This window comes from Archocentrus centrarchus, chromosome 20 (assembly GCF_007364275.1).
Source record: "Archocentrus centrarchus isolate MPI-CPG fArcCen1 chromosome 20, fArcCen1, whole genome shotgun sequence".
Lineage (NCBI taxonomy): Eukaryota > Metazoa > Chordata > Actinopteri > Cichliformes > Cichlidae > Archocentrus > Archocentrus centrarchus.
In genome coordinates, this window is record NC_044365.1 from 25183115 (window position 1) to 25469991 (window position 286877).

Here is a 286877-nt window from a genome sequence, read left to right on the forward strand (position 1 = left end):
AGTATCCGATCACCATCAGTCACCAAATAGCGCTGGGTAAAACAGCCGATGGGGGTAACAGTGTAAGTAATCCAAATGGCACGAATAAACGCAGCGCTTATCCCCGCGTATACACAGCTTTCTCTGCTATTGTCTGTGCCTCTCTGCCGCACGGGGTCCGTACCAGCTGAAGCGCTTCCCTTGTCTGTAGCAGACTGCCGAGAAGCGCAGCCTTTTTCGTCAGTGGAAAACTCCCTCCTGGCGTCTGGTCTGACGCAGGCGGTGACACAAGGAGGCTGCCCACGCCGCTTCCTGCCTGTCCTCCTGTGTTTGGTTTGTACCCTTACTACCTGCGTGAGAAAATTCATGGTCACTAATAATAATAATAATAATAATAATAATAATAATAATAATAATAATAATAATTATAATAATAATAATAATAATAATAATAATAATAATAATAATAATAATAACAATAATAATAATTATAATAATAATAATAATAATAATAATAACAATAATAATAATAATAGTCTGGGAGTAGTAGTAATAGTAGTAGTAGATTGGCTCAGATAAATACATTAAAATAAAATTTTGAATCATTTATTTAGTTTTTTTTTTTTTTTTAAACAGATACTCACTGTTTTATACTCAAAAGCAAGTTGTAGCAATCTTCAGGGTCTTCTCTATTAGCAGCTGATGAGCAGCCACAAACTCTGCGATCACCAGACACATAAAGTCTTCTGTTATTGTGACGTGGGTGGTGCCAAAATGTTGTACGGTGTGGCTTATTTCCAGTTAAAGGAAATCACTGACTAAGCTGCATGAAATTCTGACTCAGTTTCTTTTTACATGGAACACAAAAGTGAAGTATGTTTTAGAGGAAACGTCACCTCTTATCATAACTACTGTCCTAGATTTTATTTTTTTTTCACATCATAACATTGACAGTTTAGTTTAATAGTGGGTTAACACAATTACCAAGCTCTGAGTGGCTCGGTGTTTATTTAGGGCAGTGAGATGAGTCTGAAAGCTACAGAAACAGCATGTTCATCCTGAGTAATGATTTCACAGCTATCTTTGAGGACGCTGAGCTCACATTTTCTGTATTTTTTAATTAACCTCGTGGAGGTCAGCACTGAAAGTCTGTCTTGTATATTTAAACACAATGTCCTAAAATTAATATGCTATTTATTTTGAAAAGAAAGAAGTTATACTGCTCTATGTTAAGAGTTAGGTTAAATAAGGAGACTGAAACCAGTCTGGATCAGTCAGTGAAACACGGGCCTACAGGTAGCAGCTTAGCACAAAGCCTGGAAACATTGTAAAAATCACAGTTAATCCATAAAAACAGCTCTGTGTCATTGTTGGTCAGTGTATGTGGGATTGTGCTCTGGACATTTGGAGAGTTCTCAAAGTTACTCCTCCAAAATTGAACTGAAAAACAAAACCAAACAACAATAGTAATTATATTGATAACAATAATTGTTCTTGGCCGCAAGTACACAAGTATTGTATATGCTTTTATTTAAAAATTAAATATGTACTTCTTCTGTTCTTTCTTTTTCAGGTCCAACGTTTCCTCATAATTTCTGTCTTCCTGGTGTTCCTTCCTTCCTTCTTTTTTTCAGGTCCAAAGTTTCCTCATAATTTCCTTATTGGTTGCTCTCTTTCTAGCTTTCTTTTTTCTCTTTCTTTCAATCAAATAGAACAAAAAAATATGTAATTGGCTTGGGCCTAAAGGCGGTCAAATTTCAGACACAGTCATTTGTAATAGTTTACTAAGTTGAGTTTCTAAACAGTAGAAGTGCTCTACTTAAATGCATTTAACTTAACAGATAACTTAATAAATTACTCATTCTAGTGAACTCGTCTTTTATCCCCAGGGGTCAAGATTGTATCATCAATGCTTTACATCATCTCTTTTAATTCTGGGATTACAACACAACTCGCAGTGTCGTAATCACTGATGGGATTAATTTGCAACACTTTTCTCAGGAAGCAGCAGCGTCACGCGCCCGTCCCACCTCAGCTGATGAACTCCTCTCAGGTATTTGCGCGTCTAGCTGCCCACAGCGAGCACGCTGAGACGATTTGCTTTCATTCTCAGTTGGGCCTGAATGCCGAGACAAAGTGTTCTGCCAATGTCAATACAGGTGCTCAACTCAGATATTTGGGGAGAGGTCTCCGAAAGCTGTGTACATAGACTTATGCTGACTGTGTCCTCCTTAAAGAAGACCCTTTTCTCAGCAGTTGTTGTGCCTGAGGGTCTCACTTAGAGCCCCACCCTGACAGGAAAAACAGGCACATCAAGCAGAACGCCATCAGAAACAGCCCCTCCACAGCTCTCACTGAAAACACAGAGTTTCCCTATTCAAATTAGAATAAGTGGTGCTAAAATAACAAGTACCAAATGCAAACGTGGATTTACTTGATGCCAGTCGTTTACTCTGGAGGCAATAGTTTCACCAGAGCCGTAAATTAGCACTGGAACAGGACTGAATGGCTTTGTGGTAATGAGCATGTTTGAAACCACAGATAATTGCTCATGATGCAACTTGTTTGAAAAAAAAAAAAAGCAATGTGGAGTTACAGTGCAAATGTGAAAAAAGGTCCAGATTGAAAGACAGGAGATGCATTTCCCTGCTCCATGGGAACTCAAGACACTTTCTCTTACTCTGCCCCCCCAAAAAAATGAATGGAAAAAAGAAAGAAATACCAGGCACCTATAACTTACATCCTTCTAAAATACAAGGTTAAATCACTGAGGATGTAAATAAACATTTAATAATGCTATCTGCTCAGAGAGTCTCTGTTGTTATCTCTGATCAGATTGCATGCTTTATAGTAATGATTGTTTTTGTTTTTATACATCGAAGGTGTGTAATCGAGTGAGTTGAGTGTGTGTGTAAGTGTGTGTGGCGCTCCAGCAGTGCTCCAGTAGCAAGCCTGGGAGTCTGTATGTCCAGACGTGCTCCACCCAATTAGTTTCCCTGTCGCCCTGCAGCTCTTTAAGACACAACAATGAACTGTCCACAGCCCAGAGGAAGAAGCTGATAGTCACATGAGCAGAGGCAGAAGTCACGGCCATTACCGAGGAATTCTGCTTCCTTCATCACGAAATACCTAATAATTTCCAACATTCACAATTAGCCCACTGTTTGACAAGCCTCAGAAAGCTTGGAGACATGCTCACTCAGCCACTTCTGTGGTTTGGTTCAGCCTAATTATAGTAGCAGCGCTGGCAAACATCAGATAACTGACACAGGTTCAACAATGTTGTTCCGACAGACACGCATTATGCAACAGGCAAATCTGGGTCACATAAAAAGTTTAGTTTGTAAGTGTTGGTCTTTTTTGCTCTTTGATGAAGTGTCCTTCGTGAAGTTCTCTTGAGGTAAACAGGAAATGTCTTTGGGGTAGAACCCATGCTTTTTATGTCGCTCTTTGAAGTCCCCTGTCAGGCTCATCAATTCCCTTTTCGATAAACAAGAAAAAGTTCCAAGAAACAGCTCAACTCACACATGTTTACCCTCTCTTCTAAGAAAAAGGGTTTTGTGTGTGTCTGTGTGTGTGTAGGCTGGGGGGATGGTAGTGGTGGTGCCAAAGCCACTGTGAATCAGCCCTGAATACATTAAGGCCACTCTCTTTAAAAGTGTGCCAAAGAGTTCATGGTGGAAGACGCCCCTCCAAGAACACAATAATGGGCTTCAATGCTTTCCATCTGCAGAGGGAGAAAGGACTGTGACTGCACGTGCTGTGTGGAGTGGGCTCAACAATGTATCAATTTATGACCATCAGAGGCATCATAAAACTACTTTTTAGATGCAGGTACATTTCATAGGGGTGAAATGCCAAACTCATCAATAAGTACTCATCATTCAGAGAAAAAAAAAAAACTAAATAACCACACCAGAGAACGAGAGATTAGCGGAGCTTTTCCAGAAAGCCTGGAAATAAGCAGAAATTCACAACTACGTGGAAGTTGAGAAGCATTCCCTAGAGGGGCAACAGACCAGATGAGACAGTCTGATGGTGCTGTTGTGGTGGTCAGACCGGGCAGACGGACACAAGGGGGGCTCGGGGAGGGGGAGCTGATTGATGGCTCCAGCTGTCCCAGAGGAGAGGAACACAGGCAGACAGCTGGTCACCTGTAGCCTCAGACATGAGTGTGATAGAGGCACATGGCATTGTGTTTCACTGCAGAGGGCAACCAGTGCAAGAGTTCAGGCCGCCGTTCATCACAGCTATGAAAACAAGCAGCATGGCTACAGGGGATGAGACCTGAGGAGCAAAAAGAAGTCTTGAAGAAACAGACTTCACCAACAAAAGCCTGCAAGAGGCAAACTTATTGGATTTGAAGCAGACAGTGCAATTCACCACCTAAGTGTTCAGTTAATAAGATTACTAAAAAAAAACCTGAGCAGAAAGCACACCTCATCATCTTCCAGGGACAACACAGCCCTCTAAATCATCCAATTTTGTATACTTGGACATGACTGCATTAAGGATAATTGTTGAAGTTATATGAGAGACAGAAAAAGAAGTGGCGAGATGAGCTCACTCAGGCACAGGGATTAATCCAGAAGCAAGAGGGGAGGAAGAAGAAGGAAAAAAAAAAAAAAAACACCCTCCCCCTCTCAGAGCCAGTCAGCCAATCAGCACATCGAAGAGCTGGTTTACTTGGAGACCAAAGAATCTGTGTAGTGATATGACATCATCAGCTGCCCATTAAAGGAGTGGTCACTATTTCTTTCTTCCTTTTCCCTCCACCTTTAATGAGGATGAGTGAGAAAATGCAACAAAGACATCTCTAAGTGTGCGGTTCCCCCCCTCTCCCTCATAAATTGTTTGCATAAAGGAGTTTGTGTAGTAGTATATTTCCTTTATACCTTGCAGGGCTGTCTGAACTGAATAGTAAAGCAATATTCATGAGTTTCAGTTGTTCAGCTCTGAGACAGACACAATTCATTAATTCAGCAACTTGCCTCTCCCGTCTTCCTTTGTCACCACTACACTGTGACAAGAAATGTTCGCCTTTCAATGCTTCCATTCATTCCCTAACAAACAAGCACTATGTTTGGAATTCCCTCAGTGCATACAGTATGTGCGTGTGCTCTTATGGTGTTTGTGTACTATGTGTCTTTAGCTTTAGGGCAAAAAACAAAAACCTGCCAGTTTGTGTTTTGTTTACTTGGCAACGTCACAGCGCTGTCTGACTAATGCGCCCTGGATTGTCTCTCTCTGACGTTTGGTCTATGTTTTATTCATCTGTGTGATGTGCTATATACTCCCTCCTGACATAATAATATTGATTGCCTAATAGACTATCAGAAAAATGGCTACACTGAGCTGATTAAATCAGCCACTTCAAGAAGTGAGAGCAACTTTATTATTTGTAGATACCTGATTAGGAAAAACAATAGAGAAGCACCAAATGCTGATTATCCTTAGCTATTATTGTGCTGCTTAATTTTCTTAATGATTTGACTAATTGTTTGGGCTAAAAAGTCAGCAAGCCCAGAATAATGTTGTAAAATATCCATCCATCCATCCATCCATCCATCCATCCATCCTCTGCTGCTTTTCTGCGTTATGCAACCTACAAAGAAATTGCAGCCAGATCCTCATAAGTGAGGAACAAAATTTCAAATTTTGTGTGTTTTGAAAATGTCCTGTTTAATAGGAATCCACTCAGTGTTGGAGCTCTAGTAATAAATATTTACTCGCAACACAGATAAACTTTACACAGGAAGAAGTGCCACAGCAGGGGCAATAATTATGTGGGTGTAAACTGTTTTTTTAACAGAGCTAAAAATGATAAAGCAAACAAGAAATTAAACAGGTCCATGTTAAAAAAATAAATAAAAAATCCTGGTGTCTTTATTGTACATGGCTGTGCATGTACAGATTTACAAGATGAAATGCCAAATAAAAGGTATATGATGTCAAACAAATGGTGAGCTTAGACATGCTGTCGTGGCTGGTTATATGAATGAAGGTAGAGAGCAGTGGCACACATGTTCACAGTATTAATACAGAAAGGAAAACAGGTGGTGAAAAAGTTAAGGATGACTGACATTGGTATAAGTGAAGGGGTCCAGGGTCCATTTAAATCACATCAGTCAGCAATAGTCAGAGGTCAACATTCACACACCTGTGCTAAACCACATTTCCGCAAGGGGCTCCCGCAGTTGGCCACTTCATCGCAAAGCTGCCGTGATCATTGTGGACCTCTAAGCTGCCATCATGCTCTCCTCAATTGCTGTGAAAACTACTGTGTGTGCTCAGACAGCAGTGTTGTCAGGACACATGTCTCCCAGAATTTACAGCTCTAGATGACTCCCCGCTTCGCCCAGAAATCAATACATGGCAAGTTGTACTTTATGGCTACACAACAGCTCCAGAAGATGTAGTGTGGGAGTGCACGCAGAGATATTAGTTCAACTGAGTGCCCAGACAACAAAACCGAAACCCCTCATCAGCTTATTTTCCTTTGACTGCAGCACTTCCTCATTCAAATGTTTACATGCAGCACACGTGCTTTCAAAGAAAAGACAGCACAGGAAGGACTTGGCTGCCACTGACTCCTCTGATACTGATACAGAGCTGATAACAATGAAATTGTTAGAATTAACTGTAAGTAGCCCCGTGTAGTTTCCAGCATTACTGTAAAGTCATATAAAATTGTGGAACCCCCTCTTTAGAATATTTTTTTTGCTTTGTTATCATACCTGACCAGTTACAGAGTACTTCTGCTGTTGCATGCCTTATAGAAAGAGATTGGCTTTTAATGAATAAAAAAAACTGTTTCTCAACAACAGAAGGTTACACTCAGCCAGAATGAAATGGAAGTCCCTCATCGCGTCACACTCTCACTGACACAAGGAGAAGGAAATCACACACTGCCCTGTTTCCCGTCACAAACAGAGCAATTCCTCCTTTTTTTTTTTTTTTTGGTTCTCATTGTCTGTGCAGCAGTTTCAGAACACACAGTTTATTATGAAGGTGTTGATGCTGGGAAAAAAAAAAAAAGCAAGCGGGCCTACTGAAATTTAAAGCCATTGCTGGAAATTTAAAAAAGGCAAAAAAAAAAAAAAAAAAAAAAAAGCCAATCATGCTGTCTGGAGGATTCAGAGGAAATTTGAGAGCCGCACAGCTGAGAGAGTTATTTAACTAAATCCCATCCTTACTTGTCGTCAAACAAAATCACCACATAACTCCTAACGAGTGGCAGTTTTTCACTCGAGGCGATGGAGGACAATGTGGTGCTGGTAATGGGGGAACGGCAGGGGAGGAGCAGGTGGGGGTGACTGGGGGCGTGCAAGTCGCTGAAGCTTGGAGAATCAGCATCACAGCGCGTTGTTGTTACCAGGGCTACAGTGACATGCAGGCCAACTGCAGGTGCCAGGCCGACAACAGTGAGGCCCAATTAGAGACCCTGGGAGAGGGGAGATAATGAAATCCAGCCGCACACTGACGTGGGTTAACTAAATAAGTCCAGAGTCATTTAGTGTTAACAAAAAGATGACTAGGTGGATCTCGGGGCAAGAAAATTGGTTACAGACCCCTTGATGGTCATTCAGATTTATTGACTGGCAAATTAAGGAGCCTGCTGGACTTGGTGGAGTCTTGCATATGAATTTTTGATTAAATTTAACACTTGTATGTGATTAATTTTGCTGCTCTTTCCTCCTCACACAAACAGTAATTTCTCCCAAAGCTTCTTAACTATCAGTAAATGTCTGCTTTCCTCCCTTTCCCACTCTGACACTTACACACAGACGCACACTTCCCACCCAGTGCACACATACAACCTCCGGACTAGCCAGCACTGAATGGTTTCAGAATGTGAGAAAGGGACAAGTAGCAGTGTTTACCAAGCACTACTGTCCACACATCCGTTCCCACAATGGCCCCATTGAGGGTGGACCCAGGTTAAAGCCTATTTAAAAGACTTGTTTAACACTGAGAAGAGGGGCCACATACCCGAAACCACAGGGAAGGGGCTGGGGGGGCGGGGGGAGGGATTCACAGCAGGCTCCTCACCCTCCAACCTTAGCGTCTTCTTCAAAGACAGTGCCTCACTTTATCTTTTTCTCCCCCCTCACTGCTCTTCTGCTTTTTTTTCCTTTTTGTAATGTGTGTCTTTTAAAACATGTTTTCCACATCATGCGTATATGCACGTGTGAGAACTCATGGGAACGTGCCACAGTGTGAGCTAAACAGAGGACAGGGTCCAGCGGAAAGGAGGAAGAGGTAGGAAAGGCGGGAGTAGTGGTTAAAGTGGTTAGTTTTAGGGAGGAAAAAAAATCAGGATGGATGGGCAGAAGGAAGGAAAGAGAGAGTAAAGGACAACGAGGGAAAAAAAATTTTCCCCTCCACCCTCCCTCCTTCCCGCCTTTCTCTTCTCATGTGAAGGACAAGCCTGGCGGGGCTGCGGTCTGGCCTAGCGATTGTGTACGGCGCCTTGCGGTGCCTCACACAGGAACCCCATTAATCACTGGAGCAGGTCTCTCACTCCTGGACACAAAGACCCCACACGCCGACTCCACTGCATACACTTGCACATGCAAACACGCAAACACAATGAATACTTGCATATCTGGCTTGTGCATGTGAAGAAAAAAAAAAAGTGAAAGAGAGAAAGCAAGAAGGAGAGAGAAAGAGATTCCTAAGAGTATTCACAGAAGTACATGTAATTATTTCTAAAATGTTTTGGCAGAACTCAGCAGAGAAAACTGAGAAAGGAATGCCAAATAGTTTGGAGTCACACCAAGAGAGCAGTCTTGAATTGGTTTAGCATTTAGTCATGGAGTGAAGTTGTTCCTACAACACAGCACAGTCCTGATATTTAAGACGTTGAAGCTCCCTGATCTTGTGATGCAGAGAATTCTTATTTCATATTATTCCTTAAAACATGATCAGATTTAATTAAGCAAGAAAGCTTGCAAGCATGACTCCAGAGCTATTAGATCTCACGGCAAAGACATCAAGGAAATACATATATTTTCTTTCCCCACAAGTCAAACAGGCTTTTCCAGGTCATTTGGTGAAGAAATCCCTGCAGCAATTCTATTTCCATCAGCTGCCTTGAGCTCGAGTCCATGTGTGCACAGTCCGCCTATAGTAGGAAATGAGGAGAGGACACTACTGAGGTCATCCCCTATATTAACACCACAGGCTCCTCTTACCACAAACATGCACTGCAAAAGCATATATAAATATAGCCACATTGACAAGTTGTTTACCTCCACATGCAGCTTTAAATAGAAAAAGTAAATTATAATATTTGTTGAAGTGATTGCTTTTGTTTCTAAAAATGCAAAAAAAAATAAAATTAACAAACAACAAACAAACGGCCTCTTCAACAACTTTGTGCACACGTGCCTTCATTACCCAACATGTTCATCGTCTGAACAGATGCACAAATGGTTCTTTTCACCATTAAAATGCATTGGATGCTTATTCCAAAGTGTGCATCTGCAAGCATAAAAGTTAAGAACAGGCAAAAGGAATGATTGATAGCACAATCTGCAGGTGGCAGAGAGGGAGGAGCAGTAAAAATGTGGAGTCGTGTGGCATACGAAAAGACAATCATCTGTGTGAGTATGTGTGGGACCTGTGCGCGCTCTTCTCCACCTTGCCTCGCAGACAGCCCCCTCTCGTACTTAATCCCAGCATAGCCACTATAATTTACTGCCCCATTGGTAACTAGCCATCGACAGTGAGGATATGAGGAAGAGAGAAGGAAAGGCAGGAGGCAGAGGCAGGCTGAGGGTCAATGGCTATATCGAGCACATAAACCTCCATGTAATGAGCAATATTTGTGTACCAGGAGGAAGGTCGTCAGGGTGAAATGGAGAGGGAGTTGCACATCACATGCAGAGACAAGACTCCATTTGTCAGGAGCTACAGAGCTCCTGTCTGATGTGTTTTTGTTTGTGCGAGCAAATGCATATGTATTTTTGTTGTTGTTTTAGTACGTATTGGTTACTGCAAAATGTTTTTATTGTTTTCTCTCGTGGGAAATGCTGCAGCGGATCTAAGATCTTAATGAGACTCGTCAGGATAAGCAAAGGTGAAGCGGAAAACAAAACGGCCATTTGTTTCCCTCTGAACACAGGCGTTAATGGTCAACTGTGGCAGAGTGAATCATCATCCTAATAATGTCATTACATAATCAGCGCGTATATTGTGATGAAGTAAATGAATCTTGATCTGACATCCTGCATGTGTTGAGGTTTAAAATGCAAATCGAGGTCGACACATCGGACCTAACTGTCCATTGATTTTGCAAAAACTTGCGTCTGAGCTGTAGATTGAAAACACACAACAAAGTGAATCCAATCAGCGCCGAGCAGCTGACCTCAGCGCGTGTAAACACATTTTATGTTGTTTCAGAAGGAGCCCGGGGTCTTTGTTGATGGAAAAACTGAGCCTTTCTGGGGAGATTAAGGCACCAGATCTCTTGACGTGTTTGAGATTTGATGTACATTGCGGCTACTTTAATCAGCTCAGCCCTAACATGACATCACACTGTAGCAGCATTCACTGCATATGTATCGCCTTCAGGCTACGCTCATCCCCGCTCGTGAAAGCCCAACTTAAGCTCCTTTCTAACTAATGGGGCTCGGGGGGGGGTGGGGGTGGGAACGTGTGTTTTTCGTGATGATTAAACACTGGGCAAAGAGCCCATCAGTGACCAGGCATCACACCTCAGGTACTGTTAATCATCTAAACAATACACTGCTTCCACCTCTCGCACAATGGATCCATATGCACAGGCAATCAGCTATGAATGTATCAGCCCTGGTATCAGCAGTGTGGGGCCATTTATGGTAACAACTGTGATGCCACTGATAAAAAGTGTTTTCTCAGCGAGAACAGGTGTAATGATAGACACACTGACAACTGGCTGATAGACATCAGTGTGCTAATGGTGCCCTGATACTCTAATTAACCCTCTCGGGTCATTCCAGTCACAGAAAAACAGTCATTAGATATATTTATTAATATGTCTGTGACTGATTTGGATAGGGAGTTATTTCAATTAAACTAAGGCGAAGAGGGCTTACTGCTTGCAGGTGTGATTAGAGAACAGCACATATTTTGATCACCTCAGCACTGTTAAACTCTCATGAGCAAAATGTGTGTCAGTTCAACACACAGGCTCTACTACTGACAGGATGGTAGAAGAAGTGAATTTAATAAGACTCCTTTAAGAGGACACAAGCCTTTAAATCTTTTATAATCTAATAACAAAGTTGTTTGGAAAGCCTTTGGAAACCAGTTACATATGTAGCTGTAATGCAACGTGTTGTCATAACTGCAATCATCTTAATACTGCCAGGTCATGTAAATTATGCTGGAAAAGTGCGTTGAAATGTTGTCATTGTTTCTAGAATAAAGAAACGTGTGACCCTTATCCATCCCGCAAAATTCAACAACAGTGGCTTCAGATAAGAGGAGGCATTACAGAATAACATGTTTCCTTTCTGTCTGATTAATGCATCAGTGGCAGATGCTGAGGGGATTACGTCTAGATTAGTATCCTTTCCACCAAACTCTGTTTTCCTCTGTTTGCCACATTGCCTTTCCAACAGTCCTTTTTAAGAAACAAACAGGATCAGCTTTCCCTGTTTTGTTTTTCTTTTTACACAACCATTATTGTTTTTTTCTGTTGTTGGGGGGGTTTTGCTTTTTCTTTTTTTTTTTTTTTGGTCAAACACATCTTGTCAACTAGATTACGCTTTCGTTCCACTTTCACAAATTGACTTCTGGGCCTCGCTCGCGCATACGAGCTCAGTCAGCTACTGTCAAAGAGAAAAAAAAAGAAAAGAAACTTTCCTGCATAGCGTTTTACTTCACTGCTCTGGATTCTTGTTTTCAAGCATGACTAATCATTTCACCTTTACAAACCTGACTCATCAGTTTTGATAACCATATCGCGGCAGGATACAGGAAGTGACATTTTTTTTCTGCTGAGGCCGGCAAGTGAGACAGGCAGGTCCTGGCGTCTGTTTTGCCACTCAGAGATAAAGCTATCAACGACAGGCGCTGTTCTCCATTGTTGAGAAGAACAACCAAACCCAATGAAGTGCATATTAGCGGTATAAAGAGACCAGGGTGTGTCTCTTCCCCTCCAACCTAAGTAACACCAGTTTTCTCAGTGTTCCTTTAAAATGCATTCACAAGCAGATGTCTGCTGGCAGGGCCTGCCAGATAATGACAAAGGATTAAATCGCCTGATTCCCACACCGCCAGCCCACTGTGTTTGTCTACCCTCTTTAGCCACAATTTATGGGCTCTGCAGAGCTGAGATAGATTGACTATTGGAGTATAAGCCTCAGAGGAATAAAGAGGGGAGCTAATCCATGAGGAATAATTCCAATTCAAGGCAGTGATTAGGGATTAATAAAATTGCAAATTTACTCTGATGTGATGGAATGATTTTTCTGTTGATGATCTGTCGATCTTGTGTCACGTTCAGTCATGCAGTCTACACTGTTTCATCATTCATTGTCACATTATTTGCATCTGTAATAAGAACAAAAAGAGAGAGGAAAACTGACACAATTTTCATGTGGGATAGATCTTTAGAAATGCCAAACTCCTCATTAGCTTAGCTCAGTCTAAAGCCTGGGAATAGGCAACACAATCACAGCAGTTCATGTTGAAATATGAGAAAATAGCTGGCCCAACCTGTTCTCATTCCTAAACTGCCAAATACTCCTATTACATCAAAGCCTCTGGCATCAAGGGATATGCATAAGGTGTTGTGTGCCGTCAGTACTGTGATGCATTGGGTTTATGACAATAGAGAGATTGGTTTCACTCTCTACTCCTCGAATGCAAAATGTCAATTCTCAGATTGTTCAGGGGAACTTGGCATTACAGTCACAAATCCCACAATTTTAGCTGGAACGCACCCCCCCCAAGTTAGAATTCCCACTCGAGAAGTCGGAGAAGTTACACCGACCCCAATTCTGCCATCCAAGATGGCAGCAGGTGGTGTAAAAGGCAGCAAAACTGTTAAACTTGTGATTCGCCAAATAAGCCACACACTTTTACTACTGTTTATGCGCACTGCTGTCATCTTGGATTGTGAAGTCAGGATTGGTGAAGTATTCACTTGAACACTCCGATTTGGAACTTGGAACTTTCCCACTTCAAATGAAACACAGCATTAAGCACACAAACACACACACACACACACACACACACACACACACACAAACACACACACACACACACACACAAAAAAAAAAAAAATACAAGTATTGTGCTGTACTCTAGGTATTGCTAGATGGCTAAATGGCTCTATATTACTCAGGAGCAAAACAAAGCCTGTTTTTCCAGCTACTAATATTGGAATGGGGTCAGCTCGGGCATGGTGTCACTCCCATCTCTGGTATGACTTCCCAGGTAAGAGGAATGCAGCTTAAATGTTAATCGAAACCGTAATATTTTCCTAAATCTTACTAAGCAGGAAGTAAAAGTAAAACCAGTGAAAACAAAACAGATCAGTTAGTTAAAATAAAGCAAAAACACAATAGAAAACTCAAGAGACACAAACCTCAGACACTTACATCACTGTCATCCCTCCAGCTGGCATCTAAAGCTGCTGTGGTAGGTGAGCTAAGACCACCTCAGGACGCCTTGTGCATATCTCTGTGATGTGACTGTGATGGGATTGCACTGGCTAGCCTGGTTTTGCTTAAATGCACCATAAGAGGCAAAAAGACGAAATTGAAAGCAATAAAAACCTAGTTGTAAACTTTAGTCTACTTAGCTAGCTAGGCCAGCAGTTTCCTCCTACTTTCTTCCATTTTGTTGTGTTTAGCTAAACTAAATCTCTCTTGACAATGAAGTAAATCTCACTTCTAATTGAATTCTCTTTCAGATGTGTTTTCTGTTATGCATGGAAATATTTCACCTAAAGACATTTAAAAAGAAAAAAAAAAGTAAAAGATTTCAAGTTGGAAACATGAAACTCATAGTTTGCATGACTTATGATGACGCAGAGGCAACTGGATGTTTTGCTTGTGCTTATTTGTCAGTCAAATGAGGAAGGGACTTCCCACTGTAATCATTTCCATTCTCTTAAATGAGAGCACCTCGCTGTCATATTAAAAACAAAATGACCACTCTCAGAGGGAACATTTTGTTCAGCTGAAAACGACACTTTTAGAATTGACTGAGCTTTCTTTATGCTCCACCTGATCAAATTAGAGAGCAACAATCTCTGCAAACAAAACTTAACAAACATTTGTTTAGACAGGATCAGAATGATGCTCCACAACTGCTCGGGTTAAAAATAAATGAGCTTGAATTTTTTTTTTTTTTCCAAAACAAACACAAAAGAGACCAAAATAAACAGAGCAAAACCATATCACACATGATAGCCTACAATTTCAAATCAAAGCATGGATTTTTTTTCGGTTTCATTTGTAAAATGAAGGCGCTTTTGTCTCAACACGAGGATACTTTGGACACACACTGCTTATTTCTAGTGGATGATTTGTGTACCAAACCTGGCAGACTATCATTTGTGTGTGTTTTAATGGAGAGTCCTACTGACTCCTGCAGTTTTGCGGATTGCCCAAAATAACACTGTGTGTTTGTCATTTAGGGATAATGTAGCTGGCTGGCAAAGGACAGCCAAGCAGCAAAGCAACAATTAGAGAACTGTTCTCTCCGGCTCGTGAACAGGAGGTCACTGTTTTCATTTGGTCAGGTTAGCCTGGCCGCAGTGTAATAATCAACTGGCAAACTGTCTTACTGTAAATGAACACCCACCAAAGAGTTGAAATCAGGACACATATTTATGTACATGTTACCTACTTAGAATCTGTATTTAGTGCTGGAAAATGTTGTGTGAAGAGAAAGATTCACATCTATTTCAGCTGCTTTGCTGATGTACATTTCTATTTATAACATCAATAACATCACACACACACACACACACACACACACACACACTCACACACACACAACAGGCAGCACTTTCCAACACAGCGTATGTGATGCAGAAGGTATCCTGACAATCCCTCTCTTTGTTTTCAGTAAACTGCAGCACTCACCTGTGACTGCAGCGCAATTGGCTGCTATCCAGAGGTGTGCGCACATCTGTATGTGTGTGTGTGTGTGTGTGTGTGTGTGTGTGTGTGTGTGTGTGTGTGTGTGTGTGTGTGTGTGTGTGTGTGTGTGTGTGTGTGTGTGTGTGTGTAACTAAGTGTACAAAAGACACAGAGAGTGGGCCAGTCAGGCGCCTGTGCATTGGTTTGCCTGTTTCCACACAGTCTGGGCCCCAGAGGAGGATTTGCAGGCCAGATAGGATTAGGCTCCCTCTCTTTACACAACAGTGATGGGGATAAGGAGTCCACAGAGCTCAGGAGCACTCCAAAGCCCCATTAATACACAGCAGCAGAAACTGCACAGATGAGTACCTTAAACAGCTGAGCGTACTCTCCTCATGTTTGGCTGTCAGTGCCACTGGTCAATAATGCTCAAAACCAGGAATTCCCTATGGAAAATACACAGAATGCCTCACTTATCAAGGAGAGATTTGATGGGATGGATAAGTTGCAACTGAGCTCATTTGTAGGGTAAAATCCTTCTTTAAATCTTCTACTTCAGTACTTAAGACTGATATACTTAATGGCAAAATCATAAACGTATCATTGTTGACCTCTTAATAAAAGCAGTGCCATTAATATTTGAGTCATTTGATTTGTGTGTGGCAATCTTCAGCACACACACACGCACACTATCACCTGAGGAAGGTTGAACAAGTGACGGGTCTTGCAAGGGTTCAAAGAGCTCTAATCACATTAAGGCAACCCACTTATTGCTGAGTTCAATGTAACGACAAACTGAGCTTAGATCAGGAATCCCAAGCCATTCAGGGAAGACAGCTGCAGCACTCCTTCATCAGATAGTCTTTTAGCTTCACTTTGATCCCCTAGTATCACTTCTATCAAGTCCTTCTGGTAGGAATCATACAGTATATTGCTCACATTAGTTCTACACATACTGATTCAGAAGAGATCTGTCATAAAGTCATGCACTCAGCTGAAATGTCTTCCCATTTCCTATTATCCCAGTCTTCCAAAGCTTTAACCTCATCTGTCCCATGTTATCCTAAAGTGTTTTTTGCTTATCTCCTTCATTTGCTACCTCCCGCAGAGCACATAGATCGCCCGCAATCTGCCGGCTACATCTCAGCCGGCATCTGCCAGGCGTACAGTACAGGACTGAAGGTTAAAAGAGGACAAATATTGTTACTCTGCATCAAAGAAGCCCACATTTCTTTTTTTTTTATGTGAAGTAATCAAACAGAAGATAGTAATGCAATGCAGAGGTTTGGCACTAAAGTCATGCAGCCACTACTATCACTTCATAATCTGTAGATAAGATAATGCAAAACCCCAGATAAATTTTGGCTGACTGCTTGTGATATTAAAGGGATCATTCATATTAACAAATTCACACAGTATTAACTTGATACCCCCCCCACACACACACACACAGACGCAGAGACACATGCAGACACACTCTACGCATCATTTTAGTATATTCAGCTCATTGTTTAGGTTTTATGCCCTGCATTTTAATTATTTTGGTTGAGTCTGACTGCACACATCAACATAATTTCCAGGCACAGCGGGCAGCTGTTTTCAGGGAAAAGGCTCTAAATTGTCACTGTATGCTACCTGCCCACCACTAAACGGTATACAAACACATGGGGTTTTTCCAAGCCATGGAAAGGCTTAGGTTTTTGAGGAGCACATTAAACTGAGTGAATTTAAAAAGGCATTTAGGCCACAGAACATAATAAATGTAAAAACAGCAGCGACATTTCCAACAGAAAGATATCCTAGCAACAGGAATAATCTGCCAATCAGCAGTCAGTTGAATGTTTGGACAAATGCTTGAGCGACTGGTGTATAGCTGACTCTCACATTCTGTAGGATGCCAGTTTCAACAAGCCCGTAGTGTTGCTTTTTCTGCTCTGAGACTTCCAGCCTGGCTCATAGCTGATAAATAGCCTTTACTGTCCCAACAAATGTATAAGGAGCTGCCTCCTTCTCACAGGCAGCAGAGATTAATAATAACTGTTATACTGAAGCCTGGTTTTATCTTCACACTTTATTGCTGAATCAACCCTGTCAGCAACCACATCGCAGTGGCTGTGGCTACATGCGTGTAACGTTACTTCCTACACAATCACAACAGAAACACAATCACTTACTTCCAAACAATAAAACCACATTGGCCTGAATTAAATATAGGTTAACCAAAAGACTACCTACCTAAAAGAAAAGAACAGTGACTCAGAACTTACCTACAGATGAAAAAAAAAAAAAAGGCTGTTTTCTGACTGAAGAACATCCAAACACCAGAAACAAATAGACTAAGAAAGCTTCATTATTTCAACATTTGGACTCAATTTTCAGATATTTTCTCAGAGGTTTGAGGTAGTAAGTTGAAATTTTGAGATACCTAATGCAGAATTTTGAGATAATAGCCTGAAATTTTGACTTATGGATTGCAAAAAAACATTTTTTTTTTTCCCAGTGGAAGAAAGAAGCTTCCATACTCATCATGTTCATCCTGCTTTGTAATGCACTATGTACACTGTGCACTGTGTATTAAGATCTGACAAGTTTGATCTCAACAAATAAATAAATGGTGAAATAATTGTGCAATATGTGCCTGATTTGAAACAATTTTAAATGTAATTTTATTTATGTATTTATTTATTTATTTATTGCAAATAGAAATCACAACCTGCTGGACCTCTGATAGCCCCTAAAATTTCTGTAATCCTATGAAAAACCCTGCCACTGTTTGCATACGTTCATCAGGTGACCACAACAGTGGATGTTAATGGTAGTGCTGCTCATTATCTGCTGGGTGTGCCAATAAGAAACCGTTAGTCACTCGCTAACAACTTGTTAGAACAACCTAGAGCAGGGGGCAGGCAATTAACTTTCCAAAGGGACCACATTTAGACCCTAACTGTAACATCTAGTCTTACCAGCAGCAGTTTATAAAGAAATAAAATTAAAATTGAGCAGAACTGAGCTCAGCTTATTGGTGCAGCCTGCCACAACAGTCCCAGTAATTTAATTGCCCACTCTTGGCCTAGCAGGTGATACTCAGTGTTTTACTCCTAGTTTTCTCTGCTGTCACTGAGCAGCCAAAAACCTTTATTAACATAGGCTTAAGTGTTGAAGAGATTCTTGTTACAGCTGGAACTGAATTTAAAGTTCAGTGTCCTGCATGAAATTTAGACACCCTTTCTTTCCACCACTTTCTTCAATGGTCGTACTTCTTCCTGAAACACTGAAAATAGCTATTAAAGATAAATCATCCAAGAAGGATATAAATCATAGGGATACTGTTGGGATCAAATGAAATGATTTACAATGTAGGTTTGGTGTAAATGGCTTGAATGCTCCATAACAGGTCCCTCAACTGCCTGAAATCTGCCAGAGAAAGTTTCATTTGTCTGACACTAAATCCAGAATTTCATGCCTCTAAATTACTTGGTGGTTGCAGAGTGCTGATGCACAGTATTTTCTTTCATTCAGCCAGAGCTGAAGAGATTGACACGCAGCTAGCTAGACAGCAGTCTGCTGAGATAACTGCTACTCTTCCAGTCTGTTCTGGTGTGTTAAAAATAGAAAAAAAAATATTTTAATGTGGACAGAGACAACATTATTAACCAAGGTGTTGGTACAGAGATGTGCTTAAGGCTTCATTTCAGCGCTGCCTGTGTCTTTAGCAGCATGTTAAAACCTGATTAGCAAGCCCTGCTCAGAATCCAAAAGGCAAAGAAAGGGTGCAACTCTAATGCAAACCATGAAAGAAGAGGCAGGTCGTAAAGAATCCTGTTTCTGACACCACAGACCATGTCTCCCTTTTTGCAGGGTCTCTGCCGCAAAGGGTCAGAGGGTCTCCGTTGGAGCTTTGTCTGTGTGATTACTGAGTGGGGTCAGATCACGGTCATGGACGTTAACACGCAGAAATACATGATCTCAAAAACAATGAGGTGCAAGAAATCCTAAAACTGAGAGCTCATTAAAAGTCACAGCTGTTGGGTAGATGAGGGATGGCAAATTAGCAGGATGGGCGAATGGGAGGCTACTTTCACTGCGTGTTCTCTGTGTGCAGACCTGTAGATGGAAGGGGGTGGGGGGGGTAGCTGTATTTAGCAGGAGAAGCTTCCTGTGCGTGGGCCTCATGGCGCCGTGCGGGGGAAGGGATGCACAATCCAACTTGCTGTCTCCACAAAACACCCTTTGCTACAAAACACACACACCCTCTGGCACCGATTCTGCTCTCAATTTCCTGCCTGTAATTCTGGCTGCTGGTCAGAGAAAAGCGACTTCCTAACAGTGGAAGAGCCCGGACAATGTTTCACTGCTTAGATCACGTGTAAATAATCATGCATAATGGTACAAAAGAGAAGTTATGCAAGCGCAGAGGAAGGGGATGAGAGAGAAATGTGATTAGAACAGTTAGTGACACAGACTGATGGAAAGGTGAAATGTTTAGGGATTAAAGATTTCTCTCAAAATTTAGATGAGTGCAGCTTAAAAACATTCAAATGGAAATGTCACAAAAGAAAGACTTTAAATATGTTATTTGTTGAAAATGATTGTACTTTGATTATAAAGCCAGTAAGTGATCCCTGATGTTTTCCACAGGTCCACAGATCACAATCTAGTTTTCTACAACAAAGGCAGGTGAGGTGTTACAGTTTTACTGTTAAATCCTTCGTTACTGAGCATCAGAGAATCCTGAGCTCCATTACAGCTTCTTCATCTTCTTCTTCTTCTTCTTCTTCTGGCTGCTGTCTTCAGGGGTCACCACAGTGGATCATCTGCCTCCATCTCACCCTGTCCTTTTCTGTCACACCAACCCTCTGCATGTCCTCCTTCACCACATCCATGAATGCTCTCTGTGGTCTTCCTCTTCTCTTTGTACCTGGCAGCTTTATCTTCAATACCCTTTGCCCAGTATATCCACTGTCCCTCCTCTGCACATGTCCAAACCATCTCAGTCTTGCCTCTCTAACTTTGACTCCAAACCACTCAAACTGGGCTGTCCCGCTGATGTACTTATTTCTCAAAAGCTCCAAGAACTTCATTACAGCTGTCAGACATTTTTTAAATCATACTTGGTAAAAATAAATAAATAAAGTTAGTAAAAGTCTCATCTGTTTCTTCTGCTTATCCACTTCATTTCAGGGTCATGGGGCAGACTGGAGTCTTTCCCAGTTGTCACTGGCCAAGAGACGGGGTACACTCTGACAGGTCGTCAGTCTATAGCAGAGCTAAGGCATAGAGATGCTCATATTCACACCTACAGTTAATTTAGAATAACCAGTTAACCTAATATCCATGTATATAAACATTATAAATGTATGTAATGTTTTGATATCTGTATATAGTGTTCTGATGTGTGTGTATATGTATGTGTGTATATTGACACTGATATATATATTTTATGTATATAGTGCTTATGTATATGTGTACATTTATTTTTAGTCTATTCTATTTTAGTTCATTTGTTTTTACTCATCCTTTTCATTTTTCTCTGTACTGAGCTGCTGTAATGCACAAATTTCCCCGTTGTGGGATCATTAAAGTTTTATCTTATCTTGTCTTTGGAATTTGAGAGGAAACCGGAGCGCGCAGAGGGACCCCATGCAGACACAGGAAGAACATACAAACTCCATACAGAGCGGCCTCTGTCAGGCAGTGGATTCAAACCAAGGACCTCCTTGCTGTGGGGCGATGGTGCTAACCACTACACCACTGTGCCACCCGGCTGAAAATATTTTTTTCTAAGTTTAGAAATGTTTCCAGTTTTTCTGTTTAAGTTCAGTCAGCGTTTGTTTAAACGTGTCTGTTTAAATCTGTTTACATTCAGTCAGCATGAGCATGACTATCATAATCTCTCTGTTACCTCATTAGGTTGACACTCCCGCCTGCTCCACAATGGTCTCACTCCACTGGCATCCCTATGTTTCACATGTATTCCATTTTAGTTTATCACATCACCCTGCTCACACATGCTAATTAGCACTAAACCTTAAGCTGAAGGGAATGGTGATGCTTTGCAATAATTTTGCTAACGAATCAAAACCTAAAATTCAGACAGGATGATAGCACGGCAGGAAAAGTCAGAGGATTAAGCTGTTACAGCTGTTCTTGACAAATCTGATGGCAGTTCTTCAAATAACATTTTATTCAAAACTATAAAAGCTAACTTCATTGAGGCTTTGAGGATTAGGGTCATTGTACTATTTGGATAGTTGCTTTTTTTGTATTGCTTTATTTAAAAAGCTGCCAAGTGAGACTTCTAACTTGTTTTTATTTTGTTTTTGTTTTGCAAAAAATGATTCAAAACAGGCTCAAGGTGTCAAACCTCTATTTAGCCTGAACTTTAGATCTTCCACATGATAAATGCTTTTGAAAACAGCTTTGTAATTTAAAATCCCCACATAACAAAAGGTTTATTTATATATTTCTAGTGTCTCTAACTTCATATGCCACTGCTGACCATCTCCTAAAAGAACAATTCCTAATTCACGGACAATACAGGACCCGGAGGATGTTCCTAAATTACAGGGCGCGTGGAAACCAAACCAAGCTGGAGGGCTAAGAACACAGAAACATCAGGCTGGAGCCGATTTTACTGCTGTTGCCAAGGCAGAGAAGAGCATAGAGGAAGTCCTAAATCAATCCCACGCACTCAGGGCTCACAGTAGGAAGGCGGCTGTCATCATCAGGAGGTGGATCTGTCATGATCAATTACAAAACCACAGGGAATACCCCTAATGAATTCGGATTTGAGCCTTTGTCTTTCTGTTTTAATTTTAGTCCTTTTCTGTGCTGATGAATTCTTAACAGTTAGATTATACATTCAAAGCATCACAAATCCTATTTTTTCCCCCCCCAAAATCTAAGATTTTGTGATTATGTCATCAAAAGTCTTTTGCTTGTCTGAATATAGAGATACTGCATTTATGCAAATCCCTTTACCCGAACAGATTAGACACCTAATTACTTTGTAAATGTGTTAATACAATGTGTTTTACTTCTGTAATTAAACTCTTTTTTTTGTACAGATGAATAAAGTGCATAGTGCAAAAGTTCATCAGCCATTTAAAGATTAAATTGCAATATAAATAATTGATAAAAATCATTAAACATTTGTCATATGAATGCAGGCGCTCTATTAGCCACTCTGTTTCCTTTGCCTGCCATCAGTGCTGTCTGCAGACACTTTCACTGATGTTCTCGTAAACCCAAGGCTCAGAAACATGAGGGTTTAAGCCAAAAAACTTTGGGACAAAAATTAAAAATGAGTGAAACACTTGGGTAAAGATTTCTCCAGAACTATAAATACGCAAAAAGAAAACTTAAGGCTTATTGGAGCTGTTCTCAAATCCACTGTGCATTGAGTAACTTAGCTCTTTTAACACAAACAAATCTTAAAATCCAAATGCTTTATTTATTTATATCGAAAAGTTGCATAAAAAATAAAACAGAGATTTTAAAATGATATGCTCCTCTTTTTTTTTCAGCTTGCCAACAGGTTGATAACAACCACCACAGGGTTACAGCAATGCACTAGATCAATTCTAAGTTATTAATTTCCCACAATAATAACAACAAAATGTATTCCATTCAAAAGGACAGTCCTGCTGTGCAGCACAAGGACGTTGGGGTGTATTGATTCCTGCAAAGCTTTACCAGTGTTCTCCTCAAATGTAGGTCAATAAGGCTGCAGACTCGTTCAAGTGCAGCTTCAGTCAGATATTTAGGTCACACCCCAATTACAGCACGGCAGAGAGATGAGCTTTGGAGAAGAAATATCTTTATGGAATACAGGCATTTCTTTGAATATTGTTTTGTAGTTATTTTGAGACTGAGCCCTGACAGGGGCTCACAGCAACAAGCGGCGGTAGCAGATAGATGACAGCTCGGGTGACTGGGTTTGAAAGTGGACCTGTCTAGCCTCTATGCTAATGCTCTGGCTCCTAGACGGTATTCTGCTGGTGATATTCTCTGTCAAGCATCGAGCCTTTTCTTTTAGATGACAACAACATTAATAGAAGCAGGTTGACATCATTGGGAGGGTATGTTTGGGAAGAGCAACATCAAAGCAGAGTTGTCAATTTAGACCTCAGGCTGGTTTGGTTGTACTTTTGTTATTTTCCCCATCACATTTGCTCCGCTAAAACCCGATTCGCATCCCAAAACATATCCGTGCACCCGTCCCGCATGCCAAAATTCACTGAGGTTTTGGAAGGAACGAAATAATGCAGCAGACCCTATTTTATCTCTCCAAGGGAAGTCCTGGGAGAGTAAGCAGAGTGAATGTGAAGTCAGTACCATCATACACAAGCACTGCATGTGGTCTGCATCAGATCAGCCCTGGGAGCGACTCTCAGCAAGAGGGACGGATGGATGGGAGGGCTCATTTGAAATCCTTGGAATTCACAAAAGAATTGAAGCAGATATGCTGAAGTCTGTAGTGAAAATGACAAACATACCAATGCAGGTGCTAGGAATAACACTGACTTTTCTTCTTTTCATTTCAAAGGAGAGATCAAATGATACAGACAGACAGTTGTCAGGCAGCAAAAAAGAGGCAGGAGAACAAGCATGCCTAATTTACAAGATTATGATTAGCGTGACAGATTTAGTTCATGGTGACAAGAGGGCCTTGAACTCTAATTGGGGGTTTTCAGTTCTGTATGTTATTTTAAACTAGCTTATGATGATTATGGCAAAGTGACACTAACTCAACTCCCACGTACTCTGTTGGCAGAAGTCTGGTGGATGAAGAAATAGTTACTCTTGGTTCAACATAAAACTTAACTTACATCATATGTTCTGAAAAACAGAAAAGCAATTTCATGCATCCTTGTTTTTGCGATAAAATTTATCTTCACAGTGCCGTCATCCAAAAAAAGTTTCAGAAGAGTAAGAAAGAGTAAGAGTGGGTGGGTGAACATCTAGTCTTATCCAATGAGCACAAGGCAGATATGCTGACAACGGCTCACAAAGAGCTTGTTCTTTTTGTGGGAATGAGTGTTTGTGGGTTTATTGTGGGCTTTCCAGTTGCTGCATTGCCACCTGGCAGTCAGCATCGCATAAACTGGCCCAGCTGCAGGGTCAGGCGCTTTACCAGAAATCCCCTGTGAGGAGATGTGCATAAGTAAATTAAAATGATAACGTCCTATAGCAATGAGAGACTTCAATGGGATGACTCTATTTCCATAAGCTAAAGAGTTGAACCATAAAAATTTTGGTGGGAAGTTCATACATCATTTCTTGCTTTCAAAAACAAGACTGAGGAAAGTCCCTGTGTTTTAATAACATTACAGAGCTTCCTCTCAGCTGGCTCTGTGGCCAGAGATTGGGTTTTAAAACAAATGCCGTGAATGATTGTGTATCAATAACACTATTTACTATTGCTATTAATGATATTTACACAATGGTACAGCGTGGCTTTGTTCATGTTCATGTTCATAATGACTGTTGATTGCCAAAACATTTTGTAGACATTCAAGACTTCCACACACTGAGGCAGACTGCATCTGACAGTAACGTGCCACCGTGAGGTTGATAATTGTTTCTGAGTGTGATATATAAGGTGTGATCATAAAGTTACACCAATCTGTCTATGAAAAGAAAAACTTAAGGGTTTAAATTGTGTGCAACAGTTTGTCTTTGTACTGTACTTAGAAGAGCTCTTTCTAAGATATGCTGCAGTATCAAGATAAGAGATCATAAAGTCCTGCAATACCACACATGAAATAATCAAAACCATACTTGATTTCAATTTGTCTGATCTCCCCTTCGAGGGTTTCTGAGAATGGAGTTCCCATGGAGAGAAAATAGAAGTCGCACTGGAAGCACAGCAGCACTGTCCAAGGAGATGGCCTACAATGGGAGCTCGGCCAAATTTAGATTAAGTATGGTTTTGCATTGTGTTATGGGTGGTATTGCAGAACTTTATGATATCTTATCTTGACACTGCAGCATATCTTAGAAAGAGATGTTGTAAGTACAGTACAAAGAGGAAATGTTACACACAATTTACACACGAAACATAATCTGAAGGCCACAGAGATCATTTTATTGTTGTCATGTTTGAATAAGGCACAGTCTGCATGCTGCTAATTGCACTAAAGCAAAAATAGGATGGCAGCGTCTTTGTGACTAAGAAAAATTGGTGTTCATTTGGCGATTGCATTGAATTTCCTTGGTTCCGAGACCAATTCTATGTAATTGCAGCGACCATCTGGTCTCGCAGAGGTTGAATGAGCAACAACCTCAACCTCTGGGCAAACACTTTGGATCTCAAGGTGAGCGCACAGTTCACCTGGTGGAAGGTAACCTGTCTCCAGTAAATCATGGTCTGACTCAGACTGACTGCAATTGCTCTCAGCGAGATTGGTCAAGGTTGGCAAATAACTGCAGACTAATTTATAAATGCAGACAGATTGTCAACACGTTGCAATCAATCTGAGTGAGTCTGCAACAATGACTGCAACTCATCATCATGTCTCTTTGCAGTAGGGGACTTGACTCATCTGGCTGCCAACTGGTGGCATTCTGGCTATATTCCTATATAAAAAGCAAGGTTGCTGAGTGCTTATATCACTCTAAATTAAATCACAATGTCAACACTGTTTGCGAACAAATTTCTGAATTTCTATTTCAAATCTATGAGGTCCTGGCTGGAATCTGAAAGTAAAGGGCAACAGATTTGTGATTTTTTTTCCTATTTATCACAGTTAATCGCCATATTATCACAAAAGATTGTATGTAATTGCTAACTTGACCCCTGTCAGTAGCACCAAAGTTGCTTTGAAGGCAACAATTAATGACGCAACCATTTCAAAGGCAACAAGACTACAAGTTCATTGCACATGACAACAATCATTTTGGCCTTGCGGCAGTTTCCAGCCACTGTTTTCACCAGTGTGAGTGCAACACAAGTCATATCCTGATCCAAGTAAGCCTGATCTGGACCGGAGTCCATCACATCCAAGTGCCGTATGGAGCAGGATGACTTACTCTCTATATTGCGGCTGATCAAATCCTTTGTGGACACAGATTACTGAAGAGAGTAAAATTGCCTCACACTGACTCACCAAAACATTGTTATCTGATTAAAAGAAGAAATATGGAGATATATTTGAAACCAGCATCTTTCAGTCTGAAAATTTCTTGCGAGCAGTAAAGTGAGCGAAAGCAGAAAATATTTCCTCCTTAATCTTAAGCCTGTTATTCCAAGACTCTTTCCCTTTGGCAAAGAAGACACACTAGATGTCTTTCCCAATGTTATCCCCTCAATCTTCTCCCAGTTATTACTGGCATTAGTCTGGCTATTTCAGCTGCAATATCTAAGCAACTCAACAAACTCATCAGAATACAATGTCCAGTGGAAACACATGAAGTAAAAACACCAAATCTATAACAGATTCAGCATAAGTGGGCCAGCAAAGCTCTTTAAAAAGCTCAATTACATCATGTTGATCTAACAAGTGATGAGTCCCTGGCTTTCTAGCAACCCAGACCTGAGTCTCTTACTTGACAATGTGTGTGTCACTGGCACATAATTACAAGGTTTACATCACCCGCGCACATGCACAAGCAAGAACGCCTGCTTCAGGAGGTGATTTTCACAAATGGAATGCATGACGTCGGTGTGTAAACAGAGGGCGAAAAACCATAGACAGGAAAATACGGGGCCAAGCCCTTAAAATTAGCAAGACGATAAAATGACAAGAAGGGCAGGGTTTCCCGACGAACACTCCCACGTTAATGCTTTTTCCAACCTTGCTGATGCCGTGGAAATTTCAAAGAAGTCAGAAACCGAGGAGAGGGAAAGAATTCTGTTTTGTTTTCACGCCGCCTGCTACCTGGTAACTTGGAAGACATCCAATGAAAGGAAGCCAGCAGTGCGGGAGGCAATACCTCATCAGCAACCACTGACATCCCGATCTATATCTTCTGACATCAGCAGAATGACTGTAGGCAATCAGTAATATAGATCAGAAGTCAAAGCAGCAGCACGTAAACAATGTCTGTGTGTGATAAAGAATGTATGTGCTCACTGCTGCTCACTTTACAATAATAAATATATCAAAATCACTGAAAAGAATCAGTAACAGCAAAATGGGAAGCAAATTCTCAGACATGGAGCTCAGCATCCTCAATTTTTTATGATTCTGGAGCATCATGATTTCATCATGTTTCATTCATTCTTTTACACACAAGACAATTAGACTTTAGTAAAATTCACATGAAATAGCTGCCTTTGCCATCTTAAAAGCACATATGCCAACATGATATGAGTTTCATCTTGGCAAGTGTGTGAAAACTACAAACACACACATGAGAAACTCACAGTACATTCACCAGATGTTCAGTTTTGGTCAGAAGTTTACACACACTCATCATGGTCATCAATATTGAGAATTTGGGGCTTTTAATGATTTCTTTGAACTGTTTTTGTTGTTCCCAGGGTGGAATGATTGTACAGCATACATCTTTAATTACTTTTTAAAAAATTGAATTTTCTCTAATCCACACAGGGTCGAAAGTATACAGATAGGGTCAGAAGTATACACCCCAACTACTAAATGTACCTTAACAAGTAGAACCTCAACCAGATGTTCTTGGTTATCATCAACAAGCTTCTGGCATAATTCTGGTTGGATATTTGACCACTTTTCTTGGCACAGTTGGTAGAGTTCATTTAAAATGGTTAGTTTCCTGGCACAGACCTAGCTTTTAAGCATAGCCCACACATTTTCAATATGGTTGTAGCTGAGGCTTTGTAAAGGCCATTCCTGAAGCTTAATAGGCAATTTCAAAACAACTGCAGACTCCAGGATCGTCAGTTTGAAGAACTGTATGTCAGTGCAAGTTACTTAGATGTGTCACCACTTTGCCAAGGTCTGGAAGAGGACCTAAACTGTCACCATCAGATAAGAGAAAATTAGGATGTTCAGGAACAACCCAGGAAGCACCAAGGCTCAAGCCTACCATGAATTGGAAACTGCTGGAACACCAGCATCACTGTCCACAGTGAAGCCATTTTTACATAACCATGGACTGAAAGGGTGCTGACCAAGAAAGAAGCCCCTGCTCCAAAATTGACACCTTCAAGCTTGACTGAAATTTGCAGCTGCCCACATGGACAAGCCAAATGCCTACTGGAGAAAAGTTTTATGGTTGATAAAACAGAGATCAAACTATTTGGCCACAACGACAAGAATGTATGTTTAGAAGAGTAAAGGTGAGGCTTTCGAACCTAAGAACACTGTACTAGCTGTCCAGATTCTTCAGCTTCACTTCAAATCAGCAGCTGGTTGAAATTTAGACACAGCTGAATATTCCAACAGGACAATGATCCCAAACACACTAATATTAAGCTTCTGGAATGGTCTTCCCAGAGCCCTGACCTCAACCTTATTGAAAGTTTGTGGGCTATGCTTAAAAGCTGGGTCTCTGCCAGGAAACCAACCATTTTAAATGAATTCTACCGATTCTGCCAGGAAGAGTAGTCAAATATCCAGCCAGAATTATTCCAGAAGCTTGTTGATGGCTTCCAGAAGCATCTGGTCGAGCTGCAACTTACCAAGGTACATTTAACCAAATATTAGTGGGGGTATATGCATGCTTTTGACCCTGTGTGGTTTAGAGAAAATCCATACTCAATTCAAACTTGTGCGCAATTCTTGTTTTTTAAAGTAATTAAAGATGTATGCATGTATGTAGAATCATTCCACCCTGGAAAAAGAACAGCTTAATGAAGTTATTAAAAGCCCAAACTTAACATGAAAATAACGCACAACTGTATGACAAGTAAAATTACATGCCTTTTCCTATTTCCCAAGCAAGTAGGCCACAAACAGCTACACACAGGGTACAAATTAAACATGAGCATAAAAACTGAACAATTTTATTTTATTTATTCATGCAGCACATAAGAAGTCACTGTGAGGATTGATATATAAAAAAAAAATATGTGAAACCCATGTGTTACCAAATAAAAAATACATAAGTGTTTGTCCATCAAAATGTTCGACAAAACCAGTTTTTATAAGAATATTATTTCCATCAGAGACGTAAAGAATATGTCCACACTTTGCATTGTGCTTCTTTTCCAACACATAGTGCGAATTCAGTGGCTTCTTTGTGACAATTATTATCTCTCCACCCAGTAAGCAGGAGGCTGCAGCTTTCATATTTTGAGAACTGGATTAATTGTTTACACTGCAAAACTGGCGGTAAGCAGTGCTGGGGGGGGTGGGGTGGGGGGGGGCTGTCTCTGTAAATCATAGGATACAATTTCACTGCTGCATTCAGCACGCTGTACTGTAAATGCCCTCGGATGAAGTATTCTGTAGGTCTTTGACTGCCTTAACACCAAGGGAAGATGACACTACCTGCGATTTTATATGTAAATATGGCATTGGAAGCACTCTCAACTGCAAATTGGAATGCCTTGGCTCGCTCACAGCCACATTGAGCAGAGAAAACAGACAGCCTTGCTCCATTATATCCTTTGCCAACACGTTGACGATGTGGCAATGAAATAGTGTGACATTTAACAAAAGTCATAGGGACTACCTTAACGACAGTAACCAGTGATTATTGAAGTGTTAGTGTGGCAATTTATGCAGAGGGCACATCCATCAGACTGCAGAACTACGATGTGTTAAACAATTTCTTTGTGATGAGATTACTCCTCAGTCATTAGGCACACCGGCACAGCGCACCCTCTGTTTCCTTTGATGCCTTTCTATTCGCACAGATCAAAGTGAGAACGGCCCTGAACATCCATGCATTACAGGGGGCAAACAAGCTTATCTACAGACTAAATGAATGCACCGCCAGGTTAGTTATTTTAATGAACTCTTCAGTACCATTACCTTTCACCTGCTTTCAATATCCCACTCTATCAAAACAGGTTATGATCTACTGAGCTGCTGCACTCAAGATTCGCCCCTTCAAGTCAACCGGCTTGTAATTCTGAGGTTTTGGCTGGAACATGACACAAAACCAACAAATGAAGCTAAGTGAAGCAACGGGATATGTTCATTTTTTTTCTCTTCATTATCATTATCAGGGTCTTATCTCTCTGTCAGTCATGACAGCTGACTGCACCTGCAGAGGAACAGGAAAGACACACCTTAAATGGTGAGTCAACTGCTTGCAGCCAGGTGTTCTGGGAGTCCAATGGACACAGGCAGCCAAAGGTCACTGAACTACACAGCTTAAATTATATAATCAAGTTGGTTTTATAGTGCAGCAGTGAGGTTCTTGCACTGGAGTTACAGATTCACACGAAGTCCCAGGTTACATCTGTGTTTAAGCAGATGTAAGCGCAGCTGCGTTCCTTCACACAGCGCTCACTTGGCATTGGAACGGGAGGGCTGGTAATTTTGGGTGGTCCCGTTTTCCCTTCCATCTCTGTCCTATACTCGTGCGACATTCCACACTGAGGTTATGTCCTTTCTCAGGGCTGTTTGGGAAATTTTAAGAATTTTTATTGTTGTGCTTTTCGGACAGCAGGGAGTCATAAAAAGAAATGCGTGGATCATTTAAAGGGTCGGTTCACATAAATTAAAAGGATGCATATTTTGCCACTTACCCCTGAAAAAGCAAGTTGTAGCTTATCAGATAATGTTTCACATACTGAAGTTTAGACTGTCATTCATTTGGTGCGCAATATTTCAGATTTCTCATGTTTGTTGCTGTTTGTGGCTGTTTCTTTAAAACCACAGACAACTTGGAGATGGGAAATTTTAACTTGATGTCAAGTGTGATCATCCTCTTTATAAAAGGGCGAGTCAAATCTGCATAAAGCTAGAATTTAATTCAGAGCGTTCAGTGCATGTAGATATCTGTCTGTGATCTTATTACAATGATGACCTACACTGGTCTTTTCTATTTAAAAAAAAAGTCCTTCAAATGCTGTGAATTACTCAAAAGGTAGTTTCAAAATTGAAAAATTCTTCCACAGAAGACGAACAGAAATAAATGTTGTGCCCCAGCTTGACTACAGCTTTTAAAAACGGGACCTCAAAAGACAGGAACTTCTGCACACAATAAATGTCTACTGTTGTTTATAGACACTTCCGGACTTTCTTAGTCTTTTATAGTTTTCACATTCTTACCAGAGCAGATGTGGTCGTTTGCCTGCTTGGCAAAAATGTGTTTGCTCAGCTTCTCATGTGATGCCAGTGGCTGCAAGCCCCTCGGGGAGAGTAAAAAAACACATTTTGAAAAAAAAAAATAATATAGTCGGGCCTGAAATTCCTAAAACCAGTCATGCTTCTCACATCAGAAGGGAACAATTTTTATTTTTTAAAAGAGTCCTTACACTCATTGGCACTCCGGACCATCCTCCCTTTGTCTTTCTGCCTCCACAGGATTTTGGCGCCAAGTGTACAGCGCGAGGGCAAGAGGAGCCCCACTTGGCACACGGGAAGGACAATTCCCGAGCAGCCTGTCGACTTCACTCCCTGATGCTTTTCCGCCTGCCCCACTGACTGAGTTTTTAATAAATGATGAGATGTGGTATAAATAAACCACAAGGCAGTGCAACTGCCAAAAGGCAAAGAGAGATACCAAGGTAACACACAAGAGGTGATAAATAAGTCAACAAAGACTCATTTGCACTACTTGGTTTCTATCACTGTAATTGCAGCAATACATAAAATGAGATGTGAAAGGTAGTAAGCACTGTATGTTGCTGCACATGCATAAATTCCTTTTGGAACAAAAGCAACCAAGTTGTGCATCACTTTTATAGGATTACTAAATATAACTCAGATGGGAACAGCTTTAGCTTCTTGATATTTAGCTGGTTTCACAGAATTCTGCTGAAAAGCATTTTCAACTACTCTCAGTGGCTTTATTGTTTTTTTTCTTCCTTTTATTCCATTTTAATGAGCATTCATCACAACAATAGAAAGTTAGAGTACTCCAGTATTTCAGTTTAAAAAGGAGGAAAATATTTTTATAAACACATTTAAAAAATGACTGAAAACAATATATTAAAAGATGAAAGATTTCCAATGAATATGGATAAATATGAGACTTTTCATATTCTCTGTATAATCACGGTGTCCAATAAATGAAACAGTAACAACACTGTGAAAGAAAAGAGTGGTACAACAAAAGATATCTACTGACTAGCCACAAGATTTAAACCACTGAAAGGTGAAGGTAACACTGATCACTTTATTAGGAAGCAGAGTTCTGCAGGGAAAGTATATATATACTTTCCCTGCAGAACTCTGCTTTATAGTACATATAAAGTTATAGTTGTTGGATTAACAAACAGCTGAGAATTCAGTTTTTTCAATTTTTTAACCCACAGATGTGGAGAAATTGTAACAACAGTGCTGAACTCTTTATCTTTGGACAACTACTGGGAAAACAGCAGTATTTTGCAACAGCCAACCAATATTCCAACTCTGTCACTGCCACTTTTGCTCCACTTATGCTCTGCAGATAAAGACAAACCTTGTCCTAGATTCTGCAAGAGCTCATGCTGGTACAGAGTGAACTTTAAAAGTAGGTGAATTTATTCTTGACTGTCACTTTTTCACAGGACAGTGCACTGGACAGAAGTTAATACTAGAAACCCGAGGCTGGTATTATGTGATCCGTTTTGCAGAATTTAAGTGAGACTCAGACGCCACCAGTTTCTCAAGCAAAACAAATCTCTTCCTTCACTTCCAGCAGACATGTTGCAGTGGACTTTTAGGGTTTTGCTTTTATTGTTGTGGGAAACAAATTAAAATCTCCCTGCATGCATCCAGTAAGGGTCTAGGTCTAGACTAGGCTAGGGCCCCACCATACTACCCAAGTCTACCTTGGAATACAAGTGAGAGATGTATAACTGAAGCCATATTGGCTCAGATGCTGCCCTGTTTAACAAGGTCCGTGTCAGCTGTTGATGAGATGAGAACTGGCTACTGGAACAAGGATATGGCACAAATGGACAAGAGATGAGAATGGGGAACTGTTGGAGTGCAACTACACATGTAAACCCAGTGAAAGGGACTAACATCAAAACAACTAGTAGCTCAATGTTCCAACATCTGCAAGAAACAACTGCTATCTGGGTGAGTTTGACCCCCAAACTGGGCGAGTGGCTCCAATAGATTCCAGGAATGACATCTGAGATCTCTGTCCTGAAGAGTGCAGTCCTAGGAACCGCTAAGATACTGCACAGGACCCTCAAGCTCCCAGGCCTCTGGTAGAGGACCTGAGCCTGAAGGACAAAACAAAGACCGTCGAGAGAGAGAGAGAGATTGGTCATTTTGATTTGGAAAAGACAGACAATGCCACAGACAGATGAATTGAGATGGAGCTAGGAATGGCTGAAAGGTTGTAAATTACATAGCATATCAGGATCCAGTTTTAGTCAGTGGAGCTGGAATGATGAAAAGAATGATGAAAGGCAGGGGTGAAAAGCTGAAATGTGGTGGTGGGGGGTGTGTGTGGGGGGGGCTGTTCAAAATGTCCTCCATTTCATCAAAGTGATTATTGGGGGTACTTAGCAGCTTTCATATTAAAATGATTAAAGTCTCTTTGAAAAACCAAGAGCTGGTGTGGCTGTAGTCGGTGGGAGGCCTGGAATAAAAGGCTCTTGTGGCAAGAGAAGAATGAGGCTTAAATACCTTACAGAGAGCGGACTACGTGGCAGGTCTTAGTCTCCCGGTGCTTCTTCTGCTCACTTTCAGGTAGCTACTGTTTCTGTAATGAGGACAATGAAGCATCACGCAAATGGCAAACTTGATCATGCCATTATTTCCTTCAAATTGATGTTTGTCCCAGCCTCAGACACACGCTTTAGCAGCAGATTCACGTCATTAATAACAAGTGTGCGGTGAACAGAAAGCAAGCAGGCGATGGTTGTTTGTTCTGGCCCGCTCTCCTCACATCCTCAGGGGCACACACAGCTCACCTGACTGGAACCTGCTCTGCACCTTACAGAGCTGCAACCTTACAAGCCCATGAAATGCATGGTGCATCAGTCCTTTCTGCATCACAGTCAGACCTCTGAGGACAAACTGTCCATATTTAAAACACACACACATACACACACACACACACACACACACACAGCAGTCAGCTACATTATAAATTGTTAGACTCATTTTGTAGTAATTCCAACAGCGTTGCAACTATTGATCAATTGATTAGCGTTTGAATGTGACTTTGCTCGGTTGAATGATAACGGTTGAACAGATGTCGGGAGACGCACTGGCCAAAAAAGAAAGAAAAAAAAAAACTATTTTGTCTGGATTAAAGACCTGTGCAAAATCACTGATTGAAGTAGACAGGACAGCGGTCATGTCCTCTGGAGGGGCCAGTCTAGTTTGTACTTAAAACTGAGGCTGGACAACAGAATCCCTGTTTGAAAAAAAAAAAAAATCAGCCTCTTCCCCAGAAATGCTGTTAAAATATCACACTGCCTTAAAATCAAACCATATGCAGAGATCAGTCCAGAAAACATGACAAGAGAATATTCTTTGCTAACAAGAGAAGGATTACAGAGAGACAACTAGAAACAGAGATAATAGGTTAATATTAAGATAAAGTGGTGGAAAGTGAAAGCTTTGTGTTTGGAGTGTTACGTGGGTGTACACAAAATTATATTTTAATTTAACAACCTGAAGCCAACTGCCAGCTCATACTGGTAGGTGGCCAAACATCGTATAACTTTACTGTTTAATATCAGCTTAAAATTTGATCCGTTCATTCACTTTGTTGCACTGTAAATGAACTGATATTTTTAGCCCTCGTGATTTCATGAGCTGCTAGTTTTAATCCTATTCCTAAGTTCCTTCTTATGTTTCCAATTTCTTATTCACCTTTTACAGTATTTTAAGTTGCCATGTGTTGATAGACGCTGGTATCAATGAGCTTGCCATTACATTGACCAAACAAACTTAAGGCAAAGATATTTTATGAGACTATTCAAAAATACTCTATCAGTTTATGCAAGAATCATAGGCAAAACATATATATGCAAATGTCTTCTAGTGGTAAAACCCCAGATCATTTTCCTTTACTGCGCTCTTTCCTCCATGCTTTCTATCCCCGTGTCTGCGCTCTCTAACTATCCAGTAAAGATGGGCAATTTTTAAAATATAGCATGCTCAATTTATGTAATTGTTTCATAATCTAAGTTGTGACAGGAAAAATACATCATCTGTACTCACAGACTTTAATCTAAACTTTAGAGTTTGGGATGATTTTGCCATTATTAAACAGGGCTGAGCAGAAAAGGTCACTGGAAGGAGATAAATAAAAACCTGTGACCGCTGGTTGAAGCTCACAGACCCTACTGACAAAGGATGTTTATACATTTTCCACCCAGTCAACAGATCACTGGAAGTGGAACTGTGGCTGCTCTAAGATGAGGAGCAATACACAGTGTGTTAAATAGCCCTGGGAACCAGAGGGCTGTGCGCTGTCCTCACTTCATACAGACACACACATACACCCTCCTGAGGGAGAAAGAGACAGTCAATCACTGATAGCAACTAGGGCATCTTATCCCCAGCTCACCCTCTCTGGTTGGACGTTGGCTCATCTGGCTTTGGATCACAGGACTGGAAACATGGGAGGGGTCCTGCCCCCAAATCACACTGACTGAAGGTAACACTGGGACACAGAAAGAAAATATTTCTCTATCTCTGATATGCTTTCAATTACTTAAGAGCTGTTGACTTCATTATAATTCCCTAACGTTGTCATCATCTAAAAGCTAATTATTTAATTCATCTCATCCTCAGTCTCTTCTGTATTTAATTATAATATGGAAAAAGCTGTCGACATATTTTTTTTTTTTAATGTCTACAATTTAATCCTCAATTTAACCCTGGAACCCCTTTCTTTATAATGTGACCCATGCTACGCTGCTCCCCAAATCTCATCAATAAATCAGGTTTTCACTTCAGAATTTTAAGATGGATCTGAGACAGAAATGAATTTCCAGCTAAAATAGAGCCGGGTGCGTCTCCACCAGAAATCAATTCATTTTCTTCGTTCAGTGGAAAGGCAGAAAAAGAAATAAGAAAAAGACTCTTAACATTTCATCTCTGCTGCTTTTCCACAGAGAGCCCCGGCATTGTCTAGAGACAGTGTAGAGATCTTCTACCAAGGCTTATTAATTCTCTACTCTCATCTCCCCGAGCTGGCTATCATTACAGCCCTATATATAGAGCCGCGCAGGGAATAGTGAGGGATGCACACACGCATTAACATTAATGACTTTAGGCTCTGCTCATGAGCCTTGTGTGCTCACAGACACACTCACACGTGCAACTGTGAAAAAAAAAAAAGCACTGACTGCTCACATGCTATGAAATAAACATTGTTTACAAACAAAAGACTGGTTTCCTTTTCACTACCATATCAGCTTCAAACTGATGTCACTTTTTTTTTATCTCAAACCTCAATGTGCATCAGATTAGGCTGCAGGCATGAGCACAGTTCAGTAGATTGGTCTACTGCTAACTCCTACTGAGTTTGCTAATGAACAATCATCACTGACTCCCCCAGTGGCTGTTGTAAAGGACCAGCGCAATGGCCATGTTGTGAAAGCAGGATTACATCGCGTTGGCCCTTCCTTAGTAATTCTATCCCGATCTCAGCAGGAGTCCACACAGCCCATTTCATTTTCCACATTGTGCTAATCAGGATCTAATGTCCAATATTGCAGCCGCACACTCTGGGTTTTGTGCACAGATCTGAGCAAATTTTTTTTGAGCACAATCCTGCAGGATCCATTTGAAGGAGAGAGCCAGTGCTGAGGCTAAGTCCTTCCTCCCCTGCAGCACCCCCAGCTGCTCCTCCTCGGGCCCCATCCTGGGTGGCTCAGTAGTGGGTTAGCAGATGGTGCTTTGGAGGGAGGGGGGGGGGGGGGGGGGGGGGGGGGGGGGGGGGTGCTTGCACACATACTCCTGTCCCCTTGCCTGAGCCTTGGGGGTGTCTGCAGCACGGCAGGGGCTTCCACCCAGCAGCGGCAGAATGTGACCCCACTCTCTCTCTCTCTCTCTCTTGCACTGCCCTCAGGCCTGAACATGATCATCCACGCATAAACCAAAGATTTCTCTCTACCAATGCCATTCTCCTCAGCACTCTCTCACACATATACAGACCCCCCCCCCAACACACACACACACATACACAAACACAAGGGTAGCAAGAATGGGTCAATCCCCAGTGATCCCCCCCCACAATACACACATCAATCCACATCCCACATCCATTAAGTGTCTTGTGCATGCATGTTGTTCACGTGTTACAGCAGGATGAATGATTTATTTGGGGGGGCTTTTCAATTGTCAGAGATGGATGTCATCAATAGGGCTTCTGTCCTTGTTAATGAATCAGGTGATTTGCCACTTTAAACAAATTTATCCTCTCACTGTTGCACAAGCACACCCTCAGGAAGCAGGGACCTCCTCTGTTTAAAAGATGCCCTAACAATTAAAAAAAAAAAATGAAGGCAGGAAACAGGTGAAAAAAAGGGAAACTGTTAAGAAGGCTAGACTTGAGGTACACTGCAGCGTTATATACCTTAAGCCCTGTGCCTGCGCCCCTTCAGTCTCTTTGATATCTTTATGCAAATATGAGGCAGCCGATTTGAGAGTACGAAGGATTAAAAGCTCTCTCTGAAGGCAGTGGAACACAGCAGCAGAGGACAGTGGGTCAAGGCCCTGAGCATCAGCTGCCAGTCTCCAGATAGGAATGCAAGGGGAAAACTGCGAGTAGCCTGACACCTGGATACAAACAATGTTATTTACTTGAAAATATGAATTTATCTGTCTATTACAAATTGCTCTCTATGTTGTCCTAAAGGTATCCGCTTAGCATATGCATCCCCCTCTGGAATTACAAATGTGCCTGGAAGCATTATATGTATTTGAATAAGCACACATTCAGATTATTTATCTATGGGAATACTAAAAAAATACACAATGGTAAACAATTAAACTGCCAATTAATCAAAATGAACAAAGGAGGAGGGAAATGACGTATCACTTGAGGAATAATATGATTTAGGCATGCAGGTTATGATTTAATCTCTATTATTCTACAGTGACTGCTGCATATTAGACAGAGGGATAAGAGTGCTCCGAAATAGGCTGAGCTTGTGCTTTCCTAGAGGCATGCTGCATGCCCTCGTGTCAGTCTCACTCACTGCTGGCAATGACCAAATCCATCATGACATGTGGACAACAAAGAGCTACAAGAATGCCTGCCTTAGCGTGCTCACATGCCACACGGCGTCTTAGAAGGCTGTGCACAGTGCACTATCTCCCCAGAACACAAGCCTATCCCCATGCACAGGGAGCATTACATGTCACAGAACACAGTGAAATCTTTAAGCACCATATCCAAACGAAAAAGCCCCATCAAATGGCTCTACTCGACATGAAATACCGAAGAGCGGCTGATGGTGCCAGAGCGGAACTAGTCAGCGCAGGGAATTTTCCAGATAAAGCTTTTTGGTATAAAATTGGGAGAGTCCAGTCATCAGTATGTTCCAGGCAATTCTTTAAATTAGCACGAGATTAGGGAGTGCATGGTGATTAAGCTCATTTGAAGTATTGAGGATCCGTCTGGGCATTGGCAAAAGCCACACTTTAATTAATCTGGTAATGGATGAGAAAAATAAGCACTCCAACGCACATATCAGCATTTTTGCTGAACAGGAGGAAGTGGAGGAGATGTGGGGGGGGGGGGGGGGGGGGGGGGCGGTGTAGGGGAGGGTGCCTTTTTTAAAGGCAGATACAGAGTGAAATGGAGCATGTTGCCTACAGGGAAATTAGCACTGAGCATAGCCTAAAGAATGCACCATTGTATCTATGTTTTAATAGAAAAAAGGAGATGGTATGAAGTTTTTGAGGTGGTTTTTTTTTTTTGGTAGTTTGTTTGTTTTGCATTTTATCATTCTCTTGTCCTTGTCTGGGAGTTTTCCCTGGAAACAAGGGATGTGTGAGGATTTATGATGAGGCAGAGAAGGGTAACAGCACCACGGTAACTGTGACAACTGTACCCCGTGTGCAAAAGAGTGAGTGTGTATCTATAAAAAAAAGTGGGTTTTTTTTGCTTTCTGTTCTTTCACCGTCATTTACCCTGAGTCACAGATACGCTGTGACTGACTCATGCATTACAGATGCAGATTCAGTTGCTCATTTAACCCTGCAACAACCAGTTTGAAGCTGCAACATTTTAGTGACAAATGTCTGCGCTCGCTTGTCGAGTCGTGTACTTTAAATGGCTTGACAAAATAGCTGGGTGTGCATAAGTATGTGCCGCAGCACACTGTAACAAAAGCAACATTTAGTCACGTGGTCCCTGAACCAAGCTGGTGCTTGTTAAATAATTGAACCCTGGGAAAAGAGTCCTGGAAGAGGTTAAGAGAGGCTGAGTTACACAGGAGCCCTAGCGTTCGTGCATGGTGGTCGGGAGTCTGCCAGCAGGAAGGCTCCTCAACCAGGACTGCCTCAGGAGTGGACTTCTTCGCCTAATTAGGCTTACGCCCCTTTAACATTTAATAATGGCCAGCTGGATATTTAGTTGAATACTTAATCCGAGTCGATACTGAGGGATTTCACAAAGATTATCAGGATTACAAGACAAAAGAGTGTCCCTTCCTGTTTGAAATTCCCCCACATATTTTACAGATATTTGAACAAATTTAGAGTCAAGCCCCCCCCCCCCCCCCCCCCCAAAAGCACTGTTAGTTGATGGAATGAGAAACACACACTACAGACATCTTCTTCAGTTTTCCTTTGTTATGCTATAGGATCTACAACATCAGTGAACAACAGATGCATGCACTGCCTCTTGTGGAATCTGTGCCAGTGTCTATCACTTGAATACACAGAGAGCCGTGGATAGTATAATAAGCAGCAAATGAGAAATCTTCTGAAAAGCCTGTGCTAAAAAGCCTAATCACATATGGGGAGGTCAGTGGAACCATCTGCTACCTGATTGTTATCTTGGACAGCTCTCACCATACCTGAACATCAGCATATTGAATCATTCCCCTATGCACCAATTCAAAAATAAACCCACTCTGAAAATAAGAAAATCAAGAAGCTCGTGAAGAGGAAACACCACTATAAATTTTAAAGAATACAGCCAAATATAAATCACAAAGGACTAATAAACAGAAATGCAGAACCAAAATATACTGAAATATACTAGCTGACACTGTTTGTGTACAGGAGGACTTTAAATATAGGGTGGCTCTTTTTTCTTTTTTCTTTTTTTGAGCTCAGTATAAATTAAGTCACTGTCTGTTTACCACCTCTGACATCCCCCACTGGACATACAGCTCTTGTCAGCTTTGCTCTGAACCAACTTCATGGCATGGAAAACAGATAATGCTAGCATGGCCTACTTATTTTCCACTGCCTTTCTCTCTGTGTGTAATAAGTTGTGATGGCATGTCCTCTTAAGGAAATGCAACTCTGAGTGTGAGGAGGCCATGTAGAGGAAGGGTCAAAGCGAGAGCGGAGAGGAGGACTCAGCTCTCATCAGCGAAACACTACAGATGCGGATTACTAATAGAGGCAGGTGAGCTAAATGCACATATAGTATAAAGATATTACACCTTTTATATATCTGGCAATATCATGTTATTTTGGACAATGCTACAAAAACATAAACTATTTTGAATTTTTCAGTAATGCACAAAATCCCAATATTTATCACGATAGAAAATTACATATACATTGAATAAAAATTTTTAGAATCACTACAAAACACATGGGATTTTTATTATTCAGTAAAGCAAGTGCAAGTACTCTATTAAAAATTTAAGGGTACAGCTAAGCTTTTAAAAGGGGGAAAACACTTTTTTTTTTGTCTTTTGAAAATGAAAAGTTGAATTCACAAGAAATAATACTCACCCCTGCTCAGTTGAGTAGCCTATACCCAGAGGAAATGCTGCTCCAGCCTTGCTTTGTATGGTATGACAAGTAGCGTAATGCCAAAGTTAGCAGTGTTTCACTAGATATTTCCAGTATGTGTGACCTTACTGAGACAAATTTGGCAACTTACCAGTCATTTCTACTTAGTGTTAGAGCACAGATTATCCTATAACTGTAGCAATGGTGTTGTGTTGTTTTACCGAAAGCTACTTTGTTGACCCAGCAGCCACTTTGACCACAAGTGGCATTTATAGAATAATAGTAGATGGCAAAGCATAGTGAGAAGTCACAGAGTAAATTCTGTAAACTACCTCAGAAACATTAGTTACCTCATAAAATGGCTCTGAAGGTTAGCTAACATTAGCCATCATTAGTGGTCATAGTCAAAGAAACCTGCAATGATGGAGCTGGTTCGAGTTCTTGTTCTGGGATCCAGCGTGTGTGGGAGTGTTCACCAGTTTAAAAGATGCATTTGCTACTGACTTTGTCTTAACACATATACAGCAAACTAGATTAGCTTATCACACAAAATGTCTGTCTGTTTGGTGCAACCAGGAGTTGCGTAACCAAACCTGGAGCACAGGTACATTGTAGGCCCCCCCTGAAGGTTCTTATCTATATCAGGTACTATGATGCCATCATGTTGCCTAGCAACCACTGGCTACAATGTAAATGTTTGTAGCAATTATGTACCCATAACACCTCATACAAGCATTTTAGCATTTTAACCGCAGTCATGACTATGACATATCATTTATTTCCACAAAACCTTCATTATGCATGATATTTTATGGCATCATCGTGCTGCCTAGCAACCACCTACCAACAGGCTAAAATTACCCGCCTCTAGCGTTCGTACCCGTACAACACCTTATGAAAGAATGGTAGGATTTTAATTTTACAGCAGCAACATGTAATTTATATGCACAAGACTTGAATGACATCATCATGTTTGTCTAGCAACCAACAAAAACAACAGATTAAAATCCCAGACCAAACCATACTGTAGCACGAGCATGTATTAGTAGTTTGGAAAGGGACAACTGGTGGGAAGATAATGCTCTGGCCTGTGCTGTTTTCTATAATCTTTTATACTGCATTTTAATGTAGCTGAAATCACTGAACACAGTCATTTACATATTTTCCTCTTTCTCTTTTTGGATTTCCAAACTGGCTTATAAAAACCCTACTGTATCAGCCAGCAATCATGACTAAAGTGGCATGATGGAAAAAAGAACACAAACTAGCTGGTATTACAATAAGAGGTACATGGACATTACAAATGAAATAAGAGGTACAACAATCATGTTTAAGTACAGCCAAAAATGCATCTTAAGTGCTGCAAATGTGTAGAGCGAAACAGCGAAAGAGGAAAACAGCTTTGAACTATATTAAAAATGCAGCTGCTGCTGCACAGATGTTCATGACACTGTTCCAGGGAACAATGAAACGGCAGCAGAACTGCAAGTGCGCTGGACCTCAGCCAGAAATGCTATGCATGCAGACCGTGTGGACATATGAGGTAAAGCTGCGAAAGCAAAAACACCGATTGCACTGAACTGAGCAACAGTTTGTTTTAATGCTCATAAGTTATTCATTTGTAAGAGAAATAGTGTGCAAGTCTGTCTCTTAAAAAGTGTAGTCTGGCTTTAAAGCGACAGTAAAAAGTAGCAGTTATTATTAATGCCATCTGTAAGTTCATAAGAGAAAGTAAGTCGAGTCTGAGCTGCTTTGTGGGTCACCTCAGCAAACGACCTGTGTTAAGACAATCAAATGGCTCTGGATAAGACAGCCACTCTCCACACACAGGATTAGGTCTACTGACCCACACTGACTGGGCCACTTACATAAATACAGCATAACAAGCCTGTTGTATAAAACGAGCGCACATCCTATAACCTACATTTCTGTGGATCTGAGCTGTCTCCTTCCTATCATATGACCCTGAACTTTAAGCAGGATTTTGAGTTTGTGAAGAAGATGCGTGTCTTAACTACTCTGAATGCCATCCTTCGCCTGCTGAGCCCAAGGCTTCTTAATTCAGGATGTGGATCTCAGTCAGCAGGTGAATGCTTTTAATCAACTATCCATATGTCCTCCTATCCACTGGCTGATTAAAGTTTCCTTTCTCACCTTCACTGATTGCTGTATGGTTTGCTAAATCATTCCTCCTCTGAAAAATGCTAATGATATGCTAATCCAAACTTTTGCCCAGCCAGATAAATGCTTTCAGTTTTTGACCATCATGCTAAATTCCTGACAAAGAGAGTAAAAATATGACAAGGTTATTGTGAGTAAACCCAATCTCGCTATCTATTTTTATTTTTCAGAAATCTGTTGCCCTTGTCCTCCCACATGGCCCATCTGTGCAACCCAGTTAGTCACAGGAGAGTCTTTTTCAATGGACCTCAATCTGTTTTTGGGTCAAAGGAGCAATTCTACCCTGCGATTGAGAGCAACAAGAGAATCAGTTACCAGATCTCGGTCAACATCTCGGTGACATTACACAGGCTAGTGCTAATACACCTCCCACACACGCACATATCCAGTTTAAGAAATTGACTCATATGTTGCAAACATGTTACCCTGGCTGTGAAAACAGGTGTGCTGAATTTAGGTCATGATGGTTTACCTTGTGATTGTGTGTTTTCATACAGCAGCATGCGAATAAAGTGCAGTGACGCCTTAATGCAGCCAAAGCCCCGGTGAAACCAGCCACTCCGCAGGAAGAGTTCATCCCTTTTCAGCAGCTGATGAACATCTGTTCAGCATTAGTGGTTACTGGTTTGTGGTCCTGTGGGTACATTGCAGGGCTCAGATGATGTTGAATCCTCAGGTGCAGAAGCGTCTCTTCAGAGAAAAACATCATAGATATAATAACAACTTCCCTGTTTTTTTTTTTCTTTTTCAAATGCAAAATGAAGCTATTAAAACAAGGCTGTCATTTATAGTACTGTGCAAAAGTCTAAGGAAACTACCAAAGAGGTGCATTTATTGAAACATGCAAACATAAATATATATGGAAATACAGCCTCCTTTTTTTTTTAGGATCTTTTGATTTTGGCCAAGATATTATATTTCAGTATTTATTTATAGGCCATCAAAACCATTTCTGCATATACAAATCCAGTTTTTGGTGTTTTCACTAATGTAACTAGTATGCCAAACTAATAATGTCCATTACACACAGTTCAAATGCATCTTTGTACAGATAATAGTTAAGTGCCTGAATATTCACACAACTGCATCAAGGCAGAATAGCATCGTTGTTTCTGTTGAAACTGAAAAAAATTTCTCGACTTTGTGGTGAACTTGAATGAACTTTCATTCTCAAATTGTTTCTGAAATACTGCCGTTCTGACAGATCACAGTGGCTTTGCAGAAATATGCACAACGTGTCCAAGTGTGTCAGCCAGGAGACCACAGTTCTTGTCAGGATTGGGAGATTTGTGTTTTGCTATTTCACACTCACCGAGTACTTTACGTTGCACTTTTGTTTCACCTTTACATGCTGGTCATGGTTAAGTACCAAAAACCACTTGGTTTAGGGCCTAAATCTGCTCAAGTTTAGGAAAAGTTGTGAATTAATTCCAAATTTCCCGGCAGTAACCGTGCACACCGAAACACTTATCCAGCAAGTTAAAATGTGACACAAGCGTCAAGATGTCATGAGTTGGGAGTGGGATCTGTCCCGCTCGTGCCTGTCATAAACGCATTGGAGCACCAAAGGACACCTTGTGACTATCTCTCAGGAACAGCCGCTTTCACAGAGCAGCACTATTTGATGCCTGAGCTCAAAGCCAGTGAGTAAACTTTACGGCGAGGTTTTCTTTAACAGATTATATATGATTTTTGTTTTGCCTCTAAGCAGAGATGCTTTGTTTTGTGCATGGGTGTGTGTCCAGGGGTGTAGTTATGCATTCTTGTGTGTGAGTGTGTGTGTGTGTGTGTGTGTGTGTGTGTGTGTGATTCACACATTCCACAGGTTTAAGGAGAGGTCAGGAGCATATTTCTACAATCGTGTGGTACTTATTTGTTTACATACCAGACGTGCTCCCAGGAGACAGAGTGACTGACACAGTAAGCTTGCCTAGACTGTCTGTACATCACAGCATGTCTCCGGCAGATCACAAAATGTGAACAAATTCACAAATAGCCATGAGGCTCATGTTCTGAATGCAGAAAATTGTTGTTTCTGCAAAGCGCTATCAGAGTGATATCATTATAAAATGAATGTCTGTACAAAAGAGTTATTTGTTGGTTTTGCTTTTACTTTGGTATCCTTATGGTTTGTAAATCTAATTGTAGCCAGCCTCTCATCAAATAATCAGCCTCAGAAACCAAACCCTTTCCCACATGATGGGGGTTATTGAAAGATGGAATGGCCCCTCGTGGAGACAGGAGACCTTTCCCCTGGAGCCTGACCTCTGACCTCCCTCTCTGTGATCAGCTAATTAGGAGAGAGCGAGTCAGAGGAGCCTGAAAGCACTCTGTGAGGAGCCAATGGCTGCGACCAGGACAAGCCCACTGGGGATAAAGGGAGAGAGCTGGTCTACTTGAGGAGAAGAGATCGAATTATGTCTGTGTAGAGGCCATTCCAACAACATATCTGTGGGGAAAAAAAAGAAACGCATAGGAACAGCGCTCACTACAGACACACAATCTGAAGGCGCACACGTGAGAACACCCCAGACAGGTGTCTACATGATGAGTCAATAAAACACACACAGCCAATCGAGTTTTAAACAGGGCAGTCATCGGCATTCAGACAGTCTGCACAGATTTATGAACCACAAGATTGCAATGCCTTTCACAAGCAGTTATCTTATGAATAATACACGGAGACCATATTTGATGAGCCCATCTACAGCCGGCCATAAACTTATTTTATTTGCAGCGCAGGGGCTGGTCTGTAGTGCCTGCTTTTCATAAAAATGGGATCGTCTCCGGCTTCATTGAGGTAACAGCACCATTTGGGTAATGGCTCACTAATATTTTACATCAGCTCAGGGAGACCTGATTTACTGCAGCTATGCTGGGAGAAATCTTATGCAATCAAAGCATTGTTTCACCTCCCACCGTGTTACTTGAAAGATGATTATGAAATCAGAAGCCTTACCGCTTAAACAAAGTGAGGCAACTTTTAAGCACAGTATTAAAAAGAATGCATTGCTAATTTTATTCCAGTTCTTTTCAGCTGCTTTATTTCTGTCACTGATCCCATAGGCTTGATTGAGTTCTTGTTGCACTCCAGTTTTCAGTGAAGGTGTAGCTTTAGAGTCGAAAAAGAAAGCAATGAATTGAAAGTTTAACATTTGGCATCTGTTTCCATCAGATTTCAGTCAAAAATATCAAACTTGAGTTGTTTTTTTTTAGTTTCTTTGTTTGTTTTTAAACACTGATAGCAATAAAAAAGCAACAATTAAGAGGTCAACTATGGTTACTGCATTTGCTCTGACAGTGACTCTTCATGCAGTATTAATTTTACTTCCTTGGTTTGTAACAGGACAGAATAAAACATAAATATATTTGATAAGAGAGAGGGGGAGTCTGTCTTCAGTGGAAAATCAATGTATCTTCTCTTCTGTAGCGTCATATTCAGAAACATGTTGTGCTTGATCTGCCCTTTTTTGGCTTTAAATACAGCAGCCTGAGAGAAGTGGGGGCTTGGCAGCATACACACACGCTTAGGGGCTTCTGATGATAAACTTCATGTGCATTTAAAATAGTGTCCAAAAATGCTCTGAATCACTTCTAGGTAAAACTGCCAGCAAGCTGCTGCAGATCAGGTTTGGACATTCATTAACCAGACAACCCTGATTGGAGTGTACATACTGTACTATATGTGCGTAGACGCACTTGCAGACACAAGAGAACAACAGAAAGCGTGCACGTGTGCTCTGCGCGTCACACCCAGCTGCAGCCTGATATCAGTGAAAGCTACGACAACGCTGACCTTTGAGCTCCAGATACGTAACAATCAGCCCAACCTGCTGCCTGCACAGCACATGAAACACAGACTTTACTGCTCACTGCAGCCCTCTTTGCTAAAATGCTTGCTTTCTGATTCATGACTTGCATGTGATTCTGCACAGTGTACAGAAGATAAGATGTTATGTTCTGTTTTGTTTTTGCCAAGTTGTTTCCAAGAAAACAAAATGTTCAAAGTGGTAGGAACATCTGAGTCAAGCATGAAATACCCACTAAAGAAAAAAACTGAAAGCTGAATGGTTGAACAACTGGTCTTAAACTTTCCATTCCTACTTCTCGTCTGTTCACACAGAAAAACCCACAGACAGAGCAGACCGCAACAGTATGTGCTTACATTACAGCTTACACCAATATCAATGCTACTATACTAGTCAGCCACAGCAGATAAAGTGAATCCAATTATTTTGTTGCATTAGAATCTGCCAGGTTATCATATTAGGCAACAAGTGAATACACGGTTCTTGCATGACATGTAGCTTCACTGTGACATTCAAGTGATTCATTCGAGTGATGCTACTTTGCCATGTAGTACCATCAATGTAAAGACAACTGCAGGCCATTCACATTCCTATACATTGCCTGATGGCAGTGATCTCCATCAGCAGAATAATGCAACCTGCTGCACTGCTTTGAGGAACATAAAGGTGCCTCCAAATTCCTCACCTGTCTATCCCGTCGAGCATCTGTGGTATGCGCTGGAAAAGCAAGTCGCACCTACAGAGGCTCCACCTGTTTTGTGTCGTCACTTTCACTTAGAGTTTATGCTGAGTTTAAATTCTCATGTCCTCACACTGTGCAACATGTACCGCCCTCTGCCAAATACTTGAGCACCTTGCCTTATCATTGTGTGTACTGCATGCTCTGACTGTGATGCAGTGTGTGCTTTGCATGTGACGTGAACTGTAGTGCACATATAGGCTATATGTACAGTGAAAAAATCCATTCATAAATCAGATAACAACAAGATAAGTGGCCATAATCTTGTCAAAAACATTATTGCCACAAAAAGTTTAGAAATCTTTTGCAGTCATACTTTTGCGAAATGTTTTTCAATTGAGTTTGCTGCACAGTCAATTCGCCACACGCAGAACTGATGACAAAAGCAGAGAGGTGGCCAGCACTTGCTGAGCCCACACCACTATGGAGGAGGCATGTGCTGAGGCTGACTCACGGCATAGCCAGAAATCATCCAGTCATGAATCTGTCTGTGTTTGGGCGTACAGAGGCGCATATGAGTCATGACAGAGAGAAAAAGACAGAGCAAGGGAGAGAGAGAGAGAGAGAGTCACAAAATGCTGCAGAGACAAAGAAAGAGGACAACCAGTCTTGGGTCAGTCATACACAAGCTCCACAGACTCAGTCGCTGTCACAGTCGGCTTGTCGGCAGCTCTGACGTCAGCCTGAACTTGAAATAAACCCTGAGCTGAGCGGGAGTAGAGTGACACAGTTTTACTGTCTTTGTAGTGAAGCGCACAGATCCCTGCCAACCTCATTCTCTATGCCCTCATATCCCACCCTGTATTTCTCAAAGATATCAATCTGAAACACAGATCCTGAAGATAAGATCAAGCTACGCAGAAACCTCAGGCATCAGTCTACTCTGTGAGCTTCTGAGCTACAAAAAATACAAAGTCCTAGTTGATCCGTGTCCTATATTTGGCAAGACTTGGAGGCTCCCTGGTCAATTTGTGTTAAGGCTATTCCCCAGTCTGAGCGAGTGTGCAAAAAAAAGAAAAAGAAAAAAAAAACTCAAGCAATCTCCCCCAACAATATTTGCTAGTGAGTGTTCTATCACCATGGTGACTGACACTCTCGCCAGGCGGTGTTGAGCAACTCTCTCGCTGGCAGGGTGAAGGGCAGGGGGGGTTCTGTAGGTGAAGGAAGCAGAGTTTAGCAACAATTGGTCAGGAGCAGCTGAGCCTTTTGTGTATTATTATAGGTTAAAGTCCTCCGCCTTATGGTCCCACCTGGCAGCTTTGGGAATAAGAGGAGGAGGGGTTATTCTAACTATATCCTTTGGGAGAAAAAAGCAATGCATATTTGTTTCAGTTTGCATTAATATACTCTGTTTAATACTGTTAAATACTGCTTATTTTAGTTATGTTAACTTTAGACTTGGTTTTCTTGTGACTCTGTGATGTAGTTTCCATTGTTTCAGCACTAATCTGGGGATTAATCAGCTACAGATAACATTTATAGTTGTTAAAATGCTGAAAACTTCAGGATTCCTGCAGCTGTATGGAAGGAGTAGGAAAAATGACAAAAGCTTATTTAGATACAGTATATCTAATCTACAAAACTTTAATACATTTTAAAGCAAAGAGTTTTTTAAGGAGAAAGAGGTTGGCCCTGACACAGCTGACAGTATGCAGAGCCAGACCAGTACCAGATTTTTAAGACCGATACCAATTTGATGATTTTAAAAATCTGATATTTCAGCCGATATATTTTTTTTTTAGGCACACAAAACACACAGATTTCCCCAGCATTTCTTATTTGTGGTAATTTTTTTTTTTTACTTGGATAATATGACAATGTGGGTTAAAAATACATTTGTTTAATTGTTACAACAAGGTCTGGATTATTCATTTACACTATGCCAAATGCCTTGATTATTCTCTATGAAATTTACATCACTCAGACCTGAGTGGACACTAACAGATACGGGAAGTGTAATCGTGGCTTAACTCTGCTCACATCAGCTGATTGTTACCTCGCTCACCGGTAGGTGGACGGAGGTTATGTTTTCACCCCTGTCTGTCTGTATGTCTGTTAGCAATATAGATAATAAAAAGATTTGAACCAAAATTAATGAATCTTTGTGGAAATATTCCTTAGGGGCCCAAGAACATATGATTTCATTTTCATTTTCAAGGTCAAAGATCAAAAATGATCAAAACTAGTAAAAATTCCTATCACATCACTGACGAAATTTTAAAATTCATATCTCAGTGAATTTCTTGTCCATCGTGATGAAATTTGGTACTCAGGTATAAACAGTTACTGTTGATAATTCGTTGTCTTTTTTCTATTGTAAATTAAAATACTCACAATAATGCAAAGTGAACAAAAAACCCTACGCAAAAGTCACATCCAAAAATACATCTCGGTAAACGTTGGCTTTTCTTTTTTCATTTAGTTTTTTTAGAGGATGCTATCAGGGTACATAAACAGTATGTACTATATATGCCGTTATCTGTTCATGCGGATCTCATTTTTAAGTAAAAAAAAATAAAATCATACTTTACAGTTTTTAAAGGCCAGTAAAATTAATTTATAGTCTGTGGTGTAGTAATTTATGGTGGAGTATGACAACATGGTGGTATCTATTCCAGCATAGGAAACTGAAACACATAGAACATTTGGGGTAGGGAAGGTATGCGCTCTACTGAGCGCCCTTCTAGTTGTGTTTGTGGCTTTCTAAACAACTTGGTTACCAACAGCGAAGTTGAAAAATGCCTTCTGGTGAATAAAACACTCATGATATGGTTGAGGGGTGTTTCTCCTGTCTCTTCTTTATTTTTAAATGTTCATTTATTGGCCGATAAACAAACATTATTTGCTTTTAATGCTATACTGGCAAATATCAGCTGTTAATACTGATACCGATATTTAAAAATCCAATATGTCGGCCAATTTTTTTTGTTCAAGCATACAAAATAAAAAGATTTTCCTAGCATTTCTTATGTGTAGTTACTTATGAGTGTTTACTAAGATAAAATTATATATATGTGGGTTAAAAATACACTTGCTTTATGCCACAACATGTTGTAGATTAGATGTTTGCCCTCTGCCTAATGCTTTGATTATACTTTGTCTCAGATACGGACAGCCCTGATGGCCGAGTGCTGTCATATTTCTTTGAAGTCATTTCATTTATTTGCCAATACCACTATATCAGCAAATAGCTAATATTGACTGATAAGACGGATCGGCCAATATACCAGTCGGGCTCTACTGTAAAGCTTATATTATTTTTACAAGCCTGCTGTAGTAGATAAACTAAACAGACTGTAAAATAACAATATATTTCTGGAAAATCTAGCTGCAAGTACTTGGCTGTAATTTAAAAGAAAATTTTCGTACTTTGTACTGAGGAATTGTTTTTGAATTGAAGCAGTGTTTTGGTTTGAGGAAATGTCCCCACACTGTCATGGTAACCCACAGAAAGGGCATCTGGCAGGGTGGCAGTAAGACAGCGAGGACAACACTCTGTTCTGCAGATGCAGCCCTCTGTTCCCAAGAAGTCCCTAGGTGGTGAAGACTAAGTGGTGTATCCCAAGGGCTTATCACATTTCAGAGTAAAAACAAGCCGACCGGGCTCAGGCAAACAGAGTCCCTCATTGAAGAACCTGCCATTTGAAAAGGCTCTATAGGTAGTGGCCTGTTTTTGTTTTTTTTTTCCAGGAAAAAAAATAGTTTCAGGAAACATGATTCCGGTTTTGGAAAGAAAAAAAAAACAGATGAAAACCATGAAAAAAAAATCTACCCAAAAGTCAAATGACGTGCTGCAATCTTTACAGTAAATACCCAGCAGCTGAAAGAGTGCCCACTGCAACTTGGTGTTCAAATCTATTTTGCCATGTTTTTGTGGTGGGGCATGTGAGTCATTAAGTTCCAGCCACATCAACAAGCAATAACTAATGCTGTGCTGTGGAAAATAAAAGGCCACTGTTGCTGGCATTGATATAAAAGGCAACACTTCCTATAAATAAGTTCACCCCAGGCCATTGGGATGACATAAGTACCTCAGTCTACCACAGTGGTGCAGCTTGTTTCCTTTTTTAACTTCTCTCTATTTATCCAGTACCACATATGGGGAAAAGCACGTGCCAGTTTCATCCCAGTACAAACAGCTTAGATCCCAATATCACAACTCAAGATCAGCTTGGTGGTGTCACCGTAAAATCAAAGGTTAGAAGGTAAAGGCAGTGTATGGTAGACAGTTTACAGATTGAATCATTCTTTATACCGAAGCACCTGTTTGCATGCCTTTTATCTATTCTAATCAGAGTTCTCTTGGTGTCTCCTCATTGCCATGACTAATGATTTCATTATCGCCGAAGCACCAGAGACTCTGTAATGTGTGCATGATTCTCCTTTCTAATTAGGTAGCTAATAGTGAGGGTTTCTGACAGCCTTCATTCATAAAGGCACACATTTCCTGTAAAGTATGACTCATACACTCTACCAGAGGGAGAGGGAGAGAAAACAGCACCTCAAAATCCATCTTCCATTGTGAAGGTGATCTCATTCTGAGTCATAATATTAGTGCTCTGACATGTTAGAGCTCATCCACAGGTCATAAATCCTACGCTCTCACTTGCCGCCGAGTCCGGCAAGTTTCAGGATCAACAAGTCTGAATTCTATAACTTGGGACTTTGACTTTTTAATAGCCTGATTGTGATTTTCCATAAATTGATTTCCATTGAAAACAGTAATGCTGTACTCACCAGATTATTTGCTGCTGATTAGAAACATCAGACACACATTATAATGCAAGCATTATGAGTTTCAACAAACCCTTCTGTATTCAGAAGATATAATGAAGACTGTTGAAATGATTACTCAAACTATCGGTCATAAGTATGCAACAACTGGTGCAACTAAACATCCTACCACAGTTGTGTGCACATACAGTGAATACCAATACAATCTGGGAACTATCAGTTATCATCTCATAACTTAGTCCCTGTGGAGGAAGGTTAATGGATCAGAGATTGTGGTGTAGCCAAGCCAGGACTTCCTGTTATGTTCTCTGGTTATTGCTTACAAATGTTTGTCAAATTTGTTTTTTAAAACTCAAACAAGAAAAACTGATCAAGATTGTATTTTGGTAAGTGCGCTGCTTCTTTTAATAGATAGATAGATACTTTATTGATCCCGTAAGGGAATATTGCTCTGCCCAGGGACTGTTTTTCTGCATGCAACCAAAGCCTGCTCAAATGTGACTGATCAGCATGACTTCTGGTACCAAAATAATCCAACCCTTGCCTATAGATTCTGCATAATTATATGCAGATATATGTTTATAGAGATAATTGTTTCCACTTTCACATGCCATTCTGTCTCACGCACAAGCAGAAGCTCTTACCTGTTTCTGAATAAAAGCATTGCTACAGCTGCTGCAGACCACAGTGATGTTACAATGTAAGAGTAAAGAGAAATGAAGGTAAAAGAATAAGAGAAACTGTGATTGTGTTGCATGCATTCACATCATTTATGTAATGTTTCACTCACAGCTGCCTTGTTGAGCGCTAATGATTTCATGCTCATGACAAAGCTCATGAACATAAAATAGGAAATCAATAATTGCCTTATTTATGTTGTTTATCTTGAAATGAAATCCAAGCACCTGCTTTTTTTTTTTTTTAGTATTTAGCTGAACAATTTCACCGCGCATTAATTTTTTTATAACTCATCCATTTGTGCACAATTAAGTAGCTAATTGTTCAGGATTGGATTTACTAAAATACACTCAAACATGTCAGTTCTCACATTTCCTCATAAATAAATGTGCCTTCATAAGTATCTTCCTTCTGTCTTTTTTTAACCTCTGTAAGATGTTGCACAACTTTCAACTTGTTAAATAAAATGAAATTACAACATTAATCTAGTGACCTTTTGGGTTATTAGCACATCTAAGTAAAATTTTAATGATTATTTCTCGTTAAAAAAAAATTTCCTAAAATACTGCAGACTGAACCTGCAAATTTTTTAAAACGAGCATTATAATCCGCATCATATTGTGCTGTCCATCATTTAGTTTGTGAAATGACAAAATGACAAATTGCAAAAACTGCAAAGACTTCGCTAGAAAAAAAAAACATTCTCATTTATAGTAGCCACTGAAGTCTTTATCTTTCAGTATCTGACATAGCAGGAAAAAAGCTCAAATTACTTTCAATATGAGCTGAGATTTTTCTCAGACATCAAAACAGTCAGAGGGGCAAATAATCCCACAGTTCCTCTGTCGAGTCCCCAGTTCACCAGACTTTGGCCGCCTGCCCCCATGACTTCCCTGAGTTCAGGTCGCCTAGCAACCCCCCCCCCCCCCCCATTACAATTTTCATGCATCACTATGCCTGCATTGATGTCACGGTTTCCACGGCAACCATATAACCAAGACATCATGACTCTTTGCCGCCTTTAACAATCTATAAGCCCATTTTGCCCCCCCCCCCCCCCCCCCCCCCCCCCATATCCATTTTAAAGTACGGCGGCAGAAACATGGGAAAAAACAAACAGCAGTTACATACGGGGGTCTAGCTGGCAGAGACTGGGATGAATGCTTATGATTTCTTTTAAACAGACGGCTATAGTGCAGATAGTAAATTCACTCTGAATGGCAAAGATCCAACCACAACCCACCTGTGAAAAAAGCAAATGATTAATTCTGTGACACAAATCTGCAGCAGATTGCAACTGCCAAAACTCAGGAACTGCAGTAATCTCAGGCAGGCACTGCCTCCAGCGAGTCAGCCACAAAGCCAAGGGTTTGTACCTTATTTCAGTTAGTTCAGGAGCAGTGCAGGCTTTACACCAAAGGGTCTCACTCATTTAATGTATGCTAAGAGGGCATCACACTTTAGTCGCATGTTTTCTGGCTTTTGTAATGAAGCTCTTGTAAATTACTGCAGTGTTGAATAATAAAAAGAAGAGAAAAGGGTTGTTTTTCAGTTAGAAAAAGAACCAAACATGATGGTGATAGAAGTAAGGTTATACCCAGGAGGGCCAGCTCCAGAGTGAATAGCTGACCTCATACAAGTATGAATGCGACCTGAAATCCTCTGGTAGGTCCCTCCTGGCCATTCCTTCCTCAAACGTTAAATCAAAGTCTGGCCTGGCTTTGTCCGTGCAGCCACCTCAGGTGTGGATTTGAACTACCAGAGGAGATCAGGGAAGCTGCTATCTTGCCATCAGGCTTACTTCAGACTTCAAACTAATAAATTTCATGAATTTTTGATTATTGTTCTTTTATTTGAGCTTTGTAACTTGTTTTGAAAGGCATTATTATACAAATTATCAAATCAGATCTGCACTGTCCCCCAAACACTGTCCCTAAAAAAGGTGACAACCTCCCAGCTCAAACCACCCCGAGGCTGCAGCCGCTCTGCTAAAAAGCAAATATGTGTCAATAATCACGGCTGCAATGGAAGCGTGTTTACCCTGTGAGATAGATGTGACAACGATCGGCAAAAAATGCTGAGTGTTCGAAATCTAAAGCAGCGCCAGCAGTGCTGGGATCAAAAAGTCTGCACACATTGTCTTGTGAGCCAAAGACTGTTGATGCTTTAATTCAGAATTTCTCATTAAATATTCATAGTTTCATGCCAGTCCAACGATTTATGTCTGACAACCAGAAATTAGATTATCAGTGTGATATGTCTGGAATCTGTCAAAGACAGATCAGTGGTGTATATTTGGTGTACAACATCTAAATAGGAAGGATGCCTTGAATAAACCCTTTGTTGAAGCACTTCCCTAATGAGCTAACCACTATCTTCTGCTGATAATAATCTGTATAAGTCAGAGACTTTTGCTGGTTTCCCTAGAGGGAGTGAAATACTGATGGTGAGGACTGTTATGCGATAATCTGTCTCGATCTCTTCCCTCGACAAAGATAATCTGTCTAGTTCACTGTGTACTGTGCCTGTTTGCCCGGGAGCCTCAGTCTTCAGTTCATGGTGGCACACTAAAGCAAAGCTGCAGGAAAGTAGATAAAGGACAGGGAGGCATCACTGCGTCTGCCTGTGCCAAGGGCGATCTGCCGACTGGGAAGCACGCCCAGAATATGTGTACAGATAGATAACAATCTGAGGGATCTTTCCCCACAAAGTAAGCAGGATATGAATGTGACAATGTGGTGTCTCTACAGGTGACAGGAGGCAATGCAGCCGCTGTTCTCGGAGCCGAGGATTAATTTGGTCTGGATGTGCTATTAATGCTGCATGTGAAGGTTCAAGCTAGACCGGGCTGCCAAGTCATGGCGTGGCAGGTTGCCAGAGTCCTTCTCAGAGTAGCTTGTGGATTCTGTGGCTGTGAAATACACTGCCAATTAATAATAATTAAAAAAAAAGAATTAATACATTTAAAAACTTTTTAAAAATCATTGACATTGCTGCTGTAGCAGCAATTTCACTCAAGTCCAAAAAAACAAGTTAATGTTAGTTAGTTAATGTAGAAGGAATGTGTGTATAACTTCAAACGGAGCAACATATGAAGATGGGGTATGGTCCGAGAACCCTGGTATCACAGAAGAATTCAAAAACTCTTATAGGATGCTTTATAGGATACTGTCTTCTTTAGCTTGCAATTTCCTATTCTATGCCACAACTTTCATCACTTTAGGCTGCATAAGATAAAAAGTAAAGTGAACCATCAGATAAATCAGTTCATAAAAAGTAAAATGATAGATTAATCAATAATTAAGTGTTTTACTACTCTTCAGAAGCTTTCAAAATCCCTTTTTTACTATGAGTGCTACATAGAGCTTTATGTTACGTCCTGCTCATGGCTGGCTTCCAGTGTTTATCTGAGCCTGTGCTGCTTACACCAGTGAGGCAGCATGGGAGTCTGGCACCGGCACAATGCTGTGAGCTCAAACTGTGACCGTGACGTCATGTGGGTGGCCATTCCTATGCAGTCAGCACTTTTTGCCCCTCCTCCTCTTCCACCTCTCCTTTGCCCTACAGCTGCACGTCACACAGTGACCTCTGGCCATCCTCTTTGAGGCCCAGGGGGAAGAGACACCACACAGGTTGGTGGAGACTGATGCAAATTAAAAAGTGGGGGTGGACACAGGAGCCAAATCTTTTTGGCTGGAAGGTCAGACTGGCTGATCAGAGAGCAGCGAGAGTATGGGATGAACGACTGGTGCTTGTCTGGATGTCTGCGCTGTAGTCTCGCAGTGCCATCCCAGATAGAGTGACAGACAAAGGAGTGGGAAAGGGTGAAAGCAGTGGAAGTAACGCAGAGCGCCTCTCTCACATGCTCCCCCATGTGAGAGTGCACCAACCAAGAACGGGAGCTGCTTTATGTAAGTGTCTCCCAGCATCCTGTGGGACTGCTGGACAGCCTCACATGTTTGTGTTGTGGTAATCCCACATGGATAGGCGGGGAGGGCTCAGCTGGACTGTGCCACAGAGCGCCCTGTCACAAACCACCTATCGTTTATCTCTCTCCTTGTATGAGCGTTTGGTGGTTTGCTTGTCTGCCCAATCAGTCTGTCTGCCGGTTGACTATCATCTTCTGCATGTCCCCTTTGCTTTTTTTTTTTGGCATTATTATTTGTGCAGCTACTTTGTGGTTCACTCCTGGCTGTGAGGGCTTGCAGCTGGGAGAAGGAGGAATAAGCTGAGGAAAAAAGGGGAGGGCGGGTAGTGGTGAGAAGAGGAGGAGGAAAGATCAGAGGTGCTGACTTGTCTTCCATTCAGACATAGCAGTGATCAGTAGTGTTAAACAACTTAACAATTATGTGTTAATACCAGAAATATCTCCTAAAAAAAAAAAAGATACTAAAAGTAATATTTAGCACCCAGCACCAAGCATATATACACACAGACACACTGCACACATCCAGCCTTACAGTCAACTCCCCTCCCCTCACCGGCCCCCCTTTGCTCAGGGCAGCTGGCAAAACACAAAGGAGAGAAGTGTGCAACTGGTGCGATAAAGCTGGGAACATCTTGCTATTCAAGCGTCAGCATAATAAACTGGAGGCACAATTAAGGAAAAAAAAAAATATCCCTAAATGACAAGAAGTGCTCAGTGTTGCAGCAGCGTTCATCGCCTCAGTCCAGCTGCGACTTGTCTTTAGGACAGAAGAAAAAAGGACAACAGAGCCGTTCTGTTCCCCCCATCTTGGGAATGCAAATGATCAGGCAGTGACATACTGAGTGACTACAAAGCATGTGTGTTTTAACCTCAGATGTGCTACTATGATACTAATAGGGAGGTCTAACATATCAGTGTGTGCACACATTACTCCCTTTGTCTAAAATTCCCAAAAGCTCACATTCCTCAGCAGCTACTGCACACAGTGGGATATTCATATAAAGGCAATTGTTAAAAGGTGTTTTAAAACTTTATGGCTTAACACACACACACAAAAAAAAAAGAACAAAGGTCCTCGTTAAAACCTGAATTAAACAAGTTTGCTGAAATCTTCAAAAATGCAAAACGCCTGTAGAATTAAGAGCCCTAAAAAGCATAAAGTTCGGTGTTTTTTTTTTCCCCAAAGCTTTTTTTTTTTTTTTTTTTAAGGACTCGGAGAGATTCCTCGCTCTTGAACCTCCTCTCTGTTCTCACAATCCCCCCGAGGAGGCTGGTGCAAAGTCTGCCGCTGTCTGGCTGTTCCCATGGCAACCACCAGGTGAGCAGACAGGCTTGGAAAGCACGGCAAGGAACATGTGACTCCCTCCACATGCTCAGGCAGCACACACTCTCAGATAACAGGAGGCTGACTCCCTCCCTCCCTTTTTTTTTTTTTTCCAAACTTGCAAGTACACAGTGTAGTCACAAAAAGGCAATGTTTGGTGAGTCTTGAAAGCCGACAAGCAGACGACCAGTCTGCCAGTCCATCTGTTTGTCACCCTGTCTATCTCCCTGCATGACACATGCACACATACACACACACACGAAACATAAATAAACACACTGTATTGTGGAGTTCAGAAGAAGAAGAGGTTGCCCTTGAGGGGGGGGGGGGCAACTGATGATGTGTCATAACTTCTGAACATCAAGTTCAGTTCTCCTACAGCAGCAAAGGGCGAGAGAGATGATAAAGCAGCAGGGGGAGGTGAACATGAAAAAGCCACACAGATGACTGGAGAGGAGAAGGAGGATTAACTCTGAGAAAACAAAGCTGCGCGTGTACGGTGTCCCGATGTATATTCATGTACAGTAGTACGATTTAAAACAAGACTAGTCTCAGGGATGGCAGTAGGTGTGTGAGACTCTGAGGTGATTTGAGGTAAATCTTTCTGCTGATGTATAAAGGCACAGTGCTTGCTATTTTCACTGTCAGAGCATCTGTCATCATCAGCATGAAATGCTAATATTTGCTAATTAGACATAAAGTACAGTAAGGCTGATGAAAAAATACAATTTTGCAAGATGTTTTTTTTTTTTTTTCCAACTGCCATGCCAAAAGATGAAGCTGATGTGGAAGCCACTTGAGGCTGGCTCAGAAGTAAACATGGGAGTCTATGGAAAGTATCTTAAGTGCCCCATATTAATGTGAACAAGCGTGGATAAATTAATTTGCAACTTTATAACAATATAGGGAGAATTTTAACTAACTCATTAAGGCTTAACGTTAGCTATTAAAGAAGGCAAGGCTGCTTTGAGTGACGGCTGGCTGCTGTTTAAGCTTATTCAGCATCCAGTTGTGCAAAAGATCCTAATTGAGTTTGGAGAAGATTTTTCAGTGGCAGGCGGCTTTGTGGTGCGGTTGTAAGCACAGTCACCTTTCAGCAAGAAGGTCCTGGGTTTGAACCCCCTGGCTGTCTGGAGCTTCTCTGTGTGGAGTTTCTCTGCGTACTCCAGATCCACATAGTTTCATGCTCTCAAAACAATAAATGTCTGTGCATTATTCAAATGAAATTAACCTGCTTGTTTTTAGATAGTTTGGTGCAGAATGACTTGAATGACCGCATAATGCTTTGCCCCATAGAGGCTGGAAAAATCTGAGGAAAAGACAGACTTTAAAGCACTTGCAGAAAGACAGAAATTACCTGTCATTAGACAGAGTGTAATTGAGAGTCAGTGTCTCACTATCACATATATGCATCATAAAGATTCCCATGTTTCTTAATGACTAACATTTTTAGAGTACCTCAGCTACAAGAAAAAAAAAAAAGATGTTCTGTTAGTTCATCTCTATTGTCTCCTGTCATTGGGAGATAGAGGAGAAAATCTCTTCAGTGTCTGCTTGGGTATTGAGCACAAACTATCCCAAGGCAGCTGCAGGAAGCCATAATACAATAAATTTCAGGTGCTGTCTAGCAGCCACACGATTAGTATGGTGATATTTTGAAATGAAAAGATTCCCAATTAGTCAAATCAAATTGTTTTATTGGGACACAGCAACAAGCTCATCATAAGAACCTCTTATTAAAATGTCACTGGTGATGAAAGAGGCTAAATCAGCCCTGCATGGGTCTCCACTGCAGATCTGAAAAGAGAAGGAGAAATGTTACCTCTCCTCGGTCCACTGTATTAGCTCTTTATTTCTCCGATTTGCATAATCAGGGAGGTGACAGAGGCCAAAAATGCACCCAAGTTGCTTTTCATTATTCATCCATCTCGCCTCGCCATTTGTGTCCCAATTCTCAGCATGACACAGGATGCCTGAAGCAAATCAGTCCACCAAGAGGACCTGCCTCAGATTACACTCTCATGCTGCTGGTGTGTGATTCATCTTTAATAATACGTAAGATCTAAATGTGAGCCAAATAACATAACCGTTCCAGGTACACAATTCTTATTAACATGTGGATGCTGTACATTGTACAAATCTTCACAGAGGTTGCATGAATGTCTGCACAGGTTCAGGGCAATGGCACAGATGCAAAATGCACGCACACCTATGTATGTGCATGCATTTCACTTTCATTTGTACACTCCACAACAGTATTCCCCACCCACAACTGCCACCAGCGTTCTATAAAAAACTCTTTCCCCACCATGGCCAAGTTGTGCTCCCGGCCCCTGGGCTTTTCAGCTCCTTTCTGCTGAGGCGATTTCTGTGGAACACGACTCCAGAATAGGCTGGATCGTGTTGCTGTGGATTTTGCCTGTCCGCCTGCAGGGTCTATAAATAGTGCCTGTCAGATATTTTCACTTCTGTGCTGAGCACACTCAGTGGCAGAGCAGTGTATTAATATCCACGGTGACCAGAGTCGTGCCTCAGGAGAGAGAGAGTATGGTGCGGAGGTGTGTGTAGAGAGAGAGAGAGAGAAAGGAGGTGGAGGAGCGTACAGTCAGAGCCCAGCAGGACTACACACAACCAACAGTCTGTCATCTTTCCTCCAACTTCCCTCTGCAGACTGAAGTAACAACAATGACGTCTTTATGTCTCACTCTCTGGCATCTTTGAACACACAGCTGATTTCAGCTGAAGGAGGACGTGACCTGAGTCGCATTACCTTTTCAGCATGATTATTTTATGCTTTAACTCTTAACAATGTCACTAATATGCAGTCTGATGCAAATACACACACACACACACACACATCCAAAGGCCTATCATTTGATCATAACTGTAATCAACTGGTCATGAATTGAGGCTGGATTTTTGCAGTGCTTTAATAACACCCCAGCATGCTAATATCCCAAGAGCATATTGATAATCAGCCTCGAAGGCTGACTATTAATGTGGAATTAAAGATCTTGCGATAAACCCTCAGATTGTGTGAATTAAAATTTAAAAACAGATCAGGAGAAAAAGGTGAATATAAAGATGAGGTATGTATTAAAAAAGCTGCACTGAGTATAAACGCAAAACTCTAATATAAAATGGTTGCATTAATATGTATAGAGGACTTTTATCACTGTACACACAGATGTGCAAATACAGTTCATTTTCTGTCTCAATGTCTGTTCGAGCTGCAGTAATTAATCATATCTGCACTGGTCATGTGCTCCCTAGCCTAACTCTCTCGCACACAAACACATGCACAGATCTAGTGATTGCCTTGTGTAACAGGGGAGGATTCTGCATGTGCAGTTGCAAAGCGTCACATGTGAGGCCAGACAACCTGAGGTCAGATGCAATATTAGTCACAACAGAAGGAACGACTTAGTTGCCAATCCGTGGACACATTTTGGATTACTAATGCACTATTTTAATTTGCTCAGTTTACATTTTATTTCTCCTATTGTTCCTTTGTGCAAGAAATAATCACCAAAGCTTAGTCATACATTATTGATCTTTTAGTCATTAAAACGTGCACATAAAAGGAGAGTATATGCTGCAATAGGTTGGAGACATTCAACATGATTGCATCATGCCTACAGTATCTTGTCTACAGCATCTTGCCCTTCATGAGCAAGGACTGTGCAGGGAGCCTGTGGGACAGTGCCTCCAGTGGAGGGGGTTGGTATAACCAAAACAGAGCCTGATGTAAGTAATAAAAAATAAATTCAACCTTAAGAAAATAGCACAAACAGCACTCCGTATAATAGATTGTAGACCAAATAAAAGAAATTTTTGAACAGTTTTTATAACTGCAACTGTTAACTGTTTCCTAAAGATGCTGATTCAACTCTGTGGGTACGTGTGAGGATGTAGGTTGTGGTGGTGACTGATTAAATTGTGCACCTCAGCATGGGGGTCCTGTTGTTTCATTCATTTGACCATGTGGTATGATATTAAAAGCTGCTAAGACTTGTATAATGACTTTATGTTCATATTTGTGTTGGAGGACATTCCAGCAATAGCACACAGAAAAAAATACAACAACGTGTACAGACTGTGAGACAGAAGGATTATGTGTGTGCAGCTGAACAATGCTTCAAAAAAATCTCTGAAGCAAAGGCCAAGATATTCTGACTCACAGTCTGTATTATGTCACCATTCTCTAAATCCATGGAACTTATGGTTTCTGATTATCACAATTTTCCCAAATATAAATCTAAGATTAATCCTGATGACATAAACAGGGGGGGATATTATTTTTCAAATGCTAAAAAAAAATAAGACATTTTACAAGACAAAATGGATGTAGATAATGAAAATCAGTGAGTTTTTCCCTTGGATTTCCCCTTCTGAAAATATGAAAATTAGAATTACATGCATGTATAATCTAGAGTATAAAAGAACTGTGAAAATTAAACATACCAGGTGCCATCACAAAATCTCAACACATATGCAGATAATATGGGTTCTCTCCAGCTATGAAAGCTCAATATTGCAGCTTCTGCCAGATAGCTGCCTATTTGATGGCGTTGCAGTACAAAGTGTCACAGCCAGAGATAAGAGATTACAGTAGGCCCCTGTTTGCATTTGTTCGGTCTACGCAGGACATTCCAGGAGCTGCGCTGTGTGACGTCTCCCATGCGGGATCATATTTCAAAAGGCAGGGCTCCTCTGGGCCCACAGTCAAACCACAGAACTTTTTCCTGGTGCAGCTGATTGCTTGACTAACAATAACTAACTTCAGGACCGGCTTATTAAATAAAAGCAAGCATACACACTGGAGCAACAAGTTTCCAAGAAACTAGAAGGAAACTGAACAGATACATCTTCTTTTTCCTTCCTAGTATTGAAAGTCTGTGCTGTAGTATTATGTGCTTATGCTTCATCTTTTTTCTCCAGCTTCCTTATATACTCTATTGTCCTAATATACTTCATTTCCGTTATGCCCACGTCTCCTGTCCTCCTCCTCCTCTTTCTCATCCTCTTTCACAGGGCCCAGCCTCAACTGGCGCCACTGGAGGGTCATCTGGGGTTCCACTGAAGAGGGGAATGCGCAGAAACAACAATTGTACATTTTTACAGAATGAAACCATGAATGAACCACACACAAAGCCCGAAATACTCTGGCCAGCAAAAGCCCAGCAGCACTGACCAATAAAATCTCATTAAACACTTTTAGGATTCATTGTTCCTCATATGCTACCAATTATCCAAATACATACAAAGGCTGTTTTAACTCCCTGTGATAATTATCTCCCGGCAACCCTTAATTCCACTGGTGACAGAGCTCGCTAGTGGTTTGGCTGGCATCGTATCCTTAGAGAGTTGCAAAGAGTGCCCTCATGCAGTGCTGCCTTGTGCTGACAGAGGAGGAGCAAAGGTGAAGCAATAAGTACAAACTGTGCACGCAGACACGAAACCTGATCTTTCAGCTCCCTACATGAACTGAATCCACAGAGAGGGAGAGAGATCGTGTGCTTTTGTGTGATATCAACAGCAGCGAACATTAAGTCCTGCAGGACTCCACGCTCTCAGCTGAAGTGTACACTGCATGCGTACATGTTTGCATGCATGCTGTCCATGTTTGTGCGTGTCTGCGTGTGTACAGTACATCTGCACTGCTGTAGGTGTACAGTAGTGGAAAGTGTGCAGTTTTGTTTTTTTTTCCTGCCTCATCAGATCTGAGCAGCAAATGCCATCAAGAAGGATATTTAAATATATGTAAATCACTAAAATCCATCAAGTTTATCACATGCACTCATACGACATCATTTGTGATTAAAAATCAGTGCTTTTTCTAGTGAACTGGCAAGGAATGAGAAATACTTTCACTTTCATTAACTGATAACTGCTGCCACTTTCTCTGACTGTTGAACAAGAGCTATGTTTGTGGCCACGTACAGTTCAGTGCAGTGCCTCTGTGGGCTGCCCCTGACCCACCATTGTTATGTGAAACCCTGGGCACCATGCTCCAGTGCTCAGCTATGTCGTCACCCCCTCTAGGCATGTAGCAAGCACAGCCCTTTGAGTAGCCAGCGAGCGCCTGCCCTCCTAAGCTCTGCAAAGCAGCTTAGAGCTCCAGCCTCCTCCACAGTGGTCACACGTGTGAAACGTACACTCTTGCTGACACACATGCACGCAGGCTCGCCCCTACCCGTGCATGGCCACAGTAACATAGGCGGGGCTTGTTCAGGGACAAAAAAAGGTTATAGTCACTCCCACTCAGCTGTACTGACACACGTTTTCTCTCTAGCACAACACACACCTGCAGGAAAACATGCAGGACAGGGGCAGAGAATGGTCTCACAGTGTTCTGCTTCTTAGCACTGCTCATGTTCTCCTTTTGGAAAGGGTGAGGAGGGAGGACTGTTTCAGCAAATCATAGCCATGTGTTGGTAGAAGCTGACAGCCTGTTCCTGAACTTTTTTCTTTTTCGGGTCTTTTCAGCACTGGAAAGACTTTCCTAATGACACATAGATTCCCGCTTAGGTCCTGAGGCACTGAGCACAAATCATCTGTGAAATACTCTGGTAACACTCAAGTTTTATTTTTGTTCTGTTTCCGTCACCGTTCTCCAAAACACAATGCTGCCTGAATGAACTGCTACACCTAGTTAGAATCCATTATGTGCAAGAAAAACACAAGTCGAGTTTCTCTGGCAACAGAATAAAATCATGTTTATCTTGTACCGTTTCTCTGGAGAAGTAGAAATATTATGAGCGACTGTGTCGACTCCTACTATTAGCTTCTCGCAAATATGGCGAACAAAAGCTTTTAAGCTCGTTATGCTTTTTTTCTTAATACTTTTTCATTTTGCCTAATAGGAGGCATATAAATAACTAGACTCAATCTGTAAAAATGTAATGTAAACTCAGCAGCCGCACATTTCAGTATTGATGCTTCTACTTGCATAAAATAAGATTTCTTTTAAGCCTCGGCTCCTTTCCAGCTCTCCCTTTGATTTGTGACTCAGCCGAAGAATAAATATATACACCTTTATCTTCCTTCTTTCATTCTTTCTCCTCTTGTTCCTCTCTCTTCCTCCCCCTCACTTTCTTTACTAAGAGAAGAATGAAAAACTGTTCAGTGGCAGACAAATTCACAAAGATGCTCAAATCTGGACTCAAAACATCACCAAAGCAGTGTTTGGTAAGGCATAAAACATAAAGGGAATTTCTGTTCTTATCGCTGACATAGATATTAATATTATAAAGTTCTTTTCATCATGGTTTGTATTCTAATAACTCCTGCAAACATCAAAACTATTATTACAAATTTCGTTATCAGTCAAATCAGTTCCACTGTCGTGTTTTCCGCATGCTGCTCACCTGATGCTGCAACGTTCCACTCATTCTTCAGCATAACTGTCAGTGGCAACAACTGTGCCAACTGCAGTAAATTAAGTTTCAATGTCACTCAAGTCAAAAACCAAAGATGAAACTTAAGTGTCAGGTACTGATGCTGCTAACAAATATCTGATCAGTCAGTTCTGATTTGAGCTTGTGTGACTTTCTACCTGTGTTTTCACACACCTAAGAACAAGGCCCAGAGTGCACATTTAGCCATGTACGTGAAGTCACACACTCTATGAGGACTCATCTCATTCAATAGGTGAGAAGTGCCAGTCATTAGGAAAATATGTCTTTGCATTTCTTCTTTTTAGTCAAATCATTGCACAGTGCATCCTCCGTGTTTTGTACACATTTGGCAGTACAATCAGGAAGCCATCATCTGCTCGCTCTGTGTGTACTTCTGTTTTGGATGCATACACTGAACATTTGCTCTTACGTCAAACACGTCGCGAAGAACAGATGAACGCACAAGAATGCATATTGAGATGGAGCAGATGTGTTCAAAGATGCTGAGAAATCTGCGCTCTGTAGCTCATTAGAAATGTTAGTTTTGATTTCTGTTTCAAATGTTTGAATGTGTCCTGTCAGGGCACCCACTGACACACTGAGCAAAATAAGTTATGACATGAGGAAGGAAGGAAGGAAGGAAGGAAGGAAGGAAGGAAGGAAGAAAGAGTTTTTATCCACAAGCCATCCATCTGCTCAACTCTGAGCCATAAACTGGACCATTATGCACAATGTAAATTATTATATTATTTTATACACCCACTATACACTGTACACATTATGTAGTGTTTATAGTGTATAGTGTGAATTCTTCTTATTTATATATATTTTTGCTATTATCAACTGCAGGTACAAAATACATTCCACTGTGCATTGTACTGTGTATAACTGTGCATCTTATCAAAGAAAGAAAGAAAGAAAGAAAGAAAGAAGTGACTTCTCTTTTTTAACCCTTTATAGGGAACTCATTAAAATACTTTGAAATTAAAAATGTCAACTTTAGAGTGTTTTTGGAGGTCATAACCTCACTGAGGTGCGTGGTGGGCTTCATATATAAAGTGTTTGGAAATTACCAAAAAATAGTCACTTGCCCTATAAAGGGTTAAGGGATATTATACATCTGAATGTGTCTCATTGTCTAAATTTAATCCAGACAGTTTTGGTCGTATGTTGTACAGAAGAAATGAGCTCTTATATGCTGTCGCCGTCACCTTCATACCTCAAAGCATGAAAGCCAGCACAAAAGAGTTAAATGTGCAAGAACCAGAAAACATTAAAAAAAAAGTTTGACCATCAAAGAAAAACTAGTAAAGTTACAGTACCTCTCTTTGTAGTTGTATGTTTCAGTCTCTTCAAGGGTGGTCTGATTCTAAAAGGAAGACTGAGATCCAAACTACAGATGGGACATTTTTTAACTAATTGGGCTTCCTACTGGTATCAAAGTGATCTGGCCAAGAAATGACTGCTAAATAAATAAGATATTCCTACACATGCCAAAAAATGATCTGAAAGAATGTGTGGTTAAACTAATAAGCCAAGGTGCAACACACTGCTTAGCCGAAGTCTGTGGTAACAATAATTACTCCTAAATAATTTAATGATGAATAATTAATCTTTTAAGAAAGGGTGTTTTCTTCACATATGCTGTGAATACTCTGTTTTTCTTTAAAGGCTCTGAATGAACAGCAGCTAGATTACCTCAATTACATGTTGGGCAGGATCACTAGTAGCAGCAGCATGACTCACACAAACACGCACATACACACACGCCAGTATTGAGTCACACAGACACACACTGTGTCACAGTGCATGCATATTATCCATTTCAGGCAAACTCATGACAGCTGGCCGTGTGAGGTGTGTGTGATGTGCGTGCGTGTGTGTCACTCACATCCATCAGCCTCTGCGCAACACCACAGAGCCTCAGTCTGGCTTCTCTGTGATGCAGACAGGGCCCATCAGAAATTCAAAACTGCGGCAGGTTTAAGTGAGGTAACGCCTGACGAGTATTTGTCTGATACATGAAGAGTTGCCCTGCATCTAAATGAATTTCACTGTCTGGGAAAAAATAATAATAAAAAAATACGCTTACGCATGCATCAGTGGACATCATTTATTGAGCAGCACTGACCTTATCCTCCACAGCTATCTGGTCTCTGCTCTCACTGCTGTATATTGTGAGTTATTTTGGTGCACTGCAATAACCTAGTTTGGCCTTGAATAGCCTCACTGTAATGTTCCCACATAACCCAAATGTGTTTGAGAAAAAGGCACAGCTGCGCGTCTCAGTGGTCTTTATCGCCCTCTGCTGGGCTACGGTTCATACCGGGGATGAAGCGAGGCCGATTTCTCCTCCTAGTTGTTTCTACTCACTGAAAAAGGACACGCGGAAGGCACATTCAAGTCCGGAAAGAGTGATCAACGTGTCTGTTGGTGCATCGTGTTTTCCTTCTTTGCGGCCCTGGATCAGTCACGGAGTGTAATCTGCACAGGTATTAAAGGCCCCCACGAACCAACCAATCAACCGACCACAGATCCTCCCAATAAACAGTTACCTGGTGTAAGCAAGTGTGTTTGAAAGGCAGACAAGGCCAGTAAACTTCCCCTAATAACACCGCACAGTTCACAGTCAAAGGCGGCGCATTGCATATTCCCTTTCATCTCCCTGGTGCCTCAGAGACAGGAGCGGGTTTAGAAGGGGGGGCTGTAGTCAGAGGAGGGGCGGGGGCGGGGGGGACAGCCAGGCTGAATCTCACAGTCTTTGCCCCAGGGGTGTGCGCTGCTGCTGTTGCTCTGTCTTTGTTTGAAGACTGATTAGCAGAAAGCAAGACTAAAGAGAGGGAATATGAATTGTGCGCGCTGACAAAAGCTCTCATTGTCTCTAACATCTACTTGGTGAAATAGAGGTAGATTAAAATTAAAAAACAAACAAACAGACACTGAAAAGCTCTGCTCAGATTGGCTTAAAACCTGAATACCACAACAAAAAATTTGATTTTACACAATGACAAGATTTTACTTCAATAACATAAATAAAAACTAAATGAAGCGTCTGCAGTCCAATTACTTCAAGAATCAAACCAAGTGGTAAATCGTAACCATATAGGTAGGCAGTATAACTTTTCTGTATTGCGTTTCATGGACTAGAATCACAAAGTAAAAGAAAAGTAGCACAAATACAAAAAAAAAAAAATCAAAGAATAATTTAGTGACATGTAAATGTTCAGGTTGCTTCACTGCCCCCAAGTGGCCAAAAAAAAAAATCAATAACTTACATGCAGCTTTAAGCACATTACCTAACCTGTATGGATTTACTGTAGTAAAGATATCTCACCATAAGATGGCACAGTTATCAAAATTGCGCATTATTTAAGATGGGGGGTGGGCGGGGGTGAGGGTGGGGGGGCTGCAGCCTCTGCATACACACTGTGGCTACGGCTGCACAAAAAGCCAGCCCTGGTTTGTAGGCTTTATTCACAGGTTGGCAGTGTGCATATGCAGTTCACAATTTTTTTTTTTTTTTGCAGCATATGTCAGTGAATTCTGGTTGGGGGCCGGTGTTAGTATCAATGTTGTCAGCAAGATCGCGAAGAACTAAATCTTCTTCCTTCTCTCATTTGACACTTTGGGGTCGGGAGCTCTTGGAATTCTTGGGTGGAGACACACTTCCTCAACACTTCCCTGGCTCTCTAAAAACCAAAAAAAAAAACTCAGCGACTTGGGCTCTAATTTAAGAATTAAGAGCCTTTAAAGAAGTAGTTAAAAATAGTGGCAGGCATTTACAGCCTATTGTGAATGGGGCCTTAAAAAAAAAGAGCTGATCAGTTGTTTTTTGGGGGGGGTTTGCATTAAAGTGTAATGGTGTATATCATAAGGAATACTACTGTATACTTGAATATGTGGAATATATGGCTGTGTATTTTATTTTGTTTTTAGTATTAATCCAGTTATATCTCACTTATTTTCCTTCATTCAGAAACTAAACTAAACTACAACAGTGCAAACTTTGGACAGTCGCAGTATTTTTATATAGCGTTGTAAATGTGTAAATCTGTAACCAGGTCGCTCTGTCAGCTCATGCAGCTCTGGTTGTTAAAACTTAAGACAAAAATGCTCCCAAAACAACTGAGAGGCATATAATCAGAATTCCTTTGATTTAATATTATCTTCTGCATGTTTTTCTTTTGCCCACACTGCCTCTGTAATGGCTCAGGTGCCTTTAGGATCAATAAAATACATCAAATTTTAATGTAACCGAGTGTACTGATCAAAGATCAAGCAATCTGAACTTAGACATGAAGCGCAGGAATCAGAACACAATCCAACAGCTGTTTTATATATAGTAGAGCAAAATGAAGGTTGTGGGATAAATGTCTTCCTAATTTACAACACAAGGGGATTTACAGTATATCCTGTTTGCTACTCATCAAACTTTTTTACACAGCCAGAGGTAATGAGGAAGAAAAAGGACTTTGCTCGCAGAGTCTTTATATCGTGTGCAGGTCTTGTGATGCTGCGGAAGTGCTTCTGATTGTCCGAGAGAGGAGACACTGACCAACATCTGTAAGGTAACTATTCTACTCAAAATGTACTTTACTTATGCCATCATCTCGTTTTCATCAAACTCAAGTTCCTGTCTTTACATCGAGCGGCTGCTGCATTGTTGTTCAATTGCAAGGCACCCTCCAATCATTCTCTCTCATTCCCTGAGAGCTATGCATTATTGATATTAAGACATTTCATATCTGTGAGTCAGCAGGGAAATGAAGATAAATGCTCATTATGGGACTTGAAATGTAAACAGAAGCCTGTTGATCAAATGTTATCGATTACATATCATGTATTCTAGGTGATATATCCAAACTGTGTGCAGCTGTGACATGATCATGGAGTGGAAGAGCAATATTAGGCGCACCCAATCACTGAGGAGCTTCCACTCATCATGTGACAAGCCAATCTGGACTGATGTGGGGCTGCGGGACAAGACGACGTCAGTGTCCCAGTTAGTGGCCAGGTAAAAAGAAAACATCATCACTCTCACTGTATCTTTGCCAACAAAAGTCCACCCCCCTCTAATCTACATGTGACATCAAATCATGAATATGGTGTTTGTGTGTGTAACAGATATCAAACTACAGTAAAAGTGAACAAATCCATTCAAGGATCCTCAGTAGATCATGATGAAGGAAAGCCAAACCACGTGCTAAAGGAGGTAACTTCTGATTTTTGAGCTGTTTTTTCAAATCATAAAAAGCATCTTCAGTACTGGAAAAAAAAAAAAATCACTGTAGCTGCATTTACACACATTTGGCTCTCGTGTTCATCATTTTCAGATAACACCATCCCGAACAGGAAGTAAAGAGACTCACCTGGAGTCTCTGATGAAGAGAAATGCTGAGCGGGAACGGTCTCGAGCCAAAAGCAATTTGACCCGCAGCACATCAATGGGTAGCCTTAAAAGCAGCACGGGGTCCATAGAGGCCTTGAGACTTCTGTTTGAGTCAACAGCTTCTGCTCAAAACAAGGGAAGGAGCAGCCTCAGCGCTGCAGACTTCACATCAGATTACATGGCAGACGTGTCAAAGATGAACGGAGAGGTTGAGGATGTAAAAAGTGCAACTGAAACGCGCGCTGACAATGCAGCAAAAGCTGGTGTGAAAGATGGTCATTTGACTCGAAAGGTAAAAACAACTACATTATTACTTTAAAAATCACCAATAGTCACATAAAACATATTTACTGATATAAGCAAACATCAGGGGTGCTTAATATTTGCATACAACTGCACTGATACATAAAAGCATTATACACAATAAGTTTACTTAGTGGCAGTGATGTTTTATTGTTTATCTCTATAGGAAATAGTTCAGACCCAGACAGAGAAGAGAAGAACAGTAGGGGGTATTGATTTTGAAAAAATTGCAGCATCTCAAGCTGGTGAGTATCTTCTTTCAAGCTCAACAAAGCTTTCAAAGCTTCCTCTGTGCCAGACTGAATACCATATTTCTCTGCCTACTACCAAGTAAAGCCCAGAAATGCATAAACTGAGTGTTTTTTAAAAAGTCATTCCTAATAATAGATGCACTTTTCTAAGGTTGAAGGAGAATCTCTTTATTGAGTAGTTATCAACAGAACTTAGATTTAAACTTTTTACATTAGGAATAGCTGATTGGCAACATAATGGCAACATAAACAAGTAATGCAAATCCTAGTTATAAATTGTAATAATGAAAACATCTGCAGAGAACTTTAAAGTATAAACTTCCAGGTTAAAGACCAGCTGATAAGATCAAGAAATACTGCACCATAGTGCAGAGGCCTGATTATGGTAATGAGCAAACTGTGAATCATAATGGCCATAATTTGGCTGTAAAAAGCATTTAGTCCTTTTTTTTTTATGTCTAAATCTTCATCCAACTAAAAAAAGATGTTAGACCTTCCCTGGATAGAGGTCTTCAGTGACTTGGACCAAAGAGCTTTGGATGACTCAACTTGGCGTAGTATTAGTAGGCCACTCCAGAACAGGACAGAAATAGCTGGTGTGCTACAAGACCAGAATAAGTCCAGGAGGGTGAAAGGGTCAGCTGTTTCCTGAACAGGGAGAAAGAGCGAGTGGCAAAGGCTCCATGACAGGACACAATCCGACAGAGAGCTAAAGTTTTGAAGAAAGACAGGGAGAAAGAAGAAGACAGGGAGGAAGGAACTGGGAATATTTCATCTTCTGTGAGTAGAGATTTGTATTTTCAGTGAAAGGGGTGGCACATGGTATTAGAGAAGCCTCCTCTTTTAAACCTATGAAACTTAATACAGTATGTATGGTATACAGTGAAAACTAATGATGGCTACGATTCACAGTTTTCATAGTTGTATGAGTTATGAAATATTAGTTTGTGAAATACTTTTGAAATAGTGCCTGTTTACTGAAATGCTGCAACAAGCTTCATGTCTTTTCTTCTTTGGTGACAGAGCCTGTTCTGCCGTGTTTTCCTGTTTGTGTATGCATGGTGTGCTAAAGTATCTGTAATTTTATAAACAGCTTTGAGACACATCTGTTTACCTCTGCACTTCTATGCTTAGTCAACCGTAGTTGCAGTGACTTGCCTGTTTTAACATGTGTGCGAGTGGAGTCGGGTCTCTCTCCTGCTCCACAACAAGTGGTACATTTATAACTCAGCCATGTGACAGCTGTTAAATATAAGCTCAGAAAGTGCTTTACTGGTGACCCCAAATTTGGACCAGTGTTATTAGCAAACAGCGTGAGCTGTATGTTGTTAAATGAGCCGTGAATTATTTCCAAACTGTCCGCATCTCAGTGATGTTGACGACAGTCTTCATTTTGAAAATGTCACGAGACGGTCCTGATCAGGCCCGTTTGACTTCTAAGCTGTGCGATCAGAGCCATAACAAAATTCAGCATTAAAGCCCCCGTGTCTGATGTCTCTGCAGATGAAAAGAGGAGGTCAGCTGCAGACTTCAGAGATAGGTCTTTCATCCAAACCAAGGAGAAACTGTCTGTCTCGGTCAAAGCAATTTCAGCTCTCTATCTGTCCAAAGTGGCACCTGAGGAATCAGCAAGCAGTCTTTTAAAACTGGTAAATGTCGGCTTACTTGTTAAATGTTCTCTTCTTTTTAGTTCAGCGTTAACTATGGTTAATTAAACTCGTTTCCAGTATTCTCGAAGCATTATCTCAGAAATGTTATACAATCAATCAATGATGCTTGGCAATGAAAGTGAAGAGTTAAGAGTTAATTCCACCAGCCTTTATAGTGTAGATTTGCAGCTACATACTTTAGTTTAATTATCTACGATTAACATACAGCATATGTCATTATAAGGATATCATAAATTCATTATTGAAAAGGAAATTTCTGGCAGCCAGACAACAATGTTGATGTGATACTTTCCAACTTGAAATCACTTGTTTTTTTTTATATTTCTTTGCAGGAACAAGATCAGTCGCATGAATCTGGGAAAAGAGTGAACCTAACCAAGGTAAAGTGCAGTGTCACCAGATATTTTGCATGGTGTTGTTGTTGGTGCAGCTTGCTCTGTTTTGTATTGTGCACATTATCATGTTCCCCCTGGCTCAAAAACCCAAAACATATTGCTTTTCCTGAGATCTGTGAGATTCCCTTCCTCAAAGTTTTATTTTATTAATTTTGTGGTTGCTTTTGTGGTTGCAATTGCTGGCTGCTTTGGAGTTCAGCTAACCAGCTAACACCTGGCATGTGGAAAACAATTCACCTGGCATGACTTGGATGGTAATATGTGGCTCTCATTCCTGTGAGTACGTTTGACTGCTCTGGAGCATGAACTTCGCTGAATGGATGAAATAGTAAGAACATTCCTTTGCTCTTCTAAGATGGCAGAAGACTCAACTGTCAAACAAAGGAAAGATGACCGACCTCCAACTCCTTCTCCAAGACATCAACCAGAACTAGAAGAGAGCTGTAGGACACATTCTCTCCAACTGATCCCCACCCAACGTTCCAAAGAAATGTTATACCAGCAGCGGCAGAAATGTGAACTGAGACGTCTCCTGAAGCACACCCGCCCAGAGCTGAAGATGCTGGATGATGCTGTGGATGAGGAGCTTGCGGAAGTTTTGAGCTCAGAGGCAATGACAGCTGATGAAACTGGATACGAGGGAGAGGTCCTTTCAAAACGCTTGATATTTGAGAACTGTGGCTTGAGTAGCAAAGTATCTCACTACAGTCCCAAGATGCACACGGCAGAGAGAAGTGACAAACAATGTGATTTTAGCAAAACACTGTCTGTTTTGGAGGGAAAAAAGGAAAAGCCTCATGCAGAAAGTGTTAAAGAGGTTTTAGAAGTTGAAAAATCTCTTAGTTTTAGTCCAGATTCTGATAGAGAGTGTGAGGAACAGATGGCGAAAATAGATGTTCAGGCTACCAGAAGGATATTTGAGAGTCAGTCTGTGAACACATCTAGGCCAAATCTGGATGATAAGTTCCAGGGGAAAGTTTCTATTTATAGGGGTGAGACAAAGGAAGCCCAAAAACAAAAAAAGCAATTTGAAATGGGTTGCAGTGAGAATCTACAAAGCAAAAACAAAAGCACTGATTTGGAAACAGAGCCCCATGAACAAGTATTATGTACCTGTGTCGATCAAAGAACTGACTTCTCATGTAGCGATGAGGTTTCCACCGAGGAAGCACTCTTTGAGAAGAAGTCTACAAGCTTACCCGATTCAGAAAAAAACGATGACGTCATTAAAACGAGGGCAGCTCTCTTCCAAAACAACCCCTTTATCGCAACAAACATGGAGAGAGAGCACTCCTTTGTGCATATACCAAAAAGTCAAATTACAGCAAGAGAGTGTGGGGCTGGTGAAGAAAACATGACCACCAATGTAAAGAACAGAACCCATCTTTTTGAATCAATGCCATTTGACAAAATCAGACGTCAGAACGAGGATGAAATTGAGACAATGGTGGAGAACATCAAGGAAACTTTGAATTTCCTATACCAGGTTAAAGCCATACAATCAACTGGCTCAATCATTGAGGTGAATGAGACGATGATTGCTAAAAAAGCTAGTTTTACACTATCAAAAAGTGGGCCTGAGATAAAACACAATGAGGTGGCTGAAGGGGGTGCGCAAAACTTCATACTCCAGCTGCTACCACGGGTAAACCTAAAGCCTCAGGTCACTTACCTAAAGGAGAACAGTAAAGGGGCTATCGAGACCACGCTGGTGACTGCGCCTGTTCAACAACATCAGTTCGATACAAACAAGGACAAGGAGTTCAAAACTGCCAGTGTGGTTCAGCTTGTTGAGGATATTCTCAATCAAGATAATTCTCTGAGAAAAGGAGTGGTCATTCAAGAAGATGACAACAACTGCGCTAAAGTCATTGTTTACTCCCTCTACAAATACCATAATGAGAAAGATGTAAAGAGCTTCATCTCTCCGAATGGTGCTGAATATGATCAGTCAGAGGTGGAAAGGGGTCACATGAGTAAAACCGGCAATAAAGAAATAACAGTTGCGACTAAGTCAATCAAAGGTGGTCTACTTGAACTTTCTCAAGAGGAAACTTGCCCAGGATCAATAATGCCTGAAGGGAAAGTAAAGGGGAGCGTAAAACTATTCAAAAGCTGCATCGAAAAGGGAGATTTTGAGTATTTAAAAAGCCTTCAAGCTGATGAAGCGGTTCAAGAACTCTCTGAAAACCAAACGATGGCTGGGCAGGACACTGAACGTCTTCATGAAAAGGGAGGAGAGCAACTGCAGCAAAATGAAACTACTTGTGAGTGGGTACCTGTTGATGTAAAAAGACTTAAAAGCATGTTCTCTGGATACCCAAGTCAACTTCAACCAAAGAAAAAGATCCATGAAAATGTATCTACAAGTCAAAATCTGTCTGCAGAACATAACTCTGGGGTATTATCTCATGTGCAAGTAAAGGATACAAATAATGAATACACTGATCAAGCACAAGAGCAGATATGTTATTCCAAAGTCGTGCCCCAGGAGTCTGATCGACATTTTGAGATACAAGATGATGAGCTTGGTGTCCACCAAGCTCAATTAGTCCAGGTGGTAGATGACAATGAACAGATTTCTAACCTCCAAACTGCAAACCATAGTCTGCAACAGGCCACAACTGAGGAAGCCATTGCCTCAGTTATAGCAGATACTGTGAAACACTCAAGAGAAGAAGCAGAAATATCTCAAGAAAACTTAACCTCAGGACATAAAACAGGCTGCCAGCACAAAAACACAGAAGACGCTACTTCTGGCGAAACACAAACTACTGAAACATGCAGCAAAAAAGGTCAGGAAGGTACAGAGGTGGTGCTGAAACAACCCACTGAAACTGCTATGGTAGCTACACAAAGTTTGGAAACAACACCAACACAACAAGAGGATGAGGAAGTTGTTTTTCACGGTAAAATTAAAGCGTCTTTGGAATCCTTGGAAAGAGCTAACATTAATATCACAAGGGGAGGTTTTAGAGCAGCTATGATATACAGAAACTCTTCTAAACCTCAACAAGAAAAGTCACATGTGGACGTGGAGTCTATTCAAACACCCAGTATTATTCAGGAGCTTTGCACTGTGAATGAAACTGAAGCAACTCAAGTACCACTGAACCAAGAGGTGATTGGAGCAAATGCAGAGTCTCCCCACCAAAATGAAACCCCAAGTAATCCAGCAACAAGTTTTGTTTCAGAGAAAAGCAAAAGGCCTAGTGGTCCAAAACCAGCCATCCCACCCAAACCGGAACGTTTGAAGGTGAAACGAAGTGATAATCAATCAAACAGCACAAAGAATCTGGAGGGAACCCAAAATAATACTGGGCAACCTAAAGAAATGGTTCCTCCAGTTGCACAACCAAAAACATTGATTGAGCAAGACCTGTCTAAATCTAAAAGTGGCACATGCGTAAGATCTGATTCAGTTCAAGGTCATCAAAGAAATCAGCCTTTGGGTGAGGCTGTATGGATGTCTCAAGAAACTACAGTCAGACATCAAATCCAAGGTGATAAGAAAGAAAGCGATAACATAGATAAGAATATAATGATTGTACAACAAGAGATGAATGCCAAGGCAGAGGAGAAAAGCACCCAGGATTCAACAGTCAAAAGCAGTGAAACAGATGAAAGTCACGTAGATTTTCATGACGCATTTGAGAAATTTGGAGGTAAAAAGACTGCCCCTGTAAAGCCCAAAAGAGTAAAGATTGCCCAGCTAGACATCAAAAACCTTAAACCCATGGCTGGAGATAAAGTCATGCCTGATTTTGCACGTGTGGATCCAGATCTGCTACAAATTACAAGCAATCAATCATGTGGCACCTGTGGAGAAACCGCTGACAGCAAAGACAAGCATGAGAAAGAAATCAAGAAGCAAGAAAGCAAAGTCGAGATGAGGGAAAAGAAAGGGCGAACGGAGACTGAGGACGAACGCCGACAGCGACTGTCAGTTCACATGGATGAGATCATGAGAGGGAACTTAACAGCAGCAATGGAAATATTTGACAATTTGAGAAAACAGCAGGAACTGCAGAGCATTCTGAGTCGAGTCGAAGAAATTGAAAAAGACACAAGTGAGGTTGATGTAAGGTCTCTGAGGAGAGTATTTGAGAACGTCCCCGACTGGATTGTCAGCTCCGACAAAAAGAAACAAAACAAGGTCAGAGCTGACAACAGAGATGAAAGGTTGTCTGTATCAAGAGAAAGCACTGAAAGCAAGTCATCGGTGGCACATGTTTTTGGAGATCTTGAGCGAGCTAGTGTGGAAATCATGAATCTGAAAGAGCAGACTTTAGCCAGACTTCTCGATGTTGAGGAAGCCATAAAGAAGGCACTTTTTTCTGTCTCTGCACTGAAATCTGACTCTGATATTGCTGGCTTATCATGTCTGTTCAAAGAGTCCATAGGGGCTGTGCAAGGATCACCATCCTCCAGCAGCATTAATAAAATTAGCAGATCAAAATCACAGCAGGTACAGAAAAGTGCTACCATACAGGGAAACACAGCTATTTCAGCTGGGCAAGATGCAAGCATTGATGGAGCCACTGCAAAACCTCAATCTAGCCCTCCATCTTCACCTGCATTTATCTCTATCCAATCACTAGCCAGAAAGACAGATAAAACCGACCTGGCACCAACAGAAATCTTGATCTGTCCAACGTGCCAGCAGTGCCAAAAGCTGGAGGAGACATTTCGGACAACAAAGACTCTGATATGCAACAGCCCTGCTCAAAACAGAAGGGACCCGAGAAAAGGAGGTCAGAAAGAATCCACCTCCAGCCCACTCAGTACTCGGCAGGTCAGCGTGCTCGAGGTGCAGACTGGCTGTGAAGAGAACAGTGTTACAGGAAAAAACAATCATGAGAAGATTGATAACTCTGGAAAGAAGTTGTATTCTTCCGAGACCTCCACTGTGGTCAATACTCAGCCAGATACCATGACATCATCTGCAAGGCCTGTGGTAATCAGCCCAGCTACACATCAGGTCACCACAAACCCAGATGTTAAGCTGCCAATCAATCAGACTGATAATTTAGTGCCCAAGTAGGTGCAGGTGTTTTTCCTGTTCTTCATGCAAAAGCTGCCATGTACATGACTGTGTATGAAAAGAGATTAATTACATGGGTTTTCATGAGATCCTTTGTTTCAGATTTCCTTCTTTATATTTTGGTATCTATTTTGAGCTTAAAAACTGTTAAATTTGCATTTCATAGTAAGTATATATGTTTGATTTTCATTTAATTCACTATGGTTCATTATGAATGCTTTTTGTAAAAAAAAAAAAAAAAGAATCAACTAAGTTCAGTCTTGTTTTTTTCTTCAGTTTCAACCAGCTTGTCGAGAGATGTGCTCAGCATGTCTGAAGCCTGTCTATCAGATGGAAAAAATAACTGCAGACAAATATGTTTTTCACAAAACTTGCTTCTGCTGCAAACATTGCAAGAAAAAATTGAGGTGGGAAGTTAGACTTTTACGGAAAAATCAGTGCATAAATCAGTGATTCCTAATTTCTGATTGATTACTGTCTTTGTCTTTCTTTTGTTTCTTACTTTGTATTGGAATAAATATAAAATGCCACAAACTGTAAGACCTTCACTAAGGCAGTTGTAGAAAAAAATTACTTTCAGCACATAACATGTTAGATATTTATCTAACATATTCCTAAAGTTATATTTAAAAAAAAACCCCAGTATTTACTAAAAGAAAAAAAAATTAAAAAGAAGCTATTCAGCTATTTTGTGATCCACAAATATGTGACGCAGGCAGCATGTAAAAAGTTGGCCAAAGATTCAGGCTGAGAATTGCAGCTGCACATAAAACCAGCCAAACAATGATGCAAGCAAGAAAACACACAGACTTCCCAACATTTCCAGTGTTTCTTGTCTTATCTTCACTGTCTGCAAAAATCTCTCAAAACTATGTCTGGAAAATATAGTTTATTAAACACCTTCTGATGCATGAACTGCAAATAAACAACACACTATTTTCCCCAAATCCTCATCCAACAAAGCTCTTGGGTATGAAGGGAAAAACCCACACAGGCCACAGGTATGACCTGGACAGTCAGAAGACAAATTTGTGTCCTTAGCAACTTTTCTGCCTTTAGTCTGTGCTGATAACACTGTATGGACTGTAATCAAGCGACAGTTTCTTGTAAGCCTAGTGGAGTTTTTATGAGAAGTTTAACATGCTACAAGTGACTGTTTGTCTATTTGCACCATTAATAAACCACTAATAATTACCTCCTACAATCCATTAAAAAAATTTGGCATAGATCCACCAAGATCTTCATGGTCAACTTAATGATTTCTTGGTCAAAAACTGACAAAAAAGCCTCAAAACTTACAAACTATGATTCTTACAAGTGTGGTTTGTATTATCAACATGTACCATATAAAGATTTAAAATGTCACATTTGACCTCTGACCTCTCCTTCAAGGTCAATAGACTGATCTGAAGGTCAAAGTGATAATAATGCTATGTAGAGCTATTTAAAACTGTGTTTGTGTTGACAACATATGGGCATATAGGGAATGATATATGGGGATTCTAAATATCACATTACTTTAGACCTCTGACCTCTTCTTCAAGGTCAAATAAGGTCAAACTTTCATAAAAGATCTAAATCATTTATATGACTACTGTTAATTCAAAAATATCCAAACTACAAAAACAATCTTTCATTTGAACTGACTGACAAACCTTGTGTTTATTTGTAGCATGCACAGTTACGCACCTTTGAATGGTGAGTTCTACTGCATATTTCACTACCAGCAACTGTTCAGACGAAAGGGGAACTACGACGAGGGATTCGGACATGCCCAACACAAGGACCGATGGCTTCTGAAGAATACAGCTGATCTGGTGCATGATGAATCTGAGGCATAAATAGTCAGTATGAGTCAGTAAGTCATGTCTGTCGGTACTTAGAAATGTAAGTGTCAACAGACATGTAAAAAATGCATTTCATTTATGAATGTTTGGATACATTCATTGATTGCTGTAAAATTGGGTTCTCTTTCTATCCTCAGCTGATGACATGGTGGCAGTGACGGCACAGAAAATCCTCTTGAATCTGTGTTTGAGGCACCATGCAATGGCCCACCCTGTCCAAGCTTTGCAGTGTGCTCATGTGCTTCTTGTTAATGAATAATAGTCTGCTGACACATAACTTACAACTTAATCGCAACAATAGGCAACTAATTTTAAAAACTGGGCAGTGTATGTTGATAATGACACATCATAATCATCTCCTTGACACTGAGCTATTTTCTTTTAGAAAATACAGTTCACTTTCTTTTATTTACAGTTTTTAAAATGAATTATTGTAAATACTTTTGTGCAATGCACTGAGGGACACAGACTGAAATTGAATTAGGAGGTTGTGTTTCAGCTGGGATAAAACAAAATGATCAGAAATTAGCCTGCATAAACGCAATAACACCTCTGATATTTGTTGTTGTTTTGTTTTTGTTGTTTTTTTTTACCAATAGCATTAACAATCAAATGTAAAGGCAAAGGCATTAGGATTATTATTTCCATACAGATCATAATAAATAGGCCACTTTCCTCCACTTTCCTTTATTGCTTGTTTGCTCACATTGCAGATGCTCTGCAACTCTAATAGTGTCTCACCTTTCTGAGTGCTCATAAAATTACATTAAAATATGCCATTTTTGATCAGTTCTGTGGATGTGACATAACAGTACATTTGAATAAGAATAACAGTGTAATATAAATGAATGTAGAAAGAGCAAAAGAAAAAAAAACAAATAAAATTTGCAAATTTTTTTGGCTTTGGGGTTTGTCTAAACTTTCTCGTACTGACTGGTTGCAGAGCCTCCTCATCAAAGTGCTGTACGCTCAGCTCTAAATGCCAAAAATATATCTTATTTATAATTCATCTTTAAACCAGTACAACCAAATACTAAAAACACTCCTCTCACTTCATGAACACTTTATCTTGGTGGGTAACAATATCAGTCATAATCTAATAATTGTAGGACATTTAGCAAATCAACAGACAGTAACTTGTTATAATTTATTCATGTAATACATTTAATACAACACTTTGCATACAAAGGGTTTCATTTGAATGCAAGAGACAAAAACATGGAAAAACTTCTGTACATGCAACAAACGTGAAGTCATACTATCTTTGGAAAACCTGGTCAACTTTTACTCCAACTCCTGTGTCTGTAAATCGTGTATGCGCATCTCAGCATGTGTGTTGTAGGACTTCTTAGAAAATATTTGACTTCATAAACACAACTAAATATGTGCATATATCAATTTCTTGTAAATTTACAGTTGTAAGATGTACTAAGAACAAACCTTTAGAGATTGTTACCCTGAAATTCAACATTTCAGGCAGTAGCAAAAAGAAACATCCAGCAGCAAAAGGCACAATAGCGTATACTAGCATCGGGATGATGTGATGGTAGACTTCAAGGAGCCTGACCAGAGGCGTGAGTATACATGTCACATGAGCACACGTGGAGTTCAGACCTACATTATTCTGCCTGCATGAACACACAGACTGAACTGATTTTTTGCGGTGCTTTACATTTTACTGATTACTTTATGTTATCTGGAGCATGCGCCCAACCTGACAGAGATGAAGGAAGCTCAAGCCTGTAAACACCTGGCCATTAACATCAAAAGCTACAAACTGCTGGTGATGCATAATGACAAAAGTAAGCATTTTTGAAACAATCCAGACTCCCCAATCTCTGTCAGGACCCATCTGAAATCACTCATAATGATAATAGTCATGTGTTATTCTGTATGAGGCAGTGTCGACAGAGTTCAAGAGAGACCTTGACACAGTCATGAGAAACCATCTGTGTTCCCACCACATTTGACCACAGACACAGGCACCTGCTGGGCTTTGAGGATTTGGGGGAATCTCCAAACAGTGAAACAGTAACACAGCATAGGAGCAATCACATATGGTGCACATAAGGAACAGAGGTCAGAGGGTGCATTGACACAGACAAGAAGGTTCTCAGTTCAGATTCTGCCTGGGGCTTTTCTGTGTGGAGTTTAGATATTTGAACCACTCATACCCAGATACTCCAGCCTCCTCCCACAGTCCAAAGTTCTTATGAGATCTCCAAGATATGGTGGCCAATATGGGTTTTGCGTATGAGTAGAAGAATGTTAGCTTGCATGGGGATTTTACAAGGAACTAATGAAGAGAAGCTAATATTGAAGACTGTCTGGAGGGAATCTGCTGGAGGCCGTTCAGTATATCATGATGATAAGAATCTGCAATAACAGTAATAAACAGATCATATCCTGGACAAAAATGACACTGACTTCTACTCACAATATTACTCAAGGCCAAAGCAAAGTCATTTAGTGTCAGTGCAGTTTGAAAAAGTGAATTGTTTCTTCTGGTATAATAGAAAATATAGCTGGATGTCATCTGCATAGAAACTGAATTTTAGCCAGTGTTTCCGAACAATGTTGCCTAAGAAAAAGATGAATGAGATGAAAAGTATCAGTTTTAGCAGAGAACACTGTGGAATTTTTGTATTTTTGAACTTTTGTGCATGTTGATATGCTGATGACTCCTTGTTTGCACTGACAAATCTATTGGATAAATATGACTTAAACCAGCTTTGTGAAACTCAATTAATCCCAGTGATACGTTCAGGTCTCTGTGCAGCTGAAATAAAGAACTAGAGCTGAAATTCTGCACTTCAGTTGCATATTGATTGTTTGATTTAAAATCCACTGTAGAGGTATACAGAGGCAAAACTACAAAACGTGCATCTTTGTCCAACAAATTGTGGACCCACTTGTATAACAATGTCTTTCCTATCTGCTGTACATGAATTTACTTTAAAATGTCCCATAATGATGCTGTTTGTTGTACTTGTTGATTTTGTGTTTAGTATTGTGGATCTGACAAAACTGCAAAGTTCACGATAAAAGATTAATGTTGTATTATATATATATATATATATATATATATATATATATATATATATATATATATATATATATATATATATATATATATATATATAATATGAGCATACAAACAGCAGAAATAAACCAATTAAAACCACACTTTCACCTCTCCTTTGGTTTCAGGATTTGTCCAAATGTTTTTATATTGACTGCTGACCCAGCCTATAGAGCTTCCTAATCAAAGTGATGTGTGCCCAGCTCTAAGCAGCATTACTATATCTCATTTCTAATTAATCTTTAAACCAATACAACCAAAGACTGTAAACTAGTCTGCTCAATTCTTTCTCACTTTATCTTTTAATATAAGATAAGAGCAGTCATGCGTAAGCTTCATCAGTTGTGGAAGAGATTTTATCAACAGACGGTGACTTATAAATTATTTACAGTCATGTGAAGAAGAGGAAGAGGAAGAAGAAGGGCTCTAAGCAAAGCTGTGAAAACTAAGTACATCCTTACTACTTTCATAGGAATTAAGAGGGTAAGTAACAGCCAAGTGCTGCTCATCAAATGCACTTGATTAATTTATCTTCAATAGGCATGTTCAATGCTAAAGTTCATGACAGTACAATTAGAATAAGACAGAGCAAGTATGGCTTGTTCAGGAGAATTACCAGGAGAAAGCTTCTTCTTCTATCTTCTGCAAAGAACATGGCTGCACAGCTTACGTTTGCAAAGTTGCATGTGAACAAACCACAAACCTTCTGGGACAATATCCTTTAGAAAGGACCTGGGCAAGTTTTCAATGTCAAACCTACTGATGTAACTCCTGTAAACACCTGGCTAATAATAACATCAAAAGATATAAACATGGTGCTGCTGCATAATGACAAAACTCCACAAACTCTGTCAGGGTGCATTTGAAATCACTCATAGTGGCATGTGGCTCTGCTTGCTAAGGTTCTTGAGGACAGTTTATCTGATTACTTAATAATTAACCAAGAACAATGGTGTGAATCATGTTTTTGCCTTCATCTTTTACCAGGGAACAGCTGTCAAAGTTAACATTAAGATATGAGTTAGCTAAGACAATAAAATGAGCACCGACACAGATAATGGAAATTGTTCCCCTCTAAGTGTCACTGAGCCATTTTAAAGAAGACCAGTTGGGGGGAGCAAAGTGAATAGTTATTTGCTCTTGATATTGAGTTGTATATTAATGAGGTTTTTGTAGGAGATTATGAGGATGCTGCACTGACACAAGTGAATAGTCTACGCAGCCAGCCACGCTTCTTCTTTTTCTTTTTGGGTATTTCCTCTGGACCCTGTAGTTTAACACCGGCCTCTTTCTCTTGATGGCTTTCCAGAGTGTCCCGCAGTGTCTTACTTTGGGTCTCTGGACCATCTAGGATGGTAACATCGGGCTCTTTCTCTTCTTGGTTTTGATTATTTTCTTCAAGAACGGCCTCACAGCGAGCTCGTTCTTCTTCCTCTTTATGTTTTGGAGCCTCCTCTTCATGCTGCCTCTGAGCCTTGAGGAGCTGCTCCTGGAGCTGATTGATTTGCTCCTGCTGTCTCTTGCACAGGGACTCTAAGGCAGCTGCTCTGGCTGCTTTGAGCTCTACAGAGTCTGTTTGTGGGGCCTCCATTGTTTGTGGTGAAGCCTCCACACACAGCTCTGCAGCATGGTGGCTGCTCAATTCCTCTAGTGCATCACAGGTCTCATCTGGTGCACCAGTTATGGGAGTCTTACCAGGGCCTTCAGCAGGAGCTTCACTCAGCTGAGCTCTGAAGTTCTCCTCCGTGTAAGACTCGGGTCTGTTCCTGCGAGCCTCTTCCAGCTGTGCTTGGAGAACTTGAATTGTGTTCTCAGCATTTTCTCTGCAGCATTTCAACTGCAGCTTAACCCAGTCCAACTGGGCCTTGTAATTTGCAGCTTTGTGGTTTGCAGCTACCATTTTGTGGTGACTAGTTTGCTGCATGAGCAGAGACTGCTGCAGTTGGGCTTTCAGGCTAGCGATCTCCTCTTTGTCATTACAGGGAGGTCTGCCATCATTGGTTCTGAAGTTGGCATTGGCCTGATAATGCCAAGTGCCTTTGCTGGGTCCAGGGTTTTTCTGTCTGGGGTTTGGGTTCCGCTGTGCATTTCTTGCGTTGTGTCCAACAGCGCCCGATGGAGTCCCTACACCTGGTCCAGGGTTCCTTTCTCCAGGGTTTGAGTTGGCATTCTGAAGTTTCTTGAACATGCTTCTTGTCATGGGTCTGCCGATGTCCATTGACATGATTTCTTCTGGAGAAAGGTTCCTTCTTTGCATGGTGGAGTTGGTGCTTTCTTGCATTTTCTGCGTGTCTCTTGCGTTTGCTTTGACAGCCGGCTCGTTGTGTGTTCCTCCTTTTGTAGGTTCACAGTTCTGAAGCACACTGAGCAAACAGAATGCACCTGTTTATAGACTGAGCATCATGACATCACAGAGTCGTTAATGTGTTCCGTGTCTTTAACATTTGATGTGCCTCCATTCCATTTGCAAATGGAATGGAGGCACATCAAACACAACTGAGTGCAAACGGAATGTGAGAGACTTAGCAGGGAATATGTTTTCTTTCAAAATAAAACTTCCAACAAACCTGCTTAAATAATAATCTTTTATTTTGTAGGAGATGCTAAATTACCAATAGGAAGGCCATCTCTACCAGAGAACTTCAGGAAAGATTACACAAGCAGCTCATAAACTTCAAGAAATGCTTCAGCTTCAACATCTTTTCTTTTTACATCTATAAAAATAAGTTCTGTTTGCCCAACCTTATTTGTCTATCATGATGCAACAATGGGAGTTTAGAAAACTTTCAAGTTTAAGAGAATATAAGTTTATTTTACACAGTATCCATTTGGGATCTTTGGTATATTGTGTAGAATCAAACTGTAAGTCTGTACAGGACAGGTTTCAAGGGGCATTCACTCAGAGGACATGCCATCTGCAACTTCAAAGGATGGCGAGCAAAATTGGAAATTACAAATGTATTTGTCATTAGTCACAAAGCCACATAACCCGACAGGGACAAAAAGGTTTTTCAAAATGAAGATTGTGTGTTCTAGTATTCAGAGCCACCATTTTATGCCAATCTGACAGGCGATTCATCCTAAAATCTAAGGTTTATTTTTTTTTGTGTGTGTGTGTGTGTGTGTGTGTGTGTGTGTGTGTGTGTGTGTGTGTGTGTGTGTGTGTGTACATTACATTACACCACCACCAGCCTGGGCCTTTGATTTTTTTAAATTTTGGTGCACCCATGCAAATTGTAGCCTCTGTTTCCTGTCCTCTTTGGTGTGGTCTTCTGCTGCTGTAGCCCATCTGGCTCAAAATGTTGTGCATTCATCAATGCTCTTCTGCATACCTTGGTTGTAACAAGTGGTCATTTGAGTTACTGTTGCCTTCCTATCAGCTCAAAGCTTGCCCTCATCAACAGGGCATTTTTGCCCAGACAACTGCTGCTCACTGGATATTTTCTCTTTTTTTGGACCATTTTCTGCAAACCTTAGAGATAATTGTGTGGGAAAATCCCAGTAGAGCACCACTTCCTGAAATACTCAGACCAGCCATGCATATGCACACAGTTGCCTTAATGCTATTTTCTTTTTACAGTTTATTAAAAACAAACAAACAAACAAGCAAACAAAACAACTGTCATTTGTCCAAATGACAGTTTCTTCTCTGTCACTGGAGCATTCTAATGCATGAAAGGACTGACCTTCATCAAGGAGTACCAACACCATGCTGTCAGAGTACTTACAAAAGTGACAGCATGGTGCTATCAATTCACTTAAGTTCAACAATTCATTTTAATTCTGCTCAGATTCATTTATATAGCACCAAATCACAGCAACAGCTGCCTCAAGGCACTTTATACTGTAAGGTAAAGACTATGCAATATTAAAAATAAAACACCAACAATTAGACAATCCTCTATTAGTAAAAGTGGGGAGGAAAAACTTGCTTTTAACAGGAAGACACCTGAGGTAGAACCAGGCTCAGCCATCTGCCACAACTGGTTTGGGGATAAAGGGGAAAAAGAAGAAACTAACATATTGATGCAACAGGTTTCTGTGAGGCAAAATAAATCAATATTTTGATACATTTTTAAATCGTAAATTAACAGAGACTTAGAAGACACTGACCAAATGCTTAATAGTCCACATTTAGTTGCTTTTCCTCTTTGGCACAGTTAAAGCAGTTTATATATATATATATATATATATATATATATATATATATATATATATATATATATATATTTTTTTTTTTTTTTTTTTTTTTTTTTTTTTTGGTATTTTTTTTGTAATAAAAAAGCTGATATTGCATTAATTTTTTACATGGTCTGGGAGAATTAAATTCAATATTATTTATATAGTTACAAATCACAACAGCTGCCTCAAGGCACTTTATATTGTAAGGTAAAGACTACACAGGAAGACGCAGTATCAAAGGGGTTGTGGTGGAAAAAAAAATCTACAGTTTATACAAATACAATTTATATATACATAAATATATATATTTTAATATAGTGCATATACATCCATGTTTTCAAATAGTATATACATTTTGTAAGAACAAGATCAACTAAAACAGTTTGTAACTACCAAAATTAAAATGTTAAAAAGTTTTTTTATTTTAGCTAACTGCATACAAACCAATTAGTTGCCAGCACATTAACTTAGAAAACTAGTGTAAAAAAAAAAAAAAAGTGTGAAATCTTTTTCACCATATAAATCAGAGTTTTGTGCTCTTTTCTGCTTTGTCCTCTTTAGTCGAAGAGCCATTCTCAGCAGCCCCATCATCAAGCTTTCTGAAATATAAAAACACATAGTATTTATGAAAAATTCTTTAGACCTTTTTTTTTTTGGAGTGAGTGGAGTTTGGTAACTTACGTAAGCTCAGCACTGTCCTGAAGTTCAACGTTACGGGTTTCAGGCAGTAGCAAACAGAGGCCTCCAGCAACGATGGGGATGACTCCATAGATCAGCATGGGAATGGTGTAATGGTAGGCACTCAGGAGCCTGATCAGAGGAGCAAGGATGCCCGCCACACGAGCTAACATGGAGTTCAGACCTATGCCATTCTGCCTACAAGTACAGACAATGAACCCATCAACAAACTCACTGGATCGAAAAAAAAAAATGGCATGTTATGATTATAAGGCCTTACCTTATATTGGTGGGATATAATTCTGCCGTATAAACATAGACTATGGAAAAACTGGCAGTGGCAGAAAATTTTCCCAATACAGCTATGACTGTTATTACAATGGGAAGGTCTGATGGACAAACAAGAAACACATTTCCAGATCAAACACAGCAAAAGTCATATTTTAAGGGAAATGGCACATACACTGTAGAGTACAGTTCTTGCTACACTTAACATTTAACAGATTTACCTCTTCAAGTCACATTACAAATGAAAAAACCCATTTAAGTACCTCTTGGTATAACAAGGATCCCAAGACAAGCTAAACCTCCGAAACATAACATGCCGGCTTGACCGATCCTTCTCCCGATGAGCTGGAGGACGGGCAAACTGCCCAGGCGTGCAGGAAGCTCTACCAAACCAAAGATGAACTGCGTCAGGTAAATATCCAGACCAAAACTGCCAACATTCAGGCTCAGTCCATAGTACATCAGACTAGTTCCAAACCTGTTAAGCATGAGAGCCATTTTCAATGAATCCACAAAGGAAAGGGCATAGGTGTGGGAGCTTGTAGTGGCTGAAAATCATACTCACCAGATGTAGCTCATGATGAGAGCACGTTTTCTCAAATATGATATCCTGAAGATGTCCAACATGTTTCCTCTTTTGATTGAAGTCTCATCCTCCAGCTAAACAATTACATTTTTTAAGCAAGTGTGATTCAGGATTGTTTTGTCTTTGATTTTGGTTGAAGCCAGAGTGTGTTTGATCACCTTCTCTAACAGTCCTTCAGGGACCTCTCTCTTGTTCACTCTGGCTGCCCTCCGGATCTCCTTTATAGCATCTTTCTTCCGGCCCTGGGTAATGAGCCAGCGAGCTGATTCTGGAAGAATCCTAGATAAAAGAATCATAAACTGTAATGTACATTTTTAAGGTTGTTTTATTAGATGTTGGTAATAAGTATCTAATGTGACTGAAGTGGCCACTGACCAGTAGAAAATACCCAGAACAAGGATAAGTGGGCAGAAGAGCACCAGCTGCAGGCTCCTCCAGTTGCGGATCAGATAGGCAGCACCAGACATCAGCATCAGTCCGAGAGGAAAAGTAGAATGGCAGATGATGGTGCATAAAGCAAACTTGGAAGAATCACTCCATTCTCCTCCTTCAACAATAGAAGAGCAGGAAAGGAATAATTTTTGGCTTCCTGTATTGTTTAGCAGGCATGTGTCCAGTGGACAAAATTCTGCTCAGCTCATTTATTTTTCTGAAAAATTTTGGTCATTGGACATTTTTATTTGAAATCTTCTGAAACTGAAACTCTTTGGTTTCTACAAAATAAGGGCGATGGAGTTTCAATTTCTGACTTTTTTTTGATGAATTTTCATAATTTGCCAGAAATATTGTACATTGATATTTACCTGTAATCAATGTTTCAATTTTTTTTTTTTTTTACAAATTTTTCTTTATTATTTTTGTGGTTGCAGGGGTACACCTGCTGTGGCATTAAATTCAGCTGTGACTGAACATTGTACCTACCTATTACAAATGCATTAGCAACAATGCCCGAGACTGAGATGCCACCTAAAAACCTGAGAACTATATAAACATAGATGTTGGGTGAGAAAGCAGCACCCACACCAAACAGCATCAGGAAGAGGAGTGAAAGCAGGACCACAAAGCGTCGACCAAACCTACAGAGAAAAGAAAGAAGAACTATTTCACTGACCCTTGGTTTTAATGTGCAAACATGATACACATGATCTTTTCCCTTAGAATTTAGACCAATTTAACAAATGCACTGTAAAATTTGCATGCAACCTCTTTCAAATGCAGAAACTCATATTTCTCTTACAATATCAGAATCACTGTTCAGTGCTGATTTGCATTTAATCCATTTCTAATGCTCAGTTACATTATATAACGGTCTATACCTGTCAGCCATGGAGCCCAGGACTAGTGCTCCAACCAGAAGACCGGCCATGTAGATGGACTGTGAGGCTTCAATCATGCTGCTCCTGCCACACACCAGGTCAAACTGACAGCAGGGAAAAAGAAGAGCTTACAGTATTCTCAGACATACTTCTTCTGTGAAGAATCAAGCCAAAAGGAGTCAGTTATATCAGACAAGAAAAAGTTAGCACGCTTTGGCTGAGAGTTACTCTTCTAACAGTCAAATCAATAACATATTATTTTTTAGGACCTTTTACCTCTGTCACAATGCTGGAGGCACCATTGGGTGCCTCAAAATCTGATCCATTAATGCATCCTGTTGTCGTGTTGATCCCATATTTTTCAATCATTTCCAAATCCCAATCCACAGGTGTGAACATCACACAGCTCTCAAACTCTCCGTTCTCATTCACCGGGATGGTGAGATTTTTTTGCCTGGCATCTGTCAGGTTGGGCCTACGCTCTGCAATCCAGTCAGTGTTGCAGTGGTGCGGGAAGCTCATGCCTGTAAACACTTGGCCGATAACGTCGAAAGCTAGAAATATGCTTGGGATGCATAATGCAGCCACCAAACGTTTCTGAAATAAACCAAAGGTGTCAATCTCCTTCAGAATCTGCCCAAAGTTGCTCATATTTGCATCTAAAAGTCCTCAGAGCCTCAAGTGAAAATGAGAAAGATTTGGTTTGAAGCAGAGTTCAGCCACAAGCAATCAACATGACTCGGTTAATGTTTAAGCTGGTAATCACTGTGCTTTTATGACCTCCCAACTTGATAATAGCCTGCCGAGGTACTGTATACTGCCAAATGTGATCCATTAGTATGCCTCGGGTTTTGATTATGTTTCAATATTAAAACAGGACATTGGTTAGTTTTAAATCTAAAGTTAAATAACAACACTTTATCATTACAGTTTTTTCCTTTCCATCTCATTTCTCACTGAATGACAGTATGAGCCTCTTACAGCGCTTCATTAAACTTCTGTGATGATTAGACAGAGAAACAGATTATGTTATGAAAGCAATAATAAAATATATAGCTCTTTATTCTGAAGGTCAGGACAGCTGAGGGGATGTGATACGGGTCTTTACCTGTCAGTACAGTAGCTGTCATGGAGTCAGACAGTGATGCCTCAATTACACCATCCAAATGAAAGCAGGGACAATAACACTAGAACTGAAAGAATAAATACAGCAGACTAAACACTAAACTGGTGGCAGGGTTTTGTAAAGGTCGCAGGGCTATTAATGATACACATACAGTAATTACTGCCTTTTCAGGAAGTTTTCCTGATGTATGATGTATCATAATGTGATACGATTGGTATCGTGATGTATTGCTAAATGAATTTCTCTCCGATTCCAACTCTCAGCTTAAGTCTTGCTTTTGGAATATTTAGATGGGAGAATGTATGGATATGCTAACCTCAAATCCATACGTAACTTTAAAGTTAAGTCACAAAAGCTGCAGGAACATCTACAGAACTATTTCATAATGCCACCCTTTAATCTTTAAGAATTTGATCAGTAACAATTGGGAAAGGCCTCATAACTGCAATACTCATGCCAGTGTAGCTGTACCATATTTGATGTGATCAAAGCAGCCCAGCATGGATACACTGACTCACTCACTGAAATTCTTTGTTATAAGGGAACACATTTTCATCAGTTACCTCAGCTTGGGTTTACAGAACACATCAATAATGGAGTTCTGTGTTAAATGTAACAAGTTTAAAAAGGCATGTTTATTCCATTTCTAGAGGAAATGCTGCATTTTTGCCCCCAAAAGAAGCCAGATAGGAAAAATGTAGGATTCGATAGCTTCCTGAATTCCTGGAAAAATAAGTCATCCCAGACTGTCAATGTGGTGATTTAGAGACAAAGTCCACCTGGATATTTGCCCAGTCTGAGCCTCGCTTACACAGCATTTCCCTTATAAAGCTCATAGGCAACCTTTACATTTGGATAGTTACAGACACTGACAAGATGGTCAACTTAGAAAAATCCTTTTTCTAATTGAAAAATGACTTTGAAGCCATCTCACTCTCGTTGCTTTAAACACATCTGATAGTAACCCGATGAAGTAGCCCTTTAATGCTTAGAGAAGAGAAAGTGGACATAGTAAAACAGGTTGTAAATGCATTAAGATAGTGAGGACAATAATCCCAGAGGAACTGAGAGCAAAGAAGCAAACCCAGTCTGAAACTGAATCAAAAAAATTATATATTATACAGGTGCTGGTCATAAAATTAGAATATCATGAAAAGTTGATTTATTTCAGTAATTCCATTCAAAAAGTGAAACTTGTATATTATATTCATTTATTACACACAGACTGATATTTCAAATGTTTGTTTCTTTTAATTTTGATAACTGACAACTAATGAAAACCCCAAATTCAGTATCTCAGAAAATTAGAATATTGTGAAAAGGTTCAACATTGAAGACACCTGGTGCCACACTCTAATCAGCTAATTACCTCACAACACCTGCAAAGGCCTTTAAATGGTCTCTCAGTCTACTTCTGTAGGCTACACAATCATGGGGAAGACTGCTGACGTGACAGTTGTCCAAAAGACGACCTTTGACACCTTGCACAAGGAGGGCGACACAAAAAGTCATTGCTAAAGAGGCTGGCTGTTCACAGAGCTCTGTGTCCAAGCACATTAATAGAGAGGCGAAGGGAAGGAAAAGATGTGGTAGAAAAAAAGTGTACAAGCAATAGAGATAACTGCACCCTGGAGAGGATTGTGAAACAAAAGCCATTCAAAAATGTGGGGGAGATTCACACAGAGTGAACTGCAGCTGGAGTCAGAGCTTCAAGAACCACCACGAACAGACGTATGCAGACATGGGTTTCAGCTGTCGCAGTCCTTATGTCAAGCCACTCTTAAACAAGAGACGGCGTCAGAAGCGTCTCTCCTGGACTAAAGACAAAAAGGACTGGACTGCTGCTGAGTGCTCCAAAGTTATGTTTTCTGATCAAAGTAAATTTTGCATTTCCTTTGGAAATCAAGGTCCCAGAGTCTGGAGGAAGAGAGGAGAGGCACAGAATCCACGTTGCTTGAGGTCCAGTGTAAAGTTTCCACAGTCAGTGATGGTTTGGGGTGCCATGTCATCTGCTGGTGTTGGTCCACTGTGTTTTCTGAGGTCCAAGGTCAACGCAGCCGTCTACCAGGAAGTTTTAGAGCACTTCATGCTTCCTGCTGCTGACCAACTTTATGGAGATGCAGATTTCATTTTCCAACAGGACTTGGCACCTGCACACAGTGCCAAAGCTACCAGTACCTGGTTTAAGGACCATGGTATCCCTGTTCTTAATTGGAAAATCTATGAGGTATTGTGAAAGGAAGATGTGATACGCCAGATCCAACAATTCAGAAGAGCTGAAGGCCACTATCAGAGCAACCTGGGCTCTCATAACACCTGAGCAGTGCCACAGACTGATCGACTCCATGCCACACCGCATTGCTGCAGTAATCCAGGCAAAAGGAGCCTCAACTAAGTACTGAGTGCTGTACATGCTCATACTTTTCAGTTGGCCAACATTTCTAAAAATCCTTTTTTCGTATTGGTCTTAAGTAATATTCTAATTTTCTGAGATACTAAATTTGGGGTTTTCATTAGTTGTCAGTTATAATCATCAAAATTAAAAGAAATAAGCATTTGAAATAGATCAGTCTGTATGTAATGGATGAATGTAATATGCAACTTTCACTTTTTGAATGGAATTACTGAAATAAATCAACTTTTTCATGATATTCTAATTTTATGACCAGCACCTGTGTATATATAAAATGTGGAACAATAACAATGTGCAGAGAAAACAAAACAAAAACATAAGAGAAAATGCACAGATCTGGAATCAGTCCTGATGCCTTAGTTTATTATGTCGTTGGCCCACACCTTATTTAAAAATCACAGGTGGTGTTGCACCTTAAAAGAAACAACAAAGTTCTAAGAGGAAGCTGATATGCTCATTCTTTATTGATTAAAAATAATCAAGAAACATGCTTTGAACTCCAAAACAATCAAAATCAGAGGAAACAAAAGAATGAAAAAAAGAAAAACAACAAACAGGTGGAAACTTCAAATATTTTACAGCCTTGATTAGTTATTGCCTGGACAAAAGTGTTTTTACCGGTCATCCGTTCTGTTGCTACAGTTTAGTTAGACTGCGTGTAAGTGGGACTGTCTGAGAAAGGATGAGAACAAAGCCATTAGATTTTCAACTCTGCTGAAAGCAGGGCTCAATCTGTGTAACACACACACACACACACACACACACACACACACACACACACACACACACACACACACACACACACACACACACACAGAGTTCTCTCAGGGCTCATACACACTAATCCTGTCCTTGTGTGCAGTCAGCTGCAGACTACACCAGGAGAATGGCACTAAATACTGCAGTTTGAAAACGTATGTGCAACAATGGGTGGGCTGACTGTCGCTTCCCTTTGAGGAGAAGCCTGGGTCGACACACCTGCACGTCTTTATTTAAGGTGTCTTCACGAGTAACAGGAAGCACATTTCAAAGACAGCGAAAGTCTGACTCAGAACCAAAAAGAGTGGGAAAACTTCTCACACACACACACAAAAATAATACACTTGGTCATTTTCAATTTAAGGCTAGCGTAAAATTGAACATGTTTATAGTCAAAATACAAATATTTCCTTTTAAGATTTTATCTGCAAGCGGAAAAAAAAAAAAATGCATTCAGGTTCGTTCACTATGGCATCTGGTTATGAAGTTACCACATCATCAAATTAAACAGTAAAACCTTGCTGGCATTTCAGATCTACACATAAGAGCAGAGTTGTAAATGAACCTTCTGCAGCCGCCGGTGCCAGTAACTGCGATATGCACATTCATCATCACACCATGTCATCAATGGACATAAATGCACAAAAATATCCAGAGTGTGGTTGAACAGGTACAATCTGAAAACAGCCTTTTTTTTCCCTCTACATCTGAATTCAAAGTACAGTTCTGATCATTCAACGTGTTTACAATCACAGCTGAGTTCTTCAAAACTGAAGGAAAATGTTCATTTAAGCCATTCAAAAAAAAAAAACAAAAAAAAAAACAAAAATGTTGGCAAAGCAGCTGTAAAACTTCAGATGACTAGCTCCTGTAAACACACTTGGTACTTTCTAAGCGTTAGAGACACTTTTGCTGCTACTCAGCTCGAAATTTGGGGAAATTTAAAGGTAGGCAGGCATGAAACGTTGCAGCGGGACAGTGCCACAGTAAAATATGTTCAACATTTTCAAAAGGCAAAAAAGTTAAAAGCTGAAAACTGTTGATGAGTAAATGATCCCGCAGGACAGAGAAACCAACAGCATGTCCCGCAAAAAAAAACAAAAAACAAATTTAAAGCCTAACACACAGTGTCGTCGTCTTCCTTCACGCAGCCAAATGATCCCCAATCGTGTCTTAAGAGAAAGAAGGCCGAGAGTGAAACACCCAGAATATAAAAAAAAAATCAAAGCCAAATATTATTTACATACTAGAGGTTAAATCAAGTAGTTAGAATCCATCAACATAAACAAATATGTATTTAATTGTTCTTTTTAACAAGAATTTGTGAAAACCAATTCCATAGAGACACCAACACCAACAGACGGACACATCTGCTCAAACACGTGGTTTCAGCTGCTGCGAAACTTTTTACTTTACACTTATTTCAACAAACAATCACAACAAGGAGGCAGCAAATCTGGAGTTTTGAGAAGCACTGTTTATAAAAAAAAAAAAAAAAAAAGTGTTCATCTCCTAAATTTTATTGTATGAAATATTTCAATTTTATTTATTGGGCAATTTATTGTCATCAAATCCCATAACATAACCCAAGAATGAATTGATTTAAAAAAAAAAAAAAAAAAAAGAGCATTGTCTGCACATCCAAAGCCTCAGGTATACTTTGCTTCTGGTATTTAATCACAGCACACATGCAACACAGAGAATTTATGTATCAATAAAGAGCTGAATAGTCCCATGGGTATTATTTACTTTTTGTTTGAGTAAAATTTGATCTAAAAAAAAAAAAAAAAGAAAAAAAGGCTGTTGCTCAGCTGCTTTAGGAAAGAACTTATTTGTTGATAGGAAAATATAAAGAATATGACCAACCTTTTAATGTAAAGATACTGTGATATTGTGTTCACTTGTTTCTGAAGGAAGAAATTTGGCCTCACATTTGTTTTGCAACGTCACAACAGCACTCAGTAAAATATCTGAACACACGAGAATGTCAAACATTTTAATTCTATTTGGTGTGGAAAGCTGCAGTAAAAAGTTTGGCATTTGCACCTGAAAGCACATTTGTGCATTTCAGACAACGTAAATGCTCCATACGCTAACCGGGGATGCCACCCCCCCCCCAAAAAAAAACGTGCATTCAGTAGTTCTGATGACTATAAGGCATTGTTACACTTATGAGAGTTGTTAGTTCAGATTGTGCAAATGCATCACATTAGAGAGGAAAAGAAAAGAAAAAAGCAGAATGAGGGAGACCAGAATGGTAAAGAAAACAGTTTCTTGTTGATAATTGCATCCTTCTACATATACACTGTAAACTTTTTTCGAGTGACTCTCATACTGTACGTTCTGATACTTCAGCTGACCACCTAAATTCAACAAGGCAGCATTTCAAAATCCTACAGGTGACAAAAATGGTACTGTTCTCTTTGGCAGTAGTGGTTTCTTTACAGCCATGGAAAGAAAAAAAAAAAAATGCATTTAAACTATTTTTTTTTTTTTTTCTATTTCACATTTTTTAGGCAAGTCACGGTTCCAGATAGATCATCAGTCTAACTAATGCTGAGCTGAGCAAAGCCCATCAACTTGACATCATCTGGTATTTCAGATCCCTCGGTTCCAGAAGCCTGAAAAAGGAAAGTGGGACGGCTTAAAAATGATGAACAAAAACATTTTTACAACAGCAAAGCAATAAAGTCAGGTAATAAATAAATAAATAATAATAATAATAATAATAATAAACTGTAGTCCAACTGACAGTACCAGGTAAAAGTGAGTGTGTGACCTCTGAGGCAGGGACTCTGACAAACTGGGACTGTTGTGGAGGGCCGCACCGATAAGCGTGCAAAGAGATAAAATTAATATTGAGCAGAATTAAGTTCAGATTATTGGTTCGGCCCTCCACAACAGTCCCAGTTTTTCATGTGGACCTTTGGGAAAATTAAATGCCCAACCCTGCACTAAGGGATTTGGGTCTCCTCACAGGATTGGCTTGATGATCTTTGGCTTGTTAAGTTGATCTGCAAACCACTACACTATGGAGCCACTAATCATTTCCTATATATATGTCTGAAGTTTATTCAGACTAAAGATACAACTAACTGCATCTCTAGCCAGAAAGGAGAGAGTGAAAAATTTTATACTCACCAGTTTGAAAGTGACATTTTTATGGGTTTGAGGTTCATCGACTATTTTCTGCAAATTTGCGGCGACTGAAAAGAAAGAAGACATTTTTAAGAGGTCCAAACATAGGTTTGGAAATTGACAAAGACATTTCAGAGCATTCTCATGTTAAAATATCCACTCATCAACAACAGTTTTGATTTCTATAGCTATTTTTCAAACTTCTCTATCTCTCTTTTAAATAACTCTCCAGTTCAAAACCTTATATGACTGAAAGTTATGAATTTCAGGGGTTTGGCAAATTTGACCCACAAATGGACGTCATTAGCCGACTACAGCTGCCGAGTATGCTCTACCTCAGCTCATTTGAGGCACTGAATTAAATTTGTTATGTTGCCTTTTAGAGCATTTTAACACAAATACCTTTATAATAAGGCTTGCTATGTGGGTTACAGGAAATTTACACTTCTGTGTTAAATCTACACCGCAGGTATGTTGTAAACTCAAATGCTTCTGAAACCCTATGCACCTGCCTAGGAATGTAGCAGGTATAAATGCCATAAGCTCTACATCAATTCACCACAGAAGTATTAATTAAGCATTAGTGGTACCAACAGCATGTCCAAAAAGTCTGCGCTATTTCCCATTAGTATAGTGGACACACATAATGCTTCCCCATTGAGTTCCATTTTTTGGGGGGAAAATCATCAGAAGCAAAGCATATTAATTGTTGTCTATAATCATATAACCAGAATAAGATTTTACAATTAAAGCTGAAAGCATTGATGTGAGCTGTTAATCAGCCTGCACCCAGGGTGCGCCGTTAAACGAAAACTCACAATTTTTGCACTGAATCATCATCAAGGCCTGATGGTTATTCAGACCACGTTTGAGGTGGCTGGGGTAAAAGTGAGAGGAGCAGTACATCAAAGTATAAAACATGATATTTCTGACCAATTATGAAGTTGATCCACCAAAAATCTACAAGTACTTAGAAAAAATACGAGGGCTGGAAATCGCAATAATTGCCTAATTAGTCCAAAATGGCAGACTTCCTGTTGGGTGTAGGGCATCGCTCAGAGAGGATTTTTTTTAATCCATCTTGACATGCTACATATGTGTACCAAATTTCATACATGTATGTGAAATGCAGCAGTGGGGGTCGAATTTAAGGTGGCGCTATAGAGCCATTTTGGAAAAGCCACACATGACACCATTAGAATTTCACCATGTCATGTTTCTGAGCATGTTTAGGCCCTCAAAAAGGTTTTCAGGTTTTCTTAAATCACCTGCATAAGCTGCTACGCAGTAAGTCTCGTGGAGCGCGTGCTTCGTGCAGTAAATGTGCTGGAATACAGGCGTGTTTGGCTCAAAAATCTCCCCCTTAAAAAGGTAATTTTCAACTTTCAGAACATGCTGAGTGAGGGAAATAAAAACTATTTTGTTAGCATGGCAGGGGTACGTTTGAAATCACTGACCTATTACTAAGTCCCTCCCGTCCACCAGGCCTGCTGACACCAGTTCCTGAGACACACCATCTGCTGTGTCTGAAAAGTCCGAACACGAGACAACAACTGTGACAGGTGGGCCAACACAACAGAGTTTAATAAAAAGCAAAAACGTAACAGAACACAACAGCGGCTTAGTGATTTCCACTCGCGCTCCTACTGCTAAAAACACTAAACAAAAGAGCAGTTTCAGCACCTTCTGTTCTCAGCACTTTACATTATAAATAAGCTTGTTTGTACTTTGTTGCACCCATGTGCTTTTCGGGCTGCACTGAGAGAAAGCCAATTTACCACAAGTGTTTAACAAAATACATAAACGGTCAGTTTCTTTTACTGATTATGCAAAATGTGACAACAACTCTTTGGGACATCCACTTACCTCTCCCTGGCATGAATTCAAAGCGGATGTCGTTTAACTCCTTCTTTGAATTTCTGAAGGGAAGATTGAAGGAAAGAACGCAAATGAGAGGTGCACGTACAAATAGAAGGTGGCCTGATTTACTGATTTATTTATTTTAATAAGGAAACATACCTTAACCTTAATACCAAACTAATTGGAGCTGTAGACTCCCCTGAGGGAGCTGGAATCTGTAGAAACAGATAAAAAGTAGTAACTTTAATAAAATTGCTGTTTCAAACAATATTTTCAAACCTACAAGAAAGATGGGCAAACTGTATCTTTAGAAGATGATAGGTATACATGTAGCCTTTAAATAAAAGCATATAATGGGAAAGTATTAGAGAGACTGGCCTGAGGGGGAACAGCAGCAGCAGCAGCAGGTACTCCTGGTGTGGGAGATGCAGCCTGGGCAGTAGATTGAGCAGTGACTGGTGTGGGCTGCAGTGGAGCTTGACCTGCAGCCTGAGGTAGTTCAGCTAGACCAGCGGGCATAGGCTGGAGATGACTACTGAAAGGCTCAGGAGTCTGGAAAACCTGAAAAGAAAATTGGTTGACTGATTCACTTTTTGACCCATATTTTAAGACGTTCACTGACTTTGGCAAAGTTCGACTATTCTCCTAAGAACACCATGAGGTTTATTTGTAGTGATTTGTGAATGTGACTTCACCCATAGTACAAAAACCTATCTGATTCAAATTTGACTGCTACCAAGGTGAAAACACCGAAGGGGACAGGCTCCAAATTTAAGTCAAAGTTTTTGGATGCAGCTCCAGAACTTTGAATCCCATCTTGAACATACCTAAAAACTCATTCTTGTCTATTCTATATTGTCAAATTTTAGGAACCACCGAGGTAATCAAGAAAAATGATTACCCTTTTACGTTCTCCACCAAAAAAAAAAATCCAAAGTCCAAGGAACGACATCACTGCTAATGCAGAAAATCAGCCTTTAAACTCACCTCTGAATTCTGTGATCCTTCCTTCACTCTTGGTGACTGTTAAAAATAGAAAAAAAAGGTAACAGTCAGAGGTGAACGTCAATAAGATGGAGTTATTTATTTAAAAAAAAAACCCACACTGATGCAATAAATAAATAAATAAAAATCACACTGAAAGCAAAAGAAGTAAACTGATTAAAGCAGCGCACTCGTTTACTTTCCTCCTTTATTTGTCCACACAGTTAATTATAATATCAGCTAGATTGGGAACAGGGGTAACCAGTACTAACAATACGCGCTAGGGTCCAAAATTTAAGTCAGGAAAGGTTTTCTGGATGAAGTTGGAGAACTTTTAATCCCATCTTGAACGTACCTCTCTACCTCTCAACCTGAGCTGTCCCTCTGATGCTCACATTTCTAATCTATTCTGCTCACTCCCAATGAAAACCTTAATATCTTCAGCTCTGCCACCTCCACCGTCTCAGTTTAATTTCCCAGAATGATTACAATATCGCTATAAATACTGCACGATGAAATTCAAACAAACATGACCGAGGTATAAACGAGTGATAACACATTTGACCGTTACAGTTGTTTTAGTTTTTGAAAAGCAGAGAAGCGGTATGAGTCAATTCAAAATCAGGCAAGTTACTCTAACACACAGTCAAACTGCATACCTGCGAAAAATAAAGGAAAAAGTTTACGTTTAATCCAACTCCAAAAAAACATGGAGACATGAAGACAAACTGACTTTACTGAGAGGACATAATAAAGCATCTGGTCTGATGTCAGAAATCACATCAGCTCAGGAATCTGGTTTCTGATTCACAGAAAGCAACTGCACATTCAGTCTGTATGACTCTGTACAGCACAGGCAGACATTAAGTTACACTTTTGGGCAGAGGAGTTTTTCAGGCTGGTATTAAAATATGAAGTGTTTGAATAACTGACCAACAATTGATGTTTTAGAGCCTTAGAGCCGGTGAAAGTTCAGTTTGCCATCAAGTAGCCAATTATAAAGCAGCGAGAAAAGTGCAGATACTACAAAATTTTATTTCCCTGATGGTAATTAGTGTGTTTAATGATCACTTACAAGGCTGATAAGCAACCTGCCTTGTTTTAATTAAGTGTGATTTGGTCAGTAGAAATTAAAAAAAAAAAAAAAAGTTATTTTAAAAAGAGATTAAAAATACAGATGGCTTCCAGGAAAGGTGACTCACTCCTTTGATTAAATAACGATCTCTCAAAGCAGAGTGTTGAAGATAATGTGGATCCAATTAAAATGTAACACTTCTGTGAGAACTACACAGTTGCCTTCTTCCCATGTGAAACACTCTTAGAAAGGACACCTACAGTCCTGACTAATGGATTCTGATGAGAATGACTTGTGGGTCAAATTCCACTCGCATGCGGTCTATAGCATGTCCAGATTTCTGCTCAGAAACAAAGCAGGAAAGTTTTCCTTCACACAGACCCACTCCATAATGCAGTCTGCTGATTTCTAGTGTGAAGTTACATAAAGTTAAAACTAAGCCTTATATAAAAGGATAAGAGCTCATTTGTGTGCAGATTTTTTTTCAGTTAAAAATTTAAATGAACCTTTGATGCACATTAAGCCCTCATTAAAATGAGACACAGCTCTAAAGATAAAATTTAATATCTAACTGTTTCCAGTCTCCAAAGGCTTTTTCTCATGAGGCGCAGCCCTCACGCTGACACCGTCACATGCTCCCCAGCTGACACGCGAGAGCCCTTCCTTGTTAGGGGAATGCCATCTGTATTATGGTGGCAAGTGAACAACCCTGGATGCAGGCAGCTCGAGAGGGTAGGAGAAGCGCACTTGTCGCCTGGGGGCACTAACAGGCTTCACCTGCTGCTCCTTGGCCATCGGACAGAGCATACACACAAAGGTGAGACACATGGGCAAACATGCTACTGCACAGAATGACAATTCAAACAGAGCACAGTCACAAAAGGACACAACTATAAAGTGTTAATGTGTGATGTGAAGGGGGGAAGGGGGGGGTTCAGTCTACCCTTATGGCTGCAGCAGCTGCTTTGCCTTCTTCGCTTTCTTCATCAAGCTCATCATCACTCCATTCCCATTCGCCGTCCTCTGTTTTATGCAGCCGGCCACTGGAGCCTGGCACTCGACGTACCTGACGCGCACAGATGAACACACCTGAGCTCATCTTCATAGCAGTAAAGCACGATAAAGCTACAGGTTTAAACCTTTGCTGCCTTACCTTTTTTGACCTCTCTGTTATTGTTGGCGCCCTCTGAAGCAACTTCTCGTGTAAATACTCATGGTTCTGTCATGGGAGGAAAAATAAACAACGCTGTTACTCCACAGTCATCAACATCTGTTTATTTCATCACCTGATTAAGTCCAGTAATTTCATAAGTTTGGTGAGGACAAACAAAAGCTTATTATGGGTTAATTTAGGACTGAATTCAAAAGGAGGTCCAACCCAGTACTAGCAAGGACTACCAAGGTCCATGAGACCACTGAGGTCATCAAAATAAGGGCTACTAGCTGTAGTTTGGTGAGTCCAAGACAAGCCGTGAGCCACCTTCTTATGTAAGTTTATTAAAACAGTCTCCCTCTGAGAGTCAGGTCAGCCAGTGTTTTTAGGTATAACATGTTCTTTAAGTATTATTGTTTGCAAGAGAATTACAAAAAAAGATTTCATAAGCAGAACAGCAGATAAATTCATATATGCCTGTTTGAAACTAGTTGCTGCAGGATCAACAGTGCATTATAAAAGACTGAAAGCATGCCCTCTGCTGGACATACACGGCATTGCTGTAATTGCTGCAGGCAGGGATTGTGGCCAGCAAACCAACCAGGTTGTATTTGGGGTGTGCGACTTGCTGAGCCAGCATTCTAGATGTTCCAGCTGCTTGGGTACTGAGCAGCGGGACGGTGGTGTTAGACTGCTTATCCCTGCCTTTGTTAGAAAGATCTGTGTGGCCAGTAATGAGAGGAATGCTGCAATGACCTCAGCTTGGGTCAGTCACACTGACAAGTTGAAAAGTGCCCTAAAAAAAAATCACAAACCTTTACTGGTTTATTTTCATCTTGAGACACATCATACCCCAAATTCCTACAGTGAAGCCTTCTTCTTTCAATTGAAAACTTCACGAGCTACAAACAATCCATCCAGTCATAAATAGCAAAGGCTGAGCTGAAGCCATTCACACACACAACCACTAGAGTGGGCACAGATCTTTACTCATCAACTAGCTTAAGAGCTGCCTGAAGAAGAGATGCTGCTGACTCACTGTGCAAAAGATTCAGAGGCAGCTCAAACACCTACCTTTGCCTTCTGAAAGAATTTATGCTTCAACAGCTCTGAGGATGTTGGCCTGAAAAAGAAGCAGCGACACTCAATTAGTTCTGTTAATCTGACCGATTCAGCTTTTAGGTTGCCAATAATAAACTAGTTATAATAAACTGACTGTATTTTGTACTTTATGCAGAGGCAATATAATAAGCACCTTTTCTCAGGGTCCTTCTGTAGACACAGTGAGATCATCTTCCTGAAGGACTTGCCGTATTTCTTTACCATCTCCTTGTCTGTGACGCCGGTCTCCAGACTCGGAGGGTCATTCTGCAGCGTCAGCATTAAGACCTGAAGATACGAGAAACTTTTACTCAAATGTCACATTTGTTCACTTTCACTAATCAATTACTGTGAAACCTTAATACACTGTACCTTCATCGGTGGGTATTTGTGATAAGGTGCAGCTCCTGTGGCGAGCTCAATGGCCGTGATCCCAAAACTCCAAATATCCGCTTTGAAATCATAACCCCTCACCTGTTTGAGATAGATATAGTGATCAGCAATACTCCTCACTGTTAGTTCTAGATAGGTCTGCAGAACAGAACCTACAGCAGCTTCTCTCTATCGATTCTGTGGAGAACATTTCCTTTCCAGCAGTAGGAGATAACATTTTGTACACAAGATGCAAATCTTTTCTGACTTTTTGCATGTACTGTTGTGGTTGTTAAGGCTGTGGCTGATACCCCTGTTTAATCCCATGTCATTATTATTGCTGCTAAAAACACTGCAGTAAGAAAACTAGTAACGGTCTTATTTGCTTAACCTATTCCCAAAGCAGAACCTGTTCGGCCCGTCAGAGTAATTTAATTCCTCCTGCCTTACTGGTGGTGGTGGAGCAGAATGGCACATTTCTAAAACACAGTCTACAAACGAATTAAAAAAAAAAAAAAAATGTCTGCTTTGCGACCGGCTGGCAAAAAGTTGGTTGAAGTATTGGGTATCACCCGCCTACTTCTTTCTAGACCAGGACTGACCTGCTCCATAACCTCTGGGGCCATCCAGCATGGTGTTCCCACAAAAGTCTTGCGCACTTTATTTCGAGTGATGTCACCTCCTGTGGCTAGAAAGGCACTGACGCCGAAGTCTGAATGAAGAGAAAACGGAGACACAAACAGACAAATAGCCCAAAGCAACGAGTCAATAATGGTATTGTCGAGAGAGTTCATTTCCCTCCACAGACTACAGCTCTTGCGCATAAACACACTGAGACGCAGCAATAAATGAGGTTGCAGCACATTAACTCCGATCACTAATGACAGCAGAAGAAAGGCGGTGTTGCCTTTGGGGTAAATACCTGCAATCTGCACTGAACCATCATCCCCGAGGAGAATATTTCCAGCCTTAAGATCTCTGTGGAAGACAAGACAAGAATTTGTATATGAAACGAATGTCTCCCACACAGCTGTCAACTTAAAACAGAAGAGACAGAATAATTTAAGTAGTGAGGCATACTTTTAGTTCTAACCCCACTTAGAGACTTTTACAATTTGTCATCAGTCATCATCAAAACAACTAGCTCTTATAATTTTTGCACCATTTTTTGAGACTTCATTACAGACACACAGTCTGTGGTTAATTTGTTCATCCCTGCTCAGCCTCCCCTGGTGGCGATAAGAGGATTCAGCAGGGACAGCTGCCTGCCTGCCTGTCTGCCACACAGAACGAATACTGCCATCTCACCAGCCAGACACAGGGTTGTCATAGCAACAGAGATAATGACGAAGGGTCAAGTGAAAGGCGAGGGTGTTAAAAAAATAAATAAATAAAATAAGGATAGCAGCAGTGTCACTGAGGACCACAGCTCTTCTGTCCAGCCTCTCAGGAAATGAATGCAAATTTTAAATAGTGTAACGTTAACAGGATATGGAACACCAACTCCAGAATCAGCCACTGCACCACCTTGAGCTATACACAAAAGATTTGCTTCCTACAAATTACCCCAAGACTACACTTTAAATTGCATCGACAGGCAGACAAATGATTCAAAAGAGACAGAATCTGAGTCACAGTGCAGTTTATGTTTCTACCAGATGGGGGCACTGGAGTAAAAAGCCTGGAAATGTAGCTGAAAGATAAATGCTGTAAGGATCCATCCTGCAAAATAAAATGTATCTGAATGAATGTTAAAAAGAAGGGGGGGGGGCTTCAGAACACTGTTTTGGAGATGAGAATGGCATAGCTTCCAAGAAACAAAGGCTTGCTTCACCACTTTATTAGGAATATAATTCAATCCAGATAGACTATAAAAGAACAAGCCAAATACCAGATATGTGGTGCTGGTAGGGGTAGGGTGGGGGTGGGGGTGGGAATGGGGCAAATGCTGCAGAAAATATTGTGGTGGTTGGAAAGATTCTTCTGATTCTGAGATAAGAAGAGTGCTGAAGCATGCATCCACCTTCAGACTTTCCGTGACTCACAAAAACTGCTACATGGAATCTTAGTTCCAGTTTTAGCAGAAAATAATCAAGGAACTAAAGAAGGCAGTTTGGCTTCAGGCCTTTTCTCCTGCAGCTACAAGCCCAATGCACAGTTTTCCCAAGTAAGCTACTCAAGACACATGATGTGCTGAAGGGAGCCAAGAGTTTGTAGACCACACTTCTGATTTTTGTTCAAGTGCTGATGAATACTTGAGTGTAGAGGCCACTTTCAGTAAGAGTGCTTCACTAAAACACCACACAGCCAAAGGATCTTGTAGTGACAGGGAGTGTGCAAATGCTGAGCCCCAGAGGAAGGAAAGTGACGAATGTGACGATATCAGGACACTGGGAAAGTTAAAGATGGGGATCCCCCACTAATAACTATCAGGAAGCAGGCTAAACACACTGGCTGTCTTAATGTCTTGTCTAAACAGCAGCTAAGACAGAAAGAGCTGATTGTGCTCAATGTGTGGCAAATCTTGAACGTGCATTTATAACTAGAATACTTGAATTATGTAACTGCCACTCTAGGGACGCAGAGGAAGGGAAAGGGTGGATGAACAGTGAACATGACAGTCTTTGCTACTGGCTTTGAAAAAGAAAAAAAAAACTGGTAGAAATGTCTGTCATACAAGCGTCTGTGCTCGTGGTTCTCCAGCTTGTCCCGCTGTCACTTTGCTGCCCTGACATAACAGCTCGGTGACATCAGGTCACAGTATCTCGCAGTTCCCTGCTCTTGCTACTTATTCTTAAAGAACAGCTTTTACATTAGCAAATAGGACAGGAAAATTTTACATCTGGTAGTTCTGGATGTTGCTTTTTTAAAGGGACTGGAGGGGTGGTGCCGACTGGACCAACTGAGGCTGTAAGGAAGGTTTGGAGGTATCCCAAGATACCTCTCCTCATTTGCAACATCACTGTCCTTCTCTGAAGGTCCAGTCATGTCTGCTCTTGCTCGTTATTCAGGATTTATTATTGTTTAACAACATATAATATTTGTATTGCATTCAGTATGGATCAACTTATCTTAATACATTCTTTCCAATATTAAAGTAAATGCCTAACAAGCCTAAGAGTCTACAGCCATACTAGTGGCTTAGGGACAAGGGTCCTTTGAGGAAAATACTAACATTGCCAAGCTAATATGTTCACAATGACAGTTCTAATATGTTGTTGCTAGCAGGTATAATGTTGACTGTTACCTTGGTGTGCTACATTTGCTAATTTGCTAACACAAAGTACAGCTAAGGCAGAGAGAAATGACCTGATAACTGCACAATATAAGCAAGAAATTGGATCTCCAAAAGTCAGCAGGGTTCATCATATAGGAGCCATGAATGTCTGAGTTTTCTCTCAGATCTATGAAGACGAGGGCCTGGAGTTTAGAACCGGGCCTCCAAACGGTCCAGTCTGAACTGCAACCCTCTTGCAACTAGGAAGAGTTGAAAGGAGATTGCAAGGAGGTGCAATCAAGCTAGCCATTCTGTCCCAATGAGCGCAAACTGTCTGCACTGTATCTCTTTGCAAAAGGGGACTCAACTGGCTGTCAGCTGGTTAGATTTTGGTTATATTCCAATATAAACGCAAGGTTGACCATGCCCATGTCATTTTGCAGTTAAATTGCCAACAGTGTCACCATCTGTGGATGAATTTCTTAATTTCTTTTTTAAATCTGTGAGGTTCTGGCTGAATGTAGGGAGCTGATGTGAATTTCTATGCATGTAGACAACAAATTTACAATTTTCACAATTCACCAGTTAATCACAAACAAATTGCATATAATGTCCAACTGAACCGTTCTTCGTTCACAACAATGGAGAAAACCTTTTTTTAAATACCCAATCGTGAACCATAAAATATGCATTCTCTGTATTTTGCCAATCAATAATATTTCTACAGACGTGTAAAAAAGGGCCCCAGTCCTGTCTGCCACTGCCATGGTTTGACTAGTGGCACATGGAGAGCAGAGTTTGACACAAACACGTTACATTGTGTGACCATATACAACTGCAAACTAATAACAGATCTAGTCAGCCTTCTTGCTATTTTATTGCCATCTTGAGGCACCAAAGTGGCTTTGAAGACACAACCTGACTGCTAAGTGACCACAGACGTGGTCCCCGTCTTTGAAGCAACCATTTCAAAGGCAACAAGATCGCAAGTTCATTGCACACAGTCGCAATAATTTTTGTTATTGTAACATTATACAATTGTTGAAGTATTTCAAACAGAAAAAATGAAAATACAGTAGATGTAAGGATATCAATGGACAAGTACTAAATCTGTGTTTTTCAGTTCAGGATACATCAATACTAATCAATGCTGCTTCTTTTCTAAAGGAAGAGCTTAAAGCTAGAGCCAAGTTACCGCCGTTATGTCCTCAGAGTGACTTCAGCATCTCCATCTCCATATATGACATCATCGTCATCACTGCAGTCGTGACATGCTGCTGTTCAGCTCTTTGAAATTGTAAAAAAAAAAACAAATAATGCCTCAAAAGGAATACATTTTCACAAGGATTTTCGCTTAAACATGCTCCACTGTGAAAAGCCACACCACGTGAAGCTCTGCATCATTCACAAACCGTGATAATGATGATCTGATTGAACCTACTGCGTTCATTCAGGAACTGTGTAGGCTGTGGTTCACTGCAGCAGATTGTGATGCTCTGAGAAAAGGGCTGCAGAGTATGGCCAATCATTAAGATTCACAGGAAAGGAGGAGGAGGAGAGAGGTGGTGGTGACACAATGCACCATGCAAGTAAAAAAATTATATATATATATATATAAAGAGAGAGAGAGACACATATATCCTAAAGCAGACAGGGGTGTGGGGGTCTGGGTTGTAAATTTAAAAAAAAAAAAAAAAAAAAACAGAGAAAAACTTTATCCAGCTACATGTTAGGCAGAAGGTTAAAAAATGACAACTGACATTTTTCTCTATACAGTGAAACCAAATTCTTAAACATTTCCAGAAACTAGAAGGTGTTATATAATCAAAATATACTGAATGTTGAGCAGAGCAAGATACCTGTGGTGTTTTCATATTTATGACCTAGTGAAATTATAGCCAGCCAGTAGCCAAGTGGCAACAGCCATGGTATGAAACAGTCAAAAAGATTTATCATTCTCATCTGGCAGACACCTTGCAGCTCCTATGACATTACATCCTGGTGCCAGGGACACAGTGCCCCTAACAGGGTTGTAAAAAAAAGGTTTATTAGATGACCCGTGGGTCTTCTGTAGGGATTTTTCTTCCTCCCCTCTGTTCAGAATACCATCTTGCCAATGAAATGATTTTTCTTCCTCATCTGCTTTGATTGCCTTTTCCTGAATTTCACACCATTTCTTATTCTTTCAGCTTTCCCCAAATACAAATCAAGAGCCACTATGATCCCAGAGACAGTCACTACTCGATCATAACCAAACCATATACCAAGTAATTTGCTGGACAAAGCCCTCCCATGTACCTCATTAGTGAAGTTTAAGGGATGAGTAAGGCAAAGAACTCACTGCAACCATAAGATCGCTGCTGCTAAAGAGGATTTAGGTACTGAATTTCTACAATTCAACTTGTAAAACATCAAACATAAGTTGTATTCTTCTCTTAAGTGTATGGTCTCTGAAAGCTGTTAAAATTAGAGGACAAGTGTCACCTTTGAATCAGAGACTTCAAGCTGCTGTGAATGAGGAGGTGGAGCAATTCACAGTCTTGTGATAAATGTCTCTGCTTCAGCCTACAGTGTCGTAAGACACTAATTGCTTTCCTGCCGTCCTGGCCTGGATCAGGATGAAACGTATCATGTGACACTTTTCCCCCGTCTCATAAAGCCTCCCCCCCTTGACTCTTTCCTCACCCCTGCCCCGAGGCTCCAACTCATATGATCCAGCTTACACGGAGTGAAAACAGGGCCATACACCAATATTTACATCTGCAAACACTCGCCAACTGACAGTAAATGCTAAATGGACTAGTTCTTATATAGCGCTTTTCTACTCTGAGCACTCAAAGCGCTTTACACAACATGTTTACATTTACCCCATACACACCGGCACTTCCATGATTAACTAAGCTAAGTGCTTTTATTATCTAACATTCACACACATTCACACTCCAACGCTTGCGTCGGAGAGCAATCAAACCACCAACCTTCCGTTCAGTAGGTGACTTGCTCTACCTCCTGACCTGCTCTACCTCCTGAGCTACAGCCACCCCTTTACCCCTTTACTCTCATCATGTCAACAATTTTCAGCACTGGAGGATTGCTTTACATTTCCCTCCTCACAAATCACACCTTGCAGTCCAGGGCTGAAATAATGCAGAGATTTAATGATCTATTCATGATTCTCTAGTGTCTCCTTAAATAGCCCCCAGTGAAAAATACAGGTTTTATTCAGGAAAAACATCTCCCTTTCTCTGGCACTGACCGATAACCCTGTCACAGTATGCTGAAAGTGGATACTTACATCCGGCAGTAGAGGCACGCTGCAGTGGAGTTTTCTTTTAATTAACGCAGTAATTTAAACAGTGTTTATAATAAATCCTTTCACCTCCATCTGTAGTTTCTATATGACACAGTATTTTTCTAATTTGCAGCTTAATGAACTGATGATATCACTGTCTGTTAGTTCACCTACACAGCTGTTAACAATACATTCCTCATCCAAGCTCATGGTCAAACAAGCCTCTCTCCATTTCTCATTGGCATGCTACTCTGATTACTGCTGAGCACTTATCCAAGGCAAAAAGCTATGCATTATTTACACACATAGCCTGTCCAAGGCTATGCGTATGCTAGTGGGAGAACAGAAGAGAAGTGTGAATAAGTGAGCAATGAATATTACATACATAGGAAGTATTGTGATGGCTTAGACTTCATTACAGCAGCCTGAGTGCAGGGACTTAGCTAGGTCTTGAACTGGCTTAAAGGGGAGCTTTTAGTATTTCCTGTGGCATGCAAATCTTCCATTGACACAGTTCCTTCGCATATTCATAAAGAAAGTCTTTATCATCAGCAGCCTGTGAAAAGCGTGAGTCTGTATTCAGGTGCTTTTCAGCACTTATTAAAACACAGTAATTAGGCCTTCACAGTTTTTAAACTAATAGGATAGCTCTAAAGTGAATAGACTGATTTTCATTTCATTCCTACCCATTCTTTAATGGTAAGCCACAAAGCAATAATTGCTGCTCCAACACCCACCACACACACACACACACACCTCCACTGGCGAAGTATAGTATATTGCCACATCACGGTACACATGACAGCAACAGCCCTGACCTTTAGAAATAACTGTGTCCATTTCCAGTTTGCAGTCAAATGACTGATTCAATGATTAATACCAACCACTACCATATGCTTGATTTTCACTTAAAAAAAAAAAAGAAAAAAAAGATAATATAATCTACAAAAGCTGCCAGAGTTTTGATAAAAAAAAAAAATCACTGGAAAAAAGCAACTTTTTAATATCCAACAGGAAAAGGGGGGCACGTAGTGACAGAATTAGCAGCTGAGATGCTTTAAAATAGCCTGTTATGACCATATATTTTATTCTTGGGCTCTATCAGACTCGATTTGCATTATTCACAGTTCACAACGATTCTTCATCTTATACTGCAACCTTGCTGTAACCCCTCAGTTCATCCTGTGTGAAACAAGCCATTTCAGCTCTGCTTCCCATCCTTTAAAGCCAACTTTCTTCTGATTGGCTGCCCCTCAAAAACAGAAGGTTTAAACAGCAGGTGGCTGCAACCTCTAACAATTTACCTATCCATTCATATAGATATAAATATAATTCTTATGTATTTATATCTATATTACCGGCCTTCCATCGGGGTAAGCTAGGCAGGCAGTGCTTGCCCAGTGAAATCTTTAAAAGACATTTATTAAAACATGCCAAAGCAAACGCGACCCCTCTCCTTGCAGCTCAAAGCAGGATTGTGTCATATCGATTCACTTGTTTGCATCCATTCTTTCAATTATTGCCATCTTTATGTGGCTATTGTTTCCTGAAGCAGGCTTAACTCTGCTTGACTACGAACCACTGGAATCTGTAGCGTGTGTCATTCTCATGGGTGTGTCTGTGTCTCATTAACAAAGGCTGGAGCTGGGTGAGCTGGGCAAACTGTGAGGCTTTTCTGGTGGTTTATGCATGCACATTGTGGATAAACCGCCGGTCTTTGACAGGAGACTGGTGGAAGGACTAGCATGCTAGCATTAAATGATTGTAAATGATCTTAGCAGATAAGGCTCCTCTTTAGATTTGAGGGCACTGATTTAGCTCAGTGAGTGAGCAGGTGCCCGTATGCCCTTCAGCTGAAATGCAGTGGCCTGGATTCGAGTCCAGCCCGCAGCCCTTTGTTGTGCGTCCTCCCCTGCACTGTCCAATAAAGTCAAACACAGGCTGTCGAGGGTAGCAAAACAGACATAATATTAACATGACACTTATTAGAGCAACAGAGAAAAGAAAGTTTCTGGTCAATAAACCCTGAAGGTGAAGTCTGGTAAAACCTGTGTACTCAGTAGTGATGGAAAACCCTGTGTCTGGTTTATTATGGTACCAGTGAAGGGCAAGGGGCCCGGGTACCTGTGGATCTGTCCATTCTTGTGTAGGTACTCCAGGCCCTCAAGAACATCTTTCAACACAGTGGCTATGCTGGCCTCGTCCAGTACGCCTGTCTTGTGCTCTCCTCGTGAGATGATATGCTTGATCACATCCAGCACTGAGCCTGAAAAACAAAAACAAAAATGGCTGAAATAATGATAAAAATAAATAGCATAATACAGATCGACTTTCACTGTAATGCTTAATTTTACTTTGTTGAAAACACTGCTCGCCGTAATGTTGGGGCTGGTTAGAAAAATTGTAACTGATGATCAGAAGTCATCTCAGGCCAGCGTATCATTTGTTAAGCCTACTCCAAACCAAAACCTTTTTACAAAAACACATACTTCCTGGTGGGTTGGCAGACATTCAGTCAAAATAGCTCAAGTATAATCTTATATTGTTTGCACAAATTAGATTTTGGGTACACAAGGATCTTTCTCCCAGCTCCAGTAAAACTGATTTTATTGAAGGAAAAAAAACAAATCATTTAGCTTTGTTAAGACAGAGTACTTTAAACATAAACAGCTCTATGACCTTTTAATTTGGAAATGGCAAAACAGACCCAAGATGAAGAGAGTATTTTATAAGAAAACAGCATCGACGCTTGAATTTCTGATGAAAGCTTTAAGTATCCATTAAATGCCATTACGGGGCATTTTTTGGTCTTCATATTATACACTAACTCCAGCACAGCTCACTGATTTGACTCTTGATTACATCATCATTACTGTCGGTCTCTCTGCAGTTCTGTTCAAATTCATAATCTTTGCTGAAAGGGCACAAATTAAGTACAACCTGATGTGAATGGCTTTGGAAATGGGCCAAAATCTGCACTTTGGGGGGGGGGGGGGGGGGGGGGGGGGGGGGGGGGGGGGTGGGGTGTAGGCAATCATTTGAGATTACAAGTCAAATGGTCATCTTTGTCTTCAGTGAATGGAGAACCAGTGTAGCTGTGTAAAGTGACCTGGCCTGATTAGAGCCAAAAAGACAGGTCACCGTGTCTCCCACTGCTTAGCTCCTGTTACATAAAGGAGTGCTCTGACTCATGTCCGTGTACAAGGTCTTTTGTGGAGCTTTCTACAAAATTAAAAAAAACAAAACAAAACAAAACAAAACAAAAGAACACCTCTCTGAAAAGGGGTTTAGTTATTTGCATTCTGTGTGACAGAAAATTGGGCAACACTGGTGAATGGTGACAAAGCAGAGAAGCAAAAAGAAAGCCACTTGCCTGACAAGCTTTATTGTGCTGCAGCGAGACACAAACGTCACACTGCCACACTGTGCATCTGTCCCTGTGTCTCTCAAACAAAAGCTGGAAAAGGTCTTTCAAGGTCCAGAAACAACTCATGACACAATTCCAGGATTAAATTGATTGTGTTTTAGCAACAGTGCCAGACTAGAAGTGCAAAGATATTTATTTGCTAAATCATTTCAGGATGTCTTCGCCTGCGGCACTTAGTCGGGCACTCACTGCATTACCCCAGAGGAGCCAAGGATGATGGGCCACCTGAGACTAGACAGTGTTATTGCAGCGTCGTAGACACAGTGTGAGAGAGAGGCGGAGGAACGAGCGAGCGGGGGGTGGGGTGGGCGATGAGTTCAACGGGTTTATTGTGCGGTGACGCTGCATAGCAGAAAATGTGATTCAGCACTAAGGGAACGAGACAAGGAAAATTCAACGAAAAAACCCCCCAAAACAAACGAGGAATGGCAGGAAATGCATCCTAGATGTGTGTTTGAGTGTGTGTGAAATAGCAGGTGTATATGTGAGCATGTGAGGGAGTGAACTGGGAGAGTAAAAGAAGGGTGCAGCTTCGCATCTCTGATGTGACGGCTCTTTGAAGCTCATTGAGAAAAGGAAGCCTTTTTGATTTTTTTTTTTTTTCCTCCTTCGTCCCTCCTTCACATATAGTTTCCTTCCTCTTGTGGAGCTTCTGCACTCAGTCTGTTTTTCATCCCCATATGTGAAACGGCTATGGATGGAGGAGAGGAAAAGGAAAGATGTGACAGCTGGCAATGAAGGAAGTTTTGAGTAAAGGAGGGTACATGAACAGCGCCAAGTCCAAATGAGCTAACAAAATGAATAATAAAATGATCAAGTAGTTAATGTGCCAGAGTTTACAGCCTATCAAGTGAATATGAAAACTTATGACTCCACTTGTTCTTTAAAGTATTAAATAAATAGTATCACTTTTTAAGAAAACATACAACGAGCTGGATTAGATGATTATTACTGAAGTCTTTACACTCAGTATGGCATTACTATCATGGCCCAAACATGACAGAACCAACCTAACCAGGACCTCTAAAGCCCACTAACTTAACTTTTGTTTTTTTAAATATAAAGTATAAAATTTTTCCTAATGTAACCAAAGATATACTTGGTATCAGATGGTTTATTATAGAAGGGGGAAAAAAAGGACATACGTTCAACACAATACCTGGCAGGTGATTGGATGAACAATTTGTCTATCACAGTATACTTAAAATAGATCAGTTAATGAATTTAAAACTAACTTAATCAGATCAGCTACAATCAGCATGCCTTTATGCACGGTCAGTGTAGCTGTCCATGCCGATCGGACCTCTTTAGTCAATTTTTTCCAAAAGTTGCACCTAAAAAAGGTACGTGCAGAAAAGCATGCTCACAGAACTACTTGGCAGGTGATTGGACAAACTAGCTATCTATCATCTTACTTATGGCATGCTCATAGGTGCATGTTTCAGGTGTTGGCCAGTAGTTCCTCATGCAACACTGCTTGGTGAGTAACTGGCTGTTTGGCTACATGTGCATAACTTGAAATCTGGCAAGACTGATTCTCTTGTGATTGTGATCTCATGAATTGTGCAAGAATCCGACTGCCTGGCAAGGCAGCTGACAAGTCTCTTTTAAGCTAGCGTGGCCCTAGGAATAGGTCCCACAAGTGCAAACACACATACACACACACACACAGCATGATACAGGCTTTGGAGGATTACTAAATGCCAGCCTTGTCAGCCTCTTTCAAATTCATCTGATTGAACTCTTCATGCTTCATTAGGCTGTTTTAGCAAACTGACAATGACTGACAGAGTAACAGTCCAAAGGTTCATTTGGCATGGGAAACACAAATGACACCTTACATGTTTGAATGGTGCATGTTAAAAATCCAGAGGAAGAGTTTATACAAATCACAGGAATAAATGAAATCTTCACAGCAGAGCGCATTTTAAAAATCATATACACTGCCAAATAATGATTTCAGTTAAATGCTGGATTAGTCGATCTCTCCCGTTCTACATAATAGAGGTAAATAAAAATCTATTAATAAAAAAAAGACAGGAGGCAGGACTTTAACATCTCTCTTCTTTATCTATGAACATCACCTTTGCAGTCTATTCTCAGGATCAGAGCAGTAGCTTTGAGATCTAGGGAGAGGATGAGAGAGTAAAGGGGGGGAGGGGAGGAGGGGGATGGGGATGGGGAAGTGAGAGCTGTTGCCAACTGTGCTAAAGGCCAATGGGGAAGGCCAAGCAAAGTTGAAGGAGGAAAGTGACGGCAGTGTATGGGAGGTGCTGCCACAAGGCAAGGGTGGCGTAAAAACATGGTTACTGGTTCAGACTGAAAGAAGCCTCTGTCAGAAACTTTTAATGAGATGCATAATTTTGGGGAGGAAAGTAATTTTGCACCGTCTTCACTCTGTGAACCTGGAGTCGCCTTGAAAGCTCCCCATCAGCACTTTAGCAGCAGCCGAAGGACCACGTTACGATCAGAGAAACCCACTGGCTCCAAACGCAATAGAGCTTTTTCATGTGCTAAATTCAATCATATCTGGCGTCTACTCTGGGTGGCACTGCATTGAGCTCAGTGGCGATGAAGGTAGAGCTGGCCGGGAAAAGCTGCCGATTAATCTGGAAACACATTTCTCTTCTTGCATTGGCGTGACTCATTCCATCCCTGTGGGTTTTGGAGGCTGTCTCTCCGATGTGAATTCAGTCAGTGACAGGTTGTGCTTCACTCTAATGAAACAGTTGTTCACATGTCACATTCAGAACAGGAATTTCCTGATAAACTCTACACGCCTGCAGCGCACCTACTTTGAAACTCAACAAGTTTGGCCTTGAATGGGACTGTCAGACAGGAGGTCTGTCATGAGTTAGTACTAGAGCTCTATTAGATTTGTGTAGAAATAAAACATGAAATCTACAACACTGTGGGATACATATTATCTAAGAAGCATCATCACGAACTTACTACTTACAGAGATCCAAAGGTGACTAAAAGCATACCACTCTTATTCTAGTAGCATATGCTAGTCCTTAGGCATGTGGAAAACCCCTGAATGCCATTTTAAGGCATGTGGTATGCAACTAGTTAGAGTAGCTTCTACATGTTTTACGAATTGGCAATAATTTAGAAGCTGCTTTCAGTGATCCAGTTTTGCTTCTCTGCTCACTGGCCTTCATTTTCCCTAAATCGTTCTCTGTGATCTTAAGGTGATAAAACGTACTGAGAATAGCCAAAATTTGTCCTCTTCAGCTGGTCTCATAGTTTGAAGGATTGTTTCCCCGCACTGATTTTCCTAGGGCGTGCAGTTGCATTTGTATTGTATTTTATAGTAATTTTTATCAATCTGAGAGACTCACAAAACAGTCAAAGAACAGTCCCCTTTATCTTATTCTGAAAGTTGTCGCTGCTAACCAGTTAGCCCTTTCAGTCTTATGTCATCGGCTTACTGGCCGAGTTACTGTTGCAGAGGTCCTTAATATCATTCCGCTGCAAGTCCAATGTCTAAAAGTGCAGCTGGTGATGGTTGTCTCTCTTTGGTACGGAGAAGAGCCCATTCAATATAAGATTTTTAAGACCACTACTGATCAATATTTTGTAATTAAAAAAAAAAAAAAACTAAATCTGATATTCTGATAAACTGGCTAATTTTTCCCCCCAAAACACACAAACCAAACAGATTTCCCTAACGTGTGTTATGCGCTTATTTACTGTACTCAGATCAGCTGGTTGTTGTGTTTGTGGCGTTCCAAACACACATTGCCAACAGAGTGCCAACAGGGAGGACCAACTATGCGACGCCAACATTCATTCTTTCTCCCATCTTTACATTCTGAATTCATTTATCTGCCGTTATAAATGCCAATACTGATAGATCGGCCTGCTGTTAAATTGGTCGGGCTCTAGTATGGAGAGCCAGCGTGAGATGAAGGGCAACTCTAATCAGAAACAGCAGCAGGTGAAGAACTGGTTCATGGGCTGTGTTCCCTGACGCTACAGAGAAAAAAGGCTATAATCACCAGCTGCAGTCCAAGAAGGGGACCTTGGAGTCTATCAGCAGGATGATAAACTCACTTGAGAGGCTGATTATATTAATCTGTGTTATTTCTCAGTCTCAGACCATTGTAATTCTAACTGCAGGATAATTAAAGTAACCAAAAGTTATTCCCTGGCTACAAGCACCCTCAGTTAGGGCTTATTGCTGTGTTAGTCAACAAGAACAGTATCAAAATAGTCAGAAATCATCTTAATCTCAATATCATAGTTTCTGCAAACATCTGCAAATCATGCAAGTCTCAATACTGCAGTAGTAGGACTCCAACAAGTGTGAATGAGTTCTGCAGTATTTAGTCCAACAATATTCTCTCTTAGCAATGACACCCAAAGAACTGTCCTTGACTTTATAACCAAAAACTGTTAAAACATTTTTTTTGAAAAAGTGAAAAGTAGAAAAAAAAAAAAAAGCTGTTGCACTGTCATGAATCTTCCAAGCCAGGGTGGAGATGAGATGGAGGGTGGAAGATTTTTTACGCTCCATCAAGCCAGAGCAGCCAGAGACAGAAGCTGGCCTTCCTCTGGGCTGGTATGCTCTGCCCTGTGGAGTGATGGTCTGTAAACTCGACCTCATTTCAGGTCTGTCTCCATGACAGACGTCGCCACGGCCATCATTTAATTACTCTGCACAATAAAGCTCAGCATCAAGGGTTTCTGTTAAACTGGGATAAGGGGAACGAGAGAGCCTGTCTTAAGCGGTGTCTGCTCCTGCTGTGAGGCTGACCGTTTGCTGAAGCGTCACTTGGCGGGCACAGTGCCCTGGGCACAGCTGCAAGACGGCTGCCAGGGGACTCCTGACTCGAGTATCTGAGGGAGCCAAGCGCACCACCTGGGCACTATCCGTTACAGGGGGACGCTGTTTACACAGGAGGACTGGGAGTACCAAGGGAGTGTAAATGTTTAGTGTGTGGATGTGTTTGTGTACATTTGTGCTTGAGTGTATGAGATGGAAAGCAGATTGGAGAAGATGATTGGTTTTTTTGCATAGTTAGTCTCATTAAATTTCTGAGTTAAAGAAGCCCACTGCTTCTTAGCTGACAAAAGTTTGGCACAGGAAACCATCTGCATGCTGTTTGTGTCTATGAAAGGTCTATGGTAAAATCTCTTCTACCTCACAGGCTGATGGAAAAGTGCAAATACATGTTGCTGATAGACTTGAACAATACAATCAGTTCCAGATGCAACTGGTGTATTCTGAGGTTTTCTCCTCCATGGTGGCCTCCTCTTCATGCTCCTCTCACTAGTTAATTGCAGCACTGCCACATGGATGCCATGACGCCAGCCTGTGGGTTGTTATTACCTCTGCCCTGTCATTAGCTCCGGCACTGTACTGAGTTAAAGCCCGGAAAGAACTGCAGCTCACAGGGGACACAATGAGGATCAGTGTTGTCACATTCCCTACAATCACGGTTAACATCATCGGCAGCAAGAAGCCTGGCTCGTCCTAACTCTCCCACCAAAGAATTCCGGACCCCTATAACATGACTTAAGGGAGCAGGACAAACAAATGGGATTCTCTGCATCTTCCTCTCAGACAGTAATTTTTTTTTAGCAGAAGATTAGATGTAATTGTCTATCTAGGATCCAAATATTCAAATTGATAGGTTTTGACAGATTATAAGAGGAAAAATAAGCATCACTTACCGCCACTGAGCAGTTTCATAACCAGCCACAGCTCATCCTTTACCACAAAGGAGGTGTAGTAAGACACAATGTTGGGGTGGTGGCACTGGCTCATGGCCTGAATCTCTTTCTGTTAAAGGAAGAAGCATAAAATCTATAAATCTGCTAACACACAGTCGTGTCACTTCATAAAAACAGTTTTAAATTTTATATCAGGCCCAAAGCTTTTACATTGAAGATTTGAAGAGCAAGAAACTCATTTTGAGAGCCTTTAACAGAGTTGCTGGCTGTAAGATGAGCCATGAAGGACTCGACAAATCTTCCTTATGATTTCATCTAAAAACAAACAGAGCCTAATGGCTAAATATAATCATTTCACTTCATCCTAAAGGGATGAGAACAGCTTGGAGGCAATAAACTAAACACAGTCACAATAAATGCATACGCCTTTTATGCTGCTACTATTCTTTTAATTTAGCGTTATCCTTAAAATGTGACGTCAGTAGCCACAGGCACAGTCAATGTAATGCACATCTATGCAAAGCAAAAGCAAAAAAAAAAAAAAAAAAAACAGTCTGTACTCAGCCATTTATATAGCTGCAAAGCTCTGTGTGTGTGTGTGTGTGTGTGTGTGTGTGTGTGTGTGTAAAGCAGAGAGCTGAGGTAATGCTGGCACAGAGGTCTAATCCATCACTTCAGCACCAGTCCCAAATTCATTTGAGGGCAGACAAGCTTCCTAAGAGAAAGAAAATCTGGCCAACTTTGGAGGCGGAACCACCGATTCAAACTCAGCAAGTGAACGAACCTGTAGCTGCAGTGCCACGATAACATTTTTTCATATTAACCACTTATTGAGCAGAAGACCAAACAGAAAGCATCAGAGTGTCAGGATACACTTGTAAAATCCTAGTATACAGTATAACAATGTAATTCTTTTTTTTTTTACTTTAAAAAGTAAAGACAAGAGAAACACCCTTCAACCATGCAACCATGTTGTGAGTGTTCACGATGCATTGTGTTGTCTAACAGAGGGCACTCTGCAACTTCCCACACGTTTGGAACGCCACAGACATGGCCAAGTTGGAAACCTGGACCCTCCGTGGTCGATTACCAAGCATACATGAAGTATCTTCATCTACTAGAAGATGTGAAGGCAGCACTACGCACAATCCTTACCCATGACCATCACTGAAACAACCACCTGATCTACACTACAGCAACAGTGATCCTTGAGATGCTTGGCTATAAGATGAACAACAGACACAAGGAGCAGTACCCTCCATGGAAGAGAATATAGAGGCCAAGATCAAGGCCAAAGGAGGAGACAGAAGCCACTGACATCAAGACAAGAAAGCTCCTTACCATGCATGGAGGGTTTCACCCCAAATCCAGCACCCTGAGGCTTACTAAAAATCCAATCTATAGCAACTTTGCTCTAACAGGTAATAGGTGTGTGAAAGAAAACAAAAAACATTAGAATTGATCAAACTGAAATTCTAATTGAGAGCTAATATTCTCATCCTAACTGATCATTTTTTTTAAATGACTGGAAAACATTTTGGACTTCTGGACTGCTGGTTGGACGAAACAAGTGATCTTAAGACGCCTTTCCTGAATATTTTACCTCAATGAAAACATACTAGCAGATTAATCGGAAATTAAGTTACTCGTACGATGCAGTCAACCTTTTAAAATTATTTGGGATTTTCGCTGCAGTTTGGGATTCACAATTTATGGCATTTCTTAAGTATTCCAAAAAAAAGGTGTTTTTTTAAATGAATCTATTGATTTTTTTTTTTTTTTTTTTTTTTTTTTTTAACATGATGGATGCTTCCCAAGCTGGTTAAAGGAGAAACCTTAACACTCAAGCTAAGGCATCAATCAATAAATGCTTGCAGGCCAAAGAGTAAGCAATCAAATTCAGCTACTCAATCAGCATAAATGCTTAGCTTACACAATGTGCATTAACAGCAGCAAGCCGTTCCTGCAGAGTCATCACTATTGAGCCCAAGGCCTTCAGTTAGTGCCTATAAAATGCTGAGGCTGGTGAGTGACATGATGAGGTCATTTGATTAAAATTAAAAAAGAAAAAAAAAAAGGGTTAAGAACATGAACGGTGTCATAATAAGGGTGGTTACAGACATGCCTGAAAGTCACTATCCCATGAAGCAGCTGAAACTTGCAGTCTGTTGGGAACAGTGAGCAATACGAGTTGTCTTCGCCATCAATATAACACAACCAGTTGGCTGCTCACTGGTTTCAGTGGAGACAGCCCCACCCTCCCTGTTCTTTGCTCTGTGGGCCAGGCAGGGTAACCCCAGCAGAGAACAACAATGGGATAACAGGGAGGATATGGTACTCTGGCAGTTGGCAGCTCTCATCTTTTCCAGCGGACAATGTGAGAAAGGGAGAGTCTTTGTTGTTAGGATTAGGTGGCTGTAACCAATTCTGCAGCGACAATCCTGGAAATGTTCTCATGACTCAAAACAATTCATAGTACTTTTACCTGTGTAACCTTCAATACTGCAACCTTTAATACTTGATTGATTTTTTTCCTCTGAAAATATTTCAAGTATCTTCCAAGTACTTCTCCTGCATAATTACAATGTCAATGACTCAGCCATGTAGAATAAATGGGTGAAGTACTTCTCCAGGCCGCCTAATATAAGGCACTGAATTGACCAATCCAGTCACTGTGCTAGCCATTTACTATGTGTATTAATGCCAAACACTTGTTCTTAGAGACCAAACTGTTAAACTACTTTCAACCAGTCTTTCCTCTGGCCTTTGTCTGACTGTGGTTGTTGCGATGACTTCATGCCAACACACAGAGCCTTTTCATTCAATGCATCTATCCTGCAAAGCACAGCTGATGCAGCTCTGCACATAAAGCCATCTGCACAACTAATAGATTCACCAGGACATGAGTACATTTTGGATTTAATATCTAACCCCCTGGAGTCACCAGAAGAAACACCTTTGGTAACCTGAATAGGACACAGTGTCAAATGAATTGCACTAATGACCATCTGTACTGTATTCATAAGCTGCATGCCATTAGCTCGCCTGAAAGCCTAAATGCACGAAGGTATTTGCTATTAAATGTATTTATGGGTCAAACATACAAGAAAATCTGAAGGTTTTACAAATCTAATGAATGATTCATCTCCTCGGAGTCTCCTCAAAGTAGTTTAATACTACTGACAGAATCCAGGTGCCACTGCAAAAACTGCCCCCCCCCCCCCCCCCCCCCCCCCCCCCCCCCCCCCCCCCCCCCCCTTCTTTTGAGGTATTGTTTTTGGTATGTTTGTTTGTTAACAATATTACAGCAAAACTACTTATCCAATTCATATCAAATTTGCACAAAAGATGGCCAGTGATCCCTAGATTACCTGACATTTTCGCCATGATTGGGTCAAGATCAGAGGTCAAAGGTCAATTAACTCAAGAATGATCTTACCTAGCACGTTCAAATTCGTACCATGGATGCATCTACTGAACACCTCAAATGACTTAGTTTTTCCAATAATAATGCCAATCACATAAAGTGACAGTATTCTCAGTGGTTTGTATTTATTATGATTTTAGCATTTCTTATTCCTGGTTCTTACTTAGCCATTTACAAGTCACTGAGGGTCATATGCACCCCATTAAGATCTGTAATGTGTTCTAAAAATTGTGTTTCCAGCAGATTTCTACCACATAAAGACTCCACTGCCAGGAGGCTGAGGGGTAGCACTGGCAGCCGACAGTATTTTCAGTCACTGAAAGCATCTTTTCACACTTAAATTTGGTTTATGTGTGAAACTGATCCGATCCAGATTCTGGACTTGCAGGCTACTTGAGTTTAACATGGAAAACTCCATTTACAGTCATAAAATGAAAGTTATTTTAGTTCAACTTTTTAAACTTTGGAAAATTATGGGGATGGACCATAGGACCTTTGTGTTATCTCAGTGATTCAGTGTTTGGAGAGTGGCATGTTTGTAAGACATTTTGTAAATTGGGGCCAGTTGCAGAATCTCACAGTCCATCTGCTTCGAGGTTGATGAGCTGCGTGGTCCGAGAAGTTCTTCAGTATACCGCGGTTGTAACGAGTGTTTATTTGAGTTACTGCTGCCTTCCTATCAGCTCAAAAGGGATTTGGCCATTCTCCTCTGACCTACCGGTCTGGCATAAACAACCATGCCATGTTCAAAGTCACCCTGAGGAACATTCTAATGGTCGGGATGAACTTCAGCAGGTCACCTTGACCATGTCTGCATGCAGGTGTGCCAATAAAGTGGCCAATGAGTAAACAAAAGTCTTTATGCTTAGGTAAATGAAACCCCACTTGGTTGAAAATAGTTTAATTTCTGTCCTGGTTTTCCTTTGATGGAAGGACAAAAACCCTCGCATACAATTTTTTTGCTATGCAGGACAAACGTGCTTCTACTCCATTCCCTTCCTCTACTCACCTAATAAACTGCTCCTCTCTATTATTGAAAGCATGCTGTTTATATAGTCTGACAGCAATAATAGCAATGCTTGCCAACTCAACATCATTTTTTAAACCACGAGTGGGTAAAATGGGGAAGCAAAGATGCTCTTTAAAATGTCCTTGTGACACAAGTGATGCAACATGAAAGGAAGTGACACTGACCTCGTCTCTCCATCTTGTGATAGGTCTGAAAATTTGCAATAACTGCAGGCTGAACGCTGCACACCAAATGGGTTCAGCCTACAAATAAGTAAAGATTTTCCAGGAAACAGACTACCACGTCACGCCATTTGGATTTTCTCTATATTAGGAATGATCTATTCAGTATCTGCAGTATCCATGTCCTTGAAACTGAGCGAAAAATAAATGAGCTATTGTCACAAACTGGTGCCACAGAAACACACTGATGGCAGACACACAGAGACACCACTATAGAAGCAATGTTTACGTCATTATCAGCGACTCAGAACCTCATGCTGTGACTCGATTTCACTGCAGCATGCATGCACGCACACCAAACTACTGCAAATGTACTATGGCAAAATGTACTAAAAGTTGATTTTTAAGCCATCTAGTACTCAAAAATAGCTCAACTCAGACTGCTTGTTGTCAGAAATACAAATTTTTACCTCTACACTTTAGTATTGATCACAAGTCATAGTGAGCAAGGAATTTTAACATCTTTTAAAGCTGAAAATTCTTCCACACACACAGCATAAAAACAGCCAGTACCCGCGCAGGAAGACTTTCATCTTTTAAAACAGTAACAACTGTGTAATCACAAGAGGATATTTCAACTGCACTGCACTCAGGTTGTAAATAAGCTTCCTAATAAACTCAAATCGCTCAGAAGAATCTGTCCATTAAACTACAGGGCTTGAAATATCCATCATGTAAAACTAACTGGTGACACAGTATTGCTTCTCTGGCATTGAAGAATTTCAAACACTCCTAATTTAAAGCTGCTTTTTAATTAAAAAAAAAAAAAAAAAAAAAAAAGTCAATCGTTTAACCGGGCACCCAGCTGGATGTGGAACTGGGGGAGAAACTGTATCCAGGAAATCCGATCTTGCTGTATTCCATGTGACTGCCTGCTCCGAGAATCCGGGAGCAACACTCCCCTGATTCATCCTCCAGGATTTCGAGGGGTGGGAATAGGATCCTTTTCAGGTCAGTGCTGCAAGTGAGTGGTGAGTGAACTTCTAACAATGTCTCACCGTACATACATATAGGCTTACACAACATTTATTTCCCACAGGTTACTTTCACAGATTCTTGGATGTGTACTAGAGAGGACTATAATGCTTCTGGCCTGTACATCAGCTCATTTATGAGACAAAGACCTGAGATCTGAAGTGTGTGTGTCTGAAGAAAGAAAAAAAAAAAAAGAGAGAGAGAGAGAACTGACAGTTAATACACAATTTTGCCCTAGATTGCATCCAAGCCAAGTATCATGCTATTAAAAAAGGGGCCTGCTTTGAAATAAGAGAACTGTCAAGCCAACCTTCTTCCTATTATAAAGAATCTCACAAAGGAAAAAAAATGACAAATACATATGCTATGTGAGAAACAGAACAGGAGCCACAAGCAAACACCTGATTTTTTTTTTTCCACTGTGCAGAGGAACATCATTAATCCCTCTACCTTTTCAGTTACAATGTAAACCACAAATCATAAAGCAAATGATGTGCTGAGCTGCAGCAAAAGATTTTATTCAAGGCTCCAATACAGCCCTCAGGAAGATGTCCCGTGGTGGTCTAATAGTTTCCTGGCAGTAAGTGGCGTCCTCCTTCAGAGAACAATCAGAATAGTGTTTGAAGTGACAGGGATGATTGGAGGAAGGTTTGGAGAAAACGAGTAATGAAAAGCAGAGGTGGAACTAACTCCATCCACATGTACAGATCACAGAGACAAAGCCTTAAATGAAATTTTGTGCGGTAAGGGAGTAGTTGCCTTTGATCACACATGAAAGGTAACAAGGTTACAAAAATGTTCAGTCTAATATGCATTTCATTAGCAGTGTCGTGTGTCTTACCAGGAGTTCGTCCATGCTAGTCTGGCACTTCTCCAGGTTGATGCGTTTAATGGCCACCTTCTCCTTGCGTGGTATACAGTAGGCTGCTTGAACCACCGCTGTTGCCCCACTCCCTAAAACAGACAAGAAAACGACTTATCACCTTGATCTCTCACTCTTTAAGAGTTGGGTCATAGCCTATCTGCCTGGCAGTGGTTTTTTCTAGCTACTCCTGAGGGATGGCGGTATTTTCCTCCAGTTAGATGTGCCCTCAAAACCTGCAAAACAAGGCATCAAGGTGGAATCCTAATCAAATGTCTGATGAACATCAGCAGTCTCCTTTTTTATTTTGAGCTCCTTCCACATGTCTGAAATCCTTACCCTGACTCTAGATGTGATTCAAGCCACTCAGTGGAGGAAACCTTCCTATGATAACTTTAACTTGGGATTTCTTTCCTTTCGTCACTGCCCGGGGCTCGCAAGCCGTAGGTAAGAGTTTGAACACTGATCACCAAAACTAAAAAAAGGACAACTCAACTTTGGGACATATAGTCCACTGATAAAAGACTATGCTCCATTCAGATATATGAACCTTCCCCCAACCAGTCTCCGTGACTGTGCAAAAGTCCTGTGCCACTCATTTCTTTATATGTTGTTAGAAAAATGGGCAATTTACTGAAATGTGCCACCATAAATAGAAATACAGTACATAAGGCAAAAAAATAGAGTACCATTCTAACAAGCTTGAAAGTCAATATTTGATATGACCGCCTTTATTCTTCAGCACAGCCTGAACTCTCTCTTAGGCAGCTTGCTGGTACTTTCTTCAGGAATAGTTCTCCAGGCTTCATGAAGGACATTCAAAGCTCTTCTTTGGATCTTGCTGCCTTTTGTTCTGTTCTCTTTCAAGATGATCCCACACTGCTTCAATAATGTTGAGGTCTGGGCTCTAGGAAGGCCAGTCCGTGACTGCCAGTGTACCACTGTGTACTTGTCTATCCAGATATGCTTTTACTGCATTGGCAGCATGTTTGGGATCATTACCATGCTAAAAAAAAATTAAAAAACTGAAGCTGTTGCCAATCAGATGCTTTCCAGATGGTATGACATGGTGGATCAAAATCTGACTGTACGTTTCTGTGTTCATGATTCCACTAATTTTGACAAGATTTCCAACACCACTGGCTGAAATGCAGCCCCAAACCATGACAGCGCCTCCACCGTGTTTTAGAGATGGCTGTAGATACTCACTGTTGTACCTCTTTTCTGAGCTCATTCGTACATATTGACGATGAACTAATAATTTTTTAATAGATTCAGCTAAAGAAATGGATACAACTGTGTTTTCTTGACAGCAAACAAGTGCTTAAAGATAAACTGGTTCATCCTTTGAGTTAGATGCCTTTTTTAATGCATTAATGAGTGTTAAGTGGTTTAACAAAAACATTCCTCTGAAAATGAGGAGCCGGACTGAAAATGAGTGAAAAAGCAGCCAATGTCCAAAGAAAAACTCTGAAAAACCTTCAGAAACCTTAAAGAATTATTCCTCAAGACCACTTTAATCCTGTAAAGCGTGAACCATTAAATAATTGCCAGAAAATTCAAAATTTTTTAAAGATGGAGTTAGGTCATTCTTAGTTTAAACATGTAGTTGGGTTTTTTTCCATTGGGGGTTGAGGGTCACCTTACTGATGATTTAGAAGTCTCAAAAACTCATGTAGCAAATATGAATGATAAAACTGGCATTAAAGGGTTAAAAACTACAAGAAAGCCTGACTTCTTATAAGCAAAATATAAAGAAATGAGGGGTAGCTCAAGACTTTTGCACAGTACTGTACATTCAAACTTCACAGCTATTGCAGGATAATAAACATCACTTTTATCCATCATCTCAAATTCCTTCCAAGTTCAACCAGGTTAAACAGAGTTATACTCAGACATGTCATCCAAATTCTCTTTGGTACAGCTTAACTGTTTTTTTTATCAATTATGAATCAGCTCTACAGATCCTCTCTCATAAAGCGGGCTTGACTGGAGCCAGTGACTCTGTTTGACCATGCATATCCTCAGGAGCTTCATCCCAGATAAGTCCTCTTTTACTTTTTTAACACTGCTTTAATACTGGAGTGAAAAACCAGGGAACAAGAAACTAGCCTGCTATAAATATTGTCCGTGTAATGGCACAGATTAAACCTCTTAAACTCACTGCCAAGCAACTTTAAATCAGCATAATGCATCATGCTTTAAGACTTTGCAGAACGGTATAGAGTTGCACCGAAGCAACAGGGTAAAATCTTAGTAATGTTAGCTACTATTACAATAAAGCAAAAGGTAGATTGCAATCTGATTAAAGTTTATGGCAAATTCAACACAAGTGGGCTGATCATCATTTTGAATAACATGAAAGTTCAGGTTTAAAAGCTTCTAAATGCTCCCCAGCGGAGGTACTCCTGGTGTGCCTGTATCATGCACAGTAATTTCACTGCCCCCTCACTGCTCTTATTTAGCACCAAGCATGCACTCACAAGGCTGTTTCCACAAGTTCTCTGGCGTATAAGTGACGCTGGGCAATGCAAGGAGCACATTCTCCTCTTGCAACAGGCTTTGGTAAGTGAAGGCGTGAGTGGTGCGTTGGCCAACCCCCAAGTATGCTTTTCCTAACCTCTAGTGTCCTCATATTAAGCTATGCCCAAATATTAACAAAGTCCTCATTGTTTGGAGTTTTCATCAAGTCTGTGGTGCACGGAGGTTTAAAAATGGGGCATATTCAAAGAAAAAAAGTTCCCCAGTTTTAATTAAAAAGTAATGCCGTCCCTAAAGACCATGATCTTGTTTAATCCAAGTGTTTTTGTTCAAGATAAATGCATATCTTCTCAATCTGTAAAGGATAAAATTGCAAAATCTGTTCAATACTAAGATTAAAGATAAACTCTTGCTCTTTAATAAAGGATTAGCTGAAGCTGAAAAAAATACACAAAGAATTACATACAGTATTTATGTAAATATTTATACCAATTACCATGTGCATTGTTGTAATTTATAGCTGTACTAGTTTCTCTCCTTTGCTCTGCTCTCTACCATGTGAATGTATGTAACTCCAATAAAATCTGTCTAAAACCAGAGATGGACAGATGTCACCCAGAAACATTAGAAGGTCACAGTATCTGTATTTTAAAAACTGTGACAAGGGTGCCAGATGCACAGGAGAAATATTACTAATTAAAAGTGCTCGTGCCCCCTTCGCTGCAACTCTTCATCCCTCTACACCAGTTAACCTAGTGGAAACACTGATTTTTAATATACAATATGTGAAATCTGACTTCCTAGAGGGTGGGTGCAATCTATTGACTGCGACCTCTGATAATGTGTGGCTGTCCTTGCTCAACTCCACATCAACCAAGTAATCTTGGATCACCCCACCGTTGCTAAACGCTAAAGGGGGCTGAACAGTGCTGTAAATGTATCCTCCGGCCCCTCCGCCCCCTGTGCCAATACCAAACAAACCTCTGGAGGCTGGCCAGTGATGGGGAGCTCAGCCCCTGGCAGAACCACAGAGAGACGGTTTGCCTGTACACAGCAGAGTGTAAATTCCTCCACACAAACAAACAGCCAGTCGTCAGGGGTGGCTGGACAGGCTGGAGAGGGTGGAAAAGGGGAAGGCTGTTAGGTAAACAGTGGGCGCGGTGAAAGGGTACCAAGAGTCACCAGGACATGTAGTTCAATTTGCCAGCTGGTATTTGCTACTCCCACAGAACTTTACAGAGTAGACGTGTCTGCTACGTATTCATTTACATTATTTTTTTTCCAATACCACACCTTTTAGGTTCTAAGCAAAGCCATAAATTGAGTAAATGTACTATGATGCACACAGAGGGAATGCAGAATATCTCATCATATAAAAACCAGCCAGCCAATAATGGTTTGAGAAAGAATTCTGATCTGATTATGACTCACTGAGTCAATTTAAAAAAAAAAAAAAGACCGATCTTACAAAATAAACCTCAGTCACATCTCCGTCATTCTCACAGGGAACACATCAACAACTTTTCTGTCTGAATGAGGGAAAGCACACAAAAGAGCCATACTCACAAAGGCAAGCGCTGCAGTAGTGCTAGGGGTTTGAAGCATCTAATCTACTAAGCAGTCTGGCACAGATACAAAGGCTGCATATAAAGCAGTAGTTACCCCCCCCCCCCCCCCCCCTTTTTTTTGTGTATTAATTAATAAATGAGTCAATTTCATTTACTGTCAAACCACACAAATGAAAACAAATACTTCAAAGTTCTTGCCCAGATATTTTTCTATTTCCAGCAGTACAACAACAGCATTTTGCTTGTTTGGGAAGTAGACGGCAAAATTGAATTCATATATTAAGTTACTTCATTAGGTAAAATTAAATGAAGGTGATCCAGCTGGCAGCTGAAAATGTGACATGTTGACATGGCTGTAACGGCGGCTTGTTGCTTTCCATACGTTTTCATGTGCGAGTTGATTTTTACATTTCATTTTTCAGTGCGATTAACATTTCGAGATGGCTGTTACGACAAACAGCTCAGAGAAAAAAATATTAATAGAAATAAAGGTTTTGCTATCCTTTTGTCTGAATAGCCAAAAAATACCCCCAAAACAGCTAAAGGAACATAACTGTGTGAAAGCAGGTACAGTGGGGATACTTCCTCTTGGTTTCCAGTAATTAAGATCTATAATTACCCAAGCAGTTAGTTAAGAGCAGGCATCCCTAAAGATTTTGCAAATACCAAGGGGTCCATTTACTGTCTGAAGCTCTGATTCTTAATTACCATCAGATGGAAGTTTTGATGACCATTCATCACATTTAGTTTTAAAAGACTGTATGTGCAATAATCTGTTTTCCTCCAGAGAGCAAGTACAGATCCATACAGTGTAAAAACAATTTCTGTAGGAGAAACACTGACAAAACGATGCTGATCTTTGGAGGAGGGAAAAAATCCAGAAACTGTTTTCTGTATCCATGTTTCCTCAAAACAGGTTGAGCCTTTCACGGGTGCATTACACTGCCACCTGGTTATTTGTGACTGATACTTGGAAGTCTACAGATTTCTTTCTGTAACAGAATTTACCATTTGAGCCTGACTACTGTAGTGAGGGCTTAACATGAGCTAATACACAGTTGGGTCTATAAATTGTTGGACAAAGACACAATTTTGTTAGTTTTGCCTCTGTGCACCATCACAGTGTTTAGGAATTACACTCATTTTAATATACAATCCATTTTCAGTGGCTCAAGCAGTTTCATGGCCAGGTGAGGTCTCTTCCCTTATTTCATGACAAATAAAGCAGACATAATATCTGAAGACGATACAAAAAGTGTTGAATTTGCATTTGTATCTTTTATTTTAAATATGACGCCCAAAGGGAAGAGTGAAGGAGGCCATCATTAGACTGAAAACCAAAAATAGGGCAAAAACTTTAGGAGTGGCCAAATCAGCAATCTGGTATGTTCCTAAAAAGAATAACTGCACCGACAAGCTCAGCAAGACCAAAAAGCCTGAAAGACTACGTAAGACAACTAAAGTGCACGACGACAGAATCATTTCCATGGTTAAGAAACTTCACAACTTCTAACCAAGTCAAGAACACTCTCAACGAGGTAGGCACAACAGTGTCAAGGTCTACAATCAAGATACGCAATGTAAATACAGAGGGTTTTTACAACAAGGTGCAAACCACAGGTTACACTCAAGGGTAGATTAGAAAGACCCACAAACAAGCAGCAACAAGGTGGCTGCAGTTAAGCCCTGGCAGAGCATCTCAAGGGTCAAAACACAGCATTTGATGCCCTCCATGGGTCCTAGACTTCAGGCGGTCACTGACTGCAAAGGTTTTTCATGCAAGTCCTTATATTAGTTTGTCCAATTAATTGAGCCTCTGAAAACAGGGGACTGTGTATAAAAATGAGTGCAATTCCTAAAGCGTTAAAGCAAAATTTCTGTAAAACTCCTTGAATTAAAGCTGAAAGTCTGCACTTCAATCACATCTTGAACGTTTGATTTAAAATCCGCTGATGTCCAGAGGCAACGCTACAGAAATTGCATCTTTGTCCAACTAATTATGGACCTAACTACATGCTCTTTTGGAAGTTGACCTAGAGTTTGAAAGTATGTTTAAAAAAAACACAGAAAAAGACAAAGGAATAGTGCAACAGAATAATGGGTTTAGGACACAGGCAATGCTAATGCATCACAAATAATTACGACGCATTTACTCATTGGTTATTATTAATATCTGGCTCTCTTCCACAGTGTGTCCTTTGTCCTGTCTCCCTCCCCTCACCCCCAACCGGTCACAGCAGGTGGCTGCCCCTCCCTGATCCTGGTTCTGCTGGAGGTTTCTTCCTGTTAAAAGGGAGTTTTTCCTTCCCATTATCATCAAGTGCTTGTTTAAAGGGGGTCATTTTGATTGTTGAGGTTTTCTCTGTATTATTGTAGGGTCTTTAACTTACAATATAAAGCGCCTTGAGGCGACTGTTGTGATTTGATGCTATATAAATAAAACTAAACTGAATTGAATAAAAAAGCATCTACAGTAAGACCATAAAAATACCAGAAGACTATTTAAGAAGTTTTCCTAGTCCATGATGTTTTTGTGGTTTCTCATTCTCACCTGTACCTATTCACTGTTTTTATACAAGTTTGTATTAATTATATATAGTAAAAAAAAAAAAAAACTATATGGCCAATATTTGCTTAATAACAAGGGGAAAGAAGGGTCAAACTCAGTGAGGGACAGCATTCACTCTTTAGTTAATATTTTATATTTAAGTACAAAATGGCACATTGTGAACCTACAAATAACACCTTATGACGTCTCCAAGTAAGGCCTGACTCAATGTCTCCCCTCTTGAGCTTGACCTGCAGTGTGGCAGCAGCTTTCTCACCGTGTCTTTCCTGCCCTCAGCAGACCATTTTAGAGCCTGACGTCAGCTGTCTGTTATTACATTTCTTCTACATACCTGGCTGACATTCCATAAGTTACTCAAAAGCTACTACGAGAAATGTCACACATGAATAGAAACCACACCAGTTGAGCACTTACTGCCTTTTAGTGCATATTTCTCAATCATACAGTATGGAGTACTTTAAAAACTAAGGCCTAAAACCTTAAATTGGCATTAAATTGCGGAAATATTAGCCTGAGGTTGCATCCTGTCGCGCTAACTATTGAACATTTTCTTTTTCTTTTTTTTTTTAAGCCATCTGAGGGACAGAGCAAGCATCAGGGAGGAAACATGGTTGCCGGTGGATACAAACAGTGGAAGCAGAAAGTTTCCAGTCTAGATTTGCCAACACGAATGATCCAAATTATGATCCAGGATCGGAGAGAGCATTGTATTATTTTCCTATGGACTCTGTCCAGTATGATCCAATGCTTAATGGGGAAGGGGGAGTGAACCATGTAATAAGTCCTATTTCCCTGGGGAAGTTACCAAAACAATAGCTCCGATGGGCTCACTGTGTATACAGAGCCATCCTCAACACAGGAGCCGCCCAGCCAAAGCAGAGAGCTGTGCAGCATCTCCCTGAAATGAAGCAATTTATACAGTATCTATGCAACACTTTAAGCTAGAGAGAGGACTACGTGGGTTCACAGGGGAGCCTGGCTTACTCTATAGTAGTAATATAGCTCCACTAACAAATACCTGTTGAAGTATTAGATTTGTCTGTCTCTTGAAAAGTCCATCAACATGAAAGGAGTCAGCATATATTTTAATTCATTCAGTTTTTCCTGACATTTTATGAAAGAAATAATAAAGAAAATGCTTGCCAAGGAATACTCTTGTTTAAAGTGTGTTCACGAGGAGCCTTGGAGATGCAGTCTCACACAGAGGATTAAGTCAAGAATCGATGGCATATGAGGTCAATCAGCTTGTTCACATTTAAGGAACGCGACCTGAAAATAATTTTAGGGGACAAAACTAGGCTGGCAACTGCACAACCACTTTCTGGGGCCAAGTTAATAATCGTGAAGCCCTGCCCTGCGGTTCAAGCATGAAACAGCCTCAGTGGTTTCAAACTTTTGTGCTCAAACACCTCAAAGGAAAATACCAGAGAGCTGCTTGCTGTACAAGAGGGGCTTTATCTCTGTGGGCATACTAAATTGCGGGGCGTTATCTTGCGTTGTGACCCGGTACAAATTTTCCAAGAAACTGAGGGGAAAAGCAGAAATGGGTCAAAGTTAATTTCAGCCCTTTTAAAAATACACAAAAGGATGGTTTAGGGTTTTTAAAATCGACCCTCTGTAAACATAGATTCCCTGTAGAGGAAGCGTGCACTGCCTGGGCAAAGTGAACCAGAGGCACAAACTAACCGGTCTGAGAGAACAAAACTTTGCTTATATTCTACACTCTTCTCCTCACCTTCTCCCTTTGAGTCTTTTTTTTTTTTTTAATAAACAAAAACAGCCAAAGGTAGGACAGATTAGTTATTTGTGGGGCTAGGCCTTTAATAACTACACAAAAGCTCCTCATTAAGTCATCCTCTTAACACTGCAGAGAAAAAGTGAAATATGCCTCCAGAAATGCTTTTTTTTTTAAATACCAGAAAGATATCAGAGGAGCAACAGTAAATATTATAACAGATTGTTGATGATGTTGGCCAGGAAATTAATCTGAAGCCCTCCAGTAGTGATTGGTGTTCTTTAAGAGCTCTTGCAGTAAATTGACCCAACTTCGAGGACAACAGCCTGTGAATTCTGCACTGTCATTGTGATTTTTGGGGGGAACTTTTAGCTGAAGTGTTTAGTGTATTTGTAAAACGAGAGATGGCCGTAAATAATAACGCTGTGGGTCTAAGTTTCAGCCTAGCTAGGGTGCCTCTAATGAGCTGACGGCCTTTTTCTCCAACAAATAACTTTGTAAATGTGTTATCTGCGATGTCACTTCCGTTTAATCCTGCAGGTTAAATGTGACACAGTTAACAGTCTTGCAGTCCACAGATACGACGCCCTCTAGCTAGAGCGCCTTCATGAAAGTATCAAGCTAGCTGTTCACATGGATGAAGGCTGCTCAATGAAAGCAGTTATTTTCCAGCACGTAGCCGGAGCTGGACTAGACCACGACGTTATTAACGCTCGATTACGACTTCGGCACAGTCCCAGCGGACGGGGCCATCGCTCACAGGGAAGGCATTCCTCTGACTCCCAAGTCGCAACACCGCCCGGCTAGAATTGGCCAAGTTACCGAAGGCGAAGAACTCAACGCAGCTCAGGAGGAGGATGCCTCCTTTTCTGTTCGGTTAACGTTTGAATGATTCGCCGTCTTAGCCCCCGCTTTTAGTGAGTGCACGAGAAATTCAAACTGTCGGTTTACACGTAGCTAACAAGCGAAGGATCACATACCAATCACCTCGTGTAGCTCATAATCATCTTTGTTGATGGACCAGGGTTGGGAGCTCAGGTCCTCCGACATGGCTGAGGGATCTGCTGGAGCAGGACTCTCTGTATGTAGAAAGGTGGTGAATCCAAAAAGCGAGCGTAAAAATTAGTCAAAGTAATCCAAACAGGACCAACAAGAGCGACACTTCCCCTTCTTTGCGAATCCTGCAGCACTCCTGTCATTCCCAAAGTTTGACACTAGCCTAGCAGCCCCGCCTACCGCATTCCTACTGAGAAAATGTGGACCTTCCTGGCGGACATATTGAGTGTGGCACACAATGTCGACGCTGAGCGCCGCGGTTAGGAAAACTGCCAAATCAAGCCGAGGGTTTCCGCCACACTTTTAATGGCGGCTTCTTCACGACTGTAGCCCACAGTGGACCCTTGTAGGTTTTAGTTCAAATCGTTACCGCAACATAAACTACTACTTTTCCGCTAGGATTAACACACCATGCTTCTACCGATTCATCATTTATTACAGTTTAAATGGCGTACAATGTAAAAGCCTCAAACTACCAAGACAGGAAACGCCAACACCTGAAAGGATAAAATCGGGGATAAATTTTCTCAACGACACGTCTGCGAAAGGAGGCGTGTTGCTCCAGGAAGAGCCTATCCTGATTGGACAGAACCACGTATCTTGCCCTCTGATTGGATGTTCTTGCTATCACTGTACAGCGTACTCAGCCATAATTCTTCCTTACCGCATTAAATTTAGAGACCTCTGGTGGTTTATGTTATAACACACGGGATATGCACAGTAGCAGCAAATGCAGGGAAACTACAGGCACATTTAATTTTAGTCTCATAAACTTTTTATAAATAAAAAGAAAAAAGCCTTTGAATAATGAACCGCATTTACTTTATTCATTTATTTAAAAAATACATTATTTTAAAAGACCATTTCAAGAATACAAAATTTAAAGTACAGATCCCACAGTAACAATTGGTGCAGAGAAAAGCAGGTGTCAGCTGTCAGTGGAACTGAACATGTGAAAGTATCTCAGCCACACGAGCTCTTCCTCTTAAAGCTTCATTTTCATGAAGAAGTTTGCTCATAAGAGGAAGCGGCAAAAGAACTTAGAACACACTGTCTTGACCCTCCTCCTAATGAAACACATAAATACAAAATAGCGGCACTCAAAACCTTTGTCACGGTGGAAATCTTACAACATAATAATGACTTTGTGCACTGAGAACTTTGCTGATGTTGGATACTACTGTGCAGCTTCACTTTCATAATGATAGTGTACAGGAATCTATGTGACGTTCAAAGGAAGTGCAATTTGAAGCCATAAAATATATACATACAGTAGAATCACGGGATTGCTCAAATGCCAGTTACACATCAATCGCAAGCAATACCACATGACTGAATATTTGGCCACTGTCCAACATAATCTATTCAATGGAATAATAAAAGGCACTTTGAAATATGATTAACCGTCTGCTCCACAGTTACGGCAGTGAGAGAGCTTTGGCCAGCCGCGTCCAGAACCAGGCCTGCGTGCAAGGCCGGGTATAGTCACAAATGGTGAGGAAGCGTAAAATGCTGGGGAAGGGTTTTGTCATTCGCTTGTAGATGACCGGAATCAGGCGTTTACTTCGAGCTCCTGAAATGGCAAAAAGAGTACAAATGGTTGAGTTACATGCAGACGCCAGAAAAAAGGAGCACAGGATTTTTTAATATAAAAAAAATATATATATATGTCCACTTTACCAGGGCAAAGGCTGAGAGCAAACTTGGTCTGAAAGTCGCAGTCGTCGCTGTCGAGGTACTCATCAGAAATCACCACCACCATCCGTTTACACCTGCACACACGGTGACATATTATAGCCATTCGCAAAAAAATGTGAAAGAAACTCCAGAGACGTGAAGAAAAGTGGCTAGCTGAGAGCTGGATTTCTCCTCTGAGGTGTCTTTCGATACCTGAATTTAAAATGAGTTACGTTTGGCTTTCTAAACCATGTCTAAACTTTCCATTTCTACATTCCACACACACACAGGCCATTAACCAACAGGCAGACACGTCTAGACCACATCCTGCATTTGAACCCACACTTGATGCCTGTGGCTCTTGGAATCTGCGTCGTATCACAATATCAAATATAAAGCTGCATTGCCAAAAATGCCAGTAAATCATAGCATTGTGCAAACAGGACTTTGCTTGGACTACCCCCCGTTTTTTTTTTAAATTTCCTTTTTCAAAATGACCCAGTTGGAGTTTCAGACTTACACCTGCCCCCATGACATTGTTTGCTTAATCAATTTCTCAAGTTAAAATTAGAATGAAAAGACAGAAAAGACCAAAAAAAAAAAAAAAAGGTTAGTAAATGTGTCAGTGTCCCACCTCTTCTCAATGAGTTCACTGGTGATGGTCCACACGCAGGAGCCCGGGAGGACATCTCTGTCGAATACACACAGTTTCAGCTTGTAATCCGTCTGCTCCAGCTCCCGGATCATTTCGTGGACAAACGCAAAGTCGCTCTGGCAGTAGCAGATGAAGGCGTCGAACATCTCAGGAACACCTGGATTCAAAACATTTGGATTCACTTCAAACACAGAGGGCCATTATACTGAAAAAGCTTGCATCATTGACACAAAATAACACTTTTCAGTCATGTTTCGCAACAAAGTACACAAGCATATTAAGGAAGCCGCAAGGCTGTGGAGGAAAGTGAAGCGGCGCAGCGGTGTGCGATTAGAGCTTCAGATAAACGGTCAGATAAGTAGCAGGGGGGGTTTTTTTTTTTCCCTGTGTACTACAGAAAAACGTCGAACAAACAAACCGCCTTTTATGTGTGCATTACAAACTCAGACCTTTAGAATATATAACAGATTCATTTTACATGCGTTTCTGTTGTTTAAGAGGAACAAAAATACTATAATAAATTAACATTAACAAGCAGTGTGAATTTAGAAGGAAGTCTAAATTTATAAAGTAGAGGCAATCCCTATGCAAATGAAGTGACTGCTGATATAGCACTGGAATCAGTTAATACTAATATATGTAGAGCTGGAGAACTCAGCCATATCAGCCAAGGGTAGTACAATAAAAAGTATAAGATTTCCCTAAAAAAATGTACTAAACTATGATTATAAAGTTGCATTAAAAAAAAAAAAAGGAAATACTTGAACTATTTATTACTCCACTATTGCTTCCTGCATCTAACCTGAATGACGCATATATTTGATTTTTGAGGTAATCGTCTAAAAAGGAGGATTTTCAGCACCACTGGCAATAATAATGTACACATGGCTCAAGATATAAGCAGCGAGCCATGTACCACATGCATTTTTTAAGAAATTTTTTCTCTTTTTTTTGCTAAATATTTAGAGTATATGACATATGAGAGGTTAAAAAAAGAAAAAAAAAACATCCATCCATCCATCCATCCATTTGCTTCCGCTTATCCTGTTCAGGGTCGCGGGGGGGCTGGAGCCTATCCCAGCTGTCATAGGGCGAGAGGCAGGGTACACCCTGAACAGGTCGCCAGCCTGTCACAGGGCCAGCACAGAGAGACGAACAACCTATCACACACACATTCACACCTATGGGCAATTTAGAATAGCCAGTTAACCTAACCCCAGTAAGTGCATGTCTTTGGAATGTGGGAGGAAACCGGAGTACCCGGAGGAAACCCACGCAAGCACGGGGAGAACATGCAAACTCCACACAGAGAGAGGGAGAGGCCTGGGCCAAGGTGGAATCGAACCCAGGCCTTCCAGATGGTATTCTATCTGTGAGGCAGCAGTGCTAACCACTGCGCCACCGTGCTGCCCAAGAAAAAAAAAAAAAAAAAAAAAAAAAAAAAAAAAAAAAATAAAAAGAAAAAACAAGTTTATTCAAATCCTGACCTTCTGGGTCATCATCTACAGTGATCCCAGACCTCTCTGGGGTGCGAGGGACACAGCTGTCAACTTCAGGAACCTGGAGTGGGGGTTCAGCTTTCTTCTTCAGATTGTCACAGTACTTCCTGACATCTTCATCTGGGAGGAAAATAGCAAACACATACAGTATGAACACATATATGTAATAAGTGCAGGCAGTTTTAGAATGTGGATAACAAGCTCTGTGAATGCAGTGGCCTAAAATGCGATGAAACTAGAAATGTGTGTTAAAGGAGTTATCACACTGACACACACACATTTGAGTAAAGATACACTCTTAGTTGAGTTGTGAAGTCCATTTTAGCAATACTGGAATTCATTGTTTATCATTTCCCGAAGCAGGCGTCGAGGACAAGATGAAATACAAAAACAAGCACGCCTTATGAATAAGCATCCTAATCACACAGAGGAAATTCTTTAAAGACAAATAACCAACTGGAACGGCGGAAACACACTTATTAAATGACGCAGATCTTCCACGATGTCTTTTCTGTCCAGCTCCGAGAGGACTGACAACAACTTCCCCACTGACGCCTCGGTGGACCGAGCCTGCCAGTCCTCCAGAACCGTGCCGGTTGGATTTTTCGACACTTCGTAGTTCTTTATCTCCAGGTAAGTGAAGCCCATGGCCTCTGCAAGCGCCATCCAGTCTGCGGCCACCGTGTGTTTGGGGTTCAGATAAAGTCCCAACTTTTTCCTCACAGTCATGTTCAGCGCAACCAGAGGAATCTTCTCCAAGTCCACTTCTGAGTCGGCGCAAGCCATGTTCGGATGTTTCCGGAAATCTTCGCACAAATTATTAAAGTTTTAGTTAACAGTAAGAAAAAGCAAACATTGTAAGCACAGACGTGATTTGCGATACTCAGTTGCCACGGAAGTCCACGGCACAACCTACCTGACGGAGGAAGTGAGGTGTTTGCGGCGGAGTGCGTCACACACGGGGGTGGAGAAGAGCGCCTGTGTTTACCAAATGGAGCCAAAAAACCAAAGTGCGCTTCTGTTTTTATTATTTTAAATACTGACATTACTATTATTCCTGCGACCAGAAAGGAGGGGAACTGTTTCTACTTGTGAATGAAAAGTCTCACAGCGGCGAGCAGCACAGGAAAAGAGAGATGGGCGTTTTCCGTTCCCCTTTTCTTGTCTGCATTCACAACTGCTCAGAAAGACTTGACTTCCTTGCTCTGATAAACTAGAATAAATCAAATGACAGTGAGATCAAGAAGTCATTTACTGAAGTGGAGAGCAACTTTATTGGAGTTTTTTTTTTTGTAACCATCACACATCGTGGAAAGCAAAAACTGTACAGAAGACCTGCATGAACACAAAGCAACAGTAAGAGTAATCTGTTGATCTGTAAGAAAGAAAGAAAACTTCAACTTAGATCATTATAGTTGATCGTGTAGCAAAACAAAACCACATTGTGGTTTTCACTGTCGACGCATAACCGGAAATGAAGCGAAGGCCCTCGATGTGGCAATTTTCTAGAGAACTGATGGACTATCAGTGAAGTTAAAGCAAATCCTCATTGTTCAACTTCCCCGAATAAACACATCCACACGGATTTTCACAGGAAAAGTTCCAAGTTTAAATCAGAGGCGCATCCATGTGTTCAGTGTTTTGCAGAGCAGCCTCACAGGTTCTTGCTTCTGGAGAAATAGAAGTCGATGCCTCTGTCCCGATGCTGTTTGGGAGTGTGAGACGGGCCTTTCTTTCCTCTTGGTGAAGGTCCTGTGGCACCCTGAAGAAAACAAAAAAAGAAAACTGTATGGAAGAAAATAGTGAGGTAACAATTATGTTAAAATTCCATTACTCATACACAATTAAACCTATTGAAAACAAAATAAGTAAATGTGAAAATACAACTGCAAGTACTTTATTATTTAACAAAAGGGGTTCTTGACTATTGTATATATGCTTAAATGGCCACCTCTAAGGGTCAAGATAAATGTGAGGAATTGAAACAGGGTTGAAAAAAAGAAAAAAGAATATTCGGTGACACAACTTTACATTAACATTTTGTGGATTTTCTAAACGAACACAATGGATAAGGTGACCTTTTCTGGTTATAATAAATGAAAACATGTGAGAAGCTTGAAGGGGAAGTGTCTCGCTTGTGGTGGAACTGGTAACAATGTGACAAGGGGCCCCAAACAGACCAGGGCAGCAGGAAGTTTGTTATTTAATAAGGTAGGGTATGGTGTGAAGTAACAAGTAATTATATCTGCCAGAAAAATATAGTGGGGTAAAAATGCAATATAGCCCTTAGAGCTGTAGTAGAAGTTTTAAATGAAGAAAAAAAAATGAAATACTTAAAAAAAGCACAAGCCCTCTTAATTATTCTACTTAAACAATACTAGAGTAAATTTATGTACATCCAATCACTTTCATTTGCAGCAGTAATGGATTAAAAAAAAAAAAAAACCTAATATAGCAGCACCGCATGATCACACTAACCACTTCCCCTTTCCCAAACACACACCACTTTCTTGCTAATGTGTCTGCTCCATTCAGGTGCCATGACGATGGGAGTCGGGTAGGTCCCCCCAAGGGTCACGTGAGCGTGTGACAGCGCCGCGGCGCTGAGCGCCCAGGGTGTGTGCACGTCACCTCCTCTGATGCTCTGCAACTCTGGAACCCACCGCCGCACGTAGTCACCCTGAAATGTGCGCAAATCGATGAGTCAAAACTAATTTGCTCACATTTTGTCCTATTTTTAAAATCACAATCATGACACAGCAAAGCCTGCAAAAACATGTGACTCAGCTATTTTGTCGTGCAGCACAAAACGGTTAAGCTTTAGACAAAATGTCAAAAGGAAATGAAACAGTTCATACTTCATCTCAAACATACATTACTGTCGTAGTCAAGGCCTTGTTTGATCATGTTGAACTTCCTGTTTTCTCTGGGGTCATTTCCTATGCCAGCGCTGTACAGCCAGTTGCCGTAATTGCTGCAGACATCGTGGTCAATCTTTGGAGGAAAAGTTTTAAAAGATGAGTTTAGCATCAACATCTGAACATTTGCTGCTTTTTTAACACTCTTCAACAACTAAGCTTTGAAATAATTTATAAAAATAATAAACACCTATAATAGTCTTTTATAATCCAGCCTACACTGCTTACCAGAAGGGATTCAAACCACTCAGCTCCCATCCTCCAGTCAAGGCCTAGATCCTTTGTGAGGAAGCTAGCAACATTTTGTCTCCCCCTGTTGGACATAAAGCCTGTCGTTGCCAACTCCCTCATGTTGGCATCAACAAAAGGCACTCCGGTGCGTCCCTCTGTAAGTTCAAGTGACACACAAATTCCCCTTTAAATGCATATAATATACATACCATTTCAGTGCAAAGAATATTTTATGCAGGATGAGTAAAGAGCCCAAACCTTTCCATGCATCAAATAGGTTCATCTCCTTTTTCCACGGCACAGATTTGTCTTGAAGCCCTGAGTTGAAATCCCAATGATATGAAATATACTTTTACTACAGACAACTACAACAAGAATAATAAAAAAATAACACAAACACATCAGCTAATTGTACCTTTGACTTGAAAAATTCGATTTCCGTACTTCACACCCACAAACCTGAAGTAGTCCCTCCACAAAAGTTCAAAAATGACCCTGTAGGAAGCAGTGAAACTCATCAGAAAGTGAAGACAAGTTTTTTCCAGTGAATATATACATTTTGATATATAAAAGCAAGAGTACCAGGTAAAAAAATAGCAGTCCGTGTACTCACCAGTATGTGCTCTGATTAGCTGTCCGCTCCTTCTCGTACTGCTTGATCTGATGATAAATATATCTAGGTGAAATGGAACCCATCGCCAGCCTGCAGAATGCCAACGCCACACAATTAGATGCAATCACAGGAATTACTTGCATGAAATATTAAACTCCATTTAGCAAGCGAGCACCGAGGTAATGACGCATTTGTACTCACCAAGGTGAAAACTTAGTGGAATAATCCACACCGATCAAACCGTTGCGAGTCTCTTTGTAAGCTGCAACTGCATCCTTTAAAGCCGACATCACGCAGGATATTTTATAGATAATCTATGGGATTTTTTTCACTGTTTTGTATACAGTAACTAATGCAACATGCATGTTGTACTCACAGTGTCCCAGAAATAGTGTTTAAGTCTGGTCAGGGCGTGACTCTCCCCACCGCTACAGGGGAAAGCTGAGCGAGGATCAGTCACAGGCTCTGGAAGGGTAAAAGCATTTCAGCACTGGACTGATAAATGATAAATGTAGTGAAATGTGTCTTGGTGGATTGTTCACCTGTCTGTTGCAGGTCTTCTGCTATAGGAATGGGTCCCTCCTCAAGGCCCGGGGGAAGGGGGTTCAGCTTCTCTGGGGTTGGGAACACAGGCCTCACCCTGCCCTCGCTCTCCACTGCCTTTCTGAACTGAGTGTAGACATCAGGCAGCCTAGAAACAGGAGGAAATATTACAAGGCACTTCTTAACCTGCAGTATATCTTTCACGAAAAGGCTTGCTTCCTCTCTGTATCTGCTTTCACACCTGGACATGTGGGGGAATGGTAGATCATCTCTGTGGTAAAGCGTAGAGCCCCAGCAGGTATGAACTCTGACCTTCATCTGCGCACAGACTTCCTTTACCTTTTTCTCCACATTCAGCTCTTCTGAAGTAACCTGCAGAAAGAACATATGGAGGTAAGAACCATGCCCCAATCACCAGACAGTGTTGATGCTATTATCTGTAATACGAGAAAGCACCTCTTCATGGAAAGCCACACTGCTGACAGAGCCCAGTTGCTTGATGAGATCTGCAACTACGTCCTCTGGCTTACCCAGTCTCACCACGAGATTGCTGTCAAACACACACACACACACAAAATAAACACACAGAAACACATGCATAAGCCTCATTCCATGCCAGGCAAGCTGCATCCTGGGTAGAGGGCTAGCTGACAGGAAAAAAGTAATGGGAACAGTGTGTGCAGAATCCATGTTAATATAAACATAAACCCCTGTAAGGCCAGGTGCGTCCTGATCCTGTTACGTGTATCGGTTCAGTCCTAGAAAGCCAAGGACAGTGTCTTCACTGAGTTAACAATAACATAATACAAAAGTAAACCTATCACTTATACAAATCTTTCAAATAGACTGTGGTTCAGAGCAATGCTCTCACAAATCTGGACAGTGGAGTTAGGTAAAGAATAAAGAACAGTGAATGACAGTTTTATTACCTGCCTTTGTTGATCAATGTGTTTCTGAGGTCTCTGATACTCTCCAGTAAGAAGCGCAGACGGAAAGGCCCAGTCTTTGGTAGGTTGTAGTTGTAAGTGCCCACATAGTGTCTGGGGTCGAAGCAGTACAGTGGGACGATGTATTCAGCATTTCTTTGAGCCCAGTGGAAAAGCTGCATATCAAGCATACAATAAATGCACTGATGCAAAAACATGAAGCAGCACATCTGAGTTTATGATAGAAACATTCTTTTTTTTTTTCTTTTCTTTTTTTTACTACACATATGCCTACTTTGATGTTTAAATGTTTAAAGCGCCTTAAATTTTCTAAATTCCTTTTTCTTTTTTTTTAAATTATTATTTACAAAATTATAACCAGATATCACACGTTTATGGAAGCTTGTTTCTACCACTGAAATAAATAAATAAAGCCAGCCAGAGCTAAGCCGAAATTGCGAGTTATTATCTCAAATCTTCAAGTTACGTATCTCAAAATTTCAACTTACAAAGTATGTTTACATTTCAAGTTACTTCCGAGTAAGTCGAAGTTTTGAGATGAGTAACTCGAAATTTCAAATTATAAAGTTTTTTCCAGTGGAAGACACAAGCTTCCATACAAATTAGATACAAAACACAGAATTGGGCTTAAAAGCAGACTAGAAATAATACTTTTAACATATAATTTCTTCTATTTTGTGGCAAATTAAAAATGTGCAAGCGCTAAACTTTGAGGGAAATGCTTTTATTCTGGAGGGCGTGTACCGGAAGTAATACAGCAGTCGCGTAGCTGCAGGCAAAATTAGAGTTATTTTAATGTGGACGTTAAAATGTTTAACATGTTTACGTAATGTCGGTAACAAAGCAGATGCTTAACACGCAAAGTAATTACGTTTTCTAACACTAAAGTTAATCAACGTCGTATTTCTACAAACACACTCCTACCTCATTGTCGTGGACACGCAAGTCGTTCCTTAGCAAACATATTACTGTACGGGAGGTAGACATATTTGTGTTGTTTACTCCACAGCAGAATTAGTCGTGTCTGAAACAAACAAACACACACAAAGGCTTCTGTATCAGAGAGTTGTATCCTCCCGGGTCGGTGTCTGTTGTCGGTTCGGCGGCTCCTCTCCTGCAGTCACGTTTTCAGACATGACGTTACAAAACGGCAGGTTTTGTAACGTGGTTTTCTAACAGCTGCTCTTAGTCGGTTTTCGTCAAAATTGTCTAAATATTTACACTGTGTTATTTTCGAGGCAGGCCTTTTACTTTTTCTTTAAATTTCGCATGTTCCTTGGATCATTGTTTGGCATGTGTACATTTTTTTTCTTATAACATCTTATGCAAATGTGGTCATCATCACACTCATTGGTCCCCACGAGTTTGCTGCAAGACAGAAAAGTTTTGTTGTTGTTGTTTTTTAATTTCTTTTATGCATTTTCAATTATAAAAATGAGACCATTAACAAATTCCAGCCTATATCTATTTTTCCCCTTTAAAACAGAATTACCACCTAAAGGGGGATGTGTCCAGCCTACTGATAGGTTGTAACTATTATTCAGTTAGAAAATAATGCATGACTGACATATAAAACGACAAATAGTATAAAGGTAATACACAGAGAAAAGTTAGAGTCATTTGACTCAGCTGTTCTCAAAGGAAAATCTGCAAGATTTGCAGGGTGCACAAAGTAATTTACTGTACATTATAAAAGTGTGCTGTAATATTTAAAAGTGCACATCAGCAGGTGGTGATCATTTATGGCAAAACAATTACTGTGCACTTTACTGTCATCCACCTTATCTCTGGGCCATAAAAAATTCTGTTAGGATTCTGATACATTATGTCTCATGTGCCTCAAGTATTTAAGTTGAAAATTTTAATTATACACATACACATTTATATATATATATATATATATATATATATATATATATATATATATATATATATATATATATATATATATATACACACACACACACACACACACACACATAAACTATACACTCACAGGCCACCTGTTCTGCTGCTTATTAATATAAAATATCTAATCATCCACATGGCTGCAACTCAGTGTATTTAGGGATGGTCAAGACAACCTGCTGAAGTTTAAACTGAGGATCAGAATGAGGATGTTAAGTGACCTTGAACAGGGCATGGTTGATAGTGCCGGACGGGCTGGTCTGAGTATGTTACAAACTTCTGATCTACTGGGATTTTCCCACACAACCACCTCTAGGGTTTACAGAGAATGATCCAATAAAGAGAAAATATCCAGTGAGTAACAGTTCTCTGGGTGAAAATGCTTTATGTCAGAGGGAAATGGCCTGTATGCTTTATGCTGATAGGAAGATGACAGTAAGTGAAATAACCACTTGTTACAACCAAGGTATGCAGAAGAGCATCTCTGAATGCGCTACACCAGGGATCCTCACATCCAGGCCTCGAGAGCCGGTGTCCTGCAGGTTTTAGATGTGTCCTTGATCCAACACACCTGAACCAAATGGCTGAATTACCTCCTCAGTATGCAGTCAAGTTCTCCAGAGTCCTGCTAATGACTTCTATGTTTGACTCAGGTGTGTTGAAACAGAGACATCTAAAACCTGCAGGACACCGGCTCTCGAGGCCTGCATGAGAGGATCCTTGCACTACACAATGAAGCAGCAGAAGACCACACCAGGTGTGGCAGCTCACCAATACTGGGCAAAAGAAGATTGGAAAAATGTTGCCTGATCAGATAAGTTTTGATTTCTGCTGCGACATTCAGATGGTAGGGTCAGAATTTGGCGTAAACAACATGAACACATGGGTCCATCCTTCTTTGTATCAACAATTCAGGCTGCTGCTGGTGGTGTAATGTGGAAGATCATTTCTTGGCACACTTTGGGTCCCTTAGTATCAGCTGACAATCATTTAATTACCACAGTTTGCCTGAGTATTGTTGCTGACCATGTCCGTCCCTTTATGACCACAGTGTACCCATCTTCTGATGGCTGCTTCCAGCAAGATAACACACCATGTCAGAAAGTTCAAATCATCTCACACTGGTTTCATGAACATGACAATGAGTTCATTGAACTCAAATAGCCTCCACAGTCTCAGATCTCAGTCCAATAGAGCGCCTTTGGGATGCGGCGGAACGGGAGATTCACATCATGGATGTGCAGCAACTGTGTGATGCTTTCATTTCAATGTGGAAACTTGTCATTACTTATGTAATACTATGTAAGAAAAATGAAATTGGTCCAAATTGAAATTTTGTCAGTGGGTATGAAAGTTCAGAGTTCTGCTTCTGACATTTTGGGAAAAAATGGGGCAAAAATGTCCAACGTTTCATTCAATTTGCAAAATTATTAAAAAAAAAAAAAAAAAAAAATCACACTGAAACCGTCTTAGAACCTTTATTAAGTTAAATGTACAAAAATTCAATGACTTGATACATTTCATGTTTCAAGGCTTTTTCATTAAGACAAAAAAATCTCTGTCCCATTCGAAAGCCTAACAGTCTTTTCATTCTGCCCACCAGCTCTCAAAGGGACAATCATTCATACTCCTGTCTAAATCACAGTACAATCTACTGTATAACATAGCTATTTCAAATAGATTTGTTTATAATGTAAAAAGAAATTTCATACAAAAGTGCAGAACAATATGTATGTACAATATTCATCATCTGTTTCTATTTTTTTTTTTCCATATAAAAGAATTTCAGCAAATCCTGTGTGTGCTTTCTACCAAACAGCTTCTCGCCTTACAAGGAAGCTCTCTGCTTTGGCAGTGAACATTTGTGTTTACAAGCAGATTCAGATAAGGCACTAACAAGGGTCAAAAAAGATTGGATCATTCTTTAAGTGCCTATGTATTACAGCAAGCCACTTCACCTCCAACATCGATCCCACCCCCAAGTTAAAGTTTCATCGCATCTCCGCTTTAAAGAACACCAACATCCTCCTCCATCCTTGCAACTTGAAATTTTTTGGCAATTTGCAAAAAATAAGCTCCCTCTCATGTGACGTTACACAGAGCACAGTGCGCTGACAAGTTATAAAGTGACCCATTCAGGTGGCGTGGAAAGCTAAATAAAGGCATGGGGTGAAGTTACAACGAAAGCAGAAATGAGACGCTTCCTTTCAGTCTAATTTCACGATCACGCGTATAACAGCACAATGTGATGTCGATGCATCCGATTTGGTCTGTGCAGTGTACTGTGCACGAAGCTGCCATAACACAGGAAAGGCCATAGGGCTCTGAGGTGACAAAAAGTCTGACATGACTAATACTGTACTTTTTTTTTTTTTTTTTTGGTAATTATCAAAAGTTTTCAGTCTCTGCAACGTTTCTTTGGCCACTTCTGAATGGAACAAGGCTCACTGCATGGGAGGATGGAATGACAACAGTAGTGTTGGTATTGCTTAAGAGACATTGCACACTAATGCAAAAAAAAAAAGTTTTGGTTCCTCTTTTTCTCTTTTCACTGGAACAAAATTCTCACTGTGAAATCATTTAAAAAAAAAAAAGAAAAGAAAAAAAGCATCAAATAGAAAAATATCTCCTGGGCTGATTATCCTGCATGTTGGAAATGTTTCAATGCATGATATCAAAAAGTGCAACACTGAATCCTTCTAAACGGGGTCTGAGTGCTATGAAAGCGGGGTACTGATAACCCTCTGAGACTTTATAAAAGACATTCTTACTTACTTACTTGTAAGGCGTTGGTAAAAATACATTTACATTTTTTTTAATAGAATGACAGACATCTGCTAGGATGACTTTATATGCATCATATAAAAATATTTTACCATCTTAAATTCTACCGACAGCTTTCTTGGGCTGATGAGAAACTTACAGTACGGTCATATGTGATCAATGTAATCACAAATACGTCTCCTTGATCCCAAGACACTGTTCTGCAGCAGTAAATAGGTGTAAAGTGAGACCCAGAAAGCTTGACCAAGCACTTTGTTCTAACTCGGGTCACTTCCTGCGCTTGTTAAAGGACAGCAGTCTGGAGCTCGAGACTGCCAAGAGCCTTCTTGTTAGTCCCCTCCTGAGGAAACACTTTATGCAAAGCCTCAGAGGACTCCTGAGGTCTTACAGCAGTCGCCCTTCCCTCTCAGGAAATAGTCCAGGTTGAGCTAGTTGGTGAGCGATGCAGACACTAGTGGTAGACAGGGCAGGAAGTTGGGAGTGATACTGAGCCCTGGAGCTTGGTGACGAGGAGAAAGCCCTGGGAATGGGGCGGGCTGGAGAGAAGGGGATGCACCGGGGCCATGGTGGCCTCCCAGGCAGGGAAGGGGAAAGGGGTCCATAGGCCTCAGAAGCTGCCCTGAACAAAGGGGTGGCTGAGCAGAATGTCTGCAGTGGGCCGCCACTTCTCCTCCACAAACACCTGCCGCAGGAAGTCCCTGCAAGTGTCGGACACACCCTCTGGAAGCGTGGGCTTTGTGGGCTGGGTGGCAATCTTAAAAATGGCTGCCATGGCTTCGTACTCGGCCCACGGAGGTTTCTGGGTCAACATCTCGACAACGGTGCAGGCAACACTCCTGAAGGAAAACGGCACAGCAGGAAAACTGATTTGTATGCGGTTCAGCCTGTGTCTATTGTCTACCTTGCACCTCCAACTGTTGTGTCAAATACCAGAGTTGACCTTTGACACATGCCTAAATCAAAACAAACTTATTTCAGTATTGTACTCTCTCTCTAAAGCTTGCAACTAGAATCTCACAAATCTAAATGGAAGTCAGTACTGTTTGGTAATACAATGATCAGTTAGTATATCTGGCATCTTATCAAGGCTGTAAGAGCACTCTATTACAAAACTAAACTGGCACATACCATCCTTACTTAAAGTTCATACTGATGGGAGTTTCTATAACAGTCTATCCATAAAAGGCATCTATTTGTTTATTTATTCCATTTATTACTGATCTGCATTTCTAATTCCAACATCCCAGTGTGTTAAATGTCACCAGTGTACATTCCACAGCAATTTACTAATAGCAATATAATTTATTGCTTTATAACCCATCTGCTGAGGTCACTTTATTGCCTTTGCTTTTACAGCAACGGTAACAATCTGATTGTTTTCTTCCTCAATCATCACAGCTCTATCTTATTATTTCCTTACCATACATCAGCTTTCCTCCCATATCCCTCCCCATTGATGACTTCAGGGCTCATCCAGTAGGGGGTGCCAGTGACAGATTTGATTCCCGTACCAGACATGCAGATGGTCTGGATACGTTTGCTGGCTCCAAAGTCTCCAAGCTTCACGTTCCCTGAGGAGTCTCTCAGGATGTTAGCACCTGGTGGAACGAAACAAAATGAGCTTGAAAGTATTCAAGAATCTCCTGAGAGCCATAAAATATAAGGGACGCTGACAATTTGGAGTTTCAGTTAATGATTTGGTTAAAAAAGTGACCGTGCCAGAAATTCAGCTGAAGGAAGAAGAGGAAAGGTCTCGACTGTGTGGGTTATTGAATACCGGCAGACTTATTTTTAAAAGCATATCTTTCCAAAATCTTTATACAAATACTGTGCTTAGTCAGCTCCACAAACAGGGAAGCTTAACTTTCTTTTCACATTTCTCACACGGAGGAAAAAAAAAACCTCATTGGGTTCAGAAAATTAAATACTAAATAAACTGTCTGCTCCACAAGAGACAGATCGGACCTCAACACCCTTTCTCCTCCTATCTTAGTAATTTTCCAAACGTAGCTCCGTCTATCCCGTTTCCTTCAGCCACACCACTTGTTTGATCAGTGACTAATGTGCACCACTCACCCTCCACACCCACCAAGAGACTGGCAGGCTGCAAAGAAGAAAATTTAGAGGCTCAAACTGTAACCTTTACTTTTTACTGCTCACATCACCAAGCTGCTTCCACTGCCTGCACGTTTCCTGTGTGTAGGACGATGGGTTCTCTAATAATTCAACCCTTTGAAAATAAATTCACAGAAACTTCCAGCTGGTCCAGACTGAATGTGAATGTGGCGTCGAGCTCGAGTTAGAAAAAAAAAACTGCATGTGCTGACAGCTCTTTTACTGCAAAAAGAAATGTTCAGTGGTGAGATGAGCACAACATATATTACACGTGAAGAGCCTTTCTGAGTGGAAAATCCCACCCACATGTGCTCTTCATAGAGCCTGCCCAGTCCTGCGAGACCTACTATCTTTTTTCCCCACCAGACAGTATATTCCCCTCTTTCTTGGCCACGGCTTAACGAAGCAGTAACTCCCAAAGCTGTGGGCAGCCAAACCAAAACCTTTCCGTCCGGTGTTGAACATTTTTAGAACGGCCAATTTCACTTTCAGCATGAAGCCTAATATATCTCAAAGGGAAGTTCAAAATAGCACATTTTTCCAGGCTCGTTCTGTAGACGATGAATAACCAAATGAGGAAATGTCAAACTGAATAAAAATGAATGAATCTGTAGTTTTTCCTCAGCAACAGTCACTGCAATAGGACCTCGTAAAGAAAGTTTTTCAAATGTGAGTGTTTATCAGTTACAAATGCCCATCGCTTACCTTTGATGTCCCGGTGTACAATCATGTTGCTGTGCAGGTAGGAGACTCCTTGAAGGATCTGCCGGGTATATCTCCTTGTCACCTTCTCTGTCAGGGCCCCATAGGCTTTTAGCTGGTCTTTTATCGAGCCCTAGAGAGAGAAACAAAAAGCGTGTGTGAGAGAATGAATGGGCGTGACAGACAAACGTGTAAAATTAGAGAAAATCTTTGGTTTGGTGCAATATAGTTATTTTTCTGGAAAACGTGGGTGTTCCAGCTAATTTGTTTTTTTTGGGAAAGCATCCTCTAAGCCAACTTTTAAGTACAAAAACTGAGTATAAGCATGTAACACGCTGAAAGAAGTCATTAATGAGCAGCATTTCCATCCGTTTCCTGGTTTCGGCTCCTCTCGGGGACACTGCAAGAGCTAAGACCTGATCCTGTAACACCTGAGATGCACTTTTAGAGTGAAAACAAAACCTCTGCCTCTTCACTTCCAGCTGTCAACAAAGACACCGCAGGAGCTCTCTGAGGGACACTTGGCCCTCCCTCCTCGGGACCACTAAAGTGTTATCGGTCAGCCGCAGCAGTGCAACCGTGCCACGCAGCCACACAAAAGCTTGGCACTGTCACCTCCTGTCTTACCTCTGCCAGCACCAGCGAAACATAAACATTTCCAATTTCCAGACAATGTGTGACTAAGACACTCAACGTCTCTGGGAAATAAAAAAAATAGCTCAGGAAATATTAAAAACATGCTCAGGGACAGGGTCCACAGGCGACAGTTGCTCATTAAAGTGCTCATTTAGTAAGAAAATGATCTCATAAAATGAGCTGTTCTGCTGACATCAACCACACAGACGACATGTTTGTTGACAGCTGGTGACATTTCTAAATAGATTCTACCAGATGTGGCTGGTAAGGGTTTGATTTTAATGTTTGTATTAAAATGTCTCTGTAACTATCTTTACAGCCAGAACAAGTTCAGCGACACATTCTCAGACATTAATTGTTTTTAAGAGTCAATCAAATTTTAAAGACTGCTGTCTCAATGTCGCACTGGAGTGTGATTAAATTGACTTAAATTGACTTAAAACGTCCCGCAGAATACGCACCCCGGGCATGAACTCAACAAAAATGGTGAGTTTTCTCTGCTCGAGGTCCCGAAGACAGCCGTAGTACTGAACAATCCTCTCGTGACGCAGATTCTTCAGCAGCTGAATCTCACACTCCAGAGCATTCACTTCCTACAGAAAAAAATAAAAAATAAAGGTGAAATTATGGCCTTCAAATGATAAAAATCACCGCATCGTACGCCTTAAAATACATGCAAATCTAAACAGGTGTGAGGGTTTTTTCTCACCTTGCTGGTTTCTTGACAGTCGGGATCAAAGGGCACCTGCTTGGCGGCCAGCTCGCGGCCCGTGTCAGCATCGTAGCAGAGGTAGACCTCCCCGAATGCCCCTCGGCCCAGGAGCTTTCCTTGTCGCCAGTTGACTGGCGCCCGAGGTGCTGCAGAAATAAAACACCAGACTATGAAACCCCCCCCCAGTAATTTATTTTGTTGCTAAGCCTCCCGAGACAGGCAGCTTCTCTCTGATATACTGATCTGAGAGCACGCTAAAAAACTAAAACATGCTTCAAAATCCATCACTCGCACATTAACTTCACCGAGACTAGACATCGAGCCCACCGCAATTTCTTAAATCACTCCCACTGCAGACCCTGCTCAGACTGGGGAAACCCCAGATATCACAGTCAAGCAGTGGAACCGCAACCCGCCAACACACACTGTGAAAACCTAGAAGGCTCATCAGAACGGCTCTCATCCTCTCAGGCTCAGACTCCAGGACTTTGTTTTGGAACGAGCAGGCTTCTTTGTGGCTGCGTTAGACTGTTTGGTCGTGCGTGGGTGAGAAGGACACCAGAGACAGACGCATCGACCACAGACTGCTGAGCAGAGCTTTGGTATTGTGATGAAAACAGTTTCTGGGCAGGATGTATAGACTAAATGAGGACAGATGTGATTAGTGAGCCTGTGACACGGCTTAATTTGGATGATGAGGGGGAATTCTGCATGCTGTGACATTCAGTACAACTGTACATTACTTCTGCTCCTACTGATGTCCTACAACTAAGAATTAAAACACATTTGACAGAATATGTTTGCTTTGTTTCAATTTATTATGGTGCAATACATCTGTTCAAGGAAAATTAAATCCTCAAATACACTGCTCTCTATCATCAGTTTGTAAATCGCTTGCTCACTGCAAAGATTTTACTTTGAATCACTGAAATCAGTCATTCCTCTGTTTAAATTAGGAACTATCTGATCACAGGGGAAGTGAATAAGTTCACAAACCAAATAATTATTTAGAAGATAACATTCTGAAAAAATTTTCAGTTATTTTCAAGCTAAAATACTTGCGGTTTCGGCTTCTCAGCTGTAAGGATTTTCTGTTTTTTTTCCATTTTACATAATCAAGGATGCAAGTTTGAAGATGTCACCTTGTGCTTTCGGTATCCCCCCCCCCCCAAGTAGTTGCTTACATTTCAAAGATTAAATTCTCAATCATTTAATCAAGATGATAATCACCATCTTGTCCATGTGGCTCCCGACAAGAGGAGGAAAATCTGACTTTTCTGTATTTATCTAAGGCTCATCAGTGTTAATTAGTCACATGAGCCACATCCACAAATACAGCCGTATTCTCCAAAACGTTTATTTCACAGTGTTGAGTGCATGTTCCCCCTGTTTCAAAATATTTAAAGTGAATCACTTACATTTGGCTGTACCACGCTGGCAGCTCTTCTCAGCAGTACGGCCCAGCGAGCGCAGGTCACTGTACTGCAGCGTGCTGTCTCCGTTATAACTTCGAGTGCGGCTGGAGGGAACCAGCTGGAAAAGGTTCTCCTGCGGCATGAAGCTCCGCGGCAGCGTCCTGCGTCCTGCAAACACAGAAATAAATAAATAAAAAAAAAACAAAAAATCAGCCCCTTTAAAACACTTTACTCTTACAGGTCTTTTGACTGCATTGTGAATCTGCTTTCACACAGTTAACTTTACAGGTGCATTGCATATAGTGAGCTCTTGGCCAAGACTTGAGGCCAGCCAGAGCAGAGTGCCTTTCGCCACTCCGTCCCACTTCCCTTCAGACAGGAAGCAGGCCGCTGTGTTTTTATACAAGTTTGGGTTCACCGCAGGGAAATGTAAATCACTGCTAGCCAAGGTTAACCTCTGAGTAAGCAATCACTAGCAGCTGCCTGAAACTGCGAGCCAGCAGTTCGTGTAATAAATCTCCACGAGGTGCAAAAAAAAAAAAAAAACACTCTAAAGCGGTGAATAATATTCCAAAATATTTTGGAATTTTGCACGTGAAGTTAGAAGACCCTGACCACACTGCAGGGTAAATAGTGGTGTCACATCTGTTAGTTCCCTTGTTAATTCTGTGTAATTGTGCCATTGTTATTGTTTCAGCAAAGCTCGTTTCTTACTATCTCCGTAATCCTTGCTGCGATTTGGCAACTGGAACTGGCGTGGGAAAGTCCCTCCTTTCCCATGGCGACCTGAAAAAGAGCAATGAGAGGCAGAGAGGTGTCAGTAAGGAGATAATCCAAGCCTCAACGATTAGTCTCACATTACACCCAACTGTCAGAGACAACACTTCTGAATTTAGTTGTGTTTAAACACTAAGTAATGCTAATAATGCAAGTTTAATGGCTTGGAAGCGGCGAGGCGCGCAGACGCGACACAGCTCCTGCTCATCCCTGCGCGTCCAATCGAGCTGAAAAGCAGCAGAATGGGACGCGGCCCGTCGCGCACTGAACGGAGCCGCTGTTGTCGCCTCGCTGCAGCCAACGCAGAAACTGAGGACAGCTTGTGCGTGCTAACTTAGCATTAGCTCTGAACAGCGGAGCAGTAACTAAAGGCAGGTGGGGAGCGCTGCTGACGCACGCGAGCGCTGACACGCGGCTCTCTCGCGGCAAACGCACAATAAACGGAGAGGAGCGGAGCCACTTGGAATTGAAAGCAGCTGTTCTGTCAGATGACTGCCTCCCCTCATGCTGTTTTTGTGGCTGTATCCCATGGATACTGGAGTTATTTTTTGTGTTTGGCAGAGTGGGATGGAGAGGAAAAATCTACTCACAGGGAATGGTAAACAAATACTGTAGCCCTCAGCAGAAGGGCCACACAGCTTTACATCTGGGAGGGTAGCGTGTGTGTGTGTGTGTGTGTGTGCAAGCACGTGTTTGCATACCCAAGTGAGTCTTCAAGTTCTTGCTGCAGCTACAGTATGACGTTCACTCACCAGTATAGACAATGTGCAGAACTTCCTTTTCAATTTACAGCATGGGGGAGGTGAAAGAGGAAAAGAAATGACCAGATTGAGAGAGAGAGAGCCGATGCAGCTCCTCTGTTCATGAGGGTTAGTGCGGCTTTATCTCTCATCCTGCTTTAATTGATCTGCCTTCTGAAGAAAAGAGGACAGACCGGGACCCCCAGGGACAAAGAAGAGATGAGCAGGGGGCCATCAAGAAGAGAGGGGAAGTGATCATGCTGTGGGAGGGCAGCAACATCTATTAAAAGTGGAGTTTGGGATGAGAGATAAAATGGGATGAGGTAAAAAGAAAAAAGGCAATGAATAGAGGGGTCCACACAGAAGAGTGTGCACAAGATAGCAAAGGAAGAGTTACAATACTATTGCACTCACTTCCCCACCTCATGAGACTTGAGGAATACAACCAAGATTCACCATAACCCCTTCTTCATTTTAAGTATATACCCACAGATAAAACCCTCGAATAATATAATCTCCCCTTTCATTAGCATTCTCTACAAGGGGGAAACATTTTAGATAAGCGAGAGCTACACTGAAGCAGAGGTTCTCCTGCAAAGCAGGCTGTGCAGCTATAATTACCACAGGAAAACCTAAGAACAGACAAAGCTTTCGAATAATGAGCACACTTTTGCACCCCTCTTTGTTCTGCAGTTTTTGAGCTGAGAATAAGACATTTTTAGAACTGGAGAGACTGCTGCAGATTTGTCCTCTCTTACCTTTGTATTCATAGTTGAGGTTCAGGTAATTGTTATCACGGTTGTTCTGTGAATAAGGAGGGCTGAAATGACAGAAAGCAGGGAGGGAAAGTTGAAAAAAATGTTTTTTGCTCTTTATTCGGTAATTTCCCCTTATCTTCAAACAAAGTCTGCCTACAGCTGCTGGCCTGAAACTTCAGAATGGGCTTCGACTGCAAAGCAGCACGAAATGCCTCAGAATGGCTTTTGCATTCAAACTACTTTTCTGTCACTCACAGTCGATATTAAAACAGCAAAGTGCAAAATTAGAAAAGTTAAGTTGGTAGGTAGGAACATTTCTGCACTGACAATGCGGAACTGCTTGTTACTGAACTAGCAGCCAGACTAATGATATATCATTTAATGTCTGTATGTGCATCCAACCTCCCACCCTCCCCGACCATTTCCAATAAGTCCCGTCCCGACAAACCGACAGAGAGTGACGTCTCTGTTGACCGCGGGGCCACGAGACCCTGGATAAGGGGCACGCATGCCCGTTTGCAGGGAAAAGTTCCATGCACTCGTTTCCTGCCATTGTTCTGCAGCCTGGAGCCCAGATAAGCCTCGTGCAGGTAGAACTGTTTCCGTTCTGCTCTCTCTCTCTCTCTGGGCTCACTCGCTTTTATTTTTCCTTTGATTCAAATTCATGATTTTCTTTCCTTTGATTCAAATTCATGATTTTCTCTCTTCAGCCTTTCCCACTTTACTCTCACTCTTTCACCACTTCTTGCTTTCTGGCTCAGTTTTTCCAGCATGTCGCCTGCTCACTCTTTCACATCTCCCACTCAGTCTCTGTTTCTGTCTGTCTCTCTCGTGATAACGGAGGAATCCAGGCGTCCAGATAAGAGTCCTGTCACTATGGCAACAGCAAAGTGACCCGATTCCTTTTTCAACACAGACAGCAGAGGAAGGGTCAGGGAGCTACGCTGGTCTTTAGCACATTTACAAACTTCACTGAAAGCCTCTGGCTACTTCTCTGTGAGTGCGTGTGTTGCAACACGTACCCTCACATCCAAGTGTGTACACAAGTACTCTGTGATGCAAAGCATGCCTCACATCTCCGTGAACTAGAACGTGTACATCAGCTTACTAATAACTGAAGGAATCGCCGTATGTCCGTTTATATGTGGCTGACAAGCTCATATGATCAACCTAACAGCAAACACACGCATGTTTTCTTGGAGATCCCTGGACAGTCTGTGTTCTACTACAAGCTCATTCCAACAATCATCAGCATATGAGGCATTTACGGAATATCAATAAATTGCAGTGTTGACTGGTAGCCCGCTTTTAAAGCATTTAGGGGAAACACCAGCAAATTGCACCTACTGTTAGCCTGAATGTAAAATGTTTAAGTAACATCGGGAAATAGTAGAATCTACCGACAGTCTGCAGATGAGACACTTGGGGAACATTATTTAGCCGTGACGGAAAGCAATAATCTACAAATGAGGTGTTTATCATAAGGATATGCTAATTGTAGCTATATAAAATAACCTGTATCACACTCTTGCCAATGTATATGACGATAGCAACACATTTTCTTAAATGTGTTGCTATCGTCATGCGCATTGGTCACAAACCACAAAGAGAACTAGCAGAAAAAAATTGCAGCGAACTTCTAGCACATTGGTGAAAAAGTGGAATACGATTGGCCACAAAGTCAAGCCTGCCACCCCACATCAGCTTATAGTTCCTGCTTCCCCTGCATCCCACCTCCACCCCAACTCTGCCTTTTTATGCTGTTCATCTCATTGTTTTGTTCTGTACCAGGGGTCTTACTGCAGCCTTGTGCTCTCCATGTATGGCAGAGCCATACTGCCAAATAAACTGCTGAAGTGATCCTGACAGCTCTCACATCAAATTATTCACAGATGTAGCATCACTACATTGTGCAAGTCTGATGTTTTGATACCTCTCTGCTGTCCCACTATCCATTTTGTCGCTGAGATGGTTATGTCAAAGCAGGCTTGCATTTGGGCATGTTCTTGAGTAGTCACTGTATGAAGCCACAAAGACGGGGGTTATAAATCACTCACTACATGATAACTCACCTGTCCAGCGCTTGATCTATTGATTGGCAGCTGCTCGACAGTGAGTTGTCTGCACTCCCAAAGGGATCCAGCATCTGACAGATATAATTCAAAAATAAAATTTTAACCATTAGAGAAAAAATGATTCATAACCATCTCAAAGACATATCTTTATGCTTTCAGTACTGCTGGTATTTGTTTAGACTCTTTCTCTTTGATTGAGCTTTCTGAGTTAATTTCAGTTGAAGGTTGCAAATGATCTTGTTATGACCTCTGATAGTGAACTCATCTCTTACCTCAGTGCAGCTTTTGATACTGTTGACCATAATATTTTACTACAGAGATTAGAGCATACTATAGGTATTAAAGGTACTGCGTTGCACTGGTTTGAATCATATTTACCTAATAGACTTCAATTTGTTCATGTACATGGGGAGTTTTCTTCATGTACTAAGGTTAATTATGGAGTTCCACAGGGCTCTGTGCTAGGACCAATTTTATTTACAATTTTATGCTTCCCTTAGGCAGTATTATTAGAAAGCATTACATACATTTTCATTGTTGTGCAAATGACACCCAGTGTTATCTATCCATGAAGCCAGATGACACATCAATTAGTTAAACTGGAGGAATTTCTTAAAGACACAAAGGCCTGGATGACCTCTAATTTCCTGCTTCTAAATTCAGATAAAAATGAAGTTCTTGTGCTCGGCCCCACAAACCTTAGAAACATGGTGTCAAACCAGATACTTCCTCTGGATGGCATTACCTTAGCCTCCAGTACCACTGTTACCAGGATATGTCCTTCAATGCACATATTAGCAAATATGCAGGACTGCTTTTTTTGCATTTGTGCAATATTTCTAAAATTAGAAACGTCCTGTTTAGAGTGATGCCGAAAAGCTAATTCATGCATTTATTACTTCTAGGCTGGATTATTGTAATTCATTATTATCAAGCTGTCCTAAAAGCTCCCTGAAAAGCCTTCAGCTGATACAAAATACTGCAGCTAGAGTACTGACAGGGACTAGAAAGAGAGAGCAGATTTCTCCCATACTGGCTTCTCTGCTCTCTCAGACTGCTGGCTTACTTGTGGTTCCTAGGATAGGGGCCTTCAGCTTTCAGGCCCCTCTTCTGTGGAACAAGCTCCCAGCTTGGATTCGGGAGACAGACACCCTCTCTATTTTTAAGATTAGGCTTAAAATTTTCCTTTTTGATCAAGCTTATAGTTAGGACTGGATCAGGTGACTTTGAACCATCCCTTAGTAATGCTGATATAAACCTAGGCTGCTGGTGGGTTCCCATAATGCACTGTTTCTTTTCATTCACCTCTTTTTACTCTGTTTGTACACCACTCCACATTTAAATCATTAGTCATCATTAATCTCTGGCTCTCCTCCACAGCATGTCCTTTGTCCTGTCTCTCTCTCCTCTCAGCCCCAACCGGTCGAGGCAGATGACTGCCCCTCCCTGAGCCTGGTTCTACTGGCAGTTTCTTCCTGTTAAAAGGGAGTTTTTCCTTCCCACTGTCACCAAGTGCTTGCTCATAGGGGGTCATTTGACTGTTGGGTTTTCTCTGTAATTATTTTATGGTCTTAACTTACAATATAAAGCACCTTGAGGCAACTGTTTGTTGTGATTTGGTGCTATATATACAAAATTGAACTGAATTGAATAATACAAGGAGAACAAGGGAGCATGCAGTCATACAGGGGAGAGTATACCAAACAGCGCAGATGGAGTTGTGTTTATTACATGTGAAGGGGTTTGAATAATGTGCGTGTTTTACAGCATCTTTAAAAACTGCACACAGATGTTAAATGCACCAATATAGTCTTGTAAAATTAAACTGGCGCTAGTATTACTGCTGCTACTAACAATGCAAGGCAATCTAGTACACTAGCAGAGTAAAATGACAAAATTACCCTTAACACCACAGCTTTTTCACACTGTTAAAATCTTGACAACAAAAACACAGTTCTGCTCAGTAGTTCAGCCTTCTATTCAAGGACTCCAAATACTTCAGAACTACGGTGCATCAAGAAGCTGAATGCATAACACAATTAAATAATGTTAGGTGATTACTGGGGAAAAAAAATCTATAAAAACTGCTAACAATGGCCCTAAAATTGTGTTAACTGTACTACATTTGGTGCATTAAATGTTAGCCTTTTTAGTGTCAAAAACAGTTTAAAAATGATCAGCAACCACGAGAAGCATAACAATTTTGGGATTATCTCAGTCAACAATGATGGCCAAGGAATAAAGTCACTGTAAAACAGAGTGGAATTCCCTCAGTGAAGTCTATTTGAAGTCAATTCTCTGTTGTGTCAAAACTTTTTTTTGTCAAGTAACAGTGGGGCCTTTATGCTCATATAAAGCACTTATTCTGCTGATGGACTCTTACATTTTGGTCAGGGTTTTCTGGGATGAACTCTCCCTCACTGTGGATGCTGGTGTAGGAGCCCTGGCGGGCAATCTGCTGCTGCTCCTCAGGGACGCTGCCCGGAGGCGGGGACGTGCGACCTGTGTGGAGGGAACCTGAAAGTGATGAAAAGAAGCACCAGAAGAAGCCAATAAAAGAGGGGGAATGAAACAATTCAGTTCAGCAGATGAGAAATGCAAAAGGTGGAGGAGGAGGTAAATGAGGACACGAGGAGAAATTGAGTAGTAAAAGGTGAGAAGGAATGGAGGGAAGCACAAGAAGATGAAGAGATGAAAACGAGGGGCAGAGGGGAGAAAACGGCGTCACGGTGTTATTCATGGGTACAAGTTCAACAGTGCCAGGACTACAAGAAATGATTTACCAAACTACACTGCTGCCACCTCTAACCTCAATTACTGTGACAAATACTCTCCTGGCTGAGCTGCAGCGGAGACTGAGCGCTCGTCCTTGTCACAGTAAAAAGATCTACTGGAATGATCAGAGACTGGGCTGACGGGAATACTGAAACAGTGCAGAGAGGCTAAAAGGTACTAGGATGAATAGAAACGTTCAAAATATGGTCAAAGTCTGTTGTTTGACTGAAGGCTAAAATTACAGCTACTTTGTCTCGACTGTTCAGCTTTTCTGCCTCTTGCCCCTCTCTCTATCATTCCCCACTCATACACCATCGAGGTACCCGGGCTCACATCACATCTTCACTCAGCCGTACACTGTAACCGCTCTCCTGTCACCTCTCATCTGCCACTACTCCCTCCAATTCAATCTCAGGCTCTTCGCCTCTTCTCACACTTGTGCTTGCCTGGCTGGTAGGGGAGGAAAGCTGATCGAGGGCTGCTGATTCTGGGGACAATTTATACGACTCAAGTTGGCGACAGCCCTCGTAGTCGCATGATGAAGATAGCACGACAGCGATCATAAAGGGTTACGCAAAAAATGCAAATGTGAATGCAGGAGTGAGCACTGGTTTGAGTCTGCGTGTACCTGAGGTAGAGATATGACTGAAATGCTGACCTTTCTGGAAAGACCTGATATTAAAGGCAGTAAAATAAACCTTCACGCTGAGTTACCAAACAAGCAAGGTGGGGGTTGTGGTGGTGGTGGTGATGTCAGGGGACCACAAAGTGTGACATGACAAGAAGATTTATCTGTCTGAAAGGACTAGTTTGACATTTTGGGGAATTTTATTTTTTTGTTTGTGCAGTTTTAGTTGAGAAACCAGAAACTGCTCTCATACATGCCCTTTAAATATGATGCTACTATATGTTTAACAACATAACAAAGAGCTACCAGTAAAGAAATTTCTCCTTGCTTTAAGCTGACTAATCTGTGGCTGCTCTCACCTCCATTTCACATTTTCTGTTCTCACAAAGTACGCTCCCCAGCTTTTCCATTAACACGCCCATAACTATGATGGCAGTCTACTTTATCATCCTTGAGGCCTTAGCAGGTGACTTTGCATCAGGAGAATGCTTTTCTGCCTCCTTTCACATGTCAAGCCACATTTTTACATGGACGCTCACCTGTAGAGTGTTTGCGCACCCTCTCTGAGCCCTTTAGCAAGGAGCCCTTCAAATCTCCCAGTGACCTCGATGACTTCATCTCGCTCTGTTTGTCCCTGCTGTTCACCTGTAGATACTGGAAGTACAGGAAGTAGGAGAGAGTGAAGAAAGAGGATCAATTCAGCAGAGGAAGGGAGGACAGCATTACTTCATTGTTCAATTACATCACCGTGTGAGTGGAAGGTTCGTTTCCTCAATTTCCAAACAAAAAAAAAAAAGGATGACTTCATCCAGCCCGGTTCCCACTAACTGTCTGCAAGTGAGCATCATGCTGTAAAAACTCACATGGTTGTTTTTAGGAGTCTTTAGCAGTATCCTGAGCAGCCCATTGGTCCCGGAACTGCAGCCCAGCGTCAGCACCGCCTGATCCAGGTCCTCCTGCGTCTTCAGTGGCAGCAGCAGCTGAAAGGACAAGAAAACATACAGCGAATGAGCTTCCATTCTCTATTGTTCCATACTGAGAGCACGTTAATGCAGCAGCACATGTATATATCAGGGGTTTTGGAAAAATGTAAAAAAAAAAAGCCTAAATAAACAAAGATTTTCTTGGATCTTGAGATACTGACAACTTGAGAAAACAAATTTTATGCCACTTAGAGGACACACACACATATTGCAGTGAATTTTGATTATCACGAGCAACAACAACAGCAGCTAAAGATGCAACACACCAACTACATGAGTCATTCTCTTACCTCTTTCTCCATAAAGAACATGTCCATCTGCTGGCCAAAGGCCTCAGTCACTTTCTGCAGCAGCTCTTTGATCTTCAGCGGCCTCTGAAACAGGATGATTCTGGAAAAAGCAGAAGGCCGACGGGGTCAGAGGTGGGAGAAAGACGTTTATGTTGTGTCTAGCAGCTTTCACTGGCAAGGCGAGCAATGAACTGACAGCCGACTGGCTACTGGTTATTTCTGTTTTCTAACATTAGTTTGCATTTGATAAATCTGTAATTCAAGGCAGTGGGAAACAGAAGATAAATGGACAGGGTCAGCTGGGTCAAGGAGAGGAGTGAGCTGAGCCACCAAGATGCTGAGAGGTCATTAATCAATGCAATGAAAACAGAAAGAGCAAAACCCTCAGATGGAAGTGCAGAGCATGCCTGTGCTTATCTACTGTGTGCCTACGTGTATGTCCATCCGAGACAGCTTATCAGCAAAGTCTTGTGGTGAGTGTATATATGGGACGCATGTGTGTTTGTAAAACTTTACATGCATGAGTGTGCTTCCCAATCAGTGTGTGCATCGGCCACTGTTTCAACACCACTGGGCCTCTCTGCTAAGCCAGCACAAAGGCAGATGGGAAACTTCCTGAGAGGAAAGGGGAAAAAAAAAAAAAAAAAAATCTGGAGCAGAAGCAAAAGCAGCAGGATGTGTGTCTTTCCCTCGTCTCTTAAAGAGTGACATAGTGAAAGATACAGAGACGTGGAGATATTTACAGGCTGCGAGAGAGAAAATAAAGGACAGCCTGAGAAAATGAAGCAAAGAAAGAAAAAGATTCTCTCTGGTATTTCTACTCCCGTCCTTGCTCTCCGTCTTCCCCTCACTCTCTGGTTTTGAACAATCTGCAGCCCACTATCTCTTTATAGTATCCTGATAAAAGGGACCTGTTTTTATCCCATCTCTTCCTGATCAGAGGCCAAAGCTTTGCCTATCTTAATGACTGCTCATTGGTTCTCTCATTTGAGGGAAGGGTTCTGGGAAAAGGGAGGGCCTGCACATCACAGGCGAGCAGCGGCACAGCTAAACGCTCTCCGTCTCTGTTTAGATTTGGCGATGATGTGTGTGATAAAGAGCTGGAGGGATGTGGGGAGGGGGGGGGGGGGGGTATATAAGGATGCTGCTCCAAAAGATATGGCTTTCCTTCCTCTGCGCAAGCATGTGGACACACACTCAGTTGCAGAGGTTTGCAGAGTTAAAAGAATGCTTTCACATGTCCCAGTGCACTCTCCCCCTTTCTCTTTCTCTTTTCTCTCGTGGAAAAAAAAAATCACAATCATATACGCACAGGAAAAAAAAAAAAAAGCTTTGGCTCTGTTCCCTCTCTCTCTCTCTGGCAGGAGATCCCGAGGTAGGGAAAGAGAGACACTTTACAGCTCCTATTTCCTGCCCCAAACGCTCAGTGCTTGCCAATGAAAAGAGAGAGACCGTCCGATCTGATTCCACTGTGGACAGACAACACGATTATCCTGACTCAGAGACTCCTGATACCTCGAGTTAGGTGGACGTTGCTCACATATAATATGTTATTCAACGTGCAACTTGGGATTATAATCGTACAGTTAGATTGTCTTGATAGTCGGCACTCAAACATGAAAAGAAGTTTTGATTATTTTCTTTCTTCTTCTAATCCATCTACACAAGCAGGCTCGTGAGGTCTGCAGTGGAATAGAGAGAGCTCTCTGGTGCTGAAAGAGATCTTAAAGAGAGATTGAAGAAATGGAGTTCAGGGTTTGAGGGTTTTATTTTATTTTATTTCACTTCAATACAGGCACTGCTATCTTACTGAGCTGTGGGTATTTGTTTAAAGGCCCATCTAGAAGCAGAAACTGCGAAAAATATCCATGAAAGCTATTGCATGCTTGAAATATTATCACCTTTATCTGTTTGATACGACCCCCTCCCCCCCATCTATCAGTCATAATGACCCTTTTCCCTGTCTGTAGTCACATGCTACTGCACAGAAATATGGATTAAAGCTGATTTAAATAAATATTTAAGTCATGTGGCTTTAATGTGATTTTGATCCATTCCCATTTTGGAAAGCTACCTTTCTTCACGTTGTGCTAAGAGCACAACAAGAGACGAGGGTGCGAACTGACAAAGTGGATGAAAAATGCATTAAAACAAGATTTGCCTTTCAAATCTATGAACGGCATCTTTTACAGCGAGCCGTTGGCTGTCTTTTCTGAGAGAGCAGCGTGGAGTGAGGGGAGCTCGTGAGAAAGAAGACCGCGAGACGAGGGGGAGGCGCAGAAACATAGAGAGACAGGAACATGAAAAACTTGTCTCTTCCTCAGCAGTAGCCAATTAGGGCTGTGAAAAAAGTGGAGAGGCCCAGTGTGAAGCAGTATTCTGCTGGCGGAGCATGCCGCTTTCCTTCTCTTTCGCACTCCTGTGAGCCTGTGGCTTTCTAATCACAGTATCACTGAACCAATGCCCGTTCCCCTCGTCTATATTCTGCTGAATCAAGGCAATTATTCCGGTAGGTTCTGCTTAGTTTCCCTCCAGTGTTTCCAGTAACAGAACATGTCATGTTTGTCACTCCAGTTCAGACTCTGTTGGGTTCTTGAACCAGGTTTTGATAGTGATAAAGTCTGACAGTGGAACCTTCTGCAAGACTCACATAGCATCTGTGCATGGAATGACAGAGCCGGGATACCAAATTAAATTAACACCAAATTAAGTGTAGGAAATTCTGGTATTTACACTGGGTGCCTCACTGGGTGCTCCCATTGAGTAAATAAACTATGAGGCAAAAAAAAATGCTCCCTAGACTGTCTCCAAACAGACTTTGAGTAACCACGTGCTTCCTCTTGAGTAACTAAAAACCTGGTGGTGGGAGCGATTGAAAAATGTGGAGGGAAAGCAGAAGAAAACACACAAGATGAAGCATTAATTTGGGCTGTGCCTGGAAGTCTACGCATTGTACTGAAACATTTGGCGCTCCCTGCGTCTTTTTGATCTCCCCCCCTCTCTCTGGCCTTCTGTCTTTTTTTCTCCCCTCTCAAACAGCCCGTCCGAGTCTGAAACATAAGGCCTCGGCTAAATGTCAAAGTAGAAATTTTTCCCTCTCTTTATGCTCCTCTGGCATGTAACTGTGATTTCCTCTAGACACAAAATCCCAGGCATGGCAAAGCATAACAAAAAAGATCCGAAGCATGGAGTTAAGGCTTGGACAGAAGAGCAGAAAAAACAATACAGAGGTTCTAACATACCGTTTTTCTCTCTCATGCTCCAGCTTGACTCTTAAATCCTGTTGAGAGGAAAAATAACAACAGAGGGGAGTTATGGAAGTGGAAAGTTAAAATGATTCATAGTTGTCTGTGGGATTTGGCCTGCCTAATAAATGAAAACAATAAGCTGGACGAGGAATTTAGGTGACAGAAAGCATTATAATGATGCATGTTTTTTAATCGATGTCGCTGGATTTGCTGCAGATTTTGTTCGACAACACAAAGACAGCATTATCCATCAACATTCAGGATGGCATGACAAATCTTTGTTTTCTATTCATAGTCATCACCAACGGCAGCAGGAATCTGGAGGAGCCTGCAAGTCTGCATGAGGTCACAGCGATAGTGAGCACAGTGAACTAAAGCTGTCATCGTATCGTTCCGGGAGATTGGATAAAAAAATTTTAAAAAGCAGGGGTTTACCCCAACTCACAGAAAAAAGCAGCACTGTGACGGGCGGAAACTCTCTCTGCTTCTCGTGGTTTGTTTATGTCTCATCATAAACATTGCTGCTTTAAGAGGATTTGCCAATTATCATTCCACAGACACGCACAAATACATGAGGAAGCGACTTCTGAGAGAGGCACAAGGTGACCGAGGGGAACTAAATCCTAAAAAACACTAAAGTTCAGTCATGAACGGGAATGATAAGCTAGCCAAAACTGTCAGTTTAGTTTCTAAAATGCTTTAACTGTGGCTATTTAATGAGCATTGTACATAATAAGACTGGAAGCCTGGTGTTATTTTTGCATGAACTTGGTTTAACTATGCAAAAAAAAAAAAAAAAAAAAAAAACCCACCAAGCATCAAGACAGGATTTTGTTTGACTGACAGTGTCTGCGAGATGCTTGAAACACAACGAGCTGCATCTCACTTCTTTATATTCTGTTGTGAAAATGGGAAATAGATGCAATGATTTCCACTACCCCATTACTGATAGTGTTCCACTGTGTGTTTGTCTATTCAGGTGAACTTTTTTACTGAACTGCCAGTGTGTTTGGGATCACTGGCATGCTGAAAAATGAAGCTGATGCCAGGGGCATTTCCAGGGTTTTTTTTTTTTTTTTTTTAATGGGACGGCACAGTAGGAGACCAAGAACAAAGTAGGGGAGATCTGAATATGTAATCTGAAATAAAAATCACACATGATTGACACAGAAAATGCTGGACATGATTTTAAACCTGCAATCATGCGTCCCGTTACAGATTTATTATGTGAAACGTGATGCTGCAAAAGAGTTTAGAAATAATTTTGTGTTGGATTAAAATTTGAATCATATACAGTACTATATATGCATTGTTCCAGTAGTTGATGATTTTAATATACTGTTGCATAGCTTAATCTATAATAATACAATTAATGGGGGGCCAATCAGCTGCAGATGATACCGCACAGTGGATCAAGATCTAGAAGACGCTTTCAGCTGCTCCCTTGTTCACAAGGGGTCGCCACAGCTGGTATCTCTGCATGTTTGATTTGACAGAGTTTTCATGTCTGATGTCCTTCCTGAAGCAACCACAAAGGGATGTGGCAGAACTTTTTCTGCATTCATAACGTCATCAATTGACACACTGCACAGCATGCTGAGATATGCCAAATTATCAGCTAACAGGTCTTTGGGAATCATCATGTTTGTGCAATAATACTATTTTATGTCTTTGGCATTTTTCATGAATTTGACTAAAGAAGTGGGAACAAAGCATGTGCGTTTGTGACAGGCTACTAGTGACACCGTGCTAAAAGATACAATTTAAAATTGGTTCTTTGCTGAGATGGCTTGTGTAGACAACATCCCTTGAGTTAGATGCCTTTTTTTTAAGCTTGAATGATTCAGAGGTCAATGTTAAGTGCCTTAATAAACAAAACACATGAAAAAATGGAAATGGCTGGGGCGGGAATATCCAAAGAAAAACTCTGAAAGACCTTCACAAAGCCTCAAGAACTATTGCTCAAGACTTTTTAAAAAAAAATTACAAGAAAGTCTGACTTGTTGGACGCAAAATATAAAGAAATGAGGACTTTTGTACAGCACTGTGGTCTGAGAATACCCTGCTTTCTGTTTTATCCTCTCCAAAACTAGAGCACAACCTTCATCTGACTTTGGCAGCCTCCAAACTCTCGGGCCAGCAAAAAAATAAAAAAGGAAGCGGTGCTGTGGTACTGAGTATGAAACCCAGAGTGACAGTTAAGGTTAAAGAAGCGTAACCGAGTGGGATGCGTGGCAGCTTCAAACTGAAGTGATACCATAGCATTATACATTCTCTCAGCTCGAAAGGTGGCTGCAAAAGATTGTAGTTTGTTCCAGCAAGCACTGCAGTTGTTCGTGTATTTGGACAAATCAGTGATACATTAGTTGAAATATGGCTAAACAGACTGATTCCGTGCTACACAGGCAACAGAGCAATTGAATTAAAGGCAAAAGCTTAATATTTAACCATATTTTACAGCTAATTTTTAAAGCCTCTTACAGATGCATATTGGGACTTAAATCATTTTAGATGTATAAAAGGAGAAACATCTGGATGCGATGTGTACCTGTTTGTAGAGTAAGGTTCTGCTCTTGGGTTTGTGGCTGTTGTGCTGGGTGTAGCAACGGCCCAAGGCTGCTAGGTCCTTCATGATGGAGTTAAGCGCCTCTTCGTCATCTAAAGAAAGAAGAAATGTGTCAGGTACACTCAGTGCTTTGGAAGAAAAAAAAAAGCAAGCTTTGAGGTTAAATGTAGGAAGTGAAACAGGAATGCCTTATCTGTTTGATATGACCTCACTTTATTGGTGACTTATTGGCCACACACGAGTGGTCACTGACATTTAGAGTGACCTGCGTGTGCGGTGAAAGCCACAGCTTAGTTTTGAGTTTGTGCCAGCTCTGAAGAAGCGATGAGGCAACACCTGATCTGCCTCTTCCTGTTTTGATGCATACTGTGAATTTCCATTAATGGAAAGAATCCAGCAGTTTAGAACATACCTAGTATTATGTCTAAAAAAGGGAAGACAACTTGAAAGAAGTCCTCTGTAAGAGACATGTGTGACCCACGTCTTTTACTTTGACAATATTTAGGCTGTGGGTAAACATAACAATGCAAATCACCCTGAAACTCTGTACTCAGCATACAAAAACTACATGAGGGACACAGATGTTTTAAAAATGCAAGACGTGTGGGCTTCATGCACGCCTGTCACAAAGGCCAGTGTTGTCACCTAGAGCTTGTTTATTAAGAGCTCCAATCCTTCACCTTATATCAGTGGCCATATTTCAGGAACATAATGCAGATAAAGCCTGTTCCTTTCTTTTGTCAAATACTGGGACTAAGAGTCAAAGTGACTGTGTGAGTCAAAAAATGTTTCAATATGAAACATACTGAAACGTTTTAGGGAAAAAGTGCCAAATCCATTATGTCATTAATACCTTAAAGGTCATTTTAAAATCAACAATTCTCACTGTTCACTTCAACTTTCCACAACATGCATGCTCACAGACACATTTCAGTGTATAACAAAAAAAGGGCATTCGATCATCTGTTACCATATCGAAAGTCTTTAATGGAATCTGAGTTTGGTGATTCCGATATGAAGGAGAGGCCGCTGACCTCAGCTTCTGCCTGTCTCTCAGATAATTCCAGAGTGTATTCATAATAAGATGTAAACAAGTAACACACAAGCTGTTCACTGGGAAACCAGCACAGGTGTGTGCAACGCAACACAAACAGCACCTGCAGGAAAGACAGCATTCTTTAAAATAAAATGTGTGTGTGTGTGTGTGTGTGTGTGTGTGTGTGTGTGTGTGTGTGTGTGTGTGTGTGTGTGTGTGTGTGTGTAAAAGACCACAGAGTCATAGTAACACAGGCAGCAGATGGAGTCTGGGATGCCATTTGATCTTTCTCCTACTGTACAGCTCTTGTGACCAGCTGTTCTCAGACAGTAGGCCAGCCTATCAGGTTCACCCAGGGGTCAGAATGCACTCATGCATAAACATCAGTTTACACATCATTGTCAGTCTACCTCTGTTTTTCCCCTCATACAGATCCTTATCCCCCCCCTCACCACATTATGTGGGACTTTTTTTTTTTTTAGTGTGAGGTCAGAGATCACAGTGGAATTAAAACCAAACTCCCTATTTTCTTCTACTTATATCAAATCAAGGTTGTGAGGAGACTACTCCACCAGTAAACAGCCTTTCACCCAGCTGTCATTGGGCGAAACGCACGGCTTCCAAAGTATGGGGAGAATATGCAAATTCCACACAGAAAGGCTCCAGCTGGCTGGTGGATTCAAACCCAGGACCTTCTTGCTGTAAGGCAGCACTGCTAACCACTGCTGCCTGAAATATTTTGTCAATTATAAAGCCCTACGGACCAAGTGTACTCACTAATGCTGGTTTTATGATACTGCGGTTGCATCATTTGCAGAGGTAGTAGCGTAGAGGGGTTTTCAGCCTATGCAAACATACCCCCCAAAACCCTAACAGCATCTAGCTTGACTGATGACTGGTTGACAAGAACAGGAACAGGAAAGGAAGCGACAATGAAGTTGAACAGGAACAGGAGAAACATACACACACACAAAAAAAAAACACTTTAAAAAGCCATTTAAAATGAAACACGGTACCTTTTGCTAACAGTAGTGGTATACTATTAAAATGCAGCACAAGCAGACAGGACATTTCATCACAAACTGGGCTCACTGATGCTAAAACTAACGGTCAAACCAGATCACATGTATCAACCAAATATCTGACACACTGGTCGAACCCTGGTTTAAGAAAGTGCTATTTTCTCCTTAAAAAGTATTCTTCTTTTCCTGCTTGTTAAACCGCTAATCTTTACCTCTGGTCCATCATTCGCTGCTTAATTACACGAGGTTTTGGCTGACAGTTCCAAATTAGACGCATGAGTCAAGTGCGAATGACACAGTTCTCGTCTTTGCTGTAAGATCCTAGTCCCTCCACTTACAAGGAAATTAAATAATGAAGACTGATAAGAAAAATTCCACCAGCAAACAACAATTACCAAGTAAGAAGTACGTTTGCATAGCGCATACTGGACACTGGATTATTTATTGCACGAAAGCATGAAAATGACTGCAAAGTCAGTATATCCAATATGACATTCCTATCATGTTAACAGTGTACATTCCTTTATGTTACAATAACTTTATGAGCACACGTGTGGGTGTAAAAAAAGGAACGGTAACTGTGAGGCAGCTGAGTCACTTCTGGTGGCTTTCTCCCTTAAGGGCATTCTGGTGATAAGACAGATGAAATCACACCTATTTATGTAAATAACCTACAGACATCCACAGGCAAAACTACACAGTGCTTCTGGCCACCATCACATGCACACAGTCACACGTAGCAAGCTCACTGCTGGGACTACTGAGAGGATGAGTGGAGGCCCGGCTGCTTATGATGTACGCTGTCAGCAGCGGTCGCTGACTAACCGTTCGACTGGGTATGTCCTCTCTGAGCAGGAAGGAACTGAATCACTGTCTGTGTTCTGAACATGGAGATGTGCTAACCGTGTTGTTCCACATCAGGAAATTACTGGATTTTTCACTGAACCACAAGGGAAAAGACTGATAACATGACAGGGGGGGAAAAAAAATGACAAAAATATGATTTTTTTTTTTTTCTTCTTCTGTAGTGACAGGATTTTCCACGAGGGCGAGGCTGCAGCTGGTGACCGTTTCCATTATCAGGTCATTTGCTGAATAAACTAACTGCTTATTGCACAAAATGCTCCAAACCAAAGCTATTCTATTAAGCAGAGAAAATGAATAAAAAATACTAATCAGTTAAACATCCAAAAACTAATCTCATAATCTAACTCTCTGGTGATATATGCTGTTTGAGCTCCAGACTACTCCGTGCACTTGCAGTCAAGGATACAAAACAAACAAAGGCCAGCATGTGTATATCTGTGTGTATGCATGTGTGTGTGTTGGTGCTGCTGAGTCCTGCTCTGCAACCTATGGATAACAGTGGAGAAGCGAGTGTGGGAGGGTTCGTTTGGAAAAGGAGGCAGTGAGAGCGTGTGAGAAATGCGTGGTGGTGCACAGAGCTGGCTCCGATGGTTGCCTATAAATGAAGTTATTACATCACTCTGGACTGGTCCACGGCCACTGCCAGGCTGAGGCCAGCCAAGGCTAACCACCAGCACAGTGGAAAGCAACCGACTCATATACCAACCACACATCACTGCCAGAAGCAGCCTCGGTGAGTGCTTCAGGAACCCCATGGCAACATGTGACCCAGAATAGTTTAATTTTTTTTGGTTGTTGTGTGGGAGAAGGGGGGTGGGTGGGTGGGTGGGGGTGATAGACTGGGCTACCTTCAGTTTATTTCCTGAGCTTCTCTCATCGTGTCTTGTGCAAAATGTGACACGCATAAGAAAAGGGGGGAATTCCAGGAAGCTAGGCAGAGCGAGAAACATTACACAATGTCGACTGATTGCTGCCCATTGCATCATCACTCTGCATCTTTCTTTCTTTTTTTTTTCCCCTTTTCCCCTTCACGGGCTAAAGCTGGAAACTATCAAAGTGACAGTGGATGAAATGAAGCAGAAACTTCACTTCAGGACAGTTGACATAAAAAAAAAAGGAGACATCTTCTTGCAACAACCTTTCAAGCTGAGGATTTTACTGAAAGGCACAGAGACACCTCCCAAAGTTGCCTAGAAAATAGAACTACCTACAAGAGGATACGACTTTTGCAAGCCGATAGTATGCAAGGACCAGCGAGGCAGAGTCTCTGTGTGTGTGAGAGGCAGGCTGCCTGAATGAAGACATTGAGGGGATTTCCTGGTGCCGAGAGACACATCATGGCAAAGGCATCCGGCAGGATTAGCGGCTGGAGCCAAATGTGTCCTCACTCTGCAGCAGCGCTACAGTCCGAGTTCTGACGCACGACATGCACACAATCACACAGACACACACACCAGCCATAATAAGCAAGGCGCGCTCTCAACTCTCACCTCGCTGTTTATCGAAACCTTGGCACAGATAATTGGACACCTAATGGATGTAATGTTTAAACCTCAGAAGTTAATCTTTCACTGAGAATAATGACCCTGATGTAATGCAGGTGGGTGTGCATTTATGTTTGTACAAGGCCTGGGCTGAAAGGCTTTTCACTGGGGAATGTTTGCAAATATGCCCATTCAATATCTGCAGGCTGCGGCATTCTTCTCTCAGCCTGCGTCAGCCTAGCTGCGATGCCACTACTGTAGCAGATCTGGAAAGATCTGTTAAGCAATTATTTGAGGAGTGCTATTAATAGCACTCTAATGTCTGTTATTAAATATGTAGCAATTTTGCAAAATTTAGAGTTTTAGAGGTTTGACATTTGACCAACCTATTGCTGTAGCTTTGAAGTTTTTTAAAAAAGCTATTTACATGCTAGCAACTCTGTTGTTGTTGTTGTTGTTGTTGTTTTTGTTTTGTTTTTTTTAATATCACAAGTTCTTTCCCTGAATAAAAGTTTCTGGAAAGAGGAAAACCATAAAAGATAAGAGAAGCTAGGAAATTTGTGACATCTGTAACACCCAAGACAGACGCTGTACCACACAAATCCTCCCCTATCTCCAAAAAATTCAATCATCTTTATAATACCTGGACCAGGAAATACATCCAGCCCATCGCATTGTTGCACACACTTCTAGCCGAATGCCAAGAACAACCGATTGCAGCCCTTGGCAAACACGTCAAGTGGAAAAACTTACACAACACACTGTCATGACTATGATGTTGATTTCTTATCCAGCAATTATATGCATTTACTGAATAGGCCTATTATGTCTTATGCCTATTATTTAGCTTAATCAATGCTGGGTGTTTACCTTGTAAGTTTCTGTGCTGTCCGGATCCATTTTGGAGACCGTCATCTGTGGAAAAAAAGCATCATGATTTTGGATCATAGTGGAAATAGGTCTAATCTGCTGTTTTAGTGGTAATGCATAAAGAAACAACAATGTACAGTGCTGTGAAAAAGTATTTCCCCCTTCCTGATTTCTTTCTTTTTTGTTTTTTGCATATTTGTCACATTTACATATTTCATATTTCAAACAAATTTTAATAATAGACAAAGATGATGGGAGTAACCTATCACTGGAAAGGGTTCCAAAGCCATTTCTAAAGCTCTGGGACTCCAGCGATCCCCGGTGAGGCCCATTATCCACAAATGGAGTAAACTTGGAACAGTGGCGAACCTTCGCAGGAGTGGCCGGCCTACCAAAATCACTCAAAGAGCACATCGATGACTCATCCAGGAGCTCACAAAGGAACCCAGAACAACATCTAAAAAAACTGCAGGCCTCACTTGTCTCAGTTGAGCTCAGCGTTCACGATTCAACAACAAGAAAGAGACTGGGCAAAAATGGCATCCATGGCAGAGTTCCAAAGTATAAACCACTGCTGACCAAAAACAACACAAAGGCTCGTCTCACATTTGCCAAAAAACATCTTATAAGTAACTGGACATTAGTAACTTGAGCTTATGTTATACAGTATATTTTTAACTAACTAGGGAGCTCATTCTTTCTCTTGACAATAATTCCTTTAAACATATAATGAATTTTGGGGTCAACTTGAAAGAGCAATTACTTTTCCACACAGGGCCTTGCAGGTTTGGACAGCTTTTTTTTTCCCCCCTTAATAAAATAAATCATTTAAAAGCTCCATTTTGTATTTAATCAGGTTATCTTTGTCTAATATTACGATTTGTTTGATAATCTGAAACATAAAAGTGTGACATAATGCACAAAACTAAGAAATCAGGAAGGGGGCAAATACTTTTTCACAGCACTGCACTTGAAGCTAACATTTTTTTGCATAATGTAGAAGCGGGTGTGTGCGTTCACAGGTACTCTTACATAGATTATTTATATTGACACCAGGTATGTGTAGATATAAATAAATGCGGCACACAGGAGATATGTGCTATCCTAGAACCTTCCAAGGTGCCAAAATCAAGACACCAAAAATAAAGAAAAATAGAACTTTGTCAAAAAAAAAAGCAAAATAAATACAAAATGAGCCATCTGAAAATAACAGCCTTTTTTCCCCCCTTTTACATTTTTATTTTCTTTCACGTGTTGTTTTTCTCTGCACTGTTCCTGCCAGAGGAAGTGTGAGAAGTGTGCATATTCCCAGTAAGCAAGCAAGCATGTTTCTGTACGTACACAGTGTAGCCTAAAGCAACTCGCTTTCAAACGCTACTCACCCATGTTTACTGTCATCATCAGGAAGTGGCCCTGTTGAACTCGAGCACAGAGCTCAACTTCTCTCTGCTGGCGAAGACTTCACCCTGAGAGGGGGAAGAAGAAAAAAAAAAAATGAAAAACAGAAAAAACAAGGTTTCAGCATCCAAGAACTGTGCCATTTTCCTCCAGCGAGGCACGCATAATATTTCTGAGAGTGCACAAAAACAATGACAAAACAGGACGCAGGTGGTAGTATCAACACAAAGCTTTATTTTTCCACAACGGTGTCACCGCTTGTGTTTTATATTTATTATTATTATTATTTTTAACTGGTCTCTTGAGATTGACATATCCTCTACTCTGAAAATGCTGGCAAAAAAAAGAGAAAAATAACACGAGAGCCACTAGTCTAAGTCCTGTGAATACCCCGCTGTGTCTTTATTGCCGCTGTGAAAACCGCAAGGGCGCATCAGTGAAGGAATCCCTCAGTGTTTGGTGATGAAGGTGCCACATGCCCTTGAGATCCCGCGCTGAAGCGGTGAGGCAGGCGTGGGCGCTCGACTAGACACCTGCCTCAAGTAAAGACCTTGAGCATTTCCAAAATGAAGCCTGAGGCTTCTTTGTGCATTAGGCTGGTGGGCACAAAGCAGATTGTTGCACTCATCATAGTAAGTGAAAATTGTAGGGGGGAAAAACAAAATGCATGCATTTTGCAGAACAACTGCAAATACTTCCATCTCGCATTGTTTACGCACACTAAATCCTCACTTCATGCTTACGGCCGCTGAAGCGTTCCCCCTGAACATGCTGTTATATCCTGAAACAGGCCAACTTGAAAATATTTCTCACGCAAACCCTGCAGGAAGCATTTGCTTGTTCTTTGACTGCAGGCTGCACACACAAAAAAAAAAAGAGGAACAGGAACTAGCGACTCAGCTGCACTAAACGGTGTTGTGATATTTAAATATTTGCTGTGGTTGTGACTTCACCATATTCCCCATTACAGCAGCAATCACAGAGCCAAACGAGGCGTTACGCATGCTTCAGAAAGCCACTAAAGGTTAAGATCTATTTAAAAAAAAAAAAAAAAAAGGAGCCTGTATTTTAATAAACAGCAGCTGTGGCGTTCAACTTTTCATAATAGAAAGTACCATTTCTTCTTGCAATAGAAGGTTAAAAGGTTGCTGGGGCTGAGTGATCGGAGGAAGAGCTGCTAATGGCTGCTAGTTGCTACACACAGACAACACAAAAATCACAGCTACTGTTGTCAGTGGCTACAGTCTAACACTCACAGCATCTCAGCACCGATGACACAATCAGCATTTGATGTCAGCATCGCAGTTTGACTAAAATGCCTCAGTCATCCTGCCCCAATAATGCTTAGGACACTTTGTTTGTTTGCAGTGAACTCAACACTCACGTCATTAATTGCACAGTCAGCATAGTGGCAAGAAGAGATAATACAGGAAACAAAGAGCAAACATGAGTTATAGAAGGAAAGAAATCATAAGGAAAACACATTTCAGCAACAACTCTTAGAAAATAGCAAAAAAGTCTCCAGAGAGAAAAAATGCAAACACTCCCCAGATATTTTGAGAGCTTTTTTAAATTTTTTTTTTTTTAAAGCATCATTTACTTTTTCTCTGGCTATCTGCTGTGTCCATGTCACACTTGTGTTCTTGTGTTTTCGCCTACACCAAAGTCTGTTACCCCAAACATTCAGCCCAGATAAATGCTCCAGCATGCCTGCAGAGACACAAACACTTTCTCTTTGTGTCAGCCAGAAAACTTTTCATAAAAGCAATAAAGGCGGCCACTAGAGCAATTTACAGCCTGAGGGGTAGAGTCACAGGGTGCCAGCAGAATTTGAACAAGGGAACACACGGCATACTGCTGTCAGTGCACTCAGATCACACAAGCTAGAAGGATGGAGAGTTAAACTTAAAGGCATGTAAGAGCAGGGTGCTCTAAATGTGTCATGATATGAGCTAGATATTCATCAGATAATATGATTGCAAAGAACTAATATATTCAGTCTGTTTGGTACATCTGGTATAAAGAAGAGGAATGTTATTAGGAAAGGGAATATGAGCAAAGCTCTGCTTGTATGGTGCCGTTGACCACACTTGAAAGAGATGATGAGCCACGAGACAGGTGGTCTCCTAACACCACGTCGCCCAGTCTGTTGATGCTACACACACACACACACACACACACACACACACACACACACACACACACACACACACACACACACACACACACACACACACAGAAGAACAGAACAGCCTCTGTCTTATGCCAGCAAGTCACCAGATGGGCCATCTGCTTCCCTCCTCTGCCCAGCATGATGCCAGGCTAGTGGTACCCACTGATCGCAAGCCCAGTTCTCCACACACTTCTTGGCAGGCGGGCAATGTGACAGCCCCGCTTGTTGAAGATCAAATGCTAATCGCCACTCGCTCTTGTTGCTCAGCAGCCACGTGTCTTACGAGAAGGGGCTGTCAGCCTGTGTACTAGACGGTTTGTGAGGAAAAGCATGCATCGAGCCTGCAAATGCTCCAGAGGTGTCTGAAACACTGTGACGCACGCCACTGTCAAGCTATCGGGGTGGGGGAATCTCCAGTCAGGCTAATGTTTCACTGGCAGAGACCTCTCCTTTGTCACAACATGAGGACTGCTGCTGAAATGACCAGTGAAAGTCAGTTATGAAGAGAGGACAAGATGGAGTTTCAGACAGCGCTTTATAGAAAAACATCCCAGCCAGACAAAGCAGAGCCAAACTCCTCAAACCACACGCTGCAATTATTATTTTGTTGGAAGTTTCAGCAGGGGATTACAGCCAAGACTATGCAGGTCAGCGTGTACATGACTGCGAGCATGTACCTAACCTTCTACAGGTCTGTGACGTCACTCTTCAACTAAGCAAACACTGCGATGATGGGCTAAGTCTCTGAGGGAAACACCCTCCTAATTTAGACTAGAAAAGTGGGAGGTCTGCTCTCCAGCTGCCTGATAGCCAAAGCAGTATGACCTCATATCTCACATCACTCCTGTGGAGTCCCAGAGAAAACACCATTTCAGAGGTCAACCTCCTTAAGCATATGAATAGGAAATGATCGGTGATGAGATGTAGGGATGTTAAGGCAGTATACCTGTGGAAAATATGCAGGTGTCCTGTAATACAGGAAGACAGTCTCTCATTTCATCATACGGTTAGCTTAGCTCAGCTTGAAGAATGGGAATGGGAGAAAGAGACGGGACGGCTCTATCCAAAGATAACACACACTGTTGAATCCAAACACATCTGCAGTTTCCGATGCATTTCTCCTTCAGTTCCGAGGAAGCTTGATATGAAAACATGAAACCGTTTATGTTGTGCAAATCATCACAGTGACATCAACTTACGGAGCCACGATGTTCACTGATGAATTACACACTCAAGTTTCAGGAGTCTGCTAAATGATTTCAAAATCATGTGGGAGTTGTTGGGAGACAGTGGATCTGCAACAGTGCACAAAACAAATCCAAAATCCTGTTACAGTGTAGCAACAGTAATACCTGTTATAACAAGAGCAAAGGTCATACTGTAGGTTGTTGTATCCAAAATAAGATTAAACACACATCGTTGCTGATAATGAAACCACATAATGTATCACAGGCCTGACATCATAATACCCGGTGGACTGTCTGAATCGCAATTCTTGCAGGAAGTGAAGGGTGATTAAGTGAGACGTGGCTGTTTAGGTGACTTATGCTTTTTAAAAAGGTCAGCAGCAGGGGTGTCCTGTTTGCTAAACGCTTGCCAAGAGTGTGTTATGGCCACCCTGTGTGAGTCAGAGGGTTACGCTTGCTGATTCTGGGAAGTAAGACAATACCCTATGTCCTCTTGCTCAGTAAGCCCACTGAGGTTTTTCTATGCAGGGAGTTGAGGACTTCTGGGTGGTGGTAGACACGTGTGGGTGGGAGAATGTCATTCTGTGTGGGGCCTGATCGCTCTTTATCATAACCTTGGTTCCCCTTTCTTTGTCTCAGGAGAGTTATTGCTGAGAAGAAGTCTAAGCTCTTCAATGGGACAGCAGGCTTAATGATGGCGTCCTACAGCACATCAAGAGGACTCTTCCCATCATACAGCAGTAAATCAATGTTTTATTTCAAATAAAGGAAATTCCCCTTTGGCTGTGAAGCCATTATTTATACATCTGTACCTTTTGTTTCAACTGTAAATGCATGTTCAGTTAGGGACACTGCACTAGAAGGCCAGTGACTAAACTGATCTCTTTGTATTAATGAGAGTTATGGAAGGTTCAGTTTAAGGATTATTTTCATTACTGATTAAGAGGGTGCATACTTGGGATTCCAGTCCTAAGTATGCACCTCAGCATGTTTCAAAATGCAGGATTATTTGCAGTATGAAACCCCAATTAATTGAGTGTGCGGTCTCAGAGTCAGATCCACCCCTTCTTGTCACGTCTATTTGTTGCAACCAAGACAGTGACGGCGGAAATGCTCACATCGAGGATTCAAGGCGGGACTTTCGAATCAAACGGGCGACGTCACGGTACCTACGTCCGCCTTTTATACTGTCTATGGCTGGAACTGGGAAACACTTTTCATTTTATGAAATTTGGTAGAGAAATAATAATGACTGTAAAGACTGACTTACATTTCATCTAACTCCTCGAGCAAAGTTTTAACTCATCTGATAACATCTCCTCATTGAGTAAAATTTTTAAAAAACTGATGACGACATTTGTAATTACCAGACTGTGCACGCAGTAGCTTCAGTGATCCTTGTCGATTCATGCAGCACCACCCTTTAAAAGTTTCAATTTAACCTGCACAGCAAAACAGCTATAACCACATCCTAGATAGGAATGAACGATTGTGAAATCCTAGTCAGACACCAAAGCTTAAAATAGAAATCTGGCCAACAGCCAATCCTGATACTAACATCTTTGTTTATTCTATTTCCATTATTAAGCAATCCCTCACTTTGTCCCAGCAGAACCAAGAACTCTTCATTATATTAACTAACACAGCTGTTTTAAAGTCTTTCAGCTCTTCATCCCACTGTCTTGAAACATTCAACTATGGCACACAACAAATAAATGATGAGCAGGGTTAAAATGATCTGCTAACCAACAAGTTAGCATACCATTTTCAGCATGCAGTGTCAGCACTACATTAATTTCCCGAAGCCAGATTTGTTAACACTGTCAGTTTTTACAGTACTTGTATTAAAAGACCAGCAAACCTCACCATTTATAACTCTAGAACTAGTAAAGCACCTTTGCTGGGTCAGACAACGGCTCATAAGTTTAAGGTCTGATTTCATCACTTCTGTTTGAGGCAATCCGAGAAGACAGTACAATTGTTAGGAGAAAGAAGTTTAACCCAAAGGAGTGTATGAAGTGGAGCTCAGGGTATTATCTTCACTCAGTCCAGTGGACTCAATCAGACTCCGGTGTAAAATGATCTTCCTCATTGATAGTGATGGCTCTGTTAGCTAGGAGATAAGTAGCTCTATCCACCATTATCGTCAACCACACAACAGTGGCTAAAAATAGCCAATAAAAAAAAAAAAAAAAAAAAAAAAAGGAAAGAGTGGTTCTCCTGCTGTCCACAATACATCCACTCCCTGGATCACCAGAACCATATTCCCCACCCGAGAGAAATCCGTGTGATCTGTAAAGTAAGCTGTCTTTTCCATTACGAGGTGACGTGCTATTACAAGCACATTCATTCATTGTGTTTCCCCACCCAAACGCAGCCATGCAGAGACAGCTCATAGATTTATACCCATTTCACGAGACAGAATGTCAAACAGCTGTGATTCAGGAAGAGTAAAGAAAGTGTTTCGGCTGTGCCAGCAAGCTGTTTATCCATGAAGAGCGTCTCTGTTCCCGGCCTTTGACACTCACAGCGGCTAAATGAGTGTGACAATGAAAAATCCAAAAGCAATTTTGTAATTAAATTTCAAGAGTCTCCCAAGTCATTTTTATTTAAAATATCTGCAGCAAGCCACAAACATTTCTGCATGCGTGTATAAACCGGTATATGTGGTAAACAATGACGCCTGCCTTGTGTAGCATTTTACATAACTGTGTACAGACAGTCCTTGATGTGTATGACCTAGTATGGCTTTCTGCTCTCTATCCGTCTGTCCTTGCAGCCTTGGGCTCTGCTGCTGCTGATGGCATTGTCCTTACGGTCAGACAAGCCATGCAGACAAAGCTCAATCAGGACAACTTCCTCTTGGATTCTGGAGCAGCGGGGGCCGGACCTTACTGCACTTTCACAGATAAAGAAAGCTGACCCAGACTTACTCCTTCCACTTTGTCCACATTTCTGCTCGTTGCAGACTTCATTTGAATTTGATTGACATTGTATTTTCTGCCTGCAAACACATAGTGACATATCATGTCATAACGTGTTGCAACTGTGTGCGCATTAAATGAAAATGAAAGGCTGAAGGTTGTACATATTCATGCAAACCAGCAATCCATTAACACATATGGGTAATACTGCTTGTGTGCCAAAAGAAGCACTGCATACCTGTATTTCTCCAGTGTCGATCTGTCTTCTTTACACATGGCATGTTAACATGAGCTGTTCAAACACTGTTAACTTGAGGTTGATTTACGGATTTTTCATGGATGTTTGGGTTTGGCTGGGCAAAGACAGAAAATAGTTCCGAAACCACTCAAGAATTTAACCGTCCTGCTGAAAGATGAATCTTTGCACTGTGGCTCTCTATTTTTCTGCTGCGGAAATATGTCATTGTGACTATCATGCCTTACTGTAGGGTTGGTGCAATTCATGTGGCAAATATTGAATTTTTGCAAATTCAGTGCTTAGGAATCAGGCCGAAGCTCGTTTTTAGTCCCAACAGACTACACAGTCTTTGTTTCGCTCAGCCTCAGAGTGACTCAACAACACACTGACAGGCTTTTATGAGTCTTTTACTTTTAAGTGGTGTCTTTTGTGCCAATTTACTAGACAGACCTGGCAGGACACAGTGATACAGAGATGGCTTCCTTACTTCCTGGTTCTCCCATCCTCTGGCCACCTTAGGCTTAGTCACAGTGATTACTGGATTCCCAGTATCAATAAGACCAAGGCCCTACCAACATAGGTCCAGAGTTCATTGAAACCTCTTCAGGAACATCAAGGTGTTGGTACTAAACATTTTTATTATGAGCCTGTGATGAAAACTACAGTGCTCCTGAAAAACTCACGCTTTTTCCCCGCTCTGTGCCTCAAAGCCAGGATTTCGACTTTCAAGTGAATTTGACAGATGTGCACTTAGCTCAGATTTTCTGGATATTCCAATAAAGAATGAAGGAAATCACAGTGGCCAAACTATAGTCTAAGTGCAATCCTACATTTTCAAACTGCAATCCCCCAGCTTATAAAGCAGCCTTTCTATAAAAACTACAAAAACTGACCATTATGAGCATATGATACTACTACTACTACTATAATATCACACAAACTGATTTTTTTTTCTGTTTTCCTTCACACAGTATTCATGGCTTAAACTACAACCTTCTTCAAATGGTGAATTATATGTATATTATAAAGTTGCAACAAGCCTACCAACCAACCAATCCAGATTTTTGAGAAACACATCTGAAACTGATATTTATAGATATATACAAAACTGTATGAACTACCCCTCATTTCTTTATATTTTGTTTCCAAGCAGCCAGACTTTCTTGTAATTTTTAAAGTGGTCTTGAGCAATACTTCTCCAAGCTTTCTGAAGGCCTCTCAGAGTTTTTCTTTGGACACTGACTGCTTTCCTCACTCATAAAATATCAAAGATAACACAGTTTGGCAGGCATAGAGTAGTATTTTGGCACCAACAAGGTGATTCCCAAAGAGCTATTAGCTGAAAACCTGGCATAACTCAGCATGGTGTGCAATGAAAGATTCTGAGCAAACTGGGCAAGTGGAGGACAAAAGAAAAAGTGTCAGGCCTAAAAGGAAACTACTTACAGCCGATGAACAGTATCTGAGAGTCATGTCCTTAAGAGACAGGAAAAAATATATAAACAAAAAAATTGAGCGAAGACCTGACACGGGACCTGAGAAATGCATTTGGCCCTCCTGTTGATCATCTACTGTTCACTGAAGCCTCATCACAAATGGAAGGAATGGAAGGGTGGCTGTCAAGAAGCCATTCTTAAGGAAGGGGAATTAATCTGAATCCATGAATCCAAATTTGTAAGTTCTGCTTCAAATTGTTGTCCATATGTATTGAGGAGGTCAGCAGAGAGGTACAGCACTGAGTGTCTACAGCCATCTGGAGACACTGGCCTTATATACTATACTTCCCCCATACGGTTACACAATTACTGCACCTATTTTCCACTTTCCTTGTAAAATATTGAGAAACGAGGGGTGGCTCAAGATTTTTGCACAGTCTTGTATATACAGTGTATATAATGATGGGGTTATTGTTTAACTTTCCAGCATCGTACTTCACAAACTAGTTTGCAACTCACCATAAAAGCACAGCTTGACTTTGTCTGCTCCACTGTCATGCTACTCTGCAACATGTGCTGCAGAAAGCACTGAGAGTATTGCTGACACTGGAATCTGAGCGGCTCTGCTGGCTAAACCATGTGACTACTGCATTTCTAAGTTACCGCAAGCATTGCTTTCTGCATTATGCTCTGTTAAAGGAAATGTTGTCTTATTTGAAACATCTAAGCAATACCAGTAAATCGCAGACAGGCCATTTTGGGGCAGCAATTTATATCAGTAGGTGACACTGGAACCACTTTGCCTTTATAACACACACAAACACACATGCTCACTTAGTGACAACAGCAGCCATGCTATCGCAGCTAGTAATCAACCAATGTCCAAATTCAAGAGAAACTAATCCTCCCATCTCTCTGTGGTTCACAGTAACCTTTGAAGAGCAGCTTTTCCTCAGTGGGCATCTGGAAAGTGGTGAGGCTCCTGTGAATTGAGCATATGATAGCATGGCTTTACAGTCATCATGGAGCGGCCAGTGTGAGAGAGACGAGGCCGTGATGCTGAACTAATGACTTGCAAAGCCCCCTGTGTGATACTGAGAGGTGACAACAGGATGTTAAAAGGAGTGCACATAACTGTCACATAGATAAGCTGCAGAGAAATAATAATAATAACAATAATAATACACTTTCCAAGAGCAAACTCTGTAGCACATGAAATACTTCCATGCAGCTTTCAAAGTTTTTTCAGATTGACAACAGACTACAAGCAATATCAGCATTTCACCTGTGCCCCCATCAAAATACAATTAATAACCCACCACATGCATGTCTGGCTGCATCCACTGTGGAATTCTGTCCTCTTATCAGCACAGTGGTTTGTTTTTGCTAGAGGCACGCCAACTATATCTGTGGGTGGTTTCCACTTGACAGTTTGACTCTCACTTTAAGGCTATTCCTGAGCTCCAGGGCATGCCAGAGCGATGATGAACTCATCCATCAGCGTGCTGCTCGTGCTGCTTCTTGTGACTGCATTTCCTATTGATTTGATTTGATGAAGACGGTGGCCTCATTAAGATCTAATTTAGCGCATCATCTCAGAGATCTGCCATCTCCGGATGAAGCTCACCTGCATCCTCGTTACTTCTCACTACCTCAGGAAGGCCGCAAAATCCCTTGAAAATGCAAGGGTAGAAACAGGCAGGGATCCCAAGGACAGATGGGCAGGTGGGAAGAAAAAAAAAAAGTCACATTTGAAGGGCTTTCGGGACAAGAACACTGAGGTTTCCTCTTTTCAAGAAGAACACCAGCTAAAGCGGCCACAGTGAATCAGAGTGGTCTGGAAAACTGACAGCAGAGAGAGAGAGAGAGAGAGAGAAAAGGACTCAGGCTATGAATGAGCCTACAAGCACATATAATGACAACGACTTTCCAGCAATCCGTCACATCTAAAGACATGCAATTTATGTCCTTACACGTTGCTCAATCCATGTGGAAGAGTACTGTACACTGGAAACAACCACTTATAAAATGCAAAACTTTTTTTTTTCGCTCTCTCTCTTTTACAATAGAAATGGTTTGTTATGTCTGTGAAGCTTTATTACGGGCTCTTTCTTGTCCAAATTCAAATTCAGCACCATAAGAGTTGCACTGAAATCATCAGGAAGCTGTCCAAGAAACAGTTTCCACTTGTGAGAAGGGCCTATCTGTAAACGTACTGCACATGCTTTGTGTTACAAGCACTCATTTAAAACTTATCATAACATTATTAATAACAGATGCAAGTCTGCTGCGCTGTCCTGGAATTTCGTTTGCTATAAACGTGAAATAATAGTAACGAGCAGTGGTCACAATAACTGGAGCCAAAGAGAGAGAGAGAGAGAGACAGACAGACTGGCTCTTACCTTGTTATCTGTGTGTGCCCATGATTCAGTTGCGGCTGCAGGATTTTTGAAGATGAACTGATTGCGGGTTGTAAGTTATCACAGACAAGCGACAAGAAGAGCGGAAAAATCCCAAAAGATGCAGAGAAAATCTTCCAAAAACAGTGGGCTGATATCCGGAAACTGCGCTCAGGACTAAGCGCAGAAATAATAACATGAACACGCTGCACTCTGGCACGGAGATCTTCTTCTTCTTCTTTTTTTTTTTTTTTTTTCAAAGGTGAATAAATCCAGAGTGACGTTGACAGAGGCGAATAACCTGCAGCGGCCGACGTGTTTCAGAGGAAAGTTGTTTTGCTTTTTGTTTTTTTTTATTTTTTTTTCTTCGCCCTGCTCTTTGCTTGTCTCAACACACACTACAGAGAGGGGAGAGCTGAGTTTCTCCCTGGAGCTGCGCCTCTGATGTCAGCAACAACGTGAGCTCCAGGAAGTGGTGACGCTGTCCGGTGGTGCGTTTCCACGGCAGCGGCTTCAAACCTCAGAGAGTACCGCCACACCGTGGACATCAGGGATAAGCACACATTCATGTGTCTCTGCCCTGTGCTCTTAAACGCTATGATGCAAAGTTAAAAGGTGGATGGAACTAAAAATCATCAAGTTTGTCCAGCAGTGTCCTCTATCCTTGACCGAAATTGAGTGTTTTCTTCCTTTATTTTCATAAAGCCATCAGATCTGTATATTTCACCAGCATTGCACCTGGCAGTTTTGAAAAGTTAGCTGAGGACTTTGTTGCGTGGCAGGAATTTGCAATAACCAGCCATCTATGGGGCCCACAGCTGATCATGAATTTGACATTTAGCATAATCAGACACCTGTGGAAAAACCCTCATGCACCTTATTACTCATCCCACCGAACAGCAAAAAGAGAGAAGAGCCAAACCGACATGTTTTTTTTTTTTTAATGCAAATATTTTTGTATTTTTTCCCCTGTGCAGAATGTGGCTTTGACTAGTTGGTGTGTTTTTAACCAAATACTATAAGCAATCTGCTGAAAAAAAGAAATTAAATAAGACATATTAATAATATTGTATAATTCAGCTAATGTACATATACAGTATGCAGCTAAAGAGCCAACCATCATGATATAGCTGTTGATGGGTTGAGGACAGTCACATTAAAAGTTACGAGGGTCAAAAAATCCTTTTAGAGCGCGAGTCTGATTTCATATCATCCTGCCTTGTCAGGACTCCACGTCTGGTGTGCAGACAGGCCAGCAGTGTTGGTCCTGCTGGTTCTTTCTGTATCTATACTAAGCTGATAGAAGTTTTGCTTGAAAACAGTCATTTTTTTATTTTGCATACACCCAGACTTGGAAAAAGTAAAGGCCAGGGTGGCAGAAATTATTTATCCAGGTAAAAGTCCCATTGAGATACATTAAAAAAAAAACTCCTTTTCAAGACCGACCCTGCCAAAGTTTTTTTTTTTTTTTTTTTGAAGGGGGTCAAGTGATCAGTACTCTATACAGTGTTATGCCTGCCTCATTAGTGCAGCCAGCCGGTGTTTCTAACTGCTCTCACTTGATCTCAGTGGGTTGACAGTTCCTGTTAACTGTCAACATAACTCCATTTTAAAACGTAGATAAAAAGCCAGAACACTTGACTAAATTACTGAAGCCTCACAAAATGACCACAGAATTCCTCTCTTCAGTCTGCAGCAGCCATTACCATGCAGAGGCACATGAACTCGGTTCAAATCTGTCAGTAAGATGTTCGCCACACTACACGTAATACCATTTTACTGTTGGCGTGGAGCGTAATTTGCATCTTTTCCCTGCATGTCAGCTGATGAGAGCACAGACACCAGTCCCCATATTTGTCACACACAGACAGTAAGTGCATAGCAGCACACTGCTAACTGGACTATAAGCATTGCATCTCAGTAAATGACAAAAATGTCCTACTTAACCACACATCACTATCCTGTTTTGTCTCTCAGTTGATAGCTGAGCATTTGAATTGTGTAGCCCAGAAAAAAAAAAATGTACCAAAATGATTTATAATGGGCGTAAAAATGAAACCTCGGGGAGTCCTGTCTTCACTTTTCTGTGCACTGCAGACAACTGGAATAAGAAATGCTTAACTGACCTCGGCCCCAGCATCAGACTAGTTCCAAACTGCACTGTTTTATTGTGATTACACATGCCCTTGCTCTGTGTAAGACTGCTTCAGTGCAATGAATATCAATTGTACATTTGCATCTCTCTATGGATTTGAGTGCTTGTAGATGCTAAACTGTGCTGCAGATGAACACGACATGCAGCTGTTCTGAACACTAACAGCCTGTGTGTGTGTGTGTGTGTGTGTGTGTGTGTGTGTGTGTGTGTGTGTGTGTGTGTGTGTGTGTGTGTGTGTGTGTGTGTGTGTGTGTGTGTGTGTGTGTGTGCGTTTGTTTATAATACCTTGTGGGGACAATTTTCCTGACATATACTACGTGGTGGGGACCAATTGCTCCTTGTGGGGACTGGAACCTTGTCCCAACAAGGGGAAACCCTGTTTTTGGGTCAGGGGTCAGAGTTAGGGCTAAGGTATGAATTGAGTTTAGGTTAGGGTTAGGGTTAGGTATGTGATGGTTAGGGTTAGGAAAAGGGTAAAGGGTAAAGGGTAAAGGTAAGGTTTAGGCTGTAGAAATGAATGGAAGTCAATGGAAATTCCCCACAAAGATAGCAAAACACACGTGTGTGTGTGTGTGTGTGTGTGTGTGTGTGTGTGTGTGTGTGTGTGTGTGTGTGTGTGTGTGTGTGTGTGTGTGTGTGAGTGGGGGTATGTGTTTTGTTTTCTTCTTTTTTTCTTTAGTGATTTTGAGAAATTTGGGTTCTCCAGAAAATAAACACATTATATGCTATGCCACATACTTCCATGTATGTGGCATAGCATATAATGCTGAGTGAAATTTAAACACATCTTTGAGCACATTAATGCTTACATGTGCATTATGTGGACTGAGGTGATCTCTGACTACTGTATTTCTTCAGAAGCTGTGCTAAAACAGAAACAACCTTAAATCACCACTTTACACAGATCAGTCCTGTTGTAGCTCCAGCCTTGTAATGTGTGCCTGTGGACTGCAGGTCTGCAGATGAGCCTTTTTTTGTCTGGGGAGTACTGAGTATCAAATCTGCCTTGCCCTTCCCTGGGTGCTGGAAAAAGCTGTTAAGATACAGTATGTGTGGAGAAGGACATGTTTGCATATTGATGCCTAACCTTCTAGCTATCATTGTTTTCAGTCTTTACATTTTGCTGAGGAGACTGCTAGAAAAATCCATTCATTCCTCACTTGCAAACCATGGCTGATATTGATTTGTTGGAAATCAGTGAGGCCTCTCTCAGATGAGCACCTCAGGGATGCCTCAAAATACTGGGAAAATCTCTCTTTTTTTAAAAAAAAAAATGGATGTTCAAATAACTTTACTAGTATCTTTAACAGTTTCCTGCTCTGACAATTGCCTCTCGGGCATTTTGCGTGGTTTTTATGTGCAATGGGACTGAAATGGAGGGTTGGCTGCTGCCTCAAATTTTCCAGACTGCAGAAGACATCTGAAAATAAAGGCTTCTTGCTGTGATGACAAAGAGGGATTTTAAATCTGATTCAGTATAACAAAGTAAGGTTTTCTGCAGACAAACTGCACAAAATGGTGCCTTTTCAGATGTGCAAGTTGCCAGTTCCATGGGCACTGATGCACCCCCTTTACCATCAAAGATGCAGGCTGATAACAAGCTGGATGGTCTGGAAGTGTTCCTGAGCCCATGCAGTGATTTCCATGTTAACACAGTGCCACTTGATGGGCCCAAAGATCACAGGCATCTGGTATTGATTTTTGGTCTTATCCCTTTCACATCGAGATTTCTCCAGATTCTCTGAATCCTTTGAAGATATAATATGCTATAGATGATGAAATATTCAAAGTCTTCACAATTTTATGCTGAGGAATATTATTCCGTTTAAACATTTGGTATCTTTTCTGTGCTCTACTGTGAATAAAATGTGGGTTCATGAGATTTGCAGACCCCTGAATTCTGTTTTTATTTACATTTGTTTTCCCAACTCTTTTCGATATTTAAACACAGGGAGTCTGAGTGACTGCTATTTAGTTCAGAATGCCTCCTGGAACTCTTAACATACTGTTTCTTTAGGTGCATATGTTTTCATAATTAAATGTCTTCACAAAAACAGCCATGACTCAGTGGTTGCTGAAAGCACTTTTGCACTGGTGTATGTAATAAAAGAAGATCGGAGAAAGTGCCTTTAATATTTATTTTTATTCTTAAATAAAGAACAATAAATAAATACACAGATGTAACGTATTTAGATGGACCTGTACATCTCATCAAAGGATCCTGTTCCCCGGAGCTGCAGCGTGAGGGAAGGCTTTACTAGAGGACACTGGATAACCAGCACGGCCCTGAACTCCCTGTCCTCACTGAAACACACATATGTACACATCTGAAACATAACCTTGTTTTGAATGTGTTAAATACTTTACAGTGCCAGCATTTTTTTTTTTTTTTTCATGTTTACAATTTTAACAATGAAAACTCTTTGAGTGGTTTGCTGCCTTACCTGGGAGTGAAGCTGATCTGAAGACACTGGCTGCAGCTGGTGCCATGGTGCTCCTTGGGCCCGAGCAGTCCACAGTCAGGCGTTACTCTGAACGCATGGGAGTCCCCTTCACCTGACTCTGCATATGGTGAATCACACACATAGGGCTGACATGCTATGCAAAGCAATTTGGGCTTCAGTTTTTCAGTGTGACATCACAGATATAAATTTCTAGGCAATATAAAGAGTACTGATAGTTGTGTGATTACTTGTAATTGATTTCCAGTACACGCGGGCCCCGTGGCTGTACAGATTTACTTCTCTGGTTTGTGTTTGCCTCACATAGCAAAACCCAAACTCCATGCTGTCAGCAGATAAACACAGTGCTGGAAGATCCAGATGGGCACAGAGCGGCACTGTCTGCACAGAGCAAACCGACTGTGTGAGGTCATACAGCAGCTCCTAACCGAATCATTATACACGCATTGAACAAATGTCCCTAACCTGCAGAGTGTTGTTGCTGTAGTGAATCAGGAGGTTTTGCTTGAACCTCAGCTTCCTCTGCCCATTTGCACCGTGGATCACCATCACCCCAGAAGGGATTTCCTCATCTGTCTGGTCCACGTGGTCCAGAAGGGGCAGGGAACAGTGGAAGGCCACTTTCACCTAGTATTTAGATAAAAGAAGACAACACTTATAGATAATACTTCAGATCAAAATCTAATGACGCTACTACATCCAGGACTCATCTCACCTGCATGCTGTGTTGAGGCTTAAGCACTAAAGGCTGACTGTCACCGGTGGGAGGATTGCTGGAGCCGCTGGTCCGGGCCCGAGGTTTTGGCTTGACCACCGAAAATGGAGGCTGAGCCCCCAGGGTGAAGTGTAGCGGCATCTCTGAAGTGTTTTTCAGCTGGAAGCTTTGTGTGATGTCAAATTCATGCACTACTATCTGCAGGAAAACAAAAACAAAAACAGAAAATGACCGCTCAGAAATACCTTGGGATCAATATATCACTTTGTGCACTTCAGCAAGGTCAGAGCACCTTTGATTAGTGAGGTGCATTTCTCAGACCAACCTCCTTGTCTGAGTGCGCGTCCAGTAAATCACCGGCCGAAGCACGAAACTCCAGCGCCCCGTCGTCCTCCTCCATCTGCACTAACAGCCTGCAGTGACGGGAAGTCAAGAGGAAGATATGCAACTTAATCAGACCACCTCTGAGCTCTTTTCACCCAACCTCAGCTTATTTTAATTTAGGAAACATAAATCGAGTTGGATGCATTAGGTGTCTGGGTGGGCATAAATAGCAGGAATATAACTGCTTACGCTGCAGTCTTAACAGCTGCTAGTAGATCCACCCTGACAGGCTCTAAATCCAAACCCTGAACCCTCCCAACTTTACCAGGAACACAAGCAGCCAACTGAAATACACACAACAATAAAGTATGGGGATTTAGTTGCAGTTATCTAATGTTTGCATTTTCCAGGATTTAATATCGAACCGTACTGTTTCACATATTGAGCATCTTACCTCAGAGTCTAGGCTCATGAAACCCAGAGCCAAGCCGACACATCTGGTCTCACGAGCAGACCCAGAAAGAGTCAAAGGAGTGAAAGACACGTGGATGGCTCCGCTGCTCTTTGCTGGAATCACCTTGAGATTTACAAAGAAATGCATCATTATTCAGATGAAGTAACAGACAAGAAGCACGTGGCAGAAATCTTCTGACCATACTATTTGTTGCGGTGTGATGCAGAAGGGGTAATCTGAGAGGTTGCCCACGTGAGGCCTGATGTGGACAGATATGAGTTTTTTCTTTGCAGGGGAGGGATAAAAACAAGTCTTCTCTTCCTCCTCACGCTCATCTTCAGACAGGAGTTCCTCCTCTTCCACATCCTGAATCAACAGAAGAAAGCTGGGTCGAGCCAGTGAAAGAAGAAAACGTGCATTTGTGTGGATTTCCCACAGGCTGTGCGATAAAATCTTTATGCATCTGCACTGTGGTGTTAAATATACTCACAGTCAAGCTTTGGAGAGAAGCGCTTGTTCCCTCAGAGACTGTGGTGTGTGTTTTTTCCCATGCTGTTTGAAAGATTCCATCGGAAAGCCTGAATGCCCCGCTCAGCACCTCATTGCCATCAGCATCTTTAAGCGGGAAGGCGTCTCCAAACAGCACCACGACATCCAGCAGTTTACGGTCATTCCGATCTATGTTGTAAGTCTCCCAGTCCAAACGAATATCTGTCACCGAAGTGATATTTAAATGAGATCATTTACTGTAGAACTTATTACTTCAAGCTGTATTTATATAGATCCTGTCCTACAGGCAACTGCAATTCAAAGCGCCTTCCAGTTGATTGATGAGCTGATAATAGGATTTCACAGTAGCAGAGACAGCAGACTTTCAACAGCACTGAAAGTCACTCGAAAACACCAAAATAGCAGCTACCACTTAAAATGAAGCTCTGTTTTCTCAGTTCCATCTCAAATCAGTCTATTAAGCTATTATAAATCCTCTTTGATTTTTTTTCAGTAATAAGGAGGAAGGCATTTACTCCAACAGAGAGGAAATGAGAGGGTCATTAGGTCTTTTTCCAGCAGTGTTCACTGAGCACACTTACCAAACATGGTGGGATTGTTTATGCGAAGAGAACGAGAGACCGTGTCACCGCCTGATACATGAGTGCCAAACCTAACGATGAGAAGAGGAATTCCTGATTAAAAGACAGATTATGGTCATTAAAAATAAACAAATATGGGTACAAGTAACTGGAGAAATGAACTGTGGAACAAACTGTATGATTGGCCCTTGGTTCTGGTCCTGTGATCGTGGGCCTATCATCTGGAAGTAGAGGGGGCAGCCTTTCACCGTCATATGTATGGGAATAAGCACAGGCTCAAGGTCCCCCACCTGGATCAAAAATAAATACATTTATTAAAATAAAGAGAGAGACAATTCAGAGTAATCAGAGACTGTATATAAAAGATGGCTGTGACAAGCGAGGGGCAGACAACTGAGCTCTCACTGAGCTAGGGCTGCAACGATTCATCGATTAACTCGATTAAATCGATTCTAAAAATTTATCGACACAAATTTACTGTGTCGATGCTTCGTTTAAACTCTGCAGCGCTCAGCTGTCTCGGTGTAAGCGGCGCTCCTCACTAGCATTAGCAGCATTAGTGCTGACGTTTTTTTGTGGGTTTATTGGGGGCTGGCAAACCAACATAGAACTGCATTACCGCCACCTACTGGACTGGAGTGTGAATCACTCACGTATACACAAGCACACATTCTAAAAAGCTCTCCGTCGCTGCGATGGATTTCATTTAACACAGAGTGGATCATCACTAGAGTTGCCACCTGTCTCGTAAAATACAGAACCCCGTATGTTACGGGACTCCGTGGAATATGGCTCCGTAACATGCCGTGTTCCGTACTTTACGGGACGGGTGGCAACTGTCGCTGACATGCATTTCCACGCCTCCACTGCTCTCTGTGTGTCTGTGTGTGTTGTGCTCGCTGAGAATTTCAGCTGCTATTTTTGTCTTTACTTCAGCTGTAGCTACCAGAACTGGTTTGCTAGCGAGCGCGGGCCATTAGCACTAGCGATGGTTCGGTACCGGAAGGCCCGCCCCCCAGGACCGAGGGGCTCCTTCAAAATATTTTTTATACTTTAATCCCTTATTAGTGACTAAATATAGACCTGCAGTAGAAACGTATTTTCGAGAATGCTTGTGAATACAAAGCATTACACCATTACTCACACATGCGCCATGGCTCCCGCAGCCACTAGTTTTTCAAAACACTCATAGCAGGCAGCGGTTTTAACTGCACAAGCGCAAAGAGGCGAAGCTGTGATGGTGAGCTCAAGTAGTGAAAAAGGAAACGTTTTTCCAGCGTCCAAAACAGCAGCTTTTTCTTTTAGTAACCACCATTAAATCTGTGAAACAGCTGGAGGTCCTTCATCAAGCACCTGATCAGCAAGTGTTAAGGTGAAGAAAAGAGAACTTTGTAGCTGCTCCATTCACCGCTGTTTGTTCACATGGCGAGAAACTGCATTACGGAAGTTAAAATATGCAGATAAACTGTTAATAAAAAAAAGTATTTCTTATCCGATTACTCGATTAATCGCTGGAATAATCGATAGAATACTCGATTACTAAAATAATCGTTTTATGCAGCCCTACACTAAGCTTTCCTAAACACGAGGTGTTGCCCCCTGCTGGCCATTAGAAAACATGCAGGTTTAAAGCAATTCTACAATTGCATTACTTTTCAGACTTAGTAGCTACAACCATGTCTTATATACAGCCTGTTACATTAGATCACATGTATTTGCTTAAGCCACATACTTTACATATGAGGTGGTCTCTGTACTCTCCCCACATGTCAGTGTAGGCAGTCACATCCAGAGTCTGACTTTCAAACGGTCCCAGCATCCCTGCGTTGGGCGTGACAGAAAAAGCTGCACCTTTTCCATGAGCCAGCAGGCTGCTCACAAACTCTGACAATGAACAACCAAACACAGACTCATAACCCGTCGCGTTACAGCTCCTTGTTGCGTTATTTCGAAAGCTTGATTTAAAGATAAAGCATACCCTCGTGTGCCTTTTCCTCTGCTTTCTTAGCTTGAACAGAGTGGAGCGGATTCGCAGCATATGCAAATCTGCGATTAAGATGCAGCCAGTGTCAGATTTTCTGTCAAAGTAAAGGAATTCTTTGATCAATTATTCAGCTCAATGAGCGAGCTCCCTCTACCTTTTCTCTGGCTGGTTATCTGGCTTTGAGGCATGGCAGGTGAAGTATTCTGCCTCTGCGGTAAAAGGAGCAGGGATAGAAGTTTGATTGGTTATCAGTAACTGCTTGATAACAGCTCTCTTCAATACAACACCATCTCCAAAGTCAAGTACTGGTGTTGAGGGGCTTTGACCATTTGAACTAGAAAGGGAAAAACAGTTATTTCAGTCTATGAAATCGAGTTATTTGATGCAGTGGGTTTTTAGATACAAGGCTTTAAGGGAAGTTTACTACCAGACAACGGGCAGTGAGTAAGATACACTGAGATTTTGGGGTTTGCCCACAATTCCAACAACTAGAGGGGAGTTCATTCCCTGGACTTCACAGACAGCAGCTACCTTGGTCAGCTCCAGCTAGAAGAAAAAAAGGTAACACAAACAGGAGGATAACGCATCAAATATCAAGCGACAGAATACGAATATATGAATCAAAGGTACAAATTTTTGCTGTCACCAACTTTATTTTATTTTTTATCAAACTTTTCAGGTGTGTTAAATAACACTGTAGACTATAACTTACATCTGTGTGAGCAGTAAAAGTCACTGTGATTTCCATGCTGACATTAGGTCCCAGAGTACCAGAGGAGGGGTCAAAAGAGGCTGAACACACTGAAGCTTGTTTACCCTGGAGCTGGGCCTGTTTAAAGCAGCAGTAACTATTAAAAGACAAGCTCATTTTAGCCAGCGTAACCATTGGGAAAGATCCATTTCCCATTGGTAATAGGTACTGAAACAACCTTATACGGTATATTACAGTATACAGATTTTAAATGGCAGGATTTTGTGCAACCTAATCCAGTAAATGTTGAACTGTTAGAAACAGGGTTGCATACCATCCAGCTGAAGTGTGATGGCAGGAGGGTCTGGTTGAAAAGAGTTACGGTGCCTGTGGCAGGAGCTCCAACATAAAGTTCAGGGAAGGACAGCATGCAGTTCAGAAGACAGACCTGGGAAGACTGTACATCTGCTCGCACTGACAGGTGACTGTAAGGAACACACAGGCAGTGCTACCTGTCACTTACTCACATCATTCTTATTCGGATTAATATCGTTTTCATGGATGGTGCCCCTGGGCTAAAAGGAAGAACCATAAAGTTTTATGCGACTGTACTTCCTTACCATCCTGTCCCATTCTCCACAGTCAGTTCCAGCTCTGTTTCAAACTGCTGGCAGGAATGTGGCTTAAAGAGCACATCCACATTGCAAGAGGCCAAGGGAGGCAACAGACCCCTGCATGGCTCTACTGAGATCTAAGCACCAACACAGATTACTTATATGGAGTCATATTATGAAAAAAATATATACAAATCAACACAGCCAGCCTATCTTTTTTTATCACAGGTGTGTCCTCTGTACCTGTGAGTCTTGATGTTTGTCCTCCAGGATCCAAGAGGCATCCAGCTGGGTGATATTGGTAAGGAGCAGGGTGGTCTGAGTCTGCTCTCCGGGCCTTATGAGTCCAAAGTCAATGCTGGGCACACTGAGAGTCACCGCGGGGCCCTATTTAACACCAACGAGTGATTACAATGTCATGGCAGCAGACTGTTAATGTGGTATGGTAATTCATACTTGTGTGTGGTTCAGTCTTACTTTGAAGGATACTTCAACGGCCAAAGTGACGGGCTCGTGGCTGTGCTGTATGTAGCAAACCAAACGGGTCACAACCTTCTCTGCTTTCCCTCCCGTCACAAAAAGATTGAAGTCAAAACATTCGTTCTCCTCTGGACACAGCCCCGTAAGTATCCATAAAAAAACAAATGAATAAAAAATAATTAAAAATGCTATGTTTAAAGCTATGAGTACTGACCAGTGAAGCCTAAATAAATTCTAGTTTTATTCTGTATTAAAATGCACATCTACTGTGTCATGCACCTATTCTGCCAGCAGATGGCTCCACTTCCATTATATGACAGCTGCTGTTCATCCTCTCCCATTGAAAACAGATAAAGGTTTTGCTGTGGTTCCACATCTCATGCACGTATGACAAAGAAGGAAAAAAAAATTAATAATAGGGACACTGGCACAGAATGATGTGATTTAACTCCGCTGTAAAAAACTAACCTTGAACTGCCTGCAAGTGGGTGTGCAAATAAAAATCTCTCCAGGGATTACAACAGCGTATGGCTCCAGCAGGATCTGATATGGCTCTGTTGAGCCCTTGACCTCTATTTCCATGATGATGACGCTTGTTACCTTGGAGCCAGGCTGCACAGGCTGAAGGATGCTAAATTTCCCCAAATTATAAATTTGATAAAAAAACAAAACAAAAAAATATGTAGGCACTGTTACATAAGCACCATGTGTGATGCTGGAATGCTCGAGACATTATGATTTTATTTTATTTACCTACCTGCTGTCAGTGGGCTCTGGTGGCAGCTGGGGGACGTCTCTCAGGACTAAGTGACAGACACTGTGGTAATCCTTTAACTTAAGAAAACACAAACATTCCTCATATGAAGTGTATTTTTAACTAAAACATAAGAAGTGCAACATTCTTCAGGCACAGTTACATAATGAATGCCTGATTTTTTATTTTTCTATTATTTCTCCTGAGTCCTATTTACCTCTTTAGGGCAAAAGATGAGCAGATACTCTTGGTCCTGGCAGGGAGCCAGAATCCCTGTTGAGGGACTGATATGGAAAACATCATCCGTGGCCAAGTGGAACTGAATGCGTGAGGCTTCAGGGGTTTCCCCTGGAAGTAGAGGGTGCAGGTTGGGCTTCATGATCTGCCAGTGAAAAGGCAGCTCCAAGTGACTTTATTCCAAGATGAAGAAAAGAGAAAGAAACACACACATGAAGGGAAATTCTTCTTCTACTCATGCTACTGTAAAAAAAGAGCAATGGACGGTCAGAAACAGAGCACAGAATCTCACAGTTAATTAGCATTTAATTATTTCTTCCAGAAAATTCAGCAGCGTGAATTCTGCCAGTACTGGAGCTTTTTGTTACCGTGGCCAAAAAGATTGGAAATGAAGAGGCTTGTACTTTTTGTGTAGAGGCACTGTAATTAATAAAATTCACGAAGCTGTGACTCTTACACATTGTTTCTGATGACAATCTTCTTCTGCTGCACAGAGTGAGGGTTGCACGGGCTGAAACGGACAAAGTGCTCTGCAGTGAGATCGTGCATCTCCCCAACCACAGGAGGCTCCTCCTCCCCAGATACAGACACCAGCTCCAGCGCGATCAGCTGGCCCTCACCTGAGGAACAAACACACATTGCACGAGTGGAAATTTCAAAACTACATACTTTATTATGGAGCACAGCTCTTAGCAATGCCATCGCGGGTATGTACCTTCAATGGAAATGTCTTTCACCTGGCAGTTGTCACAGACAACAGTGAAAACCTGGCAGATCTTCTCTGCAGTGGTTGGAAAGAAAACCACCTGTAAACACACATTAAAAACATTTTTCTACATGCTGAGTTTCCACATATACAGTCAGCTGATTACAAGTAAAAGTTGGGGAAACTTGGGAAGTATCCTGAAAAGGCTTCCAGTCATTTAAAGAAGAGGGATTTAAAGGAAGAAAGAAGGAAGAAGACTCACTTCAACAACAGTGGCCTCTCCTGGCTGCAGCACAAAAAGGGAGGGACTGACTGCAAAGGGTGGCTGCTCAGAAAAGTATGTTCTGGCCAAAGACTATATAATGAAAAATGGAGCTATTTAGTATGAGGCATCTGCTAGTTGCAGAACAAAGTGACTAAAAGAGTTACTATATTTATATGAGTCAGTCTGTTACCCTAAGATTTGAGGCTGGCCACTGATGCTTGGGAATAATGCAAAAGGTCCCAGAGCTGAGACCCACATTCTGGCACAGAAACTCAACAAACTTAACTCCTCCGATGAGACAATAACCACAGTCCAGGACTCTTGGTACTGAAGAATAAGAGGGAAGATCATAAAGTAACTAATGTACATAGCAACAAGATTAGTGAGGAAGATTGTAGTGAAAACGTACGGGTGAGTATGGGAGGAGGTCTCCATGCCTCGACTGGCACCACGAATGGGTCCTCAGCCTGGGCCTCCACCACTATAAAGTCCTTGTAGTCTGCCAGGGAGTCTGGAGCAAAACGTAGCATGTACTTACAGCTCATTCCTGGGGCAACAATGCCGCCTTCACCAGGGAATCTACCTGCCAAAACATATCATGATAAGAACCCCTTTTAAATTTTAACCGTGCAACTCTACATTCAGTTTGGTCCAACTGATCTTCAGATAACTTAGTGGTAGTTAGGGAAACATGCAGAGGAGCTGTTGCACCCACAGGAATGCTAAAACTGCATTCCAAAATGAATGACTTTTTTTAATAAAAGCTCTGTAGCATTCCTCTTCGATGTAGTCACTGATGGTTGAGACTCTTGGTTATTTCCTCACCACATCACACACGAGAATGTTGCCCTAGCCAATCAGAACCAAAAGCAGCTCACCCAGGCCAAGAGAGAAGTAAGGAGTGGTGGGAGGGATAACTCGGATTTGGCGGCTTGAAGAAGTCAAGTTTTTAAGCTCCAGTGCAGTCTGAGACAGAAAAGGGCAGGGCTCGTTACAGTGCACCAATTCACAGGAAAAAAGAAGGGTTCAGATTTTTTTCTTCTGTGCTGTGCTTAATTATAAAAGATCTAAAACACACCTCATAGACGTGTCCCACGCTGTAGTTGGTGAAAACCACCAGTGAAGGCATTGCTAGGAAGACTGGAGCAGGCTCATCAGCTTGGCTTTTAAAGTAAGAACAGAGAACTGCACCTGAGCGTTGTGTGCATTCACAGTAAAAACAAACTCACTGGAACTGGTAAATAGAAAAGTAATAGAGTGTTGAGGTGCATTTGATGTACAACAGCCTGGCTCCTACACATGAGACTACATGGTGTTCAGAGTATCAACTTACACATCTCTGCTTTGGCACGAAGGCTGTACAGTTGTTTTCCATTGAGGTAAATGATACTTGTGTTTGCCACTGATATTGAAGGGGGATTGACTTACATAAGCTTAACGTATTAACCATGCAAAATTTTCATATCAGCAACCTACCTTAATCATTACATGTTTCCCTATCATAAAATGATAAGGATGTTCAGTGAAATCCTCAAAAAGCCTTTTATTCTCTTTAATTACCTTTTCTCTTCAGTGCATTTCCTCTCCGGCTCTGCCTTCACTTTAGTTCTGGGCCTGATCAGAGACATGCCGCCCTGCTGCGCATTTGGGGGAAGGAAACGTGGATTGCGGAGGAAGCTGTGGCGATCTTTCAGCTTCTGAAGTTTTTCCAAAGCCTCCGCTCGATCCTTTGCACTTGGCTCGTCCTTCCATTTCGGTCTAGGCTTGGTCTGCTTTGGCTTGGAAGATTATTGTTTAGGATTTATATTTTACATTTATAGTACACATGCAATACATTCTCTGTCCTTCAGGCTTACCAGTTAGTATTGTTTAACAACCTTTTTTAAATTATATTCAAGATTAGTTTTATTGCATTTGGAAAAGAAATACAATACAAAATCATAAATTATAGTGAAAAAGACCTACTCTAATGCTGTCCAGTAAAAAAAGGATCATAACAAAAACTTGCAGCATGAATACATTATGATCTAGTACATAAAGATCTCATCAAACTCCTCACCTCCCTGTGGGTTTTCTTCTTCCTCGGGGTGTCTGAGCAGGACTCGAAGGTCACGCTGGGGTCTACCTCAGTGACTTTTAAGTCAGTCGCAGTACAGCCATCATCCTGAGGCTTTACGGACACATGCATGGAGTAGGCAATGGTGGGTCTGGCAGGATTCCATTTTTCTGACAAGGAAAAAGAAGCGTGCAGCACTGAATCACTGATCACTAATTTATAATAATAATTAGTTAAGTGTTAAAGAGGGCACCTGCTGCTGGTGCTCGAACGTGTGGTTTTTGTGTCGCTAAGTAGTCTTTTGGGGAAATCAGATTGTTCATTTCAAGAAGATTTTCATCCACACACCAGGAAAAGGCTGATTTGACTGAAAATAGACAGAAAAAATAATATCAAGGCATTTTCAAAACAAGTATAGGTAGATGGTTACATTAAGCAAGCATGCTGTGCACTTCAGGCTTCCAGCTCGCCTGTAAGCAGTCTCTGGTGATCACAAACATCGCCTGTTGTTTCCCTCATTCTCTCATAAGCCTGGGTTTCTGTGGCTGCGGCTGATGCTCTGGCCTGAATGATGTGACTCTCCAGCATGTCTGCCTCCTTAACACACTGTTCAAATTCACAATGAGCCTGTGTGGCGGTGGAAAAAAATGAATAAAGTTATATAAGAGCACTATTCTTCAGTTGACTTCGTACAGTGCTTTTTTTTTTTTTTTTAAATGCTGTAGGTGAGTGTGTTTGGTTACCTGCTGGAGCTCTTTCACATATCTGTCATGATAGCTGCCTCGTCCACTTTTCGTCTTAACCAGGTTGGAGACAGCGTCTTTTCCAATGATGTCGTTTGTGTAAAGATGCTTGAAGATGCTTGCTAACACGTGAGAAATGTCCTGGAATACAACGAAAGAGGAGGCAACTTCTAATTTTATTTATTTTTTTATATTTCCTAGAAATTTAAAGATGTCGGGGCTGTATTTGATCTTACCTGGGACTTTCCGGACGCGGGTCGGTGAGCGTTCACAGACGGGTCAGCTCGCAGCTTTTCTCTCGTCTCCGGCTCCTCTTCCATGGCTGATACACCTGGCTAAATGTTTAATACGAAATGTTAGTAAGAAAGATAAATATTCGTAGGATATATGGAGTCAGTCATAAACTGGGGCGATAACTTCAGAAACGTGGAGTCTTCACAAGTTGAGAGCCTTGTTTGTTTATGTGGGGTTGCTATAGCAACCCGTCACCGGAAATAACGTTGTAGCATGTTTATATATTTTATTTATGTATAATTTTTATGAGTAGTAGTAGTAGCAGTACAGTTTTGGTTTAATTGGCTCTTTTTTTTTCTTCTTCTTCTTCTTCTTCTGCTTCCTTTAAGGGTCGCCACAGCGGATCATCTCACCCTATCTCTAACATCCTCCTCTGTCATAGCAACCCTCTGCCTGTGCTCCTTCACTAAATTTATGAATCTTCTCTGTCGTCTTCCTCTTTTCCTCCTACCTGGCTGCTCTATATTCAACATCCTTTGTCCAGTGTATCCATTCTCCCTCCTCTGTACAGGTCCAAACCACCTCAGCCTTGTCTCTCTAGCTTTGTCTCCAAACTTCTCAACCTGAGCTGTCTCTCTGATGCCCTCATTTCCAGTCCTGTCTATTCCTGCCATTCCCAGGGAAAATCTCAACACCTCCAGTTCTTTCTCCCGTGTTTTTGCCAGTTTGACCATCTCCAAACCACACATCACAGCAGGTCTCACTACCATCTTTTAACCATTATTTCTCTCTTGCTGACGCTCGCCTCCACCCTGCCAGCACGCTCTCTATCTGTTACCTTGGATGGTTGACCCTGGGTGTAGAAGGAATGAATCTCATAATCTTTAACATCAAAGAGTCTAACCAGCAGTTTCCAGATGACAGGCCTGCTTATATACATGATAAACTTGAATTGATTTAATGAAATGCTTCTGATTAATTAGGATCCCGTCTCATTTTCAGGTAGGCTCTGATATAGCGAACAATGAGTCGAACCACCTCATGAAACCAGATATATCCAAAACATAAAAACCACACACTGTATTGTGCCTGCTGTATACATGTTGCTTGTTTTCCAAGAAACTACCTAGACAGAAAAGCTGGCTGTCACTGAACAATGCGGGAATGCAAAAACAGGTTTCAGCTGTTTGGGTTACACAAAGTGCTTTGCAAAGCTTTAAAGCGTGGGCACGTGTCTGTAGTCTTGCACAACGAGTAGTTACTGCATAAAACTGTGTTATTCAAACACATTTGAAAGTCAATAGTTTGTGTCGAAGAGGCCAAAATTCCAAAGACACCCGAAACAAAATCCTTCACTGTGCTGATCAAGTGGGACTGTCAAAGAGCCACTTGTTGGGCTTGCTTTGTACTTCCTCGTGGTTTGCTAGACATATTTTTTCCCCCACAAGACTCGCCTGCCCTGAACACAAGAACCCATAGCACAGAGCAAACAGGAAGATGCTCACAATAAAGAGGCGCAAACAGGAATCTGGCATCTCTATATTGAATTCTAACAATGAATAGCATTTACCTAGTTCTATTTCAAAGCATCTACCCATATTAAGTGACACACACAAACAAAGCTCATCAGGGGCATGTTTGCCTCTACAAGAGACTGATTGCATGCATATGAGAATAGAAGTCTGGTTCTGCTTGTTTTTTTGTTTTGTGTGTGTGTGTGTGTGTGTGTGTGTGTGTGTGTGTGTGTGTGTGTGTGTGTGTGTGTGTTTCCCCTATTGTATCAGCTAAGCTTGTTTCTTTAGTGCAGAACCAAGCATTGTGTGTCTCAAGGCCTGGACTTTAGTGATGATGACACAGAGATGGTGTGATGTAGAATAATGATAACATTAATCTTGTAGTGTAACTGCAAGGTGTTAAATGGTAGGTCTGTACCAGACTGAGGCAACACCCTGAATAAATCAGATCACACTTTATGTGCCTGAATGCCACACATAGCACACAATGACATTAGTTTAATGTTGCTTCATGCAAAACCATCTATCAAGGTTTAACTTGGACTTTAGGAAAGTACTTATCTTTAAGCTAAATTGGAATTTCGTTCCACAGCTGTAATTTCCACCGTCGGGAAAGATGTCTTAGGAGCAGCATACTTGTCAGACCGGTGTTGCAGTGGGTGTGGAGTGGGTTAGGAGTCGCTGCGCCCTGCGCGCTGTGTGATTCGGCTTGGACAGGAACGCAGGCTGGATTTATTCTTCCACAGGGCAAAGAGAAAAGTTGTATGACTGGGATTTCACCTGTTTCATAAAACTTGGGAAGCACCGCACATGGTGATTTATATCAAATGATATAAGAATGGAGCTCAGCGCACTTGGAAAACATGGTGAGTTGGTATGAGCGCACAGATTTACTTTACTTGTACTGATCAGCGCACACGTTCATTTCTTTATTTTTGTGTATTTTTTAAAAATTTATTTACGTATTTTCCTTCAGTGACCTGGAGCGGGGTCTAATAGGGACTTCTCAACCATGTTTCTGCAGTAACTGTGAATGAAAGCTGGGTCTTGTTTACTCAATAACCTACACAAAATCTCATATATACATATATAATGCCTAGAAATAGGAGAACTTTGTGGTTTTCTGGTGTCAGAGAAATACCAATTTGTCACGTTCAGTATTTTGTTTTCTTTTAACGCAAATTTGTTACGCAAATATTGAGGTCGTGGTTTTCTATCGTGACATGCATCTGTTACCAAGACAGTACTACATTTCATCAAACAGAACGAATAGCACTGAAGGTGTTACATTTCATCACATTTTTCAGTCTCCACACCCAAAGGGTGTTTATCAATGAGCCGCGCAGATTTCTTAGATGAGATGCAGTCGTTATAAACCCTTGCAGAAATATATATATATATATATATATATATATATATATATATATATACAATTTAAATTGGCCCCATTTTTTAACTATAGGCCAATCCGTAATTTTAATCACGTTGTCCCTCGGAGTGGCGCTGTTTTGCAGCTCATTACTCCAGTAGGCAATAAGTAAAATATTCATCTAATTTACAGATATGCAATCTTGGTTTTAATTGGGTTTGGAAACAGCTACAGTAACTGATGAAGGCCTGAAAACAGGTGTGTGCCACCTGTTACATAGAAATGTATTTAAAGCCATACTGTAGTCTTTTGTGCCATTTTATCATTTGTTTTACGATTTGAAAATGATCCTTTAAGCGCACAAGACCTTTCAATATTGCAGAAAAGACTGACAGTATTTATTAGAGACAGCGCCTATAATGGATCGTCCAATTAAGTCAGCCAGAGGTGTACCCAGACATTAGAATTAAAAAGTTTGCCACCAGTAATCTTACAGGAGATGTGACAGGAGATCTCAAACCCCTCACCACTGTAAAGTCTGAAAGTCTTGAGCACAAACAACAACAGCACCCTTGCGGGGAATAGTGGTTCTAACAGAGGAATATGTTTGGGATCCGCCCCATGAGGAGAGAACTACGTGTTACTTCTCATCCACAGCGAGCACCGACCCGACTGGGTTGTCTCTGTAGCCTTGTGGGGTAAACAAAAAAGTTTATCCGACATGTCCTGTTTCCATAAACACCCGAAAAGAACCAAATCCGAGGAACTGGCATTTCAAGAACAGCAGAAAAAAGTTGCGCAGGAGAATGGAAAACGCGTAGGTAAGTCCTCTAAAGGTGCGAGCGTGCTTGAGGCGTTTTCGATTGCTTTGCCAACATGGGAATGTTTGGATAACCTGGATTTTGGAAAATCTGTCTCGTGAAGAAAAAAAGAAATCACTAATCACGTGCAACCTCGGAGGATAAATCTTTTGCTGCGTGTCGGGCGGTTGTGGTAAGCATATGGTTTGTGTTTTGACATTGAGCATTCAAGGCGCAAGAGCGAAGTCTTTTGTGGAGCAGGGACACCGCCAAAGCAGTTACAGCAGAAGAACCACTGATGGTGCTGAAAAAGACTTGACGCAACCTATATTAGAGCTGTGGATAAATAAGAGTACAAACACAGGATGGTGCTTTACCTTCAAAAAGGTTGAATGAGCTGAGGAAAAACTGAGAGGCGTTTTATTCTTGGTTTTGTGGTTCTCTGTTTTCCCCTTGTAGACAGCACAGTTTCCTGAGTATAGTCATCTGCAGAGGGAGGGCAGTATTTTCATTTACATTTTGATTCAGCTTAGTGTAATTTATAACACAATCATAATCTGAAAACACTGGATTCATATCAAGCACTTAAAAACCACACTCTATGAGTTTTATAAGGAAATTAAATTGTTTTAAATGGTTATACCTCTTCCTTTATGGGTCTTAGGTCACATGCATATGAATGGTGTTCTAGTGTATTAGTGTGTGTGTGTGTGTGTGGTTAAACAACAAAAACAACTCTGTTTCCATCTAGCTGCTATTTTACACAGTGATCTAATGTTAAAAAAATATCACACTTTTTAAACCTCAAACTGGTCTTATTAGTTAAAGTCAGTGGGCGGTTTTGTGCCCAAATACTGTACACAGCACAAACTCTTTCCATGCTTAAAATTCTGTCAACCCATACACTCAAGGCTGAAAGGAATTCCTTTCTTTCCCTTTAACACAGTTCTTGGAATTTTCTTGCCCTAACTTGCCTCATAGGGTGTATATATTACTTTTAAGAGCTCTTCTTCCCATCTGAAACTGATTACTTTGCTTAAAAAGAAGCAAACAATGCCTGCTTTCGTAACATGAAGTTGTTGGGTGACTGAAAGCGGGTGTGTGAAAGCTCTTCACAGTAAAATCGATTACAAGGAAAGGGAGTTGGCAAAAACACAGAAGGTGCACGGAGAAAAGCCCCCAACAGAAAGCCTGACTGGGCAGAGGTGGTGCTGCATTGCCGAGCCCTCCTCCCTGGCTGCAGAGAGGGCAGAAACTCATAAAGAGCCTCTGTGGGTTTGTGGTGCGATCTGAAGGAAAAAAATGTCTGTTATGTTGTGATCCTGCCCACAACCCTAAACCACTCCCCTTTGTTGTATTTAATGTGTTATCCTCAAATGCCCTTTGTTTACTAGGAGTGTATTACATATTCTCATTCTGTGTTATAGAGAATTTTAAGCTTCTGTACATAAAGCTGTGTCAAGTACACCCGTACACTCCAGCGCTAACTGAAAAATAAGCTTTGACTCATTCAGTTGGATTGCACACCCTTTCCAGAGTGCCACCCTCATCAAACTGGTGCACCTGAATGACTGGTTGTTGTCTCAGCTTGTCTGAAATGTTGTGAAGCACTGCACTGTACTACAGGTACTTCCAGGTAGTTGTTTTATTTATTTATTTATTCAATTTTTTGGGTCTTGATGAGGTCAAAGACGAGTGATATCGCTAATACAGGCACTTGACTCTGCTGTGAGCACATCAGCCACATCCACCTGCTGTTCTGTGAGGGGCAGCCAATCAGAAGAAAGCTGGCATAAAGTTGGCTCTGCCTTAAAGGGAGAAGAACTAAAACAGCTTGTTTCAGAGTGTGGGGTAGGGGTTGCGACAAGGTCCAGAATCAGATGAGTAAGGATTATTTTGGAGCTGTGAATCATGTCGAGTTGCTCAATTAGAGGTCAAGAACAAAAACACAGCTAGCAGCGTGCATTATGGGTCCTCTTGACACTTTAGAGCATGTGCTTATTGATATACCAAAAACCTGTAAACCAAGTTAGAAGTTTTTTTTGGTAATTTGTTGTATTTTGTAAGTAGTTATGGATCAAAGGCCATTAAAGTGTTAGTTTTAAGGTTTGAGAAACTATGCCTAGCATGTTTATTTACTTCAGATACTAATCCACAATTTTCTGTAATATCTAACAAAGTGGTTTATTGAACTTTATTTTTATTTTTTTTAAAAAGTAGTTTGACGGTCCCTTTTGTCCTCACTTTCTGCAGGTTTGGAGGGAGATTTAGATCTCCAGTTCCTGTTGGTGGGAGGGCCACTGGTCAAGATTTGTTCAAACTCTTGGAAAAAGAATCGATACTACAAACTGCAGGAAGACTGCCAGACCTTTTGGCATGAATCCAAGAAAAAATTCAAGAAAACCCAGACCTGTGAGTGTAACCGTTAGCTGGATTGTTTGTGTTTGAACATTAACATGTATGTGAGAGAAAATTAAAGGATTTGTAAAAAATTAACAAAAAGGGACGTACAGTTTCCATCCATCATCCACTTTCTTCCCATTGTCCAATTTGGTTGCTGGAGCCTATCCCAGCTGTTGCACGGTGAGAGGAGGAATACACCCTGGACAGGCCTCCAATCTGTTGCGAGGCTATGTAAAAGTTCTGTGTTGCATTTCAATTACTTTACTCTGATAAGAACATCTGTTTTTTTGACCTGCACAGCAGTCTTCTATTATTCTGTCAACTAAGGGCTCTCCTTTCAGATCTTAACAATAGCGTCTTCCCTTACAGCACACACAGAAGCACAGCCTCATATTCCACTAGCAGTACAACTGTGTTGAAACAGCCCAGCGCTCATAGGTACGGTGGTGTGGCCAAAGTCAGACTGGGAAATATTAGTGTGAATCCTTACTGTGTGTTTGTGTGTTAGCGAGATTCTTTTCCTTAGATTTTCAATTCAGTGATCCACTGAATGTACACTATGTGTGCATCCTCTGGGGCTCAGGTTTCCCTACCAGCTACTGCTGTTAGGTGAGATGACCTCTTCCCCAAGCCTTGAACAAGCATTGAGAATAATGAGTCTAATATTCTCTTTACAGACAGGGTGTTTTTTTTTAGCATTACCACACTTTCTTAGTGGGCATTTCCTCATTTACAGAAATAAGCATCTTTTTTTAAATGTATTGCGTTCAAGTGGGCTTTAGCAAACCGCATTCACCAGTCAGCTCTAAAAAGGCTTTGTTTAAAATAGGAGCATGTGGGAGGACAGTATGCAGTGTTTTTAACTGTATTTTGTATGCTGCTGTGCTTTAATGAAGTAAAATTTATCAGCTTGAAAAGCTGTATGACTTATGTCATACTATTCTTTTTTTTTTTTTAATAGCCGTAATTCTAGTAGGGGCGCCTTCATTTTAACACCATCCACCCTCCGTTCTAGAAGAGGGATCCCCCAATGTTTTTCTGAAACTCTGTCTGGATGTCCGAGGTCCTCACTCTATCTCTAAGGTGGAGTCCCCACACCCTATGAAGGACACTCATTTCGTTCATTTGTATTATGACCTTATTCTTTTGGTCACTGCCCTGATCTAATGACGTGGAATTATATCGACTGGTTTATTGAAAGCGCCTCCTTCCAGCTCGGTTGTCTTTACCCTGACACGATGCCTGCAAAACTGTTGATGCTGCAAAAAGCCGCTGGATCACTGGGTAACCACCACTGGGTAACCACCACTGGGTAACCACCACTGGTGCGGTGGTTAGGACTGCTGCCTCAGTTACCATCTGGGAGGCCTGGGTTTGATTCCACCTTGGCCCAGGCCTCTCTCTCTCTCTGTGGAGTTTGCATGTTCTCCCCGTGTCGGCGTGGGTTTTCTCCGGGTACTCTGGTTTCCTCCCACAGTTCAAAGACATGCAGTTACTGGGGTTAGGTTAATTGGCCACTCTAAATTGCCCATAGGTGTGAATGAGAGTGTGGATGGTTGTCTGTGTCTCTGTGTTGGCCCTGTGACAGGCTGGCGACCTGTACAGGGTGTACCCTGCCTCTCGCCCTATGTCAGCTGGGATAGGCTCAAGCCCCCCCCCCCCCCCCCCCCCCCCCCCCCCCCCCCCCGCGACCCTGGACAGGATAAGCGGAAGTGACTGGATGGATGGATGGATGCCAATAGTTTTCCCAGAGCAGAAATGGAGTTCAAAATATCAGGAAATTGTAAAATATGTGAAGTTGCATAAGCAAACAGTGCATCTGCCTAATCTGGCTAACTTTTAGTTGTTACGTTGACATTTAAAGATGCTTTTTTTTGTTCCCTCACTTACATGACAAACCCTCCAACTCTTTCTTCCCTTTGAAGAAAAGAGTTTTAGAAACAGCAGAACTTTGTCAGGCCTTCATAATAATCTCGTTGTGTAAAATTGTATGTGGTATTCAAACAATGCCTGCGTGACATGGCTTGGACACTGTGGACAGTCTCTCCAGATGGGATGCCCTGAAATTGGTCCAAATTCACAACCTCTACATCAGGCTGCTTTGTGGGACACAGTGTGCATGCACAGATTAAACAAACACTCCCTCTTCTGCTGAGCACTTCTATGGTATTTTAGTCATCCAGCAATCAGCTGAGGCAGGGCTCGGAAAACTTGGGCGTGTTTCACTCCATTGCCCCCCCCGAGGGTGGTGTTTTTCTTTTTAGCTAGTCTGACCTTTATATTTCTTCCGCTCCAAAGAGGAACCATTCACTGGGTTTAGTAGTGCGGCGACTGTGGCCCCAGCCATAACAGCCTCATGACTAAGTCGATAGTCTTTGCTGTGTGATTACATCATGCGCAGTAGTGGATGCTCTTCCGTATATTAAGCTGCTCAACAATAGAGCTGGGCGCCGATGCAACAGCCGCATCAGTCTGCAGAGACTTTTTGTAGATGCTGTCTGTGTGTCTGTGTGGTTGATGAAAGTAGACATTTTTAGTCCCAGAAACTTTGATTATGTGAGTACGTGCGCTGCCCGTGCCTTAGAGAAGACGATCAGGAGGGGTCAGATTGCATCAAATTGTTTTAAAGTGCAGTAATTAAATATCTTGAGTGTGTTTTTGTTTTGTGACAGAATCCAGGTTTTACAACAGATAACAAAATGTTGGAGAAACCGTTTGTTAGGCCTCAAAGGGCTCCTAAACCTTAAGAATGTTTGGACAAAATGGCTCAATCCAGTTTATGTGAACAAGATTCTGTAATGTGTTTGACAGCAGGACAGTCGTGAAGAACGGAGTTTGTTATATAAAGTCTTAACTGGATCTTGGCAATGGTAAACAGTTTTTATGAAATTTTTATCCCAACAAGTGTTTAAAAGATGATGTGAAATGAAATTATCACCCAACTCAGCTCGGTTTACCATATTTTTTATACTTTCATCTCACTGCTCTGCTTTTATGCCTCATAGTGCTATGTCTATATCTCTGTATTCAGCAGGATTCATCTGTTTCCACTGACAAAGCACTGATAAGTCGACTGTACACAAACTGCCCAATACCAAACAAAGATAATGAGCGGTGCAGTGTTTATCTGCTAAAAACAACTTTCTCACGAATTTGTGAAGGCTGGTCAAAAATACAACTAAAACGTAAATTTTGATATTCTGTAAATAAGCAGGGTTTGCTAAAAAGCAATGTTTGCTAGCATTTTAACCGTTGCTGCTTAGGTCCATGCTTGGTTCACTGCAATAGAGTATCCACATGTCAGACCTTGCTACATAAATCCTATTGGAATCAAACTAGAAACTTACCCTTTCTACATCTTCCAGTTGCCTGGAAGATGAATGTTTTTGCTGTAAATTTGTGAGCAAAGGCCACAGACGTGACCTGTTGAGACAAAACCCTTCCTGTTGATAAGATGGACAAACAGCTTCTGTTGTAACCACTGGGACAAGAAGTCTGCCGCCACAACATGTGGAATTGTCTCAAGTCTCAGGAAAAGACTGTGTGTCAAGGGATTATGGCTAAATGCTAATGTCCTGATAGTTAACCGATAACCTGGTATATCTCAGCCTGGTCTTCAGTGTGTGCTGAAAAGAGGTGAGGAAACAGTGGGGACTTTGTTGTGGTTTGGAGCTGCATTTAGCCAGTGGTGTTGGGGATCTTGTCAAAATTGATGGAATTATGAATGCAAAAAAGTACCATCAGATTTTGATCCACCATGCAACACCATTTGGAAAGCATCTGATTGGCAACAGCTTCATTTTTGCACAGTGTTACATAGTCATCCTTAAAAAGACTTTTTTGCTAGCTCACCTGTTATTACCACACCAACCCTAAGTATGACTCAAGGGCCACAATGTCTAACACCCCTTCTCTTCAAACAGTCTCCATTTTGGACATTGAATCAGTTCGCAAGGGCCGTCAGTCTGAGGGGCTTAAAAAATACACCGATGACAGCGTCGAGGACCGGTGTTTCTCCATCTTCTTCAAGGGGCGCAAGAAAAATCTCGACCTGATGGCAAAATCTGAGGAAGAACTAAATAAGTGGGTGACCGGCCTGGAGAAGATCATCAACAACATGCACAACCTCAGTGACCAGAAGAAGCGAGAACAGTATCCTTAGCAAAAGTCAAGCGAGCAAAGCGAGAAATGTGTATGCATTTTGTGTGTGAGTGCATTTGTTTGTGATACATCAGCTCCTTACATCTGAATGCCAGCTGGATAATCAGCTGCCTACGTAAGGCTGACAAGAACGGTGACAACAAGATGACCCTCAAGGAGCTGAAGCACTTCATGCGGCAGATCAATGTTGATGTTAGTGACACTTACGCAGCGGAGATTTTTAAGGTGAGACCTTGTCAGAAAATTTTTTTAAAAAGTGTATCTCTCAAGTTCAGAGTTAATCAGCCATAAAATGTCATTTCTGTTTAATTAACTGCCTCATTACGTTGCACAGAAATGTGACATATCCCATTCAGGCACCCTGGAAGGCTCGGAGATCACTGAATTCTATCATTTGCTGACATACCGCGAGGAGATTGATGTCATCTATGCGAAATATGCTCAAACAGAGGGTCAGATGAGCGCCAGAGACCTGCTGAACTTCCTGCTGAATGAGCAGCGGGAGCAGGTGACCGAAGAGGACGCCCACAGGCTTATTGAGAAATATGAAGTGGATCAAACAGGTAGTTATTTTGGACACCAGCGCATAATAAACTTATGACTAATGACCATATTATCAGAGCTTTATTTCAACTGCTTTATGCATCACTTTCCATTTAACATGTTCATCCATGTGTGTCACAGCCAAGCAGAAGAAGCACATGACAAAAGATGGCTTCCTGATGTACCTGCAGCAGGAGGATGGATGCATCCTCAATCCAACCCACAAATTTGAGTATCAGGACATGGACCAGCCCCTCAGCCATTACTACATCTCCTCCTCACACAACACATACCTGATGGAAGACCAGCTCAAAGGGCCCAGCAGCACAGAAGCTTACATAAAGTAAATTTTATTATATTACTTTTATACAGATAGCCTTAACTGAAGATTAGAAGCAGTTGAATTGTAACAACTGGAAATTTTAGCAAATGAGACCTGATTCTGCAGGCTTCTTCTTTCAGTTAGACTGAATAAAGATGTATCAGGCCTGTTTTAGACCACATCAGTAGTTCCTGGGCTTTTATGAAGGGCTATTTTGGGATGACACCACAGTCCAGGAATCGCTCCAGTTGACACACAGGCAAAGTTCATGTGATGTCTGTGGTATGTAGTTGGTCACAAATGTTTTCTTTGCTTGCAGAGCGCTGATGAAGAGTTGCCGCTGTGTGGAGCTGGACTGTTGGGATGGGGTTAACGGAGAGCCTGTTATTTATCATGGCCACACACTCACTTCCAAAGTGCTCTTCAAAGACGTTATCAAAGTCATCAAGGAATACGCCTTCAAAGTATGTGACATAGTCTACTACTTGGGATGTTTTACCTTGCTCTTGTTGGAGATTGCGTTGAATCCCCAGCCCTTTGCTCTCCCTCGCACAATAGGAACAAGAAATTGACTGAAGTTCACCTTCACATTGTTTCCTTTGTTTTCCAGACTTCAGAATACCCAGTCATTCTGTCCCTGGAGAACCATTGCTCAGTGGACCAGCAGAAGCTCATGGCCCATTATTTGATCTCCATCCTGGGTGATGCTTTGGTCAAAAAGCCTCTGGGCGACACCATGCCAACCAACTTCCCATCACCTAAGGTGAAATCCCAATATCTAAATTCACTGACACATGATACATCGTTCGTGGAGACCTGCCCTCATAAACAAAGCATCAAAGGAAGACAGCACCTTAACAGTTCCCCTTTTAAATTAATAAACCACTTTTCTGTGTACCTTAACATGACCCACATTTTGTTTAGGGAATCCAATCAAATGAGGATACTCCATCCTATTACACCACATCCTCATAATCAAAATACCTTTGCTTTTTTGGTATCACTTAATGATTATGTAATCATTTGCTGTAACAGCTGAGTGAGCGTGTTCGAGACAACACTGTGTTTGAAAACAAAGATTGCTTGCAAGTGGAATTTAATCTCCGTGTGAGCTCTGGATGACAGGTTAGAATCACCAGTGAACCTAAACTCCAGATAAATTTAGGTTATCCAAAGTTTTATTATTATTGCAATATACCTTGTTATTATTATTATTATTATTGGAATTTGTAACAGGGATATTCCAAGTAATATATAAATCTCTTGATTCTAAAAATGTCTTGTATTTGTTTTCTATTTTCTAACTCTCTTTTAATCTATGACTTTTCTAAAATTCTGCCAAATGATTGGAAAATTACCTTCACTCCTGGGACAAACATAAAGAGAAGGGAAATATGAATATTTGAAATATAGCACTCACAAGGTGGCTCCCTGTAGCATTGTCAGCGTCAAAAGAAATTTATCTCTCCCATTCTGTCATTGGTTGTTTGGAGGGTGTGATTAACAGTCAGTTTCTTTTGCTATGAATTAAAATATGTGCCTTCCTGCATGAAGCAATGCAGTTTTGTTTTCCACATTACTGCACAGTGTGTATTTTAAGTTTTAGAAATTGCATAAGATAACATTTTGTGTCTCTTTGCAGGCACTGAAGGGAAAGATCCTCATCAAGGGAAAACGACTGAACAAACTGGATGCAGTCTTCACCAGTAACAAAGTTGTAGAGGACGAGACCGTGTCTGAGGAGGACGAGGCTGCAGAGTGCAAGGAGAATTCCGAAAAACCGAAACCAAAGGTGCGCCAAAGGCTTCTTACTCATTTTAAAAAAAATTTAAACAACTATTTTTAGTTTCAGCTTTCATGCTCATCCGTGTCTTTCCTTGTTTCAGAAAACAAAGATCAAACTTGCCAGAGAGCTGTCAGACATGGTCATCTACTGTAAGAGTGTCCATTTTAATGGCTTTGAACATGCCAGAGACAACCAGGCCTTCTATGAAATGTCATCCTTCAAGGAGAGTAAAGCATTCCACCTCGCTGAGACCTCAGGTAAACGTGCACTGCATTTACCTGCATTTACTATCACTCCACTATTGCTTTAAAAAAAAAAAATTAAAAATTCATGTGTTCTTGTAGCTACTGCCTTCATTCATCACAACATGGATAAACTCAGTAGGATCTACCCTGCCGGCTCCAGAACAGATTCCTCCAACTATAACCCAGTTCCCATGTGGAATGTTGGGTGTCAGATAGGTATGCTCCAATGCACAACATACAGCATAACAAAAGTCTATACCCCCCACCACCACCACCTCCCAAAAATGATTTTTTTTCTCTTTGATTTGTTTATAGTGGCGTTGAACTTCCAGACTCCCTCCAAGGAAATGCACTTAAACCAGGGACGGTTTCGGCCAAATGGCTTCTGTGGCTACATCCTCAAACCTGAGTTTCAGAGAAGCCTGTCCTCTCAGTTTGACCCTAACACACTTACCAAAGGGCCGTGGCTGAAGAAGAAGATCTTTCATATCATGGTGGGAGTTAAAGCTAAAAAGATGCATTTCTTAGAGGTCAAATATATCCTGTGAAATTTCCTTTTAAATTTGAAGGAATTTCAAGACGGCAGTGTACAACAAGTAAAATAATAATAATAATAATACATTTTATTTGTAAGCAACTTTCAAACACACAAGGCCACTTTACAGAATTAATAAAACAAACAAAAAAACAAAACACTAATCACACAAAAGAAATAGAATTCAAATGACCTGGGAACTAAAGTGAGTGGGCTTTATTAAACAGGTTAGTTTTGAGGTGTGCTTTGAAGACAGGGAGAGAATCGATATTACGGATGTCAGTCGGGGAGCAGAGCGAGAAAAAGCTCTGTTCCCCATAGTGCTGAAGCGGGCAGGGTGTGCAGTAAGACAGATGGAAGAAGACGAACAAAGGAAGCAGGAGGAGGAGGCCTTGAGAAGAAGATCAGATAGATAGGGAAGGGCCAGGTTGTGGATGGCTTTGAATGTATTTAGAAGAATTCTGAATTGAACTGGGAGCCTGTGCAGTTGCTGTAGGACTGGGGTGATGTACTGAAATGAAGGGGCTTTAGTGATAATGCGAGCAGCTGAATTTTGAACCATTTGAAGCTTATGGAGGGATTTGAGAGGGAGGCCAAATAGAAGAGAATTACAATAATCAGTACGGGAGGTAACAAGACTATGGACAAGGATGGAGTATTTGGGCAGAAGGAGGGGTCGAGACGATTAATGTTTTGGAGATGAAAGTATGCAGTCCAAGTAATATTACTGATATGGGAGTGGAAAGATAGAGTGCTGTCGAGGATGACACCCAGACTCTTAACCTGAGGGGAGGGGGAGACCGAGGAGCTGTCAGTTGTGTGTGAGAAACTGTTGTCTTTCAATAGAATGGACTTTGTTCTGACAAGAAGTAACTCAGTTTTATCACTGTTTAATTTAAGAAAGTTTGTGGTGAACCAAGATTTGATTTCAGACAAGCAGGTGGTGAGGGAGGAGGGTGGGAGTGACAATTTAGGTTTAGTGGATAAATAGAGCTGGGTGTCATCTGCGAAGCAGTGAAAATTAATACCAAATTTACGAAAGATATTGCCAAAATGGAAGATCATCCATTTTCTTCCGGATAAGCGGAAGAAAATGGATGGATGGATGGATTGCCAAGGGGAAGAGGATAAGTAATAAAGAGGAGGAGCCCCAGGACAGAACCCTGAGGCACACCTGTGGTAACGGGAGGGGTGCGATTTAAAAGACTTAAGTCGGATGAACTGAGTGTGGCCTGTGAGATAAGATTGAAGCCAGTCAAGGGGGGTGTGGGTGATGCCAATGGAAGATAAATCTTGTTGTGGGAGATGGTGTCAAAGACAGGTGGGATAGGCTCGAGCCTATCCCACCTGTCACAGGGCTAATGCAGAGACTTTCATACTCACATTCACACCTATGGGCAATTTAGAATCACCAATTAACTTAACCCCAGAAACTGCCTGTCAGTAAATGTCCTTGGATTGTGGGAGAAAACTGGAGCACCCGGAGAAAACCCACGCAAACACGGGGGGAACATGCAAACTCCACACAGAAAGGCCCGGGCCAAGGTGGGCCAGGAGGACCTTCTTGCTCTGAGGCAACAGTGCTAACCACCACATCATTCTCTTAAATTGTAAAAAAAAAAAAAAAAAAAAGAGTGAATTTTAATTTTTTTTCCCTACTGTGTCAGGGCTTGTCAATTTTACAAGTCTCCAGGGACTTGTACAATTTTGTATGATTAATCATAATCCACACAAAAAAACAGTAGCATTTAATGCAGGGATCCTCAAATCCAGGCCTCAAGGGCCGGTGTCCTGCAGGTTTTAGATGTGTCCCTGATCCAACACACCCTTAATCAAATGGCTGAATTACCGCCTCGGTATTCAGTCAAGTTCTCCAGAGTCCTGCTAATGACTTCTATATTTGTCTCAGGTGTGTTGAAGCAGAGACACATCTAAAAGTTACAGAACACCGGCCCTTGAGGCCTGGATTTGAGGATCCCTGATTTGATGGATGCTTGTGCACATACAAAGAGATCAAGTCATCAAGTCATCATCGTGCCAGCAGTGAAAACACCGATGGGTGCCGTGGAATACACATATCATGTCTAGGATGTCTGATGAGATCTGAATTTAGTCTGTATTTGGATTGTTACGTGACCCGGTGTGTGCATTTTTATCTCATAATACAACAGGTGATCTCGGCTCAGCAGTTACCTAAAGTCAACAGGGACAAACACAAAAACAAATCCATTGTGGATCCTCTAGTGAGGGTGGAGATCCACGGTGTCCAAGCAGATAATGGCAGCAAAGAGACAAACTACATTGATAACAATGGTGAGCGTTAGATGTGAAAGTATACACTATATGCACTTACTCGTCAAACAGTTTAGAAGAGAATAAAAGAAAAAAACTGTAATAAATCCCTGCAGGATTCAACCCCACGTGGAATGAAGGATTCCAGTTTCCCATCAGTGTGCCTGAGCTCGCCTTGGTGCGATTTGTGGTGGAGGACCATGACACAGCATCCCAGAATGATTTCATTGGGCAGTACTGTCTGCCACTCACCAGTGCACAGAACGGTAAGAGAGCGCAAAGTTTTGATGAACTGAACGCGAGAAATTAACAGTTCCTCAGTGTTAGAAACAATCTGCAATTCTATGAGGCTGCTTGAAATGGTTGCCTCCATAATAAAAAAATCAGTGTTAAACTATTTAACATATACTAACATAATAGAGGCTGAATAGAGGCTATAAAAACATTCATTGCTTATTGACAGCTTTGGCTTTCTTTAATGTGCGTCATTATCCCCTTATTGTCTTCTGTAATTCCACCTTAAACATCCTTGTTTTTTTTTTTTAAATCCCGTATTTAATTTCTCTGTATGAACTGTAACAGCTCAGAGTTTACCATGACTAACAACTTTGCGCTTTATCCGTTTCCTTTGTTCTGTCACATTTTATGAAGTGGTGCTCTCCTTTGCTGACAAAGCTCAAGCTTACTTCCTGTTTTCCAGGATATCGCCATGTCCCACTGCTCACCAAGAGAGGCGACGTCATCAGCTCGGCCAGTCTGTTCGTGCATCTCATGCCCATTGATGCCCAGTAGGCAAACGTGTGGAAAAAATGAACAAAAAGAAGAGAAAAAACAAACAAACTTCTTGACAGGAACAGTGTCTTATGCAAACACTAATGGGATTTGTCCATTTAAAAAAAAGAAGCTAAATAATGTCAGTCTTTTTTTTTTTTTTAACAGCAAATATAATTTGCTTTCACATGCCACGACTGCTGACTCACAAGTGTCTGACACTTACAGGTCACTGTATGATTTTATTTTTTATTTTTTTAAAAAAGTCTGGTGGCGGGCTTTTAAAATGACAATGAATGAATGAATAAAACGAATGAGAGAAAAGTTAGCAAACTATATTCAGCATTCTCTGTAGAATTTATGTGTTTTGTGTCAATTCCAGCTTAAGATTACTGACTATCTAATTTTTACAACTGTACTACAATTTTTCTAGATTCTCAGAGGTTTTATGGGACACTCATGAGACTGGACCACAGTGATTTATACTTTGTCCATGTTGATGCCATAAGAACATTGATCACAGATGTCTGTAACAGTCTGCTATCACAAACATTTTTTTTTCATTGAGAGAAACAGCTACATGTAAATCTATGTGCTTCTGTCCTTTCATTATGTGCCTTAAATATGAGTCTCCAAGTGTTGTACATAAGATTTTATCCTTAAAGTAGAAACATAATATGAGGAGTCAAATTTACTTCCTATGTCTCTGTGTTTGAAACAAGTTCTAATATTTTGTATCCTCATTTATTTGTATCATCCATTGTTCTACAACATTTTTACAGTCACACTAGCTCATGAATTAAACCACTCCCCGAGTCCCCGACTTGTGGTTTTCTGTGTTTATTCATTGCACTGATTTACAAAAGGCACTGCTAAGAAACCTGTAGCACAGTACGATCAACACAAAATGAAAAAAAAAAATACAGATAAATATAAAGCAGAGCAATTAAAAAAAAATCTTACAAATATTAGTCATGTCCTTTAAATTATTTTTTTAAAGTTATATTCATGTTCATAATTATAAATACCATTCTTTAAATTTGAATAACTTGGGATGTTAGTTGATTTTTTTTTTTTTTTTTAAACAAAATATTACCTTGTAGGACAAAAGCTAAAATACGTCCTTATTTTTTGGTTTACAAGTAGATTTTGCAGTAGACAGTCTGGAGAGTCCCTCTCAGAAGAGTCCTGCTTTCTTCTTCAAGTCATTCTGACGCCACTTTGGCAGACGATGGAAGTCTGTGCGACTTGTACCAAGCAGGTTCTCAAAGTCCTTATCAGACAGATAATCCTGCCAATCAGAGCGCAGAGGTTGGGAAACAGTTTGACTGACCTCTACTGTACACAGAGCACTGTTACACCAGCATGCTTTATAAAACGCAATAGGCCTCTAGGCACAGACAATGGAAAAGGCTCCCACCCTTTCATGGAAAGCACCTCATTGTCTCGTTGCAGCTATTTTGTGTCCCTTTGTGGTTGTTCATATTTTCCCCAGAAGCATTTAATGTGGCTCTGCCGTCACTTTTAATCTCTCTGTACTCATTTTGCATTCATTTGTGGCTGTTTAGTGACCTTTTCAGTTGTCAGTTTGCCTAAACCTAGAAGATTAAAATAGCTTTATTTATGTTACTGCACATTAATGCAGCTTCAGTTCGATTAAAGACTCCCCTCTGATGAAAATAATGCTTTTAACCTTGTTAACTAGTCAAAGACAAAGACAGCCACAAAAACCAAAGGAACCAGAATCCTTTTTACTGCAGGTAAAATGGGGCAAATCGAAGCATTGTTTTTATGGCATAAAGTGATTATTTTCATTAAAAACTTCTAAATATGTAATTGTCATGAACAAACATGAATTTTAAGGGGATTAATCAATGCCCTAAAAAAGAACTTTAGTTAACACATACTGATTTTTACCATTTACACTCAAACGTCTATACACACCTCTTTTTGGGTGGGGTCCACTCCTTCTGGTAGCTCACTGGGAGACTTGTTGACGAGGAGTTCAGGGTCAAGGTACCCCCCAGCATTAACAGGTCCAGAAGAGGAACCAGAGGAGGAGGACATAGCAGACTGGGGTCTTGTGGGGCTGGAGGGTCTGGGGAACAAATTAGTTTCATCTTGGAAGACAGCCTTGTTGGGTGGCGGAGAAGTTACAGGGCCCCCTGGTGCCCTGTAACCACCCCCACCTCCCCCGACGGGAATTTTGTTCAACTTAGTGTTCTGCAGGTCCTGCAGGCATGACAGAGGAGTTTTACTGAACGAGTTTTGATGCAATTTTGCAGGAAACTGATAAACAAACATCTGAGATGCAGAGATTCACGGATTAGTGACATAATTGTGTATGACACTAAAGACGCTAGTAGGTGTTGCATCAATTATATTTGTACATTTGGTCAGCCAGCATAAGGATCAGTGTCAGCTACTTACTAGAGTGATCTGTGAGATAGATGCTGCATCACTCAGCTTTTTTTTCATCTCCTCATAGGAGTTGCCTCCCTGTTGAGAAGATCAAGTGAAGCAAGATTAGTAATTAGTAAAAGTTAGTAATCATGCAGGGCCTTCGTCATCTTCTAGCAATCCATACACACACACTCACATGTGTGTGTATGTTGTCCCCAGTTTCTGAGATGATTAATTCAAACAATGGAATTCAAAGGATTCATGCGATATTTGTGGCTCTTTTAGATTATCAGTAGTCTATAATGTAATGGGAATTTGTAATACCTTGATCACACTGGATTAGTCTGTTATTAATACTTCTCTCTAAGGGATCCCAGGGAGATCAAAGAGAAACTATTAAACTCACGCTCCACTTGTGAGGATCCCATGCGTTGAACCAGCCAGTGAAGGTGGGTGGCTCATATCCCTGTTTGACAAAGACGATGGGTGAGTCAGGGTCACGTCCAGCTGGGTGTGTTCTCAGGTAATCCCGGGCGCTGTTTAATGCCTCTTTGGTCTCATACTCGTAGGACTCGTTACCAATCCACAAGAAAAGCTGAGAAGATTCAGAGACAGACGAATCAGTCTGCTGTGCAAACACTGGGTAGGATATAACCAGACTGCAGAGGCCCTCAGCTCTTTATGCTGAGTTAACTGTATTCTCATGAACAGAAACACGCGCAATGAGCTTCACGTTCTTCCTTTGTCCTCTCACCTCCTCCCAGGTGTCCAGCAGCATAACATCCTCTTCATCCAGGTCAGACTGGGCGAAGTCATCCACCTCAGTCATCTTAAAGCGACCCGTCTGATTGGAGCATTCGAACAGCCGGGGACTGTGAAGCGGCTCCTCCCTCTCGAATCTGAAAATGACACAGACCTTTCTGTCATAACAGCAGCATAATCTTTTCTCTCTCTCGCTCTCTGTCTCTGTGACGGGACTGCGCATATCCCACTGACCTTGATATAAAAATAATCCATGCAGATTTAATGTAAGCTTATAAATGGTTCAAAATATGATTAAAGGGCCTTTTGGATGAATCCTGAAGTCCTCGTTAATGTGTTATTATACTGGATATTTCTTTTTTGCTTTCTGGGCCTGGATTGAGTGCTTATCATTGTAAATACTTGACTATTGGACTCTGATGTTCAGCAAAAAAAGCCAAAAATATCACATTTTTGTCACAATACCCAAAAGTGATGTTGCTGCCATCTATAATAATTACCTCCTGTCACTGGCATAGGGGGCCTTTCCACCCAATGCTATCCAGAATTCAGCTGGTTCTTGACCCTCCATCACCACCTGCTTCTCATTCCTGGACAGCACATCAGAGATTGCTCTCCCCATTATCCTCTCATCCCCATTGCAACCCTTATCAGGAAAAAAAATTACTTAAAAATTGCAAGCTAGATTAATATTTTTGTTCTTTAAAAGTCTGTTACACAGCTCTATGACGCATACCTTTCCATACCACAGGTAGCATATGTGGTCAGTCTTCAGCAGGAATACGTCATTGGTGTTGAGAGAAGCGGCCCTGGCCACCACCTCTGTGGCCTTCGTGTTCAGCTCATTTGTCCCTTTCACCTGGAAGAGCCTGGCACCAATGGCAGGGTTAACCACACCAGGTCGACCTGTGCCTCCCTTTGTACACACACACACACACATTCAGTTTCCAGTTAGTTTCAACTTTGATTTCATGCTTTGAGTTGTATTTTTGTTTGTTTGTTTTTGCTAGTATTGTTTCCATGAAAAATAACTTTCCACTTGAGAAATACAGACATTTTCTGCAGTTACTTCCTTCCGTGTGTCATAATTACACTACATGCCGATAGAAACATTTATTTACTTTGTGCTTGTGCGTATTTCTAATCTTCCAGAGAATAAATTTCAGCATGAAAATCATGACATCATACCTCAAAAATGATGAATTTGCCTTTGAAAATAGCCAGGAAATGGCGTGGCTCTTTGCCCATGACCACTCTAACCTGGACCGGGGCACCATTGTACTTGTTATCAATATTGACAGCCTGGAAGGCACATGCTGTGATCTCATCGTTTGTGGCGTGGCGTCCCTGATGTGAGACAGACAAAAAAAAAAAAAAAAAAAATTGCATTAACACAGAGAAGCAGGAAGAGAAGGAGGAGGGAGCGCGGACTGGTCTGACACTGACCTGCCACATGTAGAGTATGTACTGATGCTGGCCTGCTTTTATATATGAATACAGCACCAAATAGCAGTCTCCTCCATAAAACTGTCCATATGATTTGGGGTCTATTTCAGCCAGTTCCAAATTCTCAATGCGCCACACCTGACAGATGTAATCCAAAGGAAACATATCAAATAATATGCAGCAGCATAAATAAAGTCATAAATGCATATGGATTGTGTTTGTCTGTATTTATAGTTTTCTGTTTTTTCCCCACCTTAACTTCTCCTGATGCATCATCCACCATGCGGTGCTGTGCTGCCAGCTCAGGGCGCGCATGGAGCTCCATCACATCGAACTTTCCTTTGTCAACCTTAGCTGTAGGGAGACCCAAAGTGTTCAGTGTTAATTATGAATGGCAAGATATCAATAAATATCATTAAAAAGTATATCAAGACAACCCTGAAATTGATTTTGAAGAAGGCTACCTATCTTTCCGACGGTGTGGGTGGTACCCAGGCCCTGAGTTTGCTCTCTATCTGTCCAGGATTTGAACAAGTGCTTGAACATTGCTGACTCTCCTCCCTCAGCCATCACCTCCACAGTGGTGCTGGATGGGTACTTCTTTGCTTTAATGTAGCTCTGGTGGAAAAGATTAATGACAAAGCTTGTAGTGGAAAACATCTCCAAAATACCAAACAACAACAAAAAAATCTGATAATGCCCTCAAACCTGATGATCCTCGGAAAAGAAAAAGGGAATGAATTAATATTCATTCACATTCATTTGAGGAAAAGGGACTTAAATATACATATTTGATTTATAATACACTGACATAAAGAATAGGAGGCAGTGAGAGATCCTCGCAGTCATCATTCAGTATACTCACCAACGCCCTGTTCAGAGCTCCTTGCCGCTCTTCCTTGGAGGCCTTCTTTCCTTTCCAGACCATCACGCTAGACCCTTGGTTGTCCAGAATGTAACAGTCCTGAAACCCAGAAAAAAACACACACACACACACACAAAACATTGAAACTAAAGCACTTTTCTTTTTTAATATTAACCTCTGAGGAACGTTCTTGAAGAATAAATACCACTTACTGAGGATTTCAGCAGATCCTGTGTTAGAGGCTGTGTGGCCACTTCTTGAATTACTAGATTCCCAGTATTGTCATAAACGCTGTGGAGGAAAATTAGATAAAATGCATGTGATATTAAAAAATAGCAAAAGTAAAATAAAATACATTTCTACAGTGTTGTGGGAGCAATGCAGTGTATAATGTACAGTACAATGTACTTACTGGTAGAGTCTGACACTGTTTCTCTGCGCACTATCGGTTACATCATCAGGAGTGGCCTCCTTCAGCTGTGCCGGTTTTGGGCCGAGCGCAGCCGTCATGACTTTCATGAGCTCCGGAGAGCTCTTCTCATCTCCTCCCTCCACAACACCAATCTGAGCACGACCTCCTCTCTCCCTGTCCCGGATGTCCTGAGCCAACAACACCGCCTGGAAAGACAAGGGAAGAAGATGTGCAACGTCATGTAAAGAAAATATGTCCCGAAAATTAGCACTGATTTAAAGCAGTGATTTAAAGGTTCCCCTATTATGCAAAGATTTACACTACTACCAAAACTCAGAAATAATATGTATATAAAAAGAAGGGGAATTATAAATAGCTGCTGGCTTTCCTTTTCTGTTGTTACCATTCCTTTCTAACTTTTCCCCCTTTTCCTGCATGTTTCTTTCCAATTTCACAGATAATTGAAAGCTTGCTGCTTAGAGCTAACGGCAGCGTCATTATCAAAGATCCACAACAGTCAAGTTTCAAGACTAAAAAAAAATATTCTTAGAATTCACTTGACAGGTAATCTCAGCTGCTCCCTTGTTTCCCAAGGTGTTGCCACAGTGACTGGATCTACATGTTTGATCTGGCACAGATTTCATGTACTTCCTTATTTATCCAGGCTTGTTGACCAGCACTAGGAGTCCACTGGTTTGTGACTCCCTGAGTTCATAAAATTTACTTGACACAAAAAAATGAATAAAATTACATCAAGTCATTCTTCCTTTTTCAAAACCAGTCTTTGTTCATGCTGCTTACCTGAAAGCGCATCAATAATATTGGCACCGTTCTGTACTAAAAATATATTTTATCAGCTTTCTATGTAAAAGTTTGAAAATAGGTCTTCTTTTGAGTTCACGGCCTCGCTGTTCCCCTTTCCTGTGATATGAATACTTCTCGTGTCACTGCTTATTGTAACCAATCAGCGTGGAGGATTACCTTAAGCTTCTCTCTCCTGTTGCTCTGGGGGCCGTTCCACTGCACTATAGCTTTTCCGATATCCAAAAGGAAAATATCCCCTCTGTTAAAGCTGCTCCATGACACATCCACCTGCATGGAAACACACACAAACAGTGGAGAGTTGAATAACTCATTCTGCTCCATTTGAATAGACAGTATACGCTGCATGAGACAATACAGTGTATTAATTAAATATCACACACTCATGGCACTCCGCGGGCAATTAACACCTACTCTGACAGCTACAACAAGAAGACATAATCTGTTTAAGGAGGGGTGCCAACACCTCTTTGTAGCATGACTGTGTGAAGCCTCTGATAACAGCAGAGGGAGGCAGTGGGTAAACCCTAAGACCATCTTAAAGCCAGTCATATTACTTTATTTTCTATTCTGTATACCTCTGTTGCTGTGACAGCCTTGCTCCCTTTGATGTGCAGCAGTCGCAGGACGTTGTAGACGTTTGTGTCAACATGCTGGAAACCTGAGGCCACTCCACCCTTCTTGTAGCTGTGGAGAGAGCAGCATAGGCCACTTTATCAAAGTTCAAGTGTAATAAAAACATAAACCCCAGAGACTTAAAGCAGAACGGACATTAACGAAATAAATAAAATTTTGTAACCAGTTTGAAATTTTCCTGGAGGTTGCATAACTTTAAAACAAACACACAATTAAAGGTTGGCGGTTAATAAATTGGGCAAAAGAAAATTGCATTTTTTTAATGCTGAGCCTCAGGAAACAACTGTGTTTTGTGTCATAATCATTTCATAGAGACGGATTAGTGTTGCAAGCCATGACTCAAGAAGATTACGACATGAGTGTGTGTTTGTGTGTGTGTGTGAGAGAGAGAGACTCATTCCCCTGAGTATATCACCATCCCCCTGCAGTTCAAACACCAGCTGCCTTCCCTGGGAACTCACATCAGGCCATTTTTGAAGTAGCTCCTGAACCGCGGTGACTCGTAGCCCTGCACCTCCCTGTACTGGACTGGACTCCCACCCAGGTACTCATCCAGCTGGGTGACGTACAAGGCAGCAGCACCTTGTTCATCCTGACTGGAGGTTTTTCCAACCCAGTAGTGGATGTCAGCGGACTGGTGGGAGCCTTTTTTCTCATTTATCTGGTGATAACCGTGAAAAGCATGAGATATATGAGATACATATCTCATTGTAGCCTCTTATGAAATAACCCAGTTTTTTTTTTACTCACATATAGAACAATGTAACAGTCTCCCTCAAAGAAGTTGCCAAAGCCTTGCGGCTGAACAGGAACCATTTCCATTTTCTAAATAAAGAAAACAGCAACAACTTAAACCTTAAACCAATGTAAGATTTCATCATGCCACAGCTCTACTTAAAGCTCAACATTGAGACCAATAACATCAGTGTGCACACAATAATATGGGGTGCACGTTACGTGCTTTAGAGATGACTCACATTGATGGTCCATATTTGCAAGCCCGGCTTTTGGCGAACACTTTTAAATGCATCACGACTGACTTCATTCATCATTTTGTTGAACTGTAAACAAACACAAAGCAAAAGCGTTTGCAGGGGATTACACTGCCTGATGCCAAACACAAACTCATCTGTGCATGTGTCTGATATGTACAAGAAGATACGCAGTTCTACTTATTATCCAGTGTCATAAAAAGATTAAAAATCTGATGGTCTTCTGATGTCTTAATATAAATTGTTATAGACTAAACTGTAAAACAAAAAAAAATATTTTTACTGTGGTGTAAGTTTGAATGTAGGATTTCCAGGGTTTACATGTTGCACCATCACATTGTTGATACCCAAAATAACAGATCTTCATGCCGCAATAGTACAGCATGAATAACAAGCTGTATTTTCCTGGTTATACGTCAGATACAACCAGATAGCTTTGTATAAAATATCTGTATACAAAAGATGGACATAACCTCTTGGTCCATGATGTGGAAGTGCCTTAAACCTTCTTTCTTTTTAACGGCTAGAAGAGGGAAGCCCTTCTAATTGCGAAAAGAAGTCTCGCTGTAATGAAGTCTATAAGAAACTTTTTACTTTATTTTATTACTGTAGTAAACACTCCTCTTCTAATGACTTTGTGATCTTCATTGTTTGTTTAAACACAATACAGCACAATGTCCGTTTTGTAAATTATGGTTGTATTTAAAGCAAACGTTCAGTGTTGGATTTTCAGAGTTTCCTGTAAGTGCATTTTGTTTCAAACTTGTTTTAGATTAGCCAAGGCTAGCAACTCACTAAACAGTACAGTGACTAATGCATCTACTCTGCTAATCAAGATAAGTTGATACCACTACCATAAACTCATCAGCTATTACTTCTCTTACAGATATGATCATGGCTTTAAAAAAAAAAAAAATGGTAAAAGCCAAAATGCCACAGTTGAGGCTACAAATTAATGGATCACATTATGGTGGCTACTTCAATCTTGTATGTACAGTCTATGGACTATTTGCTGTGTTTTGCCAAATGACTGAAGCACAGGATCACTGTTCCATAATAATAATAATCTCTTTTGTTAATTCATTATTTGGTCTCAACCAACTCCACCAAGGAGCTGAAAAGTACTCCACTATGTCCACCAACTGGTTCACTTTAGAAACCTCTTCCTCAGTCTTACTCATCATCGCTGGAAACAGATGTCTCTAAAATGACAAGTGAACCCTTTCAAAAGATGAAATCTCTGACAGCAAAGCACCTCTAATCCTGCTAATGAGTATCAGCTTGGCGTTACAGGAAAATACAAGCCCTGCAGTCAGTGGCGCGTTAACCGCCTCTTGACTGAGATATCAGAAACAACAGCACTGAAGTGCAAACACTGCCACCAGCTGAGCCAACTGTGGGCTCAGTGGTGACAGGCTGGATGGAAACAGGCATATATTATGAATGCACACAGGACACTGATGCCATGATATGATATTGTCAAACAGCTGGAGTAACTGTGGTTGTAATTATTCTTGGGAAAAATAATATCAAGCAGTATCACGCACACTGGCTCTAATCTTTGTTCTGGATTAAGTAATAAAATAACTGGGCGCTGATTGATGGTGATGGTGGTGTGAGGGAGAACGAAGTGAGAAAGCTGAGATCAGCTGTACTCTAAATCCTTATTGTTAACCACACCCTTAATAGTATAATTAAGAGGCTCTGGTATTCAGGTATTCAGATAAAGCGGTGACACACACTGGACAAACACAAGAAGCAGGTGAAATTCGAAAATGAAAAGAAGAGGCCTGGGGATGAAGTTGCACAATCCTTCAGCACATGGTTTTTGGTGTGTGAGACTGAAGAGGACTGAAGAGATAATAGACTAATTCCAAAAACCTTATTTATAACACACTTAATGAGGTTTTATAGGAGCAGCTTTAAAATGATAAGTTTAAAATGATGAGATAACGTAACTCAGGTAACCAGTGGAGCGAGTCATTGTGGCCAAAAGTACAACCGGGTGAAAAGTGGATGGCGTGATAGTAACACAATTATAAAGACATAAAAATACAACTGTAATCATCCGATTGAAATATAAGCTACACAGCAAAAATGTATCTAGATAAAGCTGGTCACAGTGAGCCATATCAAACACAATGGCCCACTGATCAGAAATAGGGTGTGTTTTATTGCTTTTGAACTCAACGTCGTCTTCATTCAAAAGTAACATCATCTCACACGGTCTGCACAACGTGTGCTTAACTTGTGTTGTTCCCTGTTGGCTTACTATCTGCAAAGAGACTGAGGGTAGTCTATCAAAATGTAAGAAACATTTAAATGTCATGATATATTTTTTTAATTACCTCTTTTTTGTGTGTGTATGTGTGTGTGTGTGTTGCTAAAATGCATTCCTCATAGTTTCTTTCCCTTTCTCTTGTGAAGTAGGAAAGGAGAAGGCACACCCTGCCTTCTGTATGTCCATTACACATTAGTTTTTTTTTGGACAGGAATACCAGAATTCCTTGTTAAACAGAGCCCAACATTAACATGCAAACATACAACTGCAGTATGTATATACACAGATATTATTCATTTAAATACAAAGCAGAAATTATTATTGAATTGTTGAAGAGATAAGAAACACCTGCACGGAGAAGTGAACAATGTTCTCTCGCCACAGCGATATTTGATTATTTGAAATTAATCAACTCCACTCTTAACTGTGATGACGCCTCGCTGCCAGTGATCAATGACTTCAGCTGTAGTGGCAAAACCCCCCCAAAAAATCCCTCTTGTAAATTATAAAAAAAAATAAAAAATCAACTGTGCAATCTGATCCCCAGTAAAAACAATAATTGAAAATGTGAACAAATAAAGCATGAAAAGATCAACTGGTGAGTGGCATTGCTTCTATTACTGAGACAGGAAAGACGGGTTCCCTATCAATTAACTCCCATTGTCCTTTGACTGAGCGTTCACAATGACTTTTGTTAATACTGCACAGTAAATGCATCCCAGCATATATTTGTTCAAGTTGTCTAAAATCATGTTGGTTTAAAGAAAAAACACATGGAAATAATGGAAAGAAGCCACAAACATGATAATAAAGGTGTTATTCAGTTAAAAGAAATAATGCAGATAATCCTAAAGAAGCAGCAGTAGTGGTAGTATGGTTCTTACCTTGTCCTGTGACTGCCGTGGTGAAGTCCTGCCTGCTTCCTACAAGTTGTGGAGACAGTGAATTATGTACAAAGTCTGTCTTTATAAGATACCTGCCTTTTCCTCTCATGCGCAAGCTGCAGTGTGTGAGGCAGAGAGGGCTGGATGTATTTGTCACCACACCCAGGTATGAACACACCTGCCATCGTCTTGCTCGATATTTACAGTGCCACAGTGTTAGATACGCCCCTTCTCCCAGCTCCCATGCTTGATGTGGAGATTCTGGTTTAATTTTAGGCTGAAAAGGGGGGAATGAGACTTGCACAACGCACCACAGGGTCAAGATATTTGAGAAAACCACTGACAGCTCCTCATTTGAGATAGACTCCAGCTCCTCTCAGTGTCCAGATTGTGCTTTATATAGCTAAACAGAGTTGTGTTTATGTCTGACGGAGCCCTCGGCAGCACAGCGGGCATTACAGGAACCACTTGACACCAATTATTCATTTTACAACCGTTACAACTAGCAGATGGGGGAATTGGACTAACGGAGCTCTGAGTGCTATTGGAAAGGAATCAGAGGCTTTCTGTGGCTAAATCTCTCATTCTGTGCCTACTCACACAGACACTTGAGGAAGAACGCTTGACATTATCGAAGGTTTACAGCACTGGGTGTTCAGAGAAGGTGTTGGCAGCTTGTGTTTACATTTGTTTTCTAAATGTGGAGATATAGTAACAAGTTGCATCCAATGTGATTTGCACAGAAAGAGAAGTAATAGAAAAAGAATACTTTGCAGAATGTGCATGTAACTCCTTAGTCATACGTTGAACTGAATAAAAAGATACAGGAGAAATAATGGTGTGTTGGTTTCTTGGCTGGATAAGAACACCCTTGAGCTGCAAGAAAATGTCAGCTCCTACACATCAGAACTCAAAAGAGCCTGTGAGAGCTGACTGCTGTTAAACATTTCAGAATCAAAGCTCTTTTATTTCCCTACCAAGACCACCAAGCCCTGCATCTGCTGGTACCGCCAACATTTTCAAAGTATTTGAACAATCTTTTAAGTCCTTTTATTGTGCATTGCAGTCAGTGCATGAATCATGGATCAGGCTTTCTTGCTGTTTTATGTTCAGGGATATGTCAATTACTCTTGTCTGATATAATTCACACAATCCCTGCCGGGGAATCTGAAGACTACAGTGTTACATAACCAACTCTTGTCTCCATCAGCTTCAAGTTGTAGGCTAAAGTTGATCTTACCTTTGACCATGTCCTTTCACTTCTTAGTTCATTCTTGGATTCCATTCTGACAAGAAGATGATTTAAACAATGTGCTGAACTTCAGTCCCGGCATATCTGAGGGGAAAGGGTTGGGTGGCGGGTGGGGGCTGGAGCTGGGGGGGTTACAAGAACTCTCCAGGCTTGTACAAAGGGTTCAGTAATACCTAATCCATTGCTGCAGTAAAAGTGGCTGATACGTAAGCGGAAGCTACAAGTTCACATCAAGATATCACATGAAGCTAAGCTGCCCCTGGTTGCACATTAACCAGTTCATGTTCATAAATTAATGCACTCAACCCAAGCCACAGCAGAGCTCAATTATTACCTTCTTAGAATTATCTTGGATATAAAGTTTATACTAAAACACAATAGTGTCAGCTCATATTGAATAAATTTGTAACATCTTGTCTTTCAGTTTTTGATCCATCTGTTGATGCGGAACATCCTGTTTCATCGCGAGCTCCAGCACACATTCTTCTGGTGAGATTTCCTCAACTGCTACTTTCACAATCCAGAAAACTTGAACTTCAAATCAGAGATATTTTAAGGTAAAATCTTCATTCCACTGCTTCAAAATTTCTACTGAAACACTAAAACCTGTCACCTTTGCCAGGGTAGCAATTTAAGGCCACTTTAAACACAGCACTCAAACCATACCTTATTTAGATTTTGAGTATTGACTCCACATTAACATTCATTTGAAGTCATGTTTCTGGCCAATGAGAAATGTCCTTTCACCGTGGTTTTAGTCTCCAGTGTCCAGGTTTGGTGAACCTGTGCAAACTGTAGCTTCCTGTTCTTACCCGGTGTGGTCTTCTGCCGCTGTGGCCCATGATCGTCAAGATTCAGAGATGCTCTTCTGCACACCTTGGTTGTAATGAGTGGCTGTGAGTTACTGTTGCCTTCCTATCTGCTCAAAGCAGTCCATCAATTCTCCACTGTCCTCCACACGACAATCAAGGCCACTTAAAGCACCTTTCTTCCCCCACTCTGACACTCAGTTTGAACTTCAGTAGTTGTTCTGATCATGTCGACATGCCTAAAAGCACTGACCTGCTGCCGTGTGATAGGTTGATTAGCTATTTGCATTAATGAGCAGCTGAACAGGTGTAATTACATGTGTGTTTTCTGAGATGTTCTATTTTTTTCTTTTCAGTTTTTTGCATATAGATTGTGATGCAGTCATGTCTGTGCAGCCCTCACATTGGCTGAATTCCTGTAATCCTTCTCTTTGCGCAGCCGGTGAGCTATGCAAACAGTCATCACTAAATGCTACATGCTGGTCCTTTAATTTGTTGCAAAATTATTAATACAGTTATTGGCATTATTAATGAATTACTGATTATTCCAGCTGTGAGTTTTGCGCAAATCATTACACCATGATACACACTGACAGTGTGCAAACTTGCAGCTTTAATAACGTTGTACAGTACGATTTCAACAGCATCCTTTACAATGCACGCACGAACCTTTTCCCCAATAAATAGAATTTTATATATCTAAGCTAATCTTTCTATTTTTTCTTCAAACATTTATTGTTGGACAGTGATGTCATCACAGATATTACTTTTATTTTTCAGTTATCAAGCAGGTTTTCTGTGTCATCAATTTACAGTCACTGCCAAGGATCAAATGATGTCATTTAGTCACAAATCACATTGAATTGTAAAAATCTTTGGTAAATTTAACAATTCAATGCTACATAACTGAAACTCAAAAGTCATCCAGGTCTAACAAGCTACTTTCTTTTTTAAATTATTTCTAAGTTCATTTCAGTTCTCTCAGATTAAATGACAGTTATCAAAAATTCATTTTCAATTTCAGTTTAAAGATTCGGTGAACACGCTTTCGGAGATTGGACTAAATATGCAGCATAGAAATGCGCACCCCCCATAACCCGACACAAGAAAATCAGCACAGTAATGAAGGCACTTCATTCTGTAAGAGAAGATAAATCACAGTTGTTCGAACAAAAAAGTCAAACGAGGAACGGCAGCCTGCATAGTGCTGCTCGACACAAGAACTCAAAAGGTCACCCATTCTTAGAAAAACTAAACAAATCACCCCCCACCCAAAAAAAAAAAAAAAAATTATAATAATAATAAAATCAAAAAACTTTGTTCTGTGTATTTGATTGTTTTTTGGTAACTAAAATACTCGGAATAATAAAACCTCCTCTCTCTGATAGAAAATTTACTTTATGTTTGTCTTGCTCTTAAAAACATTTAATATTTACAAACAGTAATAGAATCTTTTTTTTTTCCCAGTAAGAGTCCTGTACAAGAGTCCAAGAATCCATACTGTTGTTTTATTACGACTAGATCATTTGCCTGAAATCCTCCAACTGGGAACTTCCCAGAGCGCTTCAGAGGACTGGAGTCGGGCTGCGGGGCCGTGGCAGAGAGAGGGAGGCTTCTGTTCAGCAGGGCTTAGGCAGGAAGGATCAGCTGGAGTGGCCGTCTGCTACCTGTTCCTCAGGCTCTGTAACAGACTGTAAACGTCCTCCTCTTTACTGAGACCCTCAAACAAGGGAACGAGGTCCAGAAGCTCTGTGTCTGTCATGTCATCAAACCAAGACTGCACTGGGACCTGTGGCAGAAAAAAAAAAGAAACAAAAAACCAACACCAATCCCCCAAACACATTAGAAACAGAAAGGGAAAAAAACCAAGACCAATTTTATTTAAAGAGAGAAGGGAAAAAAAAACAAAACTTGGCTGACAATATATACAATAGATGCTCGACTGTTGCGTTATAGGTGGAGTGCCAGTTTTGGGTAAATAATTAATGAGGGAAATAAATCAAAGGCAGGCAGGCAGCAGCTCAAATTAGAAACTTCTCCACAGAGTAGAGAACTCTCATAAAATTGGGAATGCTACCTCTGGCTCGAGAACAACACTAAACATTAAAAACTGTGACAGTCTCTTACAGATGTAATCATTTACATGATTAATCACTTCATAAGTAACTTATCTCCATCCCAACAGTGTATTTTGACCCCGTTTTTCGATTAGGCAACAAGTGCCGTTGTAGCCACCGATTAGGTTTACCTTTTAACTTTGTGACATTTTCATGTTTTGGGATGATGTGAAAAAGCTACACTACTGTGCAAAAGTATAGAGCCACCCCAAATTTCTTTATATGTTGCTGGGAAAATGGGAAATAGGTGCAGCGATTTATTCAAATATATGCAAACATGCATGTAAATGCATTATAAAAAGGTGTGACGGCTTCGGCTGTGTGGATCTCCCTTCATTAGAATGTCCTGAACGAGCCAGGCATAACAAAGGCAAAAGCAAAGTCTGTACAATTATAATGAGCTTGAAAGTCAATATTTGGTATGACCATCTTTATTCTTCAACACAGTAGTAGGAAAGCTTTCTTGTCATTTCTTTTAGTCTTTGGAAATACTTCTCCAGGCCAATCCATGACTGATTCCATGTGTTTTCCTATCCAGGTGTGCTTCTACAGCATTGGCACTGTGTCTGGGATGGTGGATCGAAATCTGATGGTACTCTTCTGCATTTATATTTCCATCAGTTTTCCATCAATTTTGACAAGATCTCCACTGGCCGAAATCCAGCCCCGCACCATGACAGAGCCTCCACCATCTTTTACAGATTGCTGTAGACACTCACTGTTGTACCTCTCTCCTGACCTCCTCGGTAAATACTGGTGATAATTTGAACCAAAAATATGAAATTTGGATTCCTCACGCAATAAGATCTGTTTTCAGTCCAGTTCTTGTGTAGTTCGGCATATCTCAGCCTTTTCTCCCCGTTTCCCTTCCATAAGAAAGGCTTCTTGACAGCCCCCCTTTTTTATGCCTGTCAAACTGTGTTATGTTTGGAATTTTTTTTGTGGATTCAACTAAAGAAATGGGAACAAATTATGCATTTTGTAACAGGCTGCTACTAACAAAGTGCCTAAAAAAAAATTGAAATCCATTCTCTGCTAACTTGTTATGTTTGGACACAACACTGGTTCATCCCTTGAGTTAGGTGCCTTTTTTATGCTTTAATTTAATGATTAGTGTTAAGTTGCTTAACAAAGAAACAACTAACAAACAAAAACAAATGCACTTCTCTGAAAATGGTCAGGTGCAAGGACCAGACTGGTTGAAAAAGCAGCCAATGTCCAAAGAAAAACTCTGAAAGACCCTCAGAAGGCCTGGAGAACTATTCAAGACCACTTTAAAAAATTACAAGGAAGTCTGAAATATACAGAAAGTAGGCGTGGCTCAAGACTTTTCCACAGTACTGTATTTCCTGCTACCAAGATTTAATGATTTTAAAAACACCCAAAACAAATACAGCTAAAGACTCACAGAGTATATATGAACAGAATTCATCTGTGGGTTTTATGTCAAAAATCTCTAAAAAAAAAAAAAAATAACTTACTGCATTCTCAGGGTGGAAGATGTAAGAGGCAGGTGAGTTGTCTATGATGATGACTTTACTGAGCTCTCGGCCCAGCCGGCTGAGGTCTTTGACGTAGTTTCCTCTGTGGAAAACACAGGATTCCCTGAAGAGACGGGCGCGAAACACCCCCCATTGGTCCAGCAGGTCCGCCACGGGGTCAGCATACTGAATAAGCCAACGCACATCAGGTTGTGCAGCACACAGCAAATGTACAGAAACATTACTGGAACTGTCAACGTGGCTGAAAACCAACCTTGGCTAAGCTTGCTGTAAAGAGGACGCATTCAAACATTTCCCCCATCTTCTGGAGGAACTCGTCCACGTGAGGCCGCTTTAGCACATACACCTGAAACCCAGACACGTAACAAACACATCTTCAAAAATCTGTGCTCAGAGTTGTGACCACAAAACACTTTTGCATGCGGTACCAAATTATCAAATGTTTTATAATTATTTAGTTCTCAGTTTTATCCACGTGTAGGTTTGTGTTTAAGTAAAGTTGTTACATAAAAATGATACAAACAGCATAAACTTCTGAACAATACTCAGATCTACACAACATGAGACAATGCCTCGTGCTCTTATTTGTCATTGCTCCTCGTCTTTGTCTTCCTTAGAAGGTCTCTGCAGGTTAGTTGCTGCCTCCAAGTGCAAGTAATCAAGCATAGGCCAAAGCAGATGCAGAAAGCCTATCCTGGATTACTTGAACCAGGTTACAGCCACAAAAACAACTTCTTCTGCTTCAAACTGGACACACACAATTAAACCTTCCAAATGATGCCATCTTTTATGCACACACGCCCATTTCTAATCAGTGCAGAAAGTGAGCCGTGCACTCCACAGCATCTTCAACATCTGTGATATTTGCGCTGACACACTCATGTCACGGTCCAGTTATCTTTACAGCGAGCAAGGACTCAAGAGTCACAAAGGATAAATCAAAGGCCACTAAATTGTTTGAGCTGAAGTAGCTGTGAGATAAAAGGGAATAATAAATACAGAAGAAAGTAAAGTAAAGCCAAGGTCTCCACGGGAACCCTTATAAATTAACACATATTGTTTTATTCAAGCCCACTTCTGGAAGCCCTCCATATCGGTGCTGTATTACCTGATGAACAGTGCCATCAATCTCCACTGGAACGATGAAGTCCGCATTGCTAATGGGCTGCGGAAAGACAAGAAACAAGGAAAAGAGTCAAAACTTCACTCTGACAAGGAAAAAGCCCAGCCACATGCCTACATGCGGTTTAAAACGAGAGACAGGTTAAACACTCCTGCAAGGTGCCCCAGGCAAATGATGAAGGCTTTCAGCATAATGTGGCTCCCTCTGCTCCAGTGCTCCGTATCTCAGTGTTAAATAACAACCAGACGTGAGACTCTGGGGAGAAACCTGGGAGCCGAACAAGATGACAGACTTGAACGCGGACAGGAGGAGCGCTGCCTTTTTTACTCTGCGTGACTTGTGTCATTTTTTTTTTTTTTAAAGCAGGAAAAGGGGCGAGGAGAGGTGCAGGAGGCAGAGGAAGATAGATGCCAGAGGGGATGTGGGTGGAAGACGAGCAGAGGGTGTAAAGACGGAGGATGAAAGGATTAGGTAGGAGGCACAGTGGTGTCATTTCAGAGAGGGAGAGAAAGAAAAACAGGTGACAGGGAAAATCTGCCTGTTTTCAGAGACACACACACACACATAAAAGCTTCTTTTTTTAATATAGGAGCTTATAGTTTGCTGTTCAGAAGGAAAACACAGAGGATCATTTAAACATAACTGATTTAAATTCAGCTGTTCAAACTGAAAGAATGCTAATGTTTGGAAAACACAGCTTTGCTTCCAAATTTGATTTTTTTTTTTTTTCTGATTTTATTACATAATTCTGCCTTACAGAGTCAGATACCAGTGGCTACACAAACACGGGTTTAAAGTTCAAAGGTTATATAATCAAAATGTTAATTACCCTCTTCCTTCCCCACTACAAAAAAAAAAATAAAAAATTATGCAGATAAAATCAGATCCTGCCCTCTCTGTTTGAAGAGTCTAAGGAGCATCGGAGCTAAGCTAATTAGCTGGCTTGTTTATTTGGTGTTGCTTTTTCCTTAGATTAGCCTTTAATTAAGCCACGTTTAGTGACAGCTTTAATGACGTAAACTCAAACCTCACCCGCTATGCCAGAGCATGAGAAGTCATTTCCCCATTCCCAGTCATTCTTAACTAGCTGATCTAGTTACTGTGATTTTTGCACTTTACCTTTATAGACTTGCTAATTATAACATGCTATTTGTATAAACTGGTCGTGTATTTTGCATAATAACTCTACCATATGAAAACTTGTCAACCATGTCTTGTCCTGCATGCATATTTTCACTGCAACTTGTCTTCAGACATGAAACTCCAGTTAGAAAGTACAGTTCAGTGCCGTCCAGCAGAGGGGGTGTTTGCTGTAGGAATGCTAAGTGCAGCACTTTGACCTTCCAAATGTCCATACTTGAGTGCTTTCTTCTTTCTTTATGTGAAAAACCTCACAATCCCTCCCTGGACAAACAGTGTTTTTTTTTTTTTTATATGCATCGGTTTTGCATTATGATATTTAGCTTTGTTTAATGCTTATACCAGAGGACAAAAATGACTGAAGCTCTTCTAAAACTGACAAAAAAAAAAAAAATCCCAGTGACAAGCTGGAAAGAGGACAAGCATGCCAGCATACAGTCACAAAGAGATGAGTGAGACACAGATGGAGCCAGAGATGCAGAAACAGACTTCGCTCTGCTCCTGCGCCACTTGCTCTTCTGCTGAATCACTCCATCATCTGAAGACTGAACATACAACAGCTGCTAATTGCCCTGCTCTTTGACAGGCTCGGATCAGAGACAGCAAGAGATACGGAAATGAAAATGATGGGGGGGCGGGCATGTTTCAGAGCAAGAAAGGTAAACGTTGAGCAGGCAGTGCGTTTAATTATGGATTTCTGAAGAACCAATGGTCATTTCACTGGCTCTTGACCAGTACTCTCCATAAATTTAAGCACTTTTACTTCATGAGAAACAGCATCCAAACACCTCCATGTTCCACTACACCATGCTTGTCCAGATATAATGACCTGTTTTTTGTTTCTGAGTCACTTAATGACTGTTTAATCAGTTCAGAAATTGTTTCAGTGTTACACGGAGGCCTAACTTCGTCCATGTTTTGTGCACTTTTCTTTCAGTTATGGGACCCACTTTAACCTGAGAATGCCAGCTCTCAGTCCATAAATCATTAGTTTTCTGTTTGGTGTGGAAGACGTAGATGAACGGCACTGTCCTGCACAGAGTGCTGACTTCAATGCCATCCAACATCTTTAAGATGGACTGCAACACTGAGTGCAGGTCTTATCGCCCACATCGGTGCTTGAGCTCACTAATAGTGCTGCAGCTGAATGGGACTTCATTCCTGCAGCCAGGTCCCAGAAATATCGTGGAAATCGATCCCGAGAGAAGGAAAAGCTGTTGTGACATTTTAATTCTCAGATGTTCAGCAAGTTTTTTTTTTTTTTGTTTTTTGGAGAAATGATTTACAAATACATGCTGTTCAAATTATTACAGTGTACAGCATACAGTACAGTCTATCATTTCAGCTACTTGTGCACATCTAAAAAAAAACACTGCAGCTAATCTCAGAGAAGGCTCAGGATTTATCTCCCCATCCATAATATGCAGGATAAAAGCAAGAGTATGTGATGTGTTATGTAACATTTCTTTTTTAGTCTATATCCATCTGTGCATCGTCTGTGTCCCCCCGTCAGTTGTAAGTATTTTGCACTAATTGTGTAATTTAATTGTGTAACAGCATGTACTGTTTTATTAAAAAATGTCTAATATTTGGAATCAAAATCACCTTGAAACAGTAAAGTTACAGGAAATCCTGAAAGTTTCTGAAAGGAACTGAAAATGCTGCATGTGTGACTTTCTGTCTCCCTCTCTTCCTCTCTCAACTGATTTCCATTTAATGCATTTGCCTGAATCCATTTCATACTGCACACTGATCTCTGAACTAAACGAATTTTGATGGACTGGGTATCTGCTGTGTGAGTTTGATCAAAAGCAAAAGAAAAAAAATTTAAAAATTAAAAAAAAAAGCTCTGGTGAATTTCTGACTCGTTTTGGCAGAAGAGAAAATTAAAACCCTGCAGTGTATTAGGACAGATCCAGGAATTCTGCGCAGTATATCCCACAGCCATCGAAACCAGCGGTACACTGCACTGGACACACCCTTGAGTGCGTGCAAGTGGGTGTGTGGGTGTGTGTGGCCCTGAACTGCTGGCATGTGATTGTAATGGGTGTGTCCAGTACAGTGTGTGTGTGTGTGTGTGTGTGTGTGTGTGTGCGTCTTTCTTCCTTTTATTCTCCAAAGCAACTGAGGATTGAACTTGGAGTCAATGTACTCAAAGTTTTTTTTCTTCTTCTCTACAGTTATTTTAATTAGAAGGAGTTCCACTTAAGTGGAACACAAAAGATTCTTCAGCTTTACCTTGAGCTATTTTGTTGCGTACCTCTCTGGCTTTCAGCTGCACTCATGCTGAGCACAAAAGCACCCAAGCGCAGATAGTACACACAGGCATAATAAGATCAGTTGAGGCTGGGGCAGAGCTGTGCTCAAGTGGGTCACTAGGTGTGCCAGGTGTGTCAGTAGAGGGAGCTTTTGATGGAGAGAGACAAGAGTCATTTACACACACAGTGTAGTAGGCGCTAGTATGTTGGGCTTTCCCTATTAGTGCCTTCACCAGGCTGCAAAAACAATTTAACATGCTTGTGAGTGGAAGATACCCGTACATACTGTACTGTAGAGAGAGGATTTTTAAGCATATTTTCAGCCTTCAAGTAGTAATGCTCACTATCAAAAGCAAAAGCAGAACAAAATACACTATATTGCCAAAAGTATTCACTCACCCATCCAAATCACTGAATTCAGGTGGTTCCGATCACTTCCATGCACCTAGGCATGCAGACTGCTTCTACAAACATTTGTGAAAGAATGGGTTGCTCTCAGGAGCTCAGCGAATTCCAGCGTGGTACTGTGATAGGATGCCACCGGTACAATAAGCCCAGTCATGAAATTTCCTCGCTACTAAATATTCCACAGTCAACTGTTAGTGGTATAACAAAGTGGAAGTGCATCTCAGCCACGAAGTGGAAGGCCATGACAGAGCAGGGTCAGCGGCTGCTGAGGCACATAGTGTACTGACTGAGTTCATCAACTTTCTGCAGAGTCAGTTGCTACAGACCTCCAAACTTCATGTGGCCTTCAGATTAGCTCAAGAACATTGCATAGCGAGCTTCATTGAATGGGTTTCCATGGCTGAGAAGCTGCATCCAAGCCTTACATCACCAAGCAAAGTTCACACAGCTGCCCATAAACACACTCCTAAACCTTGCAGAAAGCCTTCCCAGAAGAGCTGAAGCTCTTATAGCTGCAACAGTGTGCCGATATCGTATTAAATACTATGGATTAAGAATGGGATGTCACTCAAGTGCTGGAGTGGTAAGTATAAGAGCCCAAGTAATATAGAACTTTGAAGACCCAGACTGGTATTTGGTGATTTAAAGTTGAAGGGGTGTTTCTCCCGTCTTTTGTTTACTTATTTAATTTTATATTACTGGCTGTTATAAATGCTAATACCAATATATCATCAAATATCTAATATTGGGCAGTAAATCTGGCCCTAGTAAGCACCATCAAGAAGATTCTGTGTTTTGAACTTGATGGGGCCTTTCAGTGTGGAGTTCGCAGGTTTTCCCTAAAACAGTCTGAAGACACGTTACATTAATTGATGAGTGTAAACTGCCTATTGATGTGGATTCTGAAGAGAAAATAGGTCTTCCAGGTCTTCTTAGTCTGATAGCTGTTACTGCTCTTTCGTTCTCTCGTGTTGTAACTGGCATTAAGAAGCCTTTATACTCTGAAGGACAGATATTCTTGTGTTTATGTGTAGCTCAGTAATGCTAACAGGTTTGTTCTCATACCATATTCAGAGCAAAGAGTGTCATTTTCAGGATGAGAAAAAGAAAACACAACATCTGTGTATTTAAAAGTGCACGATATGTTTGAGGTCATGTAGCAAGGTGCTGTACCTTGAAGGAGCTGTGTACAAGGGTTTCGTCCAGGTCGATCACCACACAGTTCTTGCCATAGTCTGCTATACTGACCTCTGGTAGGAGAAACTTGGCTGGAGGCTGCAGAGACAACACACACATGCACACTTAATGCATTAGTGGGAACAGGCTGCTGCACATACTCTCACACACACCCACACTGAGGGTGTGATGGTGGCTCAGTCAGAGTGTTGGATACGATCACTTCGGGTGACACTCGGGAAGCAGTTCACGGGATTAATGACCTGCAGGCGGGTGTCCCTAAGCTTCTGAGGCTCGACCGTACTGAGAGATTTATCAATACTTTGATAATGTGAAACACTTCTCCGACTGACTGTGGTTGCTGCAGTATTAAAAATCTGCTGAAATCACAAAGGCATATGCATTTCACTTAAAACTTTTAAACAATAAGTCTTGAAATTGCTTGAAATGTTGATGCTTGGTGAGGAAAAAGGATTTCTTGTGTAGCCATAAGCTGTAGGATTTGGCCAAATTATATGAGCTCATTTAACTATCCTACATAAGTAAAAAAAATAAATAAAAAGGCACCAATTATGGCTGATCGACCCTGATGTCTACATCACCTTTGCTTTTTTTCAGACTATCCCCAGAAAGGACTAAGAGCAACAAGGAGTGATTCTCTCCAGAAATGTTACTTGATACTTGATATTAAATGCTTCTCTAGATGATAATATTCAAAGTGACATGTCTGCTTTTCTTGCTGGACTGTGCTTGGAGCTGATATTTTCTGTTACCTCACAATGACAAAGTTCTGTGACTATGCTGCCTTCATGATCAGGGGGGACAAGGAAAAACACTAGTGTCCTCTGCTAAGTGAGCCTGAGGTTACAGACAAGCATGGGGCAGATGGTCTGGCCATAGGGGGCACACACTCAAACCTCACACATACACGCTCAAGCATCCAGGCATTCGTGCACTGGCAAATACACATTAATCCATACACACAAATTCTCTACAGAGGTTGGGATCAAAGACTCTGTCAATCTTAAACACACACACATCTGAGAGTGAGCTGCTACTCAGTACGCACAACATCTTTTGCATGTATCTGTGTTTTTGTGCGTTTTGTCCACGCTGACTGTATTTATTATGTCATATGGCAGAACTGCATGCTGATGTATCACAGGAAGCGTTCCCTTTGAGCAAGGACACTGAATGGGATCCTGTCAGGGCGTGATGAATGTGATTTACACATGCAGGTTGGACAAAGAAAGAAAGGCTTACTGGGGCTTTGACATTCTCACCGAGCAGTTAAAATAACCGCTCTCCTAAAGGCACAGCCGGGGAGCGCTCTCACAAAGTTGTTAAATAGCGCACTGTGCTAACTGATTGAAAATAGTTGATCAGCAGGAAGCAGCAGATCAAATAAACAGACAAATTTTCTCCTCTTTGGAGTATGAGAGGAAATGAAAATTTCAATATGTCCCCACCAAACATGAACAGTAGGTTACATACTCCCTTACAACAGATGTGCTAGTTTTATTATTATTAGAGTATCAGAATATATATAGAGAGGAGAATCTTACATTAATGTAAGGAAGTACATGTAAGCAAATGTCTATACTACTGCTAATGAATACACACAGAGGAATCACACTAAAATCATAAACTAAAGACCGCAAAAGCTTTTTTTCTCTCTACTTATCTGCAAGCAAATCAAGATCATAAACACTTTAAGCAGTCTTCAGGAATAGTTCTCCAGGCTTCTTGAAGGACATTCAAAGCTCTTCTTTGGATGTTTCTGCCTTTTGTTCCGTTCTCTGTCAAGACGATCCCACGCTGCTTCAATGATGTTGAGGACCCGGCTCTGGGGAGGCCAATCCATTACTGATAGTGTTCCATTTTGCCTTTTTCTATCCAGGTATGCTTTTACTGCATTGGCAATGTCATGCTGAAAAATGAAACTGCTGCAAATCAGTTGTTTTCCAGATGGTTTTGCATGGTGGACCAAAATCTGACTGTACTTTTCTGTGCTCATAATCTGCTCAGTTTTGACAAGATCTCCAATGCTACTGGCAAAAATGCAGCCTCAAACCACGACAGTCTCCACCACGTTTTACAGATGGCTGTAGACACTCACTGTTGTACCTCTCTCTGGACCTACATGCTGAAGACGTGTGAACCAAAATGTTCAAATTTGGATTCATCACTGAGTGTAATTTTGGCATACTTCAGCCTTTTCTACTAGTTTACTTCCTTAAGAAAGGCTTCTTCACAGCCACCCTTCCACTGAAACTGTTTCTGATAAAAAATAGAAAGGTCAGCAGAGGGAATCTCTCAGTTCCTGTGTCCAGTCTTTGCTGGATTTTTTTACTATTTCTTAAGGACATGACTTTCAGATTCTATTCATCTGCTGTAGATGGTTATTTTGGCCTGCCACTTCTTCTTTTGTGCTTCACTTGTCCAGTTTTCTTAAATTTCATTAGGGACACAGTGCACACCATGCAGAGATATGCCAATTTTTTTGGCTAATAGCTCCTTTTTTAATGACTGTCAAACTGTGTTAGCTTTGGCATTTTTCATAGATTCAACTTAAGAAATGGGAACAAATTATGGTTTTTTTTTTTACAAGTTGCTGGAACCAAAGTGCGATGACCAAACCTTCAGAAAGCCTGGAGAACTATTGCTCTAGACCACTTTAAAAATGTAAAAGTCTGGCTCCTCCAAAGCAAAATATAAAGAAATGAGGTGTGGCCTCAGACTTTTGCACTGTACAACAATAGATGCAGTTATGACCTGTCCAGCTGAGCTGCAGTTATTTTAAGTCCCCTCTTTGGATTGACCCGGCAAGACAAAGAGCAGACCTCGTCGCCGCATGCATTTCCTGTTATTGTAGGGAGGTGTCTGCTGGGTGGTGTAGTTTAAAGCTTGGCTGCGATGTGGGATGCTGTGAGTGTGAATATCCTAAATTACAGTGAACCACAGGCACCACATAGATTCCAGAATAGCTAAATGAATTGCCGTTTCAGCACAAACAAAGCAGGGATCAGATGAATCCCCTTTTCTGGTGAGCATCTGACAAAGCACAAGTTGCTGAAACCAAGCCACCTTCTAATGAACTAACAGTAGTTTACTGACCATTGATTGCATAATCACAATGTAATCTTGCTTTATAAAGACAAACACCTAATTCAATCAAGTCTATCCACTTGTTTACCCAAACTGGAGCTGCAATCTGATCTAATAAGAAAATCAGTCTCATGTTCTTCTCTGCCAGGATTTGGAGAAACAGGGTAGGAATGGCCAAGACAACAAAGCCACACATAAATCATGTGATAGTAAATGGAACCGAATTGCTTCTTTCTATCAGTTTTGTGAGTGGAGACAAAGCAGCACAAAGGAAAGCCTTGAAAGCCACATGATCATACGAAAGGGACAGCGCAAAATTTCATCTGACAGCAAAGAAAAATCACCTCCGTGTCAACAGATGCATGCAGCAAGAATGATGAGGCACAGCGAGCAGAAAGGGGGAGGTTACTAAGCTGGAGCGAGACGATGGAAAACAAAAGATAATAATACATACACTGGGTATGGGGATGACCTGGACCTGGTCACACTGGAGAAAACAAACAGAGAGAGAGAAAAAGAGAAAAAGATTGAGGGAGACAGGGTGGAAAAACAGGGGGGGGGGGCAAAAGAAAAACCGTGAAAAACTGTTGCGAGGAAGAAATCGACAACATCAATATTCCACTCAACAAATGGACAGGGAGAAAACGAGCGAGAGAAACAGAGGAAAGGGACATATAGTACACACGGTGAGAGGAAAGTGAGAACAACTCGGTCAAAAACAAACAGAGCTGCCATAGTAACAAATACGGCTGGCCAGAAATCCAGCAACAGTACACTGTTGGGAGGGACTGTGGGCAGAGACCCAGCTCAAAAATCAGCCGCGTACTATAACAAGGCTTTTTATGGCAAGGTTCGCTAGGTTCACTCTAAATTAACGGGAACTCATTTGTTAAGAGGAGGTCTAGAGCGGGTCATTACTGACCACATGTATAGTGTCTGTAAAGGGCCACACATTCCTCCCCTGAATGACAGACATTTACAGGTAAACAGGAGTGGAAATGTGATATGAGTCTGCTCCATTTTTAGCCCCGTGTACCTGCCTTGGCAGCAGAACACTGTGTTTGTAGAGCAGCTTCAGGGTTTGGCGCCTTTTCCGCAGCCAGAACGTTCTCTTCACACATCCTCACTACACTGGTCAGAGTGTGCATGAAGAGAGGGAGAGGCGTGGGTGCCAGGCAATCCATCACCCCTCCACACACAAGGCCCACTTTATGGGGATTAGAGAAAGCAGAGTTTTGAGTGCATGTGTGTGTGTGTGTCCGGACACGCGTTGTCGTGGTTATATGGTAAGGCTTGTGCACGTTTGTGCGAGAATGCGCCAGAAAGCGCGAGCGAGTGCACGTCTTTTGAGCTTCTCGGCGTGTTATTTTGTGTGCAGTTGTGTGCGTAGGCAGATATCAAAGAATGCAAGATGGGAAGTGAGCCCGTATTTTTCATGCAGTGGATGGTAAACAACCTCTGGGTTCAATGGGTTTGAAGCAGCTGGAAAAATTTGTGGAGGGAGCTCAGCGAGGCTGAGGGCGCCTCAGCTCTCTGCAGGAAAAGGCAAACCCTAACAAGGTCTCTGTAACAAAACCAAACAAATGTTACTTGTTACTGGAAGTCAGGTCAAACTAGGATTTCAGTCATAAAATATTAACTAATTCTTGTGTTTGGACATGCAGATGTAAGCGGTATGGAATTTGGACTCCGGCCAACTATGACAAGAGAGAAAAATGAGCTTTACCTTGGGAGGACTGCCGTTCTCTTCTGGGGGTGGGGGCAGAGAAAGTGTCTTGTTGTTGGCAGGTGGTGGCTCCACGTGGTAGTCATTGTAGTTGCGGAAGCAGCAAAAGAAGGGGCTGAAAATGCTCCTGCTCCGGTGCTTCTTTAGGCTGCTGTTGGACTGGGAGACTGAAAGAAATAAAAGCCAAAAGTGTAAAGAAGGAGCAGGGTTAAATGATTCTTTTAAAAATGTTTACTGAAGTTGCAATACTGTACTAAAAGAATACTTTTTTTTAAGTTGTAAAAGGCCTGCATTGACATTGTTACTAATATGACTCTGGGGACTGGTGACCCATCCAAGGTGTACCTCATCTCTCGCTCATTATCAGGTGGGCTAGAATCCAGGCTTACCTGCAAGTCTAGTAATATATGTAAGCAGTTAAGAAACTTGGCAGGTGAATGGATGGCGTTTAACTATAGAAAGGAAGTGAGAAGAGTAGGAACCTATAGCTGGCAGACGGTTTGATTAGCTTTGACTGAAATCAGTGGGAAACAGCTAAAGTTGCTCTCTGTAGTATTACAGTAGCAGTATGACACACTATCCGCAAAAAAGCAGCCATTTCAGCATAAAAGTAAAGGATGTATATTGAACTTTATTAAGCTACAGTGTCTTCATTAGTTAGCTTTAGCCACTCATTTCTGCAGCAAAGACAGCAGCTTTAAAATCTCAGAGATAAAACTGTTGTGGCTGTCACAAGTTTGTTAACCAGCGACACGGTCAAAGTGAAGCACGTACAGTTTAAAATTATTATTATTTATTACTATTTTAATAAAACAGTTTCTTAAACAATTAAAAAAAAACACTGAGTGTCATTTTGATGTAAAGTCACTTGCTGAGATAGTTGTATTAGTTTTGCTTAAACGCATTTTGATGAATATTGCATACACCAAAGAAAAAACACAAGAGGTGCTCTGAGTTGGAGACAGACTTTGTTTCACATGCAGCACCACATTATGGTGACAAAAGGACCTGAGATGTACACTGTACCACATAGTGAGGCATCAGTCCATGCGATACGGAGCACAGGGACAAAAATAGCCATTCTGAGAGAGCCCTCTGGGGAAGGTAGTCCAGTTAATTAACATCAAGAGAAGAAGAGAGGCCAAGATATAGATTAATGTAAGATAGATAGATAGATAGATAGATAGATAGATGGATAGATGGATAGATGGATAGATGGATAGATGGATAGATAGATAGATGGATAGATAGATAGATGGATAGATGGATGTGATATCATTTCTGTTATTGGACAAGAATGAAGCCAGATTCACGTGCTTGGCAAGAAGGGTTGATCAGGGGCTCCAGGGAGAAAACAACATACACATCTATGTCCCTAGTTACATCACTTCTCCTTCACGGTCTCTGAAGCCCATGGCCTACTTTCACACTGACAGAAAAGAAACAAGCAGGCTTGAATAGTCTTTAAGGCCTCTGTAAATGTTCTATTACGCAGTTGGATTTTTACATTTTCTGTTAGTGAGGATAAGAGGATAAAAATAGAAATCGGAGCAGTGCTACTACAAAGGCTAAAATCTGACAGTGCAATTATCACAAGGTGTTCCTGCAGATGTTCTGCCAGCTTAATTGCTTTAAAGGTGATTTCTAGGACTTGGAAATCCCAAATCTGTTCAAGTGTTTGAAATGTCCAAAGGCTGACTTTAGCTGAAATCATTGTTTCAAGCCATCCAACAGTGTCCCTGTTCGCTGCTGTCTTGTTAACGTGTTCATACAGCCGTGTGACACAGGCAGCACAGTTAGCCATGCATGCTTGGGTTGTTTGCAGCCTGCTGTTGTTCAGAGAGCCTTCAGATTGATGCCTGGAACTATCCTCGGGTTGCTCAGACTGGATCTGACAGGCTGTGGGCAGTTTGTCTTCTTTGTTTTCTTCATCTTTGTAGTCCAAAGCTCGGTGTGGCTCTTCCTCTTCTCTGATAGATGTTCCAGAGAAGCAGCACTTCAGTAAACAAACACAACTATATGGTTTTGGTTGGAAAAGAAAGGCAACCTGCTGCGCTACTAAAACCTGTGTGGATATTGAAGGAGATGATATGCCCATTTGGACATGATTCCCTTTCTGCAGCTACAAAAAAAAAACCAGCTTCAAGTCTAGTAGCTTTATTTCTCTATACAGACATAAATGTAAATATACTCTGGTACAGGGACAGTACGTTAATGTTTGAAGCACAACAGGAATTCATTTGATTACAGAAAAGACCGACTGCACTCGCTGAAAGCATTAACGTCATTAGATAAAGGTCACCAATCACATACACACACATAAACAGTCCACATAAACACATATACGTAGCTTGGTGGAATTAAACACATAATGTAAGCACCATATGCTGAGGCACAACATTAAGAGATCAGTGTAACCACATGCATGAAAAGAAACCAAAGCCTTAAATGTTAACTGCAAATATAGTTTAATTTCCCAGCATCTGAACTCCAACCCAGGTAGTGAAAAACTTGCTGGTGTTTAACTAGTTAGGAATTTGTTTAAAAAAAAAATTCATTTTAACTTGTTAACATCTATAAAGATGACAGATGATGATCTCATCAGGGGAGAATCCATTGCAATGGGAATTCTTCTTGTTTGTAAAGAAACTAAATGCTAACCGCGTCCCGTTGCGCTCTAAATTGAATGTAGCACCACTCGTGTCTCAAGTTCCACCAAACTCTTTGTTGATTCTCTGCTATTGATTTAGCAAACACATATTTTATCATTCCTGCCCATGCTGACTGACAGAATTGGTTTGTTTTTACTTCAATTTATCTATCACTGTGACGAGTTGCAAATTGGGTCCCGAACGCATCCAAGCAACGCTGGATGTGCTAAACCTGCAAGCTAAAAACGGCTAAATCCCTTTTGGGCTTAGCAGTCTATGGCTGTCCAAGGATTCATTTGCTGAGATTTTCATCACACGCGGGGGAAATCACTCGGCCGGATTGACTTTTTGACTTGGATTCCTGATGCAGAGCCACTAACACCTATAACTGCTTCATCAGAAAGTGAGATTTCATCAGAAACTGCTACCTTTTACTTTGTTAATGACTTTACCAATGACAAACAGTGTCACAGACACATTCACAGACAGCGTAATGCCTGAAGTAACAAGGTTACTGTTTCTGGAAAATGTCATTTCTCAAGCGCCACAATATAAATTCCATTTGCTTTCATTATTTTGTGGTGGAGGGAGAAATCTCTGGGACGGATATCTTTAAACATTTGACAAACCTATCCCCATGGTTGCACAAAACCCAATTAAAGACATAAAAACTTCAACTCTGTGATCATATCCTTTCATATGTCCAATTTGAGACCTTGAATCACCTCCCCCACTTTATTAAGTTGGCCCCAAACACCTCGATGTCATTCACTGCGCCTCCATTTTCCCACCCTGTTCTGGCGCCCCAGTCGCCCTCCTGAAAAAGCAGGTGGGAGTGCAAGTGGGAAAGAAAGGCGAGGGGGAGAAGGGCGTAGAATGGGTGGAGAGAGTTACTGCGGTGAAACAGCCTATACTTGGGTCTGATTCTTACTCCACCCCCTCCTGCACCACCACCCTACACAAACAGAGCTTTCCTTTCTGCCTTGGACACAAACAACATAGCTGAGAGTTGACTGCTGCTGGAGCCTGAGCAAACACATACACACACACACTACAAACACACAATACAAACACATATGTGCATACATGCAGCATATGTCTAAGCAAAGAGCCAAGTACACAATGATTAACAAACAGCATACTTCACACACTGAGGCACACAGAAACTTTTCTTTCAGTGTCATTGCTCAGGAATGTGGAGTCAGCCCACCTTGCATCGTAATGCCACTTTCGTCAGCCCTGAGAATAACAGCAAAAGGCTAAAGGGCAGCACTTGCCATTAAAAACAGAGGCATATAGACTCACACAAAGGCCCAAGATTTAAAAGAATTAGTTACCAGTATGTGGCTCGGTTAGTAACAGATACATAACCTAGGTAAAAAGTAGAATGAAAGCATCCTTATCCAACATAAAACTCAGAGGACAGAGAGCAATATCAGGTCATATCTGTAGCCTCTTCAGAGCAGGTGCACATTATTTGCCCTGCTGAATACGCTTCAACTGATTCAGCATCTCTGCTTGATCTGAGAGCTGTGTAAACAGCCCTTTAAGTCAGTGCTTATGTTAAAGCTCCAGCTGAATGTTAGGTAACAGTAACAGAAAGCTTGCTACTCAAACAGAGACGGCCGGGCTCGAGCTCTCTGTCACATGTTCAGGCACAACCACTAACACGGCCGGAAGAGGGGGGAAATGCAGGAAATTCTCAGCATTCCTGACAGGAAGAGATAATCACTCTGTGCCCCACAGTGTGGAATAATTCCAGGCTCCAAGAGGGAATGTGATCCGTGGCTTACCACAAAAGCTTTGAGATGGCCTGTTTTGCTGTACCTTTAAAGGCACATTAGAAGGCCAGATTTAAAAAATGGCAGTTGCTTACAGTACATAAGGTCTTATAGGATTATATTAGGTTCATCACTCTTAGTTATGAGCACTATACTCCAATGTTAAATGCTATAACAGGAAAGCACTGGTACAACAAAGTTCAATGTAGTCTTTTTGCAGTCTTTTTAGTATCTTCTTCTTCTCAAACAACTTTGTTCAACAAGATGGCAAAAAAAAGATGACAGAAAAGTCCAGAAGTCCTAGTCCCTGGAGATCCCCCAGCCAATCCCAAGCCAACAGGTAGACATGATCTTTCTAGTGGGTCATGAGTCAACCCCAAGACTTTGTCTCAGTTGGTCATGCCAGGTACACATCCAGCAGGAGGTGCCCCCGGGACATCTTTATCAGGGGCCTGAACCACCTGAACTCACTCTTCTCGTTAACAAAGAGCCAAGTTCCTTTCAGACTGCTGAACTGCAAAGTGTAGAATGAAGCCTGCCACCCTGATAATGTCATATCATTACATTTATCCCCATAGGTGCTTCTTTTTTGCAGATCATGTACTTTTGTCACCAGCAGACAATGGAACAGTGTGCAATTAAGTGTGAATGCTGAGATGGTTTGTGGATCAGCACCTCCAAGTCTGAGTCCATGGTTGTGTCACGGAAAGGGATGGAATCCCCCCCCCCTCCAGGTACGGGTAGCATGTCTACCCCAGGTGGAGGCAAAAGGGGGGAGAACGGATGGTAAAATTGGCTGCAAGCAATGAAAAGCAGCTATACTGAACAGTATCTTTGAAATGGAAGCTGAGCTCTAAGTCAAAGCTTTACTAATGAATTGGTCATTTTAATTTCTATGTATAATACATACTTAATTAAACATAATTACTTATATTCAGCAGCGAAGCAGTTGTGAGTTATTTGTTATATTACTTGCTGTTTGAATTTTATTGCTCAGCCTGTTTCTCTCAAACAGCTTAAAAGCTTCCACACTCTCAGGTCATTAGGTTATCCCATTTGACTGAGTAAATGGAGCATTCTAGTCCTTAAATCCTAGTGTTATGCTCAGCTGAAGGCTTACCAGTCAAATTTAGGCAAACTACTGACTGCTAATAAAACAAATCATGTGACTTAGACAACTTGAGTGACTAGAAGTAGTGCTTTACCTCTTTTGGCAGAGGCTAACCTCCTCTCCACAGCTCCCAACTTTCTGCCAGTCAGTAGAGCACTCTTGCTAGTGAGAAAGATAATCACATATCATTACACTGATATTAGCAGTGCCTTCGTGACAGACTTTGACTGCACTCCAGTAACACTTAGTTGACCAGCCAGGCAGGTAAAGTGTACAGTACCTGGGGGTATGATGGTAATTGTGAGAACAGTCCATGTGGATGTTGCGCTTTAATAATTCAGATGGAAAACAGGTCGGATTTAAACAGCACACCCAGCTAGTTAGCATGCACACTCGGCAGGTTGAAGGATTTCAGTGTTGTGTCTTTTTTGTATAACAAAAAAAAAAAAAAATTCAGATGGTGGAAATGTGACACAAGGTGACAAAATAATAAATATATAAATTAATCACATACTAAATTCCTGCTATTCCTTCAGGGTATGGGCATAATTTCACAGATTATTTGCCGCCTCCCTTCACTGAGATTTTGAGAGTTATGTAACACCGTGGAAGATAAAATCCTTATTCACCTGGACCCAAAGTGAAGAACAGGACTCTCACACAAACACATACACAGATAGGTAACCCACTATTCGCCTGCAGCCTGGGATCTAATGTCTTCAGCAGACAGCTTTCAGATTCATGTGAAGAAGCTGTTTCTGTCCCAAGCTACAACTAATGGAACAGCAGGGGGAGGGGGTGAGGGTGGGGGGGGGGATTCCTTGTTGTGCGCTGTGTCAGCACAGTAACAGTGTGGAAGGAGTCCCTGCACTGATATACTGTATCTACAACTAGGATTGGTGCTCAGGATGGAAGTAGTCTTATTCGTATTCTTACATTTATGCAGAGGTTACAGGTAGTTAAGCTGCTTAATTTTAGGTCTTGTTTTAGTTGTGGATTCATTGTTTGAATGTCCAAAATTAGGTACAAAAATGACCTTCAGAGTGAACTGTAAAAAAAAAGGTGTTTCTACATTGATATTTCCTCTGGTCAAATTTTTTATGCGCAGCACTAAACACAAAGTACAGGTTCAGCTGTACTTTGTGTTTAGTGGTACTCAGCAAGTGTTAGCATGTTTAACTATAATGGGGATTATAGTAAGCATTTTATTGAACCTGCTTACTTCAGCATGTACAGTACTGTGAGAAAGTATTTGCCCCCTTCCTGGTTTCTTATTGTTTTGCATATTTGTCGCACTTGCTTCCGCTCTAGATATATCTGGCCAATAAACGGACTGAACGTTCTCACGTGGTTTGTAGTGACAAATTTTGGTTTGCATGTAGTTCACTTTGGAAACTCATCAACGGATTCAGACCAGAATAGGCAAAGTATAAGTGTGAAAACGGTCTTAAGCCTTGAGTGTGCGAGGGTCCACTCAGGAGCAAGTAACAGAAACCTCGTCATCAGACGATGAGCTTGAGGGTCTGTACAGACATCTGTGCACCTGCACCAACTGTGCACGCCTCGACTTCAAAGAAGTGCGGCATGAACGACAAGTTGGCTGTCGGGTCCCCAGCTGTCTGTGTCCATGTTTGCAACAGAGTATAATCAAAACTTTAGTCTTTCAAGTTTCAAACAACTTGCTGAAAAGGTGGCCAGAGAGAGGTCTTTAATTTTCTTGTGTCTAACACACACTCTAAAGGGCGTATACAAGATGGAAGAGAATAGCAATGTAGTGACGATGGAATGTCATTAAAATTCAGCAACTTGTAGCCATGACAAGTCAAATAACCCAAGCGACGCAAAGTTAAGAATGCGAGTAATTTAATCTCAGCCACTAGTTGCAAAGACAGAAATATGACAGCAGGTTGTCAACGAAACTGGACCAGCTGTAGAGGAGACAGAGTGAGTCGTTTCATATACATATATTTCAAATACAGTACAATGTGCCATTTTAAAATATTTTTTCCATATTCATTTTTCTTCCTGGAATTTTTCTGTATTTTTAAACCACACGTTGAATTTTACCATTTACCATTGATGGAAATGCCTAGAAACATCCATAAATTCACATCCAAATCCAAATCACTAACAGTTAGTCTTTTTTTTAAATTTTTTATTTTTTTGGTTATCAATTAATTAATTAGTTAAAAAAAGTGGTAAAGCATACTCAAAAAAACCTGAAAACACAGAATTATAAACAACTTCTGCTGTTGCTCATTAAAAACAGACACAGAGAAAAATCCCACCAAGAAAGGAGAAGACAATTACAACAAATTGGCTTCCATAACAATATTAACACCGAAGAGCATCTGCTTCACAGTGCACTTGAACATGTGCTTGCTGACATGCACACACACAGGCACACACAGCTGATCCAAACAGCTGAGTGGAGTTAGATAGCATGGGATGAGCTGAGACTGACAGTTGTGTCTGTCAGTCTGTGTGCGTTGACTATGCCCAGGTCCTGGGTGGGTTATGTGTGAGGCCATCAGGGCAATAATAGCACAGTATGATAAAATAAACTCCCATTAAGCCTCCTTACTTCCCCACACAGACAGCTGAGGCTGGGGTGAAAATTACAGGCTGTGGAGGTACACTCAGTTCCAGCAAATGCCTTTAGTCACTCTCACTGACCCTCAGCTGCCCCTCTGGCTTCATTTCCCCTACTTAGTAGGGAGGATTTATATATACATATGCATCCTACATAATCTTATGTAACTAAGATTACTCAGTACCTCAGTTATATTTTTATAAGCCAAGACATGGTTTGCAGGGATCTAATCGCATAAGTCATTTGGTTGGCACACATTGCATGCAAGGTACTAATTTTCGCTGCTGCTGTGTGAACTCTGACACAGAGCCGTGGGTGGGTCTGCCCCTGCTTTCCTGTCTTAGTTGCACAGTGGCATAGGCGCTGTGGTGGTGGTGCCAGCCTGCTTACAGCCCCTGGGGGATGAGGGCTGCTGCTGCTTCTCGAGCGCTCCGTGAAATGAAGGAGATGACAAGAGCGGGGGAATTAACCCACTGAGAGCTCAGGAAGGAATAATGAGGGAGATCTGACTATTCTGGCGGAGTTACGCAACCGGCAGCAACACAGCCCACGTTGTTTGGGGCCGCGGTAGTTCATTATTAATATATCCTTTTATATTCTCATCTACAACTGTGCGCTGAAAGCCAGAGGCTCAGTGACTGATGGGAAATCCTCCTTGCCTGCCTACTGGTTACAAACAAACAGTAAAGGAATTAATGTGAGACGTAATTAAAGGCACGTGTTTGGGCTCCACTTTAATACAGACAGGCTCAAATACTTGGTGACCCTAGAGTAAGGGGATCTTTTAGAGAATTAGGGCTCTTACGATAAACAAATTAAAAAGTGGTTAAAATCAAAGCTGACTATTAGTCTTTAATTAGCCAAGCCCTAAAACACTAGATCTCCCAGAATGTAATCAACAGCCTCTTTCAGCATGGTGTAAATAATTGTATCTTTCAAACTCCACATCTTCCTAAAGAAATCTCTGATGTCAGACTTTAGGGGATCCTACGCAGAAAACAAAGACATTATACAGCAGTGCTTCTTATGATGAGTAATAAGTTTTTCAGTATTCGGTGTTGTTCTCAAGTACAAAGTCATTGATGAAACAAGTCGGCACTCAAACAATTGCTTTTTTTTTTTTTTTTTTTAAATTAATGCTCATTAAAATGCTGCTTATTATGAATGGAAAGGAAAGAAGTAGGTCATATTTGTGTGCATGTGTTGGTGTGAGCATGCATTAGTCCTGCTTGTGTTTCCCTCTTACAGTATCCCATGCCTCTGCTGTCTGAGGGGCATTCATCTCTACATTTTCACACACAGTATGCCCTACTTAAAGTCCCCTGAGATTTACAGTTAAACAGTATTCACCTTTTACCTCTGGAGGATAAAAAAAAAAAAAGCCTCCCTGTATCTTATACAGCCTCGGTGCATGTGTATTTGCTTATTCTCTGATCATCTGCTTAAAAATGTATAAACCTTTTATGCTCTTCTGTCAAATATCTCACAAACTGGGGCGCAGCATAATTCAGGGAGGGTGACAGAAAATCGTTGCGGACAAAACATGATCTCCTGTTCAGATAGCCAATTACTGATGATGAATGCCAGCCAGAAGAGGGCAAAATATGCAGAGACGCCGTCCCCTTGTCAGAGTCGGGCTGCAACCCAGATGCTTTCTCTTGCTCGCGCTCCTTGACACAAACACCTCCAACTGTCTCGCTTTCTTTCTTGACCCTGAACTTCTCCGAGTGTATTGATCTTTTTTTGACAGCGTCCGTTTGGATGAATGGATGCTCAATTAATCCTGGCTTGGGGCCCGTCCGAGTCCAAACACAACAGCTCCTTCGTTTTAGGAACATCCCTATGAGCAGAAAGTGTGCGAGATTCTGCGCCGCCAGGCAAACAGTTCTTTTGCTCCAAAGGGACTGTGGCTTTTGGAGCATTAAACTTGCTCTTCACAGCCACTCTATGCCCATGTGTCAAGATCTACAGGAAAGGCGGGGTGATGTAACCCCCAACAATACTATGCATTCAAACCAAAGTATGACAGGCATGTACCAGAAGAACCACAGTGTCAGTCATTTATCTTCTGCAGTTAATTAGAAGACGTTTCAGTCTGAAGTTTGATGGGCCGAATGTCCCTGACAGCTGCAGTCAATTAAGCCAATAGTTGAAAACAGACCCAACATTATGCTGTTATCCACTGAGATTAACTCTAGTTTGGTATGCTTGATGTTTTTCTTGAACTAAAATGGATACTTTTTCACGAAAATCAATATAACCTAGATCAGGATGAATGTCTGCTGGGTAGCATATCACTTTATAAAGAATTTCATTAAAATCCTACTGTAACAGTCTTTTTAGAGGCCATGCCGGACATTTTGAAACAGCGTTTGTTCCAAAACAAGCAACCCCAGCATATGAGCTACACTTGAGGCCGCATTCGAACATAAAACTTCCCCACAGTGCTGTCAAACACCATCCAAAGCACACAGACATAAAAAGAGGCCCAGAAAAAACCCAAAGGCTGGTCTGTGCTGAAGAACCAGCTAACGGGACAACAAACTGCATGCTGAGTTTTTCACGTACACATTCTAACACATATTCCCCTCAAAACCGACCGAGTGGAAAGAGAAACATGAATAATTTTGATATATACTTAAATTCAAAGTCTTTTCTGCTTGTATAACACCTCAGTGAGCTTTACCCAAAAGAAGCAAACTCCAAAAAAAAAAATTGCATATTCATTCACGACAGACAAGTTTTAAAACTAAATTAAGTACTGCACTTACACGATCGTCAGTTTCATTCAAACGCACCAGCCAATCATAATATTGAAATGCGGGAGTGAAACTCTTGGTAAATAGAAACAGGAACCTCAACTCATGTGACTTCCAGGTCCTCTAGTACTTGATTAAGTAACATGATACGAAACACGCATACAAAAATGTACTTAAATAAGAATAGCCATAGAAATTAAATCAGTAAATCAGAGTGAAAGGTTTTAGAAAGTTCAGGTAAGTGCATTTTTTTTGTGCACTAACAGAGTTTTTATGGATCCTATAGGGTTTCACTGATATACAGTATATCAGCAGCACAAGATTTATAAACAACAAGGAAGATCTTAAAACTCTATTTTAAACTAGAAGCTAGTCTGGGACATCATAGCAGGAATACGTGAACTCTTCCAGTTCCAGCTGCTTTGGCGTGAAGGTTTAAATCTTCACAGTCATCAAGCGTGGAAGTGAAGAAAGAGTCCACCCACACTATTTTCCTCTGTGGCCTCTCTTAGGATGGATTGCAGCGCGATTGCATCTTTCACTGTGTCTCCTAATCCACAGATCCACTGGCTACCTAATAATTAGGGGCCACTTTGCTGATTTCTCACTCAAATCTTTATTGTGAGCGGATCTGAAAACCTAAATTAAATCTTCCTAATGCATTTTTCATATTTGGAGCTGGTAAAAAACTCCCCCAGCCATTACAGCACTTTATTATTAATACTGGCTTTTTCATATGTTGTCAGGACCACTGAGGAAATGCAGTGAAAATACTTACTGGGTTGCTTCTCAGCTTGCTTTGACATATACAAGTAGTCATTCTGAAAAAGCTGAAGCTACTTTCGGTGGCTTTCTTTTTCACAAGTGGTCACCAGAGCAGGCAGATTTGATTTAGCAGACTTTTTTTCACACGGGGTGCCCTTCCTGATGGGGAACTCCACGGAATTTGTATTTCCTAAGGGGATCAAACCAGGATTGATCCCTGGAGCCACTACAAGTAGTTAGATAGTGATTTTTGAAGATGCTAAAACTATCTTACCAGTACCAACAGAATTGCATGATTCTTGATATCATGCAACCAATAGGTAAAATTCTGGTTTTGTGACCATTCCAAGTAAAACAAGAGACAAACAAGAGACTGACACATCGGTAAACAGCTATCGGAGCCATATCGGAGCCATCGGAGCCTTGCCAAGCAAGCTCCACACTACACAGAAAGGCCACAACAATTCATTTGCTGCTTATTTTAAAAACATATTACACTGCTTCTTGTTGCCGGACTGAATTTATCTAAATTATTACAAACACACACACAGACACGCAGACACAGAAACACACACACACACACACACACACACACACACACACACACACACACACACACACACACACACACACACCCTCTTTAGGCATGCTCATTTTAACGCAGAGACATGGGCTGATCCCACACAAACTGTTAATAAGCTTTTCAGGCAAGGAGCTTAGGGCTAGGCTAAAACATTCAATTCTTCCCAATAAGCTGTCCAGTATGCTATTGGTATTAATAAAGATGTGTTGGAAAACATCTAACCCTCCAACACTTCCCTGGAGGTGCAGATAATCAGCTTTTCTGAGCAGCACTGGCTGAAATAGATTCATAAATCTGTAATAAGGACCTGCACTTTACAGCACTGACTTCAGCTCTTCTCTCTATCTTCCTCTCCATCAAAATGCCGCTCTGAATATCGACTTCACTGTACGCACTCAGAAGTTCAATGTGATTCTCAAGAGAGGTGGAAGGCTATGCTCTGGGTAAAAGACTGTCCGCCCAACACTTGAGCCTGGTCTGGATAGAAAATTGCTGTAAACAGCAGAGCAGCAGGTTATACAAGGGACCCTAAGCCAGCCAGAACTCACAGTAGCTCCCCTTGCTAGCTGAATGCTGCACACACCCCTGCAGGTGTGGTCCACACATCATAAACACTTTAGTAATGTACAGTGGCGTGTTCCAGGAATAACCTCAAAACCAAGAGTGCATGAAACCACAGGCGTTTCTCCAGATTCATACATAATTGCAGATTCAGTATTTTTTGTCTTTTCTTTCTGGCAATGAAATTAATCTCTAACCAAGAAGACTTAGGGGAAATCATACTTGGAGATGCCATTGGTTTGCATAAATCCCAATGACAGCTCCCCTATTTATCTATATGCATCTTTTCATATTATAAATCTCATCTCCACTTGCATTTAGTAGGGCAGAATGAGTACCTTAACTACTGAGTTTATTGTTTAATTTGAGGATTATTTTTTAAATTGGGCACTGCATAGTGCAGTCTAATCTTTAAGGTGGAGTCTGACAGGTTGGCTGATACTACTGGGTAATATTTGCCTATCAGAGACATAACAATATCGCCATATACTCCCAGCAAACATTTTGACGTTGAATAACCGCTGGCTGACGGCCTTTTCCTCCACATCTAGCCATGGTTGAAAAACAGTTCCAAAATGAACGTTTGAACCAACGTTACTACAATGTCAGTTTGAGGTACATCATCAACATCACCTAGAAGTTCTTGTTGTCTATCAATAAGCACAAATTTTGACCAGGGAGATGATGTTGGGATTTCAAGCACGTTTGCTGGGCTTTGTTGTCTGAAATAAACAGATTAAAAAAAAGAACATGATGCAGAAAAAGATTCTTGGGGTAATTTAGAAATGGTGAACAGTTTTGTTCAGCACAGCTGTTTCGATATCATTGCTGGGAAGTTAACACAATGACCCCAATTTCTTTTAAATTATAACAACATTTTCATTAATTCTAAAGGTTTTTTTTTTTTCTCCTGAATAAAGCACAGCTGGCATTGGTCTCCAGCAGTATTGCTCGGGCTCTAATCTTGCTGCAGCCTTGTGCTGCTGCCGGACCAAAGAGAGGGCAGAATGAGATTACGTCTGTTCAGGAGAATGGAAATAGTTCACCCTCAGAAAGGGAAAATCACACTTGTGATAGAAGTGTTATTTGTATTTGCTGTTTTCCCAAGAAAGTGATTTTTCTTTTTTTTTTTTTTAAAGTGACTCCAGGCTGAATTCAACAAATGCATTCAGTAGTGTGTAAAAGAAGCAGCTTCATCCTGATGGGACAGTAGATCAGACACAAATTAAAGTCAATTTGGTAAGATTTTCAAGCAAGGCAGACTCTCACTATGTCATTACTCTGAGCACGAGATTGTAATTTGGACTAAGTATCTGTCATCACTCACTCTGCAGGAGTGCAGAGCTAAACTCAGATTTGGCCTAATCTGATTAAGGTAAACGGCTCGTCCATTGATACCTGCCTTACTGTCAAGTTATCAGAGCAAAGCCTGAGTGATTTTGCTAAGCGAGACCGAGGCTGGCAAGCCTGTGGCTCCCCTCCCCGGCTGCAAGTCCAGTCGTTGCATTTCATTGCATCAGAAAAATAAATAAATAAAAATGATAATGGCTGCCAAATGAAAAGTATAATTTGAGTTTGGAAAGATGACTTGTGCACTGGTTCCTATGAAATGTCTAGACTTGAAACAGTACATTTGCTGCTTTGTCAGATTAAAAACAAAAAAACTACAGTGTGATGCAACACAGCCTGGATGTGTTTGGAGCGATCTGTAGCTCTGTTTATTTTCCAAAAGTATGATCCGGGTGACTTCATCCACCATCCACATTATGATTCAGACCTCATTTAAGATACTCTATAATGCATAAAGCCATAATCTGCACCTGTTTTTTAAAAAATGGCTCTAATGAGTTACTACGTCTTTACTTGGAATGAAACTGATAGGACTCTCAAAATAGCCTGCCTGTGCTCTGAAATATTCAGTGTGTGTGTGTGTGTGTAATGATTTGTGGCTTTGGTGCAGCCCAAGCAGGCCACAGAGTAACTTTCCTGGACAACAAGTGCTGTTTGCTGTCTGCTTTGACAGAGATGGGAGTGAAGGGCAGGGACGCTGTTCAGGAAGCTCCCTGCTGATACTTTTTATGTATGACAGCAGCCATTTGAGGAGCCACGGTGCACATTTGTGTGTGTAAGTGTGGGTGTCTAAATGTGTGTGTGAGTGTGTGTGCGCGTTAGGCCCTCTCTGATCAGCGACTGACACTGGATTTTATCCCGCCAGATTAACTGTTGGATTCCACATGCCATCTGGGATTTACAAGACGAGCAGGACAAGAAAGTGTGGGAAATAAGCACAAATGATTAAAAAGTGCTGTAAGGGAAAGAAGCAATAGTTTACTTTTTTTCTCTAACAAATTTCCCGGTTGATCTTGGTTCTCTCTGCTGGGTGATTAATGTTTGCTTTTAGTGATAGTTTTGATGGATTTGTTTATGGTGGGTTATAATTATCAAGGTGGCAGCTCAAGAGTATAGTAAGCTGCTGAGGGGGGTAAATAATGGTAAATTATATGGTGGCGCATAAATCACAATTGATCGAGTCGACGTGAACATCACGGGTAGTTTTAGAGTGCTTTCAAGTGTGAAGGTTATGTCAAAGCTTTTGATCGCCAATTATATTTGCTTTTTAAAATTTCATATCGAAGCAAAGTCCAGGTTGTCTTCATTTTATGAGTGCAGGCTGGGAAGCCAGTGACACAGAGTGGCTCATGTATGTCAGTGTTGCTCAGTGGTAGGTGATGCAGGAAGGTGACCTTTTCTCCAACAGAGCACTGGGTGTAGCAGGAAGCTGTGGTCCCTCTGGCCTCCAGGCACCCTGTGGCTTACTTGGATGGGTGCTGGTGGCTGAGGGGAAAATGTCAGAGCCCTGAGCTCCGTGGACACTCATGTATCTCCCCAGTGTGTGCACAGAGATTCCAAGTGCTCATTACACAACATGATGTGAACACAAATCAAAATGTAAATACGCATTAGTTTAAAAAAAAACAACAACAACGGCAACAACTGAAATGTCAGCGGTCTGTACAGACTGGTGAAAATCCCTTTCAAAGTTAGTGAAAACTCCTGACCGATGAGGGGGATTTGACATTCATGGTGAAGGGGAGAATCTTGTGTAAAAAAAGAAAACATCAGAAAGAAAATGTGTTTTCGCTCAGCCTCTGTAATCTGCAGAGCAGCTGTTGAGCTGTTGTTTTCAGGCACTTTTTTACACAGCAGTAAGGGGACATTCCCAGCAGTGTGAATAGCCAACACACTGTGAGTTACATGATAATTGTTTTATGAACATGGAGAATGTACAGGAGAGATTAAAATGGGAACTTTTTATTGCCTGCTTCAGTGATATTTTGTTTCTCAAATGGATACGATGTGCAAAAGTATAATTTAATCTATTATTACTGACTTTGATGTTGATAAATTTATAAAGACACCATCTTCTGACCTTGCACAGGCAGTCATATATTTAAATTAATGTGCATGTGCATGCTGTTTGCAAATACCTCAGCCAAACTGCCCTCCGATCGCTTGTTATTGGTAGTGCACCATTTTTCATGCATTTTACAGTGTCAGTGACAGATACAGGGGTGTTGAGAGTGCATGGGGGAGAAGGAGTGGAGTACCCGCCCCCAGTAGTAAACCCTGATCATTCAGAGCTAAAGAAATAGCACGTTTTAAGTAATAAAATATTGGATTTTTAATAATTGAATATTTTCGGCTCTAAAAAATAAAGCTATCGGCGATATAAAGTTACAGTGGACTCCCAGCATCAGCCTATATATATATTTGCAGGCTGGCTGAGGGCTCCGGCTCTCAATGTTTCCCTGCTTCAGCTGAACAATGGAGGTTTTCCGTCGATACTCTGTCTTGCTGTTGCAGTCCGGAGCTCAGTATCCTCTCTGCATCGAGGGCTGCAGAACTGGCAGATGGGCACTGAGCAGCGGGCGCACCAGAATCGATGAAATCGAAAATTCACGCATGTCAAAAAAAAAAAAAAATGTAACAAGAGTCATGTGTGACATTTCTGTGCGCCTTACCTTTATCTTGACTTGAAGAAATGCTCTCCTCCTCTTTCGGATTTGCAACCTGTGTTATTATGGACGTGTTGTCCATGGAAACGAGATGTTACGCACCTTCGGCTACACCGTTTTATTCCTCGGCAAACATTACCAAGCGCACCACAGTCCCCTGGCTGTGCGCAGGCTACAGAGCGTCCGCTGTTTGCAACGTTAAAAATCCCATTTTATTCGAAGCATGCAGTTCCCATCCCCCGGTGCTTACGAGCAAAGCGAAATATCAGTGAGAAGAAGCGGCCGCGGTGGGTCCAAAATCTGAGGTGACAGTCCGCTGTGCAGGAGACAAACAAAGCGTCAGTCCTGCATCGAAGCCGTTCGTGCCCGCTGTGGCTGTTGCAGGCAGCATAGCCCCCGCCTTCTGCTGCCGCCACTGTACGCTCCAGCTTCTATCCACACACAACAATATCAACTGCGTGATACGGTTACAGTGTTTATCCAGAGATGGCGACCGTCCTCCTACCACAGGGCCGTGCAGGCTGACTACAACAACACGCCTTCAGCATTTCTATTATCCTTCTCAGTCCATGCTGAAAACCCCTCTCAGTCCGCCCACTACTCACCGATTGTTGCTGTCTTTTCATATCTCTGCAGCTCCGGAAAAAAAATAAACAACGAACCACTTCACAGCATGCAGGCTCGGGAAGTAAACGTTTTACGACTTACTTTGTTTTCTTTGACGTTACGTTTGATTTTTATTCTGGATATCCAACGATTAGCCTCAATAAAATGACACTGTAAATAAAAAAGAAAGAAAGAAAGAAAGAAATTCTTGTTTGTTTGTTTTTAACGTTTGATACTAATTTAACTGAAAAAAATGTGTCAGGGGTAAACATGATAATTAAAAAAAAAAAAAACCCTATAAAATCTTACAGTGTAAAATGTGACTGTGTATAATTAACCTCAAGTTAAGTTAACCTTCTCATTCCCAGAAAAACATTTCCAAAGAGCAAAGACAGCTCAGTCAAACTAATTTTTCACAGCTTGGCAAATGAAATCCTGCGTTACAGCTTTTAAAAAAGATAAAAAGTTCATTTGATGTATTTAAAATATCAAATAAACCCTTTCTATAAATGGAGTCTTTTTGCAAACTTTCAGCTACAGCATTAGATATGTTTAGATCCTTTCAATAATGTGCTGCATCCCCGTATGACGAACCCAAAACACATACAGCCTGGGTCATCTGGAATCCTGCAACAGATGGTGTGGCCCCTGCAGAGCCGTGATCTCCACATCATGCAGTCAGTCTGGGATTACATGAAGAGACAGAAGAAACCCAGACAGCTTAATTCCACAGAAGAAATATGGCATCTGTTTGAAACAAAACTGGCAGACATTTTAGAAATTAATGCAAGAATTGATGCTTTAAAAAACCAAACAAACAAAAATGCACCTGATTTTTAAGCAAAAGCAACTCCAAGTTTCCCATAATAGCATGACCCTGATGGCTGAATGCTCATTTTTTTCTTTCTTTCTTTCTTTTTAACCAGCATACCAACCTATAAACTGCAGGAAAAATTCTTGTTTATATCATGTAGCCCCTTCCAAGTCCATATACACCTGTGCGCCACACATTCTCCACATGCACTGCTACACAAACATTATTCACGCTGTGTCAGCCTCAGTGGACCATAGAATGGCAACAGGGGAGATAAAGTGGTTTTCTGGTCTGTTGCCAACAATGACGTCTCTTAGTGTTCGTCCCTCTTCACCTTAGCTGTCTGTTTAATGGAGCTGAGGCCCACATGGCCCTAAATAACCTCACCTGAGATGCGTGCATGATGGCGTATGGACAAGCGGAGACCTGATGCTTCTAATAATTAGTATGTAATCTCCCCGCTGACATGCAGGTCAGTGCCTTGGTCCTGATGTTTACAATAATGCATGTGTACAGCTGACACCGCAACCAGTTTGCACAATTGTCTCTCCCCACCTGGCAGCCTGTCTCAGGTTTCTGGAGTACTTTGCTTTGATAACTCATCAAAGGAAAAGCACGTTTTTTACAGAGTCTGTCAAAGAGTCTGTTGGAAACTATCAATCAGGGGGATTTAGCATTGTTAGCAGTAATAATAATAATCAGATTGTATGGATTAAAAAGTTCTTCATGGTGACACCTTCTAATATGAACAATGAAGAAAACCAAACCAATGGGTTTATTAAAAATTGTAGTATAATAAATGCTTTGAGGTTCAATCTGCATCCTTTCTATTTGGTACGTATACAGATACCTAAGTGTTGATAATCATATTCATAATGATCAGTTCTGCTAAGTTTTCTACTGCGCAGTCATACCTGATAATAAGCTGTCCCAGAACATATGTGGTAATTTAGAGGGTCTTCCTAATGATTGAAAAGCATCTATACTACAGTACTGGCTCAAGCCATCACTAATTTATTTATATGGGATATACGTGCAGCGATTTATATATACAAACATAAATGGAAAAACAGTATATAAGACAAAAAGAGAGTCTTTACAATCTGTGCAAGTTTGAAAGTCAATATTTGGTGTGACCAAATATGCGGCCCCAAACCATGACAGAGCCTCCACAGATGGCTGTAGGCACTTACTGTACCTCCTGACCTCCTCCGTGCATGTTGACAATGAACCAAAAATTTCAAATTTGGATTCATGACTCAATTGGCTACTCTAAATTGCCCATAGGTGTGAATGTGAGTGTGAAAGGTTGTTTGTCTCTCTGTGTTGGCCTTGCGACAGGCTGGCGACCTGTTCAGGGTGTACCCTGCCTCTCGCCCTATGACAGCTGGGATAGGCTCCAGCCCCCCGCGACCCTGACCAGGATGAGCGGAAGCGAATGGATGGATGGATTCATGACTCCATCAGACGTGTTGCCACTGATTTTCAGTCCAGTTCTTGTTTAATTTGACATACATCAGTCTTTTCTCCCTGTTTGCCTTCCTTAAGAATGGCTTCTAGACACAGCCACCCTTCCATTAAGACCATTTCTGATAAGGCTTTGGTGGCAGTAGTTGGATCTATTGAAGGGCCAGATGCATCTCTCAGGTCCTATGTCAGGTCTTTGCTAGATTTTTTTCCCCTATCTTTTCTTTTGTCCTCCACTTGTCCAGTTTCCTCAATTTTTTTGAGGACACACTGCACATCATGCAGAGATATGCCAAGTTTTTAGCTCATAGCTCTTTGTTAGTGTTTTTCATAGATTAAACTAAAGAAATGGGAGCAAATGATGCGTTTTTGCGACAGGCCGCTAGCAACAAAGCGCCTAAAGATACAGTTTAAAATTGATTCTTTGCTAAGTTGTCTGCTAAGTTGTCTGACTTTTCAATGCTTGAATGATTCATAAATCAGTGTTAAGTGGCTTAACAAACAAAAAACATTCCTCTGAAAATGGTCAGGTACAAGGACTGAACTTAAAATGATTGAAAAAGCAGCCAATACATACTATACCATACTATACTATATTATACTATACTATACTATACTATACTATACATCACAACAATCAGTGAAAAATATACAGTGTTTCTGATTATCTGGTAAAACACAGAGTTGATGGAGAACAAAACAGAGTGAAAAGAAAACAGTAAGCTGGCCAAAAACACAATTCCCAGTTAAGCTTCACTTACGGTAACTTATGCTTGAAAAGTTATAACATTTCAATGGCAATTTATGCAATGAAGCCATGAGGCAAAAACCGCATTGCTGTAGGGTTTCCTTTAATAACCCAAAATTTGTTATAATTAGTGACCTTCAACATGCCACCGTATCAGTTCCTAAATATGAAAACCAAAGGACTAAAACATCTGCAGGAAAAGAAATGAATAATTGAGTAAAATAAACTAAATAATAATGTGTAGTTCCAAATTACATCAGTTTACAGGTCTAACACTGCTTAGTATCTCATATCACACTAAACACTATAAATAAACTCATAACAATTAGCTGTTACAGTAGCTGAACACATAACTGGGATTAATTTACAAAACAAACCCTACACTCAGCATATAAATATTACATGTTACTACCTCCTGGTTGACCTTCTGTATGTTCTATTAAAAAAATCAGTTTACTGTGACCCTGAAGCAGCAGCCAAAGACAGTCAGTCCAGAATAAATAACTATATGGTTGTTTGATGGTTTTTAGACTATGTAAAGAACTTAAAAGCTTATTTGTGGCCACAGATTAGGCTCTTTGACAAATAACAGCTGCAAGATACGAGTACTTGGAGAGTGGAGATTGTCTGTGAGACAAAGATACACATGTGGCTGATCAATACTACGTTGAAATATGAGACCAAGCACTGGTGGAGTCACTTTTTGATCATGGACATCAAACGCTGTTGGCCTCTGACATTTCTCTGTGTGAGGGAAGAAAATGGCACTATCATCCAGCACCACATTTCAGTTGATGAATAATTAAAATAAATATCTCCTTGATATTAACTTTGATAGGACACAGATGATCTTTTTCACTGCCTTCAAATGCGCTGTCAGACTGCGGGGTCCTTGAATGTTTTATGAATGTGGGTGTAGTTCAGTAAGGAGCTGGTATCACAGCCTCTCTGAGTCTCTCTGTTTCTGCAGGTTGTTGAGCCTTTGAAGTTATGCACATATAAACAATGGCACAGCGAGGCATGTACAGGGATATTAAATAGTCTGAAATCCTGCAATGTAAGGAAGCAAATTTGTATTAAAGCTACAGCTGGACCAAAACAATTTTGTTTAAACTGGGACTCTCACCAAAATGCACCAAAGCTCATTTAAAATGGACTGAGGCAAAGTGGAAAACTCTTTTGTGGTCAGATGAAAGAAAAATGAGAAATTCTTTTTGAAAAACATTGACGCCACGTCCTCCAGACTAAAGAGGAAAGGGACTATCCAGCTTATTATCAGCACTCTGTTCAAAAGCCTGCATCTCTGATGGTATGGAGGTGCATCAGCGCCTATGGAATTGGCAGCATGCACACCTTGCAAGGCACCATCAGCGCTGAAATGTATACAAGATTTAGAGCAACATATGCTCCCATCCAGATGACATCTTTTTTCAGAGAAGGCCTTGCATATTTCAGCAAGACAATGCTAAACCACATACTGCGTCTATTAATCACATACTGCATGGCTTCATAGTAGAAGAGTCCAGATGCTGAACTGGCCTGCCTGCAGTCCAGAACTTTCACCAACTGAAAACTTTCAACTTTAATTCAAGGGGGTTTGCAGAAGCATTGCATTAACTGTTTAGAAATTACAGATATTTCTTTTACAGAGTCCCCCATTTTCAGAGAGTCATAATTAATGGGACAAGCAGTTTCATGGCCAGGTGAGGTTTGTTCCTTTATTATTTCATGACAAATGAAGCGGACAGAATATATGAAGTTGATTCAAAGTGTTTTTTATTGCATTTTATAGCCTTTTATTGTAATTTTAAATATGAGGCCCAAAGAGATGTCAGTGGAAGTGAAAGAGGCCATCATTAGGTTGAAAAAAGAGAGAACCTTTAGGAGCGGCCAAATCAACAGTCTGTTAAATTATTAAAAAGAATGAATACACCGACCAGCTCTGCAACACCAGAAGGCCTGAAAGACCACAGGAGAAAAGTAAAATGCACAATGAGAGAATTATTTCCATGGTCAAGAAAAACAACTTTGCAATGTCTAACCAAGTGAAGGACACGCTCAAGGAGGTAAACTTTTCATTTTCAAGATCTACAACTGAGAGATGCCTTCATGATTAGAAATAGAGAGGGCTTTCTACAAGATACAAACCAGTGGTTACACTCAAGAACAAGAAGGCTAGATTAGCTCTTACCAGATAACATCTTAAAGAGCCTGCACCACTTCTGAAAAAAATTCTTTGGAAAGATGAAACCAATATGAACTTGTACCAGAATGCTGGGAAGAGAAAAGTATGGTGAAGGAAAGAAACAGCTCATGATCCAAAGCACACCACAGTTTCTGTCAAACATGATGGCAGCAATGTTATGGCATGGCTGCCACACCCATAAAAGTTATACCAAACTTTTCACGGCTTTTCATGCAAGTGCAAAATTACGCGAGTTTTGGAGCACCTTTAGTCCCTAAAAATGTATTTATAAAAAGAGAATTAGTATTCCGTAGGATATAAGAGCCCTCAGTGCCCTAATGTGGAGGGTTATTTTACCTGCTGTTTTCAACTGCACGTAATCAGAGGTTTTATAGGAGGACTTTGGTGTCACTGGTCTGTAGTATGACTCCCGCAAAACTATAAAAATGTCACGTGATTACCTGAGTTTAGGGTCTGGGCTCTCAGGTTAAAAAAAAAAAAAAAGTAAAAAGAAAATCTGAAGAAAAATCAGGCATGAAGGTAACATTTCCCTGCTAACTTTTGCTCTTAAGTATTCTGAAGTCTAGTTGGAAAAAAGTAGCCATTCACACACTCAGAATATTTTAAATTTTAAAATCATAATCAGCCGTGCTGTGTGAAGAATGAAGGAAAAGGTCCCTCAGATCACTCTTTGTACTGTAGTTTGTACTGTAGCGCATTATTTTACCTCTGCTACCACCTAGTGGAATAGATCTGAACTTGTTAAATGTACGGCGAATAGACTGAAAACATTTGGAGAGAATATGCAAAATACATCATATTTTGTATATCTTATTTTACAGCTGACCTAATGAAATATTCATTTACAAACACAGTCAAATGCATTAAAATTCATGGTTTAGGGTTTTTTTAATGCTTTCCACTAGCACCGTTTGCTCTTATTTTCATTCAAATATTTCTACTTTGGCCACTTGGAATTCTGCCTGTGCTTTGGATGTAAATGTGCATCAAGCAGTGGCTGATCCTTTTAATAGTTATACATGCTAAAGACCATTGTGATTCCAGGAGCCTGTTCTATAAATTTAAACTTGTCATCAAATATGTTTTTGTAAATAAAAAAAAATTAAAAAACCCAAAACAAAACATTTTAGCTATTTCACATCATAGAGGGAACCCAATAAAGTGGCACATGGCAATAATAAACACATATAGTACAAGATAGATGGGCACATCTTCACAGTGTGCATAGAAAGGCAAGCAAAGATACAATTTTTTTAAAAATTACTGTAATTACTTAGTTCTGACCCATAGCCTACAATAAACAGACTGAAGTTGGTTCATAGCAGTCTTAGTTATTCTGCTGTCTTTACTAGGAAAAAGAATTCCTTTCTGAAAATAACTGGAATAAATGATTAGAGTTGCACTAATGTATCAAACATCTGTATGAGCTGATAATGAATTCGAATGTTGGTCTATAGACAAATAAAATCACATTAACCGATTACAGTGGCCACAGTGTGCTTCCTTCTGGTTAAGGAGCAATAAATTAAAAAAAGCCTATCAATTGACTATTACCCTTTTTTTGTTTTTTTTTTTTACGTTTAACATCTGCCCAGAATCTCACATATGGTGGATCACTTGCTAACTAATATTTGTTTCAAACTAAGACACAGTTACCCCTCAAGCTGGTACAAAATATAATTTAACTTCCACTGAACATTTTTCATTTTAATACAGATTCTAAAGACGCATAAGGTGATATAAAAAAAAAAAAACTTAAAAAGTTAGTAATTTTGTGCATACATATTAACTAGATAGATTCCAGGAATGTCTTGGGTTCGTGTAATAATTGTCATGTTTGCACAACATAAATAAATAGGGTGCGCAAGATATGACACACAAGATAAGATAACAAAAAACTAATGGGTCCTCAGGACTTTTTAATGTATTAGTAGTTAAAGACAATAAAACAATAATAATGTATAATGTAGGCTAACTAACATAATTTATTTCTTTGCCTTTTTAATTTTTATTAACTTATTTTTTTAAACCCCCTCATGTGTGACGAATCTGCCGACAGTGCGCGCAGCGTACGCGTCGCGTGGAGAAAGTGCTCCTGGGCGGCAGAAGCGGTGTTTACCTGCTCTCAGAGATTTCATCATTCTCCCTTCTCGCATTACGGCGGTCCATGCTTCTTCGCGGCGCGGCATCGGCACTGCTGAGGACCAGCACTGAGATTTTCCGCTCCTGCCCGCTGTCCACGGTCCGGTTTGTTCAGCAGTCACTTCGCTACTCGCGTAAAAACCGACCGTTTTCAACGTCGGTGTGCTTGTGTAAGAAGAAGAAGACGAGCCTGTGGCTGCAGCTGGCGGAAGGACAAACCATGGACGGCAACATTGAGGAGATTCTCGCCCCTTTGAGGCTTGCAGTCAAAGAACAGGTAATTGTGACTTATCGCCTTATCTTTACTGATATAGACTATGAGTGTTTGTTAACACTGTGATTAGACATATTTTTAGTACCTCCCACTCTGTTGCATTTGCCTTACTCGCTCGTCAGGCTAGCCGGCTAACCGGACCGGCTGCTTGCGAAGCTGTCACTGAATCAGTCGCTTTCTAGCTAGCCGCTAACGTTAGCTGTCAGTCATGTCTGCGCCCTCTGCCACGTTTCAGTGAACTGATGGTGCTGCTGCTTCTGCTGCAGACACTTGTGGAAAGGGTGTGGTCGGGAAAGGAGTCAAAATTTGTACTCCTGACAGAAAATCTATAAAACACTGAGCCCTAAGCTGAGTGATTTCTTTGTAAACATGCCCATACTTGGGTAGAATATTTTTTTAGCAAGTATGTTGGTTTATCTGTGTCTGAAGCCATCTCTCTGCTTTAGGGGGACCTGGTTCGCCAGATGAAACAGGATGGAGCTCCAGATGTGGATATTACTAAAGCTGTAGCAGAACTAAAGGCCAGGAAGAGGACTCTGGAGGCCAAGGTAAGTAATTCGAGTCCACTTAAACTGACTGTACTGTGAAGCAATAAAACTTGATGTGCACTTAAAGTGCTTACACACCTGCAGACAGCCAGGCCGCTCTGAAAATATGATGCTTTTTATTAAATCTGAGGTGAGTACAATCAATTCACCAGGCTGGGATGTTATGAAAATTATTCCAAAATGATAAAGAATGATGAAATCTGGGATTATGAGAACACATGAATTTTCAGAGCTTTCAGCCATGCTACAAAGTCTTCAGAGTTAAAATTTTCTCCCTACTGTTCAAGACCACCAGATGTCCATCCATCATCTTCCACTTGGGTCGGGGGGCATCAGCCTAAGCAGTGAAGCCCAGACCCCTCTCTCCCCAGCCAGCTCACCCAGGGGTACACCTTCCGGTATGACATTCCCGGAACACCTCACCCGAGAGGTGCCCAGGTGGCAGTCTAGTCAGATGCCCAAACTACCTGAACTGGCTCCTTTCGATGTGGAGGAGTAGCATCTCTACTCTGAGCCTCCCCCGAATGACTGCACTCTTCAAATGATCCAGACATTGGGTTATTAAAGAACTAGACGAATGTCATGAAATGATACCTGAGTCAGATCCGTATAGTAAATGAAAGCAGTATAATGCAGTGGAAGCAATTAAGAGGGTCCTGGAAGCTCAGTGTCTTAAAGTTAAGAATAAACTTTAATGGTTAGATATTGTTGTAGAAACCTGTTCTGTCTTAATCTTGGCACTTTTCCCCTTTTTTGGACTTTATGTAAAAATTGCAGGAGTTGGCGTTGCAACCTAAAGATGACATCGTGGACAGAACCAAGATGGAGGATACCCTCAAGAGGCGATTCTTCTATGACCAGGCCTTCGCTATCTATGGAGGTAAGACTTGGATAGCTAGCAGTTAAAATTAAGGTTTCAGTTGGTTATTAAGCCAGCATACAACGCTGTCTTTAAGTGTTCTGTTACCATGCAGTAATGTTCCCCAGGTGTGAGCGGCCTGTACGACTTCGGCCCTGTGGGCTGTGCCTTAAAGAACAACATCCTGCAGGCGTGGAGGCAGCACTTCATCCAGGAGGAGCAGATCCTGGAGATCGACTGCACCATGCTGACCCCCGAGCCCGTCCTCAAGTAGGTGCACTGAATATTTTTTCATCTGTTGTTGTAGTCGTGGTATAAACCAAAGGTTTCATATTTTGGATTTTATAGGCTCTTCATGTATATCTAATAAATGGCAATCTCAGAAACTGCTGAAGAAGACGCCTAGTGGTTCCTAGAGTCGGCTCCAAAGTGCTGAACTGTGGGTTTTTGTTAACAGGCGCATATTGATTTCTGCAATTTTATGCATGGGAGCTGCCACTAATAGCAGCCTTCCATAGCCCGGTTGCAGATACACTGTTGAATGGCATGGAAATGTACGCATTTCTTTGGGATGCATATTTAATCCTTTACTATTGTATTATAATTCCACCAGGACTTCAGGACATGTGGACAAATTTGCTGACTACATGGTGAAAGATGTCAAGAATGGTGAATGCTTCAGGGCTGACCACCTCCTCAAAGGTGAGCATGTTTTGCTTTTTGTCTTCCAGCATTGCAAAAACTAAAGCTGCATCTGTATTATTCATGAGATTCTGCAGATGAGAGGGACAACTGCTGCTACTATTTTCTGGGTATTGCTGTTATGCCTGAGGGGGAATGGAAGTGGCTGGACCAGCAGAAATCACACAGGGCTTACATAGAAATACAGCTGCTAGAATCACAGAGGCTGGAACTGTACCAGAAGCTTATGGTGATGGAGGGAGGACATCTCAGTTACTTAAAGGCTTAATTAAGAATAATTTGCCCAGATGGAGCAAAAATGACTTGATGAAAGCTGAAAATGTTGTGTAATATACAAAACTTATGAAGCATTAATAACTGAGGTATCTCAAATGACATGAACAACCCAAAAAAACAAGCATGTTTCATGTAGCTTATTGGTTTTCAGATTGTTTTCATGCTGGAGGTAGAATATAATTTGCTTCTTATATATTTCACATACTGCTGATTATCACAACTCATAAAACATGACTGTCATGTTTTTCTGTGTCATACAGCACATCTTCAGAAACTGATGTCTGATAAGAAGTGCACAGCAGAGAAGAAGGCTGAGATGGAGGGTGTCATAACCCAGGTCTGTGTTAAGTGAGACGAAATGAGGGATCATGTTTTTTTTGGGGGGGGGGGGCTATGAGTCACTGATTTTGGCTTTTGTGTTGCCATTTTTTCCAGCTGGACAACTACACCCAACAAGAGCTGTCCGATCTCTTTGTGAAATACAGCGTCAAGTCGCCCACCACAGGAAACGAGCTCACACCTCCCATCTCCTTCAACCTGATGTTTCAGACATCCATCGGACCAGGGGGGAATATGCCAGGGTAAAATGACTCCTCAACACTCAACACTCATTGCGTTTGTGTCATTGATTGACTTTTAAGCAATCTGAATTTGCAGCTATCTGAGGCCTGAAACAGCTCAGGGAATATTCCTCAACTTCAAGCGTCTTTTGGAATTCAACCAGGGAAAACTGCCATTCGCTGCTGCTCAAATAGGAAACTCCTTCAGGAACGAAATCTCTCCTCGCTCTGGACTCATTCGTGTTAGGTGAGGAGGTGGACGTCCTCTGGCTCAACTAATATTTTTGTTTTTAGATGAGAGAGAAAACGGGAATATAACTGCCTGATGTTTTTGTGCAGAGAGTTCACCATGGCTGAGATTGAGCACTTTGTGGACCCGAATGAAAAGGTCCACCCCAAATTCCCCAATGTAGCTGATCTGGAGATCATGTTATACTCCTCCAAGGCCCAGACTAGTGGCCAGTCTGCACAGATAATGAGGCTGGGGGATGCTGTAGAGCAGGTAAACATAACCTTAAAAAAACAATGACAAATCCAAAATAATCATTATCTATTGAGATTAAGTAGTAAACACAACAAAAATATGCATAAAATGTAGCTTAAATGTCCCGTCTCGTTCAGGGAGTGATCAACAACTCCGTCCTGGGATATTTCATCGGGAGGATCTACCTCTACCTTACTAAAGTTGGAATTGCCAAAGACAAGCTGCGTTTCCGACAGCACATGGACAACGAGATGGCTCACTACGCCTGTGACTGCTGGGACGCTGAAGCCAAAACCTCCTATGTACGTTCCGCTTCAGAGCTTCCTTACAGCTTATCAGGTTGTTCTTATTCTCTTGCTCAGTGATTATTGTCCCCTGCAGGGCTGGATCGAGATCGTGGGTTGCGCTGACCGGTCATGTTACGATCTGCAGTGCCACGCACGGGCCACAAAGGTCCCTCTGGTTGCTGAAAAGCCTCTAAAAGAACCTATATCCTTAAATCGCAGCAGCACTGAAGTTCTGCAACAAGAAAGAACCTTTTGATGTTGTGATCAGAGTTTCTCCTTGACTTCTCCACACAAAACTGTAAATGTTGTGCAGTTCGAGCCCAACAAAGGAGCCATTGGGAAGGCATATAAGAAGGATGCTAAGCTAGCCATGGAGTACCTTTCTGTGTGTGATGAATGCTTCATTACAGACCAGGAACAGCTGCTCAATGAGACTGGGTGAGTGCTGTCGCTAATCAGTCTCATGCTGATAGTTGAGACATTTTAATTTTTCCAGAAACCGTTAATGTTTCATTTCCGCTCCTCAGAGAGTTCACCATCGAGACCGAAGGCAAGACGTTCAAACTCACAAAGGACATGGTCAGCGTGAAGCGGTTCCAGAAGACTCTGCACGGTGAGCTTCACTCGACCAGAGTGACCAGAGGAAAATGATACTAGAGAGACCGCTTTTATAATGTCTCTGTCGTCCACAGTGGAGGAAGTTGTTCCCAACGTGATCGAGCCCTCCTTTGGCATTGGTAGGATCATGTACACCATCTTTGAGCACACATTCCATGTCAGAGAAGGCGACGAACAAAGAACGGTAAGTCTGGCAACATGTTTCTGTCCAAAATGCCACTGTATGAAGTGCTGCTGCATTCACCCCCCCACGCCCCACCCCGATCAAATTAAATGCCTCATAGCTGAGCCTGTGGTTTTCTTTTTGTTTGGTTTGTTTTGTTTTTTCCTTTGTAGCTTTCTGTTGTACACTACTTTGGCATTTTGCATATGTTGTTTTATGTTTACTGTAATGGTTTCCTTCCTTTTTTATCGCAGTACTTCAGCTTCCCTGCTACTGTAGCTCCTTACAAATGCTCCGTCCTGCCTCTGAGTCAAAACCAAGAATTCATGCCTTTCGTAAGAGAATTATGTAAGTGACCGCATAATGATATGTCCTATTTCAGTCACAGAACAAAAACAACACTTTCTGCAGCTACTTATTGGTTTTGTGTGTGTGTGTGTGTGTGTGTGTGTGTGTGTGTGTGTGTGTGTGTGTGTGTGTGTGTGTGTGTGTGTGTGTTTTTTCCCTTTTATCATTTCCTCCTTTTCCCTTTCTTAGCTGAGGCTATGACCAAAAATGGCGTGTCTCACAAGGTTGACGACTCTTCAGGATCCATCGGGCGGCGCTACGCCAGGACAGATGAGATTGGAGTGGCGTTTGGAATCACCATTGACTTCGACACAGTGAACAAAACGCCTCACACAGCCACTCTGAGAGACCGCGACTCAATGAGGCAAATCAGGGCTGAGGTACTGCTTCAGTTTATTTGATTTGAGTTGATTTTCTCACATGTGCGTGTCGCACAGGTTGGTTGCTTTTGTCACATTGCACAAAGAGAGAAAATCTAAGCAACCATGGAAATGATTTTCATAACCCTTCATCTCACTGACCTGATTGATCATACTAATGATTTGGTGCCATGGAAGTATGAAAAATCATCTCCAAAACACAGACTGCACAGTAGAATAGGTGTGTATTGTACTGCATTTTTAGAGTGCCTTTGTATTCTTAATGATCAGTCAAAGGTTCTCCAGCATCCATGGGATAATGCCAAGAAATCAGACTGTAAGTGATCGCATCCAACAATGATGAAAAATTTATATTATATTATATATATATATATATATATATATATATATATATATATATATATATATATATATATATATATATATATATATATATATATATATATATATATATAAATTTTTCATGTGTGAAATGATTTGTGCGTACACAGTGTTAGTAAATGAGGCCCAGTGAGTTTCCTCCTCTGCCTGCTCTTCGTCTCTCCACGTTTCATGAAATCATCTTGATGGTATTTCTGATTATTATGCTGAGAGAAACACAAATGGACAAACAAGCAAACTAAAAACCCCAACAACACCGAAAACATGCCTCCCCCCTCGGCAGAGGAATAATGTCGAGTGGAAAAATGTGAGGCCGTGCGTGGCTGGAATGAGACTGAGCTTCCTAGTGTGCGAGTAGATGATGTATTTCAGTCGTCTGATTCACTCACATTTCATGGAACAGATACTCGTCTGTTTTAATCAGTACAGCTGCATCCATAAACTGTGCGACTGCTCTTTAGTCATGGAATAACAACCCCAAGTGTTATTTATTTATTTCTTTTTCTTTTTCTTTTTGGCATCAGGGTCTTTTTCTACGATTTTTATGCTTTATTACGTTTTGGGGTCTGAGTAATGCCAGAACGTGAGCCACAAATATCTTTAGACTAATTGATAACTCTTTCTGTGTACTCATTTTGTGACTGTTATTCTGACAGCAACATGACTTAACACTGCCCCAAGTGCATTTTACCTAGAATTCCACACACACCATTTAACACCATTAAGTAAACGCTCCTTTTTCTCCTCACAGGTCAGTGAGCTGCCCGGGATTGTTCGGGATTTGGCCAACGGCACATTGACCTGGGCAGAAGTGGAGAGCAAGTACCCCATCTTTGAAGGACAGGAGACCAGCAAGAAGGACACAAACGAAGAATAAAGTTCACTCATCTGCCAGCCACTCCATGAAAAATCCACAGACTCGTTGCTTTATGCCTCACCAGGAAGAATACTGCGACCGAATTGTGACGAGCTGTAGTAGTGGTGCACAGAGCCCTCCTTGTGTTCCACACCACTGCAATCACTAAATTGTCATGTATTTATCATATCTTTACAGTTGTGGCAAAGCTTGCACAGGACTGTTGTTCCATTGATGAGCAGCATTTCATCCATGTACGACCATCCCAATATGTTGTAAAAGGGAGAAAATGTAATCAGGGTGTTGTCAGTGGAAGGAAACTTCCACCATTCCAGTTTTCAGGCAGATGTGATTGAGCTATTTAACAGTTTCAATAAAAAGAGTCAGCACTTACAGGACACGGACAGAGAACTGTGGCATTTTCTTCTTGTTTTTGAAGCTGAGAAACATAAAACCACTGCTTTTAACTGCAACTGCATAAATTATGTCAAAAATGGCTGTTTAAAGGGTGAACAAATGGATTCTTGAGCTCGGGTTAATTTGGGAGTTTTTATGATGAGCTCCAATGGGAAAAAGTAACACAAAAAAGCTAAAACTCAACATGAATGAAACAAGTTTTAAATGTTGAAGAATAATCAGCCTAACAAACCCAAATTAAACACATCAAGTTACTGTGTTTAAAACACAGTGGATTGGATTGATTTTTGATGTGTTTGACAAATATACAGCATCTTAAATTGTTTTTGTTAAAACATCCAAATCCAAGATATTTTTTTTTTTTTAGAGATCAACAATAAAAGGCTCAAAGCAGCAGGTGGTGCTGTAGTTAGCACCACTGTGCAGCCACTGCGGGTTCGAGCTTTCTATGTGGAGTCTGCATATGTTTCCTGAGCCCTACTTTGGTCTTTTTTTGGGGGGGGGGGTTGTACTCTGATTTACTCCCACAGTCCAAAGATATGCGTAGGTTAACTGGCAATTCTAAAACTGCTCAGTCTTTAAGTCAGACCTTCTAACTATATTTCTGTGATTTAGAAAGACTCAAAGCCTAATACACAAAGACTAAATGGATATTTTACTGCTTAACCACATTACTGGGGTCTCTACAAAAAAATTATTCTGCCGTATGTACCGTACCAATCAAGAGTTTGAGCACACTGGAGTATCAATTTTTCATTATTTTCCACATTTTGTCACAACTGAGTTCTTCAGTAGGTTAAAATATATATATATATAATAAAATTGACCTCCATGAACCAGGAAATTGTGCCACCAAGCTTCTTTTGGCTGCTTTCTCATTCACAATGGATCCTCATTTTATTTATCTATTTTTTCAACTTGTCTCAGATATTGAGAAGCCTCCATATCCTCAGGTTTGTTCAAAATTTGTTGGTACTGTAGTCAGCTGTCTACACAGTATGAACACAGCTCATTGGTGGATGGAGGAGTAAAAGAGCCACAACAAGTTATTTCTAGCTTTTTGTTTACACAGTGCACGTAATACTAGGCTGTTACTAGTATAATAAGGATCAACAGCAGTTTTCATAGAAAAGCAGAATTAATGAACTCTGTTTGAGCTTCCTGGATGATGCAACAGAACAACTTCATTGCTAGAGACTATAAAAGAGAAAATCACCTCCCCTCCAGTTCCCTCAGATTGAAGAAAGCTTGAAGCAAAGAGGAAACTCGAAGCAGATCCAGAGAAGCAAAACGTGTTCGAGTGTCAAGATGGAAGAAATACTTGCTCCTTTAAGGCAGGCTGTGCGGGAACAGGTACGTTTTTTTTCTGTAAGGTTTCAAATACAACCTGAGCCAACTGAACTAGATGGTGCTCATTTTTCAGATTTCCTTTTTTTTTTTTTCAAATAAATAACTGCAGTTTCAACAAGTGCCTATTTTTACTACTTTTTTTTTTTTTAAATCATAGTTGGTTTAGAACAATAGAGCATGATCATTCCAAGCATCTGCCATCTTTTGCAGCATATCTCATGTATCACAGCATTTCTTATTCTTTTTTAATAAAACTGAAAAACTACACAATTATCCTGCAAAAAAAAAAACACATGGCAGAGCCTCAATAGCATATAAGCTGAGGTTAAAATGAAAGGTTATGACTTGCCTTAACATTGTTTCACTTTCAGACACTGCTTTCTATAAGTGATTCCTACAAAAGAATTTGAAGAACTGCGTCTTTTTTTCTTTTTTTTTAAGAAAAAATATTTTTTGCACTTCTGCAAAAAGAAAAAGAAAGAAATGTAAAAAAAAAAAAAAAAAATCAAACATTCATTAGGACGGTGCAAAGAGGAGGTAACATGTAGACCTTTTCTGCAGGGGGACTTGGTCCGTGAGTTACGGGAGAAAGGTGCTTCTGAGCAGGAGGTGAGCAAAGCTGCTGCAGAGCTGAAAGCACGAAAGAAGACTCTTGAAGCAAAGGTGAGAGTCTCACAGCTTCTGTTTCGCCTTTGTGCTGATTCCACTCTCAGCTTGACATGTTTTCTGTTTTATGACCCTCGCTCTGGTTAAAGAATAATGCTACAAACCATCATTTCCTGTTACAGGAACTGGCTCTGCAGCCCAAGGATGACACAGTGGACCGAGTGAAAATGGAAGACACACTAAAGAGAAGATTCTTCTATGATCAGGCTTTTGCCATATATGGAGGTAAAGCACCAGAATGAAAGGAAAATCAAAACAATGAACAATGGAAGCTGATAGAGGAAGTTGTAAACCACAAGAAAACACTTCAGGAAATATCTAGCTTCACTGTTTAATTAGTCATGAAAAATCAACTTGTTCCTCAGGTGTGAGCGGCCTGTATGACTTCGGCCCAGTTGGCTGCGCCCTGAAGAACAACATCCTGCAGGTTTGGAGGCAGCATTTCATCCAGGAGGAGCAGATCCTGGAGATCGACTGCACCATGCTGACCCCTGAGCCCGTCCTCAAGTAGGAACACTCAAAAGAAAGCACTAACCCAAGTTTGACTTCTAATAGATTTGTCCTAAACCTGCTTCCTTCTTTCAGGACGTCTGGACATGTGGATAAATTTGCTGACTACATGGTGAAAGATGACAAGACAGGAGAATGCTACCGAGCAGATCATCTTCTCAAAGGTGAATTCATGACATGGACAGAGAACAGAGAAAATTACAGAATACTAAAATTACTATGTCAGAGTATAGCATATATCATGGTACTTCTTGATAATAATCTTTTCAGGTGTTCCTCTATCTGACATCTGTCAAGGCATCAATGAATGATGGGAATAATCATTTGACATTTAAATAGAGTGTGTTAAAGTTTTTGCCTCACATTTTCTGGCTGTTAAAAACAAATAAACCTTACTGTTAGTTAGAGAGATATTTTGAGAGATTCTTAATATGTGTCATTTCTTGTATAGCCTACTATGTTCTAGGTTGAAACTTTGGCAAATTGTCAAACTTACAGATTTATAGATTATAGATTTTATGTTTGGGGGTCAAAGTAACAAGAAAAAGCATAAATTAATGCCCCAAAAGTCTGAAAACATTTGCCAAAAATAAAAACAAGGACTCTTAACGCCACATCGAGACAGTATGAAGGTTACTGCATCTAACAGCAAATGCGTGTATACATTTCCTTTTCCTGCAGGGAGAGAGCTGCGTGTTGTCTGTATAGGTTTCTTTGTATAACCTTTCACACTTTTTTTTATTGTACATTTTTATAACGGACTTGTTGGCAGTTTAATTTTTAGACACATTCTGGGCTAAAACCGAACTGATCACAGAACTAAACACTTTAATAAAAGAATAATTTAAAAAAAATGCATGTTAAAATCCTTACGTCTGTGTTCTGTTTTTGATTCCTCACAGCTCACTTAAAAAAACTCATGTCTGAGGAGAAATGCTCAGCGGAGAAGATGACTGAGATGGAGGGTGTAATCACACAGGTGTGTACTTCACAAACGCACGGAAGCTCTGGCGCGTTGGTGAAGAAGTAATCCTCTGATGCATTTGTGGTCCCTCTGTTTCAGATGGATAATTACGCTCAGCGGGAGTTGGCCGATCTGTTTGTGAAATACAATGTCAAGTCTCCTGCCACAGGAAATGACCTCACACCTCCCAGCTCCTTCAACCTGATGTTTCAGACATCCATTGGGCCTGGAGGAAACATGCCTGGGTACTCATATTTACACCTACAACGTTTGTGTCAGGTGTCTTTATTTTGCAGCTTTGAAATCGTGTGCGCTGATATTGATTTCGCAGCTACCTGAGACCTGAAACAGCACAAGGAATGTTCCTCAACTTCAAGCGCCTGTTAGAGTTCAACCAGGGAAAGCTTCCCTTTGCTGCTGCTCAGATCGGAAACTCCTTCAGGAATGAAATATCCCCTCGCTCTGGACTCATTCGTGTTAGGTGATCAGGAACTCTGTTTAAAGTGAATTATCCCTGGATTCAGTGGATATTGAGTGAAACATTAACTTCTCCTGCTTACAGGGAGTTCACCATGGCCGAGATCGAGCACTTTGTCGACCCAAATGAGAAGGTCCACCCGAAATTCTCCAGCGTGGCCGACCTGGAGATCATGCTGTTCTCCTCCAAGGCTCAGACCAGCGGACAGTCTGCGCAACTGATGAGGCTGGGAGATGCTGTGGAGCAGGTAGGTAACATTTTTGCTGACTTACCTTAGAGTGCCAAAGCCATACCTTAATTGCATGGTTACCCTGAAATGTTAAAATGTCTGCTGAAACTTATAGACCATAAATGAAAGCATGAATAGAAACAGGTTTGCTAGTTCATTCAGTATTTAATGCAAATCTTTATGTTCACTGTCTGTCTGATGCAGGGAGTCATCAACAACTCTGTGTTGGGCTACTTCATTGGAAGAATCTACCTCTATCTGATAAAAGTGGGACTGTCCAAAGACAAAGTGCGCTTCCGGCAGCACATGGAAAACGAGATGGCTCATTACGCATGCGACTGCTGGGATGCCGAATCCAAAACCTCCTATGTAAATATTTTTTCTGTTACTCCCACGTACAGGCTTATAAAACCATTTAAAAAAACACTGTCCTGTTTTAATCTTGTTGTACCATTGTGGGTTTTTTTTTTCTTTCTCAGGGTTGGATCGAAATTGTGGGCTGTGCTGATCGCTCCTGTTATGACCTTTCATGTCATTCCAGAGCCACCAAAGTCCCCCTAGTGGCAGAAAAGATGTTAAAAGAGCCCATATCCTTTTATATAGCACTAATTTACAACAACAGTTGCCTCAAGGCACTTTATATTGTGAGGTGAAAACCCTACACCTGGCAACAGTGAGAAGGAAAAACTCCCTTTTAACAGGAAGAAACCTCCAGCAGAACCATGATCGGGGGGGGGGCAGCCATCTACTACAACCGGTTGGGGGTGAGGGGAAAGAGAAGACAGCAGACAGACACAGGACAAAAGGCAAACTATGGGAAAGATCCAGAGTTTCATAAGCTGACCCTGTACAAAAAAGATATTTCAAAATGGCCTTTTAGATTTCATGCTAAAATGATCTTTTATGATCTCAGTAAACACTTTCCTGATGAGTTTATCAGCAGCTATTTTAAAGTCCTGTTTAATATAGAATGGTGTTTATTTTGTAATAATAAACGAAAACAGGGTAAAGGATGTGCAGTGTCTCTAAGCCAGGTCTTGTTTTGAAAACATAAGATGGTGATAACCAGAAAGCTCGAGGCTTCAGAGCATAACTTCCCCAAACAGTGGGTGCGTCTCACTGGCTTCATCCATCCTTTCTAAGGTCTATTGTTGTGTATTTTCAAGAAAGACTAAGTTGATTTCAAAGGTTTCACAGCACCTATGCTTGCATTTATTCCTCTAATAAAAAGTGCCAAAAACTTTACTGTCAGTATTCTGAAAATCTCTGCCAGTTTTACGCCTTAATTTCTTCTCACAAAACGGTAAATGTTGTCCAGTTTGAGCCCAACAAGGGAGCCATCGGGATGGCCTACAAAAAAGATGCCAAGCTGGCTCTGGAGTACCTGGCTCTCTGTGATGAGTGCTACATCAGCGATCAGGAAAAGCTTCTCAGTGAAACAGGGTGATTAATGACTCTGCCTGCTGTTCACAACCATAAAGTTCATTTATGTATAATTTTGTGACTTGGTGATGCTGTGTTTCTGTCTGCAGGGAGTTCAGCTTTGAGACGGAGGGCAAAACCTTCAAGCTCACCAAAGACATGGTCAGTGTGAAGAGGTTCCAGAAAACCCTGCATGGTAAGAGGTGACATCAAACCTGTTTTTTTAATGCCAGAGTAGAAGAATTAATTTGGAGGGGGGAAAAAACCTTAATTGTCTCTGTTTTTTTTTCCTGCCACAGTGGAGGAGATCATTCCCAATGTGATCGAACCTTCCTTTGGCATTGGCAGAATCATGTACTCTATCTACGAGCACTCATTCCACATCCGGGAGGGGGATGAACAGAGGACGGTAAGAACGCTCCACAACAGGAAACAGATCTTAGTCCCAGTTACATGCTCGTTTTGTTATAATTTAAGGTGATTTGTTTCGTGTCCAGTATTTCAGCTTCCCTGCCACTGTAGCTCCATACAAATGTTCCATCCTGCCTTTGAGCCAGAACCAGGAGTTTGTGCAATTTATCCTCCAGTTAGGTGAGTCTAATGTTTACATTTCAGTAGAGTACTAGGTTTTGGGAATGGGAATAGCTTTTGGGGAATACTATTGAAAAGAAGGTTGATTCCACTAGATAGTTACCTTAGCCTGGCTTAGCATAAGTATGATATTTTTCTTTTTCACATGACTGTATGGTTTTGTCAGGGTTAAAGTGTGGTGTGAAGCACACTAAAAATAGCTACAAGTCTTGCAATACAGAGTATACATAGTAGTATTACTTGGCGAGCTTTAGAGGTTGATAGGTGTAGCTGTACTCTAGCTATACTTTTCCTCTGTTTATTGCTTCACATTT

The 286877-nt window shown here is 41.1% G+C and overlaps 12 protein-coding genes and 1 non-coding gene across 22 annotated transcripts in view; 5 read left to right on the forward strand and 8 right to left on the reverse strand.

Annotated features, from left to right (window-relative positions):
* Positions 1 to 70672: 70672 nt before the first annotated feature.
* LOC115799699 (xin actin-binding repeat-containing protein 1) lies at positions 70673 to 81212 on the forward strand. Of its 3 annotated transcripts, XM_030756970.1 has the most exons (7): positions 70673 to 70800; positions 70911 to 70998; positions 71120 to 71467; positions 71645 to 71723; positions 73233 to 73378; positions 73732 to 73779; positions 74150 to 78881. In XM_030756970.1, exons 1-7 carry the CDS (start codon positions 70673 to 70675, stop codon positions 78836 to 78838), a joined length of 5526 nt encoding a protein of 1841 aa, XP_030612830.1. In that variant the 3' UTR covers positions 78839 to 78881. The 3 variants fall into 3 exon arrangements, 1 of the variants encoding a protein (XP_030612830.1); XR_004021616.1 differs by lacking the exons at positions 70673 to 70800; positions 70911 to 70998; positions 71120 to 71467; positions 71645 to 71723; positions 74150 to 78881 and adding exons at positions 72389 to 72509; positions 79115 to 79245; positions 80511 to 80682; positions 80823 to 81212; XR_004021615.1 differs by lacking the exons at positions 70673 to 70800; positions 70911 to 70998; positions 71120 to 71467; positions 71645 to 71723; positions 74150 to 78881 and adding exons at positions 72389 to 72509; positions 80511 to 80682; positions 80823 to 81212.
* A 7233-nt stretch (positions 81213 to 88445) lies between these two features.
* On the reverse strand, positions 88446 to 91468 carry slc22a13b (solute carrier family 22 member 13b). The gene is made up of 10 exons (XM_030757025.1): positions 91094 to 91468; positions 90818 to 90921; positions 90423 to 90577; positions 89877 to 90048; positions 89660 to 89780; positions 89481 to 89575; positions 89179 to 89393; positions 88908 to 89016; positions 88631 to 88825; positions 88446 to 88548 (listed from the first exon to the last, which is right to left on the reverse strand). Exons 1-10 carry the CDS (start codon positions 91466 to 91468, stop codon positions 88473 to 88475), a joined length of 1617 nt encoding a protein of 538 aa, XP_030612885.1. The 3' UTR covers positions 88446 to 88472.
* Positions 91469 to 97614: 6146 nt separating this feature from the next.
* Positions 97615 to 136836, reverse strand: oxsr1b (oxidative stress responsive kinase 1b). Its single transcript, XM_030756991.1, has 18 exons — positions 136265 to 136836; positions 126911 to 127023; positions 120417 to 120525; positions 113432 to 113573; positions 105721 to 105776; positions 105401 to 105510; positions 104799 to 104900; positions 104581 to 104714; positions 104400 to 104448; positions 103326 to 103391; positions 103116 to 103238; positions 101101 to 101136; positions 100492 to 100674; positions 100273 to 100328; positions 100120 to 100172; positions 99711 to 99779; positions 98257 to 98321; positions 97615 to 97736 (listed from the first exon to the last, which is right to left on the reverse strand). Exons 1-18 carry the CDS (start codon positions 136332 to 136334, stop codon positions 97662 to 97664), a joined length of 1611 nt encoding a protein of 536 aa, XP_030612851.1. The 5' UTR covers positions 136335 to 136836; the 3' UTR covers positions 97615 to 97661.
* Positions 136837 to 137145: 309 nt separating this feature from the next.
* myd88 (MYD88 innate immune signal transduction adaptor) lies at positions 137146 to 141260 on the reverse strand. 2 transcript variants are annotated; one of them, XM_030756571.1, is made up of 6 exons: positions 141088 to 141260; positions 140648 to 140977; positions 140160 to 140291; positions 138652 to 138829; positions 138021 to 138112; positions 137146 to 137913 (listed from the first exon to the last, which is right to left on the reverse strand). In XM_030756571.1, the coding sequence occupies exons 1-6, from the start codon at positions 141215 to 141217 to the stop codon at positions 137759 to 137761; spliced, it is 1017 nt and encodes a 338-aa protein (XP_030612431.1). In that variant the 5' UTR covers positions 141218 to 141260; the 3' UTR covers positions 137146 to 137758. The 2 variants fall into 2 exon arrangements, with proteins under 2 accessions (XP_030612431.1, XP_030612432.1); XM_030756572.1 differs by lacking the exon at positions 141088 to 141260 and having other exon boundaries at positions 140648 to 141074.
* Positions 141261 to 141435: 175 nt separating this feature from the next.
* cry-dash (cryptochrome DASH) lies at positions 141436 to 146702 on the reverse strand. Its single transcript, XM_030756570.1, has 14 exons — positions 146348 to 146702; positions 145406 to 145578; positions 144933 to 145026; positions 144718 to 144848; positions 144476 to 144624; positions 144310 to 144398; positions 144135 to 144208; positions 143934 to 144023; positions 143736 to 143815; positions 143579 to 143638; positions 143318 to 143475; positions 143046 to 143165; positions 142675 to 142851; positions 141436 to 141933 (listed from the first exon to the last, which is right to left on the reverse strand). The coding sequence occupies exons 1-14, from the start codon at positions 146408 to 146410 to the stop codon at positions 141826 to 141828; spliced, it is 1566 nt and encodes a 521-aa protein (XP_030612430.1). The 5' UTR covers positions 146411 to 146702; the 3' UTR covers positions 141436 to 141825.
* Positions 146703 to 149090: 2388 nt separating this feature from the next.
* Positions 149091 to 187983, reverse strand: map3k22 (mitogen-activated protein kinase kinase kinase 22). 2 transcript variants are annotated; one of them, XM_030757062.1, is made up of 18 exons: positions 187573 to 187983; positions 177197 to 177280; positions 175815 to 175859; positions 170518 to 170627; positions 167964 to 168001; positions 164722 to 164821; positions 164312 to 164428; positions 163988 to 164102; positions 162429 to 162547; positions 160043 to 160116; positions 157971 to 158032; positions 156410 to 156481; positions 155699 to 155863; positions 154278 to 154426; positions 154030 to 154161; positions 152936 to 153065; positions 151536 to 151713; positions 149091 to 150951 (listed from the first exon to the last, which is right to left on the reverse strand). In XM_030757062.1, exons 2-18 carry the CDS (start codon positions 177213 to 177215, stop codon positions 150723 to 150725), a joined length of 1854 nt encoding a protein of 617 aa, XP_030612922.1. In that variant the 5' UTR covers positions 177216 to 177280; positions 187573 to 187983; the 3' UTR covers positions 149091 to 150722. The 2 variants fall into 2 exon arrangements, with proteins under 2 accessions (XP_030612922.1, XP_030612921.1); XM_030757061.1 differs by having other exon boundaries at positions 162429 to 162562.
* Positions 187984 to 191897: 3914 nt separating this feature from the next.
* On the reverse strand, positions 191898 to 203801 carry dlec1 (DLEC1 cilia and flagella associated protein). 3 transcript variants are annotated; one of them, XM_030756722.1, is made up of 38 exons: positions 203537 to 203800; positions 203301 to 203441; positions 203028 to 203184; positions 202811 to 202924; positions 202561 to 202727; positions 202062 to 202279; positions 201580 to 201664; positions 201380 to 201467; positions 200911 to 201084; positions 200692 to 200828; positions 200499 to 200591; positions 200246 to 200336; positions 199988 to 200150; positions 199511 to 199703; positions 199297 to 199373; positions 199008 to 199170; positions 198819 to 198915; positions 198537 to 198667; positions 198303 to 198446; positions 198066 to 198196; positions 197780 to 197930; positions 197467 to 197583; positions 197182 to 197300; positions 196909 to 197088; positions 196749 to 196816; positions 196503 to 196654; positions 194945 to 195060; positions 194771 to 194841; positions 194170 to 194390; positions 193932 to 194045; positions 193680 to 193802; positions 193475 to 193569; positions 193227 to 193314; positions 192902 to 193099; positions 192652 to 192813; positions 192417 to 192567; positions 192169 to 192286; positions 191898 to 192028 (listed from the first exon to the last, which is right to left on the reverse strand). In XM_030756722.1, the coding sequence occupies exons 1-38, from the start codon at positions 203618 to 203620 to the stop codon at positions 191914 to 191916; spliced, it is 5007 nt and encodes a 1668-aa protein (XP_030612582.1). In that variant the 5' UTR covers positions 203621 to 203800; the 3' UTR covers positions 191898 to 191913. The 3 variants fall into 3 exon arrangements, with proteins under 3 accessions (XP_030612582.1, XP_030612581.1, XP_030612583.1); XM_030756721.1 differs by having other exon boundaries at positions 193884 to 194045; XM_030756723.1 differs by lacking the exons at positions 191898 to 192028; positions 192169 to 192286; positions 192417 to 192567; positions 192652 to 192813 and having other exon boundaries at positions 192965 to 193099; positions 193194 to 193314; positions 193884 to 194045; positions 203537 to 203801.
* A 1943-nt stretch (positions 203802 to 205744) lies between these two features.
* On the forward strand, positions 205745 to 221098 carry plcd1a (phospholipase C, delta 1a). Of its 2 annotated transcripts, none has more exons than XM_030756271.1 (15): positions 205745 to 205914; positions 209471 to 209629; positions 213544 to 213772; positions 213877 to 214006; positions 214116 to 214344; positions 214466 to 214667; positions 214966 to 215110; positions 215257 to 215409; positions 216289 to 216438; positions 216533 to 216689; positions 216777 to 216893; positions 216993 to 217171; positions 219384 to 219525; positions 219621 to 219770; positions 220205 to 221098. In XM_030756271.1, exons 1-15 carry the CDS (start codon positions 205887 to 205889, stop codon positions 220294 to 220296), a joined length of 2262 nt encoding a protein of 753 aa, XP_030612131.1. In that variant the 5' UTR covers positions 205745 to 205886; the 3' UTR covers positions 220297 to 221098. The 2 variants fall into 2 exon arrangements, with proteins under 2 accessions (XP_030612131.1, XP_030612130.1); XM_030756270.1 differs by lacking the exon at positions 205745 to 205914 and adding an exon at positions 207047 to 207238.
* vill (villin-like) lies at positions 220966 to 233138 on the reverse strand. 2 transcript variants are annotated; one of them, XM_030756269.1, is made up of 21 exons: positions 233019 to 233138; positions 231779 to 231817; positions 228599 to 228682; positions 228372 to 228446; positions 228083 to 228282; positions 227564 to 227672; positions 227145 to 227255; positions 226164 to 226369; positions 225964 to 226042; positions 225752 to 225850; positions 225351 to 225504; positions 225140 to 225240; positions 224887 to 225024; positions 224629 to 224787; positions 224177 to 224356; positions 223941 to 224086; positions 223433 to 223577; positions 223085 to 223273; positions 222706 to 222774; positions 222220 to 222507; positions 220966 to 221566 (listed from the first exon to the last, which is right to left on the reverse strand). In XM_030756269.1, exons 1-21 carry the CDS (start codon positions 233061 to 233063, stop codon positions 221453 to 221455), a joined length of 2730 nt encoding a protein of 909 aa, XP_030612129.1. In that variant the 5' UTR covers positions 233064 to 233138; the 3' UTR covers positions 220966 to 221452. The 2 variants fall into 2 exon arrangements, 1 of the variants encoding a protein (XP_030612129.1); XR_004021545.1 differs by having other exon boundaries at positions 221431 to 221566; positions 222220 to 222373.
* Positions 233139 to 234442: 1304 nt separating this feature from the next.
* On the reverse strand, positions 234443 to 265786 carry ctdspla (CTD (carboxy-terminal domain, RNA polymerase II, polypeptide A) small phosphatase-like a). 2 transcript variants are annotated; one of them, XM_030757068.1, is made up of 8 exons: positions 265224 to 265786; positions 248398 to 248564; positions 247126 to 247158; positions 243561 to 243662; positions 238567 to 238623; positions 237712 to 237804; positions 237438 to 237623; positions 234443 to 235628 (listed from the first exon to the last, which is right to left on the reverse strand). In XM_030757068.1, the coding sequence occupies exons 1-8, from the start codon at positions 265297 to 265299 to the stop codon at positions 235503 to 235505; spliced, it is 840 nt and encodes a 279-aa protein (XP_030612928.1). In that variant the 5' UTR covers positions 265300 to 265786; the 3' UTR covers positions 234443 to 235502. The 2 variants fall into 2 exon arrangements, with proteins under 2 accessions (XP_030612928.1, XP_030612929.1); XM_030757069.1 differs by lacking the exon at positions 247126 to 247158 and having other exon boundaries at positions 265224 to 265784.
* A 7403-nt stretch (positions 265787 to 273189) lies between these two features.
* Positions 273190 to 280347, forward strand: LOC115799576 (glycine--tRNA ligase). Its single transcript, XM_030756799.1, has 17 exons — positions 273190 to 273477; positions 273921 to 274022; positions 274800 to 274902; positions 275010 to 275151; positions 275495 to 275583; positions 276120 to 276196; positions 276295 to 276440; positions 276517 to 276666; positions 276759 to 276921; positions 277041 to 277205; positions 277285 to 277392; positions 277483 to 277628; positions 277718 to 277803; positions 277883 to 277992; positions 278226 to 278319; positions 278509 to 278699; positions 279832 to 280347. Exons 1-17 carry the CDS (start codon positions 273226 to 273228, stop codon positions 279955 to 279957), a joined length of 2250 nt encoding a protein of 749 aa, XP_030612659.1. The 5' UTR covers positions 273190 to 273225; the 3' UTR covers positions 279958 to 280347.
* Positions 275282 to 275418, forward strand: LOC115800000 (small nucleolar RNA SNORA84). Its single transcript, XR_004021633.1, has one exon. It is a non-coding gene; the product is annotated as a small nucleolar RNA SNORA84 (small nucleolar RNA).
* Positions 280348 to 281590: 1243 nt separating the features above from the next.
* The window catches only part of LOC115799557 (glycine--tRNA ligase-like), a 6078-nt gene continuing 791 nt past the window's right edge, over positions 281591 to 286877 (forward strand). Inside the window, exons 1-15 of the mRNA XM_030756779.1 lie at positions 281591 to 281706; positions 282265 to 282366; positions 282492 to 282594; positions 282735 to 282876; positions 282955 to 283043; positions 283782 to 283858; positions 283943 to 284088; positions 284175 to 284324; positions 284406 to 284568; positions 284755 to 284919; positions 285030 to 285137; positions 285848 to 285993; positions 286083 to 286168; positions 286272 to 286381; positions 286470 to 286563. Of these exons, the coding sequence (XP_030612639.1) occupies positions 281662 to 281706; positions 282265 to 282366; positions 282492 to 282594; positions 282735 to 282876; positions 282955 to 283043; positions 283782 to 283858; positions 283943 to 284088; positions 284175 to 284324; positions 284406 to 284568; positions 284755 to 284919; positions 285030 to 285137; positions 285848 to 285993; positions 286083 to 286168; positions 286272 to 286381; positions 286470 to 286563 (1726 nt within the window). The 5' untranslated portion in view covers positions 281591 to 281661. The remainder of the gene's footprint in view (positions 281707 to 282264; positions 282367 to 282491; positions 282595 to 282734; positions 282877 to 282954; positions 283044 to 283781; positions 283859 to 283942; positions 284089 to 284174; positions 284325 to 284405; positions 284569 to 284754; positions 284920 to 285029; positions 285138 to 285847; positions 285994 to 286082; positions 286169 to 286271; positions 286382 to 286469; positions 286564 to 286877) is intronic.

What these genes read in the sequence shown, in the direction of transcription:
- LOC115799699 (XM_030756970.1), top strand. Translation starts at nt 70,673, where the DNA reads ATGGAGTGGAAGAGCAATATTAGGCGCACCCAATCACTGAGGAGCTTC. An exon ending in ATGGTCATTTGACTCGAAAG is followed by an intron (nt 71,468 to 71,644) that starts GTAAAAACAACT and finishes TTATCTCTATAG; the next exon opens with GAAATAGTTCAGACCCAGAC. An exon ending in AATTGCAGCATCTCAAGCTG is followed by an intron (nt 71,724 to 73,232) that starts GTGAGTATCTTC and finishes ATGTCTCTGCAG; the next exon opens with ATGAAAAGAGGAGGTCAGCT.
- slc22a13b (XM_030757025.1), bottom strand. Translation starts at nt 91,468, where the DNA reads ATGAGCAACTTTGGGCAGATTCTGAAGGAGATTGACACCTTTGGTTTA. An exon ending in GTTCTGGGTATTTTCTACTG is followed by an intron (nt 89,781 to 89,876) that starts GTCAGTGGCCAC and finishes TCTTTTATCTAG; the next exon opens with GATTCTTCCAGAATCAGCTC. An exon ending in CTCATCATGAGCTACATCTG is followed by an intron (nt 89,394 to 89,480) that starts GTGAGTATGATT and finishes CATGCTTAACAG; the next exon opens with GTTTGGAACTAGTCTGATGT.
- oxsr1b (XM_030756991.1), bottom strand. Translation starts at nt 136,334, where the DNA reads ATGTCGGAGGACCTGAGCTCCCAACCCTGGTCCATCAACAAAGATGAT. An exon ending in AAGAATGGACAGATCCACAG is followed by an intron (nt 105,777 to 113,431) that starts GTACCCGGGCCC and finishes TGTCTTCCACAG; the next exon opens with AGATCTTAAGGCTGGAAATA. An exon ending in TAACAGAGAGGTCAAAAAAG is followed by an intron (nt 103,239 to 103,325) that starts GTAAGGCAGCAA and finishes TGTGCGCGTCAG; the next exon opens with GTACGTCGAGTGCCAGGCTC.
- myd88 (XM_030756571.1), bottom strand. Translation starts at nt 141,217, where the DNA reads ATGTCAGTATTTAAAATAATAAAAACAGAAGCGCACTTTGGTTTTTTG. An exon ending in AGATCTGCGTCATTTAATAA is followed by an intron (nt 140,292 to 140,647) that starts GTGTGTTTCCGC and finishes TTTTCCTCCCAG; the next exon opens with ATGAAGATGTCAGGAAGTAC. An exon ending in TGTAGATGATGACCCAGAAG is followed by an intron (nt 138,830 to 140,159) that starts GTCAGGATTTGA and finishes TTTTGAATCCAG; the next exon opens with GTGTTCCTGAGATGTTCGAC.
- cry-dash (XM_030756570.1), bottom strand. Translation starts at nt 146,410, where the DNA reads ATGTCTACCTCCCGTACAGTAATATGTTTGCTAAGGAACGACTTGCGT. An exon ending in CCATTCCCCCACATGTCCAG is followed by an intron (nt 144,625 to 144,717) that starts GTGTGAAAGCAG and finishes TCCTGTTTCTAG; the next exon opens with GCTGCCTGATGTCTACACTC. An exon ending in GACACATTAGCAAGAAAGTG is followed by an intron (nt 141,934 to 142,674) that starts GTGTGTGTTTGG and finishes TGTTTTCTTCAG; the next exon opens with GGTGCCACAGGACCTTCACC.
- map3k22 (XM_030757061.1), bottom strand. An exon ending in AGACTCCTAAAAACAACCAT is followed by an intron (nt 164,103 to 164,311) that starts GTGAGTTTTTAC and finishes CTGTACTTCCAG; the next exon opens with TATCTACAGGTGAACAGCAG. An exon ending in CAGCAAGGATTACGGAGATA is followed by an intron (nt 155,864 to 156,409) that starts GTAAGAAACGAG and finishes CTGTGTTTGCAG; the next exon opens with GACGCAGGACGCTGCCGCGG.
- dlec1 (XM_030756721.1), bottom strand. Translation starts at nt 203,620, where the DNA reads ATGGAAGAGGAGCCGGAGACGAGAGAAAAGCTGCGAGCTGACCCGTCT. An exon ending in ACAAACATCAAGACTCACAG is followed by an intron (nt 198,197 to 198,302) that starts GTACAGAGGACA and finishes GTTGGTGCTTAG; the next exon opens with ATCTCAGTAGAGCCATGCAG. An exon ending in AGCCTCAACACAGCATGCAG is followed by an intron (nt 192,814 to 192,901) that starts GTGAGATGAGTC and finishes TCTAAATACTAG; the next exon opens with GTGAAAGTGGCCTTCCACTG.
- plcd1a (XM_030756270.1), top strand. Translation starts at nt 207,139, where the DNA reads ATGTCCTGTTTCCATAAACACCCGAAAAGAACCAAATCCGAGGAACTG. An exon ending in CCAACTTCCCATCACCTAAG is followed by an intron (nt 215,410 to 216,288) that starts GTGAAATCCCAA and finishes GTCTCTTTGCAG; the next exon opens with GCACTGAAGGGAAAGATCCT. An exon ending in AAACTACATTGATAACAATG is followed by an intron (nt 219,526 to 219,620) that starts GTGAGCGTTAGA and finishes AAATCCCTGCAG; the next exon opens with GATTCAACCCCACGTGGAAT.
- vill (XM_030756269.1), bottom strand. Translation starts at nt 233,063, where the DNA reads ATGGAATCCAAGAATGAACTAAGAAGTGAAAGGACATGGTCAAAG. An exon ending in CACGGCAGTCACAGGACAAG is followed by an intron (nt 228,683 to 231,778) that starts GTAAGAACCATA and finishes GTTTGTTTACAG; the next exon opens with TTCAACAAAATGATGAATGA. An exon ending in AGGATCTGCTGAAATCCTCA is followed by an intron (nt 225,851 to 225,963) that starts GTAAGTGGTATT and finishes TCTGGGTTTCAG; the next exon opens with GACTGTTACATTCTGGACAA.
- ctdspla (XM_030757068.1), bottom strand. Translation starts at nt 265,299, where the DNA reads ATGGACAACACGTCCATAATAACACAGGTTGCAAATCCGAAAGAGGAG. An exon ending in AGGTCATCCCCATACCCAGT is followed by an intron (nt 243,663 to 247,125) that starts GTATGTATTATT and finishes TTGTCTCTGCAG; the next exon opens with CCTCCAGCCAAGTTTCTCCT. An exon ending in TTGTACACAGCTCCTTCAAG is followed by an intron (nt 238,624 to 243,560) that starts GTACAGCACCTT and finishes GTCTTTCCGCAG; the next exon opens with CCCATTAGCAATGCGGACTT.
- LOC115799576 (XM_030756799.1), top strand. Translation starts at nt 273,226, where the DNA reads ATGCTTCTTCGCGGCGCGGCATCGGCACTGCTGAGGACCAGCACTGAG. An exon ending in AGAGGACTCTGGAGGCCAAG is followed by an intron (nt 274,023 to 274,799) that starts GTAAGTAATTCG and finishes TAAAAATTGCAG; the next exon opens with GAGTTGGCGTTGCAACCTAA. An exon ending in CCAGGGGGGAATATGCCAGG is followed by an intron (nt 276,441 to 276,516) that starts GTAAAATGACTC and finishes CTGAATTTGCAG; the next exon opens with CTATCTGAGGCCTGAAACAG.